This window comes from Odocoileus virginianus, chromosome 14, assembly GCF_023699985.2.
Source record: "Odocoileus virginianus isolate 20LAN1187 ecotype Illinois chromosome 14, Ovbor_1.2, whole genome shotgun sequence".
In the NCBI taxonomy this organism is placed as follows: domain Eukaryota; kingdom Metazoa; phylum Chordata; class Mammalia; order Artiodactyla; family Cervidae; genus Odocoileus; species Odocoileus virginianus.
In genome coordinates, this window is record NC_069687.1 from 24,337,608 (window position 1) to 24,625,965 (window position 288,358).

Sequence of the window (288,358 nt, forward strand, 5' to 3'; positions counted from 1 at the left end):
TGTAAATTGTTACCAGTAGTATTTTATATCACTTTAATATTTCTAAGGAATAATAAACAATTCATATTTTACAGTTATATCAAGCTTTTGTGATGAAACTGAAGTTGTTCTCTTCTGTCTTCTGTGAGTGACAATCATCTATTTCATCAAAGCAGTAAAGTAATCTAAAATGTGCCACATGATACTGCATTTGGGGATATGTAAACAAGCAAATTAATAAATAATGAGACCATTACACACAATTATACACACACACACAAAATACTGAAAAATTAAATAAAATTCTTAGAATGTGCTAGCTTCAGAAATAATCCTGATGACCTCCTGCTAGCTTCAGCATCATTATTTTTAAGATAATTTCTCCATCTTTGCCGTATGTGTTGAACGAGGTGGTCTTGGTCTTACTGACTTGATATAGCAAGCTTTCTGCACTTATACTTTCCCTTATAGTATCATCAGTTATCACAAACATATATGAAACTTAAAGGAACCATCATCATTTCAAGGGCATGAATTCTGGGCTTGGACCTAATCATATACTGGGTGTTAAGAAAACTGACAGATCTTAGATGGTCTTTCTCTGCAGTATATGCCATGGCCTGAAATATATCTAACTTTTTTTCTGATCCTTCAAGTGAACCAAAATGAACCAATCATATGAAAACTGCGGTTTGAAATTTGGGGCTAAATATCATTCAGTGTTTTCTCAAAACTGTGAAAGGCAAAACTGTAGTTTCCCACAGCACTGCTGGCCAGAGATTCCTTTGCATGTAAATTAGAATTGATTGTTCTCTCTGATGAGTAAGTAGAAGGCTTGTGAGACTGGGTTAATGAGGGGCTGCTCTCTGAATAAGCAAAATTTCACGGAGAGCTTACGGAAGATAGGACTGTGAAACAGAAAGGATGCACGGATTAGTTTGCTCCAAATGTCAAGGACAATTTAAGTAAAGGAACAGAGGTGGAAAAGGGCAGAATATGTGAAATGAATGAAAACTATGTTTGCCTTGCTATAAAGTACTGTCAGGGAAGTCTGAGAATCCAGCTTGGATTGGTGCTGTGAGAGCAGAGAGAATGCTGCAAAGATCTGTTCTTGAACTTCGTGAAGATATACAGCTCCACTGGCATATTGCAGAAACTAATGAACCCATATTCTAGACAAGACAGTACCGATCTTACATTTGTACAGTGCCTCTAAATTAGCAAAATGTCTAAATATAGGGTCTCATTTAACTGTGACACTTAGAACAATCCTGTAGAATGCAGAAGTTAACGCATTTCGAAATTCATTTTGAGTACTCATTTAATTAGTTCTCCTAACATTTACTGAGCATCTTCCATGCCTGATTTTATGTTCTGGAAATAAGATTGTAAATGAAGGACAGTACATTAAGAAAACCCTTTGTGGGGAGAGGCAGACATAGAAATGAATATCTGTGTTGTAAGGGCCAAGTATTTCTTCTTGAATATGTGAATAAATAAATGATCTAGAGTTTTCAGTTTTGCCATTTTAAATTAGCATCTATAATTCAAAGCACACTGTACAGTTTTTAATGTTTGAAAAGTAAATAAAGCACCAGGAGGACGCCAGGCAAAGTGGGCAAGTGGCAGTTTTCTTAGGGTTTTCATGGATTAAGGAATATAAATTCTGATAACTATATAAATAAGCTTATCTAATTCACAGTGCTAAAAGGACAGATAAAGATCCAGGGCTAAAGGGTGACTTCCTTGGCACAAGCATATGGTGCTTGGAGACAGTGGCAGAAATACCTGGGACTGTGCTTTCATCATAGTTATTTCAATAATGTGTGCTATATATTTTCATGGCATGATCTTTATTGAGAGAAGCTAGTTTAGCACTGAATCATCTGAGTTCTTTGGTCCTATGATAAAGATTTTGATGTTTCAATATGCTAAGAGTCATCAAGAAAAATGATAAAGAATTTTGCCTTTGACTTTTGAAAGAATTCTGCTGCTTAGAATGTCCGTATATATTGTTCTATTTTCTAATATAAGCCCAAATCTGGAGAATTCTGCCCATTTCCATTTTTATGAATCCTATTCTTTACTTCTTTGGAGAAGACTCAGAGTCCCTTGGACTGCAAGGAGATCAAACCAGTCAATCCTAAAGGAAATCAGTCCTAAATATTCTTTGGAAGGACTGATGCTGAAGCTGAAGTTCCAGTACTTTGGCCACCTGATGTGAAGAACTGACTCATTGGAAAAGACCCTGATGCTGGGAAAGACTGAAGAGAGGAGGAGAAGGAGACGACAGAGGATGAGATGGCTGGATGGTATCACTGACTCAATAGACAAGAATTTAAGCAACCTGCAGGAGTTGCTGATGGACAGGGAAGCCTGGTGTGCTGCGATCCATGGCATCGTAAAGAGTCAGACACAACTGAGTGACTGAACGGACTGATTCCTTACACATGTACACTGCTACTCTTCAGTAATAACAGATTTGCAACCTGAGCTATGAAAACTTCTTTTTATGAAATTGAATAAAGTATAAGAAAAATATAAATGTTTATACAAATCATGGTATAAATTTGACCAGGTTGTACTCAGTATACATACTTAGCTAATTTCTGTATTTGACCATTTTCAAATGATCAGTGATTCAAGCCAAATTAATTTCCTCTTGTTTGAGTAGTTTCCTATTTGCCTACTGTTTTTATTTTTCCATCTTAAATACTGATAGAATGTGAGATATAGTTTTTTAAGCAACACCTTTCAGTGTATCACTGGCAAAACATCTGTTAAATCCAATGAACAAGTTAAGTTTACTATGTTCAAGGTATTATCTTACCCTTTAGGGATCACAATAAAGAGTCCTCAAACATTAAACCTTTTAATACACATTTTATACAGTAATTGAGGGCAAAGATATGATCAGGTGAACAGTTAAAATATGAAAGTTTATCCTGGATTTGGGTGTGCTCCATGTTTTGCAATATTCCCACCAGTTTCCAGGATAGAAGGTGCTCCTGGGCCCCATCCTCTTACAAACAGGAGAGAAAGAAGGACAGCATGAAACAGCCTTTAAAAATAAAATCAAAACAACCACAAGGTTCTGAGAACACATTGAAAGATATTTCTTATATCCCTCTTCTGTCAGTGGTACATTCATTTACATGCATTCTAATATTTTATGCTTACAAATCTCTGTGAGATAGGTATTTACAAATACGTATTTTTTTAATATATATATATCATATACATATGAAGGGCTTACTAGGTGGCTCAGTGGTAAAGAATCTGCCCGCCAGAGTAGAAGAAGCAAGAGACTCAGTTTTGATCCTAGGATTGGGAAGATGTGCTGAAGTAGGAAATGGCAACCCACTCCAGTATTCTTGCCTGGAAAATTCCACAGACAGAGGAGCCTGACAGGCCACAGTACATGGGGTTGCAAAGAATCAGACATGACTGAACACCTGAGCACACACACACACATATATCAACATAATAATATCTTACTTTTAAGGATGAGAAAATCCAAGCCTACAAAACTCAGTTCAGTTCAGTTAAGTTGCTCGGCCCTGTCTCTTCGTGACCCCATACACTGTAGCATGCTAGGCTTCCCTGACCATCTCCAACTCCTGGAGCCTACTCAAACTCATGTCTATCACGTCGGTGATGCCATCCAACCATCTCCTCCTCTCCTGTCCTCTTCTCCTCCTGCCTTCAATTTTCCCCAGCATTGGGGTCTTTATCAATGAGTCAGTTCTTCCCATCAGATGGCCAAAGTACTGGCCATCTGAAGGTGAAGCTGAAGCTTCAGCATCAGTCCTTCCATGAATATTAAGGATTGATTTCCTTTAGGATTGATTTGTTTGATCTTGCAGTCCAACATTTTTATTCTCCTGTTTCACTTTCATCAAGAGGCTTTTTAGTTTCTCTTCACTTTCTGCCATAAGGGTGGTGTCATCTGCATATCTGAGGTTATTGATTATATTTCTCCTGGCAATCTTGATTCCAGCTTGTGCTTCATCCAGCCTGGCATTTCCCATGATGTACTCTGCATATAAGTTAAATAAGCAGGGTGACAATATACAGCCTTGACGTACTCCTTTTCCAATTTGGAACCAGTCCATTGTTCCATGTCCAGTTCTAATTGTTGCTTCTTGACCTGCATGCAGATATCTCTGGAGGCAGGTCAGATGGTCTGATATTCCCATCTCTTGAAGAATTTTCCATCCACCGTTTGTTGTGATCCACACAGTCAATGGCTTTAGTGTAGCCAATGAAGCAGAAGTATATTTTTCTCTGGAATTCTCTTGCTCATGTACCTTCCAAAGTCACAGAGTAAGTGACAATTAGACCTTGGTACAGGACTGTTTAAGTTCAAAGTGCATGACACTAGGGATGGTAGAATTCAACAATCCTTTCAAATATATTTGAAGCACACTATATCATGAGTTAAAGATAATTTTCTAACATTTGTGTGTACTTTTCTCTTCCCTTGGGAAAATGTACCTTATCACTTTTGATCATCTAGTGCTTTTCATAAATATCAGAATTTCTCCATCTTGGATATATTGAAATTGGGAGCCTATTTCAAGCTTTAAGAGATGGCCTTTTTAGGAGGGGACAAAAAAATGCCTTGTGAAGCTTATAATAAACTTTTAATATGTGTAAACATAATTATTCTCCCAAATGTATTTATTTCCATATACATATAACCATAGACGTAAATTCAGTTTTGTCAGGGACCAAAGGTTAGAGCGAGCTATAAACAAGCATTTTATTAAAACTGTCATTTCCTTTTCCTACTTCTATTTTTAGATACTCAAGGAAAGCCATATAAGAAATGTGATAGGCAATTATTTTTTTTTTAAATCATTTTAATAAAAAGAAACATTCTCCAGTCTTCTCTGGTGGTCCAGTGGTTAAGACTCTGCCCTTCCACTGCAGGGGATATGAGTTCAATCCCTGGTTGGGGAAATAATATCCCATTTTCCATGAGGCATGCCCCCCCAAGACACTGAAAAACAAAAAAAACAAATTGCCATAAAGGTACTTCCCTAATGGTTCAGTGTTTAAGACGCCATGCTTCCCCTGCAGGGATCATGAGTTCAATCCCTGGTCGGGGAACTAAGATCCCACATGCTGCATAGCACAGTCAAAACACTTAAAAATGAAAAATTAATAAAAAAAAAAAAAGAAAGAAATGGGCTCACTGTTTATTGTCAGTAAACACATTTTATTTGAAAGTCTAAATGCAAGGACCATTAATTAGGTCCATCAAAAGGTAGACAATACCAAAATGGATGAAGACTGATACTGTTTTGGATAGAGGCCTCACAATTGTGTCTTCAGTGGTGTCCTGTTCAACATTTTAATCTGTAACTTGGATAAGCAAATAGGGAGGAAACTAATATGTTCATTAGATGCATGAGTCACTGAAAACTTGAAAGGCTAGTGAATGCACTGCAGAAAAATTATGATCCAGAAATGATTGCTATATCCTGTAATGATAGGCTGAATTGAATAAATGAACTGCAGTAGGGATATGCACATTGAGTGCACCATGCTTATATCCAAATTGCAAATGATGTAGGTACTGAGCTAACATCAGCATATGACAAGAATATCTCAGGATTCAGAGCTCAGTAAATTCAGTATGAGTTAACCTGTGATGTGGCTTTCAAGAAGGCTAATCTCTCAAGCTCAGTCTCTGAAGTAAAAGAGAACTCAATTGAGTATGTGTTATTTCTGGTCATACTATTTCTGTTCATATTATACCCGGATGTTACACTTAATTTTGACTACTACATTTTTAAAATAATGATAGGAAATTTTAGGCTATTTTATTTGGAACAGTCTTAGTAAAATAAATACTAATCTTATAAAGAATACTTCAAGGAGTGTATGGATATTGCCTTTGAGGAAAGATAGGTTTCTTTGGGGAAAGGATGAGGAGAGTGGAAGAATTAGTTCGCCAGACAGCATGAAGTAGGGAAGTAAATATTCCAAATATTTTTTAAAACATCACTTGGAAGGGATTCCCAGGTGGCTCAATTAAAGAATCCACCTGTCAATGCAGGAGATGCAGGTTCAATCCCTGGGTTGTGAAGATCCCCTAGAGGAGAAAATGGCAACAACCCACTTCAGTATTCTTGCCTGGGAAATCCTATGGACAGAGGAGCTTGGTGGGCTACAGTCCATGGGGTTGCAAAGAATCAAACAACAGCACGCATGTACTTTTGTTTTCCTTCACTTGGAAAACTGCATGCCTTTTATATACATAGCTTGAAGGGTTAAAACAAAAAAAGACCAAATGATAAAAATTACAGAGAAACTATTTAGTGTTTATATACTGCTTAACAGTTATAATGCCATTAGCACCAGAGTTAATTTTCTTAGGGCTAGAAGATACATATAAAGACACACTCTAAACCAAGAAAGATCATAAAAATCAATACCTCAAAATAGAAATTATTTAAAAAATACCACTTAAATATCCCTTCTAATATGACATTCCATTACTCTTTTTACTTTTATTTCATAATCCTAGTAACTATAATTATTTACCTAATTACATCTATGTTTTAAAATACCATGACAATTCCTTGAAGAGTGTAAATCTGCATCTAATTATTTGCATTGTAAGCAAACAAAAATAAATTTCTTAATTGACTATGGTACAACCAAAACCCCACTATAGTTGAGAACTTGGGCCAGTATCACACTAGTGATTCTAATAAAAAAATTCTTAAAAAAAAAATGTTCAGGCTTCAGTGGAAAAAAAAAAACAAAAATGGGCACAGTGTTTGACTCAGCCAGAATGTGAGCATATAGATCCTATTCAGGAGATAGACAAAACTGTACTCTTTGAAACGTCTAATGGAAGTCATTCCCTCCAAGAAACCAGCTTCACATTTATTTCTAGTAGCCTGATCTATGTTAAGGAAAAATATCACATGAGACAGATGAGCCAATAGCAGGTGTTTTTGTTGTTAGCCATAATGGAAAGTGCAGAGGCCAAGACAAAGGGCTGGAGAGATTTTAGGAGCTGAGAGTTAGTGAGTGGTAGTGAGGTGGATGAATGTAGAGTCTGTTATACAGAGTCAGGAAGAGAAAAATATATATCAATGCCTATGCTGCTGCTGCTAAGTCACTTCAGTTGTGTCCGACTCTGTGCAACCCCATAGACAGCAGCCCACCAGGCTCCCCTGTCCCTGGGATTCTCCAGGCAAGAACACTGGAGTGGGTTGCCATTTCCTTCTCCAACGCATGAAAGTGCAAAGTGAAAGTGAAGTCGCTCAGTCGTGTCCGACTCTTAGCAACCCCATGGACTGCAGCCTACCAGGCTCCTTTGTCCATGGGATTTTCCAGGCAAGAGTACTGGAGTGGGGTGCCATTGCCTTCTCCATCAATGCATATATATGAAATTAAAACAATAGTACTGCTGAACCTATTTTTAGAAAAGGAATGGAGACGCAAATGTAGAGAATGCACTTGTGGACACAGCAGGGGGAGAGGGCGGGATGTACTGAGAAAGTGGCGTTGACATATACACAGTATGCTGTGTAAAATAGAGAACTAGTGGGAAGCTGTCACAGAGCAAGGGGGCCCAGCCTGGCGTTCTGTGACCACCTAGAGAGGTGGGATGGGAGCAGAGAGGGAGCCTCAAGAAGATTTGCATTGTAGTATGACAGAAGCCAACACAGCATTGTAAAGCAATTATCCTCCAATTAAAAATAAAAAAATTATAAAGGGCTGGGATGGGATAGGGTGGGGAGTGTCATAGGTCATCTGCATTTTTTAATTGGCCTTAGTCAAAGGCAATTTTCTCCATCGCCATTTTATAACTTGGAGTAATATGCCCTGTGCTGCCCCACAGAATGTAGGCTTCTATTCTCTTAGAGATCAAGAGACAAAGAATCTATATTCTTTAAAATTTGCATTATAAATTAGTGGCTCAGAAATTTGTGAGTGAAACCTTGCTGTGTTGTCCTACTGACAAGATGCTCTTTAAAACATGTATATCACAAAAAACGCAGAAAAATCACTTTATGTTTTCTCAAGTAAAAGCTCTAATTACAATGCTTTGACATTATTAAAGACAGCTATGCACTGTATATGAACTCTCTTATGCTTTCTTGTAAATCTATTTAGAGTTTTATGTGGAGCACAATTCAAATTTGCTGAGGAATATTTCATTGATGATCTGATAAAGTGATGTGAATATTGCTCAGTTGTGTCCGACTCTTTGCAACCCCAAGGAATCCTCCAGGCCAGAATACTGGAGTAGGTAGCCTTTCCCTTCTCCAGGGGATCTTCCCAACCCAGGGATCGCACCCAGGTCTCCCGCACTGCAGGCAGATTCTTTACCAGCTGAGCCACCAGGGAATCAATCTGATAAAACTAACTTTTAAATTGAAATATTTGTAACACCCCTGTCCCCCCAAAGTAACTTTCATTTCTAGTTAGGAGAAAACTTGTTATTGAAACAAATATATTAGTTTTATTCCATAGCTAAATTATTTCAGTAGGAGAGAAAATTATAATAATTGATTGGAAGAACTCACATTTACTGAGGACTGACTTGAGCATCTCTAAGCTTTTTACTCTTGTGAATATATTGATTTCTCACATCAGTGATTTGATGGGGGCACTATGACCAAGGGCAGTGGGCAAGCAGGTGCTATGGGGTCAGAAGATTTCAATTCATACAGCTGTAAACTCTGGTGAGTTGATTAGCTACTGAAAACTATCAAAAACAAACAATAATTGATCAGCATCATGAGACTGTACTAAGGGCTATGTCAATTGATTTGTAACATTTTCAGTGCCTAAATAGTGCTGGATGTTTAGTAAACTTTTACTAGATAAGTTAGGATATGAAATAGAGGCATTGAGAACTTAATGAGCTTTCTTATGTCCCATAGCTATTAAGTAACAAAGTTTAGCTTAAAATCTCAAGTTCATCTGGGTCTAAGGTCTGCCTTCTTAATTATTACATCAGTTAGAAACCCTGTAGAAAGCAGATATTGTACTCTATGTAATATGAAGTGAATTTTGCTAAAGGTCAATTCATATAGGTATAGGCAGAGTTTGAGAAAAACAGATTATTATAATATTCTTAATTCATCACTCAGTTCAGTTCAGTTGCTCAGTCATGTCCGATTCTTTGTGACCCCGTGGATTGCAGCACACCAGGCCTCCATGAACATCACTAACTTCCAGAGTCTACTCAAACTCATGTCCATTGAGTCAGTGAAGCCGTCCAAACATCTCATCCTCTGTTATCCCCTTCTCTTCCCACCTTCAATCTTTCCCAGCATCAGGGTCTTTTCAAATGAGTCAGTTCTTCACACGAGGTGGCCAAAGTATTGGAGTTTCAGCTTCAACATCAGTCCTTCCAATGAATATTCAGGACTGATATCCTTTAGGATGGACTGGTTGGATCTCCTTGCTGTCCAGGGGTTTCTCAGAGTCTTCTCCAACACCACAGTTCAAAAGCATCAATTCTTCAGTGCTCAGCTTTCTTTATAGTCCAACTCTCACATCCATACATGACTACTGGAAAAACCATAGCCTTGACTAGACGGATCTTTGTTGGCAAAGTAATGTCTCTGCTTTTTAATATGCTGTCTAGGTTAATCATAACTTTCCTTCCAAGGAGCAAGCATCTTTTAATTTCATGGCTTCAGTAACCATCTACAGTGATTTTGGAGCCCCCCAAAATAAAGTCAGCCACTGTTTACCCTGTTTCCCCATCTATTTGCCATGCAGTAATGGGACCAGATCCTGCCCATCCTCTGGGAAGGACACCACAGGAGGGAAGTAGAAGCCTGAGCCTTCTGAGCCTTCTGAGCCTCTACTTTTGGGAGGTCAGAAGGTTATTGCTAGTCAGAAGGAGCAGACACCACCATGGAGGATTTTAGTGCTGTTCTAGATATGACATGATGCAAGAACTGGGCTCATGATGTTGTCTCCTGAAAATAACTACCTAAAGACCTATTCTGCCAGTTTTCCCAGAGGACAGAGTGCTTCATTCCTGATCTCCGCACTGAACTCCTTTCAGGGAGTGTTGAAGGTCAGCAGTTTCAGCTCATGTGTAGAGGTAGATGGCAAGTGCCAATTTGTGGGTGACAGGTTTTAGAGGTGGAGTGAAGGTAGCGAGGGACTGGAATTGAGAGGACAAAGTTGGGGCCAAGTACCAGGAAGGAGGAGTTTGTGTGTTGGGTAGGGTGGTAGGCCTGAGAGTAGAGAAGAAGTCAGAGGAATTTAAATAAGGAAGTTGGCATGATGAGAGCTTTTCTGAGAAGAAGCAAAAAAGTCATAGAGGAAAAAAGTGAATAAGGAACCTAGGCTATTTTTGCTCTGAGAGATTGCTTGAAATGGAACTTACTAGTTTTTGCTAGAACTTGAAGTTGCTTCTCTGAAAAAGGAAGTAAGACATCAGGAGGATTTGACCCAGGAAACACTAAATTCTTGGGTTTGTTTTGTTTTAATTTTTAAGTTTAGGTATAGTTAACCTTGTCTGCCATCCTAAAGGACTTGTGGTGTTTTCTCTATTCATAAGGTCATATGTTAGGAATCTCTTGAATATGTCACTTGGTTATTTATAAAAGGAGCCATTCTAAAGACTTCATGAAGATAAGCATTAACTGCCATGATTTCTCTTTGACTACTTTCTTTCTTCAGTGTTATCAAGCTCAGTTTTAAAAGGCAACATAATTCACAAAAGATAGGTATCAGAATTTCTGGAAAAGAGGAAGGTTTAAGGGGGGAGTGCTCAGAAGATTTTAGTTGATGAAGGCTTCAGTTTGGGTGTCAATAGCCTTGATTTCATTTTATTTAGTTAATATGCGTGCATGCTGCATGCTAAGTTGCTTCAGTCAATTCATCACTATTCCTCTGTTACTAAATACTTATACATTATATACTTGTATAATATGTGTGCAATACTAATAGTGCAATATGTTATTAGTGCAATATTATTAATCAGTACACACAAGAATGTAATACCATTTTTAATCTATTTTAAGTGTTTTCAATATGCAATAGCAAAGAACAGTAACACAGAGCCTTCCCCACCCCCATAGGCATAAAAATGAAATAGGGAAGACACCCTATAAAAATATAAAGGGTTAATAGGTTACTTACTGTATGAAGCTGTGAATTTGGGTAAAAGGAAGCAAACAACACATGATGGCCTGATAGATAACAAGAATGAGGGGATGAATAGCAAAACTATATCTTCTGTGTTTTTACCAGACACACAGAAAAAGAGTTGTGTGAAGTGAAGGAGGTGTTATCTCTATGGTGATAATCATATTGTAATATACAAATGGATCAAATAAACACCTTAAACTTATACAATGGTATATGCCAATTATGTCACAATAGAAAAAAGTAAAAGAGGAAAGCCAAATTTCCTGAAATCCAATTAAATGTAGAGGGTAAAGGAATAATAATGGTTTTAAAGGCCTAGTTACATTTATTTGATTATTCTGTCTCTCAACAAATCAAGCTGGTTTCCTTCTTCTTAAGTGTGTTCTTCCTGACTATAATCTAAAGATAGACTATGGCAAAGATGTTGCAATTCCATTTCCATCATTCAGTTTTACAAAAGGGTAGGTTCCATCTTGGGTGTATGTATGTATGCCTTCTGTTCATTTCTCTCTCTCTCTCTCATTCTTCAGTCTAGAGGAAATCAGTTAAGCTACCACTTCCTCATTTGAATGAGGTTTCCCTTGATTTCCTTTCAAATATGGTTCCTCCATAGTTTGTATATATTTTTAAAGTGCATCTTATACACTTTCATTTTTAGTGGTAGGGAATTTATCTTCTGTTTATCGCTTTGTCCCTAGAATCTAGAACAGATTCTCACATAAAGTATGAACACAGTATTTTATTGAAACAATCAGTGATGAACATGAATTTACCCACTGTAAGTTTTTGCATGTATAGACTGAACTTATATGCAAGTATATTGGAATAATTTAGTAAAGAAAATAAGAAAAAATGTAAATACTGGACATTTACATGTTAATAGTTTATATCCCAAATGGGATGTTTATTTTATGTATTCAGATTTCTAGGTAAGTCAGCAACTAAATATTTAATTGTATCATTTAATAAACTGAATTATATTAGAAATGAAATTTTAGTTGTACTAGAACTGAAATTACCAAGTTATTTATTTATGAGGTAACATTTCAGATCCAAGAATGTATAAAATCAGACAGTTGTCTAGACCCCTTTAAAGAAAATGCCCTTATTTTGGATAAGTGTAGTGTTTGGAATAAGTAATGACATTCCTTAGCTGAAACAACTCTATCCTAATAAATTCAGTGATGTTTGATTCTTTCTCAATTGTTTGTTTTTATTTTTACTAGCAAGTGCTAATCTTGTTTAAACAGGTGGAAGAATGAGAGGCAAAGTGAATGTGTATAATGAAAAATATTCTGAACAGATTGTCTGAAATTTACCAGGATTCTTAGTGCTAACTTACAGCATTCATCATGATGGTTTGCCTTAAATTTGTATTATAAGATAGGCTGCATTTTCTTGTAGTTCGTCAAATTATGAGAAAGAAATTATTTTGTTTCTTCTTTAGTTTCCCCTTATGTTTTATGGAAACAATCATCTGTTGGATAGCCCTGTATTTTTAAAAAAATCAGGTGTAATATGAATGGTATTTACATCACTCAGCATTAGGACTAAGACATATGTAGCTGTTTTAATTATCTAGAGGATTGAGTTTCCCTCTATCTGCAGTGTTCAGAAAAAGTACTGCAATGACATCTCTGTTGAAGAGTAACTGAGCAGATATATATACATATATATATATGATTGTTTAACAGATATAGGAGGACTGAAACCCTAGTTTCCTGAAAATGCCACTTTATATAGAAATAGGAGTGTATCTGTGTTTGTTTATCGACCTACATATCTACTCAGAAAACATGTGTCAACTAACTTTTTAAATAAATGAGTACCTATTAGAGAATATGATGCAAGGTAACTGAGAATAAAACTGATTAAGGGATTCTACACTTCATGAAGATGGATAAATTCATTCTAAAATTCAGTATTTCTGGCTTCAACTGCAATACAGCTTTAAGAAGTCTTTTTTCACTTTGTAATGTGCTTCCCGTGAAAGATGAGATAAATTGATCATTGGCAACAGGCTGATATTTACAGCGCTCCAGTTGACCCATTGGATAACTACCTCAGGAGAACGCATTTGTGTCCCAGTTTTGCCACAGTGGGTGGCCATGATAATGCACCTCTCAGACATCCAGAAACAGTGAGAATAATTGTTCATGGATTCTGGATGCTATACTTGGAAATACATCATCGTGTTTGTGTGGAAGCCAAGGTGAGGGCAGCATGAATCTGTAAATGAGTCCCTTCCTGGGAGTTACAGAATTTTGCTCAAGAAATCCCCAATAGCCTTGCTTAAACTTAGCACTGATATTTTCATCCAGTTTTCATTCTTTCTCTACTTCACTGGATCAAATTTAAATTATGATCTGATGACTGGCCCAACTTCTTCCTGTTATTTCTCCATTTTCTCTGACAGGGATGTCTTCTAATACAATTCTTGTAAAATCTTTCCTTGGAGTCTGCTTTTTGGAGAATCTGCAATAACACACTCTGTGACAAAGTCCTTTCTATTTAGGAAGAGATAAGCTTTTTGTTAAGCTGAGATATTTCAATATTTCCAAAGGCAAATTCCTTACCAAAAAAAAAAAAAAAAAAAAAGAGTTCTGAATGAAGAATAATTATATACAACACATCGAGAATCACACAATTAGAAAACCTCAAGAAGTGAAGTGAAGTGAAGTCACTCAGTCGTGTCTGACTCTTTGTGACCCTGCGGACTGTAGCCCACCAGGCTCCTCCATCCATGGGATTTTCCAGGCAAAGAATACTGGAGTGGGTTGCCTTTTTCTTCTCCGGGAGATCTTCCTGACCCGGGAATCAAACCCTGGTCTCCCTCATTGTAGGCAGACGCTTTACTGTCTGAGCCACCAAGGAAGTCAGTATACGTAATTGCACAAAATACTATGTATATATAACATTATTACATAAATATACATAATTATAAATGTTCATGTGTGTGTGTGTATGTGTGTATAATTCTGACACATCACAGACCTGGACTAAGACAGTAACCCACTTTTATTTCTAGTTAAATTTTCTCTACTGTTTGTAGGTATTTAAAATAGAGGGTGGTAATGTAGTTTTGTGAATAAATCAGCATTACTAAAAGTAATTATTATGTACATATGGGAGAATAGAGCATTTATAAAGTATGGCATTTTAGAATAATGAACTCTAAGGTGCTTTCAGACTAAATGGCAAATTCTTCCTAGGAATTTAGCACCTTAACTAGGCCTTAGAAATGAAGTTGAGTTTTTCTAAGAAGGGGGGAGGAAATTATTGAAGTGGACATATTACTGAGAATATAATCATTGCAATCAAGGGATGAGCATTAAAATGTGTGACATTTTGAAAGCACATGGTATAACCAAGAAAACCCAGAAGTTCTGTGATACTCATCAAAAATCTCGAGGAAATGCATAGAGATGAGTGAGGATATAAAAGAACTTACAATCAGATAAAGTACCTGTATTAAGTAGCATAGACATTAATTTGAATGTAATGGGAAGGTTATACGAGGCGCTAAACTGCTTTCATTGATTATGTGAGCATTTAGATAGAGAAGAGATTTGAAAGGGCCAGACTAAAGTAATGCGAGATCAGTGAGAATGGAGCGATAGTAGAGCTAATAGGTAAAAGGGTCTTCGCCGGTGGTCCAGTGGTTAATGCTCCACCTTTCCACCGCAGGGGGCATGCCTGTGTTTGACATCTGATCTGGGAACTAAGATCCCATATGGTACCAACACACACACACACACACACACACACACACGAAATATTTTATTTTTTATTTATTTTTATTTTTTAAATTTATTTATTTTAATTGGAGGCTAATTACTTTACAATATTGTAGTGGTTTTTGCCATACATTGACATGAATCAGCCATGGGTTACATGTGTTCCCCATCCCGATCCCCCCTCCCACCTCCCTCCTCATCCCATCCCTCTGGGTCATCCCAGTGCACCAGCCCTGAGCACTTGTCTCATGCATCCAACCTAGACTGGCAATCTGTTTCACATATGATAATATACATGTTTCCTTGCTATTCTTTCAGATCATCCCACCCTTGCCTTCTTCCACAGAGTCCAAAAGATTGTTCTATACATCTGTGTCTCTTTTACTGTCTTGCATACAGGGTTATCATTACCATCTTTCTAAATTCCATATATATGTGTTAGTATACTGTATTGGTGTTTTTCTTTCTGGCTTACTTCACTCTGTATAATGGGCTCCAGTTTCATCCACCTCATTAGAATTGATTCAAATGTATTCTTTTTAATGACTGAGTAATATTCCATGGTGTATATGTACCACAGTTTTCTTATCCATTTGTCTGCTGATGGGCATCTAGGTTGCTTCCATGTCCTGGTTATTATAAACAGTGCTGTGATGAACATTGGGGTACATGTCTTTTTCAATTCTTGTTTCCTCAGTGTGTATGCCCAGAAGTGGCATTGCTGGGTCATATGGCAGTTCTATTTCCAGTTTTTTAAGGAATCTCCACACTGTTCTCCATAGCGGCTGTACTAGTTTGCATTCCCACCAACAGTGTAAGAGGGTTCCTTTTTCTTCACACCCTCTACAGCATTCATTGTTTGTAGATTTTTGGATAGCAGTTATTCTGACCAGCATGAGATGATACCTCATTGTGGTTTTGATTTGCATTTCTCTGATAATGAGTGATGTTGAGCATCTTTTCATGTGTTTGTTAGCCATCTGTATGTCTTCTTTGGAGAACTGTCTGTTTAGTTCTTTGGCCCATTTTTGATTGGGTCATTTATTTTTCTGGAATTGAGCTGCAATAGTTGCTTGTGTATTTTTGAGATTAATTCTTTGTCAGTTGCTTCGTTTGCTATTATTTTCTCCCATTCTGAAGGCTGTCTTTTCACTTTGTTTATAGTTTCCTTCATTGTGCAAAAGCTTTTAAGTTTAATTAGGTCCCATTTGTTTATTTTTGTTTTTATTTCCATTACTCTGGGAAGTGGGTCATAGAGGATCCTGCTGTGATTTATGTCGGAGAGTGTTTTGACTCTTTTCCTCTAGGAGTTTTATAGTTTCTGGTCTTACATTTAGATCTTTAATCCATTTTGAGTTTATTTTTGTGTACGGTGTTAGAAAGTGTTCTAGTTTCATTCTTTTACAAGTGGTTGACCAGTTTTCTCAGCACCACTTGTTAAAGAGATTGTCTTTTCTCCATTGTATATTCTTGCCTCCTATGTCAAAGATAAGGTGTCCATAGGTGCTTGGATTTATCTCTGGGCTTTCTCTTTTGTTCCATTGATCTATATTTCTGTCTTTGGCACACAAGAAATATAATAAAAGGTAGAGATAAAGCAAATTTAATACAGAAGTGGTAGGGCTTGACAACTGTAGACAGAAGGATAGGAGTAATGTTGTTTTAATCCTGATTTAGGCAGTTGTGTAAGGTGGGTTCATTGAGTTAACACTTAGGGAGCAAAAATTCATGAAAGATGAGAGTACAGACTCTGGACTTTCTGAGTTTGAGGTGACTGCGTAAACTAAGGAGAGCTACAAGGAAGCAGTTGAATGCAGCAGAGTGGAGCTTCCCTCTAGATACCTGTTGTAGAATTGAATTTCCATGGTAGAAGCTGATCATCTTAGGAAAGGGTGAGTAGCACTCTGTTGATAGGGAGTGAACTACATTAGAATCCAAAGTCTACAAGAAATATCCTCAGGATTTGCCAAAATACGTATTTAACATATTGATTGAATTGATTACTGGAGCACAATTAAATTATAAACATGCTAAACAATAAAGAGCAGATGAGAAAATGGAGAAATCTGGAGTATAATGATTCCTCTAAGAAATCGAAATCCTAGGGAAAAGCAAGGATGTTTCAGATGAACATGTATACTAGGGAGAGAGAATTTCTCTGTAGGGTAGAGATGTGAGCTTTTTTTGTGAACTAAAGAGAAAAACAGCAGAATAAAGGTGTGAAGATATGAGAAATATGAAGGGTGATTGATGGAGTCAGAACCCAGAAGTGATATGTTGCAATTTGCTTTCCACTGAGATAAGAAGCAATAGGACAAAGTTGTAGAAAAAGAGGTGAGCTTAAGTATGATGAGGAACTTGCTGGGGTTACAGGGTTTTGGTATTAAAGTAACATTTTACCTGTGGTTCTTTGAGAGTAGAAAGCTATTTGAGAGCTCCTGGAATTGTGTAGAATCTCCTTTGAGGGTAAGGTGATAAGACGCCAAATATGGTGAGGCGGGGAATGAGAGGACCTTTGTGATAATAACCAAGACAAGAAGCTATAGATCTGTGTTAGTAGCACTTAAAATAGCTAACATTTATAAGGTATTTAGTGAATATTAGACACCATCATGGGCTTTCCTGGTGGATCAAGGTAAAGAAACAGCCTGCCAATGCGGGAGACATGGGTTGATCTTGGGTTGGGAAGGTACCCTGGAGAAGGAAATGGCAAATCACTCTAGTATTCTTGCCTGGAAAGTTCCGTGGACAGAGGAGACTGGAAGGCTATAGTTCATAGGGTCAAAAAATAGTCAGGCATGACTTATTGATTAAACAACAACAATAGACACTATCATCACATCTTTGTTATTAGTATTTAGTTGCTAATTCATATCTGACTCTTGCAATCCCATGGACTACAGCACACCAGGCTTCCCTGTCCTCCACTATCTCCTGGAATTTGCTCAATTTCATCCCATTGAGTTGGTGATATTGGTGATACTATATAACCATGCCATCCTCTGCTGCCCTCTTTCCATTTTGCCTTCAATCTTTCCCAGTATCATGGTCTTTTCCAACGAGTCCTCTCTTTGCATGAGGTGACGAAAGTAATGGAGCTCAGCTTTTGCATCAGTCCTTCCAATGAATATTCAGGGTTGATTTTCTTTAGGATTAACTGGTTTGATCTCCTTGTAGTGCAAGGAACTCTCAAGAATCTTCTCAAGTCTCTTCTTCATAAAATCTTTATATAGTAACTAATTTGATTTGGACAACTACCTATTTTTTGAGTCTGTTAACTGATTTGCTTTGTTAACCAACCTTCCAGGAGTTGTTTAAGTCAAATTTACATACTCATTATCCATAATTCCAGTTATTATAGCTCTCTCTCTCTCGTGAACTAGAATATCTATAGGAACAAAACCCAGAGTTTCAAGGATAGAAATGCAAACATTCAGAGATTGTGTTTTTAGAAATTACTTTTTGAGGGGTCACTTTTGTTACTTGGCTTGTTACTCCTTGTAACTCAACTATAAGGGGAATGTCTCTAAAGAAGTTCATTATCTTAAATGCTGTCTTTCAATAGCTTTTTGTTAAAATATCTGGTTTCTTATGAATGGGTTAGGCTATGTTTATTTGTCTTTAAACTGGCTTCTTGGGAAGTAATCCATTTTTTATGGACCCCATTAATAAAATAATTGGCATTTATGGAAGTATTTTCTGACACTCCCAGAGGCCAAAAGAATGGTCAATCCAAATCCAATTTTAATATCTATACTAGTGTTCACTGTCCCTCTCACATCATAGGATTTCCATGTGTTTAACTTGCAACAAATAATGTATCTAACTATTATCTTTGAGATAAAATGCTATCAGATGTACTTTGGCATTTTCGCTGAAAACCTGGCAACTCTTTGGTGGCAAAAGCTGTTCAGTGTTAGGAGGTGATGTCCATCTTATGTACCCATGAGAATTTCTGTTTTGTAGTCATGAACCCAGTGAATGTTAGTTATGAATCATATTTATTGTCATATCCTAGGTGGCACCAGTTGTAAAGAACCCGCCTGCCAATGCAGGAGATATGGGTTCGATCCCTGAGTTGGAAAAATCCCCTGGTATAGGAAATAGCAACTCACTCCAGCACTTTTGCCTGGAAAATCCTGTGGAAAGAGGAGCCTGGTGGCCTACAGTCCATGGGGTTGCAAAGAATTGGACACAACTGAGCACACATGGACACATTGATAAAACATGTTATTCTGTCACTTGTAGGAGGCCCTTTGCCAATAGTCTGGTGGCTTGTTATATGTGACATAAAGATATTCAAGCTCTGAAATTCTTCTGGGAGTCTTAGTCACTAACTTACTTCTATCTCCTTTTTACCAGTCTTTCAATCTTAACTCTTGCAAGATCCTGAACATAGAATCTGCCTCATAATTTGGTCTCAAGAATTAATGTAAATCTTATGTGTACCAAGGAGAACAGGTTGCTATAACAATTTTTCTCAAATGATAGTAGAAGCCCATAATAGAATATATGGCCAAATAATCCATAGCCACAATATGGTTTAATTTATCAATCTATCATTTATTGTCAGAAATATAGCTGATTCCTTAGCCCTCTGTAGTGTGGAGACATGTGACACATGAACATGATAAAACAGTCAAATCTTTTTTTTTTGTCTTGAGATGTTTTATTGTTTGTTTCCCCTTTATTTTTGCAAAGCCTGATTTGTCAGCTGTACCTATAGCAAAACACCTTTGTGTTATGTGTGGATTAGGCAATTTCATAAGCAGTTGCCATTGAAAATGGACTATCATACTAATATTTTAAAAGTAAAATGCTGGCATAAACTCTCATATTATTTTATTTTGTACATTCTTTGTTCATATATAAATATGACCTCTGCATGTTCTTCCCAAGGATTTTAACACAATTCCTGGATATCTCCTGTAATCCTTCTCTGCTCAATTCCTCTTCTTCCTATCCTGACCTTCCGTATTGCTTTTACACTTCTTATCTATAGTGAAATAGTTAGAGACATTTCTGTGTTGTTAGGTTCTTGGGGAAAGTATTTTGTAAGAAACTTTAAGACTTAAGAGACTTCCCTGGTGGTTCAAATGGGAAAGAATCCGTCTGCAGCACAGGAGACCCTGGTTCGATCCCTGGGTTGAGAAGATTTCTCTGGAGAAGGAAATGGCAACACACTCCAGTATTCTGGTCTGGAGAATTCCCATGAACAGATCCTGGTCGGTTACAGTCCATAGGGTCATAAAGAGGTGGACATAACTGAGCGACTAACCCATAACCCTAAAGACCATAAGTTCACGAATCTATCAGATATGCCTATGCAATTTTTATAATCTTATTCTATATCCTATGCCCAACTAGAGTGTTGACTTCAGTTATTTCCCATTTCATAGATTATTGACTTCATTAATTGCCATTTTGTAGATTAGCAAATGTAAAGAATGATGTAATTTATTAACTACTTGGGGAATATATTCTTACAAATAGTACTGGCACTAAGGAAAATTTGTTTTCTGCAAAAGAGTCAATGATGGTATGTCACGTGCCTGGTAACCAAAGACCAGATTCCTTCTATTTCTCACAATTGCTATTATTATGTTTATCTGATTACTTATAATAACACTTTAATATAAAAAATTGTTTTATAATCTGATGAGAAAAACTTAAAAATCTGGAAAACATTAAAGAATAAAAAATGTCTATTAGTCTAAAAATGTCAAAATATTAATTGAACTACACTGATTGCTTTATAACTTCCCATTTCAGGAAAATACTTCAGTCCTTCCCACCACCCTTCCACCCCATGCACACACACTGTTAAAATGTTGAAGCCAATTTGACATTTACTTTTGAAAATCCATGAACCCACTCCTAGTTCTAATGTTTATTATTGTCAGATTCTGTGTGTGTGTTCAGTTCAGTTCAGTCATTCAGTTCTGTCTGACTCTATGTGACTCCATGGACTGCAGCACACCAGACTTCCCTGTCCATCACCAACTCCCAGAGCTTACTCAAACTCAAGTCCATCTAGTCGATGATGCAAACCATCTCATCCTGTGTCATCCCTTTCTCCTCCCACCTTCAATCTTTCCCAGCATCAGGGTCTTTTCCAATGAGTCAGTTCTTCACATGAGGTGGACAAAGTATTGGAGTTTTAGCTTTAGCGTCAGTCCTTCCAATGAATATTCATGACTGATTTGCTTTAGGATTGGTTTGATCACCTTGCAGTCCTAGGGACTCTCAAGATTCTTCTCTAACACCACAGATAAAAAACATCAGTTCTTCAGCACTCAACTTTCTTTATAGTCTAACTTTCACATCCATACATGGCTACTGGAAAAACTATAGCTTAGACTATACAGAGCTTTGTTGGCAAAGTAATGTCTCTGCTTTTTAATATGCTGTCTAGGTTGGTCATAGTTTTTATTCCAAGGAGCAAGCATCTTTTAATTTCATGGCTATAGTCACCATCTGCAGTGATTTTGGAGCCCAAGAAAATTAAGTCTGCCACTGTTTCCACTGTTTCCCCATCTATTTCCCATGAAGTGATGGGACCAGATGTCATGACCTTAGTTTTCTGAATGTAGAGCTTTAAGCCAACTTTTTCACTCTTCTCTTTCACTTTCATCAAGAGTCTCTTTAGTTCTTCTTCACTTTCTGCCATAAGGGTGGTGTCATCTGCATATCTGAGGTTATTGATGTTTCTCCTGGCAATCTCCTGAGGTTATTGATGATTCCAGCTTGTGCTTCATCCAGCCTGGCATTTCACGTGATGTACTCTGCATATAAGTTAAATAAGCAGGGTGACAATATACATGGTGTGTGTGTGTAGACAGAAGCAAAAAAATCACCCATACCACCTTAAGTCACTTTAATATGTGTGTGTACTTAAGTATCTTACTACAAAGAGATTGTTATGTGTTTGTCAAGTTAACAATTATTAAGTGGAGCATAGATTATCAAATGATGAGCTATGGCTTAATCACAGGCCACAAGAGAAGTCGAAATAGAGAAGTTTATTACAAATAGGTCTTGAAAGAAGCACACAGTTGTATTGCTGATCCCATTCACAGTGCCAGTTGTTTTGCTGTATCTCACTGTTTGCTGAACCCAGGGTAGGCAAGGTGTGAGCTAAAAGGCTAGAAGGAGACTCAAAAGAGCCATAGGAACTGACACACACTTCTTCCTTCCTGGCTGGCATGGCAGCCAAAACACAGCCTCTCTCCCAGCTGATGTAGCCGCTGTAGCAGCAGCCACAACATAACTATAATGTAATCATAACATAGCAAAACATAACCTCATGTAATACAACCATGATGTCATTCCAATGTAGCCTCAAGGCAGAGCAGCCAGGGCATTCATGGTGAAGCTCATATACCCCTACAGCACAAAGTAGCTCACTACCAAGGGAGTACCTTGTGGCAAGCATGCTCAGTGCTACAAAGTACCTCAGCTGTTATGTTCATTATTTACAAAACGTGGGGCAAGAGAGTCTGAACACGCCATCTTGGCTAATTTGCTTTCTCCCCCGTCAGTAGCTTAGAAAGGGGCTCTGTGGCAGATCAAGGCAGATACATTTTCAAACAGGCAGGACTTCTAAGTCACGTGTATTTTTTTAGGGTCAGTGAGTGAAATGTTTTGGGCCTAAGGCCCAACTGGTCAATTCAAACCAGAAGAGTGAGGTTAAGCCAAAGTGGGGATCTTTTCTAAAAGGCACATAAAGAAAGGAACTGGGAGTCAAGGAAAACTGCTGATCACAAGGGCCTTTGGGAAGTCATATCAGCAACCTACATTTACTTGTGACTCTGCGGGCTGTCTTCTAGGGCCTGTGCTTCCATGGGGGGGTGGGGCGCTGATGTCAGTTTCAGGCCACTGCAGGCCACGTGACCAAACAAAATGGAGGCTGAGACAGCAATATTATGGAGTAGCTTAACTAAACTCTCAACAGAGATCTCTGCTCCTTATTAAAAGACCAGCTGGATAATGTAATTACTTAACTTTTATCAGCATTGTTAAACTCACAAGTTACTGACCAGCCTATGCATTACTTCTTCTGCATGGTTTTTCCTGATTACAAAAAAAAAAAAAAAAAAAAAACAAAAACCCGTGTTTCCTAATCTCCTCACCACCATGAAGAGTCTCTTTCAAAAATATATATATATATGTATATATATATATATATACATATATATATTCTCTTTTATATATAAAAGAGAATAAATAGCACCTATGGGACATAAGTAGTAAATCTGAAAATAAAAAGATAGCCACAGTTAATTTGAAACTTAAAGGTATTTATTTGAAACATGAAAATTATAAGTCAAGTCAAATGGTGAAAATTCACTATGATGAAAGGCAACAGGATAAAATAATTAATAGATTGGATTATAATCAAAGTGCGAATGACATAGCAAGCTTGCTTTGCAAGTAAACTGACAAAAAGACAAGATGAATATCTATTTCATGAACAGTATTAAAAAAGGAAAAAAAAAACTGTTGTGAAAAAATATTGAATCAGTGTGAAAGAAGATAAATTCAAGGTGCTTCAAAATACAGAATAAAAAAATAGGATTAGAAGAAGAAATAGAAGAAAGGGAAGAAAGAGAAGAGTTGACTGTGGAATAGGAAGAAGGAGAAGAAGCAGCAGCAGCGGCAGCTGTCTCCACCCCAGCTTGTGTTCTGTGTCAACTGGACCAGAGCAGATCAAATAATGAAGATTTTCCTGGGTGGGGTGTTACAGAGGACAAGTCATCGTGCTTGAGACAAGACATCTCACTCTAGCATGAAGGCAGCTGATAGACACTTGTGTGACAGACAAGGAGATGGTGTGAGCCAGTGTAATTCCTGGACCTATCACACCTCAGGGGGGCTGTGTAAAGCAGGGTCAGGATGGGCAGGGCACGGCTCAAATGCTCACCTCGGAGCCTTGGCTCTCTGCTCTGTCCCTCTGTAGAAAAATAAATTGTAAAAGAACCACTGCTTAGGTATTTTAAAGACAACACTCTCTAGTCTGGAGTCTTGGTTCTTCAGTTCCCTAAGAACAAACCTAAGCTCTTCAGTGGCTCAAAGCCCCAACTCATTTCTTCAGGGGCCACATCCGCCCTGTGACATGGTTATTCTGAATCCCACAGAGCCTGAAGCTAACAGGACAGCGGAGCCACAGCTGCGGGCCACTGCCCTTGGCAGGCAGGCCACTCCCTTCACTTCTGGGCAGCATCTTCCGGAAGCAGCAAGGCCTGGACCAGAGCAAAATCAGATAAAATTACCTGAAACAATATATCCAATCTATAAAAATTTTTGTGCTGATCATGTATAATGTAAAAGCAGACATTTTTCTTAATGAGAGGAGGGGTTTATTTTCACTTCTTTTCATTGTTTTTCTTATGTGTTAGCAATTTTGATATCTTTGTTTAAAAAGAAAATTTTTGACTATATCCCTGAGTGAATTCATTCTTTAGAAAGGATAAAGTAAAGGTAAATACATAAATGGGAAGAAAGTCTAGGTAGCTGTAATCTGCTCCCATATCTCTCTACAACTGTTCTTTTTCATATATACATGCATATGTACATATATACATATAGTAGTTACAAGTCTTAAAGTCATAATTCTAAGTGCTAAGTGTGAGTTCATATCGATAACATTTTATTCTGAAAATTTACTCACTATTTCATTGACTCTTGCGACACTGTGGATTGTAGCCTGCCAAGCTCCTCTGTCTATGGGATTCTCCTGGCAAGATTGGAGTGGGTGGCCATTTCATTCTCCAGGAGATCTTCCCAACCCAGGAATCAAACCCAGGCCTCCAGCAGTGCGGGCAGATTCTTTACCAACTGAGCTACATGGGAATGTATATGTAATTGTTGTTGTTCAGTTGCTAAGTCATGTCCAATTCTTGCGACCCCATGAACTACAGCACACCAGGCTTCTCTGTCCATCACTATATCTCTGAGTTTGCTCAAATATATAATAATATATTATGTATATATACATATACAATAGAATACTGGTTGTTAGCTAACATAGACTTGCTTATTTCATGAAAAAAGTACTTTTTTTAGGACTTATAAATAAATATTACTATATTCTCAATGTCTAGAATACTGGCTAATATATAAGGTATGTTGTAAAATTTTACCAAATGAAACTAAAGAATAAAGTAATAGAGAATAAAAATGTTACTGATTATGAAGATGAAACAAAATCATATGGAAAAAAAGACTGGTAAACTATAAAGTAAAACAAAACTACTCTGGGCTGAAGTAAGGAAATTAAATTTTCCCAGAATTTTAAACTATAAATTTCAAAGTAATCCTACAACAATCTTTATTTAATTAATTTTATCTTATATTTCTCACTTTTCTCATGTTATATATTTTACTATGAAATAATTCTGTGTTCAGTCACTCAGTCATGTCCAACTCTTTGTGACCCCATGGACTGCAGCACCCCAGGCTTCCCTGTCCATCACCAACTCCTGGAGCTTGTTCAAACTGATGTCCATCAAGTCAGTGATGCCAACCAACTGTCTCACCCTCTGTTGTCCCCTTTTCCTCCTGTACATAACGACATTTATTGAAAGCAGTATTGTGAATACGTGTCTATAAAATATACTGTTAGATATCTCCTTTTTATCAATATTGTATGCTTTTACTCAGATTAAATTAACATGGTATTGTCCCATAGATACATGGGATCAACTTCATATATACCTACATATGTATTGTACTGTTGTTGCTTAGTTGATAAGTTGTGTCCGACTCTATTGCAAACCCGTGGACCTGCTAGGCTCCGCTGTCCATGGACTCACCAGGCAAAGATACTGAAGTGGGCTGCCATTTCCTTCTCCAGGGAATCTCCCCAACCCAGGCATCAAACCTGTATCTCCTGCATTGCAGGCAGATTCTGTACCATCTGAGCCACCAAGAAAATTCCATATGCATTATATATTTAGATACAATTTTTAAAGTTTCATTCTTGCTTTAGAACTACTATTCCTTTCCCATATTTTTAGGCAAATGTAAGTGTATGTAAATACAATTTTTGATTGTAGATATATGTGCTGGCATAATTGCAGTTCTATAGAGCTGCAAAGATATTATAGGTGACAAATTTAGGCCTTTGGCCATTAAACACATCTTTGGCTACTATTCAGTATATAAGTTCCTTCTATAAATAATCCAGGTAAAATTACCCCATCTCTAATATAACTACTTTGAGAGTTGAATTATTATAGATTACTATGAAGAATGTATACATTTGAGAACATGAGGATACATAAATATAAATGACAACCTTTGATTTGAGAGAAACATTTACAGGACATTCTGCCTCTTTTTGATTACTCTTCTCATGCTAGTCTTGGAAAAAATTGTCAAATATAAAGGAAAGGATAATACTATGTATGTTAATAACATTTTGTTTATGACCATACTGATAGCTTGAGTAGTTTAAATGAATTGATATATATAACAATATAAATCTTGAATATGTTTATATTATGTATATTCATATATGATTAAATAGGAGCTCCTTACAAATAATAGATTTAAAATACATTACTTCTTAGAAGATATTTTAGAAAAATGTGCTAACATATTATTAAAAGTCAGTGGCAGCATTACAACCAGAAGTTTGACAAAGAAGAAGAAATTAAGGGTGTGGTTATATTTTAATACCAATTTTAGGTGAAAATAACTTGCTGTTGTTTATATCCAGTCAGAATGAGCTGAGAGAGAAAGAATGATTTTTCTTCAATTATCTATGAGAAAAGAAGCAGTTTTCTTTTTATCTAAATGATATTTTTCCCTGGACAGCAAGTTTGTTAGAAAACTTTTCATTTTCATGGAAACGAGAAGTTTTGCAAAGAAGCTGAAAAAAAATACTTAGAAATTCCTGATAACACTTTCATATCTTTTCTCAACCCCAGGATTCAGATTTTAGAGCAGGACAAAAAATTAAAATGTGCAGAAAAATTTAGCAAGTCCACATACTTCCTTACACTGTAAACATAATTCCAGATTGCCTAGCGGTAGTATTGAGTGGAAAGGTTGTAGCTGGGAATTGCAGATAAACATTTTTTAAGGTGAGGAAAATTCTGTCTTCGTTTTCCCACTAACCAAATATGTGATGTTGAATAAAAATGCTTCATTTTTCTCATGGATTTATTTCAGTAACCTGAAAAATTAATTAAAACTTTTGTTTAATTCTTAAGCTGTCTCCTGACCATCCATTATTGGTTTCTTGAAAATGTTCTAAAGGCCTGTGCTGAGGAATACTAGGAAATTAGGAAAACAAAGAAACATACTATAGGTCCTGCCTTCCACTGTTTTCATTTAGAACGGCACTTTTAAAAATTTGATGTGCTGTTTAATATGCTGTGTTTCTACATTAAATGTCACCTGCAGACCATGTCCTTGACTTTAAAAACAAATGATTCAAGTAAAGGTCAGATCAACGGTTCCCTAAAATTCTGTCACATTTTTACTAGAAAATCCACGTTTATTTTTCACATATTTAAGCTCTTTTACAAAAAAAGGATTTTAAGGAATTGGTAATGAAACTCTTAGTAATATTTGACAATGGCACATCAGGAAGTTTTCTCAATTGTACCTGTCAGTTGAGGTAAAATTCAATTACCTGCTTAAAGTGAAAAGACCTTATCTGCACATGTGAAACACTGAAATCATGTAGATAAACAGAGTCTAAAGCATTAGCCATTGTATTTTTCTTCATCTGGAAACACACCCTTTCTAAGGTAAGGAATACAATAACAGCAAAATTATTTATTAAAATTATTTTCCAAAACAGATATGACCTTCTTCAGTGTAACATATTCTATGACAGTTCAAATTTATATGTATTTAAATTAGCCTGTAAAATTTCTTATTAACAAATTGACTTAATATATGGCTTATGTCCTATATAAAATAAGATATATTTCACATTTTTGACTTCATCTTCTATTAATTTGCATTCACATAATTAAATATACTGAATTTCTTGACAAGGTTAAAATTTACACCACTTAAATAAAGATGTTAAACCAGTTTTTTGTTTTGTTTTCTAATTATTTTGATCTTCTCAAGATTTTTTTTTCCCTGTCTTCTCTGATTCTTTAAAATAACATTTCTTACTGAAAGTGAACAAATCACAAGTGAAAAGTTTAAGAACTGTCACAAAATGAATATACCAGTGTAGCTACACCCAGATTAATAAATAAATATTAGCAGTATGGCAACCCACTCCATTATTCTTGCCTGGAGAATTCCAGGAGTGGAGGAGCCTGGTGGCTGCCATCTATGGGGTTACACAGAGTCGGACATGACTGAAGCAACTTAGCAGCAGCAGCAGCAGTATTTCAGAAGCTTCCTTTTATGCTCGTTTTCAATCATTGACTTCTTCCTGGTCTACAACAGAGAAATAAGCATCATGATTTCTAACATCATAGATTAAATTGCCAGTAATGTATGTAAAGTCCGATGCTGTAAAAAGCAATGCTGCATAGGAACCAGGAATGTTAGGTCAATGAATCAAGGTAACTGGAAGTGGTCAAACAGGAGATGGCAAGAGTGAACATCGGCCTTTTAGGAATCAGTGAAATAAAATGGACTGGAATGGGTAAATTTAACTCAGATGGTCATTATATCTACTACTGTGGGTAAGGATCCCTTAGAAGAGATGGAGTAGCTGTCATAGTGAACAAGAGTTCAAAATACAGTTCTTGGGTGCAATCTCAAAAAACGACAGAATGATCGCTGTTTGTTTCCAAGGCAAGACATTCAATATCACAGTAATCTTCGTCTATGCCCCAACCAGTAATGCTGAAGAAGTTGAATTTGAATGCTTCTATGAAGACCTACAAGACTTTCTGGAACTAAAACCCCCCAAAAGGTGTCCTTTTCATTATAGGGGACTGGAATGCAAAAGTAGGAAGTAGAAAGTTAGAGATACATAGAATAACAGGCTAATTTGGCCTTGATATACAAAATGATGCAGGCAAAGGTTAACAGAGTTTTGTCAAGAGTACTCACTGGTCATAGCAAACACTCTCTTCCAAAAACACAAGAGAAGACTCTACACATGGATGTCACCAGGCGGCCAATACCAAAATCAGATTCACTATATTCTTTGCAGCCAAAGATGGAGAAGCTGTATACAATCAGCAAAAATAAGACTGGGAGTTGACTGTGACTCAGATCATCAACTCCTTATTGAAAAATTCAGATTTAAATTAAAGAAAGTAGGGAAAACAACTAGACCATTCAGGTATGACCTAAATCATATCCTCTACGATTATAAAGTGGAAGTGACCAATAGATTCAAAGGATTAGATCTGATTGACAGTGCCACTGAGGAACTATGGACAAAGGTTTGTGACATTATACAGGAGGCAGTGATCAAGACCATCCCTAAGAAAAAGAAATGCAAAAAGGCAAAATGGTTGTCTGACAAGGTATTACAAATAGTTGAGAAAAGAAGAGAAGCAAAAAGCAAAGGAGAAAAGGAAAGATATACCCATTTGAATGCAGAGTACCAAAGAATAGCAAGGAGAGATAAGAAAGCCTTCCTCAGTGGTCAATGCAAAGAAATAGAGGCAAACAATAGAATGGGAAAGACTAGAGATCTCTTCAAGAAAATCAGAGATACTGAGGGAACATTTCATGCAAAGATGGGCACAATAAAGGACAGAAATGACATGGACCTAACAGAAGCAGAAGATATTAAGAAGAGGTGGCAGGAGTACACAAAAGAACTATATAAAAAACCTTCATGACCCAGATAACCACGATGGTGTGATCACTCACTTAGAGCCAGACATCCTGGAATGTGAAGTCAAGTGGGCCTTAGAAGCCATTTCAAATCCTAAACATGATGCTATTAAAATGCTGTACTCAATATGCCAGCAAATCTGGAAAACTCAGCAGTGGCCACAGGACTGGAAAAGGTCAGCTTTCATTCCAATCCCAAAGAAAGGCAATGCCAAAGAATCCTCAAACTACTGCACCATTGCACTCATCTCACACACTAGAGAAGTTTACTCAAAATTACCCAAGCCAGGCTTCAGCAATATGTGAACCATGAACTTCCAGATGTTCAAGCTGGTTTTAAAAAGGCAGAGGAACCGGAGACCAAATTGCCAACATCTGCTGGATCATTGAAAGAGCAAAAGAGTTCCAGAAAAACATTTATTTCTGCCTCATTGACTGTGCCTAAGTCTTTGATTTTGTGAATCACCACAAACTGTGGAAAATTCTGAAAGAGATGGGATTACCAGACCACCTGATTTGCCTCTAGAGAAATCTGTATGCTGGTCAAGAAGCAACAGTTAAAAGCGAACGTGGAACAACAGACTGGTCCCAAACTGGGAAAGGAATATGTCAAGGCTGTGTATTGTCACCCTCCTTATTTAACTTATATGCAGAGTACATCATGAGAAACGCTGGGCTGGAGGAAGCACAAGCTGGAATCAAGATTGCTGGGAGAAATATCAATAATGTCAGAAATGCAGATAACACCACCCTTATGGCAGAAAGGGAAGAAGAACTAAAGAGCCTCTTGATGAAAGTGAAAGAGAAGAGTGACAGTGTTAGCTTATAACTCAACATTCAGAAAAATAAGATCATGGCATCTGGCCCTGTTGCTTCATGGCAAATAGAACGGGAAACAATGGAAACTGAGTTTATTCTTTTGGTCTTCAAAATCATTGCAGATGGTGACTACAGCCATGAGAATTAAAAGGCTTTTCCTCCTTGCAAGATAAGCTATGACCAAACTAGACAGCATAGTAAAAAACAGAGACATTACTTTGCCGGCAAAAGTCCGTCTAGTCAAAGCTATGGTTTCTCCAGTAGTCATGTGTGGGTGTGAGAGTTGGACTATAAAGAAAGCTGAGCACTGAAGAATTGATGCTTTTGAACTGTGGTGTTGGAGAAGACTCTTGAGAGTCCCTTGGATTTCAAGGAGCTCCAACCAGTCCATCCTGAAGGAAATCAGTCCTGAATATCCTTTGGAGGTACTGATGCTGAAGCTGAAAGTCCAATATTTTGGACACCTGATGTGAAGAACTGACTCATTGGGAATGACCCAATGCTGGGAACAATTGAAGGCAGGAGGAGAAGGGGATGACAGAGAATGAGATGGTTGGATGGCATTACAGACTAGATGGGCATGAGTCTGAGCAAGTTCTGGGTGTTGGAAAAGGACAGGGAAGGCTTGGGTGCTACAGTCCATGGGTCTGTAGAATCGGACTTGCCTGAGTGAGTAAACTGAACTGAATTTATGTAAATAGAACGATCCAGTATTCATCCTTTTGTTCCACTTCTCTCAATCAAATTTATGCTTATGCTTCAAATTTATGTGAAATTCATCTGTATTGTTGTGTGTAGCACAGATTAACTCTGTTTCTTTTGTACCAGAGTGATGGATATGGCCTACTGCTGCTGCTACTGCTGCTAGGTCACTTCAGTCGTGTCGACTCTGTGTGACCACATAGACGTCAGCCCACCAGGCTCTGCTGTCCCTGGGATTCTTCAGGTAAGAACACTGAAGTGGGTGGCCATTTCCTTCTCCAATGCATGAAAGTGAAAAGTGAAAATTGAAGTCGCTCAGTCATGTCTGACTCTTCGCGACCCCATGGACTGCAGCCTACCAGGCTCCTCCATCCATGGGATTTTCCAGGCAAGAGGACTGGAGTGGGGTGCCACTGCCTTCTCCAGATATGGTCTATCTGGTAACAATTGTGTTGGGCAACACCTTTATAGTATGTCTTTTTAAACTCTTAATTCATTCTACAATTGAATATTAGGTTTTTTCTTAAGTTTGGCTATTATAAAGAGTGCACTAGGTATATGAGTGTAGCCATCATACAGGTGTTTTTTATGTATTCATTTTTGTTGTATCTATATCGACATCTATATAATAAAGATCTAGATGTAGATATCTAAGGGAATATTCCAATTAAATAGTATTAAATATATTTTCAGAGTCTTTGTAATAATTTTCATACACCAGGAATCATGAACATTCTTATATTCAACAAACATTTCAACCTTCAGCATTATAATTTAATTTGTTTGTTTTCTTTTTCAATTTTTCTTATCCAGAGGAGATGCAGTGGCATAATATTGTGATTTAGTTTACATTTTCCTGTTCATTATTGAGGTTGAACAACTATTGTATTCTTATTAACCAGCTGGATATTCAATTTTTATAAAATACTTAAAAATTATATTTCCATTATGTTCTTTTTAACATGCTAGATCATTCTAGCTCAGAATATTTGGTGTACATGTGATATATATCTGCTACTACTTTTATTTTCACTCATAAAAGGGAGTTTTATGATAAATGTAAATATTAAATTTTAGTGCAATTCAATTTATAAATGTTTTCCCTTAAGATTAGCAATTTTTGTTACATAAAGTAGGTTTTTTAATGCTTATTTATGGTATTGAATTTTCAATTGAGGAGCAAATTTGTTTTGTTTTCAAAAAAGGATAATTTTGTTCTAGGGGGAAAAACACACTAGTTAGTAGGCAACACAATTATAAGCACTACTTCTAAGGAAAGGAATACAAAACCATCTTACTATGAATTAACAGTACTCATTTTTGTTAACATTACTAAATTTCCTGCTACTCTTAAAGTAATGCATCATTAAAAAGCTATATTTTAGCCTATAACTAGATACCAAATGATGGCTTATTTTATTCAATGACATATTACATGTTAAATGTTATTTGTTATATTTATGTATTTGTTTTTGTTCCTGCTTATATTTTCTCAAAAAAACTTATCTTGGACAGGTTTCCATGACTAAATTCATGAAGTATTTTCTGATCACATGCATAATTCGATCCCTAAGTTTGTCTAATTTTAGTAATCATTGTAGGAAAACAGTCAATAGGATTAAAAAAAAAAAGGAAAAAATCTTTTAGATGTAATAATCTATGTAAGCTGAAAAAGTGAGAATATGCACTAATATTTTGGAAAGGAGGGCCCGTGAATGGGCAAATCATAAGTCTGATTATTGTCATGGCCTTTGGTGTTGGCAGATTCCATCAATTAAAATTTATTATACTCTAACTGAACTTCTCTCAACAAGAACTATCATTAGAACTCAGTCAGTTCAGTCACTCAGTCATGTCCAACTCTGTGATTCCATGGATTGCAGGCTGTCAGGCTTCCCTTTCCATCACCAACTCCCGGAACTTGCTCACACTCATGTACATTCAGTTGATGATGCCAGTCAACCATCTCATTTCTGTCACCCCTTTCTCCTGCCTTCAATCTTTCCCAGCATCAGGGTCTTTTCCAATGAGTCAGGTCTTCGCATCAGGTGGCCAAAGTATTGGAGCTTCAGCTTTAGCATCAGTCCTTCCAATGAATATTCAAGACCATTTTCTATCATTAGAACTACTTTGCTTTTAAAAATATGTTGAGTCAACCCAGATTGTAGCCTAACATGACTGTGTTAGAGAAACTGGATGTAAAATGTTTTGAATACTTCCATTGACAAGATAATTTACCTTGGAAAAGTCAGTTACTCTAACAAATTAATCTCCTCATATGTTACAGATGGTATATTAGTAATTTATGTAGAACTTTGTGAAGATGAAATGATACTTTCCTGGCATAAGTCACAGTATATTTCCTGTTGCATAATATCAGCTCAATAAATGTTGTCTATTATTATCTTTGTGTTGTTGATATTATTGTTGTCCTTTAATTTGAAGTCCCTCAAATCTGCAGCCATCCAAAAGGACTAAAAGAACATTAAAATTCTAACACAGGTGTGTTACTTTGCAGAGAGAGTTTTATACATGAGCCAAAATGAGTCAGTTTTGAATTCCCTTACCTCTAGTTTGCTAACACCACACATAGTTAACATAGTTAAATGCTAAATTATGGCATAGGAGAGAAAGCAAGTAATATTTCAATTATTCAAAAATGTTAGTAAGCTGGCAATAATAATTCATTCTAACATCCTGATCAGTAACTGGAAAGGAAAGGGACAGAAATGTAGCACTCACTGAATATTTTACAATCCATTTACATAAATATTGGTGAAATAAATGATATTTTTTAAAAAGCACAGAACTCTACATCTAATAAAATATGCCACTCTCATTATTATCAACAGGACAGGTTCTAAAAATGCTGGCAGATCCATATAGTTAGGTTAGTAGGATTCACTCATTCACTTTTATGCCTACATAAATATATCAAAGATGGAAGTAGGCATTTGTGGATGTGCTGTAGTTTATTTTTAAAGCTTATATTGAAAAAAGGAATGATTTCTTATACAATGGCAAAATGCACAAAAAAAGAAACTATATGTTCACATTACATGACTATATAAGTTATCTAAAGCACTTAAAAATTAGATTAAATTCTATTTCAAAGTCCTAAAGCTAATTCTGTCTTGGTTGTATGTAGCTGTAAAACTATACTGACAAAGACTAACAAGGATCTCTGAATTTAAAGTGTTGGGACTGCTAGAAGCCAAAGGACTACTGAATCAGTGACTGCTGGGGAAAAAATAATCTGGTCAATTTAGCAAGACCTTTATTAAGTGTGTAGCTGAATTACTGAGTTAAATTTGATGAAATTATCAAATGGTTGCTTTACATGTCGTCCTACTTAAACAAGTCATTTCAGTGTCTTCAAACATTTTCGTAGTTTTGTTTTTTTTTTAACTAATACCTGATAAGCCACTTCTAAGCCAAAGATGGATTAGAAAACTCAAGTTAAAAAAATGAAGAAGTTAAAGCAAAATGAAAAGTAAATTAACACAGAAGTTGCTGTCGTTTATCAAACCTTAATAGAAAAATTCTCTCTCCTGCAGAATTTAGCAGTCCATCATCTTCAGAGATCACCTCTGTAGGTCTGAATGCTGGTAGCTGCTTCATTTGGGAATAGTCACATCCATCACCTCCTAAAGATTTCTAGTCACTGGAGTTAATAAAAATGGTGCACATCACTTTATGATTTAGGAGAAGTGAAAGAGAAACTTCTGATATTACAGCAGTCAGAGACATTATGGGTGAATTACTGTTTTCAGGAAAAGCTACAAAATACATCTTGATAACTTCACACAAATATATTAGTTGCTATACTTGGATATAAACTATTGTGAATTAGTTGTGTAGAGAAGTTTATGGTGTGTATAAGTTGGCTAAAGGAAGCATTTGGTCATTTCAATTAGTGGATATATGGTTATTTTAAAATAGTTATCTGCCTAATATCTACTTTATATACTGGAATATAAACAAAAACATATAGTGTTTTCTATAAACACACTTATTCAGATTTAATTCCAATATCTATATAAAATTCAAGTGCATTATTATATTCATAGAGATACAGAGAGCAAAGTTCAAGGTAAGCATAATTAGACTGGAAAGATTCTACAACAGAAAAATAAAAGAAAGTAATAAAAATCATTAAAAACTGTTTGCTTCCAGAAATGGTAATGCTTAAGTATAAATATCACATTTCATCAAGTGAAAGATGAAGTATCATTGAATATACTTAAAAACTGAAAGAACACTAAAATTATATCAAAAGATTAAATATATGGAAGAATTTATTCAGTTTAAATAAAATGCAAAAGCTGTCATATAAAGATGCCATGACTAAGAAATTCATTGTTTTGAAAGTGAATGATACTCCACAGCACTCAGTCAGTTCAGTTCAGTCACTCAGTTGTGTCTGACTCTTTGTGACCCCATGGATTACACCACGCCAGGCTTCCCTGTCCATCACCAACTCCTGGAGCCTACTCAAACTCATGTCCATTGTGTTGGTAAAACCATCCAACCATCTCGTCCTCTGTCATCCCCTTATTTTCCCACCTTCAATCTTTCTCAGCATCAGGATCTTTTCCAGTGAGTCAGCACTTCGCATCAGGTGGCCAAAGTACTGGAGTTTCAGCTTCAGCATCCATCCTTCCAATGAATATTCAGGACTGATTTCCTTTAGGATTGATTGGTTGGATCTCCTTCTAATCTAATCAATTCTTTGGCTCTCAGCTTTCTTTATAGTCCAACTCTCACATCCATATATGACTACTGGAGAAACCATAGCTTTGACTAGATAGATTTTGTTGGTAAAGTAATGTCTCTGCTTTATAATATGCTGTGTAGGTTGGTCATAGCTTTCCTTCCAAGGAACAAGTGATTTTAATTTCATCGCTGCACTCACCATCTGTGGTGATTTTGGAGCCCCCAACAATAAAGTCAGTTTCCCCATCTCTTTTCTGTGAAGTGATGGGATGGGATGCCATTATCTTAGTTTTTTGAATGTTGGGTTTTAAGCCAAACTTTTCACTCTCCTCTTTCACTTTCATCTAGAGGCTCGTCCGTTCTTCACTTTCTGTCATAAGGCTGGTGTCATCTACATCTGAGGTTATTGATATTTCTTTTGGCAATCCTGATTCCAGCTTGTGCTTCATCCAGCCTGGCATATTACATGATGTACTCTGCATATAAGCTAAATAAGCAGGGTGACAATACACAACCTTAATGTGCTCCTTCCCCGATTTAGAACCAGTCTGTTGTTCCATGTCCAGTTCAAACTGTTGTTTCTTAACCTGGATACAGATTTCTCAGGGGGCAGATCAAGTGGTCTGGTATTCCCATCTCTTGAAAAGATAACTTCATTGAATTTGGCATAGTCAATGAAGCAGAAGTAGATGTTTTCTGGAACTCCCTTGCTTTTTTGATGATCCAACGGATGTTGGCAATTTGATCTCTGATTCCTCTGCCTGTTCTAAATCAAGTTTGAACATCTAGAAATTCATGGCTCACTTACTGATGAAGCCTGGCTTGGAGTATTTTGAGCATTAATTTGCTAGTGTGTGAGATGAGTGCAATTGTTTGGTAGTTTGAACATTCTTTGGCATTGCCTTTCCTTGGGATTGGACTAAAAGCTGACATTTTCCAGTCCTGTGGCCACTTCTGAGTTTTCCAGATTTGCTGGCATAATGAGTGCAGCACTTTCACACCATCATCTTTTAGGATTTTAAATAGCTCAATTGAGATTCCATCACATCCACTAGTTTTGTTCATAGTGATGCTTCCTAAGACCCACTTGACTTCACACTCCAGGATGTCTGTCTGGTTCTAGGTGAGTGATCATACCATCATGGTTATCTGGGTCATGAACATCTTTTTTGTATAGTTCTTTTGTGTATTATTGCCACCTCTTCTTAATATCTTCAACTTCTGTTAGGTTCATAGCATTTCTGTCCTTTATTGTGACCATCTTTGTATGAAATGTTCTCTTGGTATCTCTAATTTTCTTGAAGAGATCTCTAGTCCTTGCCATTCTATTGTTTTCCTCAATTTTTTTGCATTGACCACTGAGGAAGGCTTTCTGATCTCTCCTTGCTATTCTTTGAAATTCTGCATCCAAATGGATATATATTTCCTTTTCTCCTTTGCCTTTAGCTTCTCTTCTTTTCTCAGCTATTTGTAAGGCCTTGTCAGACAACCATTTTGCCTTTTTGCATTTCTTTCTCTTGGGGATGATCTTGATCACTGCCTCCTATTCAATGTCACGAACCTCTGTCCGTAGTTCAGACATTTTTCTGTCTAACAGATCCAATCTCTTGAATCTGTTTGTTACTTCCACTGAATAATCTTAATGGATTTGATTTAGGTCATACCTGAATTGTCCAGTGGTTTTCCCTACTTTCATCAATTTAAGTCTGAATTTGACAATAAGAACCTTGTGATCTGAGCCACAATTAGCTCCTGGTCTTGTTTTTGCTGACTGTGTAGAGCTTCCCTATCTTTATTTGCAGTGAATATAATCAGTCTGATTTTGGTATTGACCGTCTGCTGATGTCCGTGTGTAGAGTCTTCTCTTGTGTTACTGGAAGAGGGTATTTGCTTTGACCAGTTTGTTCTCTTGGAACACACTGTTAGTCTTTGCCCTGCTTCATTTTGTACTCCAAGTCAAATTTGCTTATTACTCCAGGTAGCTCTTGACTTCCTACTTTTGAATTCCAGCCTCCTATAATGAAGGGGACATCTTTTTGGATGTTAGTCCTGGAAGGTCTTGTAAGTCTTCAAGAACTGTTCACCTTCAGTTTCCTCAGCATTACTGGTTGGGGCATAGACTTGGATTGCTGTGATGTTGAATGGTTTGCCTTGGAAATGAACAGAGGTTATTCTGTTGTTTTTGAGATTACATCCAAGTACTACATTTCAGACTTTTTTTTTTTTTTTTTTTTTTGACTATGAGGACTACTCCATTTCTTCTAAGGGATTCTTGCCTACATTAGTAGATATAATGGTCGACTGAGTTAAATTCACCCATTTCAGTCCACTTTAGTTCACTGACTCCTCAAATGTTGATGTTCACTCTTGCCATATCCTATTTGGCCACTTCCAATTTACCTTGATTCATGGACCTAACATTCTAGGTTTCTATGCAAATTGCTCTTTACAGCAAGGGACTTTTCTTCCATCACCTGTTACATCCACAACTGGGTGATGTTTTTGCTTTGGCTCCATCTCTTCATTCTTTCTGGAGTTATTTGTCCACTCTTCTCCAGTAGCATATTGGGCATCTACCCACCTGAGGAGTCCATCTTTCAGTGTCATACCTTTTCACAGCACTAAATAACACAAAAACAGTGCCATAATGGAGCAACTTTGTTTATAATGAATAAATAAATGCTCTGTGCCATAGCCTAATAAATACTATGAAGAAAAATAAAATGAATAAAAATGTATAAATATACATATATATGTATATATATACACACTTGTTTCTGCACATATATATATATGTTCATAGATATGTGTGTATATACATGTTTTATATGTATGTGTTTGTATAAACTAATTTTAAATTTAAAATGGTTTCAAATTAAAATCCATATTGTGTGCATTCAGAAGAAATAAGGAAAAACAGATGAAAAACATAAACAACATAAACATCTTCATTTTTCCACCTTATTCTGAGGTAACATTTTCATTTTGTGATTATGTACGTTATATCATTCAGGTTCACTGTTTACAATAACATTTTCAATAGCTATAGAGTAAGTTTCTTGATGGATTTAATCAACTTTGTTTTGAGGTTGTCACCTTATTGTCTCCAAGATACTTAATGCTGCATTATTTTAATTTTTACTCCTTACATGAATCTTAAGATTTCTTTTTGTCAGCTCTTGGTTTTATATTTATGATAAACAGAAGCACACAATATGTGTCAAATACATTATCTCATTAAATGTACTTTGAAAGTAAAAGAACAATCAAAAATATATTCTCCTTAAATTTTGAACTTTCCTCCAGTACAACTACTTGTTCATAAGACCATTTGGGCATATATATAATTCCTTTCTGAAAAACAATATAATTTATTTTTCTTAAAATTATCCTTTTATTCTTACATAATACTACATATTTTCCAGTATTAAAAATGATATTCCTGAGTTTGTGCTTTTATGTACTAGTCTATTGAAGTTTAATATATCAATTAAAATTGTGAAAAATTATGGTTGGGAAGATCCCCTGGAGAAGAGAATGTCTACCTACTCTAGTTTTCTAGCTTGGAGAATTCCATGGACTGTATAGTCCATGGGGTCGCAAAGAGTCAGACATGACTGAGCGAATTTCACTTTCACTTTTTCATGAATATAGTAGTTGAAGCCTTTCCCATTACTGCCAAAAAGGAAACAGAACACTGTAAGGACGACTCCATCACGACACAGTAAACTGCTAGCAGCCACAGACTCCTTAGTGCCACCTACAGGTCATTACTATCATGAAAACATAAGTGACGAAGTGTTAGTCTCTTAGTTGTATCCAGCTCTTTTCGACCCCATGGACTGCAGCCTTCCAGGCTCCCCTGTCCATGGAATTCTCCAGGCAAGAATACTGGAATGGCTTGCCATTTCCTTCTCCGGGGATCTTCCCAACCCACGAATTGAACCCAGGTCTCCTGCCCTGCAGGCAGATTCTTCACTGCCTGAGCCGCCAGGGAATCCCTTATTCTAATGTCTATCACCAAGTGGTCAGAGAATCCCGTGGACAGCAGGGAGGTCAAACTAGTCAGTCCTAACGGAAATCAATCCTGAATATTCATCAGAAGGACTGATGCTGAGGTTGAAGCTTCAATACTTTAGCCACCTGATGCAACGAGCGAAGTCATTGGAAAAGATCCTGATTCTGGGAAAGATTGAGGGCAGGATGAAGGGGATGACAGAGGATGAGAGGGTTGGATGGCATCACTGACTTAGTGGACGTAAGTTTGAATAAGCTCCAGGAGATGGTGAAGGTCAAGGAAGCCTGGTGTGCTTCAGTCCATGGACTGCAAAGAGTAGGACACGCCTGAGCAACTGAACAACAGCAACAATGAAAAAGGTCATGCTCTAATCCCTGGTACCTCTTGAACATGATATGCCGGATAAAAAGAAGGAATCAAGATAGCAGAATGAATTTGCATTGCTAATAAACTGACCATACCATAAGGAGATCATCCTGGATTATCCAGGATGGTCCAGTGTAATCATAGGGGCTTTAAAGGTGTAAGAGGAAGGCAAACGAATCAGACTAAGAGATGTGACTAGAGAAGCAGAAGTTTGAGTGGAGCAATCCTTGGCTTTATTATTATTTATTTTTGGTTGGACTGGGTCTTTGTTGCAGGCTTTCTCTAGGTGCAACGAGTTGGATCTGCTCCTCATTGTGGTGTATGGTCTTCTCATTGTGGTGGCTTCTCTTGCTGTGGAACACAGGCTCTGGGCACACGGGCTGCAGTAGTTGCTGTGGCTTCAGAATGCACCTTCAGTACTTGTGGTGCATGGGCTTAGTTGCTCGGCAGCATGTGGAATCTTCCAGAACCAGGGATTGAACCTGTGTTCCCTGCATTGGCAGGTGGATTTTTAACCACTGGACCATCAAGCAAGTCCACTTTTTCTTCTCTATGCTTTTTCTCTTGTATATAAAAAGTCATTGCTAAGCACAGGGTTATATAAATTTTCCTCTAAAATTTCCTAGGAATCTTATAGTTTGTTTGTTGATTGCTCTGTTTGAGTTAGTTTTTGGGCAATTGTGATGTATGTGTTAGGAATCTAACATAAGGTTAGATAACCATAAGGTTGCAGAGTCAGACATAACTGAAGCGACCTGGCACACGTTATTTTCTCTGATAACATTGCTGGCATTTAATACATTTCTTAACTATTTGGAAATATTCACTCATGAAGTGCCTGTCCTATTCCTTTGTCCTTTTGCTAATTAGATGATATTATGCTTCTTAAATGTATTCTGTTTAATTTTATGGATTTCTAGGAATTGACTTTAAATAAATGTCTATTTTTTCAGTAAACTGATGTTAACTGATTTTTTGTTATTATATATATGAACTGGACACATTGTTTCGTATAGTTTGTTTTACTTTATTTTTAACTTTCTTGTGAATGATACTTTAACTTCTTTTCACCCTTGTTACATTGCACTTCCCTGGTAGTTCAGCTGCTAAAGAATCCTCCAGCAATGTGGGAGACCTGGGTTTGATCCCTGGGTGGGGAAGATCCCCTGGAGAAGGGAAAGGCTACCCACTCCAGTATTCTTGCCTGGAGAATCCCCATTTTTCTCTGAATATAGTTTTTTTTTTTATATATCTCCACCAGGTATTTACAGATTTAATCTTTATGCCTTGACCTCTTCATCCAGTATGTTCTATTTTAATTGTTGACATGCCTCTCCCAGTTTCCTTGGAAGGTTGACAGATTCTCAAAATGTTTTTGTGTCACTAACCAATGCAGGGCTTTTTTTCTTTTTTTTTGCTTCTGCAGTTTTAGTTTCCTCAGAATATATCTTTATCTGACTCTCTTTCAGTGTGCACAGTCTCCTTCAAATATATTATTTTCCCCTTATGTTTATATATTAGATTTCCAGAGACTCATGCATTTTAAAAATACACCAACAACTAAAATCTGGTATACAATCTACCTTACTTTGTGTTTTCATAGTGCACTGGACAGCAGTTAGTAATGAGTATAGCACATTTTATTATAATTTTAGATTTACATATTTGTCTTTCTCCACTTACTTGTAAGATATTTATGAGAGAAGGTATGTTTTTATACCAAAAAAATGTGTTTTCATCAATTTTCTATATAGTTTTCTTTAATCTATTCTATATCTGTATCTGCATCTATCAATCATCAGTCTACAGAGAGAAATATTTATTACTAATCCTTTTGTTTCCTGATATTTTTCCATTCCCTCTACTATTCAATTATAACAGATTATTTTCAGATGAACCTGTGCTGTTATTTTTTCATCTCTTTAGAAAATTAATTAACATAGAATTTTTCATCTGAAGTGCTGCCAAGTATTTAGATACACATATCACATATACCCCATTCTTTAATCACTTGGTTATTAGCAGAGTAGATGCATGTGTACTTCCCTCAACCATATGCTCTTTTGATTTCTCTACCATTCAGGCCCTTCATATAATGCTAGACAGATTTTGATCAAATCTGACATAACACAACCTAAACCTTCTGCACTTCCTATATTTCCTGCAAGTCACTTGGCACTGTCAATCCTTTGCAACTGATAATGTTTGTCTGATCTTGGTCATGGCAAAACACTTTAAATACTCAAAAGTCCATTTATTTTTACTTTAACTGTCATATCTCAAACCATCCTTGTATCTTTAAAATGAATAACTTTAACAACTGTTAATGGCTCGTTTTCAAGAATATCCCCAATGCAGGCAAATAGTTTCCTTCTTCTTACATAAGAATTCCTACTTGAAGTTTGATTTTAGGTACACATTCTTCTGTATGAATAAGTATCACTGAGGGACAATGCTTCTTTTCAGTCCTCCAGATACACGTTCCAAGAAGGCATAAATCCTTTAGAATTTGGGTTTAGGAGAGCTTTGAAAAATGGAAAGAAACATTTTACACATTAAAGGAGATTTCTCTGATATTTCATGTCCTTAAAGTCATCTATCCATTATTCAGCACCACTAGTTGTATGCTTTCTCACAATTGAAATATCAATAAGCCATAGAAGTTATTTGATTGTGTTGTCAGCCTCCCACACACCTCAACAAAGATTATCCATCCTGTGTTGCTTGGAGGTAGCCTGAACTCTCAATTGGGTGACAAAAAACTCTTCATGAAACAAAATTATTCACTAAGTGACCTGAGTCTGTATAACATTAGCTTATACTTAACATTTGTCTTTATCCTAGCCCACTAATCTCAACTTTGTTTCAATCAACAGCAACAAATACAAAGCTTACAAAATTAGATTATGAGATTGACAGAAGTTATTGGATGCCTTGGAAATCATCATAAGATTCTCACATCTCACATAACATTATGAATGTGCAAGGAGCTGGCAGCATTTAACTAGTGACTCTAAAAGAAGGAAAAACATGAAAATGCCTATGACTTATGTCTTCATGGGATAATACATTAAATACCAAGAGAGGTCAATGAAGGTTTGAAATAACTCAAAGAAATGACCCACTTTAAGGTTGATGCAAAAGACAAACTAAATAGATACTTTCATGTGATTCATCCTTAAAAAAATAATACTTATATATAATTTCTTTAGGAAAACTGTAAAATAACAATATTATTCTAATTCTAATATAAAATGGAGGTTTACAAATGAAATAAAATAAGTATTGAGGTCTATTTTTAAGATAAGGAGATACATTATCCATAAGAATTAAAGTTTCTTTTTTAATGGATTCAAAGTGGTACTCATTAATTAGATATCTAATAGGCATTTCAGGCTAAATTTGTGCAAAATTAAATTCTTTTTTTTTTTCTTGAAAAAAATTTTTGTTTCCCCAAACTTATCTTTCTCTAAATGTTAACTCAATTACTCCAATTGCTCATAAAAAAGTTTAAGTAAGTTTTAATTTAAACTCTTTATTTGAATCTCTTTCTCATAGTCCCATGATAAGTCCATTAGCATTTTCTCTTAGCTGAATATTTGAAATGAATACAAACCAAACTATTATCAAATCTTTGCTTCTGTTATTCTATTTCAAGATTCCATTATGCATTACTCAGAAAATATCAACAACTTCCAAACTGATCTCTCTGCTTTCACTTTTGCCTCTTTCAATTATAGCCTTACCCTTCAGCCAGTGAAGCTTTGAAACCTGACATAAGATTATATAACTCTTATACTCAAAACACTGCAAAAGTTTATAGCTCACTCAAAATAAAACTTGAAGTCTTCATAGGCTCCATAAGACCCTACAGGAGCACACAGCTACCCTCACATATCTAATGACTTCTCTAATCATATCACTTTTCATTGTCTTGCTTGTTCAGATACTAACCCCGGCTTTTTCGGTACTCCTAGAACTTTCCTAAGATTCCCACGCTTTGTGCCTTGACTGTTACTATTTCTCTTCCTGGAATGGTTTCTCCTTTGATCTATTTCATTTGTCCTTTCACTTACTTAGGTCTTTGTTCAAATGTCTCCTTATATAAGATGACTTTATTGATTACTATTAGATAAACCTTCACCAAAATAACCTAACCCACGATCATAATTCAATTACCTTTGCCTCAGTTAGCATTACTTTCTTATTTTCATTTTTCTAAGCATAGGGACTTTCTTTTGTTTGCTACCATTTGTCTCACACCTGGCATTTAGTAGGTCAAGCTTCCCTAGTGGCTAAGATAGTAAAAAGTCACTTGGAAGGCAGGAGGCCCTGAGTTTGATCCCTGGGTCAGGGAGATCCTCTGGAGAACGGAATGACTACCCACTCCAGTACTCTTGCTTGGAGAATTTCATGGACAGAGGAACCTGGTGGGCTACAATCCATGGGATCACAAAGAGTCAGACACAACTGAGCAACTAACACTTACTTACTTAACATTTAGTAGATACTCAGTAGATACATCTTCCAAGTACAGTGCTAGTGTGTGCTCAGCCGTGTCCAACTCTTTGTGACCCATGGACTGTGGCCTACCAGGCTCCTCTTTCCACGGAATTTTCCAGGGAAGAATACTGGAATGGGTTACCATTTCATCCTCCAGGGGATCTTCCTGATCTAGGGACCGAACCCACGCCTTCTGCATTGGCGGATGGATTATTTTTAATCAATGCACCATCTGGGAAATCTTTCTTCCAAGTATAAGAACATCTTAATGGCAAAGAGTGAGATAGGGCAGTCAAGGAAGTCAAAGGTAGTAGACACCAGCAATAAAGAAATAAGTGTAATCCTGGCTATTGTAAACAGTGCTGCAATGAACATTGGGGTGAACATATTTTTTGAATTATGGTTTTCTTAATGCATATTCCCAGGAGTGGGATTGCTGGGTCGTATGGCAGTTCTACTTTTAGTTTTTTAAGGAATCTCCATGCTGTTACCCATAGTGGCTGTACCAATTGACATTGCCACCAAAAATGTAGGAGGGTTCCATTTTCTCCACACCCTCTCTAGCATCTATTGTTTGTAGATTTTTTTGATGGTGGCCATTCTGACTGGTGTGAAGTAATAAAATACCTCATTGTACATTTGATTTGCATTTTCTCTAATAATGGTCAGTGTTGAGCATTTTTTCATGTGTTTATTGGCCATCTATATGTCTTCTTTGAAGAAATGTCTATTTAGATCTTCCATCCATTTTTGATTGGGTTATTTTTGTTTTGTTTTGTTTTGGTTTTGGTTTCTGTGTTTGTTTCATTTTCAAATATTTTCTCTCATTCTGAGAATTATCTTTTCATCTTGCTTATAGTTTCCTTTGCTATGCAAAAACTTTTAATTAGATCCTATTTGTTTATTTTTATTTTCATTACTCTAGGCTGTGGATCAAAAAACTCTTTATGTCTAAGGATTTTCCTATGTTTTCCTCTAAGATCTTTATAGTCTGGCCTTACTTTAAAGTCTTTAATCTATTTTGAGTTTATTTTTTATATCATGTTAGGGAGTATTCTAATTTCATTCTTTTACATATAGTTGTCCATTTTCCCAGCACTACTTGTTGAAGAGACTGTCTTTTCTCCACTGTATATTCTTGCCTCCTTTGTCATAGATTAGGTGAACAGGACATGGGAGCAACCTAAATATCCATCAGTAGAGGAATTGTGAGATATTCTTGATATTATTATGATTAAAATAACATTATTAATTAACAAATAAAGATATAATTTATTGCATATCACAAATCAGATATCGATCTCAGTATGTTACATTTATTATCTTTTTACACAATACTTCTAAAATTTTTATGTTTTAAAGATGAATAAACTGATTAAGCAGGGTTTCCCTGGTGGCTGGATGGTAAAGACTCTGCCTCCCAATGCAGGAAGACTCAGGAAGCACAGGTTTAATCCCTGGGTCAGGAAGATCCCTTGGAGGAGGACATGGCAACCCACTGCAGTATTCTTGCCTGGAAAATCCCATCAACAGAGGAGCCTGGCAAGCTACAATCCATGGGGTCTCAAAGAGTCAGACCAACTTAGCAACTGAGAATGCAAGCAAACTGATTTAGAGAGGTCTAGAAAAGTGCTCAAAGTGGTATTCTTTGTGAGAGAAATCACATAAGTACCTGAGTCCACTTGATTCTAAAATATTAACAATGCCATATCTAACAAGATGATACAGATTTTTCCAAATCAAATCTCTATATAACAACCTATCACTATGATGAGTGAAGATCCATCTCCCTTGCAAAGAGAAGAATATTACCAGTATTGAAAATAATGGCTAATATTTTTAACACTTACTTGCCAGGTTTTATTCTAAGGATGTTTTATTCCATTTATTAATTGCTTAATCAAGAAATGTGTTCGGTAAAAATGTTATACCCATTCCACACAAGAGAAATCCAGGACATTAAATTCTTTACAACTCCAGGTTGCAGTGCTCAAAAGTGGCAAAAGAATTTCTTGTACCAAAATTAAGTATTTTATACCAAGGCAAACAAAAGGTTGTTCTATCCTAGGGAGTTCACAGGGTGTACATGGAAGAGATTTTTATTCAAGGTTTCCTAGGCATGTGCATTTGTAGACTGATCCCAATTTTAGAAAGAGTGATTCCAGTGAACCTGATGCTGTAGATGTTAAGCATCATTCCTGCACCAGGTACTGGGGAACTATTCTCTGTCCAGTGGGCAGTGGATAACTCATAACTCCCTAGAGATAGACATATTAAATATTATGATTGCCAGAAATCACCATGTTTCCCTGACTGACATGTTACTTGCACAGTTTTTCTTTGACTAACTGACTCATTTCTACTTTTACTTTCAACTATCATCTCTATAGAATCTTGTCAGGTTCAAATTGCATCTTTCCACTTGCCTCTCTAATTTCTCCCTTGTAAAAGTGTTATTTTCCACATTTTATTCAAAGTTCATCATAATGGTTTATTAAACCAGAGACCAACTTATTAGCAAACTAGAAGTTGCTTCAATTTGCAAGCCTTTATGGAGTAGAGAGTGGTCATTCATGATAGTAAAACATTTCTTAATTTTAGTTTTTCATAATTCACACACTATGTGTGTACTACTAAATGTTTACCAGCTCTTCAGGAGTAAAAGATGTGGCATAATCAATGGTGTACTTTCTTTTTTTCTAAGTAAATAAGCACTTGTTTCCTTTCCAACACATCATTATTGAATTTTTAGATTCTCTTCCCTCTAGTTTTATAGCATACTTCCATGTGATGTCTTACTTCTTTTTTATAATGACCATTAGCCATCTAGGATTAACTCTACTACATCTACCATTTAGACTTTGAAACACTCTCCTAGCAGAAGTAATTGCCTCGTGTATATCTTTCTTCAGTGCACTATAAAAACCTCTCTCAAATTAGTCTTACTAAATTCCATATATGACTACATAACTATCCACCTCGAAAAGTCTTTAGCAGACTCATGATTGCATGTCTCTTGTAAAAGCCCTAAATGAGCTGTTAAAACTCCAATTAAAATAGGCCACAAAAGTATTCTTACAGACACTTCTTTAATACAATTTTCTGAAAGCATATATTACAATTCATTACACCATGCTGATGGCAATACAAAAAATGAGCACAGCAAGACCTCATTTTGAAGAGGGTATAGTCTAATGAGACACACAGAAAAATAAGTGGAGATTGATCAATGTGATAAAGAGGAATAAGGTGTGCTGAGTAAATATGAAAATTAGTTAATAATCTACCTGGGGGTCTAAAGAAAATATTCATATTGAAGCAGACATCCTGCAGCATATATTCTCCACAATGTGGAAACTGAGGCTATGTAGAGCATCATCTTCCACAATGTGTTGAGGATAAGCAGGATGTCTTCCTGCACTGAGTTAATGATATTGATCACTTCAGCAATAGTCAGGGATGAATATTGTACTGCCTTTTCTAATTAGATGATTTCCACCATAGGGATACTTTTTCAGAGGGTGAGTTCAATAAAACATGAAATAAATCTCACAAAAATTCCTCCCACAACACCAGAGGTTGTTAGGAAGGGATGAATATATTTTGATTGCCTTTGGTGTATGGGGTGCACCTGAATCTTTGGAAGTCTGAGGCAGATGGTGTTAGGCTGAACTTTTTTTATTTTCTCTCTTTTTTGTATAAGTGCAAGTTCTGATGGAGGGTCAGAGAGAGGATGGTCTGTGATGCACTGTCAGGGGCAACATAGAGAACTGTGGAAACGGGCGTTAGGATCTATACTTTCCAGAAGCCAGATCTCACAGGATTTCTACAGAGTCAGGTAGGTGAGTTACGGGATGATTAACACCCGGGTGCCCGGGATGCCTCAGGCACCTCATCCCAGGCTTGTCTGTGAGAAGTCTGGTTCACATCACCTGCCAAGCAAACCCCAGTCCTCATGGATACTTCACCTCCTGCCCCCACCTCAGGGTCACAGTGCACCAGCATGGTCAACAGAGGTGTGTGGGGAGCGGGGAGGGTGATGGGAGCCTCTGGATCAGATGCTGTGCTGGAGTGGGAACTCCAGGCCAGAACAAGGAACAATTGCTATTTCTTTCTTTCTTTCTTTTTTTTTTTTTATAATAGCCATTCTGACAGGTGTGAAGTGATATCGCATTGAGGTTTAGATTTCCATTTCCTTGAGGATTACTGAAGTTGAGCATCTTTTCATGTGCCCGTTGGCCACCTACATGTCTTCTTAGGAAAAAGATCCTAAGAAGGATCTTCTGCCCATTAAAAAAAAAAAAAAAATCCCCACGTTGAGTTGTTTGAGTTCTTTATTTTGGATATTAACCCCTTGTCAGATTTGCCATTTGCAAATATCTTCACTTATTCAGCAGTTTGCTTTTTCATTTTGCTGATGGTTTTCCTTTGCTGAACAAAGATTTTTAGTTGATATAGTTCCATTTGTTTATTTTTGCTTTTGTTTTGCTTAACTGAAGGACATATCTGAAAAATATTGGTGAGACCAATATCAAAGAGTGCAATACTGATGCTTCCTTCTAGGAACTTTTGAGGTTTCAAGTCTTGAAACATTTAAGACTTTAATTGAGATTAAGGGCTTGTGTGTGTGGTTGTGGGTATGTGTGGATGGTGTAAAAAAGCAGTCCAGTTTAATTATTTTGTATACAGTTTTCCAGTGTTCCCAAAACTATATATTGAAGAGATTGTCCTTTCCCCATTGTATATTCTTGCCTTGTCAACAGATGAATTGACCATATAAGTGTGTGTTTATTTATGAATTCTCTATTCTGTTTCATTGATCTTTATGCCTGTTTTTGTGCCAGTACTATGCTTTTTTTTACCTGTAGCTTGAGTGACTGAATCCGAACTGAACTGATGCTATTTTTTTTTTAACCTGTAGCTTTGTATTATAGTTTGAAATCACAGAACGTGATACTTCCAGATTTATCCTTTGTCCTCAAGATCATTGTGCCTACTCAGGGTCTTTTATGTTTCATACAAATTTTAGGATTACATGTTCTAGTTCTGTGAAAAATGCCCTTAGTGTTTTGATACAGATTGCATGAAATTGGTAGATTGGTTTGGGATTATTGTTCTATTAAAATATTAATTCTTTTGATCTGTAAGCACAGTATATCTTTTCATTTGTTTGTATCATCACAATGTCTTTAATAAGTGTCTTATCATTTTCCAAGTATAAGTCTTTTGCCAGTTTAGTTAGATTTATTCCTAGGTATTGTAATCATTCTGATGCATTTGATTACAGTTTAAATGTTTTAGTGATTTCTCTTCTGATAATAAGTTGTTAGTGTATTAGAAATGCAACAGATTTTTATACACTGATTTTGTATTCTAAAACTTTCCTGAATTCATTGATGAATTCTAGTAGTCTCTTGATGGCATCTTCAGGATGTTCTGTATATAGTATTGCATTATTTGCAAACAGTGACCATTTTACTTCTTCCTTTCCAATATGGGTGCCTTTTATCTATTTGGGCTTCCCTCATGTCTCAGCTGGTAAAGAATCCACTTGCAATGCTTGGGAGACCTGGGTTCACTATCTGGGTTGGGAAGATCGCTTGGAGAAGGGCACAGCAAGCCACTCCAGTATTATGGCCTGGAGAATTCCATGGACTGTATAGTCTATGGGGTCACAAATAGTCTTTTATTTATTTATTTATTCTCTCTCATCTGATTGCTGTGGCTTGGACATCTAATACTATGTTGAATAAACAGTAGTGAGAGTTGGCATCCTGATTTTAGAGAAAACACTTTCAGCTGGTGGATGGTTAAGCATCTGCACTAATAGGCTAAAGGGAGATCTCCAATATGGCTTTTGCCAGCACTAAGGTCCTCATGGTAGAATGAGTCTGTTAAAGTGTTGCTACTGTCATCTACTTCCCCAAAGGGAGTCCCAATTGCCTCCTGCCTCTCAGGAGGTGCTTCAGGATCCACAAGTGCATCTGACTCAGGCTCATTTCAAATTACTACCTCTGCACTGGGGTTTAGAGCATGTGAGATTTAGCTCCAGCCCTTTAAGAGTGGAGTCTCTGTTTGCCCCATTGCACTTCTTACAGCAATCCTGCTGGCCTTTAAAGCAGCTGTTCTTGGGCTCATCTTCCTGGCACAGGATCCCCATGCTGGGGAGCCTGATGTGGGGCTCAGACTCCTCATTCCTTGGGGAGAAACTGTGTGACTTTTATTATCCTCTTGCATGTAGATCACCTACCTGAGCATGAGAATCACCTACTCATCTGTGTGAATTTTGACTATACTACATCTCCATCTTTCCTACCCATCTCATTATGGTTCCATCTTTGAATCTGTAGCCCTCTTTACCATAGGGCTCATTAGAACCATGAAAAATCTAATGTGCACCATGATCTTTGTGAAGTTTGTGTTGGAAATAAGGAGAACTATTGACCTTGAAATACTTTGTTCTGCTTTTCTACTTTAACAACTCCCTGGACTAAGTTCCAATGAAAATTCTTTGGAAATGATATTCTCTAATTTGATTGTCCTTTCTTCTTCTAATACAAAATTTTGTGCATAATCTTTTCATCCAGGTTTTAAAGATCATTTTATATTTGGAAAAAATGTCTTTCACTGGTTCTATAATATGCTAAGTTTTTAAGATATGCACAAATTATTTATTCACCTATAACTGCTCTTTCATATGGATGTTTGTGTATTAATAATGATCTAAGGCATAGATAAACATAATAAAGTTATTTATCATGTTTAATATAACTAGAACAAGCTAAGTGGAGTATGTGATGTATAACCTATTAAAAGTATTGAATCTGGTCAGCATATCATACTGATTGTTTTTAAAACATTTTTATGTATTCATAATATTATACTTCTATGCACATAAGTAATGCATAAACTAAATTAGTATTTAATGTCTTATATCCTTGAAGGAAGGACATTAGTTTGAAAATTCCTTAAAAAGAAGATACAGTTTTTGTATATCCAAGAGATCTACAATAACTACACAATTATTTTTTACCAATGAAAGATACATTAATGGATAATCCTTCCACTTTTAGAATCTATTTGATTAATTCTACTGACTCTATTCTCATACATGTAGTATGTAATTTGACCTATATACTTTCTAAGATCTCTTCTACTTCTAAATTCCTATGAAATATTTCTAAATTAAACACTAAATATAATTTGCCTGCCACCATGTACCACATTATAGTGTATGAAAATGTAAGAATTTGCTTCAAAGCAGACATGCTCTGTTCTTTATACTGTGTGTGATTTAAGAAGTTTGGCACTAACTTTATTTGGATGATGCAAATAGTGAAATCATCTCCTGTTTCTAAGACTATTTTTGGTTCTTTTTCTTATAGAAAAAGAAAGGAAAAATAACTTTTCCTCACTAAATATCACATTTTATGTATAACTGCATAGGGCATTCAGTCCTATTGCTGTGGAAGCATCTGGCAACTTCTCTGCTTGGATGATCTTGGGAATTGAAATTTTCAGCAGCCAAATGAGTTCCCAGAAACTTCTAGGGCCTTGGTGGATAGGATTTTAATGAAGATCAGTTTTCATTTTTAAGCACAGAATTTCACTTAAAAAATACTGAAGTGCTTGAAAGCACCAATATCTTATATTTTGTAGCAAATGCTACGTGACATCAAATCATTCATTTGAAATGAAACAAATATTATCAGCATGATTTTCATTTTTATTGCAGGCAGCAAGAGTCCTTAAATGCATTTCATTATTTAAATGTGGCCTGAGTGATTGGTTTTCAATACATAACAAGCATTCAATCTTTACCTGGACTCTCTTTTCTGCCTCATGTTATGGTGGGCTATCAGTGGAGAAACTTTTTTTTTTAATTGGTATTTGTTAGTTTTGTACTCATTTTTTCCTTTTCTCAAAACACTAATGTTTAGAAGATCCTAAAATATCTTTTAGCAGATCATGAAAATTTTTGATAAAGTGAAAGCATATATCTAACAGCATCATCTTTTAGATATCTAAATATATTTTTTTCCTTTGGATTAGTCAGTTAAGTTCAGTTGCTCAATTGTGTCCACTCTTTGCAACCCCATGCACACTAGGCCTCCCTGCAGCACACTAGGCCTCCCTGTCTATCACAAATTCCCAGAGTTTACTCAAGCTCATGTCCATTGAGTCAGTGATGTCATCCAACCATCTCATCCTCTGTCATCCCCTTCTCCCACCTTCAATCTTTCTCAGCAACAGGGGTCTTTTCCAATGAGTCAGCTCTTCGCATCAGGTGGTCAAAGTATAGTGATCAAGAAATTATAAGTAATTTACTTTTGTACTCATATTTTTTATATTATTGTCACCCTGCTTATTTAACTTGTACGCAGAGTACATCATGAGAAACGCTGGGCTGGAAGAAGCACAAGCTGGAATCAAGATTGCCTGGAGAAATATCAACGACCTCAGATATGCAAATAACACCACCCTTATGGCAGAAAGTGAAGAAGAACTAAAGAGACACTTGATGAAAGTGAAAGAGGAGAGTGAAAAAGTTGGCTTAAAGCTCAACATCCAGAAAACTAAGATCATGGCATCCGGTCCCATCACTTCATGCAAATAAATGAGGAAACAGTGGAAACAGTGGCTGACTTTATTTTTCTGGGACTCCAAAATCACTTCAGATGGTGTTTGCAGCCATGAAATTAAAAGATGTTTACTCCTTGGAAGGAAAGTTATGACCAACTAAGACAACATATTGAAAAGCAGAGACATTACTTTGCCAACAAAGATCCATCTAGTCAAAGCTATGGTTTTTCCAGTAGTCATGTATGAATGTGAGAGTTGGACTATAAAGGAAGCTGAGTGACAAAGAATTGATGCTTTTGAACTGTGGTGTTGGAGAAGACTCTTGAGAGTCCCTTGGACTGCAAGGAGATCCAACCAGTCCATCCTAAAGGAGATCAGTCCTGGGTGTTCATTGGAAGGACTGATGTTGAACCTGAAACTCCAATACTTGGGCCACCTGATGTCAAGAGCTGACTCATTTGAAAAGACCCTGATGCTGGGAAAGATTGAAGGCAGGAAGAAAAAGTGACAACAGAGCATGAGATGGTTGGATGGCATCACCGACTCAAAGGACATGAATTTGGTTAAACTCCAGGAGTTGGTGATGGACAGGGAGGCCTGGTATGCTGCAGTTCATGGAGTCACAGAGTCTGACATGACTGTGCATCTGAATCGAACTGAACTGAACATGATCCTTAAGTTCATATTTCATTACTATAGAATAATTTAGTAGAAAATATTTTTACATATTAAACTTAGATACTGATTTATAATAAATTTATCATATAGTCACTGACTGATATAGTGATTTTCACAAGCTTACATGTAATGAGTTAAACTTATCTTCTTTTACTTTACTCTCTAGTAATGAATTCCTTGGAATAATTTTATTACATTGTTACATGAGAAAATATTTTATATCATTTTTTTTCCTCACGTGAACAGTTTATTAGAAGATACAGACTATTGAATAGTTGCTATCATGTTCATTTTTTTGGTTCTACACCTTTGATTCAGTAGATTATGGATATTTACTAGAATTATAATTTCTAGATTTATTAAATTTTTGCCTATTACGTAAATTTAAGTTACTGAATTAATCTAAACTAAACTAAATGAATGGCTCTTTTAATAATATTTGCCTTGTCAACAACCAAACTGTAAATGCTGATTATCTTCTATATCATTGCCTACAACTATCCTTATACCTCTAGAAAAAGAAATGGCTACCCATTCCAGTATTCTTGCCTGAAGAATCCCATGGACATAGGAGCCTGGTGGGCTACAGTCCATGGGGTCACAAGAGGCAGACACTACTTAGAGCCTAAACTACTACTACTATGCTTATACCTACATCTATCCAAATTATTAATATTTATATAGAGCACATGTGTGCTCTTTAAATTATATATTTTTTTCAATATCTCATCTAGGTTTTATAGTTTTATATTCTTGGCCAAGATGACAAAATGGGAGATACAATTCAACCATAAAAAAGAACAAAATTTTGTCTTTTGCAGGAACATGGATGAACTTTAAGGCATTATTCTGAGTAAAATAAGTCAAACAAGAAGAGACAAATGTTGTATGATATCACATAAGGAATCTAAGAAATAAAACAAACTAGTGAATATAATGAAAAAGAAGCAGACTCACAGATATAGGAAAAAAAAAAAGCTAGTGGTTACCAAGAGGAATGGGGAGATAGCATAGGGGTGGTAGAGTGAGAGGTACAAATTATTGGGTATAAAACTACAAGGATGCTTTGTATAACATGGGGAATATACACAATATTTCATAATAACTGTAAAAACAGAATGCAACCTTTAAAAATTATATTAAAAAAAAGTGGGAGGTAGGAGAGTGATAAAAAGTAGCCTACCTAAACTGACTTTAGTCCAGAAATTAAGCTGGGGATAACAAAAAAAAAATCCTAATATTGAACCAAGCAAAAGAAATTGAGATTTAAAAACTATTTTAAAAATTCCTTTGTTTTGCAAGCACATATCCTTTCTCTATCCTGTCTGGAACTTGCTTAGCCATGACTTAAGTAATACAAGGGCAACAATTTTAGATACATATCCTCTGATCACTTATATTTTCAAATAATTCCCTTGATTTCATTTTAAGGAGATATTGAGAGTATAAGTGTGTGTATTGTAACTATAAATTTTTCCATGAATTTAATGAGTTTAGGGGTCACAAATCTACCTTGTCTCTTAGATGATTTCCTATACATGTTATATTTACTTTGTTTTTATTATTGTATTAATCTCCTTTTTAGATACCAAACTATTTGCATATATGGTATCGCAATTCTCCAAGAGTTCTGCATTTGCTAAGATTTCTTTCATTGTTCTCTCTTTTTCTTTTTGTAGCCTTGTTCTGTTGCTTCCATGTAGACTTTGTACCATCTTTCAACAACTCACCTAAATATATCATTCCCATTTTATTCTGAGCATTTTATTTTGCCTTTTACTGTTTTAGAGTCAAATTTGTAAAATTTTTATTTTTTATTATCATTTTATGGTAAATTTTACTATTTTTTTTTAAATTTTACTATTTTCTTTTAAATGATTTTGTATATGTTTTATTTTAATAGTGGTTTATCTCAAAAGTAAGATTTTTTTTTTTTTCCTAATTCAATGTTTTCTTTTGACTGGCTTTTCATTGTAGTTAGAGATATCAATATATGTAAAGTATGAAAATGCACACAAAGACAGACTCTCTGTGGTTCCTCTTACTACATACATAGTTTTGTTAAGATCATTCTCTCATGTTTGAAGTTGGAGCACAGACTAATACTCACAGTTAACTTCCAGACAGTGATTTAGTTTATTCAGGAACCATAATGAAGGTGGTTTTTCTTTGCTAGGTCCCATTATCACCTACCTAAACATTCATATGAGTCTCTTTGAGTAAAGAAGTTTTGAGTTATCTATCACTCCTTTGGCAGGCAACATCAGACCAGGTGTCATGATTTCTAAGAGGAATTTCAGCCCTCACCTTCCCCCTGTGCTGAGATTGAGTATAGTATACAAAGTACCTAGTTGTATTCAACTGATTAGCTTGCATTTTGCTGTTTGGTTTCCTTAATATATTATATTTATTCCTGGATAAAATTATGAACGGCTTCCTTTCTTCTCAGTGGTATTGATTCCAAACTCTCCTTATTGTTTACTTCAAAGTATAACATATGTAATATAGCATATATATTAAAATATATGTATAATGAAATATATATGGCTTCCTGTCATAGCTCAGTTGGTAAAGAATCTGCCTGCAGTGCAGGAAACGTGGGTTCGATTCCTGGGCCAGGAAGATCTCCTGGAGAAGAAAATGGCAATCCATTCCAATATTCTTGCCTGGAAAATCCCATGGACAGAGGAGCCTGGCAGGCTACAGTCCATGGGGTCACAAGAGTCAGACAAGACTTAGCGATACATGTATATGTGTAAACCTAGTTTGAAGTATATGTATATAATATATGTGTGTGTGTTAAGTTGCTAAATTATGCCTAACTCCTTGAGACTCTACAAACTGTAGCCCGCCAGGCTCCTCTGCCCATGGTATTCTCCAGGCAAGAATAATGGATTGAGTTGTCATGTCCTCCTTCAGGAGATCTCCCTGACCCAAGGATCAAAACCATGTCTCTTTTCTCTGCTGCATTGCTCAGTGGGTTCTTTACCACCAGCGCCACCTGGGAAGAACATAGTCTATATAGTGTATATACAATATGTATAACATATGTATATATATAAAAATTTTATTAGTATATATACAAAGTGAAAATATATATTTATATGTATATATATAAATATAAACCATAAGTGTGTTTTATAGGTATATTATATATGTACATATATATGGAATATATGAAATTCCAAAAGAAGCAAAGTTTTATATACTTATATTTTTTATAGTATTTAAAAGAAAGTTGGGCTTCCCTGATAGCTCGGTTAGTAAAAAATCCACCTGCAATGCAGGAAACCCTGGGTTGATTCTTGGGTCAGGAACATCTGCTGGAAAAGGGATAGGCTATCCACGTCAGTATCCTTGGCTCTTCCCTGTGGCTCAGCTGGTAAAGAATCTGCCTGTAATGTGGGAGACCTGGGTTTGACCCCTGGATTGAGATCCCCTGGAGAATGGAAAGGTTACCCATTTCAGTATTCTGGCCTGGAGAATTACATGGACTGTACAGTCCATGGGGTTGCAAAGAGTCGGACATGACTGAGCGACTTTCACTTCACTTCAAAAGAAAGGTAAATGAAGCAATCATTTGATAACTACTTGAGAAGCATAATATATGACAGATGTCTTCTTAATACGATCACAGAAATTAGTTCTCCTATTTTGGAAAGCTATCCCAGTGATCCCTATACAACTCCATAAATAAATATGTAAATCTATTTTGAAATTAGTCACAGACTATATATTATAGATGTCTGTGATCCAAAGGACTTGCTTGGTAAAATATATACCTATACACAATGATGATATGCAAATGTTTTAACTTGATATAATTAAAGCAATTAAAACTAATGATGCAATAAAAATAAAAGACAGGTAGATAGACATACATGCAAAACTTATTCACAGTAATAACCATTCTGCAATTAAATTTTCCTCAATAAAGTTAATACTTACCATTAAAGAACTCCATGAAATTCACTAATTTAAATATTTATGTTATAAAATAAACATCTGAGTGCAATGAAGTTCATTTTTACATTTTAACATTAGTCAACTGAGAAAATTCATTTCTGCAATAAATGAAATTAAAATAAGGACAAAAGTTAGGAACATCAAAATTACCATATTGAATAATTGTTGAGAAAGTTATTATATGCAAAATCAGTTCTATAAGCTAGAGTATTACAATAAAGGCATAAATGCTCTGTGTAAATATAATTTAAAATTATTGAATAATATAATGTAACTTGTAAAACAGTATTTGAAATTGTTGATTAATTTACAGCTCTTGATTAGATGGAGAGAGAAATAGCTTCCAAATCAATGATTTTATGGCTTTCTGTTGCAGTTGCTCAGTATACATAAACATTCTGCAGAAAAAAATATTTTGTATATTAATAAATTCATATGTTGCTGGGAAGTAATTGTATCTGATTATACATATAACCAAATTACAGTAAAAGTTTTGCCTAAGTTAAGGTACTTCTATGTGAAATCTAGCTTTCTCCAAACTTATATGAATACCATTTAAAAGTCAAACTTAATGTGCTGTGTTTTTGCTTTTGTGAATTCAATTTTCTGAGAGTAGCAAAAAAGAAAAAAAAGTGCTGTTTAAATGAAATTATTCAAAATTTCATCCATTTTGAAATGGATTTGGTCCAGTTTTCATTTTTCCATATAATACAATTTAGTGACATGAGTATTTTAAACAACATTTGGGGTGTTTAGGTTTCAGTTCAGTTCAGTCGCTCAGTTGAGTCCAACTCTTTGTGACCCCATGGACTGCAGCACGCCAGTCTTCCCTGTCCATCACCAACTTCCAGAGCTTACTCAAACTCATATCCACTGAGTCAGTGATGCCATCCAACTGTCTTATTCTCTGTTGTCCCCTTCTCTTCCCTCCTTCAAACTTTCCCAGCACCAGAGTCTTTTCCAATGTGCAGGGTTTTTTGTATAAGGTGGCCAAAGTACTGGAGTTTCAGCTTCAGCATCTGTCCTTCCAATGACTATTCAGGACTGATTTCCTTTAGGATGGACTTGTTGGATCTCCTTGCAGTCCAACGGACTCTCAAGTCTTCTCCAACACCACAGTTCAAAAGAATCAATTATTTGGCACTCAGCTTTCTTTATAGTTCAACTCTCATATCCATACATTACTACTGTATAATTATTTTATAATAACTGTTGGATATTAAGTCAATACAAACTGTCAGCCTTTTAAGTGAATACACAATCTTATTACCATTTATATCCAATAAACAAAATTGATAAGTGAAATGTGTTTACTTGAGAGAAGGCTTGATTTAGAATTGTATTAATCATGACTTATAATAGCTAAATTCAATTGTAATTATTGCATTAAATTATCTATAATGAGTTTCTACCAAAGTATTAAGTAGTATAATAGCTTAGATATGCTGTAAAGCATTGCTTTAACTTTCAGGTAAAAATAGCAGCAGAGTTTAGTGGCATGTTGGAAACAACTTTGCTATATCAATACTAGAAAGAAAGTCAAGGAGAGGTAGGAGATAAATGCAGTAAGGATACCAATACACTTAACGAAACTGAAAATTAACAAGTCCCTTGCAAGATGGTGGAGTAGAAGCATATGCCCTCATCTTCTGTGAAAACTCCAAAATTGCAACCTGCTGCTGAACAACCATCAACAGGAAAATGTTGGCACCAAAAAAAGATATTCCACATCCAAGGGCAAAGGAGAAGCCCCAAAAAGATGGTAGGAGGGGTGAAATCGCATTTAGAACCAAACCCCATACCAGCCAGAGACATTCAGAGGGCTTAAACAAAATGTTGTGCATGCCAGGAGTCAGAGGAACCCAGAGACTGAGTCAGACCTGCCTTTGAGTATTTGAATGTCTCCTGTGGAGGCATGGGTCAGCAGTGGCCTGCCTCGGGGACAGGGGCTCTGACTGTGGCTGAGATCATGAATTTCTTACTGCAAAATTCAGACTTAAGTTGGAGAAAGTAGGGAAACCCACTAGACCATTCAGGTATGACCTAAATCAAATCCAATTATACTGAGGAAGAGACAAGTAGATTTAAGGGATTAGACTTGATAGAGTGCCTGAATAACTATGGACAGAAGTTCACGACATTGTACAGGAGGCAGTAATCAAGACCATCCTGAAGAAAAAGAACTGCAGTCAGGCAAATGGTTGTCTGTGGAGGCCTGAAAAATAGCTGAGAAAATGAGAACCTAAAACCAAAGGGGAAAAGGAAAGATATGCCCATCTGAAAGCAGAGTTCCAAAGAATAGCAAGGAGAAAGAAGAAAGCCTTCCTCAGCGATCAATGCAAAGAAATAAAGGAAAACAATAGAATGGGAAAGTCTAGAGATCTCTTCAAGAAAATTAAAGATACTAAGGGAACATTTCATGCAAAGATGGACACAATAAAGGACAAAAACCTTATGGAAATAACAGAAGCAGAAGATATTAAGAAGAGGTGGCAAGAATACACAGAACTATACAAAAATGACCCAGATAACCAAGTTGGTGTGATAAATCTCTTAGAGCCAGACATTCTGGAATGTGAAGTCAAGTGGACTTTAGGAGCATCACTATGAACAAAGCGAGCGGAGGTGATGGAATTCCGGCTAAACTATTTCAAATCCTTAAAGATAATGCTATGAAAGTGCTGCACTCAAAATGCAAGTGAATTTGGAAAACTCAGTAATAGCCACAGGACTGGAAAATGTCAGTTTTCATTCCAATCCCAAAGAGAAGCAATGCCAAAGAATGCTCAAACTACCGCACAGTTGCACTCATCTCACACACTAACAAAGTAATGCTCAAAATTCAGCAAGCAAGGCTGCAACATTATGTGAACCAAGAACTGCTACATGTTCAAGTTGGATTCAGAAAAGGCAGAAGAACCAGAGATCCAATTGCCAACATCCACTAGATCATAAAAAAAACAATGGAGTTCCAGAAAAAAGCATCTACTTCTGCTTTACTGACTATGCCAAAACTTTTGACTGTGTGGATCATGAAAAACTGTGGAAAATTCTTCAAGAGGTGATAATACCAGACCACTTTACCTGCCTCCTGATAAATCTGTGTGCAGGTCAAGGAGCAGCAGTAAGAACCGGACATAGAACAACAGACTGGTTCCAAACTGTGAAAGGAGTTCATCAAGGCTGTATATTGTCACCCTGCTTATTTAGCATATATGCAGAGTACATCATGCAAAATGCTGGGCTGATTGAAGCAAAAGCTGGAATCAAGATTTCCAGGAGAAATATCAATAACCTCAGATATGCAGATAACACCCCATGCTTATGGCAGAAAGTGAAGAGGAACTAAAGAGCCTCTTGACGAATGAGGAGAGTGAAAAGGCTGGCTTAAAACTCAGCATTCAAAAAATGAAGATCATTGATCTGGTCCTATCACTTTATGGCAAATAGATGGGGAAAAAATGGAAACAGTGACAGACTTTATTTTATTGGGCTCCAAAATCACTGCAGATGGTGACAGCAGCCATGAAATTAAATAACTCCTTGGAAGAAAAGATATGACAAACCTAGACAGCACTTTTAAAAGCAGAGACTAGTTAGCAAAAGTCTGTCTAGTCAAAGCTGTGTTTTCAGTAGTCATGTGTGGATGTGAGTGTTGGATCATAAAGAAAGCTGAACACTGAATACATGCTTTTGAACTGTGATGTTAGAGAAGACTCTTGAGAATCCTTGGACTGCAAGGAAATTTAACCAGTCAGTCCTAAAGGAAATCAGTTCTGAATGTTCATTTGAAGAACTGATGCTTAAGCTGAAGCTCCAATACTTTGGCCAACTGATGGGAAGAACTGACTCATTGGAAAAGATCCCAGTGCAGGGAAAGATTGAGGCGGGAGGAGAAGGGGACAACAGAGGATGAGATGGTTGGATGGCATCACCGACTCGATGGATATGAGTTTGAGTATGGTCTGGAAATTGCTGATGGACAGGGAAGCCTGGCATGCTGCTGTCCATAGGGTCACAAAGAGTCAGACATGACTGAGTGACTGAACTGAGATAAATGAGCAATTAACACTTTATTTCTTTATTTCAAGATTTAGATTTTTCTTAAACTTAGTACTTACACTGTGTAATTTGGTGCAAAGTGTCTTAGTAAGAGTAAATATCTTTTAAGTCTATCAAAAACACGTGCTTTTTAAATATAGCATCTTGCTATATTACTTACCCCAAAATTCCTTTTTATATTTGTTATACAAGAAAAAGATATACAATGTGAAACATTTTATCAACACTGATTTGCTCTATTATTTCTTTGGCAATTGGAATGCACAACACCTTACTGTAGAAAGCAAAGGAAAGGAAATCTCTTAATATCCACTTCAGTTCAGTTCAGTCGCTTAGTCATGTCCGACTCTGCGACCCCATGAATCGCAGCACGCCAGGCCTCCCTGTCCATCACCAACTCCCAGAGTTTACTCAAACTCATGTCCATTGAGTCGGTGATGCCATCCAGCCATCTCATCCTCTGTCGTCCCCTTCTCCTCCTTCCCCCAATCCCTCCTAGCATCAGGGTCTTTTCCAATGAGTCAACTCTTCACATGAGGTGGCCAAAGTATTGACGTTTCAGCTTCAGCATCAGTCCTTCCAATGAACACTAGAAAGGTGTAATTAATTCAATATCCTTCTTTCATCAGATAGATTTTCCATAAAATACCATTTATTTGTCATCTTGCATTTGCTATCTCTAAAAAAAACTCATATTTTAGTCACAAAATCATAACATTCTTTATCTTGGGCCTATACAAAATTTAGTGAAACTGCTTAGATATGGCAATATTTATGTTTGATCATTTTTAGAATTTTGAATGGAATCTCAAAACCTCAGATATTTCATATCATTTCAAGTTCTAGATAAATTGCTTAATTTTGGTAATTACATTTTAATAAGAATCTGATTTTTTCCCCAGTAAAATGATATGAATACATTGGGAATAAAATGCTAAAATGTTTTTTATTTGTATTTATTCTGAATTAGGTAACTTTTTTCATTCTGTCATTATAAATGTGACTATTTGCAACCTGTTCATCTGCCAAGCATAATTTATATGTATTGAATCAGCACGTTTCAAATAGCAATTTGCATATAAATCACCCAGAGATCTTGTTCAAAGGCAGATTTTATAGGCCTACGGTGGGGTCTGAGATTCCACATTCAGATAAGCTCCCAGGTAATGTTGATGCTGGCTGGACACAGACTTTTTTGACTGTCCATATAGTCAGGAAATAATTCTTTAACTGCTAGTCCTGATAAAATTCTATATTTCATAATAAATGCATCTGTATCCATTCTACTTATGCACTTAAAGGAGCTTTAAAATCCAAAGGCAATGTAAGTATTTGCAGCCACCAGTATTGTAATTTTGCTCTCTCTGGTGTGGGCTTCTCAGGTGGCGCTAGTGGTAAAGAACCCATCTGCCAATGCAAGAAGCACAAGAGTAGGGTTCAATCCCTGGGTAAGGAAGATCCCCTGGAGGAGGGTGTGGCAACCCACTCCAGTATTTTTGCCTAGAGAATCCCCATGTACAGAGCAGCCTGGCAGGCTACAATCTATAGGACCACAAAGAGAAGGACATGACTGAAGCAACTTAACACATGCACAGATCATGCACGGTATCATCCAATTGGCCGTTACCCATTTCAGTGGGTTGACAAATGCTGTCTTCACTACAGAATCTGCTATTTCTTCCCTTCTGCTGTCATGTCCTTCAGTTAAAATGCAATTAAAATTTGAGAGGAAGCACACTTTAATATTTGAATGTCATTTTTTCCACATTTCATCTTTATATTGAGTCCAGAATTGAATATTTTGTTCTCTTCCTCTATGACATTAATACCTTTTCTAGAGTTACCGTAATTAATGTTTTCAGTTTCTTTTCATTGTATCTCTTCATTTATACATTTCAGATTTATTCAGTTCAGAGTTTGTCAGCATTATATTTATCCCCAGTAAGTATTATTTTAGAAAAAAGTATTTCATTTTAGGATGTTTTTACAAAATACACTATCTGGGACAGTTGCTTATACATTCCTTTATTTATCTCACTTTGCTGAGTTTATTTAGCTCACCTATGGAATATGTTAACATAGTATCTTTGTTGGTTTATATGCTTCACATGTCTACTGTCTCTGATTCCTTTAAAAAGTGCCACTTATTATTTTTTTAATGTGTTAGTAACACCTGCTTCCATAAATTTTGCCTCACTTGAATCAGAACCATTTGAGGGCAAAGTCTATGATTATACAACTAATGTGAATTTTTCTGGATGTGCCATTTTTGTAAACATCTATTTCATACCTACCTAAAATAAACAATGTTATATATGTTTATCATATATTCACTTTCCCTTATCCTTAACTTAGAGCAGATAGAATCAGAAAATAATTTGAAAGAATATTATTTCATGGTAATATGAAACATGCTATGGGGATAAAAATCTTACTTTATGAGAGGCACATAAACAGATCTAAGTTAAATTGATAAATAAAATTTATTCCCAGGGTGATCACATTTTCTCCATCTGCTGTATTATATTGTAAACCTGTTTAATTTGGTTTTCAAATGTTAGCTAACAGCTTGTCTAAAGGTTTTCATATTTTCTTTTCATGATCCAAAATTTGTATGTTGCTTTTTAAAACACATTCTGTTTGAAATTTAAAAAGTAAACCCAGTCAGTTATCATCTATATTATAAATTATGTGTATTATATTATAAATAGGTATGAAATTTTATGATTTTCCTAGGATAGGATTATAAAAAGTAAACATGTTGTTTTCATGCAAACCATAAATAAAACCCGACCACAAAAACATACACAGTTGCCATATCATGCATATTTTCAAAAAAAATTGCCACCATCAAAGTTAGTATTAATATTATTTCAACACAAAAGCATTATTGTGTGAATTTGAGAACTGTTTCTAGAACATTTTCTTCATCAGTCAAATATGAAAGAAAATAATTCAATTTTTTTTACATTTTTAACCTCTGATCTTAAACATAAAGATTAAAAGTACTTTTAAGATTATATGTTTTCCATATTTATTATGCATTATAGGCATCTGTTAGTAATGTCAAACCTTAGAGTTTCTCATACCATGAAAAATAAATAATTTTTAAAATGTGCTAGTGATTTGCAAATTGAGCAGATGTTATCCTCCCAGGACCTTTCAAGGCTATATCAATAGGACATACAGCAATTCAATGCACCCAATACTAATTGATATAAGAAAGTTATATACTCATAATGTTTACAGCATTTATCACATTTCCTTGCAAATAGTAAGTATGGATAAGCATTTGTAAATTCAAGAGTAAAGAATACAAATTCAACCTCCTGAAGTTCTGAAAGTGGTGTGGTCTTGGAAACCAAGTTTTATCTGATTTTCACATAATTCACTAGTAGGGTCACTAGCCCAGGAAATGAATCTTGGACCTATACCAGTGTGATATCACACTGGATATTATGATCCATATCACTGGATGGAATTAGGAGTCTGATTCATACAGCTTATGGGATGTTAATCTGTTAAGTTGAAACAAAAATATATGTTTACGTAAATAACACATTCTTTTTTTTATCAGCGTGTGTATTGTACTTTCTCCTTGCTTCCTTGTCTGAAGTCATCAAGTCATAATTAGAAGGGCTTAAAGTAGTTAGATGGCCTTGCAGATGGGTTAGAATACTTGCAACTCTTGGTTAAATATTGTTAATGATTATGCCTCACAATCCCCCTTTACTTTTCTTCCAGGCCAGGGGTAACCATTCATTCCTAAACTTCAGGTTGTCACCCACTTAGTGATATTTATTAATGCATTCAATTAGATTTCACTCAAATCCAACCTAGCAGGTCACATTCTCTCAGTAATTAACTCTGAATAGTTGCATTCCTACTTACTAATGTAGATTTGGAAGTTTAATTCTTACCACAATAATGGAGAGACAGAATTAAAACAAATGAAAGCACTGGCAAAGTGAAAAGGAGTTGATATAAGTTTCTAGAGGTGATGACTGGAGAGAGAGCACAGATTGGATGGCTCATATTCTATTTAAACTTGCAGGGAATTTCACAGGATTTAACAGGCATCTTATATAATGAATATCATTTTCACTGTGAAATAGAAGGTAATGTCATTTGATAAGTGCAGTGAAATCAATGCAAGCTTGGAACTGTTTTTGTGAGGAATGTAAATAACTGGCAAAAAATGTGCAAGGATTATAAAGGGAGTCAAGGTAAGGGCTTTACTCAGGAGTATGCCTAGGGGCAGGACTAAGCAGGCTTTGCATGCTGAGCAGGGCAGGAAAAAATAAGTATTCTTGGAAAAGGTCATTTAAAGTGTGGAAAACCAGTTGAAGAGACAAATTCATGTCCCTAGGAGAATGAAGATTGTCAGTGAACCAAATAACTTTTGTGAGACTAGGGAAAAGGAGGGATAAGGTTGATGAATACGAGACAATGATGAAAAAGAAGAATATTAAAACTTAAAGAGTTTGGAGTTGTTAAAAATATTAAAAAGGCTGTGTGTTAACAATGATCAGTTGAATTGATTAGAGAGTGAAAAAATTCCTTTTAAAAAATTTTTGTTGTCATAAAGACCATGGAATGTTAGCAATAGAAAGGAAAATACTACTGATATGTGCTACAAGCTGGATGAATCACTATAAAGTTATAGTGAGTAAAATATATATATATAATAATTAATAAAGAGTTAATGTTAGACTTTTAAATGTTTTATCCACATGAATAATGAATTGGTTAGTGAAAAGAATTTCAGTGTTAGGTGAACAATTCTTTAAATAAGCACAGGCTAGCGATCCAGATTTGGGAGAAAAGTGTAACCAAGCATCATTGCTCCAAGATGTTTGAATAAAGATGAAAAACAATTAGTTTCAATGGCCATGAATAATCTAGAAGCATACCAACCATTTTCTTAGTCTTATTTCTTGGTCGGAAAAAAATCACAGAAAAAAGAATTTCATTTACTTCTGAAGACTTCAACAAAGTTTATATTATGCTAAGAGAGCCGTAAGTCAGTAAGGGAATCATTGAAGGCAATCCTCACAGACAAAATGAAGGAATTGCTTTATTGGAAGGTGTCCAAATAACAAAGCAGTAGAGCTTGTGAAATAAACCAATAATGGAAGCTTTGTTTCAGAGAATGAAGATAAGACATAAGAAAAAAGGGAACTGTGTGAGGCTCACTGTATAGAAAAGTATATGGTCATTTCATCACAAACATCTGATTACATCAGTCCTAAACCCTACAGAAATTTTCAACTCCTGTCAAATCTTAAGTGATGAATAAAATTGATTGATTGAGAAGGAGAGAATTTTGATAACATAATCAGAGATTAGTAAAGTGTTTCTTATGGTGCAAAGTGAATCATCAAAATGCAAGGGAATTAAAGGGTTGGCATGTAGAATATTGGGCCATTTGCTGAAAAGCATAGATATATTTTATTTGTCATGGATGCATATGCCTTTTGAAATTTGCCATTGCAATACATCTGAACTTTTTATCTGATTGCTTGCACACACACACAACCAGATAATGAAAATCCTTTTGCACTTAAAGTGAAGTATCTTCTCTTTTAAAAAGTAATGGTTTATCCATTTGGTCCTCTGCTTCTATAATCTGAGACAGTTTCTATAATTAAGATGACCAAGATGGAAAAGCTGATGAAAGCAGTCCTATAACATTAAAAGAACAAACATTTTAATAACAGAAATACTAAGCTATAATTGTCAATATAAAGATTACTGTGCATATGTGTATAGGCTAATATATACTTTACACACACATTCAATTTTCAATTTCATCTATATACATGTGTATATGAATTATTATTTTTCAGTTATGGTCTTTAAATCAGCCATTATCATGCCAAAGTGAAAACAAAAGTTTTACTGTTCAAGAAAATCAGGAAAACCAGCTTTTCTCTCACAGATTTCTGTTCCTCCTTTCACCATATGTGCACTATTTACCCAAAATGATTTTCTGATCCCAAAAGACTGGTTCTGTTTGCTTCCCTCTTGTTGCTGGCGTGGGGACTCAAGCATGGTCCCTTTGAGGTTCAGCAACTCTTCTATTGCTATAATAAGTGATCATACAATATAATATACTCCTGCCTCAGGCAATTGTGGAAGCCTGTGTAGATAGAGTGACCCAGAGAGTCTGAAGAATTTCCCTGCTTCTGCCAATTCTGGTGCTTGAAATTTCTGTTATTGCTCAATGCAGACACCTGCTCTAAGGACAACCCCAGAACAAGTATTCCCTTGTCAAAGTTCATGTTTGACGTTAAGCATTTTTGGTTCACTTACATGATTTCTGGATGTTCAAGTAAATTTTTGTCGTAAAAGACAAAGGATTGACTGAAAATCCATTTTCTGTGTTTAGAAGTGATAAACTGTATTTTCTGCTAGGGTATACCTTTGTGATTAAACAAGTTATCCTCAGAAGTGGTTAATGATGTAAACTTGTTTATCTCATGACAGATATGCTCATAGTTATCTTGCTTTAAAGAGAGAAACATCTGTTGTACCCTAAAGTCTTAAATATGTTGGAAAATACCATGATATTTTTGACTAAATTGATAAAGATCAGTTTCCAAACAACTGATATTGCTGTATTTAATATAATGCACGTAGTGACGATATAAATTCATAAGTCAACAAGGGATAATTTTTGCTGGTTATTTTTTCCTTAAAAATTTTATCTAATAGTTTATACAATATATAATGTTCACCTAAGGTAAAATGAAAAGTGATTTGAAAATTGCAAAGAAAGCAACTTTTGAAATATATCATTTTGATAAGGTATATTTGTTTGTAGAAAGCGAAGAATAAATGAAAATATGTCTTTTCATGCCTCCTATTTCCATCCCATCTTGCACTTCACCTATATTTTGCTATCCCTTTTATATTCAATATCTAAAGAAGCATATTTAGTAAACAACAGCTATTACTTTTTTTCTTGCGTACAGCTTTGCCTGATGCTTTAAATTTTTGCAGTCTAATGTCTTAAGTACTTTATTGATTAATTATAAATATTGTTCAATGAATATTTTGGTTACCTGATGACAATAATTGCCAAGGCAACCTTCAATTTCAAATATAAAAATCAATGATAATTTTTTAAAGAAAAGCTAAACATTTGATTTTGATTCTATATCTCTTTTAAGAACCATACATATGCACTTTACTGAAATTTCTTCAACTCTATATCTTAATTGTTACATGATAAACTAAATTAAGAAAACTATATCAATATTATGCAATGCTTATACATATTCAATGGTGATGTGATAAATAACATTTATAACTATATGTCAAAAGTAAAATATTTATTCTTATTTCTGGTACAGTCTTAGGATATTATGATCATTAAAGATGAACTCTGCATCCACAATAGATAATAATAATCTCAGGCTAGTCATTTTTTTAGCATATTTTTATTTATTAAATTACTACATACAATTTTTGTTCTGTTGCATAGTTGCAAAATGTTAAAAAGAACAGTAAAATGTATATAAAAGATCTAATAATTATTCATTGTTATTTTCTTGTGTTTTTATTTATCACATTGTTCCCTCACTTTTCAGGCATTTACAGTAGGGTTTTAATACCTAGCTGTTGCATACCACTTAATTTCAGATAAATCAGGTATAGATGCTTTATTTATATAGATATAGATGAGAAATCTATAAACATCAATATTGGCCTAAAATTATTTTCAGTAATATAATAAGAAATCATAAAATCAAAGGCTAGTTTTTATTTATTAATGTCCTTTAAACAGATGTGTTTCAATACTGAATCTGTGATAAATCAGTAATAGGATTTAGAAAAGTTGCACAATCTGCTTTAGATTATTGCCTCATGTGTAAAATAAGTACAGAGGTCTATTGGGAGGACTTTTGAGTAATTTATGTGAGACCCTCAGTCTAGTTCCTAGTGTGCTGTTGCTGCTTAGTTGCTAAGGCCTATCCGACTCTTTTGGGACCCAGTGGACTGTGACCCACCAGGCTCCTCTGTCCGTGGCATTTCCCAGGTGAGAATACTGGAATGGGTTGTTCTTTCCTCCTCCATGGGATCTTCCTGACTGGGGGATTGAACCTGGGTCTCTTGCATTGGCAGGCAGATTCTTTACCACAAAGCCACCATAATGATTATATATATATATATATATATATATATATATATATATACATATATATAAAATCAGTTCAGTTCAGTCACTCAGTCGTGTCTACTCTTTGCGACCCCATGGACTGCAGCACGCCAGGCTTTCCTGTCCATTACCAGCTCCCAGAGCTTGCTCAAACTCACTTCCATCGAGTTGGTGTTGCCATCCAACCATCTCATTCTCTGTCGTCCCCTTCTTCTCCCACCAGCATCAGGGTCTTTTCCAATGAGTCCGTTCTTTGTATCAGGTGGCCAAAGTATTGGGACTTCACCTTCAGCATCAGTCTTTCCAATGAATATTCCGGATCGATTTGCTTTAGGATGGGCTGGTTGGATCTCCTTGCAGTCCAAGGGACTCTCAAGAGTCTTTTCCAACACCACAGTGCAAAAGCATCAATTTTTTGGCGCTCAGCTTCCTTTTTAGTCCAACTCTCACATCCATACATGACTACTGCAGAAACTACAGCATTGACTAGATGGACCTTTGTTGGTAAAGTAATGTCTCTGCTTTTTAATATGCTGTCTAGATTTGTCATAGCTTTTCTTCCAAGGAGCAAGGAGCAAATTCTTTTAATTTCATGGCTGCTGTCACCATCTGCATTGGTTTTGGAGTACAAAAAAAAATAAAGTCAGCCACTGTTTCCATTGTTTCCCCATCTATTTGCCATAAAGTGATAGGACCAGATGCCATGATCTTAGTTTTCTGAATATTCAGTTTTAAGCCAACTTTTTCACTCTCCTCTTTCACTTTCAAGAACCTCTTTAATTCTTCTTCACTTTCTGCTATAAGGGTGGTGTCATGTGCATATCTGAGGTTACTGATATTTCTCCCGGCAATCTTGACTCCAGCTTGTGTTTCATCCAGTCTGGCATTTTGCATGATGTACTCTGCATATAAGTTAAATAAGCAGAGTGGCAATATACAGCTTTGACATACTCCTTTCCCAATTGGAACCAGTCTGTTGGCTCATGTCCAGTTCTAACTGTTGTATTCTTGACCTGAATACAGTGTTAATAATTATAACACTATTAATGGGTTAAAGATCTAAATGTAAGACCAGAAACTATCAAACTTCTAGAGGAGAACATAGGCAAAACACTCTCCGACATAAATCACAGCAGGATCCTCTATGACCCATATCCCAGAATTTTAGAAACAAAAGCAAAAATAAACAAATGGGACCTAATGAAACTTAAGAGCTTTTGCACAACAAAGGAAACTATAAGCAAGGTGAAAAGACAGCCCTCAGATTGGGAGAAAATAATAGCAAATGAAGCAACAGACAAAGGATTAATCTCAAAAATATACAAGCAACTCCTCCAGCTCAACTCCAGAAAAATAAATGACCCAATCAAAAAATGGGCCAAAGAACTAAACAGACATTTCTCAAAGGAAGACATACAGATGGCTAACAAACACATGAAAAGATGCTCAACATCACTCATTATCAGAGAAATGCAAATCAAAACCACAATGAGGTACCATTACACACCAGTCAGGATGGCTGCTATCCAAAAGTCTACAAGCAATAAATGCTGGAGAGGGTGTGGAGAAAAGGGAACCCTCTTACACTGTTGGTGGGAATGCAAATTAGTACAGCCACTATGGAAAACAGTGTGGAGATTTCTTAAAAAGCTGGAAATAGAACTGCCATATGACCCAGCAATCCCACTTCTGGGCATGCACACCGAGGAAACCAGATCTGAAAGAGACACGTGCACCCCAATATTCATCGCAGCACTGTTTATAATAGCCAGGACATGGAAGCAACCTAGATGCCCATCAGCAGACGAATGGATGAGGAAGCTGTGGTACATATACACCATGGAACATTAATCAGCCATTAAAAAGAATTAATTTGAATCCGTTCTAATGAGATGGATGTAACTGGAGCCCATTATACAGAGCGAAGTAAGCCAGAAAGATAAAGACCATTACAGTATACTAACACATATATATGGAATTTAGAAAGGTGGTAATGATAACCCTATATGCAAAACAGAAAAAGAGACTCAGATGTATAGAACAGACTTGTGGACTCTGTGGGAGAAGGCGAGGGTGGGATGTTTCAAGAGAACAGCATCGAAACATGTATATTATCTAGGGTGAAACAGATCACCAGCCCAGGTTGGGTGCATGAGACAAGTGCTCGGGCCTGGTGCACTGGGAAGACCCAGAGGGATCGAGTGGAGAGGGAGGTGGGAGGGGGGACCGGGATGGGGAATACATGTAAATCCATGGCTGATTCATTTCAATGTATGACAAAAACCACTGCAATGTTGTAAAGTAATTAGCCTCCAACTAATAAAAATAAATGGAAAAAAAATTTAAAAAAATTGTATATGTTGCACATATACATAAGAAACATTCTTAAACTGTATTTTAAAATGTTTAAATGTTGATGTTAATAGATATTCTAATTGAATATGTATATATAATACTCATAGTTAGAGGTCATATCAAGTTGCCCAATGTTTAAGAACATGGACTTGAAAGAAAGACTGAATGGGTTCAAAAGTATGACACTGGGTAATTTAGTTAACATCTTAGCCTTAATTTCTTGATGTATGAAAATGGGAATAGTAATCAGGTCTATGCTCTTTGTTTCTGAGGATTACCTTTAAGTAATCAATATACATAATTAATCTTTTAAATATAGATATTTGTGACATGATTTTTATACTCTATGTTATTTCTCAATATTTGGCTATTCTTGATCAATCAAAAAGATCTTTCCTAGAGAAATTGAAGTGAAAATATGAGTTATTGCCTTTTTAAATTTGAAGTAACTATCTTCGATCAGTATCTAAGTTTTGAGAATAGACACTGAAATAGCAAATGGATATACTGCTGTTTTCACTACAAATGGATCATAGAAAAGAGTTTGCAGAATAACACTCAGCAGATGAGATCTTAGCAAGTATATATAAATTCCCTTCAGCATTTCAGTTGTCAGTGTGAAGTCTGCTTAAGTGCACAATTTCATGGTTGACTAGTCGTTGTCCTTGGTTGAATTTATTTTCAGTGACAGTAAAAAGATCATTGGTTTTCCAGTTGCTGCTCAGCAGTCATAAATCTATATGGAAAATACCTATTTCAGTGAGTCTTAAACTGTAGATTACATATGTATCTTTACATCAAGAACTCGATAATCTTAAGTGCATTGATATTGCATAATTGAACTTGAAAATTATCTTTTCAGTCAGTAACAAATCCTCTGCTGAAATAATAAACTTTTAAATAAATATTTGAATCTACACACCATAAAAATAAACTTTATGAAATGAAAGTTAACTTATTCACAATAAGGATATAAAATTTATCAAACTAAATTTGTTCTAAATGAAAAGTCTTAACTAATCTACAATTTCTCTTTAGTATTTTCAGAGCTAACCTTTGGACAAAGGACATTAGTATTCTCAGAATTTTGTTATACATTTCGATTCTGATATGGTACTGAGTACAAAAACATTCAAGGAATATTGATATTAGAGTACATCAAAATCAAAGAAACCAAAATGTCCAGATCCATTTTTATCTCTATGTCAGAGGAAACATTTTTGATGCAAAAATTGAGAAGTGGGTTATTTATACCCTTTTGTGAACTGCATTTCTTCTTAAAATTTATGTGTGGTTAACTCCACCAAGGAAAGTTTACTTTTATATATTTATACAAATAAGTACTTTCTTTTATTATTTACCTGTGAAAAGTGTTAAAATAAATATTTAATTGGGATTTTACACTTTCAGATTTTTTGTTAGTTTATTGGGATTTATTTTCCAAGAAGATACCTGCACAAACACACGTCAGTGTGACATAACAACATTCTGTAGGACTTATCTATGCTTAATATTTAGAAACTTTTCTCAGTATGTTCCCTTTCTCAAGACTTTTTATCTCTGTAAAACATCTCACTTCTTTTTAGAAATTTAATTTAACTTTTTAATTGACAGAAGATTACTTTGCAATATTGTGATGGTTTCTGCCATACATCAACAGGAATCAGCCATAGATATACATTTTCCCCTCCCTCTTAAAACTTCTTCCCAATAAATGGGTCAGTCAGTAAGAACTAAGGGTACTTCTCAAGATATGTAAGACAAATGATAAAAATAATGCATACATGACTTTAAATATGCAAATAAATTGAAAAAATCTTCAGATAAGTCTTTTTCAGAGCACAGGATAAGGCAGCCTGTTAATTGCTCTTCCACTGTTATTTGGAAAACCCAACTGAGATTCATGTCTGAGTTGGTATATTCATTATCTATTACTGTATAAAAATTACTCCACAACTTAGTGGCTCTGAACAGCATACATTATTATCTCATAGTTTCAGTGGGTCAGGAACTTCGATGTGACTGAGATGCAAGGTTCTGGCTAAAGCTATTTTGTGTGGATGTAGTTAAGATTTTAGCAGGAGCTATGGTTATTTGAACATCAAAAGATGACTCACTCACAGGGCTCTTGGCAGAAGACCACAGTTCCTTCCAGACTGCTGGTCATCAGCCTCCTTAAACCTCTTCTATGTGAGATTCTCCATAGCAACTTAAGTGTACTCATGACATAGTAGCTGTCTTCCTCCAGAGCAAATAATCTGAGATAGAGATTGAATAGAAAAGCACAAAGGTATATAACCTAGTCTCCTAAAGACCATCACTTCTGCTCTATACTATTCACTAGAAGCAAGTAAACACATTAAGTCTTCAAGGGGAGGATGATTAGGCTTTACTTCTTGATAACTGGAGTTTTAAAGTATTTGTAGACAGGTGAAACCAAGCAGTTCATCTTCTACCCATAGATTATTTCTATTTCTCTCACATTTAAAATATATTCACCCCTTCATAAATCCACCAGGAATTTTATCATATTACAGAAACAACTCATAAGAGTGAATAGAAGAATGTTTGTCTCCTGGCTCCTCATTTGCGATTTCAGATAGCTTCTGATATGAAGCATTCGTTTCAAAATCATACTGCTTCCCTGATTTTCTGTTAAGGGGTATGTGATTGTTTTGAACCTACTACGAAGCTTTCTTGAAATAAAAGAGACATTGTCAAGAAGTTGAAATCTGACATCAAGAATAAGAAGAAAAATATATTTTAAAAATAACATTTCTTCATTCTTTTTTGGTCATAGATAAGTAACCATAGAAGAGGTTTCATGCTCAGCATTCAGTTACAGTTTGGCTGTGTTTCTAACTTCTGAAATTTAGCCAAATCAGTATTTACTCTGCCCTAGTACTCACACTAATTGTCAACCAATACTTTTATTTTATCTTAAAAATCTGCGAAAATCCTCACTCATTATGAGTTCCGAAAGTCATTCAATTCCTTAACTCCTTAGTTTCAGAGAGATTGTTTTCTACAGGTACACTTCTCTTTGCTTAAGTAGTACATTCATATTTGTTTTGTACATGTAAATATGATCCCTTCCTTCAGAATCAACTCACAGTATATGCAGATAATCTTTACCAAATAACTGAGCTTCCCTGATGACTCAGATGGTAAAGAATCTACCTGCACTGCAGGAGACCCAGGTTCAATCCCTGGGTTGGAAAAATCCTCTGGAGAAGGGGATGGAAACCTACCCCATTATTCTTGCCTGGAGAGTTCAATGGACAGAGGAACTTGAGCTACAGTCCATGGGTCGCAAAGAGTTGGACATGACCGAAACACCTCACTTTCACCAAATAACTAATTCAAATTAAAAAGTGGACAGATGAGGAACTACTACAAATCAGCTAACCACTCTGTAACTCTGAGTTAGAACCATGGCATAGACCATCAATTTAGTGCATTAAAGGAGAAAATAAGTAAAATCATTAAATAGTGGGACCAATCTGAAGAAGAAGAAACTGTACGCTAACTAAGCGGCCAAGGGGCAGGTATTTGGCTACCATAAAAGATTATTATGTTAATTTAAGGGTGTTTTAATTATCTATATTTGAGTATTTTAATCCCCAGGCCAGGTGTGGAACCTCATGAATCTTTTATGCACTTCAGATGGTGGAAAGCATGAGTTAGGGCTTCATAACTCCAGGCAGAGACCAAAGAAAGTGTTCAGAGTTCATCAGCACAATCAGAGCACCATCTGGTCATGTCCTGCCTGGTTCCTGGGCATATTCTCAAAATTACATTTGTACAATCTTGAGTTAAAAATTAACTTGCATCATCTGGTTACACAACACACAACCCTGCTTTGTCACTGGTCCATGTTTCACTGTCAGTCACTGAAGATGTTGGCAACTTTTATCATTTTCTTCATGATCATGACACTATTTTTTTCTCCCAATTTAAGTGTAATTCAATTCTCAGGTATTCTTCGTCTATTCTTATTTTCTCTTTAATTTTTACACATCTTATAAAACTTCTTCAGTTGCCTTCATGGATTCCTCATCACATATTAAAGCAATGCATTATTTAATGCTTGAGAAGCATTGGCAAAGGATATAGATATCTGAATGCTTGAAACGGCTTCTTAGGACTTATATTTTCCCCAATTGTTAATTGTATGTGAGTTATAAGTCATGTTTTCATAAACAATAAAAATCAACAGAGTAAAGTTAGTGATTAAAAACGGATATGAAAATGAAAGTGAAAGTCGCTCAGTCGTGTCTGACTCTTAACAACCCCATGGATTATACAGTCCATGGAATTCTCCAGGCCAGAATACTGGATTGGGTAGTTTCCCCTTCTCCAGGAGATATTCCCAACCCAGGGATCGAACCCAGGTGTCCCATATTGCAGGTAGATTCTTTACAACCTGAGCCATAAAGGAAGCCCCACCCCCACCCCCACAAAAGGACATCAGTCACTGCCAAAAGATTTTATGTTGTCATTTTTCAGTAACTGAGTCAGGTCCAACTCTTTGGGACCCCATGGACTGCAGCATGTCAGGATTCCCTATCCTTCCCTATCTCCTGGAGTTTGCTTAAACTCATGTCCATTGAGTCAGTGATGCCATCCAATCATCTCATCCTCTGTCACCCCCTTCTCCTCCTGCCTTCAATCTTTCCCAGCATCAGGTTCTTTTCCAATGAGTTGGCTCTTCATATCAAGTGGCCAAAATATTAATGCTTCAACATCAGTCCTTCCAATGAATATTCAGGGTCGATTTCCTTTATGATTGACTGGTTTAAGCTCCTTGCTGTCCAAGGGACTCTCAAGAGTCTTCTCCAGCACCACAATTCAAAAACATCAATTCTTCCTCTCTCAATCTTCTTTATGATTCAACTCTTCATGTCTGTACATGACTACTAGAAAAAGCACAGTTTTAACTATGCAGAAACTTTTGTCAGCAAAGTGATGTCTCTGCTTTTCAATATGCTGTCTAGGTTTGTAACAGCTTTTCTTCCAAGGAGCAAGCGTCTTTTAATTTCCTGGCTGCAGTCACCATCCAAAATGATTTTGGAGCTGAAGAAAAGAAAAACTGTCACTGTTTCCACTTTTTCCCCATCTATTTGCAATTGAGTGATGAGATCAGATTCCCATATAAGTCTTTGAATGTTGAGTTTTAAGCCACCTTTTTCACTCTTATTAAGAAGATCTTTAGTTTCTCTTTGCTTTCTGTCATAACGGTGGTGTCATCTGCATATCTGAGTTTGCTGATATTTCTCCCAGCAATCTTGATTCCAGCTTGTGCTTCATCCATCCTGGCATTTTGCTTGAGGTACTCTGCATATAAGTTAAATAAGCAGAGTGACAATATACAGCCTTGATGTACTCCTTTCCTGATTTGAAAACAGTCCATTGTTCCATGTCTGGTTCTAACTGTTGCTTCTTGACGTGCATTCAGATTTCTTAGGAGGGCAGGTCAGGTTGTCTGCTATTCCCATCTCTTTAAGAACTTTCCATAGTTTGTTGTGATTCACACAGTCAAAGGATTTAGCATAGTCAACGAAGCAGAAGTAGATATTTTCCTGGAGTTCCCTTGTTTTTTCTATGATCCATAGATGTTGGTAACTTGATCTCTGGTTCCTCTGCCTTTTCTAAATCAAGCTTGTACATCTGGAAATTTTTGATTCACGTACTGTTGAAGCCTAGTTTGAAGAATTTTGAACATTACTTTGTTGGCATATGACATGAGCACAGTTGTATGGTAGTTTGAAAAATCTGTTGCATTGCCCTGGTTTGGGATTGGAATGAAAACTGACCTTTTCTAGTCCTGTGGCCATTGATGACTTTTCCAACATTGCTGGGACATTGAGTGCAGCACTTTAACAGCATCACCTTTTAGGTTTTAAATAGCTTATCTTGAATTCAATCACATCCACTGGATTTGTTCCTAGTAAAGCTTCCTAATGCCCACTTGGTCCTAGAGTCTGTCAGGTTCCAACAAAGGTCCATCTTGTCAAGGCTGTGGTTTTTCTGGTAGTCATGTATGAATGTGAGAGTTGGACTATAAAGAAAGCTGAGTGCCAAAGAATTGATGCTTTTGAACTGTGGTGTTGGAGAAGACTCTTGAGAGTCCCTTGAACTGCAAGGAGATCCAACCAGTTCATCCTAAAGGAGATCAGTCCTGAGTGTGCACTGGAAGGACTGATATTGAAGCTGAAACTCCAATATTTTGGCCACCTGATGCAAAGAGCTGACTCATCTGAAAAGACCCTGATGCTGGGAAAGATTGAGGGCAGGAGGAGAAGGGGACAACAGAGCATGAGATGGTTGGATGGCATCACCAACTCAATGGATATGAGTTTGAGTAAACTTCGAGAGTTGATGATCGACAGAGAGGCCTGGAGAGCTGTGGTTCATGGGGTTGCGAAGAGTTGAACAAGACTGAGTGACTGAAGTGAACTGAACTGAAGGCCCACTTGACTTCACGCTCCAGGATGTCTGGTTCTAGGTGAGTGTCTATACCATTGTGGTTATCTGGATCACTATTTTATAGTTCTTCTGTGTATTCTTGCTCCCTCTTCTTAATCTCTTCTGCTTTTGTTAGATCCCTGTGGTTTCTATCCTTTATTGTACCCATCTTTGTGTGAAATTTTCCCTTAGTATCTCCAATTTTCTTGATGAGATCTCTAGTATTTCCTATTCTATTGTTTTCCTCTATTTCTTTGCATTTGTCACTTAAGAAGTCTTTCTTATCTCTCCTTGCTATACTTTGGAACTCCGCATTCAGTTGGGTATATCCTTCATTTTTTGCTTTGCATTTCACTTCTCTTCTTTTTTCACCTATTTGCAAGGCCTCCTCAGACAATAGCTTTGGCTTCTTGTATTTCTGTTTTTTTGGGATGGGTTTGGTTTTGGTCACCACTTCCTATATGATGCTACAAATCTCTGTCCATAGATTTTCAGGCATTCTTTCTACCAGATCAAATAACTTGAATCTATTTGTCACCTGTACTGTAGTAAGGGATTTGATTTAGGTCATACCAGAATCATCGATCAGTTTGTCCTATTTTCTTCAATTTAAGCATGAATTTTGCAGTAAGGAGCTCATGATCTGAGCCACAGTCAGCTCCAGGTCTTGTTTTTACTGTCTGTATAGAGCTTCTCCATCTTAGTCTGCAAGTAATATAATCAATCTGATTTCGGTATTGACCGTCTGGTGATGTCTATGTGTAGAATTGTCTCTTGTTTTGTTGGAAGAGGGAGTTTTCTATGACAAGTGTGTTCTCTTTGCCAAAGAGAGTTAGCTTCTGCCCTGCTTTATTTTGTACTCGAAGATAAAAAATTCCTGTTACTATAGGTATCTCTTGAGTTCCTAATTTTGCATTCCAATCCCCTATGATGAAAAGGACTTTCTTTTTTTTTTTTTTTTTTGGTGTTAGTTCTAGAAGGTCTTGTTGATCTTCACAGAACCATTCAACTTCAGCTTCTTCAGTATTAGTGGTTGGGGTATAGATTCAGCTTACTGAGATTTTGATTGGTTGCCTTGGAAGCAAAGAGAGATCATTCTGTTGTTTTTGAGATTACACCTAATTACTGCATTTCAAACTTTTTTTTGACTATGAGGCCTACTCCATTTCTTCTAAGGGATACTTGCCCACAGTAATGGATATAATGGTCATCTGAATTAAATTAGCCCTTTTCTGTTATTTTAGTTCACTGATTCCTAAAATGTTCACTCTTGCCATTTCCTGTTTGACCACTTTTAATTTACCTTGATTCGTGGACCTCATGTTCCAGATTCCTATGCAATATTGTTCTTTGCAGCCTCAGACTTTACTTTTACCACCAGACACATCCACAGCTGAGCATCATTTCTGCTTTGGCCCAGCCTCTTCATTCTTTCTGGAGCTATTTCTCTGCTCTTCCCCAGTAGCATATTGGACACCTACTGACCTGGGGGGCTCATCTTCTGTTACTATATATATATATATATATATTTTTTTTTTTTTTTTTTTTTGCCTTTTAAGACTGTTCACAGGATTCTTGAGGCAAGAAGACTGAAGTGGTTTGCCATTCCCTTTCCCCCTTAAGTATTAGTACAAATTACAAGCAATATATCAGATTTGGAAAACACACTTTAAACACTCTATAGTATATATAATTGTGGTGTCATATCAAGATATTTGGCCTTTTTCTCCAGTTCCTGGCACAGAGCTCCTAAAACTCTTAGAATTCCCTAAGTAATAAGGATGAAAGGCACTTTTTTTGTTCTAATGAAATGACTGTTGGAGGGCCCTTAGAGAGATAATGTTAGGATGGAGACTGTTGTCAGAAATATCAAGCTTTGATCATGAGCTTGGAGCTACAGCCTTATCACTTAACCTTTAGGGAAAGGAAGCTACAGATTGAATTAATAATTGATTGAATATGACTGTAGCATGAATCCTGTATGGAAACCCCTAAACAGTGGCATGCAGAGTTTCCAGGTTGGTGAATGCATCCACATGCCAGGGGAGGGTGGCCAGTCCCAACTCCAAATGATAGAGGACAAATTTTAGGAGTATCAGAAAATTTTTTGGTGTTATTGGAAAATACCACAGAATAAAATACACATGTACTGTCAAATATATTAAGAACTCCCAGAAAATTTTACTTTGGAGACCAGTGGGAGACTGAGCCAGACTTACCTGTGAGTGTCCAGGTGTCTCTGGTGTCCCCTGGCAGTGAAAGTGCATAGTTCTAACCTCTAGATCACTGGGGAATTCTCTGTTAACATATTTCTTCTACTATTTAACAAGCTGTACAAAGGAAAAATCTGCCAATGCTGTGTATTTGGCTTAATACTTGGCACCAGTAAATAAAAAATCATGCTTTAAAAAGATAATGTATTGCTTAGACCTTCAAGCAATTTTGTAGAAACTGTTCTGGTAATATAAAACTTTTTAAAAATATGGGCTACATAATTCATATATGTGTGATAAAAGCATTTATATGCAGAATTTCTGATTATATTTGTGTTATACATGATTTATCATTTAGCAATAATTTCCACAGATGACGATGCCCTAAATTTGAATCTAATACCATCATAATAGTTGCCTTATTCTGCAGTAATATTACTTTGTCTTTCTATACTTTCATTTCATGTTTTGTAATTTGGAGATGACATTGATACTCTAAACTTAAGGAGCAAACTTTGAATATAAATAAATTGCACATGTATGATACATTGTACATGTTGGAAAAGGTTTTTTGGTGGTTAATGTAAACTCAAATTATTACAGTAAAATATGAACAGCTGCCTTATCACATGTAAATTATGGTGTCAAGGATTGAGCAGATAAACTACCTACCAAGTTCAGCAATATAATTGTGTAAGGCCTGAATTTTTTATAATGTAATTTAGTGGCAATAGCTTTTTTATAAGGCATTTTTAAAAATATTCACATTTCTGTTCTTTGGATTGTCAGTCTGAACTTGCAAATCAAAAGAAATTCTGAAGGAAGAATTTGATTGTCTAAGACGAAGTATTCTAAATTATGGAAATGCACCTCAAAAGAAATGAGAGAGAAATCCTAATGAAGCTGCTTTTTCTTTTGAATATATTCTCCTAAAGTGTTGCAAAATAGAAGTTATTAATATATTAAAATATTCTTTTTTAAGTTTAAAAATTCTGCCACTCTAAATAATCAGAAAACTTTGCATTAAATTTCTACATAGTAGACTTTTCAATACAAATCTTTAAAGTTTATCTTCACGAAACTGTAAAAAATAAAAATATATTTTATAAACAGATGTAATTTTATATTTTTTCTCCCTCAAACAATTTAACTATTCTTTAATGCTTATAGTGAATGTATGCAAGCAAGGTTGGCATTTCTGATGAAATTTTTATTCAATTATACAACTTATTCATAGGGTCCAGTGGTTACAGGTTGAGGCAACTAGCAACCAGTCTTCTATTTTATCTCAATCATTTAAACTATGAAGACATAAAGAATATAGGACATTACTAATGAGATATAGCCGTTTACCAAAATCAAGAATAGGGGAAGGATTTCTGATGATCATAGCATCACTGAGGTTGATATTATTCCTGAGCTTCTGCATTCTCTGCTATTTATTGTTATATGCATACACAGGTATAAAAGGATTGAGGCAAAATTATTGTTTACTTTCACATTCTTCCATGAATTGGAGATATGAGTGCTAAATTAGTGAGAAAATATGAGAAAATGGGATAGTCATTTTTTCATGATGGTGTAGAAAATGAATCTGTAGAATTTTTCAACTTTCTTCCCTACCCAATTCCCAGCTACAGTAAAGTAAGGGAATGAAATTTTTGGCCAACCCAATATTATGAAACTTATCAAACATATAGTATGGTTGATAAAATTTTACATAAATATCCACACACTCACTACATAAGTCTACAGTTAATATGCCACCATTTATCTTGCTATGCTCTGCATTTCAAAATAAATTGCAGATATGATGACACTTACCCCAGAATACAACCAGGTGTAATTCATTAGTATCAAGAGACTTAATTTTCTTTTGAGCTAAAACTTAAATGATATGAAATGTAAAAAATTAAGTGTTTCACTACATAAATTCTCATAAATACATATACCTGTATAACCCAAAACTCTATCAAACTATAAAAAACTGTCACTTCATTTAGGATCAGACACTCAGTCATGTCTGACTCTTTGTGACCCTATGGATTGCAGCACACCAGGCCTCCCTGTCCATCACATACTCCCAGAGCTTACTTAAACTCATGTCCATAGTGTTGGTGATGCCATCCAACCATCTCATCCTCTGCTGTCCCCTTCTCCTCCTGCCTTCAATCTTTCCAAGCATCAGAGTCTTTTCCAACCAGTCAGTCCTTTGCAACAGGTGGCCAAAGTATTGGAGCTTCAGCTTCAGCATCAGTCCCTCCAATGAATATTCAGGACTGGTTTGTTTTAGGATGGACTGGTTTGATCTTCTTGCTGTACAAGAGACTCTCAAGAGTCTTCTGCAAGACCACAGTTCAAAAGCATCAATTCTTCTGTGCTCAGCTTTCTTCAGAGTCCAACTGTCACATCCATACATGACCACTGGAAAAAACATAGCCTTGACTAGACAGACCTTTGTTGGCAAAATAATGTTTCTGCTTTTTAATATGTTGTCTACATTGGTCATAACTTTCCTTCCAAGGAGTAAGCATCTTTCAATTTCATGGCTGCAATCACCATCTGTAGTGATCTTGGAGCCCAAAAAAATAAAGTCTGTCACTACTTCCACTGTTTCCCCATCTATTTGCCATGAAGTGATGGGACCAGATGCCATGATCTTATTTTTCTGAATGTTGAGTTTTAAGCCAACTTTTCACTCTCCTCTTTCACTTTCATCAAGGGGCTGTTTAGTTCTTCTTCACTTTCTGCCATAAGGGTGGTGTCATCTGCATATCTGAGGGTATTGATATTTCTCCCAGAAATCTTGATTCCAGCTTGTGCTTCATCCAGCCCAGAGTTTCTCACAAAGTATTCTGCATGTAAGTTAAATAAGCAGGGTGACAATATGCAGCTTTGACGTACTCCTTTTTCTATGTGGAACCAGTCTGTTATTCCATGTTCAGTTCTAACTGTTGTTTCCTGACCTGCATACAGATTTCTCAAGAGGCAGGTCAGGTGGTCCGGTATTCCCATCTGCTTAAAAATTTTCCGCAGTTTGTTGTGATCCACACAAACAAAGGCTTTGGCATAGTCAATAGAGCAGAAATAGATGTTTTTTTTTCTGGAACTCCCTTGCTTTTTCAATGATCCAACGGATTTTGGCAATTTGATCTCTGGTTCCTCTGCCTTATCTAAAACCAACTTGAGCATCTGGAAGCTCATGGTTTATGTACTGTAGAAGTCTGGCTTGGAGAATTTTGAGCATTACTAGCATGTGAGATGAGTGCAATTGTGCAGTAGTTTAAGGATTCTTTGGCACTGACTTTCTTTGGGATTGGAATGAAACTGACCTTTTCCAGTCCTGTGGCCACTGCTGAGTTTTCCAGATTTGCTGGCATATTGAGTGCAGCACTTTCACAGCATCATCTTTCAGGATTTGAAAAAGCTCAACTGGAATTCCATCACCTCCACTAGCTTTGTTCTTAGTTTTGCTTTCTAAGGCCCACTCGACTTCACATTCCAGGATGTCTGGCTCTAGGTGAGTGCTCACAGCATCGTGATTATCTGGGTCGTGAATATCTTTTTTGAACAGTTCTTCTGTGAATTCTTGCTATGTCTTCTTAATACCTTCTACTTCTGTTAGGCCCATACCATTTCTGTCTTTTATTGTGCCCATCTTTGCATGAAATGTTCCCTTGGTATCTCTAATTTTCTTGAAGAGATCTCTAGTCTTTCCCATTCTATTGGTATCTTCTATTTCTTTGCATTGGCCACTGAGGAAGTCTTTCTTATCTCTCTTTGCTTTTCTTTGGAACTCTGCATTCACATGGGCATGTCTTTCCTTTTCTCCTTTGCTTTTCACTTCTCTTCTTTTCACAGCTATTTGTACAGCCTCCTCAGACAGCCACTTTGCTTTTTTGCATTTCTTTTTCTTGGGGGGTGGTCCTGATCACTGCATCCTGTACAATGTCATGAACCTCTGTCCATAGTTCATCAGGCATTGTGTCTATCAGATCTAATCCCTTGAATCTAGTTCTCACTTCCACTGTATAATCATAAGGGATTTGATTTAGATCATACCTTAATAGTCTAATTGTTTTGCCTACTTTTCAATTTACGTCTGATTTGGCAATAAGGAGTTCATGATCTGAGCCACAGTCAGCTCCCAGTATTGTTTTTGTTAATGTATAGAGCTTCTCCATCTTTGGCTGCAAAGAATATAATCAATCTGATTTTGGTGTTGACCATCTGGTGATGTCCACGTGTAGAGTCTTCTTTTGTGTTGTTGGAGGAGGCATTTGCTATGACCAGTGCATTCTCTTGATAAAACTCTACTAGCCTTTGCCCTGCTTCATTCTGTACTCCAAGGCCAAATTTCCCTGTTACTCCAGGTGTTTCTTGACTTCCTACTTTTGCATTCCAGTCCTCTATCAAGAAAAAGACATCTTTTTTGAGTATTAGTTCTAGAAGATCTTATAGGTCTTCATGAACTTAAGTGAAGTCTCTCAGTTGCTTCCGACTCTTTGCGACCCCATGGACTGTAGCCTACCACGCTCCTCTGTCCATGGGATTTTCCCATGGACAGAGTACTGGAGTGGGTTGCCATTTCCTTCTCCAGAAGATCTTCCCAACCCAGGGATCAAACCCGGGTCTACAGTGTTGTAGGCAGACACTCTACCTTCAGCCAAAAGGGAAGTCCTGTAGGTCTTCATAGAACCCTTCAACTTCAGCTTCTTCAGCATTACTTGTCAGGGCATAGACCTGGATTACTGTGATATTGATTGGTTTGCCATGGGAAATGAACAGAGATCATTCTGTTGTTTTTGAGATTGCATGCAAGTATTGCATTTTGGACTCTTTTGTTGACTATGAAGGCTACTCCATTTCTTCTAAGGAATTCTTGCCACAGTAGTAGATATAATGGTCATCTGATTTAAATTCACCCATTCCAGTCCATTTTAGTTTGCTGATTCCTAAAATGTTGACGTTCACTCTTGCCATCTCCTGTCTGTCCACTTCCAATTTGCCTTGATTCATGGACATAACATTCCAGGTTCCTATGAAAATATTGCTCTTTACAGCATTGGACTTTGCCTCTATCACCAATCGCATCCACAACTGGATATTGTTTTTTCTTTGGCTCCCTCTCTTCCTTCTTTCTGGAGTTATTTCTCCACTGATCTCTAGTAGAATATTGGGCACCTACTGATCGGGGCGGGTGGGGGGTCATTTTTCAGTGCCCTATCTTTTTGCTTTTTCATACTGTTCATGGGGTTCTCAAGGCAGGAATGATGAAATGGTTTTCCATTCCCTTCTCCAGTGGACCAAATTTTGTCAAAACTTTTCACCATGACCCATCTGTCTTGGGTGGGCCTATAAGGCATGGCTCATAGTTTCATTGAGTTAGGCAAGGTTGTGTTCCATGTGATCAGATTGGTTAATTTTCTATGACTGTGATTTTCAGTCTGTCTACCCTCTGATGGAGAAAGATAAGAGGCTTATGAAAGCTTTCTAATGGGAGAGAGTGACTGAAGGGAAAACTGGGTCTTGTTCTGATGGGTAAGGCCATGCTCAGTAAACCTTTAATCCAATTTTCTGTTGACGGGTGGAGCTGTGTTCCCTCCCTGCTGTTTACCAGGGGCCAAACTATGGTGGAGGTAATGAAGATAATGGTGGCCTCCATCAAGAGATCCCATGCATCATGCATTGCTACACTCAGTGCCCCCAACCTTGCAACAGGCCACTGCCAACCCACGTCTCTGCTGGAGACTCCTGGACACTCCTGAGCAAGTCTGGGCCAGTCTCTTGTGGGGTCACTACTCCTTTCAGAAAACTGTCAACACTTCAGTAAACTTCTTAAGTCTTATTTCTCACCCCTAAACACAGAATGTCAACTCACTCCAGTACTCTTGCCTGAAAAATCCCATGGATGGAGAAGCCTGGTAGGCTAGAGTCCATGGGGTCGCAAAGAGTCAGACACAACTGAGCAACTTCACTTTCAAACGTGGAAGCAACCACTTCTAATTTTTTTTTATCATAAATTGTTTAATTTTAAAACTTCATGTAAATTAATTTATGCATTATATCATTTTTGTGTTGTCATTCACTTAGCACTTTTGAGACATCTATTTTGTTGTGTGAATCAAAAGTTCACTCATTTTTAATGATTAACAGCATTCCATTGTATAAATATATCATACTTTGCTTATTTCATTCTATATACCCCATTTGGGCTGATGTTAATAAACCTAGTGTTAAACATTCATAATTTCTAAGGCACTTTTGCCCATTTATTTAAACTGAATGTTAAAAGAAGAATTGTTGAGTCAAATGGTATTCTTTGCTTTCTCTTTTTAAGAAACTACTAGAGATATTGAACAGAAATTATGAGTAAACATTATACTGTTCTAGACTGTCCTTAATATTTTGTATTGTTCAGTTCAGTTCAGTCACTCAGTCGTGTCTGACTCTTTGCATCCCCATGGACTGCAGCATGCCAGGCTTCCCTGACCATCATCATCTCCCAGAGCTAACTCAAGTTCATGTCCACTGAGTCCGTGATGCCACCCAGCCATGTCTTCATAATTTTAATATTTTGATGAATATATACAGATATGTCATTATTACCTAAATTTGCAATTCCTGTATAATAAAATGTTGAATATTGTTGTGTGTGTATGCTTTGCTGTCCACTCGGGTATATTCTTTGTGAAGTGTCTTTTAAAGTCTCTACCTTATTTTATTAGGCTACTGAGGTTTTTATTACGTACATCTTGAACAACAATCTTTGCCAAATATGTGTTTCAAAAATATTTGCTTGGTTTAGCACTAATCTTTTACATGATATTTTATTTTTTTCCTCTGGATTTCGTCTAGCTTATTATTTTTAAATATCATTTATGCCTGGCACTTGGTGACAATCTAGAGGGGTGGAATGGGTGGGGGATTAGGCTCATGAAGGAGCATATATATGTATACAATTTTGACTGATTTGCATTGATGTACTGCAGAGACCACTACAACTTGTAAAGTAATTATCCTCCAAGCAAAATTAATGAATAAATAAAATAAAATATATACAATTTGTGAATTAAAAGAAAACTTTTGTTATGTCCAATTTGCAAAGGTCTATAATTTTTTAAAATTATGTTTAACTGATATGTTTCAATTTAAGATTTATACCAGATCAATTTTTATGTTTTATGTAAGGTAGGATTCAAAGTTCATTTTTGTCACATGTGGCTACCCACCTGTTCTAGCATCATTTTTAAAATGACATTTCTTACCTCAGTAGAGAGCTTGAGCTAAATTAAAGGAGAAAATAAATCATGCCACAAGTCAAACGGTCATAGAAGTATGATCTATTTGTGGCCTCTTTATTCCACTCTGTTCTATTTGTCAATTTTTGTGTTGATATTACTCTCTCTAATTATCTGCAGCTTTATATCAGGCTGGAAATCAATAAGTGTGATTTTCCCAATTTATTCTTTTACAAGATTACTTCGTATATGTTATATTCTTTGTATTTTCACACATATTTCAGAATCAGCTGAATGTCAGTCAATGTCTATCCCAAAAAATCTGCTGGGAAAAATATTGGGATTATAATAATCCATACATCAAATCAGAAAACAATGACATAGTGCTGATTCTCCCAATATACAATAAATTTACCTCTCTATATATGGCCTTAATTGTTTTTTATCAGCCATATTTTATAATTGGTAAGTATAACCAACTTACATATATTTTATTAAATTATTCCTGGCTATTTTATTCTTTTTGATGTTACAGTAACTTAGTGTTTTAGAATTTCATTTCAAAATAAGTTGCTGCTGACATTGCAAGTGTTTTTGACTTCTGATTCGACTTTCACTTTCTGACAAAAATAGACTTACAGTGCCTCAATTTGTCCTCCCACCTGAAACATTCTTTTTTCAACTGGACAATATATGTGAAACAGTAGTCTTCAAGTAACTGGGTATCAGGCAATGAAGTATACCAACCCCTGAGACTTGAGACATAAATAATAAAAGAAGCACAGTGAGCCTGATGATTGCCACTGGCTTGAGAGTTTCCAGCCCATAATATCAGAAAAGGGAGCACACACGGACAGTAAGGACACCAGATTTCAGGTGATGGAGTTGAAGTCCTAGATGGATCAAGGAAGGAGCTTATAGAAGGTTATTTCATGTTCTAGAAAGATTCACTGTCTTATTTTTCCAACTTCATCTCACATAACACTTCTTGTTTATGGTGCTATTACCACACTGTTTTTTGTTTGTTTGTTTGTTTTCCTCACACTGGCATTCTCAGAAAGATGCAGCTTTTAAATTCCCAGTCCTTTTCATTATAGGAGACTGGAATACAAAAGTAGGAAGTCAAGAAACACCTGGAGTAACAGGCAAATTTGTCCTTGGAGTACAGAATGAAGCAGGGCAAAGGCTAATAGAGTTTGGTCAAGAGAACGCACTGGTCATAGCAAACACCCTCTTCCAACAACACAAGTGAAGATTCTACACATGGACATCACCAGATAGTCAGCACCAAAATCAGATTGATTATATTCTTTTTAGCCAAAGATGGAGAAGCTCTATACAGTCAGCAAAAACAAGACCGGGAGCTGACTGTGGCTCAGATCATGAACTCCTTATTGCCAAATTTAGACGTAAATTGAATAAAGTAGGGAAAACCACTAGACCATTCAGGTATGATCTAAATCAAATCCCTTATGATTATACAGTGGAAGTGAGGCATAGATTTAAGGGACTAGATCTGATAGACAGAGTGCCTGATGAACTATGGATGGAGGTTCGTGACAATGTACAGGAGACAGGGATCAGGACCATCCCCATGGAAAACAAATACAAAAAGGCAAAATGGTTGTCTGAGGAGGCCTTACAAATAGCTGTGAAAAGAGAAACAAAAAGCAAAGGAGAAAGGGAAAGAGATTCCCAGTTGAATGCAGAGTTCCAAAGAATAGCAGGGAGAGATAAGAAAGCCTTCCTCAGTGATCAATGCAAAGAAATAGAAGAAAAAAAAAAAAAGAAATAGAAGAAAACAACAGAATGGGAAAGACTAGAGATCTCTTCAAGAAAATTAGAGATACCAACGGAACATTTCATGCAAAGATGGGCACAATAAAGGACAGAAACGGTATAGACCTAAGAGAAGCAGAAGATATTAAGAAGACGTGGCAAGAATATACAGAAGAACTGTACAAAAAAAGATCTTCACAACCCAGGTAATCATGATGGTGTGATCACTCACCTAGAGCCAGACATCCTGGAATGTAAAGTCAAGTGGGCCTTAGAAAGCAAAACTAAGAACAAAGTTAGTGGAGGTGATGGAATTCCAGTTGAGCTATTTCAAATCCTGAAAGATGATGCTGTGAAAGCGCTGCACTCAATATGCCAGCAAATTTGGAAAATTCAGCAGTGGCCATAGGATTGGAAAAGATCAGTTTTCACTCCAATCCCAAAGAAAGGCAAGGCCAAAGAATGTGCAAACTACCGCACAATTGCACTCATCTCACATGCTAGTAAAGTAATGCTCAAAATTCTCCAAGCCAGGCTTCAGCAATACGTGAACCGTAAATTTCCAGATGCTCAAGGTGGTTTTAGATAAGGCTGAGGAACAAGAGATCAAATTGCCAACATCCGCTGGATCATCAAAAAAGCAAGAGAGCTCCAGAAAAACATCTATTTCTGCTTTATTGACTGTGCCAAAGACTTTGACTGTGTGGATCACAATAAACTGTGGAAAATTCTGAAAGAGATGGGCATACCAGACCACCTGACCTGCCTCTTGAGAAACCTATATGCAGGTCAGGAAGCAACAGTTAGAACTGGACATGGAACAACAGACTGGTTCCAAATAGGAAAAGGAATACATCAAGGCTGTATTGATTGAGTGACTGAACTGAACTGAATCTTTGAGTCCCAAGTGGTTCAGTGGTAAAGAATCCTCCTGCCAATTCAAGTGACACAAGTCTGAATAGAGAAGATTCCCTGGAATAGGACACAGCAACTCATTCCAATATTCTTGCTTGGATAATTCCATGGACAGAGGATCGTGGTGTGCTTATAATTCATGGGGCCACAAAGAGCTGGATGCCACTGAGCATGCACTCGCTAAGCAATAATCTTACCCTGAAGCCACTCCCTCTAGGTAACTGCATAACTAACTTACTTATCTCTGTTATGTTTTCATTGTTCAGCCACCAACTCAGGTCTGACTCTTTTCAACCCCATGGATGCAGCACGTCAGGCTTCTCTGTCCCTGACTATCTCCCAGAGTTCATCCAAGTTCAAATTCATTGATTCGGTGATGCCATCCAACCATCTAATCCTCTATTGCCTTCTTCTCCTTCTGCCTTCAATTTTTCCTAGCATCAGGGACTTTTCCAATGAGTTGGCTCTTTGCATCAGGTGGCCAAAGTATTGGAGTTTCAGCTTCAGCATCAGTCTGTCCAGTGACTATTCAGGGTTGGAAGTATCTTTGTCATCTCTCCCCTTAAATTTTCTCTCAAATGTTTCTATTGAGAAATCTATCCAAAGAAAAATGCTCCACCCTGCCACCACTTTCCACTATTTTACCTTGCTTAATTTCCAATGCATTTTTGTCATTACCTGAAATTATGCTAAATATCTACTTGTCTTTCTTCCTTTCAGCACACATTGAAACTCTGTTCCTGGCACCCACAATAGAACCTGGCATATAGAAAGCAATCAGTACATATTTTTGAATAATAAATAAATTAGTGAAAGTTGTAACTCTGACATGAATGTGACCAAAGCATATTTATGTTTATATATTTTTATTTATCTATATGTACATATACACTTATATGTTTATGAGCTTGCTTTGAAAATAATGTGAATACTTACACTAAAATTCTGCATTGTATAAAAAGTCCTATAAAAACAGTAGCATAACTGAGACAAATTATTACTATTCTAAGACATAGAGATGGAAACATTTAAGTCTAACATGTAGTTTTATTACCCTGAAAATTGTGTAAATTGCAGAAATTAACTCACTTTTATGGTATTGAATTTACATTGTATTTCCAATATGTGATAATTTTGTTATACTATAGAACATATAAAATATGTAAGTATTTTTTGTAGTATAAATATCCCCTTGTCCACTTCAATATTATTTTTGCTTATTTTTTCCTTTAAGAAGAGAAATGCTAACATTGATTAATCTTTAAACAAGTATATCTAATTCAATGTACCACTGATTAGTGAAGAAATATTTCAACAAGGAAACTGAGATATACAGAGATACATTATATTCTAGGAATTTCTCCAGGTACTATAATTTCTGTGATAGTTGGCCACAACTAGAATCCTCATTTGTACTGAGTGTACCTCTGCTTACCTATCAGTATAAATCAGAACTGTGTATTTGGGCTTTACCCACCACTGATTTTTAATAATCTGTATTTGTTTTTCTTTTTCACTTGGGGACAATGGAATACATGTGAACAGTCTTAGTTCATGAAGATTGTTGTGCCCAGTGACCAACTGTCAAGTGTTATAAATCTTGACTACCACTTTGTTCATCTTTCCAATCAGGTGCAAAACTCAGCTGTATTAATATCTTTTAATTGCTTGGCAAAAAGTTGCAAACATCTGCTCATGCACAAGGTGCTTTGGAATTAGTAATTAAAACAAATAATGCTCTTTTTCAGATGCTACATGATTTACTAGGTTGAATACATCTGTGCTGTCTAGCAAAAAGACCACCATTTCACTAGAAATTGACATAGTTTAAAAAAAAATACTGTTTCAATTCTTAAATAAAGAATATTTTTGAAAAGTCTCTCTTTCTCTCCCTCTGTTGTACAGCGTGTAAGTTTACACGCCAAAAAATTTTCTAGGAAAACTCTGAATAAACAACTTGCAAATCATACATGTTGCTTTAGTTTCCTTAACATTATAGATTTGTTCTATAGAAGATGATCATGAAAAAGGAAACACTTTAGTTAAATATATTTTTCACTAACATATGCTGTCCGTAATAAAGAATGTTCTCCAAATTAATTTAGTTTTGCCATAGGATAAAGACAGGCTTTTTAGAAAGTCATGTTGCATTCTTATTATGTTTTTTAGGAAGAAAATTTGGTGAATGCTGCTTTTACATAAAATCTAGCTTCATAGTAAGAATTGAAATCTATGGTAGTGATGACTTTATTAAAACATTTTGCATCAGTTAGTTTGGTCACTCAGTAGTGTCCAATAAAGGTCTAATACTAAGATACTGTGTCCTAATCATGTTCTGAATAGAAGATAATGTTCCAATCAGAGATAGAAAAGCATTAACCAGATAACTTCTGTTTAAATACATCTTCTGGAGTTTGATGTATCCTATTGCTGATGACTAGACAAACCATCCTTGAAGATTCACTACATATTTTTATCTCAGATTAATTTCTTGCCTTTTATTTTACCACTTTTTTAGTTTCTGCCTCTGAGAATTGAGTTTCAACTTTTCTAGACCCATCTTTTTCTTTTGTTCTTTTTTTTTTTTTGCCTTCTGTGATTGAATTTTTTATGTATTTATTTTTTATTTTAAATTTATTCATTTTAATTGGAGGCTAATTACTTTATAATATTGCAGTGGTTTTGCCATACATTGCCATGAATCAGCCACAGGTGTGCATGTGTTATCCGTCCTGAACCCCCCTTCCACCTTCCTCCCCATCCCATCCCTCTGGGTCATCCCAGTGCACCAGCCCCTAATCTTGAGTCAGCTCACTCTTCCTGGAGTCAGGTCAGAGTGAATCCAATATAGCAACTTTTACACCTATAGTCCCGTTTCTTTATAACCGATGCATTGATATGACACTTAGCCAATATTGGGTTTTGGTGTATGCCTAAAGGCAGGGGATAAGGAGAAAGTTACAAATTTTGAGATTATGATTGTTTAGTCTACAAGTTGTGTCCCACTTTTTGTGATCCCATGGACTGCAACGCTCCAGACATCCCTGTTCTTCACTATCTCACAGAGTTTGCTCAAACTCACGTCCATTGAGTCAGTGATGCTATATAATCATCTCATTCTCTGTCACCCTCTTCTCCTTTTGCCTTCAGTTTTTCCCAGCATCAGGGTCTTTTCCAGTAAGTTGGTTCTTCCCATCAGGTGGCCAAGTATTGAAACTTCAGTTCAGCATTAGTCCTTTTATTAATATTCAGGACTGATTTCCTTTAGAAATGACTATTTTGATCTCCTTGCAGTCTAAGTGACTCTCAAGCACCACAGGTTGAAAGCGTTAATTCTTTAGCACACAGCCTTCTTTATGGTCCAATTCTCACATCCTTATAAAATAGTTTAAAAATGCAAACAAAACTGAGGATGCCATATGTAAACTAAAAGGTACTTATATTTGTGAGAGATAAGGATTGAGACACAATTCTGTAATTATCAATATATTGTGGATTGAGATATCCTGACTGAAGTCTTGCCTTTTTACTTTGAACAATTAGTTTTACTATGAATGATTTTCTTTAGCATCTGAGCCATATTTTCATCATCTGTATAATGCACTGAATTCTATTATGCCCACAGAAAAAGGGTTATTATGAGAATTTTTTGAATAAACAAAAGAAACGGATGAAAAACTATACACACTAGACCTACCGAATCAATATTTGTTATAAGAAAAGAGTTGTTTTTCAGTCCCTCATTCATGTCTGACTCTTTGCAACCCCATGGACTGCAGCATGCCAGTCTTTCCTGTCCTTCACTATCTCCCTTAGTTTGTTCAAACTAATGCCCATTGGGTTGATGATGCCATCCAACCATCTCATTCTCTGTCATCCTTTCTCCTCTTACCTTCAGGCTTTCCCAGCATCAGGGTTTTTTTTTTTTTTAATTTTTATTAGTTGGAGGCTAATTACTTTACATCATTACAGTAGTTTTTGTTATACATTGATATGAATTAGCCATGGATTTACATGTATTCCCCATCCCAGTCCCCCCTCCCACCTCCCTCTCCACCCGATCCCTCTGGGTCTTCCCAGTGCACCAGGCCCGAGCACTTGTCTCATGTACCCAACCTGAGCTGGTTATCCGTTTCACCCTAGATAATACACATGTTTCAATGCTGTTCTCCTGAAACATCCCACCCTCGCCTTCTCCCAGAGTCCACAAGTCTGTTCCATACATCTGAGTCTCTTTTTCTGTTTTGCATATAGGGTTATCGTTACCATCTTTCTAAAGTCCATATATATGTGTTAGTATACTGTAATGGTCTTTATCTTTCTGGCTTACTTCGCTCTGTATAATGGGCTCCAGTTTCATCCATCTCATTAGAAGTGATTCAAATGAATTCTTTTTAATGGCTGAGTAATATTCCATGGTGTATATGTACCACAGCTTCCTCATCCATTCGTCTGCTGATGGGCATCTGGGTTGCTTCCATGTCCTGGCTATTATAAACAGTGCTGCGATGAACATTGGGGTGCATGTGGCTCTTTCAGATCTGGTTTCCTTGGTGTGTATGCCCAGAAGTGGGATTGCTGGGTCATATGGCAGTTCTATTTCCAGCTTTTTAAGAAATCTCCACACTGTTTTCCATAGTGGCTGTACTAATTTGCATTCCCACCAACAGTGTAAGAGGGTTCCCTTTTCTCCACACCCTCTCCAGCATTTATTGCTTGTAGACTTTTGGATAGCAGCCATCCTGACTGGCGTATAATGGTACCTCATTGTGGTTTTGATTTGCATTTCTCTGATAATGAGTGATGTTGAGCATCTTTTCATGTGTTTGTTAGCCATCTGTATGTCTTCCTTGGAGAATTCAACATCCATTTATGATTAAAACCCTCCAGAAAGCAGGAATAGAAGGAACATACCTCAACATAATAAAAGCTATATATGACAAACCCACAGCAAGCATCGCCCTCAATGGTGAAAAATTGAAAGCATTTCCCCTGAAATCAGGAACAAGACAAGGGTGCCCACTCTCACCACTACTATTCAACATAGTTTTGGAAGTTTTGGCCACAGCAATCAGGGAAGAAAAAGAAGTAAAAGGAATCCAGATAGGAAAAGAAGAAGTGAAACTCTCGCTGTTTGCAGATGACATGATCCTCTACATAGAAAACCCTAAAGACTCTACCAGAAAATTACTAGAGCTAATCAACGAATACAGTCAAGTTGCAGGATATAAAATTAACACACAGAAATCTCTTGCATTCCTATACACTAACAATGAGAAAACAGAAAGAGAAATTAAGGAAACAATACCATTCACCATTGCAACAGAAAGAATAAAATACTTAGGAGTATATCTACCTAAAGAAACAAAAGACCTATACATAGAAAACTATAAAACACTGATGAAAGAAATCAAAGAGGACACAAATAGATGGAGAAATATACTGTGTTCATGGATTGGAAGAATCAATATTGTCAAAATGGCTATACTACCCAAAGTAATCTATAGATTCAATGCAATCCCTATCAAACTACCAACAGTATTTTTCACAGAACTAGAACAAATAATCTCACAATTTGTATGGAAATACAAAAAACCTCGAATAGCCAAAGTAATCCTGAGAAAGAAGAATGGAACTGGAGGAATCAATCTGCCTGACTTCAGACTCTACTACAAAGCCACAGTCATCAAGACAGTATGGTACTGGCACAAAGACAGAAATATAGATCAATGGAACAGAATAGAAAGCCCAGAGATAAGTCCACGAACCTATGGTCACCTTATCTTCGACAAAGGAGGCAAGGATATACAATGGAAAAAAGATAACCTCTTTAACAAGTGGTGCTGGGAAAACTGGTCAACCACCTGTAAAAGAATGAAACTAGAACACTTTCTAACACCATACACAAAAATAAACTCAAAATGGATTAAAGATCTAAATGTAAGACCAGAAACTATCAAACTCCTAGAGGAGAACATAGGCAAAACACTCTCCGACATAAATCACAGCAGGATCCTCTATGACCCACATCCCAGAATTTCAGAAATAAAAGCAAAAATAAACAAATGGGACCTAATGAAACTTAAAAGCTTTTGCACAACAAAGGAAACTATAAGCAAGGTGAAAAGACAGCCCTCAGATTGGGAGAAAATAATAGCAAATGAAGCAACAGACAAAGGATTAATCTCAAAAATATACAAGCAACTCCTGCAGCTCAACTCCAGAAAAATAAATGACCCAATCAAAAAATGGGCCAAAGAACTCAACAGACATTTCCAATGAGTCAACAGTTCGCATCAGGTGGCCGAAGTATTGGAGCTTCAGCTTTAGTGTCAGTCCTTCCAATGAGTATTAAGGGATGATTTCCTTTAGGATTGACTAGTTTGATCTTCTAACTGTCCAAGGGACTCTCAAATGTCATCCCCAGCACCACAGTTCAAAAGCACCATTTCTTCCAAGCTCAGTATTCTTATGGTCCATTCTCATATCTGTTCATGACTACTGGAAAAACCACAGCATTGCCTATATGGACCTTTGTCAGCAAAGTGATATCTCTGTTTTTTAATATGCTGTCCAAGTTTGTCATAGCTTTTCTTCTAAGGAGTATGTGTCTTTTAATTGCATGGCTGTAGTCACTGTCTGCAGTGATACTAGAGCCCAAGTAGAAGAGTATCCATTGAAATCTATTGTTGCAAAAAGGAATGCAGAAGAGTTAGGCACTAGGATTTAAGAGGGCATCCCACATTTTGCTAAATAGGAAAAATAAAAGCAATATAATATTCAAAACAAAAGGTTTCATAGTCTATATTTCTTCACATACATGTGTATACATGTACATATTTATACATATTCATAGGTCTTCCCTGGTGGCTCAGATGGTAAAGAAACCACCTGCAATGCAGAAGAGCTGAGTTTGATCCCTGGGGTGGGAAGGTTCCCTGGAGAAGGGAATGGCAGCCCACTCCAGCATTATTGCCTGGAGAATCCCACGGACAGAGGAGGCTGGAGGGCTACAACCACTGGAGTCGCAGAGTCAGACACGACTGAGCGACTAAGCACAGTCCATGCATATTCAAACCACATGTAGTCAAAAGAAATAGTGTTAAATTTTTATTGGTTTTAAAGATTTTGATGCCAAAGCTAAATTTTTAATTTAGCAATTTTTTATTATGAGCAAAATATTAACTCTACCCATGTAATAATGCATTTTATTGGTTAAGGAACAGAGCAAAAAAGTTTCAATTAGCCACAACAAATAAACCTGAATCTGGTTGACTTAAAACTCTTTGATGCTAGTTTTTATGGTTTCCAAATTTCAATCAAATGATTTAGTATGTCTGTTTCTAGCTATGTTCTTTGCCAAGTCATTATTTTACTCCAAAATAAATCCATGCCTGCTTCTTTCTTCTTTGAAATGATTGAGTTATTATGGCATCTACCATATTATTGATAACATTATATTGTGTTGGTAGAAAAACTTGTATTAATTTTTTTAACTTGTATTAAATTTGAAGATATATCATCATAGTGGGCAATGTGGCTCAAGGCCTTTCCAAAGCAGGAGATATAGTCCAGTTTTAGAAGAATAGCAAGGAACCTCATATAAAACATTTGGTAGTATAGAATAGCAAGTATAATATAACTTGAAAGAGATTTATAACATCTTTAGACTGAATTGAATACCTTTGCAAAATTAGGAGAAATATACACTTACCTAGAGGAAAAGGCACATGTTGTTGTTTTTGTTAAGTCACTCAGTGGTGTTAAACTCTTTGTGATCATGGACTGCAGCACACCAGGCTTTCCTGTCCTTCACCATCACATGGAGTTTGCTCAAACTCATGTCTACTGAGTTGGTGATGCCATCCAGCCATCTCAATGTCTGCTGCCTGCTTTTCCTCCTGTCCTCAATCTTTCCCAACATCATGATCTTTTCCAGTGAGCCAGCTCTTCATATCAGGAGGCCAAAGTATTAGAGCATCAGCTTCAACCTCAGTCCTTCCAATGAGAATTCAGGATTAATTTCCTTTAGGATTGACTGATTTGATCTTGCAGTCCAAGAGACTCTCAAAAGTCTTTTCCAGTACCATAGTTCAAAACCACCAGTTCTTCAGAGCTCAGCCTTCTGTATGGTCCAACTCTCACATCCATACATGACAACTGGAAAAACCATAGCTTTGACTATGTGAACCTTTGTGAGCAAAATATGTCTCTGCTTTTTAATACACTGTTTATGTTCACATAGTTTAATATTAAGAATAAATCATTACATGGCTTATAATCTATGCAAAAGACATAAAATGCATTTTAAGATTTGGTTCCATGTGTTTTCTTCATAGAATTCATGATTGACTTCTTGGGTTGTTAGAGAATTGTGGTACAAATTGTGCTACAAAATGGAAAATCCTGCAAATTAAAGGCCAAAAATCTGATGCTAATCTCTAAGGTATCTAAAGAATATACTGGTTTTCCAGTAGGTTGGAGTCTGTTTACTGAGGTTTGTATGTGTAATATACAAAAATAGAAAAAAAAAAGTCCCTTCATATTTTAAAACTGAGAAAAATTGCACAGCTATTCAATGATTATGTCTCTTCAAACAGAAAAAGATAGATGTGATCATTTATTAGAGTTACCTCAACTCTTTTTATTAACAAAGAATTATTCTGCTTAACTTTAAGGAGAATGACAGAGAACAAGATTATTAACTATTGAAAATTTGATGTTTTCTCTAGCTGCTTGAAGATTCTTTTAATTTCTTCAATGATTTTTGGGGGTAAGGATTGTTATAAATCTAAGGAGTCAGCTTTTCACATCAGGTGGCCAATGTATTGGAATTTCAGCTTCAGCATCAGTCCTTCCAATGAACACCCAGGACTTATCTCCTTTAGGATGGACTGGTTGGATCTCCTTGCAGTCCAAGGGACTCTCAAGAGTCTTCTCCAACACCACAGTTCAAAAGCATCAATTCTTCAGCACTCAGCTTTCTTTATAGTCCAACTCTCACATCCATACATGACTACTGGAAAAACCATAACCTTGACTAGATGAACCTTAGTTGGCAAAGTTATATCTCTGCTTTTTAATATGCTGTCTAGGTTGGTCATAATTTTCCTTCCAAGGAGTAAGTATCTTTTAATTTCATGGCTGCAATCACCATCTGCAGTGATTTTGGAGCCCCCCAAAATAAAGTTTGACACTGTTTTCATTGTTTCCCCACCTATTTGACATGAAGTCATGGGACTGGATGCCATGATCTTAGTTTTCGATTGTTGAGCTTTAAGCCAACTTTTTCACTCTCCTCTTTTACTTTCATCAAGAGGCTGTTTAGTTCTTCGTCACGTTCTGCCATAAGGGTGGTGTCATCTGCATATCTGAGGTTATTGATATTTATCCCGGCAATCTTGATTCCAGCTTGTGCTTCCTCCAGCCCAGTGTTTCTCATGATATATTCTGCATATATGTTAAATAAGCAGGGTGACAATGTACAGCCTTGACATATTCCTCTTATGGAACCAGTCTGTTGTTCCATGTCCAGTTCTAACTCTTGCTTCCTGACCTTCATATAGGTTTCTCAAGAGGCAGGTCCGATGGTCTGGTATTGCCATGTCTTTCAGAATTTTCCACAGTTTATTGTGATCCACACAGTCAAAGGCTTTGGCATAGTCAATAAAGCAGAAATAGATGTTTTTTCTGGAACTCTTGCTTTTTCAATGATCCAGCTGATGTTGGCAATTTGATCTCTGATTCCTCTGCCTTTTCTAAAACCATCTTGAATAGCTTGAACATCTGGAAGTTCACAGTTCACATATTGCTGAAGGCTAGCTTGGAGAATTTTAAGCATTACTTTATTAGCGTGTGAGATGAGTGCAATTGTGCGATAGTTTGAGCATTCTTTGGCATTGCCTTTCTTTGGGATTGGAATGAAAACTGACCTTTTCCAGTCCTGTGGCCACTGTTGAGTTTTATATAGATTTATCTGATGGGGTATAATTAATGTTGCTGCTACTTGTTTTGCTGTTCAGATTATCTGACCATTGGGGACTCTTTCAGTTTGATTCTTTTGCGCTTATGACATATCTTGTTTTATGAGTGCTTCCTTTATTTCTGCTCTCATAGAATTCTCCAGACTCATCTTTTAGTCTCCTGGACTGGAATTAATTCCTTCCCCAAAGACTCCTATGAACAATGTTTTTATGACTTCTGCATTTAGTAAGCACAGCAAGATGTATGTAAACACATGACTTTTTGCCTTTTGTTTTTCCTCTTCCTATGACAGAATATATAAATCTTCTGTATTGAACATTGATGAAATTCTTTAGCACAGGGATTTTTTTCCCCCTGTCCTATTTATCTCCTTTCCCTCTCTCTGTAACTTCTATTGGATTGAATCAATTAATCCTGTGCATTACTTTTCACATTTTAAAATCTATTTGCATTTCTGTAATAAATTCTGACAATTGCCACTCATGACTTTTTGCTTCAAAAAGTTGTATTCTTTAGGCTTTTTAAAAATCTGGCCAATCTTATTGATAACAGCTTAATTTTGGTTTTGCATGAGATGTTATTGTAAGCTACATTGAGGGTATTAATTTTATTTACATAAAATTCTGCTATTTTCCCAGCATTCTTTGTTTTTTCCTTGAAAGTTTTTTTTTTCTATTTTCCTTTCATACTATTGACTTCCCCCAAATATCAAGCAATTTTATCTATTCCTGCGTGTGTGCTAAGTTACTTCAGTCTTGTCCGACTCTTTGCTACCCTATGGACTACTTTGCTACCCTTTGTTACATGGACCAGGATCCTCTGTCCATGGGCTTCTCCAGGCAAGAGTACTGGAGTGGGTTGCGCTGCCTCCTCCAGGGATCCTCCTTATCCAGGGATTGAATTTAGGCCTCTTATGTCTCCTGCAGTGGCAGGCGGGTTCTTTACAACTAGTGCCACCTGGGAACCTCCAATTTTATCTGTAATTGTCTGCTAATATTTACAAATATGGGCTTCTTCTGAGATGTATGCTTTACTTACTTTTATTTCTTTAGGATAGGTAATACTTTTTCTCCTCTGGCAATAATTAAAGGAACTCTGCTAATAGTGTGTTGGTGGTGTACATCATAGGCTGCTTTTAAGGGAATGCAGAAAAAGCCATTTCCTGTGGGCAAGGTATCCAGGCTTTTTGCTAGGTCTCAAGATCTACCCTGGGTGTCTTCAGGCACATTATTTCTCTAATTTAGATTGCTGTGCATATAGTTTTAGGAACGACTGTTTCATAACCCTTAAACATTTACCCTGTTTGGAACATCAGGGCCACTTCTAAAATAAATAAATAAATAAATAAATAAACAGAAGAAATAAAAATAACAAAGAATTCTGATTCCTTACCTCTCATCTTTTAAGTATTCTGTGAAGGTGGAAAGACTCATTCTTTTCCTTTTCTTTTTTGTTTTTTTGAGGTTGGGCAGTGAATGGACAGAGGAAAGGGAAACTGCTTTATTTATTTGTTTATTTATTTATTTATTTTGCTTGTTCAGTATAGCAGGTTTCTGTTTTCATTGAATTTAGCTATTTCTGTAATCATCATATGTGTTATATTTCAAGAAATACCTGTTCATGAACTCAGAATGCATGCTTAATGATTTTTCAAAACTGGAATTTGTTGCTGAATTTAAAAAAAATTATTTACTTATTTGGATGCATTGGGTCTTAGCAGCAGCGTGGAGGATTCTGTTTGTGGCACCTGGGATCCAGAGTGCAAGAGCTCGGTGGTTGCCTCATAAGCTTAGCTGCCCCTCAGCATGTAGGATCCTAGTTCCCCTACCAGGGATGGAACCTGTGTGCTCTGCATCAGAAGGCAGATTCTCAAGAGAATCTCAAGAATTCTCAGAATTCTCAAGAATCTCAGAATTCTCAAAAGAATCTGATACAGATTCTCGCTGTACCGCCAAGGAAATCCCTATGCTGATTTTTAAAAATATTTACATGGTTTCATTAGATTCTGGCAGGGGGTGTGATAACCATCCATGTTTATTCAACTAGTTTTGAACTAAGAATGACCACTGAATTTTAAAAGAAGTCAGAATCAGAAGAAAAGAAAAAAAAACACAGTTTTCCATGAACATAAATGACTATATATTGCTTTTTAGAAATTGTCTGAATAAATAATTTTATCTGTTAATGAGGTTTTGTGATGCAAAATTATTTTCAGTTTTGCTCTAGTGTTTTCTCAATGGTTTATGTTTTATTTTGTTTAAAGGGAAAATGGCTACTTTTCACTGCTTAGGATTTCTGATTTTATTGCTTGCATGAGCAAGTAGGGAAACAATGGATTTTAGCTTAATTTCTTAGGAATTTTCTTGGCAATATACTCTGAATACTAAAAAAGGAAAACAAAAAACAAACAAACAAACAACAACAACAACAAAAACAGCCTATGAGGCATATTTAACTTGCAGATGTGCTGGTTTTGCTCATAAAGTGTTTATTTCTGTATTTTAAAATTTGAAGATTTTATTTTCTCTCTAATTTTACAACTTTTTAAAAGAAATTCAACAGATCAGGCAACACTGGGTGAAATTCAATTACCATATGGAAAAATTAGCTGGAGATAGCAAATATACTACTAAAAGGTGTCTGCTTTCCAACTTACCACAGACTTTTGTAGTGCCTGTTGAAAGTCCAACAATATGTATTTATACAGCAATCATTTCTATTCTTTACATTGCATATGTGATTTTATTAGGGATTTGACTTTGTAAAACTTTCTATAATGGAACAAGATGAAGGGAATAACTGCATTGCCATCAATATATATGGGTTCTCCAGGTGGCGCCAGACATAAGAGACTTGGGTTCAGTCCCTGGACTGGGAAGAACCGCTGGAAGAAAGCATGAAAGCCAACTCCAGTATTCTTGCCTGGAGAATCCCATGGACAGAAGCGCCTGGGAGGCTACAGTCCATGAGGTCACAAAGAATTGGACACAACTGAAGCAACTTAACACGCATGTGCATATATATATATGTATATATATGCCTTTTTTTGTTATGGGAAAGAGAGAAAAGAGAATAAGACCTATATGTAGAGGAGGTGCAAATATTCCCTGCTTTTCAAAAAGTTCTGGTTATGCTGCCTTTTTTTGGCCATGCCACACAGCAAACATTATCTCAGGCCCAGACAAGGAGAGGAACCCATGTTCCCTGCAGTGCAAGCTCTGAGTCCTAACCACTGGGCTGCCAGGGAATTCCCAGTGCCATTTTGCATTTGAAAAGACCTGCATTAGTACCTGTTTTCCCTAACAGGAAAAAAAATCTGAAGAAGACTAATTTTTTATGAAAAAAGTAAAAAAAGGAGATGTTGAATTCAATGTTTACTTTGAAGAAAGAGAGTATAGAAGTAGCATGCACCTGAGCAGTGACAGTGGACCCTGCAAGCTCCTTCCCCTGAACCACACTCAGCATCTCAGCGTCCAGATGTCCTAGCTTTGAACTGTCTGTTAGCATCCTGCTTTCTTAACTTAGCTTTTGTGTTCCTTAGCAACATGTGTCCTAAGGTAATTGCTTCTTCACCTTTGGCCAGTTTTGTCTTATGAAAGGTTTCATAGGAAGGCTCTACTTTTTGATAGTGGGGGAAACCTATACTTTGTTTTTGAGCACTAGTGTTAATTTACATTACATTCAAACATTGCTAGATGCACCAGCAATAAAATTAGCAAAGTAACATTGTTCTCTGCCTGCTATTTTTTAGTATTACTGAAAATTACTTTTCTTGCAGCATAGACTGCCAATTAGTAACCACCAGACGGTAGCCATCTTCTTAGTTTTCAATTTTTACTAGAAATAATTCTCATATACTGCTGCTCCTTTAACAAGCACCTTTACCATGCAAGAGGCATATAAAAGTAATTAAATTTAATAGTCTCATTGCTTTTAAGCAAAGCCATATGGCGTACTTAGATTGCAAATTCTAATTGAAGTCAATGAGATTTTATGTAGAAAATACTTTTGAAAATGTAGCTATGTAATCAAATATATATACAAGGTACCATTTTTATCTTGACAGCAGCATCACTCAATACCTTTTTTTCATTCTTTTTCAGGCACATTCAAGAGCATTATAGCTGAATCCTCTCTTGCTATGAAAAAAAGAATACTTTAAAATTAATAATAATAATTGCTTGTGTGTGTCCAATGCATCTTTTTCATTACCCTTCTATCTAAATTTTAATGTTGCAATAATCCCTGGAACAATGTGTTGGATTACAAGAGCAATATGTAACCAAGATGTGGCCCAATCCATTCACACTTATTCGTCCTGTTATACACTTTGAAATAAAAGCTCCATTAAAAAAGCTGTAAATGTATTGCAAAACAAAACAAAAACAATGCAGAAATAGCCATAGCCTTATTGGTTTTCCTTTTTAGAATAAATGTTCATAGAATTTTATGTTCCCATTGTAGATAGAATAGAAAGAGAAACAGTAATTCACCAAGGAATGTAAATTAGTGAGACTAAAGAAGGAGGAAAATAATTTATCCTACCAACCTCTGGACTCTGGTCATTCACATATTCGATTTGGAAAACCCTGGGCTTAGGTAATGTTTTAGACCTACCTCTGGTGAAGGATAACTGTTGCAAAGCCAGAATATATTTCAAGGTGGAAGAGGAAGTGATGAAAAGAAGAGAAACATAATATTTATTCACTAAAAGCTCACAAAACGTATGGGTGTTCAGAAACCTCTAGGCATTCCTTGTAGGACTGAAATCATACACCATTACTATTGAGTTCTGTACTATGCTAAAAGACATATTAATCATATTAATAATAGCTAATGATAAGCTGCCAAAGATGAGGGAAGCAACTGCAGTGACCTACAAGGACTGTTTCCCCAATTTTACTGGCTAGGTAGCCAAATTAACAATCATGTGTGCTGAATGCCTTTGCCAAAGAGAATTTGAAGCAAATCATTACATATAAAGAATAGGTTACTTCCAAAATTAAGTGATACTGCATTTGCTAAGATGAAAATTTGAGTTTATTTCTCATCAAAGTGTCATTGTATTAGAAAAAAATATCTAAAATTATAAAACACTGTATTGCAGCAGTAGTAAAAATGATTTCCCAAATACATTTGACAATTAATGTATGTGAAGCTATGGTGTTACATGCACACGTACATATACACATAAAGCACATTGGTTATTTAGATACATAATTTAATATATTTTATATACTGTTACATAAAAACATGGTAATTGTTGCAAAAAAATTCAGATATTGAAGTGCTAAGTGGCTACATAATATTCCATCAAGTAGATGTTGACTGATTCATTGAATATCCCATTTACTCTGTTTGTGCTTTTATATGTGTCTAAAATAAAGTTTTAATTTTATAATATTTTTAGATTTACAGCAAAATTGCGAAGATAACAGAGATCCCATATATCCCACCCTCAATTTCTTCTATCGTTAACAGCTTATATTGGGTGGATATAAATATTTTTCACAACTAATGAAAAAACAAAGCTTCATTTATACTTTATTTGTATTTCTAAATATTCTTAACATCCTTTTTCTGTTGTATGGTGGTACCATATAAGATAACCATATTACATTTAGTTACCACGTCTCAATCCTCTTTGGATGTAAGTTTTTCAGGAATTTTGTTTTGTACCTTGTTTTTATTTTGGTTAGGTATTTTGCATTAAATAGAATGCCCAGCAGTTGGGATAAGTACTGATTTTTTTTTCTTGTTAATAGTTATGTTCTATGTTTTTTGAGAGGAAGATCATAAAAACAAAGTGTGTTTCTTATCATATCAGATCATATCATATCAAAAATACATACAATCAACATGACTCTTCACTGTTATTAATCTTGATCCCCTGACTGAGGTAATATTTGTTGGGTTTCTCCATTGTAAAGTACCTTTCTTTCCCTTTTCCATTCCATACCTTTTGGAAGGAAATCATTATATACTATTTATGCTTAATGAATAGAGAGTTATTCTCTAACTTTTTGAGAACAATGTCTCTGTATAAATTATTTGGAGTTCTTCTGCACAAGAGATTGTGTACTTTCTTCCATGTATTAATTTATATATTCATTTATTTGTGTCACTGTGGTACATGAGCTTTTGCTCTTTTGATTATAATCTAATACAGTTTTATTTATTTTACTGCTCAAATTGCTCCAGCTTTGGCCTCTGGAAGCTCATTCTGTTGGTTCCTTTGACATAACTCCATCACTGTGTGTGTATGTTTTTTTTAGGAGTTTCTTAATTTACTGGCCTATACGATGTGTCCAGGCTTGGCTTGCATGTTTTCTGTCCCAACTCTAGAAAATACTCCAAAAAATACTAGTTCTCTCAAATAAAGAGAGAGGTGTTAGGAAACCAAAATCCGTGCTGAATATATTCATTGTTGCCTGAATGTCTCTGCTTCTTGGCCTACTCAGGTGAAAAATAATGGAATATATGTGTCTATACTAACCCTGTATAGCATCATATTTGTGTATACATATATAAGTATCCCTGAAGAAGAAAATGGCAACCCACTCCAGTACTCTTGCCTGGAAAATTCCATGGACTGTGGAACCTGGTAGGCTACAGTCCATGGGGTCACAAAGAGTCAGACGCAACTAAGCGACTTCACTTTTATGTAAGTATATGTAATATATACTTAAAAATGTGTGTTCATATTGATGTCTCTAACCCTAATCCGTGGCCACCTGTATTATCCCAGCCTTACCTCCATGGAGAAGGAAATGGCAACCTACTCTAGTATTCTTGCCTGGAGAGTCCCATGGACAGAGGAGCCTGGTGGGCTGCTCTCCATGGGGTCGCACAGAGTCGGACATGACTGAAGCGACTTAGCATGCATGCATACCTCCATGTTTATCAGTAACCTTTCCCTCCCATAGTGAAAAACAATACTCCCACAAGTTGTATCTATTTACTTAATTGTTCAATTCTAATATACATAAAGAGTGGTTTAAGAAAGATTAACTTAATACCTTCTAATACCAAAATTACAAAATACTTTGTTTTAAAGAACTAGGATTAATTTACATTACATGTGCATGATTATGTGCATTTATAAAAATTATGACATCAAAGTATTTTTTTAATGTGCTTTGAAATGTTTGGGAAGCCATATAATGATAAACAAAATAAATATATATCCAATACATTTTATGCAACCATTTATGTTAGAATGTATATAAGATGAAACTATATTACAGCTTTGTGCTTATCTCCAGGCAAGCCTGAAAGCCTGATAGTTTCTTTTGGCCAAATAAGAAAGACATGGACTAGGTCATTATTTATAACACACTATTAAAGTTTTAAATTCCCCTGGCAACACCCAGAGTCAGTTATTTTATATTATTTAGGTCTGTGTAGATTGATGGCTTATGTCTGCTTTAAAGGGTTGTACAGCCTGGCTTGGCTTTGTAACCAGTGAAACATTAAAAACACATTGCTGAAGCCTTTTGCTTAAACTCCTCTGAAACTAATATCTCTTGCACGTATCATGATGGTTACGGTCTGGATAAGTGCATCTTTGGGAGCAGTGCCTGAAAGTCCCTTAGTCCCCACTGCTCACCTGCTCTTGTGATTTCTCCGGCTAGCCCATATTCCCTGCCATTAGGAATGCCCATAATGACTATACTCTGTTGAGTCTTGGTTTTCAATCATATGACCCTGTGACAAAGACTTCCTGGGCTATCTGAGTAGGGATTTATTGAAACTCTAGTCTCATATAAAATTCAGACATTATTATGTAACTGGGACACAGGAGCAAATGGTACTAAGTATGGTTACCAAAATAAATTCTTTTGCCTCTCTAGTCTCTCTCTCCATTTTTTTTTTTAATTTATTTCTTATTGAAGGATAATTGCTTTACTGAATTTTGCTGTTTTCTGTCAAACCTCAACACGAGTCAGCCATAGGTGTAGATATATCCCCTCCCTTTTGAACCTTCCTCCCATCTCCCTCTCCATTCCACCCCTCTAGATTGATACAGAGCCCCTGTTTGAGTTTCCTGAGCCAAACAGCACAATCCCATTTGCTATCTATTTTACATATGGTAATGTAAGTTTCCATGTTACTCTTTCCATACATCTCACCCTTTCCTCCCCTCTCCCCATGTCCATAAGTCTATTCTCTATATCTATTTCTCCATTGCTGTCCTGTAAATAAATTCTTCAGTACCATTTTTCTAGATTCCATATATGTGCATTAGAATACTATATTTATCTTTCTTTTTCTGACTCACTTCACTCTGTATAATAGGTTCTAGGTTCATTCACCTCATCAGAACTGACTCAAAATTGTTCCTTTTTATGGCCGAGTAGTATTCTATTGTGTATATGACCACAACTTCTTTATCCATTCATCTGTCAAACATCTAGGTTGCTTCTATGTTCTAGCTATTGTAAATAGTGCTGCAATAAACAATGGCATACCTGTGTCTTTTTCAATTTTGGTTTCCTCAGGGTATATGCCTAGGAGTGGGATTGCTGGGTCATATGGTGGTTTTATTCCTAGTTTTTTTAAAGAAGTCTCCATACCATCTTCCATAGTGGCTGTATCAGTTTACATTCCCAACAACAGTGCAAGAGCATTCCCTTTTCTCCACACCCTCTCCAGTGTTTATTTTTTCTAGATTTTTTTGATGATGGCCGTTCTGACTGGTGTGAGGTGATATCTCATTGTAGTTTTGATTTGCATTTCTCTAATAATCAGTGATGTTGAGCATCTTTTCATGTGTTTGTTAGCCATCTGTATGTCTTTGGAGAAATGTCTGTTTAGGTCTTTTCCTCACTTTTTCATTGGGTTGTTTCTTTTTCTGGCATTAAGTTGCATGAGCTGCTTGTGTATTTTGGAAATTAATCCTTTGTCAGTTGTTTTATTTGCTGTTATTTCCTCCCATTCTGAGGGTTGTCTTTTCACCTTGCTTATAGTTTCCTTTGCTATGCAAATCTTTTAAGTTTAATCAGGTTCCACTTGTTTGCTTTTGTTTTTATTTCCATTACTCTAGTAGGTGGGTCATAGAGGATCTTGCTTTGATTTATGTCATCGAGTGGCCTATGTTCTGCCTATGTTTTCCTCTAAGAGTTTTATAGATTCTGGTCTTAGATTTAGGTCTTTAATCCATTTTGAGTTTATCGTTGTGTATGGTGTTAGGAAGTGCTCTAATTTCGTTCTTTTAGATGTAACTATTCATTTTCCCAGCACCATTTATTAAAGAGGCTGTCTTTGCCCTGTTGTATATTCTTGCCTCCTTTGTGAAAAATAAGGAACCCATAGGTGCATGGGTTTATTTCTGGGCTTTCTATCTTTTTCCATTGGTCTATATTTCTGTTTTTGTGCCAGTACCATACTGTCTTGATGACTGTAACTTTGTACATAATCTGAAATCAGAAAGGTTGATTCCCCCAGCTCCATTGTTCTTTCTCAAGACTGTTTTGGCTATTCAGGGCCTCTGGTGCTTCCATATAAATTGTGAAATTTTTTGCTCTAGTTCTGTGAACAATGCCATTGGTAATTTGATAGGGATTGTATTGAATCTGTAGATTGCATTTGATAGTATAGTCATTTTCACAATATTGATTCTTCCTACCCAGGAACATGGAATATCTCTCTATCTGTTTATGTCATATTTGATTTCTTTCATCAGTGTCTTATAATTTTCTGTGTACAGTTTTTTTGTCTCCTTAAATAAGTTTATTCCTAGATATTTAATTCTTTTAGCTGCAATGGTGAATGGGGTTGATTCCTTAATTTTTCTTTCTGATTTTTCGTTGATAGTATATAGAAATGAAAGTGATTTCTGTATATTGATTTTGTATCCTGCAACTTTGCTAAATTCACTACTTAGCTCTAGTAATTTTCTGATGCTATCTTTAGGGTTTTCTGTGTACAGTATCATGTCATCTGCAAATAGTGAGAGCTTTACTTCTTCTTTTCTGATCTGGATTCTTTTATTTTGTTTTCTTCTCTGATTGCAGTAGCTAGGACTTCCAGAACTATGTTGAATAATAGTGGTGAAAGTGAAAACCCCTGTCTTGTTCCTGATCTTAGGGGGAATGCTTTCAGTCTTTCATCATTGAAAATAGTATTTGCTGTAGGCTTATCATATATGACCTTTGCCATGTTGAGGTAGGTTCCTTCTATGCCCAAGTTTTAGAAGAGTTTTAATCATAAATGGGTGCTGAATTTTGTCAAAGCCTTTTTCTGGATCTATTGAGACTATCATATGGTTTTTATTTTTCAATTTGTTAATATGGTGTATCACATCATTTGATTTGTGTATATTGAAGAATCTTTGCATTCCTGGAATAAATCCAACTTGATCATGGTGTCTGAACTTTTTGATATGTTGCTGAATTCTGTTTGTAAAATTTTTTTGAGGATTTTGCATCTATGTTCATCAGTGATATTCACCTGTAGTTTTCTTTTTTTGTGTTGTCATTATTTGGTTTTGGGTGATGGTGACCTCACAGAATGAGTTTCGAAGTGTTCCTTCCTCTGTAATTTTCTGAAAGAATTTTAGAAGGATAGACATTAGGTCTTATCTAAATGTTTGATAGAATTCTCCTGTGAAGCTATCTGGTCCTGGGCTTTTGTTTTGGGAGATTTTTTATCACAGCTTCAATTTCAGTGTTTGTAATTAGGTTGTTCATAAATTCTGTTTCTTCCTGGTTCAGTCTTGGAAGATTGAATTTTTCTAAGAATCTGCCTATTTTTTCCAGGTTATCATTCTATTGCTATATAGTTGTTCATAATAGTCTCTTATGATCCTTTGTACTTCTGCATTGTCTGTTGTAACTTCTCCTTTTCCATTTCTAATTTTGTTGATTTGATTCTTCCCTCTTTTGTTCTTGATGGATCTGGCTAAATGTCTGTCAATTGTGTTTATCTTCTCAAAGAACAAGCTTCTAGTTTCATTAATCTTTACTATTGTTTCTTTCATTTCTTTTTCATTTAGTTCTGCTCGGATCTTTATGATTTCTTTCCTTCTACTAATTTTGTTTGTTTGTTTTTCTCTTCTTCTTCTTCCAGTTGCATTAGGTGTAAAGTTAGTTTGTTTGATGTTTTTATTTTTTCTTGAGGTAAGATTGTATTGCTATTAACTTCCCTTTTAGAAATGCTTTTGCTGCATCCCATAGGTTTTGAGTTGTCATGCTTTCATTGATCTCTAGAAATTTTTTAATTTCCTTTTTGATTTCTTCAGTAACCTGTTGGGTATTTAGAAACATATTGTTTAATCTCCATGTGTTTGTATTTCTTACAGTTTTTCTTTCTTTCTTTTTTTTCTGTAATTGATATCTAGTCTCATAGAGTTGTGGTCAGAGAAGATGCTTGATATGACTTCAATTTTCCTAAATTTACCAGTTTGATTTGTGATCCAAGATGTGGTCTATCCTGGAGAATGTTCCATGTGCACTTGAGAAGAAGATATATTCTTCTGCATTTGAGTGGAATGTCCTGAAGATATCAATGTGATCCATCTCATCTAATGTATCATTTAAGACTTGTGTTTCCTTATTAATTTTCTGTTTTGATGATTTGTCCATTGGTATGAGTGGACTGTTAAAGTCTCCTACTATTATTACATTACTGTCAGTTTCTACCTATATGCCTGTTAGTGTTCGTCCTATGTATTGAAGTGATCCTATGTTGGGTGCATAGATATTTACAATCATATGTCTTCCTCTTGGATCAATCTCTTGATTATTATGTAGTGTCCTTCCTTATCTCTTGTAATATTCTTTATTTTAAGGTCTATTTTGTCTGATATGAGGACTGCTACTCCAGCTTTCTTCCGCTTCCCATTTAATGGAATATATTTTTTCCATCCACTCACTTTCAATCTATATGTGTCTGTAGGTCTCAAGTGCATTTCTTGTAGACAACATATATATGGGTCTTGTTTTTGTATCCATTCAGGCACTCTGCATCTTTTGGTTGGAGCATTTAATCCATTTACATTTACAGTAATTATTGGTATATATGTTCCTATTTCCTTTTTCTTAATTGTTTAGGGTTGATTTTATAGATATTTTTCCTTCTCTTATATTTCTTGATTATATATGTCCTTTTAACATTCATTGTAAATCTGGTTTTGTGGTACTAAATTCTCTTAACTTTTAAACTTGTCTGAAAAGTTTTTTATTCTCCATCAGTTTTGAATGAGATCTTTGCCAGGTACAGTACTCTTGGTTGTAGATTTTTCCCTTTTACTACTTTAAATATACCCTGCCATTCTTTTCTGGCCTTCAGAGTTTCTGCTGAAAGATCAGCTGTTAACCATATGGGGTTTCCCTTGTGTGTTTCTTATTGTGTCTCCCTTGGTGCTTTTAATATTCTTTCATTGTGTTTAGTCTTTGTTAGTTGGATTAGTATGTGTCTTGGCATGTTTCTCATTGGGTTTAACCTGTATGAAACTCTTTGTGCCACTTGGACATGATTGACTATTTCCTTTTACATATTGGGGAGGTTTTTAACTATAATCTCTTCAAAATTTTTCTTATAGCCTTTATTCTTCTCTTCTTCTTCTGGGACCCCAATAATTCAAATGTTGTTGCATTTTATATTGCCTGAGATGTCTCTGAGGCTATCCTCAGTTCTTTTCATCCTTTTTACTTTATTCTGTTCTTCAGAAGTTATTTCCATCATTTTATCTTCCAGCTCACTGATTCATTCTTCTGTTTCAGATATTCTGCTATTAATTCCTTCTGAAGTATTTTTAATTTCAGTAATTGTATTGTTTGTTTCAGTATGTTTATTATTTAATTCTTCTAGGTTTTTGTTAATTGATTCTTGCATTTTATCCCTTTTGTTTTCAAGGTTTTTGATTATTTTACTAAAATTATTATGAATTCTTTTTCAGGTAGTTTGCCTTTTTCCTCTTCTTTTATTTGGACTTCTGTGTTTTTAGTTTGTTCCTTCATTTGTGTAGTATTTCTCTGCTTTTTCTTTTTTTTTTAAACTTATTGTGTCTCAGGACTCCTTTTCAGTGTCTTCAAGGTTGAGTTCTGTCTTCCTTTGGATTTCTGTCCTTCTAGGGTTGGTCCTCTATGCAGGTTGGACTGTGTGCAGCTCAGGAAGCAACAGTTAGAACTGGACATGGAGCAACAGACTGGTTCCAAATAGGAAAAGGAGTACATCATGGCTGTATATTGTCACCCTGCTTATTTAACTTATATGCAGAGTACATCATGAGAAACGCTGGGCTGGAAGAAGCACAAGCTGAGATCAAGATTGCCAGGAGAAATATCAATAACCTCAGATATGCAGATGACACCACCCTTATGGCAGAAAGTGAAGATGAACTAAAAAGCCTCTTGATGAAAGTGAAAGAGGAGAGTGAAAAAGTTAGCTTGAAGCTCAACATTCAGAAAACTAAGATCATGGCATCTGGTCCCATCACTTCATGGGAAATAGATGGAGAGACAGTGGAAACAGTGTCAGACTTTATTTTGGGGGGCTCCAAAATCACTGCAGATGGTGATTGCAGCCATGAAATTAAAAGATGCTTACTCTTTGGAAGGACAGTTATGACCAACTTAGATAGCATATTAAAAAGCAGAGACATTACTTTGCCAACAAAAGTCTGTCTAGTCAAGTCTATGGTTTTTCCAGTGGTTATGTACGGATGTGAGAGTTGGACTGTGAGGAAAGCTGAGTGCCGAAGAATTTATGCTTTTGAACTGTGGTGTTGGAGAAGACTCTTGAGAGTCCCTTGGACTGCAAGGAGATCCAACCAGTCCATCCTGAAGGAGATAAGTCCTGGGTGTTCATTGGAAGGACTGATGCTGAAGCTGAAACTTCAATAGTTTGGCCACCTCATGCAAAGAGCTGACTCATTAGAAAAGACCCTGATGTTGGGAGGGATTGGGGGCAGGAGGAGAAGGGGACGACAGAGGATGAGATGGCTGTATGGCATCACCGACTCGATGGGCATGAGATTGAGTAAACTCCAGGAGTTGGTGATGGACAGGAAGGCCTGGAGTGCTGCGATTCATGGGGTCGCAAAGAGTCGGACACGACTGAGTGTCTTCACTTTCACTTTTCACTTTCATGCATTGGAGGAGGAAATGGCAACCCACTCCAGTATTCTTGCCTGGAGAATCCCAGGGATAGAGGAGCCTGGTGGGCTGCCGTGTATGGGGTCGCACAGAGTCAGACACGACTGAAGCGACTTAGCAGCAGCAGCAGGGTCTTGGAGTCAGTGCTTCCACTCCAAAGGCTCAGGACTTGATCTCTGGTCAGGAATGAAGATTCCACAAGTGGTTTGTTATGGCATTAAGTGAGATTAAAATAAATATCCAAAAATGAGAAACCCCCCAGATAAAGGGTCATTACAAAATCAGGCAAGTTATAATTAAAATAATGGAATTTGCACATATACATATACAGACATGTGCAAAGTCAAAACAGTCCAAAAAAAGAAAAAAGTACAATTGGTTTACCCAGCGAACAAAGGAAATAAAAAATATTTACCAGTTAAGAAAAAACTAACTAAAGCACAAGCTAGAAAACAAAACTAAAGCAAGGTGCCAAGTGGGGAATAAATGAAAAAAAAATTAACAAATATGTTGATAGGAGAGAAAGAAAGGAAAAAATCAATATGCAAAGTTAAATATAGATAGATGAAGAAGATTTATATACATTAAAGTTTAACTGCAAGGGGACAAAAACAGTAGGAAAGGCAAACAAAGCAATAAATGTAGAAAGAATGAAAAAATGTTTTTAAAAAATTAAGACTTAAAATTATAAAGAAGAGAAAAGAAAGAAAATGGAAGAAAGAAAAAAAAGGAAAACTCCACAGAACTGGAAAAGTCCAATGAAGAAGCAGAGGTTTATAACAACAATAAAAAGTGTGACTGAATATACACATATACATATACACCCATAAGCAAAATCAGAACAGTCTAACAAAAGTAAAGTACAATAGATTGACCCGGGAAACAAAGGAAACCAAAAATAATATCTACCAGAACAAAAATAGCTAAAGCACAAATTGAAAAACAAAACTAAAGCACAATGCCAATTGGGGAGTAAAGCAATAAAAATAAAACTAACAAATATGTTGAGAGGAATGGAAAGAAAGAAAAGAAAGAAATAATAGATATGCAAAGTTGAATAGAGGCAGATAAAGAATATTTATATACATTAAAGATTAACTGCAAGGGGAAAAGAACATTAGGAAAAGCAAACAAAGGAATAAATTGAGAAAAATATATAATATATTTAAAAAATTAAAATTAAAAAAAGGGAAAAGGAAAAAAAAGGAAACTCCCCAGAACTGCGAAAGCCCAATGTAGAGCCCTAAGATGCCCTCCAACACTGTGCTGATCTCTGGACTTGTTTTGGGGGCAGCTCACATTCTAATCTGGTCCTATTCCTATGTGTTCTTGCCTCCAATGTCTGCAGCTATCAGAACTAGTGCATCTTCTTTTTTGGGAGCTCTCAGTGATCTTTTATATTTTCCATAGACACACAGTCTGCCTATTTGATTGTGTGGATTTAATCTGCTGCTTGTACAAGTGGTGGGAAGGTTTTGGGTCTTCTTCCTTAGTCACACGGCCCTGGGTTTCAACTGTGGTTTTATTTCCACCTCTGCCTGTGGGTCATCCCCTGGGGATTGCTCCTGAGGCTGCCCAGGAGGACTTGGTTTTGCCCCTGTGAGGGCCAGGTGTGGAGGTGGTGCAGCTGCTTGGGTCGCAGGGGTTCTGGCAGCACCAGGTACTCAGGGGAGTGGGTGGCTAGGGCAGCAGGAAACAGTGCTCTAGAAGGGCATGACAAACAGTATTGGCCAATACGCTGCAGTATTCTTGCCTGGAGAACCTCCCAGTCCATGACAGAGAAGTCTGGCAGGCCACAGTCTACATGATTGCAAAGAGTCAGACACACTTGAAGCGACCCTGCGTGCAGAGACGCAAGACTATTTTTGCCGGTTTTTGCCTGTGGCAGCTCTGCCCCAGTGAGACTTGAAAGTTTTGATTTTTGTGTAAAGTAAAACTTGCAAGGGATGAACTTGGATAATTAACTGAGGAGATTTGTAAGCAACTGTTGAAGAAGCAACGTGATTTCTACTGAGTGCTTATGGTAAAATGTAATTCAGTTCAGTTCATTTCAGTTCAGTCACTCAGTCGTGTCTGACTCTTTGAGACCACATGGACTGCAGCACACCAGGCCTCTATGTCCATCACTAACTCCAAGAGTTTACTCAAACTCATGTCCATCAAGTCAGTGATGCCATTCAACCATCTCGTCCTCTGTCATCCCCTTCTCCTCCTGCCTTCAATCTTTTCCAGCATCAGGGTCTTTTCGGATGAGTCAGTTCTTCGCATCATGTGGCCAAAGTATTGGAATTTCAGGTTTATCATCAGCCCTTCAAATGAATATTCAGGACTGATTTCCTTTAGGATGGACTGGTTGGATCTCCTTGCAGTCCAACTTTCAAAAATCTTCTTCAACACAACAGCTCAAAAGCATCAATTCCTCGGTATTCAGCTTTTTTTATAGTCCAACTCTCACATCCATACATGACTCCTGGAAAAACCATAGCCTTGAGTAGACAGACATTTGCTGGTAAAGTAATGTCTCTGCTTTCTAATATGCTATCTAGGATGATCATTGCTTTTCTTCCAAGGAGCAAGCATCTTTTAATTTCATGGCTGCAGTCACCATATGCAGTGATTTTGGAGCCCCCAAAAATAAAGTCTGTCACTGTTTCCACTGTTTCCCCATCTATTTCCCATGAAGTGATGGGACCAAATGCCATGATCTTAGATTTCTGAATCTTGAGTTTTTATGGCAACTTTTTCACTCTCCTCTTTCACTTTCATCAAGAGGCTTTTTAGTTCTTCACTTTGTGCCATAAAGGTGGTGTCATCTGTATATCCGAGTTTATCAATATTTCTCCTGGCAATCTTGATTCCAGCTTGTGCTTCATCCAGCCCAGCATTTCTCATGATGTACTCTGCATATAAGTTAAATAAGCAGGGTGACAATATACAGCCTTGACATACTCCTTTCCCTATTTGGAACCAGTCTGTTGGTTCATGTCTAGTTCTAACTGCTGCTTCTTGACCTGCATCCAGATTTTTTAAGAGGCAGGTGAAATGGTCTGGTATTCCCATGTCTTTAAGAATTTTCCAGAGTTTGTTGTGGTTGGAGAGATAGCAATTAAATAAATTAAAGCCAAAAGAACCAGCCTATTCATGTTTCAAAATGTGAGAAGGCTTGTTTTGAAGAGACACTGAAATATGGCTGTGTGTCCATTTCCTAAACAGATAGTGGATGCCACTCATAAGCTTAATCAACCATTTTAGCAGAGGCTTGGAATAGAGATGAGACGAGTTTATACCAGCACGGAGGCTGCCAGTTTGAGTTGAAAGCAACGGATCAGGTTGGGCTGAATGGTGGAAGGCTGTCAGACTTCTTAGACTATATAAGACAGGACAAAAAACTATTCTACTGTGAATGCAGGCACAATTCCTCAAAAAAAGCAAGAGTGATGCCAAGGTAATTCAAAGATCATCAGAACTGCTATTTCTGCCACAGGCCCAAGAAGTGTAACTAGTTCCTCCTCAGTTTCAAAGGGTGGAACTCTGCCTCTCTGGCTTCCTTGGGCTGGTTCCCACTACAGTGGTCTCAAAGAGGAGATCATGGAACCAAGGGAGATTATTCTTATGCCTTAAGATCAAATGGAATTTTCCTTGCTAGGTTTTGAATTCTCTTGGGACACATCACCTCTTCTCTCTTTCTTATTTCTCCCCTTTGGGATGCGACTGTCTGTCCTGTGCCTGTCTCATCGCTGTATTTTGGAATCGTATAACTTCTCTGGTTTCATGAGTTGGCAGTGGGAGAGTAATTTTACCTCAAGATGAAATGTACCTGGAGTCTTACCTATATTTGATTTGAATGATATTTAGAAGAGACTTTGGACTTTAGATTTTAGAGTTAATGATGCATTGAGTTAAGACTGTGAGGCTGTTGAAATGTATATGTTTTGCATTCTTCTTAGAACATGAATTTGGGGTGGGAAGTGGGGTGTAGTCAGGGATGGATGTTATGGACTTAATTGCCTCCCTCCAAAACTTATATGTTGATGCTTTAACCACCAATATAAGGTATTTGGAGATGGGTTCTTTGGGACATTATTATGGTTAGATGAAATTATGAGTCTGGGGCCTAATGATGATGGGATTAGTGCCCTTATAGTAAGAGACCAGAGCTTATTAACTCTCTCTCATTCCCTCCTTCCCCCCTCTTTCTCTCTCTCTGTGCAATATGAGAATACAGCAAGAAGGCAGCTTTCTATAAGACAGGAAGAAGTTTTCACCAGGATCTCACAACACTTGCATCCTGATCTTGGACTTCTTATTCTCCAGGACTATGAGAAGTAAATGGTTCAGATTTAAGCCACTCAGTCTATGGCATTTTGTTATAGAAGCCTGAACAAACTAATACCAAAGGACATTATCATGCTTTGGATGAAATTTTGTAGCATCAGGGAAGCTTGATGACTGTGGTTCACTTTATTTTTCCTTCTTTGCTCTGATTTAAAATCTAAACCCAATGTTTGTTGTGCCTATTTTCTCCATCAGTGAAAAGAAAACTATTCATATGTCTCTTCATGAAAACAAATACCATGAAGTCTTATTGTGCAGAGTTAGGCATTGTAGTCAATATCTTCCATCCACTGCAAGTTTTATTTTCAATCTCATTCAAAACAAATAATAACTTTGATATCTTGATGTATTAAGTTTTTGTTTCTGCCAACCTTACCCTCACTGATATTCTCTACATACTGTGTAGATTCCTTTAGGTTTCTTGCTATATCTAATTTCTTTCAAAATGTTTTATTAGCTTCTCTTGAGTACTTATGGCCTCTCTTTTTCAATCACTGTGTAAGTTCTTGTATCCTGGAAATTCTCCCCTATTTGGGATGCTTCATTCAATACATTACTTAAGAAAATTGCCTACATTTAGGAGAAGAACATATTGACCTGTTGTAGACCAGTGAAGATATTTAAATTGGAATATGAAAAGAAAAAATGAGATATTTGTTTTCTTTGTTTTCCTGAGTCACTATATTTAGTTGAATGGAAGGTTTGATTTCGAACTCATTTGTTGGTAGCCAAAAGCATAGTGAACTGATGAAAAAGCACACATGACCTCATTTTCCATGTTGTTATTTGCTGCTTACAAAGAAATTTACACATTACAGAAAATACTGTGCTGAAGTGAAAGGCAAATATCTTTGCTGTATGAGACATTTTTATCTAAACACCTGTTTTCAACCAGTATTTCAATGTCTTTAACCAGAAGAAAATAAATGAATGAAACTGAAGACTCAAATATATTCTCATAAGATAATTTTACATATTTAAAAAAATTATGTGATTATGCTTATTTATTACAGTGAATTATATATTTATTAATAATAATCACACCTATTTAGTGTATATTTTTGCAGTATAACAATACACATACCTATATAATATGTATATTATACAGTTTTCATGCTATCAAGGAACCCTGTAGGGCACCCTAGAATAAGTCTCAAGGAATGATCCATCTACAAAAGTTCACCTTAATTTAAAGTATTTGTAGAGATAATTAGAATACTAGATATGTTCATTAACATTTCAAATCTCATTTAAATGTAAATTGTAATATTCTCTTTTTCTGCAACACCAGGTAGTTAGTGTCTTCCATGAGTAATAAGTAATTTGTTCCCCATTAGCTGCAAGAATGGATAAAGTGATAAATCAAAATCTGATAAGAGTCACAGTTAAAATGGTAACCTCTGTGAAAGGGAGAGTATACAAAACATTGTCTTCACTATTATTTCATCATTAAAATACAGTCAATTCACATTTCATCAGCTCTGATATGAATTGGTCTCTGTAATAAACTCATATAGTTATAAAAATATATTGGTAAAATTATATGAAAAATTAGGCTTAATTTTGCAATATCTTTTTCATAGATAATTTTGATGAAAAATATAAAATGCAGCCCTTTGCTTAGAAATAGATTTTAAGAAGAAAAAAATTATTAAAAATCTAAGTAATGTAAAACACATAAAAATGTTCCCATAAGGATACATACCACAATAGAAATAGATTTTTGGAATTTCTACACATAAGAAACTTGTAAATGCTCAGTGAACTGGTATCTGTGCACATTATCCTTATCTCTCATCTACAGACTACTCCACTATTGCAAGTAATGCAATATTGCACTATTAGGTGCTGTGTTCTTTTATTGTTTTGTTTTGTATTGTTTTGCAATGCTCTTAAAGAATAACATTTTATTAATCAATTAAAACAAAATATCCAAAAAACAACACATCTTACAATTTTTCATCAAATTATTTTCTATGTATGTTCTATGTTATAATGTGTGTGGTAAAGTGTGTGTTTAATATGGTATAAAACCAGTCATTAGAATCAGTATTTTGCTTATAGTTTACTAGTTGTAAAAACACTCTCATTGTCTCTGACATCTAATTCTCAAATGGCAATCACTGCTCCCCCTACTGCCATGCAAGAGCATGAGCTCTGGAGCTCTAAATAGATTGTGTTCAAATCTAAGCTGAGTGTTTGTCCATGTTACTTATCCTCTCTGTACCCTGGTTCTCTCATCAGGAAAGTGGGGATACTGATTTACCTGTCTTATGCAACTGTTGGAATATTTGTTGAATACACTTAAATTACTTACAGCATGTTAAATATGCAAACCTCACAAGATGCTTTAATAGCTTAATATTATTTAAAATATGTAAACTCATGTGGGTATAAATAGTCTCTTTAATTTTTCTCCCTTGTGGATTGGTTATCCTCATGTGACATTTGTGAATTATTTATTGTTTTAGTTTGAGGTCTAGAGCTTAAAATGTGCTGATTATCAACTTTATATCACCTTCATGCTGTGATCCTTACTCTTTGTGACCCCATGGAATGTAGCCCACCAGGCTCCTCTGTCTATGGATTTCTCCAGGCAAGTATACTGGAGTAGGAAGCCATTCGCTTCTCCAAGAGATTTTCCCAACCCAGGAATTTAACCTGGGTCTCCTGCAGTGCGCACAGATTCTTTAGCACCCAAGCCACCAGGGAAGCCCAAATCTTGAATGACCTTAAAAAAAAAAAACAAAAACAAGTTTCCAAAACTAGATGTTGGTCAAAGGGTATAAGATTTCACTTAGAAGAGAATAAATTCTGGCAATTTAGTGTACAACATGATGATTATAGTCACCAACACTGCATTATAAACTTCAAAGTTGCTAAGAGACTAGATCTTAAATGTTCTTAGCACATTCACATAAATGATAATTACATGAGATGATAAAAGTATGAGCTAATAGTAAACTGATAATGTTGCAATATATAAATGAACATATTATACACTTTAAATTTATACAGTGTTATACATCAATTATATCTCAATTAAAAAAAAAACTATGACAGGGTGAGATTTTTCACTATCCAATTGAGGAAAATTTCATGATAATATATAATGATGTTGAACACCTGGGGAAGTAAGCACTCTCTAACACTTAATATGGGTATAATTTGATAGTTTTTCCTGAAGGCAATTAAGTAATGTTTATGCAAAGTCTTTAAAACTTTTTGAGCAGTTTTGCTCTCCATCATTTATTGCTAGATTTAACTTCTGAAATTCTCTTTATAATTGTGTTTCTAATAGGGGAAAATTGGGAACCATCTACAAATGTTCTTAAAAATCCAAACCATAGTCATAAAGTTAAATAAATTATGGCTTATCCAGACTGCAAAATATCAGTGAGCTATTAAAATTAATGAGGTGTATGTTTAAGAATGTGAGAAAAGCTGCAATAGTATATCAATTGGGAAAACAACTCATGGTGCCCTATGTTGAGGAAAATCTCAATTTTGTTTTCTTGTTGTTAATAGATACTGAGGAAGAGTCTGCAAGAATGGCAGAACAGGATCAGTATAGGTTCCTCTTGGTGATGGATAGTGATGGTGTCCATGGTTGGGGAATTAACTTTCCTGAAATTTCTAATGCCACCTTCAGGAGATGCCCATCTCTATAGTGCCAGCATCTCCCAACCCCCTTCCAATGCATCTTTCTTATTCCAAAGGCTGAAAAATCTAAAGAAAAATCACTTTATTTCTCAGACTTCTTCATAGTTTAGTAACCTCAGTAAACTTGCAATTTTTAAGATATTACTATGGATTGAATAATGTCTCCCCAAAATGTATACATCGAAGCCCAAACCTCGGGTGCTATAGCATTGAGAGATGGGACTTATAAGAGGTAATCAGGATTACATGAGGTCATGAGGGTGGGACCCTCAAGTTGAGATTAGTGCCTTTGTAAGTAGAGACACAAGACAGCTTTTCTCGAGCTCCATCTCTATCATGTGAGGATGCAGTGAGAAGGTGGTCTTCTGCAAGCCAGAAAAGGAGCTCTCATCAGTAACTGAGTTAGCCAGCTCCTTGATATTGAACTACGCAACCACCAATGCTCTGAGAAATAAATAGTTGTTGTTTAAGCCAAAACAACAACAAAAAAACAAAATAAAAATAGTGGTTCCTCCTGATCAGTACTGTTTGTAATTAGCATCTCCATCAGCCTAGGGCTAAAACAGAAGCAGCAAAACACACTATGAAAAATGTTATCCCATTTTCCAAAGTTCAGCCCTTATTATGGGGACTATATTGGCTGAAAGTAGCTAGCATAGCTAAAATACCAATGGCATTATCTTTGGATTCAGCCAATTTAGTCTCCATAATAAGGGCTGAACTTTGGATAAGGGGTAACATTTTTCATAGTGTGTTTTGCTGCTTCTGTTTTAGCCCTAGGCTGATGGAGATGTTAATTACAAACAGTGCTTCCCATTCTAAAGGTGAAGTGTTACCTGGAGAATCCATTAGCTCAAAATACGTGACTATCATTTTATTATTTGCTCTATTTGTTATATTTTGTGTATTGCATTTGAAGAATTTCAATTGTGCTAATACCTTTATGGCATGCCTTTATTTCTTAACTCTTATAAAGTGCTTTGATAAAAGGAGTCTAAGTCCTATAAACAAGAATAAACATAAACTTACAATCTTATAAATATTGAAAAAGTAAATTTTTGAATTTTTATTTTCATATTTTCCCAATTTAGCAAGATGATAAGTGAATGGCAGAGATACAGTAAATATCTACTGATCTTTTGGACTTGACTTGTTATTTATGTTGGTTCCTATTCCCACTTACTAAACACATTTTCATTTGAAAAAAAAAATTACATGATAGATTAATGTAAAAATTAGATAATAGACCATTTTATTGTTTTATATTTTATGATGACTATTACATTAAATTTTACTTGTCTTTGTTCTTGCTCCCTCTTGCATTTTAGAATAGTTGAGGGAGGCTTGATATTATGACCATCAATCTACTTTCTTATAAAACTGCTCTGCAAAATATCAAATTAATATAAAGATGGAGAATTCATATTGCACTTGATTACTGGAATTGACTATTCTGAACTTTCTAACTGATGATGTAAAGCTGAACTAGGGAAAGTATAGTTAGTATGTACTCAGATTATATAATAAGCACAATAAAAAAGTTAAGTGATGACTTGAAGTTTCTGGATGTTGAGATTGTCTCCATCTTCAAGGTCATCACTTTCAATCAAATGTTTGTTTTGTCATTGATAAGCTTGGAAGTTGAACTTGAAATATTCAAATTCTGTTGTTGTTCTTCAGTTGCTAAGTTGTGTCTGACTCTTTGTGGCCCCATGAACTGCAGTATGCCAGGCTTCCCTCTCCTTCACCTTCTCCTGGAACTAGTTCAAACTCATGTCCATCAAGTCAGTGATGCCATCCAGTCATCTTATCCTCTGTTGCCCTCTTCTCCTCTTATCCTCAAAATTTCTCAGCCCCAGGGTCTTTTCCAATAAGCTGGCTCTTTACATCAGGTGGCCAAAGTATTGGAGCTTCATCATCAGTCCTTCCAATGAATATTCAGTGCTGATTTCCTTTAGGATTGACTGCTTTGATCTCCTTGCTGTCCAAGAAACTCTCAAGAGTCTTCTCCAGCACCACATTTTGAAAACATCAATTCTTCGATGCTCAGCCTTCTTTATGGCCCAACTCTCACATCTGTACATGACTACTGGAAAGACCAAAGCTTTACTATACACACCTTTGTTAGTGAAGTGAGATCTTTGGTTTTTAATATACTGTCTAAATTTGTCATAGCTTTTCTTCTAAGGAGAAAGCCCATCTGAACTTTTATATCAAGTGTCTTTTGGATACTTATAAGAGTTCCCAACATAGAAGTAAAGTTAGTGACTATGAAACATGCAAGTTGTTAACAGTGATGATAGTTGATGCAATGCAGTTGTGTGTGTGCTCTTTCTTGTCTCACTCTTTGTGACCTCATGGACTATAGCCCATGAAGCTCATCTGTCCATGCAATTTTCTAGGCAAGAACACTGGAGCGGGTTGCCATTTCCTCCTCCTCCTGGTCCTCCTGACCCAGGCCTCATACCCATGTCTCCTCTGTCTCCTGCATTGGCAAGCAGATTCTTTACCACTGAGCCATGTGGAAAGTTCATTTAATGTGATGACCCTCCCCCCGGTAAATATGATAAAAAGTTTATTATATTTAAAATATGATAAATAGGGAGGTACTTACTGTATCTTTATGCTGGGATGATGGCCAACACATCCAAAATTTTGAGATAGTGAAAATGTTGTGGCATATGACACAAATTATTCATATGATCCTTTGGCAAATGGCTAAATTAGAGGGAAAATAGAGCAAAAATGACAGGAAAATGACAAATGATACTATTCCATTGCTGCTATATAAAGAATTGGTTAAAGTAAAAGCAACACCCAGGAAGGAGGGAGACCCCTAATCATGTTACCTTAAGATGAGTATTGAAGACAAGAACTATCTCCCACTGCCATCCAATGCTCCTGTGTGTCTTAGAAAATATCATAACCATAGTGTTACCCCGTGAGACAGTTAATCACAAAATTTGCAACGGTCCAAACTCAAGATAAAAGTTAAGAACTAGCTACAGAGCCTAAGGGCTGCAGAATAAGATAATTTGGACATACACAGAAAAATAACAGATGCCTGAAGAATCTTTACAATTTTTCTCAGATTGAATGATTATTTCTTTATTTCATATAAGATAAACCATTTTCAAGTCAGTACTGACCAATCAATACTGAATGATTGGATGTGATATTCAATATTTATTAAATATTAGTTATATTTATGCTGGATCTTGCATAACAAATTACCACAAACTTAGTGCTTTAAACACAGTGTGTTTTTATGTCACCCTTTCTATAGGTCAGGAATCTGGCAGTGGCTTCACTGGGCCCTCTCCTCAGGTTCTCTGACAGGGTCTCTTGTGAACAATCAATTTGCAGAGGCTCTGCTTCCAAGCTCTTGTGACTACTGATAGAATTCAGTCATCAGGGCAGTGGAACAGAATCCCTCCATTCTCTGTTGATTGTTGGCTGGAGGCCAGTCACAGTTTTATTGTGTTGTTTTGTTTTTGTTTGTTTTTTGGCAATGTGAGCCTCTGTAGCCCATCAAGTTTCTTTGAAGTGTGTGAATAGAGAAGGCAATAGAGACAGTTTGCCAGCAAGACCACAGTCACAGTTTCCTATGACTTCATCTTGTTAATAAAGGCCCATCATCCTTTCTGTGTTCTTTTTAAAATAATTTTATTCTTTATGTTTGGCCGTGCTGGGTCTCTGTTGCTGTGTGGGATTTTCTCTAGTTGTGGTGAGCGGGAGCTTGGGAAAACAATGGAAACAGTGACAAAATTTATTTTCTTGGGCTCCAAAATCACTGTGGATGGTGACTGCAGCCATGAAATTAAAAGACCCTTCCTCCTTGGAAGAAAAGTTGTGACATGCCTAGACAGAATATTAAAAAGCTGAGACATTATTTTGCCAACCAAGGTCCATCTAGTTAAAGCTATGGTTTTTCCAGTAGTCATGTATGGATTTGGAAATTGGACTATAAAGAAAGTTGAGTGCTGAAGAATTGATGCTTTTGAACTGTGATGCTGGAGAAGACTCTTGAGAGTCCCTTGGACTGCAAGATCAAACCAGTCAGTTTAGGAAATCAGTGCTGAATATTCATTGGAAGGACTGGATTCTGAAACTGAAGCTCCAATACTTTGGCCACCTAATACGAAGAACTGACTCATTTGTAAAGACCCCGATGCTGGGAAAGATTGAAGGTGGGAGGAGAAGGGGATGACAGAAGATGAGACGGTTGGATGGCATTACCAACTCAGTGGACATGAGTTTGCATAAACTCCAGGAGTTGGTGATGGACAGGGAGACCTGGCATGCTGCAGTCCATGGGGTCACAAAGGATCAGACGTGACTGAGTGACTGAACTGATGGCTGATTCCCTTTGGTGTACAGCAGAAACTGACATAGCAGTGTAAGCAACTATACTCTAATAAAAAAATATATATAAGTACTACTATGAAAAAGGCAACAACTGTTAATGGAGCCATGAAGAAAGGGGAACACATATAATTTTAGTGTAACTACAAATTGGTGAAACCATTATGGAAAACAGGATGTTTATACTTGGTGACATGCTGTTGTTAATAACAGTGTGCTTTTAACATGTCACTTCAACTCTGAGCCTCAATTCTCACATTTATAGAACAAAATGATGGAATTGGTTGTTTTCATTGTCTTTTTAAAATATTATATGCCTACATAAAGAGCCCAGATATAAAACTTTGCTTGTTGATTTAAATAATACCAGGCCTTTTTTTTTTTTTAACTTCTTACACTTAACTACATTTTAAACAGAATGGAAAAATCCCCTTAGACTTCAAGTGCATACCTACATAAACATTAAAACTGCTAACAATGTTTTACCAAAAAAATCACACTACCATTTTAACTGGATAATTTAAACTCAAACAAATGTTTATGCATGAGAAGAGGTTTGGAAGTTTGTATTTCTTCTAAAAACTCACTCTTACACTTCTAAAAGCCTAGTGTGTAACCATGGGGGAATAGAACTATGTGTTCCACCATCTGTTAGGGTGTGAACTGTAAGCGTAGCACAGGTTATTACCAGAGACAATAGTGTGCAATCAATCATACCTGTGAGTTTAGAATGTGTAATAATCATTAAAGTATACTGATTCTTTGATTTTTCATTCTCAGAAATTATCACATAAAATGCTTGTTTAGTCTTTGGTTACACACATCTACATTTACACTCACTTTAATATTATTTATTTTCTGAAATGCTCAAAACAATGAAGAAAATATTCCAACGAATCAAGGGGTATTACATATCAGTATAATAAGTAACCTAGCTACTTTATAAGAGTGCTGCCGCATATTTGGCATGGTTACATTACCAAATATAAAATTTTGCCTTTTGAGGAATAACCATATTGTAGTTTCTATTCAATATCCATGAAAGCATAACAGGCACATGCTGTGTGGCCAAGAGGAAAAGAGGTTTATACATTTGCTCATGAAATGACCTGTAAATTGAGCATAGAATGATCTTTGAACTGACACTTTTTGTATACGAGATTTTTTTTCCTATATATTGAATAATCTCACTGGTGAAAGGTATTAATTCTCTGGCAAAAGACTGTTTTCATTAAAGAGTCTTTCTAGATCAGTAATTTTGGTTAAGGTCTACAAACTAATACACTGCTTTTGGGATTCTGTATCCGTTAAAAGTTCACATTTGTTCCAAGTGTTAATATAGTCTAGCCACGTCAGTGAACTTTTCTCTCACTGCTTGCCAGGAGTTTTATTCTAAACTGTTGAAAAATCTTGTGAGCTGTCATATTCATTGACTTTGGATTTGCCTTTGAATTAAAAAAAGAGCCATCTATTCTTTAGAAACATCACACAAAAAGTGACTGATTCCACTACACATGCTCTATTCCATCTTGGTGTTTATGTTAAGTTTCAGATTTTGTACTTTCTAAACTAAAACTTTCATATGATGCTGTTTCTTTTTCTATTCATGTTTTGTTGACAGTTATAGTTAAACATCTGCTTCTTGCTTGGCGAAGTGCCATTAGTTGCTAAATTTCTTCCCCCCAAATGGCAGTTTTTTCTTTGCCTGATTCTTTTGTGCATTAGTAGTCTTTTGGTAGCCAATCTGCCTATCAATAATAACTTTATGTGTCAAATAAAAGTAATATATGCTCATGGAAGAAAATTCCAAGTTTTTTGAGATGTTAGCTGACTTCATATGAGCATATTAATATGAAGCTAATTATTTTATAAATAACTTATTAATACATTTTATTCTTAATACCTGAATCCATCACAAGAACCAATAAAATATGTTAGCTTTAAAATAGTTTAATAAAAGGCCTAACTATGACTGTATGAACAGGGTAGTTTCCTGGAACTATTATCAGTGGGAGGCTTTAACTACCAGAGATACAAAGGAACAAGGAGAATGAAGGGAGAAATGCTACTAGAACCCAAAGAGAGAACTACATAAAGAGAGACACTTTATATAAGCAATGCCCTTTGGTAAGACGATACCACCAGAATGTCATAAACTCACAGGGAGCTGAAGCAATGAATCTGTCAGCCTCACTCACCTTCTTTTCTTTATCATCTTCTGGTACCTCTCCTTGGTCATCAGCCACCAGAGAACAAAAAGCAAGGAGACCTTTTGACTTACTTAAAATATGTCAGTGTGAAAGAAAAAGTGAACTTGGATTGATGGAAAATATCCTGCACATTATACCCCTTTTGCACCACAACATTCATTATTTTCCTCTTTTCAGTTAAAAAATCATACAGCAGAAAGCATAAAAATGCCAATCAACTATCAACCTATCTTGATGTAAACACAGTCGTGTGACATATTCACCTGAAATGTAAAATGTTAGCTACCATCAAGCTCTTCACATCAAACAGCAGGGAGATAAAGGGCGTTGTAAGTAACATCTCAGACAGTGTCTGCTGTCTCATTTCTGCAACTGCTCTTCAGCCTGTTGGTAACCATTATTGTTTTCTTCTGTCAGCCTCTTCATAGCCCCTTTATTTTCTACCAGCACCTCACCTAACAGGGCTCATTAATCTTATAGGAGATGAGTTGCCTTATTTATCTACTAAGATCATAGTACAAGAAAGTTCTAGAAGACATTCAGTGAATTCTTTGCATTTCAGGTACAACCCTTTATCCTGCAATGTCTACCAGAAATCCATTTTAGTTTTGGCAATTAAGATTTCCTGACTAGTATCACTAATATCTGCCTACTCAGTAGGAAATCAATAGCCCTGGAACACGTGGTCCCAGAATTACTATATTCCCTAATGCAAGCATTCGTTTAGGCTACTGATGCCTCTAAACTAACTGTGCTCAAAGTTACGGTATAGGAAGAAAAAATATCATCAAGGATTTATTTTAGTAATTGTGATAGAAACACTGCTAGATGGATCCTTGTTTCCTTCCTGCGAAAAAGATGGCACCAGACTCTGGGTTCTGGTTTAAGGCATGTTGAAACTATCCTCTGAGATAAATCTTTAAGTTGTGTCATATTTCCAAGGTGGTTGGTAATTGGATATGCAGCAAGCTATTTCACTATCCTACCAAATTAGCTGAGTCCAAAATCACTGATTTCTTTAGATGTGAATTCATCATCCTAGTGTAAAATGAATTGTCTAAATGGATGAGATTTTATCTGTGATTGTTGTGGGATGGATAAACTTTCTGCATATCCATGAATATTAGTGCTAGCAGAAACCCTGCCTCCAAAGAATGGGAAACTGTTCCCTGAATATATGTCCATCCCAGTGAAGGGAAAGTACCAAAAACCCATCATAGAAAATGTCCAGTGTAAGTCTTTTGCCAGAGTTGTTGGATTGCTATTCAATCAAGAACGTCCATGGATTGTTGCCACGTGTGGAGTAGCCTCTTAGCCTGCAGTGGTGAGCACTCAGCAATGGTGCTGGCAGATGGGAACTGGTTAGCAGAAATTCATACTGCTGAGCTCAGCATTGGCCATGTGATCCTAGTAACCCAGGCTGCTCTTTACACAGGCCCGTTGAATAGAGAAAGGGGCTAATTTACATTTACAAGATGAGCCTTAATGTTTGCATTATTATTTAGAACTTTTTCCACAAATATATACATTCTGAGGTAGGCATTAAAGAAAGAAACACCATCTTCACACTCTACTGTCATTTTTTCAATCACATAATTCTATGTCTACATACAGCAAGTGCATCAAGGCTGTATATTATCACCCTGCTTATTTAACTTATATACAAAGTATATCATGGTAAATGCTGGGCTGGATGAAGCACAAGTTGGAATCAAGATTGCCCAGAGAAATCTCAATAACCTTAGATATGCAGATGACACCACCCTTACGGAAGAAAGTGAAGAACTAAAGAGCCTCTTGATGAAAGTGAAAGAGGAGAGTGAAAAAGTTGGCTTAAAACTCAACATTCAGAAAACTAAGATCATGGCATCCAGTGCCATCACTTCATGGTAAATAGATGGGGAAGCAATAGAAATAGTGACAGATTTTATTTTCTTGGACTCCAAAATCAGTAAAGATGGGGACTGCACTCATGAAATGAAAACCACTTGCTCCTTGGAAGAAAAGCTATGACAAACTTAGACAGCATATTAAAAAGCAGAGACATTGCTTTGCCAACAAGGGTCCATCTAGTCAAAGCTATGGTTTTTCCAGTAGTCATGTATGGATGTGAGCGTTGTACTATGAAGAAAGTTGAGTGTTAAAGCATCAATACTTTTGAACTGTGGCGTTGGAGAAGATCAAGATCAGTCAAGAAGATCAAATCAGTCAATCCTAAAGGAAACCGATCTTCAATACTCATTGGAAGAAATGATGCTAAACCTAAAGTTCCAATACTTAGGACAAGCTGATGTGAAGAGCAGATTCATTAGAAAAGACCCTGATGCTGGGAAAGACTGAAGGCAGGAGGAGATGGGGACGACAGAGGAAGAGATGGTTCGATGGCATCACCAATTAGACGGACATGAGTTTAAGCAAGCTCCAGGAGATGGTGAAGGACCAGAAAGCCTGGTGTGCTGTAGTCCATGGGGTCACAAAGAGTCAGACATGACTAAGCAACTGAACAGCAACAAATATACAGTAAGACAATATTGGCCTTGGCCTATGGAATACTATATATTCATGAGAAGTATACCATGATTGATCCAAAAATCAGGCTGTATTTATTTTTCCTCCTTTTCAGTAGTCATAGGTACCATTCCTTGAGACTATAGAATGAGTTTAAGATATGATGACAAAAGCTGAATTGTGTCCTTTAAGATTCACATGTTGAAGTTCTAACCCCAGTATCTCAGAATATGATTGTTTTGAAATAGGACTGTTAAAAATGAGATTTAATTCAAATGAGGCCTTACGGTGTATTGGAATCCAATCTGATTGTGTCCTTATAAGAAGAGGAAATTTGTAAACACAAAGAAATACCAGAGATGTACAACACACAGGAAATGATCGTGTGAGGACACTGTAAAAAGTCATCTTGAAGCCAAGGAAGGGCCCTCAGAAGAAAACAAATCTGCTGATACATTGATCTTGGGTGTCTAACTTCCAGAACTGCAATAAAATTTAATTCTGTACTTCAAGCCACTCAGTCTGTAATATTTTGTTATGGTATACCTAGCAATCTAGTACATGTAGGAACAGGTATAATAGAAATCTGAATCTACTCAACCTATTTGAACCTTTTCATACCAGTCATCTATTTAATATTTACTTTTTGGTGCTACATTTTTGAAAGCACATCTTATTTTATGGGTCAATGAATCAATTAACCCTCAGTTTGAAACAGGTTGTTCAGGTCATCTGTTAATTTGGTGCAGCTATAGCTATGGCTAAGTGATCAACCTCAATTAAAATGCAGAATCAATCCAGACTCTGTTTCAAATAGAATAAAGTGTAGTTTGCAAAGCATTTTGTTGCTATTGGATTCATTTTTAAAATACTGTGTTTGTGAGTTTTATTTGCTTTGTGATGTGCATCTACAGTTCATTTATCTATAAGTGCAAATTTACTTCAGTTGTGTCTTACCCTTTGCAACCCTATTGAATGTAGCTGCCAATCTCTTCTGTCCATGGGATTCTTCAGGCAAGAATACTGTAGTGGGTCTCCATCCCCTCTTCCAGGGGATCATCATTATCCAGGGATCAAACCCACATCTCTTATATCTCCTGCATGGGCAGGAGGGTTCTCTACCACTAGCTGCACCTGGGAAGCCCTTATTTATCTATATTTTTTATAATACTCCATTACACTAATAAACCATAATGTATTTAATGATAGGTAAGCACAGATTGTTTTCAGTTTTAGATTACTATGAAAATGTTATTGCGCATGTTCTGCATATCTTCTGGTTTACTGTGCATGCATTCAAGTTGGATACATACCCCAGTATGAAAAGGCTGAGTCCCAGACACTATAATTTTCAACTCTAGTATAGAAGATAAACAGCTTTCCCAAACAGACATATCAATTTGAAAAATCCTACCAGCACCTTGAGATTACTCTGAGGGTTTTCTTACTCTAACTCCCCTCTACATTTGTAACTGGCAGTCTTTCAATTTTAGACATTCTGTGAGTTTGTATTAGTTCCTTCTTGTGATTTTAATCTGCATATCTCTAATAAGCAATGCTTTTGAACATCTTTTCATATAATTATTTGACCATATGGATAATTTCTTGTGTGAATGGCTATTCATTTCTCTTGTCAATCTCAGATGGAATTTTCTTTAAGTTTGAATGTTTATAATTGCTAAGTTATATGAGTCACAAATACCTTCCTTACTCTGAAATTTCTCTATTTTATCTCTTAACTATAATATATTTGCATGTATTAATAAGCACATAAGTGGATAAAAATGGCAGAAAAGCCAGATTATTTCAAAGAGAGAATGTTGGAGTACACTGAGTTAGGGAAAAGAGAAGCAGAGATGAATGGGTGAGGGGAAAAAAGTTACTAGAATATATACAATTATTCAAAAATTAATACATTTCAATCTTTTCTTCCAAAAAGAAAGAGAGAGAGAGAAGGAGGAGAAAGAAACGAGAGAAGGAATAAATAGGGGAAGGAATCAGGGGAGTAGAGTAAGAGGGAAGGAAGGGGAAGGGAAAGAAAAGGAAGGAAGGAAGAAAAGAAGGAAGGGAGGGACAAAAGAAAGAGGGAAGCCTAATTTCTTCCCGGTGGCTCTTAAATCCTCCCAGTTACTCAAGCCCATCAAGCCCAAACCCATTCCTTCTCTTTCCTTTATATTTCACTTGCAATCCTAGACAAGCGTTGCCTCCACATTAATCCACATATAATGGCCCTACTCCAAAATATCAGCGCAGAGGTCAAGGTGACTAAATATAGTAAGAACAGAATGGTGTTACAAGTTCACAGAAATTGACTAGGTCCAGTCTTACTGACTCTCATTTGCTATAGCACAAGTTTAGAATGTATTCTTATTGGAAAATGAGATGATCTCTCTCTCTTTTTTTAAATTTTACATATAGGAAATCTCAGTTGAAATGCCATTTTCTCAGAGAGGCAAAGAACTAAAGTGCTCCCAAAGAACTAAAGTGCTCCCAAAGAACTAAAGTGCTCCCAAAGAACTAAAGTGCTCCATTCATACCCAAAGAACTAAAGTGCTCCAAATCAACCAAGGTTTCACTATCTGTCATCACTGTTTCATTGTCTATGCAGAATTCATAACTACATGACATTATTTTGTTTGACTGTATGTTTTTATTTCTCTGAAGCTCTATGTGAAAGGAGATTACCATGCTTTCTTTTCCACCTGAATTTGCAGCACCAGAGGGTCACTGACATAAAGTGGGAACCAAAAGCAAAATTGTAGAATTGGTATTTGAAATATGTAATGCAAATGTCTATCTAGAATGAAAAAAAAAAAAGGAGTTAAATCATGACATCTATTTCTCTTCATTTTCATCAATTACAAAAATTGAAAGTTGACACATTTTATTTCTTTTTATCTCTGCTAAACTACATGTTTCAGCAGCCTGCCTAGCAAAATAGATGTACACACCAAAAAAACCTTCAGTAATCTCAGCTGTCCTGAAGATTAATTGCAAGTATGTAGGATAATATCCAAGGTTGAAAACATAAGGTACAATCTCATCTAATGTAAACATATTTTTTTAAAAAACTTTTTGAGTGGATAATTATATAAAGTTTTAAATCAAGTAAATGTAATAACATTACTAATGAATGGACATAAAACATATGGTTGTATTCCTAGTTATCACATTACCTAAACAATCTATAAAGCACTAGTTTCATGAGAGTGAACTATTACTTTAATTTTGATCAACATCTGTGATTTTCACACCAGAGAATAACCTGAAATAAAAATAACAATTGCACCTATGAGGGATGCTGCTTTTTCACACACAGGCATATTTAAAATAAAGCAAGATAACTGCATTTTGTTAATGTGACAGACTGATAATGGAATGCTGTTGGTTCTCATCTTGGGTTAAAAGTACCCAATAATGTTTTACATATGTTTTACAAATTTATGTGAAATTTAAAGGTTCCATTTGTGTTTAGAAGGGGGGGGGATGATACATATTAACAGTAAATAAAGAATTCATCTAATGAATGTTAATATGTTCTGTTCCTGTCATCAGTGTTTATAAGGTGATATGTTCCAAGGACAGATATTCATACCTCAGTTGTGAAGACTGGAGACAGAAGTAGAGAAATCCAGTTCACAAAGAATTGGAAACTCATCTAATGATTCATCATAATTGTTTCTTATTTCCTAGAATGTACTGGGCCTCCTTACTAATTTATCCCCTAAACTCAGTTAGGTCACCAACACTTGTTAGCTTTCCATACTACTGTGTTACTTATTACACAGAAGAAGAATGAAATTATTTCTTAAGCTGAGTTTCTTTAAAATACCATGTAAAATTTTATTATCACACTTATACCGGCTTATAACTGTATTAAATATTTTATAAGCTCATCTTTTCTTGTACTGTGGTCTTTGGTGGTAGAAATTGTATTTCTTCATATTCAAGAAAACAGACTTTGATCTTTTAAAACAAGAATTCTGGAGTCAATGGCCTTGAGTTGAGCTTTCAAAATATTAGCTACATGACCTTGAACAAATTAGCTTCTATCTTTCTTCTTCTGTTTCCTATTTGTAAAAGAGGGTATTAATAGCTCTAAGTTATTGAATTGTGGTGACAATTAAATTAGTTAAAGCCTATCTCTTCTTATTTATATCCCAAGTACTCCATAGAATGTCTGATTAGTTAGACTAAATGGTTATGTCTTACTTTATCACTGAATTCCCATGGTGAGCCTCAACCTTATAAAACTCTGCTGCCTGGCACAAGTAGATGCTTAGTGATGATTTCTTCATTTAATGAAGACATCAATAAATGAACAGTGAAAGAAGAGTATACCCTTTTTATCAAGGAAAATTAGACTAAGACATATTAGTTCATAGTGCAATTTTCTAAATTAAAAAATAAACCAGTATCAACAAAGCCTCCACATGGTTCACACCATTTTTCATATAAAACTTCACTTTGATAATAAAGGCATCTCTTGGATATCTCTACTGTATTTGGTGAGCAGTGGTTCAAAGAATCTAAGTTAAGTTTATCTAAATTAAATCTACATTGTACTTTGTAATTCATGGAGCATTTATTTTTGAGTAACCATCTTATATCTATGGAAAACATAATGCTTTGAGGAAGAGTCACTTTTACTGGTTCAAGGGATCCTGTAAATGCTGGAAAAATTTAAATCCTTACTAAGAAGCCAAGATTCTTCAAGACTTTCCTTTTCTTGGCACCTCCTATGCTTGGATGGTCAGTGTTCTCGGTGACTGGGTTCCTATTTGTGAAAACTAACTCTATATAGTAAAGTAAATGATGTGAAGACCAGATAGAATAGAATTAGGATCATGTCAAAGAAAGGATGACATTACTGGAACAGACTAATAAGGATTAAGGGTAATCCAAGCACCTAAAATCATTGATAAAGGGACATACAACCAGTTATTCCTTCAGTAAACATTTATCAAGCTCCATTTGTGTCCTGTGGTGGTTGCTCAGGACCCACTTGCCCATTCTGGAGACGTGAGTGTGATCCCTGGGTCGGGAAGATACCCTGGAGAAGAAAATGGCAACCCACTCCAGTATTCTTGCCTGGGAAATCCCATGGACAGAGGAGCCTGGCAGACTACAGTCTATGGGGTCACAAAGAACAGGATATGACTTAGTGACTAAACAACAGTAACAGATTGTACTGAGGACAAAATGTACAGCTAACATATATAAGAGATATCCAGTGCAAGGAGAAGAGAGAGTTCTGGAAGTACCTCACTGAAAATCAACATCTGAACAAGGATACAAAGGAAGTAAGGTATAACTAGTGGAGAGGGTAACATTCAGGTATTAGGGGAAAATATTTTTTTTGGAAAGTGATATGAGCACCACGGGGTGGCAGAGTGCTTGGGTGAAGGATGAAGAGGAGCTCTGTGTGACTAGAGAGGAGAGAGTGAAAAGAAAGCACCAGGCATGAACTCGGAAAGACAGTGGGAGGCAAGCCCTAGATGGCTTTTCAGGACATCATTATGATTTTGAATTTTATTCTGAGTACATTAAGAATAAGTTCTGAAGAGTTAAAAGACATGAAGCGACTTAAGTTTTAGCAATAATAAGCTGCCTTGCTCCATAGAAAATAGACAGCAAGGGGCGAGAGGGAGTGATACCAGGGCAAATAAACAGACTTGGAGAAACAGGCAGGAGTACTAGAATGACATCAGCGAGGACTGGAGGGTCCTCTCACCTGCAGAAGGCACCAGTGAGACCACCTGTAAGAAACATCTTAGCAAATGCAAAGAAGGAAACAGAACCCAGAAACGTTCCCAGTATAGTGTGCCCATGCTGACAAATGAGATCAGCATGTAGTTTTATTTTCCTTTTACTGCTTTTATCAAATCCATTGTAAGCATTAAACTGTTGGATAAAGAGAAAAGGAAGGAATTGTTCCTTACTTGCATTCTTCTGTTATGACTGCATAAGAGAGTGCTAATCCATGTGGAGGCTGGTGTCAGACAACGTTTATGTCTAGAAAAGAGTGGGAGACACAGTAGATGAGTTTTGACAGGTAAGGGTGATTCCAAGTAGATTAATCACATAGGTCTTTTGGTCAAGATAATGACTAATATAAAATCTCAATTCAAGATAATCAAATATTTTATGAGGACTACCTTGGCTGGTGTATTAAGACTAGGCTATAGGGAGACACGGGCAAACAAGAAAACAGAACCCTTGTAATGATCTTGATGAGAGGTGATGTAGTTAGGGTCAAGTAATAGCTATGAGAGAGGTGAAAAATACATGTACATATGCTGCTATATGATTATTTGATCTTTTGTTGTTCTGCTGTTTTAAACTTTCTTCTCTCATATTTTGCTCTTATATATTATAGTCTTTTTTTGTATTATCCTTCTTGTTGTTTCAATCATTAATATACAATAACAGTACACGAGGATTCTTAAATTTAAAATGGTGAAAATAATTCACTAATAGCATTCTCTCATCTACTTGTCCTTCTGTGTTTCTTTTGGTACATTCAGTGAGAAACTGGTGTTTCTTCTGGTGTATATGGATATATGGATATATCTATAACTGCTTATAAGTTCAATGGTTTGCATATTTTCTTTTAAGAGGAATATTTACTGTCTCTTTTATAACCACACATCTTATATTTAACTAATGCTTTGTTTTTGTTTTTTGTTTTTTTCTCACGGCTTATTATCTGCCCCTTTCAATCACAGTTTCTCTATTTTTTTTTAATTTTTTTGAATTATTTATTTTTACTCAAGTGGAGGGAGGATCAAGAAGGATCAGAGTGTTTTTGGTGGGTGGCATCAGCCAGCCTCTGTACAGATGAGTCTGAGGGAAGCGGACTCTGGCACCTGGGGCATCCAGGTATGTGTCACCCCAGGAGACTCTGCTACCCCCATCGAACATCCTAGATCCCACCAGAAAGGGCTTCTTTGGATAGACTGGTCCAGGCAGCACATCCTCTTCTTCCAACCCAATTCTGCCGTCTTCTGAACCAGCCCCGAAACTCACCACATCACAGCACAGCCTGTGGACTCTAACTATACTGCTCTCTTTGTCTCCTGGGTAACCCCACACTCTCCTCTCCCACCCCCAAATAAACAAAGATAATTTTAGTAACTTCACAAGTGAATATTTATTGAACTATGTAGATCCTTCTTGAATAAAAATATATTTCTTTTATTTTTTTAACTTTCCATTTTTTTTTTTTTTTGCATTCTATTCAGTTTTTAAGTATACGGAATTGGATATGTGTTCTCATGTTATCTTTATCTTGGACATCTCAATTTCTAAGTGATGAATTATATTCTTTATAGCTATAGCATGTTTTTGTGACAAAATAAATGGAAACAAGTGAGTGTATGTAAACATTTTAAATATGTCTTCTCAAAAGAAATGCAAAGGGGAAAATATTTGGAGAGTGCTTCAGAGTCATATGTGTGTGTATTTGAATCATGAGGAGAGTAAGGAAGCTTAGTTAAGCCAAAGTTACTCCATAGTGTGTATAAAGGTATATATTAGGAGAATCATGAATTAATACATCTCTACCAAACATTTTACTCATATGGGACTGTAAGTTGATAGGATGGGATGGCTGGTACATAATATATCCATTGGGTTACTTCTGTAACCCTGGAGTCATTTAAGGATTTATTTGCATAACTGAGTTCATTCTTCCTATTTATAATTAGTGAGCAACTCCTATTTATATTTAGTATGCTAAGGAAGTAAGATGTGTACACAATGCATTAAGTAGAGGTGTGTGTGTGTGTGCGCGTATGCACATGCGCACTCAGTCATATCTGACTCTTTGTGACCCCGTGGACTACAGCCCCCAGCAGTCTCCTCTGCCCATGGAATTGTCCAGGCAATAATACTGGAGTTGCCATTTCCTACTCCAAGGGATCATCCCAATCCAGGGATTGAACCCATGTCTCTTGTGTCTCCTGCGTTGACAGGCAGATTCTTTACCATTATGCCACTTGGGAGCCCCTAAGTCGAGGTGAGATGCCTGTTTTTCAGACATCATGAATCAGATTTCTCTTGAATGAGGCTGTCCTGAGTACATATTTATGTATGAAAACAGAGGAAGATAGGTTATTTTTTCTATAAAGTTCTGCAAACTCCCTCAGCAGAAGGCAGCATGCTTATAATGCTGCCATGTGTAACACATTCACGTTCAGTGAAAAAAATCGATGGTTTCAACTGAGCAGAGTCGTTAATGTCAGCCTAGATTAAAGTGGACCTCAAAGATGAAAGCCGTGTCTTGGAGGAAAGGAAATGCCTTCCTTTTTGGTAACTCTGACCTTGTAGTAAAAGTAGTTTGATTTTTACAAACACATGGGCAAAACATAAAACAAGAGTTATTATTGTTAATGTTTTTTAATTATAGGTATTTTAGGGATCTAACCAGAAAATAATTAGATTAAATGAAGCTTCCATATTAATAAATTGTTAAACAATATATTTTATCATGCTTATAATTTATGTATTTATGGTTTTGAACATACTGTCATTATCTATTTTCTAATTCTTGGTAAGTAAAATTAGCCAATCTTCGGTCTTCTTGTGAAAATATTTCATTCAATTTATCACTTAAACATTGATTTTCTCACAGGATTTTGTGTTTTTTATATATATATATATGTATATATATATATACATATATATATATATACTTTCTCTTTGAGCTCAAACCCTTTAGGAACATAATATGAAAACAACAGTTTATATTTTTAAAAGTATGACTGCTTTTATAATAAATGTAAATAACTCATATCTTACTGTATATGATAAAAAGCTTTAAATATTCTAAGTTCAATTAACAGATCAATCTGAGCCAATGTTTCTTGTGAGAAATATATTAATAATAATATTGACAATTCAACTGAATCCTTGAAAAAAGGATAGAATTTGGAATTGGAGATATGAATATGGTATTTCGAGAGGAAGGAAGCTCAAAAGCAAGGTGAAAAATTGGACTAGAGCTTGCAAAGTATTTAGGAAAATTGTGACAGATATGTTCACTAAGGGAAAATAGAAGGAACCCATGGAATCGAGGAGAGAGATATTAATAACAACTGTTCTCCTGTAACAGTGGCAGGGAAAATGAAAAAGAGGAGATAGATGCTGACCCATTGCAAGCATGGGAGGGAGGTGATGAAGACCTACTGTGCCTAGGTCTGTACTAGGGAGACAGAGGAGATGTTTATAGACTAACAATGCTGGATTGCCAGGAAAAAAGCCACTCTTGAAACAATAACATAATTGAACATTTTCAATAATAGCTTAAAAATAAATCAAAAATATTATGCATGTCATTTCCCAAAATAATGTTTCATAGAAATGGTGAAGGGGTAGGGTTACTGGGAGAGGTTTTCTATGTATTTATCTGTTTTTCTATCTATAATTTTTTTATAAGTGAGTGTGTGTGTTGTGTGTGTGTGTGTGTGCCTGAAGTAGCGATAATAAGCTGCATAAGAGATGGAGTAGAGAATCCATTTAATGTAGGTCAAAAAAGAGACACACTCTGAAAAAGTGAAGTTTGAGCAGAGATCTGAAGGTAATGAGGGGATAAGACATGAACATCAGGAAAAAATATATACCAGATGGAATGAGCAAGAATTAAGGCCCTGGTGTGGGGATGAATATGCTTGATGAGTCTGACTAGCAGCAATGAAACCAGAGTGGCTGGGCCAGAATGAATAAAAGAGTGATTGGAAAAACAGAGAACTAGAGATCAGAGTATAAATGTGGCAGCTGAACTTCTAAGGCTCTGACAGGTCTATAGGTATTTCTAAGGTTGAAAACTCTGGCAAGAGCTTAGCAGAAAACTTAATATATTGCTTACATTTTAGCAGAATAACTATCCTTCTTTTTAAAGAATAGACACTAGATAACAAAGAAGTTAGAAAAGAGAGAGATCAGGAGAGGATTGCCCTTGCCTTGGTGAGAAATTGTGACACTGAATATGCAGAGTTGCCTATATGACAAAGTGAGAATAATCAGAATCAGGAGGTAATTGAAGGGTAAAGAATGGGACACTTTCAGAGAAGAGCTCTACAATTTGAAAGAATGTTTCTTGCAATTTCCTCACATGGAAAAGATGGAGAGGAATGGGTTTGTAGAAGAAATCAAGTGTGTTGTTTAAAACATACAAATGTGAGATGACTACTAAATAAACAAATGGAAACAGAAAACACAGTTGGATATGAGTCTGGAGTTCAGGAGAAATTTTAGGGGTGTTAACGTGGATGTGAGTGTGCAAAGATCAGGGGTATTTAACTTAACAGGATCATTGTTGCTGTTGTTGAGCTCAGTTGCTCAGTTGTATCTGACTCTTTATAACCCCATAGACCCCAGAGCCTGCCAGGTTCCTCTGTCCATGGAATTTTCCAGGCAAGAATGCTATAGTAAGTCGCCATTTCCTTCACCAAGGAATCTTCCCAGGGATTGGTTTAAAGTTACAGTACTCAAACACTCCTTGGCAATAAATAGCTTGGCTGTCTCAAGTCCTGCTTCCCAGCGGGAGCTGCGGGCCAGCCTGGCCAGGGCTGTGAGGCCCAGCGCGGCATGGCCCCGGTGAGGTCGGGCGGCCCGGCCGTCAGAACTCGTCGATCTTCTTCTGCAGGTACTTGAGCATGGAGTCCATGCCCTGCGCCGAGCCCCAGATCTTCTTCAGCACCTCGCACTCCCGCTCGTTGGCCTGCTCCAGCTCCAGCCTCATGTTGCAGCGCACAAGGGCCTTGGATTCCTCGAGCACGACGGGGTTGCAGGAGGCGAGCTCCTTGATGCGGACCATGACTTCCTGGGTGAAGGTCCCAGGCCAGAACACCTGGGAGACCAGCCCTTTGCGCACGCCTCCTGTGCTGTTAGCTTCCGCCCGCAGAGCAGCATTTCGTTGGCAGATGCTCCTCCCATAATCTTGGGGAACATGACGGTGGAACAGCCGTCTGGACTCTGTCCAAAGGTGGTATAGGGCGTCTGGAACCATGCCTTTTCGTTGGCCCAGACCACATCACAGAGAGGCAGGATGGATGCTCCTAGCCCAATGGCCGGGCCATTCACAGCTACGACAATAGGCTTCTTGAACTGGATGAAGGCGTTCACGAAGTTTCTGATGGCCTCGGCCATCCTGGCACTCTCCCTCTTGCGGTCATCCGGCAGGCGCCGGATGAAGTAAAGGAAGTCCAGGCCACAGCAGAAGACGCTACCCACGGCGCTGAGCAGCACCAGCTTGCTGTCATCGGCATCAGCCATGCTCAGTGCGCTCTGCAGCTCCTTCATCACCTCCGGGTTCAGCGAGTTGTTCTCGGACGACTTGGTGGACAGCAGGATGTGGGTGAAGCCGTCCTGCTTCCGGACCACGATGTCCCGGTACCTGTAGGCGCTCTCCCTCTGTCGCACGCTGAAGCGCAGCCGCTTGGTAAAGGGCTGGTCTCCCCTGTCCCTGATGAACTTCCTCTTCACAGCTTTCACGCTCATGACTGACGTCTGCAGGGGGCTCGTGCAATTGGTCGTCAGCCCGGCCATGAACTGGGAGGTGCCATTCCCATTCACGGCCAGCCCCGTGGCCACGGCGGCCTTCACGGGGCCCGACGCCTGCGGCAACAACGGGTGTATCCAGGGCCGGCTCCCCATCCGCACTGGCTCCACCCCCGGGCTCAGTAGGGCCCCGATTGGCTTCTCGGCCACCGCCTCTGGGGCCGCCGTGTCCTCTGGCCCCTGCACCACGGGGTCTGGCTTCTCGGGGCTCTCGTCCTGAAAGCCGTCCACCGCGGTCCTGCTCTTGATGGGGCTCTTGGGCCCAAGGTTCTTGATGCCCGACCGGGCCAGGTCCATGTTCTTGCGGGTGGCCAGGCCCGGCGCGGGGCTCTTCCGGAACTTCTGGCTGGCAGCAAAGAGTGGGCTGCTCTTGGCCTCCTGCTCCTTGCCCACCACTAGGGCCTTGGGGGCAGCCTTGGAGAAGCTGCTGTTGGTGGTGATGAATCTTTCCAGGGATTGAACCTGGGTCTCTTGTGTATCTAGCACTTGCAGGCAGGTTCTTCCTCATGTGCTACCTGTAGGTTGTTGGAACCGTAATGTGGTTTAGTTTTGAATGTATAATTTAATTAGTCTTCTTTCACTAATAATTCACATCTCCTCTTCTCTTATTCCCTTTTGGGTATACACAAGCTCTTCCTATTTAATAATGTTTTCTGTGGTATCCCAAAGCCTTCTCATGCTCATAATAATAAACACACAAATATATAGTCACATATACTAAAGCATTGCCCTCACTCACTTTAAGGGGTTTTTATTTGTAAAATTTTCTGTTTATAACGTATAATAGACATCTTCATATGTGAACCAACTATACAATATCTAAATGATATTATATGGTATACATTAATCATTTATTAAAGTATTCAATCACCTATAATATTGTTTGATATTAAATATATTTCCACTACAAACTGCTATGCATATCTGTGTCTATAAATATGTAGCCCATGCAAACTTGCGTTTATACATGTCAGTTCAGTTCAGTCGCTCAGTTGTGTCCTACTCTTCGTGACCCTATGGACCACAGCATGCCAGGCCTCCCTGTTCATCACCAGCTCCTGCAGTTTACTCAAACTCATCTCCATTGAGTCGGTGATGCCATCCAACCATCTCATCCTCTGTCCTCCCCTTCTCCTCCTGCCCTCAATCTTTCTCAGCATCAGGGTCTTTTCAAATGAGTTAGCTCTTCACATTCATATTATATATTTTTCAGATTGTTTTATGAAAAATTATAACAGCTTGCATTTCTACCAATGATCCATGAGATTCTACTTCTCCTTCTCATCTCTATCGCCCCTAATGGCAGGCCTTATATTTTTAAAATTTTTTTCCTCATTACTCTCCTGATTATATAGTTATAGCCCATTGTTGTTCTAATTATGCATTTCCTCAACTACTAGGGAAAATTTTCTCTTTCTTTAATTGTTCCAACATCTAGGGAAATTTCTCACATTTATTAAGTATTCTTTTATATATTGGTAGACTGGTTGTCTTTCTTGAATTTCTGTCTTCTGGCCTCCTTTGACATCTCTTAGTATATTTTTCCTAGGTTCTACCTTGTTGAAATGTTGAGTTTTTCAGTTAGTTGGAAGCTGTGAATAGTCAAAGTTTACTACAAGTATATGCTCCAAAAATTTTTTAATACAGAGACTTCATCAAAATATCTTGTGCAATTGTGTTTTTTGCTTGTTTTCTTAGCCCCAGGAAGGCGGGGGATTATCCTTGGAGCTATTATTCTACACTGAGCATTCTCTTACAACATAAGAGCAATTTTTTTGTTTGTTTGTTTCAAGTAAGGGTGAGGGAGCTATTACAGTAGTGATTTTCTAATTTTTGTAGCTATTCCATATTACTGTCTCTGTAACTCCTTCCTGGACACTTGGACACAGTACTTCAGGTAAATTACTCTGAGCACAAGTATGGTTTGCACCAAGAGGCAACACGATGATATGATCTTGGACTCTGCTCAGGCAGACACATGGTTTGGTCTCATGCTTTGTGCAGTCTAATAATACTAATAACTTCAACAATAATAATTTAACTACAGAATCAACATAGAGCAAAATGATGCAACTGATTACTCAAGGTTATTAGAACACAGTCATAAATAGCAGGATCAAACATTCCAGTGTTTTAAGACATTAAATATTATAGAAAACTTCATTATTTCCTCAGCCAAGAGGTGAAACTTACATGTATTCAATATATTAAGACAATTTCTTCATGACTGATGATGCTTCTGGTTGCTTTCATGTATTTATTATGTAGCTCATCAAAATGTGATTCTAGTGAAACGTTTCAGTCATTTCTGTCATTTAAATTATTAAAAGTTCAGCTATAATAGTCTCTAAATCCTGGCTAACAGTTGCAGTAGTTGCTTGTTCATTTATCGATGAGAAAAATACACAATGATGTCCTGTCTCAAATGGTCATAAATCTGTCAAGAATTCAAAGACTGACTCATAAATACAATGCCTCACAATGCTTGGAAAATATCTGTTTTCTATTGGTGACATATAAAATATCATTGACAGTGGTAGAGACTTTTATATTCATATAAAGCCCTATTGGAAAAAAAAATCTTTATTTTCCTGAATTATGCTGTTGGTACTTTGCCTTTAAAGCCATTTGTATAGCATATAATTTGTTGCTGCTATAATGAACATTTATAAAATTTATATTTAATTTTATGTTAAATCAAAGAATGCCATAATTTTTAATATTATATATTAGAAAGAGCCATTTTCTCTTTTCTTACCAAAATTTTTCTTAAAGCATTTGCACATTTAATAATATGCTGTCTTTTGTATTTACCTCAAGCCTGTATAGAGGACAAAATAATCTTCTGCATTTAGAGTCTAAGTTCTTTGTATATTGTAGAATTCTATTAATTAAAGGCAAAATAATCATCCTATTACTGATCATTTGTATCTTTGAAAAGTTATGAAAGACTTAAGTGGACAGTACGTGTCTACCTATTATAGGTGTGTGTTGTGTATGAAATACACTGACATAAATGATTTACCAGATGGAGACTAAGACTCCAATTACCAAGGAAGGTAAAAATCTTTTCCAACCATCTGAGGTAAACATACATACTAAGAATTTTTGATTGTTATATATTTGAATTATTGTGAATTTCTAGCTTAATTTGGAAGAACGGAAGACCAAAGGATTGTAAGAGTACATACATAGATCAGTTCTAAAATTCAGATAGCCTAGATGATTATTGTTTATTTTCTAAATTGTTCCATGTTATCATGTATGCGATTATTTAGAACAAATATGTAGAAGTGACTTCTCTTTGTCTGTTTGCTTTCTTAGTTTTTATTTTCTTCCTTGCATGTTTTTTCCCCTCCCTTTTTACTTGAATATATCTCTTCTAACATTGCAGCCAGAGTTCATTAATTGTATTTATAATTTCTAGATTCTACCTTTCATTTAAATAAATATCAATGCTAAGTTTTGATTGGTATTCTCTACTTGGGTTAAATAAAGTTCAGTCTTGAATACTTATAGCTGAAGCTTTCTAGATTCTGATTTTTTTTTTTTTTTTTGGTGGGGGAAGGTTGTTATCCTCTAAATGCTGTAAGTTTTTTCCTGAGTTTCACTTTTTTCCAAATTTGTGTCATTCCTGAACTTCAAACCTATGACTGTGTCCTATAGATTCCATTATTTTCAGAATCAGGCTGTTCTTTTCTTGCCCCGCCCCCCCGCCTCTACTTGAACCAGGGATCCCAAAACGGTGACCCTGCAACACCTAGTCTTTTGACCTTTATTACGTCAGTGCTTTTGTATCTTACACTTACTGTTTCATCTGCCTCATATCATCGCAAGGTTGGCTCCTTCCAAAAAATATTAATTCCTCAGGAGCTGCCTTCTCTAAATAACCAATGTCAAAGAGTCCCTCCCCTTAACTCTAGTCATTTTTTTATTACATTATCCTTTTTTTTAAATTTTGTCACATCCAGTAGTACGTCATATTATTATATGAAATTTTCTTATTATATATATTCTTCTTTACTTTCTGTTTTTCAAATTGAACAATCACACTTGTGTACAAAAACTTTGCCTAAATTTTTGATTCTCAACATAGCAGTTTTGAATTCTCAAATATTGAATGGATGAGGTAATGGCTTTATGCAAAAACTACCACTAAGTCAATAGATTCCTTCTAATCTTTTCAAGTTAATTAAATAATGTTATTAAATAGCATTTGAGCCCTAGGAAACCTGACATGATTCCTCATTATACAAATGTTTGTCAATCATATGTAATTACTTAGGATAGATGTGGGATAGTTATTTCTTAATGTGATTGTAATGTAATTTCAAATATATAGCAGAAAATCAGGATTAACTTGGTTTTATCATAAATGATCACTGCATTTAATAAACAATACAAAATGTAAAATTTCTAAACTTAATTTATATATGATAATATCTTGCATCAGTTTTGTACTTAACAAAATGGCATTTATTACTGTAATTCTATGAGGTATCTATGATAAACATTAATTACTACACTAATCAGCTAAATAATATTGCTCTCAAGAATGGGTATTGAATCTGGATTTTTACCTTAGTTTGGCTACAAAATTGTTGGCATGTACTTACAGCAACATAACATTATATATTATTGAAAAACAATATACATTTCATCCAGGCGAATTATTTGGTCCCTATGAGTTGAAGGCTTATAGTCTGAGTAGAAAGTTTCTCTCTTAGCACTTTTGTGCTGAAAGATTTATGTTATGATGATACTTAGTATCTTTATAGGAAATATTTTATCCAGAAGAGATGTACAGTTTTACCATGAGTGAGAATCTAGTTTTAACTTAAAATTGGTCTAACTCCAATTGTTTTAGGAATATTTCTTTCCTCATCTCCAAATGTATTTGCTGACAATTCTGATTTCCACCTGATATTGTTACGGTTTTCATGAAGGCTAACTAGAAACTTCACAATCCAGACAAATGTTGCAATTTAATTTTATGTTTAAAAACATAATGGTCCAGGCCCCAGAATTTCAGTATTATTTCCTATACAAGCTCCTTTATTTTGAAGCTGAATATATGAACTGCCAAAAGTTTTATTTTGAAAGCTAGTTTTCCTGGATCCCTTTATATCAGAGCAAGTAATGAAATCAATAAAATATTTTGGTTGGTGAAAAATACATACAGATTAGAAATTCTATGGTGCTGATTTTTAGTTTGTTGTTTTGTCTCTAGTGTAAGCTGTGTAAAAACAGCAAGCACTGTTTCTGTCTCAAAATAGAAGCAATTAGCATCACTCACAATCTTCTTTTATCAAATACATCCTTTTGGTTTGTAAAATTAAAATGCTGAGATTTTAATCCACCTCTTCAGTGTGTGTTCTTGTTCTATTTTCTCTGAAAGCAGTTTTTCTTTCTTTTTCACTTGAAGTTTTAGCTTGGGTTGCTTTTAATACACATTGTCATTCTTTTAGGGGATATCATCTATTTTCTGGGCTTACACGGTAATTTGGTGCTGTTTTATGTACTTAACAGTCTTGCTCTTTTACTAGAGAGTAAATACCATATATACATGCAGTATTTGTGATAGTATGCCAACTAGGTCCACGATTTTAATATCTTCTTAGGTAACAGATTTTGGCAAAAGAGCTATAAAAAACACCCTGCAGAGAATGAAAAGCCCCACCATGTAGAAAACCGTGACTTTCCGTTAGCTAGCACTGTCCACTTCTTCCCAGGTGGTGCTAGAGGTTAAGAATCCACCTTAAAGAACCCTCCAGCCAATGCAGGAGACATGAGATATGGGTTAGATCCCTAGGTTCTGAAGATCCTCTGGAAGAGGGCATGGCAACCCACTCTAGTATTCTTGCCTGGAGAATTCCATGGGCAGAGGGATCTGGTGGGCTACAGTCCATGGGGTTGCAAAGAGTCAGGCCTGACTGAAGTGATTTAGCACACAATCGAACTTCACTGTTTTCAGCATTATATACATGATACTGAGAGTGCAGATTGTATAGTGGAAGACGGCATGAGCCACATCATGTAATGGAAAAAGTATACTTTGGCCACCCAATGTGAAGAGCTAACCCACTGCAAAAACCCTGACGCTGGGAAAAATTGAGGGCAGGAGGAGAAGGGGGTGGCAAAGGATGAGATGGCTGGATGGCATCATCAACTCAAAGGACATGAGGCTGAGCAAACTCTGGGAGATAGTGAAGGACAGGGAAGCCCGGCGTGTTGCAGTCCATGAATCACAAAAAGCAGACATGACTTAGCAACTGGAAAACAGCAACAATAAAAAAGATGTAAATTTATTTTGTAACTTGTTAGGTTTCAAACACTATTAGAAATAGAAGTGGGGGCTTATGCGTGCAAATGGATATAAGAAACTGGAGAGCAGGGTAGAAGATAAATTTGGCAATTGCAAGCATATAATATGATAATATCAACAAGAAAAAAATAGGGAAGAGAGGGAATGAGGACTGGATTTCATCATCAATAGTAAGTTTGCATAGCAGAATAAGAAGATTCCATTGATTTAGAAACAAAACTAAAAGGCCAGAAGATCTAAGGAAGGAAGATGTCATATATATTAAATGCAACTAATAGATAACACATGATTATTATGGGGGTGAAATATATATTTTGGGGCAACTGAGTAAATGGATGACTTTTATAAGAGTTAGTTGAGTGATGCAGAAAAAGCCTTTTCGGAATAGATGGAATATTATCTGAAGAAAAGCAAACAAACAAAAACTTCCTCACTGGGTTTTGAGTGTCTGTTCCTTAATGTTATGTCCTTTATTTTATAGTTATATATGTTAAGATATTCCTTTATTATATTAAGACAAAATTTTAGATTGGTGGTTGCCAGAGTCAGGGAATGAGGGGATAGTTGAAATCGGTAAATGTGGCCAAAAGGTACAAACTTCCAGTGCTAAAATAAACAAGTCCTAGGTATGTAATATACATCATGGTGACCACAGTTAATGCTGTATCATATATTTGAAAGCTGCTAAGATAGTAGATCTTATAGGTTCTCAACACAAGAAAACAAACAAACAAACAAATAACTGCTTGGTGATAGATTATCGGGATCTGCAGAATTGTAGTTATTGTAACCTAAAAAACTAAATTTGACATATTAAAATTGGCCAACTGATATCACGCATCTTTTCCCAAACCAATAGTTATACAAAAGTGGGTTTAATGCCTATATTGGCTTTTGTAGGCTTGGTTTCCTAACTCATCCACCAAGAAGAGTGTTCAGTTACAGTGATTTGCTAAGATTGATTATGTACCACCCTGGAGCAATTCCTCAAGCAATTGCTCATACTGGAGCAATTCCTCCAGAACCATATGGGAGAAATAATATACATAATAGGAACTTATTCAAAGCACCCAGTACACAGAACTATAAGAGATCCAAATGGGCATCCGATGAAGAAATAATAAACAAATGACTGTGTTATACTGCATTATTTCAAAGGGTAGACTAAAACAAGCTGAATGAAAATTACATGTTTTTTGGGAGAAACCACAATCAATAGTTGTGAGCAATTAGCATTGTATAACTCAAGGGCAAAAGAAAACGAGTTTAACTCAGGAAAAATTAAGATAGAATTACATGGGGGAAAAACAACAATAATTACATTATACTCTGTTGTGTTCTTTAGCAAATCAGAAAACAGATGCTCCTAGCCCATGTAAAGGTAAAAAATATTAAATATTTCAGGTTTAATTATGAAAGTAATAAACTTTTGATATTACTATCAATATTTTTGACTTGTGTCTTCCCATATACTTGGGAACTGAATATACCGTTCAGGATGGAGAGAATACATTATCATAATGTCATTTGTCATCCTATATTCAGATGCCTCCAACTTCCTCCCACAAACACACTTTGCTCTGCTATTTACAGCAGCTAATAAGGCAGTCAATAAGATCAGGATTAATTCTGGGAATTAAAGTTGGGAAATAATATAAGGGATTTTGCATCTGCCACTGTGTAGTCTTTTGTATAATTATAACTTTAATTTTGTTCTGTATTTCAGAACAAGAACTACACTTTTTTCCCCTAAATTATAAGAACTAAAAACAAGTCCAGTTTTGGCAAGTCATATTATTATATTCTTACAAACTCTTTCTAAAATCTATTCTTTAGCATTAGGGGGAATTGAGTACACTAGTCCTCTGGGAGGGTTTTTATGATTCTTTTGTGTCTAAAGGAAATTATGAGTAGAATTTTCCTCATTTCTTTCATTTTAAACTACATTTCATAAGGCTGGATAAGCATAATTTTTTTCCAGCTGTTTCTATGGCTGCTTATTTTTTTGAGCACAGTCTTTGCAGCACTGATTTCTAATTCATAGAACATTCAGTGCACATTGTTCTTACTCAGTATGCATATTACTGAAGAGTCTAAATTGGTTTTAGAAAGTTTAGGTACTTAAAACTATGATGGTGTATATAAGCTTGTAGTCATCATTAAGATAAAGGGAAATGCAATTTTGCAAATGTTTTCTTTTAATTTTCTGGATTAGTTCCCCTTTTAAAAATGTTATGGGTAAGAATATTTAGTTTATCAATTTTCTTGAAACAACAAATACTATTCCTAAAAAAATAGTCCTAAATTATACAGAATAGATTCACACTGTGGTAGCAATAAGAAGAAAGTTTGAAAAGTACAGTTATATAAAAATTAAGCATTCTTGAAAAAGCATTATTAGCATGATAGTAATTAAGTGATAATAGTGCTCTTTGTGATGTTATTGACACAAGATTCCAATTCCATTACATTGGTTCAAATCTATTTCCATTATCAATAAACAGCAAAATAAAAAATTATGTTATTTTTTATTTTATTTTTCTAAAGGATGAATTACACAAAATATACAAGAGGACCTTTATGAGATCACTGATAATTTAAGACAACAATTTTCCCCCACTATTCCACTCCTACACCCCACATTGTTTTGACTTCTTTTTTCTGAAGCTCCCATATCCTCATATACTCTGTATATTCTCTCTCATCACCTTCCATTAGAAAAGAATTATATTTGAGAATATGATAAAAGTAACTTATCATAAGGATAGAATGAGATAATCCAGACACAGAACTGGTGTAATATCAGCATATAGTAAACACTACATTAAAGCTGGCTTAAAACTCAACATTCAAAAAATAAAGGTCATGGCATCTTGTCCCACCACTTCATGACAAATAGATGGGGAAACAATGGAAATAATGACAGGCTTTATTTTCTTGGGCTCCAAAATCACTGCAGATGGTGACTGCAGCTATGAAATTAAAAGATGCTTGCTCCTTGGAAGAAAAGCTATGACAAACCTAGATAGCATATTAAAAAGTGAGACATTATTATGCTGGCATAGGTGTGTCTAGTCAAAGTTACAATTTTTCCAGTAGTCTTTCATGGATGGGAAAGTTGGATAATAAAAAAAGTTTGATTAAAATTGTGTACATCAGGAAAAAAAGAATGGGATTGTTGAGATTGGTTTATTACCAATATAATATATATATGAATCTTCTTGACCACACTGCCTGTTATATGACTTCCTCTATTAACACCAGGCACCTCTGTTTTTGAAATGGAGAGAACAGAAAGTTGAATTCATGTAGGGTTTGAGATTTATTCAAGTTATAAAGAAAAATGACAGAGTAGTTAGAATTTGGGTTAATGGAAAACTATTTTTAAAATTATGGACCAGGAAATCTGAAATTAATAATGAGAGATATAAAATGAATGGATATAGTGAAAGTAGGAAAGCTCTGAACAAGCTTGATGAAGTTGAGTGGAAAAAAAAAACAACAGAAGGATGAGTTTGTAAGTGGAGAGTTGGGTGGTTTGAGCAGTTTCAAAGATGGACACAAGACAACTGATAAAATGCAAGTTATGATGTTTGCTATGTTTTATGTGTTTTATTACTGGACACAATGAGAACAATTTTATACATGGAAAATTTAAATCACCATAAGGTCAAGAGATTGACAGTTTATCCCATGGATGCTAGAATCACCATGAGGTTATACAAAAAATGGAGAAGAGAGAAACAGTTTAAATCAAGTGGCAATGCTTCAAACTGCCCTGGTGGTGCAGTGTATGGGAATCTGCCTGTCGGTGCAGGGGACACAGATTCCATCCCTGGTCCAGGAGGACTCCACAGACTGTATAGCTACTGAGTCTGTGCCCCAGGGCTGCTGCGCACTCACTCCAGAGCCCAAGAGCTGCAACGCCTGAAGCCCACGTACCTAGAGTGTGTGGTTCACATCAAGAGAGGCCACCACATTGAGAAGTCAGAGCACCACGACGAAGACTACTCGCCACAGATAGAGAAAACAGGATGGTTATGAGAGAAACCCTTTGTGCTATGGGTCACAGGAAGATGACTCTGAGCCTGTGGAAAGGCTTCTTTGAGTCCTGGAACATTCATAGATAGGATCCACCACACAACAGAATATGAGTGTTGTGATCTATGGCTATCATTTTCCCGCTAACCAGGATACAGCTTACAATGGTGGAAAGAACCTAGGGGTTGGCATTCTATTTACCTTGATTACAATTTCAGTTCTTGCACATATCATATGCGTGAGCTTAAAGTTCACTAAGAGGATTGGGAACGGTGTAAATAGCGCTTGGTTCTTGGAGATGTTGTCATTCTGCTCTTTTCTCTTGATAATGACAAACAACAGTAAGAAACATATTTAAGAAATCTGTTCTACATTAATCTTCCAAACCCAGAAAGCTTTTTTTTTTTTTTTTTTTTTGGTAATTTCCTTTAATCTTATGGTCTCTAAATTTTCATGCTGACTGAACTCCTGAGGTGGTTCTTTATAATACAAATATCGCCATCAGATTACAGAAATTCAGATAAAAGAAGTCGAGGTTCGGGGTCTAGACTCTTCCACCTTTACAGCATCACAGGTAATTATTATTCAGTATATTCAACTGGATGTATTTGGAGGAACTGAGTCCTCGACCTACTGTGGTTCTTAAGACAAATTTTGAAGGTCACGTTTTCCTCAGTTTTTGGAGAAAGAAATTTAACCGAGTCAACAAATTCTCTTAAACTTAAAAGAAAGGTAACTATATGAAGTGATGGTATATATTTAGCTTGACTATAGTAATCATTTCACTGTTTATATGTATAGCAAGGCATCATATTGTATATCTGAAATATACGCAGTTTTTATTAAAAATAAGATTTAATGACTACATCATTGGGACAAAATTCTAAATTCTGGAGCAGCTATATATTTCCTAACTTCTGAATAACTGCTTCTAGTTTTCAATATGTCATAAATGTATATGGGTCACTGATCACGGGAAGCAGAATTCATAAAACCACATAAGAATGTTCTGTTTGTTACAACAAACAATGCATTCTCAGAAAAAAATCACCAACAGCTATAATATGAAGAACAATATTTTAGTCCAAATAAGTTAAAAAAAAATAAGCAGTCAACAAAAAACTGATACTGTGCTAAACCTGTCAGGATAAGAGCAGTTTCACAGCCATTCAATTATGCAGAGATTGTTCATTTCACTCTAAAATCTCTAAAAGTATTAGCTCAAAACTTATTCATCAGGAAACTAAAATTTGCTCAAAGATAGTTATCTTCTGTACAAAGGTACCTGGAAATTAACTGTTAGAGAGTACATGATTAGGATCACAGAGGATAATAAGTCTGGTATTTATAGAGAAATGAGAATATAGAAACATAAGCTTGCCAGTGAGATTGAGATGTTATCTTCATTCAGGTGGTACTGGGATGGCTGATCCTGAAGGAAGTGTATGTATTTTCTTTGAAGAGGCACACTTGTAGGGCAGACTGATTGAGCTCAAAATCCAGCTCCACCCTTCTCTGTAATAGGACTTGTAAGTCAGGCTCAAAATGCTTGACTCTATGTCCTCTGACCCATCTTACCCATTGTCTTCACCTATTTTCTGTAATCACTAATAAGACAAAAAAAAAAAAATGGAGATGAAAGTAAGACTAATTTTTCTATCACAAGACTTGAGAAAAAGAGGGCATTGTATTTTAGATCTTGAAAGAATTATTCTCCTTTGAGATGGTGGTACTAAGGACAGAGATAAAGATTTGACACTGAATAAATTCATGCAGTGATCTCCTTGTGAAAGATAAGTTGTTGTTTTTATTTCCTCAATTGCTTTTGTTTGGTTTTTCCTCTATTCTTGATGTAAACGGCAGTCAAATTGAGTCTGCACAAAATGGTGTAATTTCCATGACATTATTGTTGTTTAGTTGCTATGTTGTGTCCAGCTCTTTGCAACCCCATGGACTGGAGCACTCCAGGCTCCTCCATGGGATTTCCCAAGCAAGAATACTAAAGTGGATTGCCATTTCCTTTTCTAGGGATTCTTCCCGACCCAGGGATCAAACCCATGTCTCCTGCATTGGCAAGCAGATTCTTTACCACTGAGTCACCAGGGAAGCCTTCCCATGAGTTAATTTCAATAATGCAGTGGTCATATACAGTCAGGTGGGAATGCAGATGGGAGTTTAAAGAGAAGCAATTTTTGCTCCATATTCATTCACTTTTAATTATGAAGTAGGAGCAGGACATCAATATGAAGTTTGACCTGATGGCCAGGAATAAAGACTAGTGACCCAGGATGGAGATAACAATGGTGAAGAGCATAGAAAATAGTGTAATTACTGACAGATTACTGAATGAGGACTGGAAACAAAAGTTTCTCTTTATGAAGTGTACCAGAGCAGTTATTTTCAAGAAATTCTTGAGCATTAGACTGTCCTTGCTAAACCTGAAATTCCTGGACCTTAGATCAATCAAAGAAGAATTTTGACAGAGATGTCCAAGAATTAGAATGACAACAAGTAATCAAATTATTGTTAAGCACAAATACAATTGAGAATGGGGAAATTATATGATTTCTTAATAGTTTTTTATGGAAAATTAATATATTTTTATGCTTTTGAGCAAAAACAAACACATTTGTTTTAAAAATAAAATAAACATATAAAGTAATAATATCATAATATTTACCAGAAGTGATACTATTTTTGTCTTAGAAAACTTAACATTTTGTAATTAGAGCTATTGTTTTTATCCTTGAAATATTAGGGATGCACCTGGGTCAGGAAGAGCCCCTGGAGAAGGAAATGGCAACCCACTCCAATATTCTTGCTTGAAAAACTCCATGGACTGTTGCCTGAGGAGTCTGGTAGGCGACAGTCCATGGAGTCACATAGAGTCAGACACGACTGAGCAACTTCACTTTCACTTTACCTTAATGTAGGTTTTCAATAAATGTAAAAATACTTCTAACTTTAAAAGTTTACTCAATTCAATTACATCCATTACAGAAGTGATACAATTATAACAACCATTACTGTTATCAAACTGAAAAGAGTGGACACAATTACTCTTTCTTGAATATAGTGTTTCTCAAGAGATTGATGGCAAAGTTTAGATGATCAGGATTTAATATAAAAAGTTGGCCCACACTTCCCACCTCCTTGGCCCCCTTCCCAACTTTCAGCTGCCCCAAACAACTATTAATACATAACATTTTGTATCTTATCTCTCCAATTGACAACTCTTGATTTACTATATAAAAGTTATACTTTATATATTTGTTCTGTCAATATGTTGTCCAGTAATTAAGCAGCATGCTCCCATGGAAAAAGTCTGAAGTAAAATCCTAAGTGATTTTGAATAACATATGTAGCTATAAGCATGACTTAGTTCCAAAATAAAAATAGTAATAATATAATTTACCTTAAAGGAAACAACAGATCAATATTTGTGGGAAAATATACATATATTTGTGTGATGCTATGTGATATATATGTATATATATGTACATATAAAAATACATATAGTTGGTGATGGACAGGGAGGCCTGGCATGCTGCAGTTCATGGAGTCGCAAAGAGTTGGACATGACTGAGTGGCTGAACTGAACTGATAATATATATAAATCATATATGCATACACATAATAAGTAGTAATGAAATTTTGGAAGAAAATTACATTGTAAATCACAGGCAGTTGATGCATATTAGCTCCCTCTTGCCCTCTGAACAAAACAAAAGATTGTATAGGTTAGCATGTTAAGGCATGAAGTGGTACAGTTAGTTAAACATGTTGATACATTTTGGGGACAAAGATGGTAATGCAAATCTACCAACTAAATCAAATTTTTCCAAACTACTAATGTCATGAAAGACCATACTGAAAGTATAAAAGATCAAAGGAGTCTCTAGTTACATGACAATTAAATGCAATACTTGACTTTTCAATGGGCCCCAGATTGAACTGACCAATAAACAAACAAAAAATAAAATAGGTATAAAATATACATGGGGCAAATTTGAAAATGAATTGTATATTAGGTAATATTATTCTCAGTATTAAATCTCTGGTGCAATAATTGCATCATGATTATATGCTCTATTCTTCAGCAATACATGCTGAAGTACATAAAGTGTCAGGAAGTACATAAATTGTGCAGATTTCAAGTGGCTAATAAAGGGGAAAGAGAGAAAGAAGGAAAATGAGAAACTGAGAAATTAGAACTGATGGTGTCACCGATTCAATGAACATGATCTTGGGCAAACTCCAGGAAAGGGTGAGAGACAGGGAAGCCTAGTGTGCTACAATCCATGGGGTTATGAATAGTCGGACACAACTAGGCAACTGAAAAACAACAACAAAGATGTTAAAATTTAGTGAAACATAAACAAAGGGTTTTTCAAATTTTTTAAAAATGGAAAATAATTTTAAAAATTTTAAGATGCACATATAGAGGGTGATTTAGGAAATGGTATATTTTAGGGTATAAAATTTAATTTTCTTGATGTATGATCCCTTATTAATTGATTTTGTTGCTTTCCTAAGCTATAGTAATATTTTCCCCAATTTTACGGTTCTATTAAGATTTTCAGCTAAGCATTATCAACTAAAATAGGATACAAGATATGACTTCATATTATAACTCAGAAACATAGCAGAATGCTAAACTAGGAAATAGGCTTGGTCAAGAGCAGAATTAGGTTGATTTAAATATTAAAAAATATATGTCTTAAAGATAAAAGTAACTATTTATGTAAATTGAAGGAATTGCAAACATTAAGAGCTGATTTTCAGTGCTTTAATTTGACTTTCTAAACTGAAACCTACAAAAAGAATAGTAAAAAATAAATGTCTGCTGTTTTCAATGACTATTTTTAAAATTTAGTTACAAAAAGAGTTACATCATTTTAAGTTATGAAAATGCAGAATGTTCCACTGATTGCCAGTTGTTGTTCAGATCCAGTCTTAGTCACATTTATCTGAAGAGAGAGATTATGATTTTATCAAAGTTGGATGCCTTTCAAAGCACTTTTTTTCACTAATTATTTTTGGAATTTTAGGGAGTCAGGAGCAGTTGAATTGACTTATAATGGGATTAAGAATGAGATAGAAACATCTGCTCCTGTCAACGTTGTTATTTTTCATAAGCATCAGTTTTATAGAGAGCATTTTTATTTTTATTTCAAAAGAATTGCACTCTAGCAAATTAAAATACTCTCATTAATAATATGCAGATATGCTCTCATTGTGGCTGTAACTAATTTTGCAATCATGTAGAAGTCTAGAATGGTGGTAAGTAAAAAACTCTGTTCCCAAAAAGAACTGACCAAAAAAAAAACAAAAACAAAAACAGGTATAATCATACCAGATGATTGTGTTTCCCTATTACAATGAAAGTTGCATCCAAATATAAAGTCTCCTTTCTTTTCTTGACACAAAGTTTACAGAATGCTTCTGAGGCACTCAATGAATCATTAGCTCCTATTTTTACATGTACTAATTCAGAAACAATCAGTTGCCATGTTCTGATGATCCAAACTTGCATTTTTAAAGTCATCAATAGGCTTTCAGTGGTAAAGAATCTGCCTGCCAATTCAGGAGACTTGGGTTCCATCCCTGGGTTGGGAAAACTCCCTGAGGAAGGAAATGGCAACCCACGTCAGTATCTTGCCTGGGAAATCCTATGGACAGAGGAACCTGGCAGACTACAGTCCGTGGGGTTGCAAAAATCACACAACGTAGTGACTGAACAACAACAAAGAGAATGGTATAGAGAATGTCATGTGAGCCAGGCATTGCAGATTCACATTCCATCTCATTTCACAATCATGACCTTGCACAAGTTACCTAGATTTTCTATTTCTCGTTTTGCTCGTGTAAAAAATAAAATAATAATACTCCATACTACATAAAATTGTTGTGAGTCTACAATTAATAAATGTAAAGCATAAAGACAGCTATGCAAGTATTTACTTATAAATGCATTCATATTTCCATTTCCTTAAAATCTTCTGCGCAAGTCTAAGCACTTGAGATCTCTCTGTCTCTCTCTTCTGCCTTCTCTCCTTCTCTTGTTTATAGATACATCAGTATCTCTTATCATCTATTTAGCTCCTCCTTTTGTGAAGTTTCCTCTCATATTACCCAAATAAGTATTTTTAGGTTCAATTTTTTTTCTCTTAAATTTTAGTTTTTAGCTGTTAAAAAACATTAACTATACATTTAAGTAAGAAAAAATTTTATTCAAAGAAATTATTGCAATTAGGAGAATGCTCTAACCACAAGATCTGCCACCTCAAAATCAAACTAAAGACTTATTATTATAAGGAAGGGTAGGCAGGGCTGAAAGGAACTTTGTAGGGAAATTTTACAGCAGGTGGGGGGTGAACAGACAGCATTTTTAGGGTTGTTTAAAAGGAATTGTTTTCCCTGAAATGAGTCTGTTCTCAGCTGGATTGCCAGATGTTCTGCACCTTAGTTCTTGTTTGAGTTTGGGGGCAAATAAAAGTCTAGGTATATGAGAGGATGAGAAAATCCTGAGTAAATTATGGTCAAATCTAGTTAGTGGGCAGTCAGGAAGACATACTCATGACCTGTCTCTCCTCTGATGGCCAGTAATCAAAAGGTCACCACTTCAAAATAAAATATATAAAATACTGAACTATTGTTCATTGTGATTCAAGAGAAAAATAAAAAGAATGAAGTTCATAACAGAGGAGACAGAGAATCAGAGATAAACATTTGTCAAATAATAAAGGTTACTTATTTGATTCTAAATCCCTCAATGACAATGTATCTTCAGAAGTGAATGCCCGAAGTAATGTCAAGATGATACCACTAATAATATTTTTTATTATTATTATTATATACAGATACATATGTCAATGGCAATTGGTATTGCAATTTGCTGATAAATGTTATTTTTTTAAGGATACTTATATCCTAGAATAAGAAAATGAACAGTAACACTTTCAGTTACATGACAGCTGAAATAATTTTTCCCCCAAAGTTTGATTTTTTAAATTTATGCAGATTTCTCATTTTGATAGGTGTTAACATAAAAATATAGTTAGTGTTTGCTAGAACATTTAATTTTTAGCACATCTAATATTTCTTTAGGATAAAGAAAGAACCATATATAGTATATTATAACAGAAGTGGCTTATATAATCTTTATATGAACTTGGTTATAGTTAATATATAAATATATGTAATCATAGATTCACACATATAAATAAATTTTAGAATATATGAGTACCTAACATATGTTACTAAAGACATTATAGTTAATGAAAAAGAAAGAATCATTTACTCACTGATGCTGTGGAAATTTCCTAACTCTGGCAAGAATAAAAATAGAAAATTAGTGTGAATAAACACATACCAATTCATGCTGAAAAAGGTTTGATTGAATCCAAAATGAGTTTTTTTTAACATCTGAGTTGGGGAATTAAGAGTGATTTCTATCATCTCTTTTAAAGATTTATTCAAGAAACTTTTCTTTAACAATTAAAAGAAATAAAAAAAAAATTCATTAATTTTGTGAGCAAGCTATTAATCACTTCTAATTATATACAATTCTGACTTTTCCTTCTTTCAGCCAGTCATATCAATTAGGACATTCATTGTTAGAAAATTTGATAGATAAATATCTAGATAGGTAGATAGATAAAACATTTTTAAATTTACTTTTGATTGAATGTGATTACTGAGACCTTGAGAAGGTGAAAATGGAAAAGCTATTCTAAAAATCAGTATTCATAGATCCTTTTTCATACAATCTCAAACATGTTGCTCTGATTCATTAGAATTTTTTAAACTCTGAAATATTTATAGAGACAGGGATAATGTTAAATATCAATTTATGTGGATAAAGATATAAGCAATCATAAAGTATATGTGAATACACATATACTTACATATTTGTAGAGATAAATGATAGATGACTAGATAGATAAATAACACTTTTTATGTTTTCCCTTTGAGTTCATGTACTTTTTGCTTTTGTAGTGAGAGAAACTGGAAAATTTTTCTTTATTTTTTTTTATAAAATTGGACATATCAAGCGAACATTTCATGCAAGAAACGGCACACTAAAGGTAGAAATGGTAAGAAACTAACAGAAACAAAAGAGGTTAAGAAGAGAAGGCAAGAATACACAGAACTATACAATAAAGGTCTTAATGACCTGTATAGTCACAATGGTGTAATCACTCACCTAGAGCCAAATATCCTGGAATGTGAAGTCAAGTGGGCTTCAGGAAATATGAATGAAACTAGTGGAGGTGATGGAATTCCAGCTGAGCTCTTTCAAATACTAAAAGCTGATGCTGTTAAAGTACTGTGATGTTAGCAAACTTGGAAAACTCAGCAGTGGCTACAGGAGTAGAAAAATACAACTCGCATTCAAATCCCAAAGAAAGGCAATGCCAAAGAATGTTCAGACTACCATACAGTTGTGCTCATTTCACATGCTAGCAAAGTTATGCTCAAAATCCTTCAAGGCTTCAGCAGTACATGAACAAGAAATTCCAGATGTGCAAGCTGGGTTTAGGCAAGGTAGAGAAACAAGAGATCAAATTGCCAGCATCCACTGGATCATAGAGAAAGCAAGGGTATTCCAGATAAAGATCTGTTTCATTGGCTACACTAAAGGCTTTGACTGTGTAGATCACAACAAACTGTGGAAAATTGTTAAAGATATGGGAATACCAGACCACCTTACCTGTATCCTGAGATACTGGCATGCAGAACAAGAAGCAACAATTATTACCAGAAATGGAATGATGGACTGGTTCCAAGTTGGGAAAGGAGTATGTCAAGGCTATATTTTGTCACCCTGCTTTTTTAACTTATGCCCAAAAGTTGTTGTTGTTGTTATTCAGTCCCTTATTTGTGTCCAACTCTTTGTGACCCCATGGACTGCAGCATGCCAGGCTTCCCTGTCCGGCACCATCTCCTGGAGCCCACTCAAACTCATGTCCATTGATTCAGTGATGCCATCCAACCATCTTGTCCTCTGTCATCCCCTTTTCCTCCTGCCTTCAATCTTTCTCAGTATCAGAGTCTTTTCTGATGAATTGGTCCTTCACATTAGGTGGCCAATGTATTGTAGCATCAGCTTCAACATTAGTTCCTCCAGTGAATATTCAGGATTGATTTCCTTTAGGATTGACTGGTTTGATCTCCTCACTGTCCAAGGGACTCTCAAGTTTTCTCCAACACCACAGTTCAAAAGCATCAGTTCTTTGGCACCCAGCTTTCTTTAGGGTCCAACTCTCACATCCATACACAACTACTGGAAAGTTCATAGCTTTGAATAGACAGAACTTGTTGGCAAAGTAATGTCTCTACTTTTTAATATGATGTTTAATTGTATCATAGCTCTCCTTTCAAAGAGGAAGTCAGTGTCTTTCAATTTCATGGCTGCAGTCACCATCTACAGTGACTTTGGAGACCAAGAAAATAAAGTCTGTCACTGTTTCCATTGATTTCTCTTCTATTTGCCATGGAGTGATGAGAGTGAATGCTGTGATCTTTGCTTTTTGGATGGCGAGCTTTAAGCCAACTTTTTCACTCTCCTCTTTCACCTTCACCAAGAAGCTCTTAGGTCTTCTTCACTTTCTAACATAAGGGTGATGTCATCTATGCAGAGTACATCATGTGAAATACTGTGCTGCATGACTTACAAGCTGGAATCAAGATTGCCAGGACAAATATCAACAACCTTAGATATTCAGATGACGAAACAGTAATGGCAGAAAGTGAAGAGGGACTAAAGAGCCTCTTGATAAGGGTGAAAGAGAAGAGTGAAAACCTGCTTAAAACTCAACATTCAAAAGAACTAAGATATGGCACCTGGTGCCATTAATTCCTGGTAAATAGAAAGGGAAAAAGTGACACCTTATTTTCTTGGGCTCCAGAATCACTGAAGATGGTGACTGTAGCCATGAAATTAAAAGATGCCTGCTCCTTGGAAGAAAAGCTATGACAAACCTGGACAGTGTATTAAAAAGCAGAGATATTAGTTTGCCAACAAAGGTCCATATAGTCAAATCTAAGGTTTTTCCAGTAGTCACGTATGGATGTGTGAGTGGGACCATAAAGAAGGCAGAGTGATGAAGAACTGATGCTTCTGGCCTGTGGTGCTGGAAGACTCTTAAGAGTCCCTTGGACAACAAGAGATCAAATCAGTCAATCTTAAAGGATATCAACCTGAATATACATTGGAAGGACTCACGCTGAAGCTGAAACTCCAATAGTTTGACCATCTGATGTAAAGAGTGGACTCGGAAAAATTCTTGATGCTGGGAGAGATTGAAGGCAAAAGGAGAAGGGGGCAGCCAGGATGAGTTAGTTAGACAGTATCACCAACTCAATGGACACGAATTTGAGCATACTCCAGGAGACAGTGAAAGACAGGGAAGCCTGGTATATTGCAGTCAATAGGGTCACAAAGAGTCAGACAGAACTCGGCAACTGAACAACAACAACAACTGGAAACATTTAATAATTTTTAATCAGTGTTTATTTGCATATTATATTTAAAATATCTTATCAATTCCCTGAATTTAGAATGATTGATAATATATTTTGTTTATAATTTCCACTTTCTTTGCTGGTTGCTTTGCTTTTACTCAGTAATTTTCATTCATAGTGGCTTAACAAAAATTGCAATTGATAATAACAAGATTAACACAATGAAATACAGCAAACACTTCATATTCAGTGTTTTCTAACAAGGCAACCTTTCTCAAATCATCTTCCATGGAATATAATATTTGCACAAGGTCAATAACTATTGGGTGAAAATGCATTCCATAGATAAATAAGGTTGATATATATTGGATTAAATAATGTTAAACCAATCTTTTTAATCTAAGGCTTCTCAGAGCTATTCACCTATAATTTGTGGATCTGATATTAAAAAGAGGAATAATATGTAGCATTTCCATAGAAATTATGTGCCATGGATCATACACTCCTAAACCTATTTTATCCACTATCAATCCTGGTTAATGAAGATTCTCTAGCTCACTCAAACTAAGGGCTATAGCTATAGAAATAAAACTTTACTTATACTAACTGTATTTGGGGCATATTCCCATCAACCACAGTTTTATACATATGCACTATATAATTTGCAGAAATGAATGAAATCACTATGAATGAGAATATTTTAAGCACCATTAAAAGAAAAAAATTAAGTCACCCAGTCATGTCTGACTCTTTGCAACCCCGTGGACTGTGACTGCTAGGCTTCTTTGTCCGTGGGATTCTCCAGGCAATTATACTGAAATGGGTTGCCGTGTGCTCCTAAAGGGATCTTCCCAACCAAGGATCGAACCTGCATCTTCTGAGTCTCCTACATTGGCAGGTGGATACTTCACTGTCGGAGCCTTTAGGGAAGTCTTTTAAGCCCTCTAAGTCTCAGAAAAATTTATTCCTTCATTTCTGCTGCAGATATTTCTGACTCATGAAGTATAAGAGAGTATCTATTGAGTCCTTTTCTTATATAGAAAAATGGGCCCCCAACAGGTACTTCTAGTAATAAATATGAATTTAGTCTTGAAATTTTCCCATTCAAAACAATTATAATGTTATTGAAAACTGACTTGAAAATGAACACTTGAAAAGTACTAAGTTTGGGGGTTTTCTTTTCAGTTTTTCAGAGGATGTCTATGTAGATCCCTATTTCCTAGGTAAAATCCTTAAAGTGTATAGACAAATAGTTTGCTGAATGTTAAATCTGATGCAAACATTTTTTTTTAATAGTCCTTGTGTTTGAGCACATTTGTTTCTCTTATTTGGGCATATAATTTTTAAATTTTAGAATAATTTAGGTTTTTAAAAAAACTGCAAGTGCAGGTGCAAGCATAATAAATTTTCTTCCCAAATATACTTCATCCAGTTCCCTAATTATTAAAATCTTACATGACTATGAGTCATTTATCTCAATTAGTAAAGCAATATTAATAGATCATTGCTAACTAAAAATCAAACCCTTTGACATGCCCCCATTAAGGCTGATGGTCTGTTTGTTTTTAATTTAAAATCTGTTTTAATTTCTGTAACTATGAGGTGTTTCAGGTTCGTGTGGTATATTTCCTGCCCAGTGTTCCATTTGATTTTGAAATGACATTCATTTGCATTATTCTAAAAAAATGTTGGCAGGTCTTAAAGAGGAGAGAGTTTGTATTCAGCTTGAACTTGCCCGTGAGAGTATCCCTTGTCTCCTCTTTATCTTTGCTTTAAAAAGATATGAACCCAAGAGTCATCTGATAACATTCATATTAATGGGGAAAGGTGTTATGGTTTTTACCTATTTCTGTCCGCTGCTAAATGGAAAACATGTCTGTCAGGAACTCAAAAGGGAGACTTGGATTTATTCTGAGAAAACTAACCACTCTGACAGCTTACTCCTGTAGTACCTACAGAGCTTTGCAGCATATCTGAATTTGAAAGGAAAAAAAAAAAAAATCCCAGAATGTTAAGCTATATTTGCAAAATGTGGTTCCCACAGATGTCAAAAATACTGTCTCTCTAATTTTACCTTCATTATGAAACGCCTTCGGGCTCAGGCTGTGTAACTTTTCTATGAAGCACTTAATCTCTACCCAGGCCCCTTAGGAAGACGTAATAGCAATCAGTAAATAACAGTGCAGAGGCTGTTGATTACTATTGAATAAACTAAAATGCTTTCCATACATTGCAAACTAAAAATGGATCGCTCTCATCACTATCTTTTCTTAATGACATTTTAAAGTCTAAGGGCCTTATTAATCAATGCTTTATATGATGTTTCCAAAGATGTGCACATACCTTGCTTAGAAAACAGAAGAGAGGCAGATATAATGAGACTCTTCTGAGGAAATTAAATTAAATCAGTATTCATAAATATTAGGGACTTAATAGAGAATAAGAAAAAAAGAATGCTAAAAAATTAAGAAGTAATGGGGAAAAGAGAGTGGAAGAAAAGGAAATAACTACTGGGCAACAATGACAGATCCTTTGATGGTTAGTTTCTCAAAACTATTTTTAATAAGCATGTTGCCTTTTTACATTAAAAAATGAGGATTTTGAAAAAAAATCACTTGTTCATGTCCTCATAAGGAGTATGGTTAAAGCCAAGTGTTGAAACCATGCCTATTTGGCTCCAGAATTTGTGCTTTGCTCACTGTACAGAAAAACCCTGACATATTGGCAATTTGATAACATTTTAAACATAACGATGGCATTTAGTTGTTATTTGCAAAGGAGGAAGTTTAGATTTTTACTTTTAGTTTATATTCCATATGGCTTTATCAAAATTATGAATGTACTTATAGAAAAGTTTTAAAGACAATTTTAATATACTGAGTAAAAACCAAAAGATGAATATTTGTTGAAATATTACATTTATAGGGCTTCCTAGGCAGAGTTAGTGGAAAAAAATCCTCCTGCTCATGCAGGAGGCATAAGAGACTTTGGTTCTGTCCTTGAGTAGGAAGATTCCCTGGAGGAGGAAATGGCAATAACTCCAGTATTCTCATCTGGAGAATCTCGTGGACAGAGGAGCCTAGTAGGCTATTGTCAATGAGGTCTCAAAGAATTGGAAATCTCTGAGCACACATATTTACTGTGTTTACATTTTTAAACGGTTTTATGGAGGAATAGACAGATATTAAATGGTACATATTTATGCTATACAATTTGAAAAGTTTTGAAATTTTGATCACTCATGAAATCATCATCACGATCAAGATGCTGAGCACATTTACTTATGTTGTTCTCATCTGTATCACTATTCAAGTTAAATATGAGTCATCCAGTTTTCTTCTCTCATCCACCTTAGCTTTAACCTTCATCAAACAGCCATTTAATTCCAACACAAGTAAATTTTAAAAAGTTTTATCTGATCAAAAAGGTGCCATTTGGTGGCATTTTATTTAGAAAAGATTATATCCAAGAAGTAAATGTTTTCTATTTCAAGAGATCTTTCCTTTGTGCTTATACATGCATTTATACTTTTAAAGACTTATGCTTACTTAATATTTTTAATGATTATTTGATTTCAAAATCATCCTGCTCAGAATTTTCAAAGTATCCCAATGATTTTCCAGCAAATTCTGCTGCTACTAAGAAATGTGTATGCAACCTTCCTCTTACAACCTCTTTAATTTTGGAAAAAGCTTTTCTTAAAAAGATATGAATTAAATCTTTATCTCTGGCAAAGTAGCATATACTGTTCTTGGCATTGTCTGTTTGAGATTCTGTGGGTCAGGTATTGGGAATTAAGTGATTTGTTTTCTATGCCCCTCTTCTGACTTTTGCATCTTTGTTTCATGCTCGAGGATCTTCTAAGTAATCCTTTAGTTACAATCACTCCATTTAGCACTCTGGTGAAACTTTTAAGCTTCTCAGTGGTTCAATGGTATGGAATCATTCTGCCAATGCAGGAGTCGTAGGAGACAAGGATTTAATCCTTGGGCCGAAAAGATCCCCTGGAGGAGGAAATGGCAACCCACTCCAGTACCCTTGCCTGGAAAATGCCATTGACAGAGGAATCTGGTGGGCTACAGTCCATGTGATTTCAAGGAGTTGGGCACTACTGAGCATGCACATACATTGAAACTTTCATCCCTGATTTGTGTGGTTTTAATATGTTAATCATGATGTAATATTATCATGATGTGATATCATGATGTGAGAGTTGGACTACAAAGAAAGCTGAGGGCCGAAGAATTGATGCTTTTGAACTGTGGTGTTGGAGAAGACTCTTGAGAGTCCCTTGGACTGCAAGGAGATCCAGCCAATCCATCCTAAAGCAAACCAGTCCTGAATATTCATTGGAGGAACTGATGCTGAAGCTGAAACTCCAATACTTTGGCCACCTGATGTGAAGAACTGACTCACTGGAAAAGGCCTTGATGCTGGGAAATATTTAAAACAGGAGGAGAAGGTGGGAAAAGAAGGGGACGACTGAGGCTGAGATGGTTGGATGGCATCACCGACTCGATGGACATGAGTTTGAGTAAGCTCCAGGTGTTGGTGATGGACAGGAAAGCCTGGCGTGCTGCGGTCCATGGGGTCGCAAAGAGTCAGACACGACTGAGCAACTGAACTGAACTGAATATTATCGAATATATCCAACAATATTAAGTATTTTATCACTTCCTCTGAGGTAGTGGTTCTTTTTGTTCATCTTCACACTTGTGTAGTACATGGCATTTGAAATCGCTGGCCTATGAAAGAAAAATTCTCAAAAAGAAAAAAAAAGAAAATGTCACTTAATACAATATTTGATTTTTGTTAGTAGTACACAGCTAAAAATAAATTTTGAACTTAAAAAAAATAAATCTAAGCCTCAATTGTATCTCCTTAAGGCTGCTATTGCCTCATGCATTCATTAGATTGTCCCTGGAAGAAAATTTAGATCCTAGGTACTTCTAATATTTGCTGTATCTTAACTTTAAACTCAGCTACTTAATTTGAAAATGTATTTCTATTCCATTTAAAATTTTAAATTAGAATGAAAAGCTTAAATTTTCCTTGTAATGATACTAAAGTTTGGAAATTCATTGTAAATTAACATTGCCTTTAACCACCTGAGTAGAAGGCAAGGGCAACCCGCTCCAGTACTCTCGCCTGAAAAGCCCATGGACGGAGGAGCCTGGTAGGCTGCAGTCCATGGGGTCGCTGAGAGTTGGACACGACTGAACGACTTTACTTTCACTTTTCACTTTCATGCATTGGAAAAGGAAATGGCAACCCACTCCAGTGTTCTTGCCTGGAGAATCCCAGGACCGGGGGAGCCTGGTGGGCTGCCATCTATGCGGTTGCACGGAGTCAGACACGACTGAAGTGACTCAGCAGCAGCTTGGGAGCTAACCACTTAAAGTTTGTTTCAAATTTTCCCTTTTGGTTACAGCTGTTGGGAAGGCTTGCTCCAATGCATAGAGCACAACTATACAGACATTCAGAACTCTACTGTTTTCAAAGTGGAGGAAAATGTAGGTGTTCTGTCATTGCAGTCACAGAATTCCTTGTTTCTCTGTACAAAAGCCTGTTCCCTAGGCTTTTAGGGGGTAGTGTTTCAACATAATTAAAAAGGAAGAAGATATTCCTTTGTCAAATGTTATATTTTCTTATATAATATGCCCAATCTTCATGACCTGCTTCTGATATGAAATCACATGTAGCTTTCCTCAGAATTCTTTGCTTTATGAAGAGCCATAGTCTATCACATCACTCTCCTCTCATTGATACTGCCTAATTGTATGTTTTATCCCATGCACAAACTAAAAAAGCAAGATTTTATATAGAGAGATGATTTTGAGTAACATAGTCAGTTTGGCAGAAACAATAAAACTGAATCAAATAATTGGAGTTTGGGTTCATAGATTCGTATGCCTCCTGACCATCAAATCACCAACTGTATTAGTATTCCATTGTAGTCATAAAGAATTACTGCATATTTATTTGAACAACACAAATATATTCTCACAAATCTATAGTTCAAAAGTCTAGGTTGACTTCAGCTGGCTATTAATCTTTAAGTTTCACAATGCCAAAACCAAGATGTCAGGTAGCTGAGCTATTATTAGCTATTTCTGAAAAGAATTCAGTCCCAAATTCACTCAGGTTGTCAGCAAAATGCAGTTGGTTTTGGAACTAGGGCTGACATGTGCCTCTCTTTGTTGATGGTCAGTGGGTGGTTTTAGAGACGTCTTTCTCAGGTTCTTGCATATAGGATCCCACAGCACAGAGCCAGGGACAGTATATGGAATCTTTCTCACCCGTAGAATGTCTCTGATCTCTTCTTCTACTTGGCATACTTGAAAGGTGCTTCTATTTTCTCTTCTACTTTAAAGACTCATGTGATTACACTGGGCCCACGTGCAAAATCTAGAATGATCTCAATTTTCAGATTAGTTTATTAGTAGCCTTACTTGCACTTGTAAATTCTTTTATGGTTTTATAGAGATTAGTTTAAGCAGAATAACGAAATGACTATATCTTAGGGATATATATAGCTTTAGAATTCTTCCTGCCACACCAGTCTTTCAATGTTTTACTTTTTCTTCATTATAAAGCACCACAATCCTGGACCCAAATATTAATTTACAGAAATCCCAAGAAGTGGAAAGTGAACTCTGTGACTGTGAAATTCTCCTGAAAATGCCTTAAGTGGAATTAGATCTCATAAAAGTATTTTGGGGGGTTAAGAGCTATAAATTATTATTTTTAAGAAAAAGTTAATATTTTGTTAGCATTATTTTGTGTCTATTTTGTGTCAAATTACATGTCTCTATGTTGATATTATCTGCTCATTAAACCCAAATACACCTGGCAAAGTAAATCATATATGTAATTGCATTATACCCATCTCTATATAGTAATCATAACCACCCACAAAGCCTTGTAGACATGTAATCTCACAGTCATTTGTTGCTATGGTTAGTTGTCATTTAGAATTTAGTCCAAACACCAAAATCTGACATCAACCGACTTAGCAATTCTTAATTCTTCCTCCCTAAACTCTGATTTTTATAGAACAAAGCATTATTCTGGTGTATTTGGTGTGATCTCTGAGTATGAATATGACTTCCAATTATGGAAACTATATACTAGGCCAATTATAGGGAAAATAATATTACTACCTTCCTCTTATTTAAAAGCAAAAGTGCATATAAGACATTATTTCCTTAACCTTGGGTTTAAGGAAAAACTTTCTAAACCTCAAATTAGTGGAGGAATTCATATATTTAAAAATTATATTTTAACCATCATAAAAATGTATTTTAAATTAAAAATAACCAAAACCAAGAGAAAACTTCAGGCTTCTCTGGTGCCTCAGATGGTAAAGAATCTGCCTTCCTATGAAGGAGACCCAGGTTTGATACCTGGGTCAGGTGAAGATCTCCTGGAGAAGGGAATGGCAATACACTCCAGTATTCTTTCCTGGAGAATTCCAGGGACAGAGGCACTTACTGGGCTATAGTCCACTGGGTTGCAAAGAGTCTGATACAACCGAGTAACTAATACTTAGTCACTCATGTAACAAATAGTTTCAAAATTTAGTGGCGTAAAAGACATCTAAGAAGGGGAACATAGAAAATTCATCAAAAGAATTTAGTTAAATTTATAATAATTGAAAATTTCTTAATCCCTTTGAAGTAATAAGTCTCATAATTCTAACTGGGTATTAGATTATTATAGATAATTTTATAATAAGAAATGAACTAATATGTTGATTCATGTCTTAAGAAATTAACACTAATTGAGCATCATAATATTTGCTTGAAATTTCATATGTGGGAATATAATTTTAATTCAGTATATATTTTAAAAAACAAAAGAGAAGAAATACTTTTATAAGTCATTTATAATAAATAATTGGGATTACCCGATAGCTAAAATGGTAAAGAGTCTGCTTGCAATGCAGGAGACCCAGGTTCAAACCCTGGGTCAGGAAGATCCCCTGGAGAAGGAAATGGTAACCCACTCCAGTATTTTTGCCTGATTCCATGAATGGAGGAACCTGGTAGGCTACAGTCCGTGGGGTCACATAGAGTCAGACACTACTGAGTAACTTCACTTTCATAATAAGTAATTAAGTACATTTAAGAAAGACTTGTTTTGTAAGTCCAAGGGTATGGTTATATTTTAAATTATGAGAATACTTTTCTTAGAATAATAATGAAAAGTTTCAAAATAAAACCCTCATTTTTCCTTTAAAAATTTATGCATCTGCTGTAACTTACTCTATGAAGCCAGCATTACCCCGATATCAAATGCAGACATGGACATTACAAAAAAGATGAACAGCAGACAAATATCTCTCATAAATATAGATGCAAAAATAGTCTCCACAGATGAATGAATGAAGAAAATGCAGTGTATATATTATACAGTGGAATGTTATTCAGCCATAAAAATATGGAAATCTTGCCATTTGTGACAACATGAATGGACCTTAAAGACATTATGCTATGTGAAATGAGACAGACAGTGAAAGATAAATGCTGTGTGATTCAGAAACAAAAAACTAGCTCATAAATACAAATATAAGATTGGTAATTGCCAGCGTTAAGAGATAGAAGATAAGTGAAATGAATGAAGGTGATAAAAAGGTACAGGCTTCTAGTTATAAAATAAATAAATAATCCTGGGATGTAATGTACAACACAGAAAATAATACTTTATTATATATTTTAAAATTTTTAAGAAAGCAATTTTTAAATTTTCATTTTAAATGGAGCATAGTTAATTGCCAATTTTGTGTTCATTTCAGGTGTCCAGTAAAGTGATTCAGTTACACATATATATGCATCTATTATTTTTCAAGTTCTTTTCCATTTAGGTTATTATAGAATATTGAGCAGCATTCTCTGTGCTATATAGTAAGTTCTTGTTGGTTTTCTATTTTAGATATAGCAGTGTATAAATGTTAAAAGTTCTTATCACAAGAAGAACAGCATGTGTAACTATGTGTGGTGATGGATGAAAACTAGATTTATTGTGGTAACTATTTTCCAACACATGCAAATATGGAATAATTATGTTGCACACCTGAAACTATTATATATCAATTATATCTCAATTTTTTAAAGTAACAAACCTAATAATCTGTACAGTGTTTCATTTAAAAACACTGCCAAACTGTCCAGCTATAGAAGAATGATTGCAGTTCATAACTGGGAACGCTAAGAGTCTATTTGAAAAAATACAAATAAAGAGAAACGTTTCTTTCCTTTGGGTCCAAGAAAAGCTTTTAGAGTATAATTGTCTCAGCAAGATTATCTCCACATGACAATGTCAAATACGCAAGGAATAAGAAATTATACTTTCAGTCTTTATTGAGAAAAAAGGAGAACTTCATGAAAAGTAGAAAAAAGACAGGCAGGCATACATTATCACTGTTCTTATACAGGTTTCTTCACTTCATATAATCTGTTACTGTTTACACTTAAATTGAAAAGCTCTCCTATTTTATCCTAGTCTGAAGGTTAACCTCCACACTTTATGCAGACAAAAGTTCAGCTGATTTTTTGGGTCTCCCATAGACAACATGCAACCATTTAGAAATTATTAGGAAATTCTAAACAAGGTCATTCTTTGCTCAGAAGCAAGTGCCCATAATTCTACACAGAAAGGGTTTATAGGCAGCAATCTAGTTACAATGAGACATAGATGTAGGATCCTCAAGAGCACACAATTAAAGAACACTAAAATGTTATGAAGCGCCTCCAACTTTTAAAAATCTAAATATAAACTTTTTTCCCCCATAACTTGAATAGCAGCAAAACATGCAATTCCAACATACTGTATGTGTTGCAAAAAAAAAAAAAAAAAAATCCTCAACAAAATATTAGCATATCAAATTCAATATTTTTAAAAGCAATCATGTACTATAACCAAACACGATCTATAACAGACATGCAAGTTTAGTTTAACATTAAAAATTATCACATAGACTAAGTAAGGAAAACCACATGACCATGTCCATAGGTGTAGGGAAATCATCCAACAATATTCAAAGCCCATTTTCCATAAAAAGTCTCAGGAAACTAGGAATAGAGAACTTCCTCTACTTGATAAAGAATATCTACCCAAAACCCTATACCTGACATCATGCTTAATGGTGAGAAACTCAATGGTTTCCTATTAAGATCCAGAACAGCACAAGCATATCCACTCATTACTGCTATTCAGCTTTATAGTGGAAGTCTCAGTTAATGTGTGAAAATTGGCAAAGAAGAAATAAACTATCTTTGTTTGAAGATGACATAATTGTTTATATAGGAAATCCTTAAGAATCAACAACAACAACCAAAAACTCCTGGAAATAAAAAGTATTTATTGCAAGATTTTATGAATTAATGACACATTCAATTCAAATTCAAGACCAACAATAACCAATCAGAATATGGAATTAAAACAGTACCACTCATATTAACACTCAAAATTTGAAATATTTCTCAACCCAGTGATCAAATCCACATTTCCTTTAACTCTTCCATTGGCAGGCATTTTTTTTTTTTTTAACCACTGAGCCACCTGGGAAACTGACAAGATTTGCTCTACATATATAGTAATCAAGATGGGGTAGTACTTGCCAAAAGATAGGCAGATAAGTAATGAAGTAGAATAGAAATAACAGAGATAGATCCAAACAAATTTAATCAGCTGATTTTTAAAGACAGGGAAAAGTCAGCTCAATAAAAAGTGGATTTTCTTTTCAGTAGTAATTAGTGTGGGAACAGCTGGACATCCACAGGCAAAACCATGAATCTAGTTACTGATCTTACATCTTTCACAATAATTAACTCAAAATGGATCATAAATCCATTAAATAATTAAATGTAAAGTGCAAGCCTATAAAATATAAGAAAGGCGGCCTAGGAAAATGTAAGCAATTGGTTTGGCAATGACTTTTTTGGAATATAGCCCCAAAAATACAATCCATGAAAGAAAAAAAAAATGATGACCTGCAGTTGATTAGATTAAAAAATCAAACTTTTTCTTTGTGAAAGACACTGTTAAATAATGAAAAAAACAAGCAACAAGTTTCAGAGATCTAGAGAAGAAACTACTGGTTATCACTGGGGAGAAGGGGAGAGGGAGGGGTTATATAGGTATAGGGACTAAAAGTTTTTATGGGATTATATGAAATCATGTGTTTGTGATTTTTGAAAATTTTAAAGCATCATTCATTTAGAGAATCTTTCAGTTAAAAAAATGCAAGTTATCGATGGGAAGATAATATTTGCAATACACATAACTGATAAATCACTGGCATCTACAAAATAATAATACAAGAGTTAAAACTCAAGAATAAAAAATCCCAATAAAAAAAAGTGAGCAAAACATTAGAATAAACATCTCACCAAAGATATAAAAACAGCAAATAATCATATGAAAAAATGCTCAATATCATATATCATTAAGAAACTTCAAAGAACAATGAGATACTACTACCCAGCTATTAGGATGGCCAAAATACTGAACACTGACAGCACAAAATGTTAAGAAGTATGTGAAGCGGTGGGAATTCTTATTCATTGGTGTGAATGCAAAATGTCACTGCCAGTTTGGAAGATAGTTTGTGTGCATTTTATAAAATCTGAAAAACTCCTATCATGTGATCTACCAATTGCATTCCCTGGTGTTAAGCCAAATGAGCTGAAAACTCATGCCCACACGAAAACCTGCATGTAGATGTTTATAATGTGTTTTTTTTTTCATCAATAGTTTTTAGTTTTCAGAGTATAAGTATTTATCTTCCTTAGTTAAGCTGATGTCTAAGCACATGTTGTATACAATGAGGATTTAAAATAACTATAATAGCAATCTTATAATAGTCCTAAAAAATTGGTTATGTCTTAAGACTGAATCTATTTGTAAACTTCAAGTACATGTAAATAAATCCTAAATGAAATCAGTCCTGAATATTCATTGGAAAGACTGATGCTGAAGCTGAAACTCCAATAATTTGGCCACCTGATGCAAAAAGCCAACTCATTGGGAAAGACCCTGATGCTGGGTCTTTTTGACCAGGAGAAGAGGACAACAAAGGATGAGATTGTTGGATGGCATCACTGACTCCATGGACATGAGTTTGAGCAAGCTCCGGGAGATGGTGATGGCAGGGAAGCCTGGTGTGCTGCAGTCCATGTGGTCACAAAGAGTCTGACATGACTGAGCAACTGAACTGAACTGAACTGATTCAGTTTACTTGCCAGTAATTCAATTTAATCGTAATGAATTCTGATAAAATCTAAATTTATAAGTGATAAATGATATTAAGTCTCCATTTCTAATGTAAGAAACTGGGGAGAGCTAGAATAACAAGAAAATCTACTTAGCGCAAAGTTTATCCACATTGCTAGATAAGATGGCTAATGTGATTTAAAGAATTTTGACAAGCTCGATTTCCCTAAAATCTCTTGTTCCACCACCCCTTTGACAATTTCAGAATCATTCTATTATTTAGCTGTGGTTCAGCTGCCAAGTCATGTCTGAATTTTTGGGACCCCCATGAGCTGCTGCATGCCAGGCTTCCTTGTCCTTCACTCTCTCCCATAATTTGCTTAAACTCATGTCCATTGAGTTGGTGATGCCATCCAACCATTTCTTCCTTGGTCATCCCCTTCTCTTCTTGACCTCAATCTTTCCCAGCATCAGGATCTTTTCCAGTGAGTCGGCTGTTCCCATCAAGTGGCCAAAGTACTGGAGCTTTAGCTGTTATTCGTATACATGAATTAATTTAATCTAAAATAAAGTTAATTTACATGAGAAGTGAAGAGAATACACAACTATCAACACTGAGTCAGCAGCTTTAATAGGTTTGGGGCCACAGTTTCCTGGGGCAAAGCTACAGGCAGAACCCAGTTAAGGAGAACCCAGTTTTAAAAATTGTCAGAAGCTTAAGCTATTGTCTAAGAAACACTCAGAATGGGAGAAAAGTTAGAAGAAATGGTAGCTATAAGGTGGATGCAGGGATGCAATGCATAAGCTTCAATGGTTAAGTAATTTTGTTCACTGTTTTTTCAACAAAAATATAATTGGTTTATCGTCCTTATGCATATATTAGCAATGAAAATGGTCAGTTTTCAGGGAATAGTACCTGACTTTTGTGGTGCTATCTCTTAAAAAGAGGAAATATCCTCCGGGGTTTCCCATATCATATGACCTCTCTGCTAATCTACTTCTGAACACTTTCTTATGTTTTGCTGTGTGTGCCACTATATCTATAATTGCACTAGTATTATAACATAGGGCAATTCAATTAAACTGTTCAAGCTAGACTTAATTTATGAGCCTCAATAGGTCACCTGCTTTATTTACTGAGCAGTATATAACATGAACCAAAGCTCATATAATCCATTATGGGGACCAAAATAAATCACAACTGTCCTACTGAAATTCTTTCAATGAATCATAAGGAAAAAAAAATGGAAGTAGATAATTTTTTATTCCATCTCCTCTCTCTACTTTTTCTTCTTTCTTATTGACTTAGGACATCTTATTTATTGGAGAAAGAGCTATTGGAGATGTAGCCAAGATCAATTGTTGCACCTGCCATTTTACAAAATTATAAGAAAGCTGAATCCATAACTTTGACATAAGAAACATACAGTTGATCATCATGACAAAATATATTACTTGTGATTTGAGTATTTGATTTAAATTCATGCTAGTTGCCTCTGGAAAGTAAATCATCTTCCAATAGTTATTTTAAAGTGGTAAAGTTTTGGTCTCGATAATAATGTTCCTAGAGAAGCTAGGCTGCTTTCCAGTCTCTCAGCATTTTCACTCTAAGTCCCTGATTTCATCTCCCACCTTCAACCATGAAAGAACAGGATTCTTTCATTTGGAAGTTGTCTTAGCAGAGATACTGTCATGCCTAAGATCATAGCAGCCTCAGTCAATGAACTAAGCTGCTGATCTTGTTGTTGTAACATGATGTTAAGTTGGTAAGTCATGTCCAACACTTTGTGATCCTGTGGACTGCACCACACCAAGCTTACTTTTCCTTCACTATATCCCTGAGTTTGCTGAAACTCTTGTCCATTGAGTCATCCAACCATCTCATTCTCTGTCACCCCCTTCTCCTCTTGCCTTCAGTCTTTCACAGAATCAGGGTCTTTTCCAATGAATCAGCTCTTTACATAAGGTGGCCAAAGTATTGGATCTTCAGCTTCAGCATAAATCCTCCCAATGAATATTCAGGGTGGGTTTACATTAGGGTTGGTTGGCTTGATCTTCTTGCTGTCCAGTCAGTCATTTCAGTTGCTCAGTCATGTAAGACTCTCTGTGACCCCATGGCCTGCAGCATACCAGGCTTCCCTGTCCATCACCATCTCCTGGAGCTTGCTCAAACTCATATCCATCAAGTTGGTGATGCCATCCAGCCATCTCATCCTCTGCTGTCCCCTTCTCTTCCTGACCTCAATCTTTTCCTATGAGTCAGTTCTTCCCATCAGTTGGCCAAACTATTGGAGCTTCAGCTTCAGCATCAGTCCTTTCATTGAATATTCAGGACCAATTTCCTTTAGTATTGCCAGGTTTGACCTCTTTGCTATCCAAGGGACTCTCAAGAGTATTCCCCAACACCACAGTTCAAAAGCATTAATTCTTTTCTTTATGGCCCAAATCTCACATTCATACATGACTACTTGAGAAACCATAGCTTGGACTATACAGACTTTTGTCAGTAAAGTAACTCCTCTGTTTTTTAATACACTATCTAGGTTTCTCATAGCTTTTCTTCCAAGAAGTGATTGTCTCTTAATTTCATGGTTGCAGTTACCATCTGCAGTGATTTTGGAGTCCAAGAAAACACAATCTCTCATGTTTACAATGTTTCCCCATTTGCCATGGAGTGATGGAACCGGATGCCATGATCTTAGTTTTATGAATGTTGAGTTTTAAGCTTTTGCCCTCTCCTCTTTGACTTTTATCAAGAGGTTCTTCAGTTCCTCTTCACTTTCTGCCATAAGGGTGGTATCATCTGCATATCTGATGTTATTGAGATTTCTCCCAGCAATTTTGATTCCAGCTTGTGCTTCATCCAGCCCAGCATCTTCATGATATACTCTACATATAAGTTAAATAAGCAAGGTGGCATTATACAGGCTTGATGCACTCCTTTCCTGATTTTGAACCAGTCCATTATTTTATGCCTGGTTCTAACTGTTGCTTCTTCACCTGCCTACAGGTTTCTCAGAAGACAGGTTAGGTGGTCTGGTGTTTCCATCCCTTGAAGAATTTTCCACAGTTTGGTGTGATTCACAGTCAAAGGCTTTGACATAGAGAATAAAGCAGAAGTAGATGTTTTTCTGGAACTCTCTTGCTTTTCCTATGATCCAACGGATGTTGACAATTTGATCTCTGGTTCCTCTGCCTTTCTAAATCCAGCTTGAACATCTGAAAGTTCTTGGTTTACATACTGTTGAAGCCTAGCTTGGAGAATTTTGAGCATTACTTTGCTAGAGTGTGAGATGAGTGCAACTGGCAGTTTGAACATTTTTTGGCATTGCTTCTTTTTGGGATTGAAATGAAAACTTTCCTTTTCCAGTCCTGTGGCCACTGCTGGGTTTTCCAAATTTGCTGGCATATTGGGTGCAGCACTTTCACAGCATCATCTTTGAGGATTTGAAGTAGCTTAACTGGAATTCCATCACCTCCACTGACTTTATTCATAGTAATGCTTCCTAAATCCCCTTTGACTTTGCCCTCCAGGATATCTTGCTCTATGTGAGTGATCACACCATCATGGTTATCTAGGTCATGAAGATCTTTTTTGTATAGTTCTTCTGTGTATACTTGTTACCTCTTCTTAACATCTTCTGCTTCTGCCAGGTCCATGCTGTTTCTGTACGCATTGATCATTTAGGAAGGCTTTCTTATCTCTCCTTGATATCCTTTGGAACTCTGCATTCAGATGGATTTATCTTTCTTTTTCTCCTTTCCCTTTTGCTTCTTGCCTTGTCCAAGGGATTCTCAAGAGTCTTCTCCAGGACAGTTGAAAAACATCAATTCTTTGGCACTCAGCCTTCTTTATGGTCCAACTCTCACATTTGTACATAACTACTGGAAAAACCATAGTTTGCCAATACAGACCTTTGTCACTGATCTAGATGCAAGTAAAGGAATTAGAAAAAATACAGTGGAAATTCACATTGAACTGTGAAGTCCTTATTCTAAAGAAAATGCGATCAGACAATTCCCTACCCCAGTTTTGTCTTTAAGGACAAGTAGGGAGAAATACTATTAGAAGGCATTGATAAACATGCACAGTTCTAGGGATATTTTGCTAATTATGGCCAGTGGTCATGATACAGAAATCATTTTGCTTTATTTGTTCATTGGAATTTGACAAAATTCATTTCATGCTGTTGGAAATTAGGCATTGAAAGATTATTCAAAGAACTAAAAGATTGTTTTGTACAAAACAAGTCAGATTAGATTTGAGGTTGAAGTGAATGGTTCAACATTTATAATGCATGTTTTCAGAACTCAAGACCATGCTTAACCAGCTGAGGATGGAATATATCCAAGGTGCCTGCTGGGGTGAGTAGGTAGGTATGATCAATTGTTTTTCAATAGTGAGAAGGTAATTCTGGGCAATAAAAGAGCAACATTTCTAAAAGACCCCCAAAATGGCTGTTTCAAAATTCTCAGGGATGTGATTGGATTTTGTTCTTTTTCTTTCTCAAGTCTAACCAGAAACACAAACCCAAAGCATGTACAATGTACCTCGTTTCTTAACATTTTAGCAATTAAACTTTGAGAGACTTTTGTTGTCTTTTTATCCCTAAAGTCAAGTTTATAGAGTAGCTTGTGAAATCTTAATGTAGGAAGCATTATAATTGTTTTACAGTACTGTGGTTCCACAGGAGAGGGAGTTCAGTAGAAGCAAATTGAGAAATGACATCAAAGTAAATACTTGTTTTGGGATCAATAACTGTGTCTAAGTATTTTTTCTAGAAGCATGAATTCTAGTCCTTTCAACAATGTTTGCATTTTGCTTGATAAACAATATATTAAATGTTAAATATGGTCTAACTAATAAAAAAAGATGATTGGTTTTGCCAATACCAAACTGTTCCCTGGAATTCTTAATCACATATCTTGAAGTCAGAGATATGATCAATCCTGCATCATTACAGAGTCATGTAAAGAATGGACAGCCTATAGAAACATCATCACACAGTTAATGAGCATAGAACAGAAATAGTTTTTCAGAAGTGGAATTTGTAGAAACTTACAAAGCATAAATAAACTATGATTCATGAGCATTCCAGGTTTTGTTAACAGTAATGCTTTGTTGACAAACAATTTTCTTTAACTCCAAATTGAAATATATTTATATATCAACAATCCATTATTTTATGTTTATTCTGGTTTTGATTTAATGTTCTATCAAAAATAAGGTAATAATTTTTAAAATTCTATTTTTTTCCAAGATCAGAAATATATTATTGCACCAAAATAATGGATTACTCTCAGTCATTATCAATAATTGTGTAGCTGTTTGATTGGCAAAATGTATAATGGTCCAGTGGGCTTCCCAGGTCTCACTAGTGGTAAAGAACCTACCTGCCAATGAAGGAGACATAAAAGACACGGGTCAATCCCTGAGTCAGGAAAATCCCATTGAAGGGGGCATGGAAACCCACTGCAGTATTCTTGACTGGAGAATCCCATAGACAGAGGAGCCTGGTGGGCTATAGTTCATAGGGTAGCAAAGAATCGGACATGACTGAAGTGACTTAACATGCATGCACATAATTCTCCATTCATAGTATCATTTTATAGGTAATCTATTTCTCAGTGCAGCTATACATGTTCATATAGTAAAAACTGAAAGTGAAAGTTTGTCAGTCATGTCCGACTCCCGCAATCCCATGGACAATACAGTTTATGGAATTCTCCAGGCCAGAATACTGGCATAGGAAGCTTTTCCGTTCTCCAGGGGATCTTCCCAACCCAGGGATCGAACACAGGTCTCCCACATTGCAGGCAGATTTTTAACCAATTGAGCCACAAGAGAAATACTAGTTAAATTGTGTCAGCTAAACTCAACAGGAGACTGGACACATTAAAATGTGATCACACCATTTCTTGCTTTCATTATCATTTCATCTATTAAGTTCTTAATAAAATAGATGGAGAAAACAGATACATCCATCAACACATAGAGTTAGAAAAATGTGGGAAAAATGAAAGTCAGGAAACACTATCCCAAAATACTGTTTTTAAGTACTATTTTAAAATAGAGGATTTACAGTTCCTTCTTTAAATCTTCTTTTTATTTAACAGCTTTGTTTTTGCTTTAGTTTACTTCATTGAGCTATTATTCATGTACCCTAAAACTTACCAATGTAAAATGCGTAACCCAATGTTTTTTAGTATTATATTAACAGTTACAATCATGACCATAATCAATGTCAAATTAAAAAATAAGTAAATAAAACTTTCATATCTCAAATGGAAACCTTGTGCCATTTACTTATCAATCCAAATCCCTGCAGCCCTAAGGAACCACTAATCTCTTTTCTGTCTTTATAGATTTCTCTCTTCTGGACATTTCATGAAAATGGAATCTTATGTAGTCTTTCATGACTAGCTCATTTCTCTTTGCTTAAAGTTTCCAAGGTTCTTTTGTGCTGTGACATCTATCAGTACTTCATTCTTTTTATAATATTTGAGTAATATCTCAATGTATGGACATACCACATTTATCATCACTAATGGATTTGGAGTTGTTTCCATCTTTGCCTATTATGTATAATATTACTATGAATATTTGTGTGCAAGTTTTCTGTGGGTTGCTGGATTATGTATTAGTATGTTTAGCCTCTCTGGGAAACTGCTAGACTATTTTATAAAGGAGTTGCCTTATTTTAAATTCCCAGCAGCGATATATGAACATTCCATACCCTTTCTAACACCTTATTATGCTTCTTGTTGCTATTGTTTTATAATGATGTGCTCAGTGATGTCTGACTCTTTGTGACCCTTTGAACTGTAGCCTGCCAGGCTCCTCTATCCATGGGATTTTCCTGATAAGAATATGGAGTGCGTCGCCATTTCCTCCTCAAAAGGATCTTCCTGACCCAGGAATCTAACTCAAATCTCCTGTGTCTCTTGCATCAAAGGCAGATTCTTTATCTGCTGAATCATTAGAGAAGCCCAATGAATGTGAAGTTGTTTCTTATTGTGGGTTTTTGCATTTCCCTAATAACTAATGCTCCTGGCCATTTATTTAACTTTTTTGAAAAAATATCAATTCAGCTTTTTAACCTACGATTTTAATTGGGCTATTTGTCTTATTTTAATTACTTTCTAAGAGTTCTTTATATATTCTAGATACAAGAATATTAACAGACATATGACTGTAAATATTTTTCCAGTTCCATAAATTTCTTTGCACTTCTTAACTGTATTGCTTGAAATAAAAAAGTTTTCAGTTTTAAGTCTGATTAGTGTAGGTATTGTCATCATCATTGCTCAGGTCTTTTGATATCATATCTATAACCCTTTGCCAATTTTGAGATCATAAAAAATTTAATTTTATGCTTTTTCTAAAAGTTCAATAGTTTTTGTTTTTATATTTAGGACTTTGATCTCTTTTGCATCAATTTTGTATTCTGTGAGTTAAAGTCAAATTTCATTCTTTATATGTGTATATCAAGTTGTACTTTTGTTAAAAAGGCAATTATTTTCCCAATGAATGGTTTTGAACCCTTACCTAAATCAGTTCATCATGATGCATGAGTTTGTTTATAGACCCTCAATTCTGTTCCATTGATCTATAAGTCTATTCTTACTAGTACAACCATGTTTTGATTACTGTTACTTTGTAATATGTTTGGAAATCAGAAAAACTGGGTTTTTTAACCTTTTTTTTTTTTCTTTTTCATTGCTATTTTATTTGATTTGTCTTTAAGGTTCCTTGAAATGACCTGTGAGTTTTAAGACCTGACAATTTCTACAGACAGGTGGGATTCTAATGAAGATTGCATTGAATCTGCAGAGCAATTTTTATTGCAGTTTTAACTATATCAAGTTTGTGATCTTGGGACATTTTCTCATGTATTTTAAACTTCTTTAATTGATCTCAGCAATGTTTTGTCATATTTGAAATATAAGATTCAAGTTCTTTGTTCAATTTTTGCAAGTATTTTACTCTTTTTGATCATAGTTTAAACAAACAAATTTCTTCATTTCTGTTTCCTTCATTTTGCAGGAATTTAGTATTAAGCTGTAAATATTTCTTCTTAAATCTGTTAGGACAGAATTCACATACCATACAATGCACCCCTTTAAAGTACAATGCAATGGTTTTTAGTATGTTCATAGAGCTGTTTTTGAAGTTTTATTCATGTTTGAAGAAATGCAGTTGACTTTGTGTGTTAGTATTTTATCCTGCCATCTTCTTACCTGTTGGTATTCTATCTAATCAGTTTTAATGGATTCCTTAGGATTTACTATATACAAGGTAATGTCATCTTTAAATTAAGATAGTTTGATTTCTTTTCCAGAATGGATGTCTTGTGTGGTTTTGTTGCCTAGTTGCCTTGACTAGAACCTCTGGTACCACGTTGAATAGAAGTGTCAAGAGTGTACATCATTGTTTTTACTTCCTTGATCTTCGAAGAGAAGTACCTGGTCTTTGAACATTAATTTTGGCTGTGAGTTTATCTGGTGAGGAAGTGAATTCTCTTCTATTGTTCATTACTGAATGGTTTTATCATGGAAAGAAGTAGAGTTTCTTGTAATTGTTGAGCTAGGTTTTTCTTCTATCTCCAGGATTCGTTCTTTCAAGACCTTTCTTCCCAAGTAACTTGCCAGTGCCTTTATCTGGGTATTTATAACACATTTCTCAAACTTCCTAGTTACTCGTGGCAGGGAGATTGATCTGAATCAAGTAAACATGCCATTGCTGGAAGCAAAATATCCTTATCCCACAAATCAGTGTGTGTGTTTGTACATGTGAGTTTTATTTTCACATATGGGAATATTTAATCCATGCTTCCATTTGTAATTTATATCTTATTATAATTACAATCTGATAATTATAATTTATATTTTTGAGATTTCCTTTATGTTTTAATACATGGTAATTTTGAGAGAATTATTTTACATGTGCTTCTAGAATGATGTTGAATACTAGTTGGAACTTCTTACCCCTTTATATACAGCTTCACAGGTGGCTAAGATGGTTAAGAATTCACCTGCAATGCAGGAAACCCAGGTTTGATCCCTGGGTCAGGAAGATCCCTGGAGAAGGGAATGACTATCCACTCCACTATTCTTGTCTGGAGGATCCCATGAACAGAGGAGCCTCATGGGTTACAGTGCATGGAGTTGCAAAGAGTTGGACATGACTGAGTGACTAAGCAGGCAGGCACGCCTTTATAAATCCTATCACTTTTCCATTTGTGGGGGAGGGGGGGGTGCAGATATGTCAAATTATCTCACTAAGAATAGATTTTTGTTATTCATTCTGTGGCAATCTACTTTGTTTTCAGAATCTTTTTGTACAGTTACATCCAGATGGCAATCAGAGGTGATAAAATGATTCAGTGACAGAGAGAGAAACAGACACAAAGAGACAGGAAGGGAGAGAGAGAGACAATTAACCTTTTAGTAATAGCTATAAAAATATTTCTGGGAATTGTTGTGACATGATGATCAGGCTATTTGTTCAAAATGCCTCTATCTATCTCTGTGGCAAAGAGAAATGGTTGCTCTAATGGACTTGGCTTGTTTTACCTTCCCAAAGAATTGAGGAGGGAGTGGGATCAGATGAATGTTGGGGGTTGGAGGGAGCACTTTCTATAGATATTCTAGACAGATACTCTATGTTTACACATCTGCTATTCTTAATACTCACATAAATGTGGAAATAATTTATTTTCTTTCATAAATATTAGGCATTTGGACTCTGCACAGTAATATTGAAATGAGAATGAATTCAGAAAAATGTATGAGAAATAGACTATCTCAAATATGGAATATTTTTCACTTTTCTAATTAAGATGATGTCATTTACAAAGTTCCTATCACATTGCTTCTCCACAGGAGACATATTGTTATTCCATTTTTAAGTGCTATGTAAAGAGGCATTTCTTCTTGTTAGCTATGTAACTTAGGAAGCATTTCTTTTTCTTCAGCTTGAAACTATAAGAGAAAAGTACACTCAATATATCTTCTTTTTTATTTCCAATTTGTTCATGAAATTTCCTTTTATAATAGCATTGATATCTTTCATTTTTGTACACTGATATCCCTGCTTAAGACATTGATCTTTTCTTAAGTGATTTACATCTGCCTTTCTTCACATGTGTATCTTTTGTGTTTTTCACCTCAATAGCACTGTCTTTGCCACATTCACAGTTCTTCAGTAGTTCTTTATAAGTGAATTAGAGCTGCATTTGAAAATTTAAGCAGAGATCAACTTTACTTCATGGTTTATTAATAAGAGAGTGTTTAAAACAGAACTTTGTAGGAAAAACTTCAAACCTACTAAGCAAATTTAATTTATTTAAATCAGAAAAAACTGGAGAATTTACAGCTATTACATGTAAGGCTCCCAGGGCTAACGCCATGACAGGCAGCCTAGATTAGGAGTAGGCCTGCTTTTCTGGGGTAACATGATTATCAGGCCACCTGGAGCCAGCCAATCAACATGCGCCTAGTAAGAAAGAGGGAACCTATCAGGGGAAAGCTGAAAAGCCCGTGAACGCCCAAGTTTGAAAAAAAAGCCTGCGAAGGTTTGGGCCAATAAGATTGCTTTGCAAACATGTAATCAATCCGCTTAAGCCAGCTACCAACTGCTTATGCACACTCTAAAAATTTGGGTAACAGCATGGGCTCAGGGCTCTCTGACCCCGCACCACTGTGTTAGATGTGGCAGAAGCCCTGACTCGAGTCAGCAATAAACTTCCCTTTTTGTGAGTTGCATTGTCTTAGAAGCCTTCTCTCTTCCCGCTCGGAGATTCAGACATCAGGCATAACATTTGGGGGCTCGTCCGGGATCCCTTGACCAGGGAAAGAGAACACTTCCAGGACAGAGGGGAAGGATAGATATAACACCGGTGTTCAGGCAGGACAGGAAAGTCCAGTGTAAATCTGAGGCCCTGCTGAGAAGCAAAAAAGTATCTGGCACAAGAAAAAGCTTTCTATAAAAGGGGGAACGGATTGGATGTTCCAGCCGGCACAAGACCGAGGCCAGCGAGCGTGCTGGAAGGCAGACGTCTCTGCGGAAAGGAGAGTTCCTCTCCTGATTCCGAGTCTGGTGAACAGTGGACGCCATTCGGTAAGGTAAACCTTGTACTGGGAGGCAAGAGGACTCAGAGGGGCCCAAAAACCCAGTGCTGTGTTGTCGGCCAACATTTGTCTATCCGTGTGTTTGTCTACGACTCTCCGTGTTTGTGTGTGTGCCAGCATTGTCTCTGGTCTCCTTCTCTTATGGTGCATCGTTCTCTTCTCTCTCTTCTGACTTATTCTCCTTTCCTCTTCTTCTCTAATCTGCCCTCAACTCCTTTTCTTTTCAGGAGTTTCAGGTTGAACAGGGGAACGGTTGTGGGGGCAATTGATGAGTCCCGGCCAGGGCTACACTCTGGCGGACTCTGAAGGCCCTACAATAAGTGAGCCTCAGTAATGAGAGCCCAATCGGGTGAAACTCTCCTTTAACATCCCTAACTGAGGACGTGGCCTAAAATTCTTCGTGTGGGCACGGGTCAGGCACTTAAAGGCCAATAGGGCGCTTGCCACTTGAAGACTCCCGTGAGAGGATAAGGGGGTCACGGAATGGGCTAGAAACTCCTAGGGTGCCCTCCCCCAGCAAAAAAACTTCCGTGCAATGATGCAGGCACATAAACAGTTTCAAAAACAAACCATAAGCCCAACCTCTTGGCCGCCACCACTCCCGGTAGGATTTTTTGGTGATCGTTCTCAGTAAATTCTTCTCTCTCTCTCTCCCCTACCACTTATTCTTTGACCATGGGTCAGGGGGAATCTACCCCACTTTCTCTCATGACTGACCATTTTTCAGATGTAAGGGCCAGGGCCCATAACTTGTCTTTGCTAGTCAAAAAAAGTAAATTAATAACCTTTTGCTCTGCAGAGTGGCCCGGCTTTCGGGTTGGGTGGCCTCCGGAAGACACCTTTCAACCGTCCATCATACGGGCTGTGAAGGAGAAGATTATGGCTCCTGATCCCTGGGGCCATCCGTGTCAGGTCCCCTATGTCATGGTCTGGCAGGATCTAGTAAAAAATCCGCCTAAGTGCTTAAAACCTTTCATTCACAAACTTCCTGATTCTTCCAATTCACAGGTCCTGGTGATGGAGACCCCTGTGGAAGAAACTAAAAAAAAAAGAAGACCCAAAACCAGTGCTTCAGGAATCATCTTATCCAAACCTGATAGATCTAGAAACAGAGATAAGGCCTCCGCCATATGTGCCCCCCTTGCAATTCTCCATGAGGAGAGAAACAACAAGACAGGGGAGAATATAAGGCTGCCAGGGCTAACGTCATCACAGGCAGCCTAGATTAGGAGTAGGCCTGGTTTTCCAGGGTAACATGATTATCAGACCACCTGGAGCCAGCCAATCAACATGCGCCTAGTAAGAAAGAGGGAACCTATCAGGGGAAAGCTGAAAAGCCCATGAATGCCCATTTGAAAAAAAAGCCTGCGAAGGTTTGGGCCAATAAGATTGCTTTGCAAACATGTAACCAATCCGCTTAAGCCAGCTACCAACTGCTTATGCACACTCTAAAAAATTGGGTAACAGCGTGGGCTCAGGGCTCTCTGACCCCGCACCACTGTGTTAGATGTGGCAGGAGCCCTGACTCGAGTCAGCAATAAACTTCCCTTTTTGCGAGTTACATTGTCTTAGAAGCCTTCTCTTTTCCCGCCCGGAGATTCAGACTTTGGGCATAACATTACATATGCACATTTTGTTTATATTAAATATCCAATTTTCTGGTGAATCTTTCATATTCAAAGCTTATATTCTTGCCCCATGTCTTCTTGAAATTACACTTTTACATTTCTTTGTCAACTAACCCAACTATGTCAGTAGGGTCACAACCTATAGGTAGAGAGTTATTTTGTCTGGTGGGAATGTTTAGGACTCTGAGCCCAGGAGACAGCATCTCAATAGCTCTGAAAAAACTGCTCTAAAGAGATAGGAGGGAGAGTCCAACAATGTATAGTTTTGTAACAAAGGGAGCAGGCAGTCGGAATGTCAAAGATCAGATATCAAGTTAAGGAATTTAACATTTTATGCATGGGAAGATGGGAGTCTCAGGGCTCACTGAATTCATCTCTTTCATATGCACCTCAGCTGCCTGGAGTCAAATCCTGTTTCTTTGTTCACCTCAAGGAGTGGCAGTTGTGGCAGATGGCTGCTGCAAGCAGTCCTCTGAGCTCCTTAGCAATCACTGTGGTGGGTGGCTGCATCTGCTAGTTTGGGAGCTATCATTCACATTTGTGGTGCTTGAGGAGACCCTTGAGAGTCCCTTGGACAGCAAGGAAGGCAATCCTAAAGGAAATCAACCCTGAATATTCATTGAAAGGACTGATGCTGAAGCTGAACCTCCAACACTTTAATCAATTGATGCGAAGAGCCAATTCATTGAAAAAGACCCTGATGCTGGGAAAGACTGAGGAAAAGAGGAAAAGGAGGCAATAGAGAATGAGATGGTTGGATGGCATCACTGACTCAAAGGACATGAGTTTGAGCAAACTCTGGGAGACAGTGATGGACAGGGAAGCCTAGTGTGCTGCAGTCCCTGAGGTTGCAGAGTTGGACACGACTTAAAACCTGAGCAAAAATAACAGTGCACATTTGGAGGCCAGAATTCGCTGATGGTTGTTTCATTTTATTTATTGATACAGCAGGAGATATTTTTATTTCATACTATTTTTAGCAATGTCTCTGTAAGCAGTAGCCTTAACTGTTTTTAATGTTTTCTTCAACTCAGTCTTAAACTGATGTTTGTCGGGTTTTCACACTTTAACTGATCCCCAGCAGTTAAGCCTTCTTGTTACTTTCACTTCCTAGTCTTAGTCATCTTCACCTCTAGGTAGCATTTGTCATGGTTCATTATTCTTTCCTCCTTGATGCACAGTTTTCACTTGATTTCCATATGATCACACTCCCTCTTTGTTCTTTCCTATTTTTTACTATTCAGACTCCTTTGTTCTTTTTCTTGACTTTTTAATAAAGAAATGCCCCAGAACTCATCTTTGTTCTTCTTATTTGTTCAATCTTTCCTATGTTCTCTGATGACTTCATCCAAGGTAATGTGTTTAAAAAACATTTTTAAGCCAAGGACTTTGAAACTCACATTTTTAGCCACATATTGTCCCACAAATTTCACATACATTTTCAACTGTCTAGTTTCTACTGCTACTTGAATATGTAATGAACAACTCAAATTAAACATGAATGAAACTGCTAGCTCTCTCTCCAAAACATACTGCATTTACGCTTTCCTTATACCAGTCCATGGAAACTCCATACTTCAAGTGTCAGCTCAAAGAGCTTGTACTCACCTTGACTATATAGCCAAATACCAGGAAATGCTGTTTCAAAATTTATGCAGAAATGGTCTTTTCCCATTTCATCACAGTTCCATCTTCATGCAAGCTACAACAATCTATTCCTTGCATTATGGCAATGGATGCCTAATCATTCTCCCTACTTCTATCCTTAGTCTCTAAAGTGCATCCTCAACAAAATAGGACTACAGTGATACTTTTAAAGCACAAGTCAATTTGTGACTCAGCATTTACCATTGGCTTCTATTTCATTCAACGTAGAAGACAGAGTTTTTAAATTGGCTTGTAAGATGCTACTTAATTTTATCAGTCCACTGCCTTCCTTACTATTTTCTATTGTACTTTTTCTTACATTTTCTGCTCTGATCACACTGGTATCTTTTTTCATTCATTGAATACGCTAGTTATGCTACCTTTTTACCACTTTTGTTGCACTCATTTTTTATGACTAAAATAATCTTCCCCAGATATTTCTTTAGTTAGCTCCATTACCTCTTTCAAATTTTTATCCAAATTTTATTTTTCTTGTTTTGAGAACTCAATCAATTTTTCTAATTTTACTAAGAAATAATTGCCATACGTCATTGTATAAGGTTAAAATGTACAGCATTATGGTTTGATTTACACGTACAGTTGATGCTTGACAATATGAGTTTGAACTGAGCAGATCCACTTAAATGCGGATTTTCTCCAATTAATATAGTACTAGTATTTTCATTTTATAGGTCTTTAAATTAACTAAAGTAGGGGAAAGTTTGTGTTTGATTAGAGATCATAATATATGAAATCAAAAGCACTAGGATTTGATTCCAGATTATATCCAAACTGTTTCTGCTTCCTTTCCTTAAGTGAGTCACTTATCAATTCCTTTGATTTTAAGTTAGAGATAACAGTATGGAATTTCAACTATGCAGGAGTTGGTAGCTTTAGCCCCCTTGTTCCGAGCCATCTGTTGTGAAATGATTACGGCAATAGCTTCTGTTATCATTCATTATCTCATATAAAGATAGTAAACAATAAAAACTTAGGATACTTCAGAATAAATTTAACCATGGAAGGAAGAGATCTCTACTCTGAAAACTATAAGACATTGGTGAAAGAAATAGAGGAAGACACAAATAGAAAGGTATCCCATATTTATTAATTGAAAGAATTAGCATTATTAAAATTTCAATACTACCTATAGTATGTTATTGATTGTATAGATTCTATACAATCTCTAGAATATTGTCTATAGATTCAATGCAACTCTTATCAAGATTCCAATGGCATTTTTTACAGAAGTAGGGAAAACATCCTTAAAATTTACATGAAACCAGAAAAGACCCCTAATAATTAAAGAAATTGTGAGAAAGAAAAACAAAGCAGGAGGCATCAGATCTAGTGATTTCAAGTTGTATGGTAAAACTATAGTTATTAAAGCAATATGGTACTGGTATACAAGAAAACATGATTGATTGATCATTAATTATGTTATCCTTCTGTTTACCACAGAAATTATCAAAATAAATATATGTTGTTCAATGATATGACAAGGAGTAATGCTGATAACAGATAATGCAGTAATCTTTATATCATAGGATTTGGGTTCCATTTTAGTACAGTCTGGTGATATTCATGAAATTTAGACAAATCTGTTAAAGTCATGGTTGCAAAAAGAACATTTACTGATCTACATGAGTTTTAGAATTTCTGAATTGCATTCAAGTATGGTGATAAGATTTCAAAAGACACAGCTGTAGAATAAAAATAAACTTCACAAACCAGTGAAAAAGTGCATGCATGTGCATTGATTGTGAGTTTGTTTGGGGACACATGAGTAACTCCAAGGCAGTGGTTGAAGAAAGGCTCTGGATGTCAAATTTCTGCTCCCCAAATGAAGTGCCTTGTGATTACTGAATCTTTTATATCTTCAATTCTCTTATCTGTAAAATAGGGTCTCAGTAATGCCTATCCTACGGACTTGCTGATAGAATTAAATAGCAAAAAGCAGTTAGAGCACATAGAAAACTGTTTCTCACATAGTAAGCATTCAATAAATGTTTTTAAAATAAAGTAGAGAGATAAAATTTGGATAAATTAATACAGAGCATGTTGAAGTTTCATGTTTGAGCATTCTTTGGAATATACAGGGTAATGAGATTTATCATGCTATAAGAACATTCTATCAAGATTCACTAATGAATAGAAAAAAAGAAATAAAGTCAGATAAATATTTATATATAATCAACTGTACTAATCCAACTTTAACTGAGAATGGTTTTAGATATGATATGTAGGTTTTGTACATCATTAGCCTGAATTGTTAGATAATTAGTTAATCTGATTCCCTTCCTTGTAAAAGGCTGCCTTTCATCACACCTGAAGAAAAAATCTATGTTCAACTTAACTATATTTATTTTGTTGCTTTTGAGTACTTGAAGTGATTTTCAAGTTAATATTAACTACACATGGGTTTAGTACATGTGCTTCCTGTATAATATAATTCAATATTTCACACTCAAGAACTTATTTTGTGATGAGTCAGATGTATCTGTAAACAGATATTAAAGGAAAATATTAGAGTTAAAATAGAGATAAAGAACAGGAAGCTGCTGTTCTCATTTTACAGAATGAAGGACATTTTCTATTAAAACAGTACAATGGTGAAATGATTAGGATGACACTGACAAGAAGGAAGTTGAAATATTCTATAATAAGCAATCCAAATGAAATCAACAGAATATAATATACCATGTAAACTGAAATAATGGAAAGAGGTTAAAAATAAATCAGATAAGATATCACCAATTCAAATTGATACCTCAAAAATGTTGATGTAAACAGTATTTAATATATTAGTTATTGCACCATTTTCCCAAGTTGAATCTCACTTCTTTTGTTATTAAATCACAATACAACTTGTAATGGCAATACATGATCTTACTTCTTTATAAATTCTTGTCTTCGACTGCCTGGGGGAAGGAAATCTTCACAGGTGAAAAAAAGGAAGCTAAGTTTATTTGCTCAAAGATCATGTATTGTATAGTTTTCTTTCAGAAAGAAAGCTTTACATTTTGAGACAAGAATATCCTTTAATGACTACCATGTATAATGCTAGACTAAATCCCAGAGTTACAGTAAAAAAAATTTTTACATATAAATAAAATTCAGTGTCTTCTATAGTTTCCCTTTTCTATGAGGAATTAAAACTTAATAATTATTTTTTAAATTGAGTGGTAAGTGAATACTCTTCAATCACCTGAGTCTTAGAGTTTATTAGAATTTATAACATATTCCTCCTTAAAATGTTTTTGTCATTCTACCCCATATACTTTTCACTGTTTTAAACAACCTAACAATAGAAATTCAGTTTATTAAATTGTCGCAATGCTTTTAAAATAATCTTTATAACACACTTCTAACTTTAACCTAAAAAATCATTCTGCATATTGCAGTAGATAATACTATAACTACTGGGAAAACAAACAAAGGAAAATGAGAAAATATAAGATTATCTGTAACTTACATAAACTAAGCTAAATAAATAGCAATACACTTTTTTTCATTTATTTTTATTAGCTGGAGGCTAATTACTTTACAATATTGTAGTGGGTTTTGTCATACATTGACATGAATCAGCCATGGATTTACATGTATTCCCCATCCCGATTCGCCCTCCCACCTCCCTCTCCACCTGATCCCTCTGGGTCTTCCCAGTGCGCCAGGTCTGAGCACCTGTCTCATGCATCCAACCTGGGCTGGTGATCTGTTTCACACTTGATAATATACATGTTTCAATGCTGTTCTCTTGAAACATTCCACCCTCGCCTTCTCCCACAGAGTCCAGAAGTCTGTTCTGCACATCTGTGTCTCTTTTTCTGTTTTGCATATAGGGTTATCATTAGCATCTTTCTAAATTCCATATGTATGTGTTAGTATACTGTAATGGCCTTTATCTTTCTGGCTTACTTCACTCTGTATAATGGGCTCCAGTTTCATTTATCTCATTAGAACTGATTCAAATGAATTGCTTTTAATGGTGGAGTAATATTCCATGGTGTATATGTACCACAGCTTCCTTATCCATTCATCTGCTGATGGGCATCTAGGTTGCTTCCATGTCCTGGCTATTATAAACAGTGCTGCGATGAACATTGGGGTGCACGTGTCTCTTTCAGATCTGGTTTCCTCGGTGTGTATGCCCAGGAGTGGGATTGCTGGGTCATATGGCAGTTCTATTTCCAGTTTTTTAAGAAATCTTCACAGTGTTTTCCATAGCGCCTGTACTAGTTTGCATTCCCACCAACAGTGTAAGAGGGTTCCCTTTTCTCCGCACCCTCTCCAAGCATTTATTGCTTGTAGACTTTTGGATAGCAGCCATCCTGACTGGCGTGTAATGGTACCTCACTGTGGTTTTGATTTGCATTTCTCTGATAATGAGTGATGTTGAGCATCTTTTCATGTGTTTGTTAGCCATCTGTATGTCTTCCTTGGAGAAATGTCTGTTTAGTTCTTTGGCCCATTTTTTGATTGGGTCATTTATTTTTCTGGAGTTGAGCTGCAGGTGTTGCTTGTATATTTTTGAGATTAATCCTTTGTCTGTTGCTTCGTTTGCTATTATTTTCTCCCAATCTGAGGGCTGTCTTTTCACCTTACTTATAGTTCCCTTTGTTGTGCAAAAGCTTTTAAGTTTCATTAGGTCCCATTTTTTTATTTTTGCTTTTGTTTCTAATATTCTGGGATGTGGGTCATAGAGGATCCTGCTGTGATTTATGTCAGAGAGTGTTTTGCCTATGTTCTCCTCTAGGAGTTTTATAGTTTCTGGTCTTACATTTAGATCTTTAATCCATTTTGAGTTTATTTTTGTGTATGGTGTTAGAAAGTGTTCTAGTTTCATTCTTTTACAGGTGGTTGACCAGTTTTCCCAGCACCACTTGTTAAAGAGGTTGTCTTTTTTCCATTGTATATCCTTGCCTCCTTTGTCGAAGATAAGGTGACCATAGGTTCGTGGATTTATCTCTGGGCTTTCTATTCTGTTCCATTGACCTGTATTTCTATCTTTGTGCCAGTACCATACTGTCTTGATGACTGTGGCTTTGTAGTAGAGCCTGAAGTCAGGCAGGTTGATTCCTCCAGTTCCATTCTTCTTTCTCAAGATTACTTTGGCTATTCAAGGTTTTTTGTATTTCCATACAAATTGTGAAATTATTTGTCCTAGTTCTGTGAAAAATACTGTTGGTAGCTTGATAGGGATTGCATTGAATCTATAGATTGCTTTGGGTAGTATAGCGATTTTGACAATATTGATTCTTCCATTCCATGAACACGGTATATTTCTCCATCTGTTTGTGTCCTCTTTGATTTCTTTCATCAGTGTTTTATAGTTTTCTATGTATAGGTCTTTTGTTTCTTTAGGTAGATATACTCCTAAGTATTTTATTCTTTTTGTTGCAACGGTGAATGGTATTGTTTCCTTAATTTCTCTTTCTGTTTTGTTAGTGTATAGGAATGCAAGGGATTTCTGTGTGTTAATTTTATATCCTGCAACTTTACTGTATTCGTTGATTAGCTCTAGTAATTTTCTGGTAGAGTCTTTAGGGTTTTCTATGTAGAGGATCATGTCATCTGCAAACAGAGAGAGTTTCACTTCTTCTTTTCCTATCTGGATTCCTTTTACTTCTTTTTCTGCCCTGATTGCTATAGCCAACACTTCCAAAACTATGTTGAATAATAGTGGTGAGAGTGGACACCCTTGTCTTGTTCCTGATTTTAGGGGAAATGCTTTCAATTCTTCACCATTGAGGGTTATGCTTGCTGTGGGTTTGTCATATATAGCTTTTATTATGTTGAGGTATGTTCCTTCTATTCCTGCTTTCTGGAGAGTTTTAATCATAAATGGATGTTAAATTTTGTCAAAGGCTTTTTCTGCATCTATTGAGATAATCATATGGTTTTTATCTTTCAATTTGTTAATGTGGTGTATTACATTGATTGATTTGCAGATATTAAAGAATCCTTGCATTCCTGGGATAAAGCCCACTTGGTCATGATGTATGATTTTTTTAATATGTTGTTGGATTCTGTTTGCTAGAATTTTGTTAAGGATTTTTGCATCTATGTTCATCAGTGATATTGGCCTGTAGTTCTCTTTTTTTTTTTGTGGCATCTTTGTCTGGTTTTGGAATTAGGATGATGGTGGCCTCATAGAATGAGTTTGGAAGTTTACCTTCTTCTGCAATTTTCTGAAAGAGTTTGAGTAAGATAGGTGTTAGCTCTTCTCTAAATTTTTGGTAGAATTCAGCTGTGAAGCCATCTGGTCCTGGGCTTTTGTTTGCTGGAAGATTTCTGATTAGAGTTTCGATTTCCTTGCTTGTGATAGGTCTGTTGAGATCTTCTATTTCTTCCTGGTTCAGTTTTGGAAAGTTATACTTTTCTAAGAACTTGTCCATTTCTTCCAAGTTGTCCATTTTATTGGCATAGAGCTACTGGTAGTAGTCTCTTATGATCCTTTGTATTTCTGTGTTGTCTGTTGTGATCTCTCCATTTTCATTTCTAATTTTGTTAATTTGGTTCTTCTCCCTTTGTTTCTTAATGAGCCTTGTTAATGGTTTGTCAATTTTGTTTATTTTTTCAAAAAACCAGCTTTTAGCTTTGTTGATTTTTGCTATGGTCTCTTTAGTTTCTTTTGCATTTATTTCTGCCCTAATTTTTAAGACTGCTTTCCTTCTCCTAACCCTGGGGTTCTTCATTTCTTCCTTCTCTAGTTGCTTTAGGTGTAGAGTTAGGTTATTTATTTGACTTTTTTTCTTGTTTTTTGAGGTAGGCCTGTAATGCTATGAATCTTCCCCTTAGCACTACTTTTACAGTGTCCCATAGGTTTTGGGTTGTTGTGTTTCAATTTTCATTCATTTCTATGCATATTTTGATTTCTTTTTTGATTTCTTCTATGATTTGTTGGTTATTCAGAAGCATGTTATTTAGCCTCCATATGTTTGAATTTTTAATAATTTTTTTCCTGTAATTGAGATCTAATCTTACTGCACTGTGGTCAGAAAAGATGACTGGAATGATTTCAATTTTTTTGAATTTACCAAGACTAGATTTATGGCCCAGGATGTGACCTATTCTGGAGAAGGTTCTGTGTGCACTTGAGAAAAAGGTGAAGTTGATTGTTTTGGGTTGAAACATCCTATAGATGTCAATTAGGTCTAGCTGGTCCATTGTGTCCTTTAAAGTTTGTGTTTCCTTGTTAATTTTCTGTTTTGTTGATCTATCCATAGTTGTGAGTGGGGTATTAAAGTCTCCCATTATTATTGTGTTACTATTAATTTCCTCTTTCATACTCGTTAGCGTTTGCCTTACATATTGCTGTGCTCCTATGTTGGGTGCATATATGTTATAATTGTTATATCTTCTTCTTGGATTGATCCTTTGATCATTATGTGGTGTCCTTCTATGTCTCTTTTCACAGACTTAATTTGAAAGTCTATTTTATCTGATATAATTATTGTGACTCCTGCTTTCTTTTGGTCTCTGTTTGTGTGGAATATTTTTTTCTAGCCCTTCACTTTTAGTCTATACGTGTCCCTTGTTTTGAGGTGGTCTCTTGTAGACAGCATGTATAGGGGTCTTGTTTTTGTATCCATTCAGCCAGCCTTTGTCTTTTGGTTGGGGCGTTCACCCCCTTTACATTTAAGGTAATTATTGATAGGTATGGTCCCGTTGCCATTTACTTTGTTGTTTGGGGTTCACGTTTATACAACCTTTCTGTGTTTCCTGTCTAGAGAAGATCCTTTAGCGTTTGTTGAAGAGCTGGTTTGGTGGTGCTGAATTCTCTCAGCTTTTGCTTGTCTGTAAAGCTTTTGAGTTCTCCTTCATATCTGAAAGAGATCCTTGCTGGGTAGAGTAATCTAGGTTGTAGGTTATTCTCTTTCATTACTCTAAGTATGTCCTGCCATTCCCTTCTGGCCTGTAGGTTTTCTATTGATAGATCAGCTGTTATCCTTATGGGAATCCCTTTGTGTGTTATTGTTCTTTGTGTTTGATCTTTGTTAATTTGATTAATATGTGTCTTGGGGTGTTTCGCCTTGGGTTTATCCTGTTTGGGACTCTCTGGGTTTCTTGGACTTGGGTGGCTATTTCCTTCCCCATTTTAGGGAAGTTTTCAGCTATTATCTCCTCGAGCATCTTCACATGGCCTTTCTTTTTGTCTTCTTCTTCTGGGACTCCTATGATTCAAATGTTGGGGCGTTTCACATTGTCCCAGAGGTCCCTCATGGGACAACCCAAGTGAGGTTGTCCTCATTTCTTTTGATTCTTTTTTCTTTTTTCCTCTCTGCTTCATTTATTTCCACCATTTTATCTTCTACCTCGCTTATCCTATCTTCTGTCTCCATTATTCTACTCATGGTTCCCTCCAGAGTGTTTTTGATCTCATTTATTGCATTAGTCATTTTTAATTGACTCTTTTTTATTTCTTCTAGGTCTTTATCAAACATTTCTTGCATCTTCTCAATCTTTGTCTCCAGGCTATTTATCTGTAACTCTATTTTGTTTTCAAGATTTTGGATCATTTTTATTATCATTATTCTAAATTCTTTTTCATGTAGATTCCCTATTTCCTCCTCTTTTGTTTGACTTGGTGGGCTTTTTTCATGTTACTTTAGCTGTTGGGTATTTCTCTGCCTTTTCATCTTGTTTAGATTGCTGTGTTTGGAGTGGGCTTTCTGTATTCTTGTGGTCTGAGGTTCCTTTTTATTGTGGAGGTTTCACCCAGTGGGTGGGGTTGGACGATTGGTTTGTCAAGGTTTCCTGGTTAGGGAAGCTTGTGTCAGAGTTCTGGTGCGTGGAATTGGATTTCTTCTCTCTGGAGTGCAATGGAGTGTCCAGTAATGAGCTTTGCGATGGGTCTATGTGTTTGGTGTGACTTTGGAGAGCCTGTATGTTGACACTCAGGTCTATGTTCCTGCGTTGCTAAAGAATTTGCGTGCTATGTCTTGTACTGGAGCTTATTGGCTCTTGGGTGGTGGTTGGTTTTGGTGTAGGTATGGAAGCTTTTGGATGGTCTCTTATTCCTTAAAGTTCCATGTAGTCAGGAGTTTTCTGGTTTTCTCAGGATTTGGGCTTAAGTCTCCTGCCTCTGGATTTCAGTTTTATTCTTCCAATAGTCTCAAGACTTCTCCAACTATACAGCACTGATAATAAAACTTCTAGGTTAATGGTGAAAAGATTCTCCACCGTGAGAGACAACCAGAGAGGTTCACAGAGTTACATGAAGAATAGGAGAGGGAGGAAGGAGATAGAGGTGAGCAGGAGGAGAAAAAGGGGACTCAAGAGGGGAGAGACAGATTTACGCAGTCATCTGTTCCCAAAGTGTTCTCTGTAGCCCAGACACCCACAAAGATTCACAGAATTGGATTGGGAAGAGAAGGGGAAAGGAGGAAATAGAGGTGTTCTGAGGTAGAAAATGGAAAGTCAAAAGTGGGAGAGAGTAATCAACACACTCCTGAATAGAAATGGGAACTGAATATTGCATTCTGAAATGTCCAAAATTCATATCACATACTGAAAAACAAAGATTAAAAGTCTAGCATAGAGGTTAGATTCTTTAAAATACAATATTTAAAAACAAAAACAAAAACACAAAAAAAAATTAGAAATATACATGAAGTTCGGTTTAAAAATAGGGCTTCTCTCTCTCTTTTTTTTTTTTTGCAAGGTTATAGTGCAATGAAAATGAAAATTAAGGAATAATAGAGGAGTATTAGAGGACTTTAAAAGGAAATAGGAGAGAAAAACAAGAAAAAGAAAAAAAAGAAATATAAAACAAGAAAAAAATTTTTCCCTAATTAAAAAAATCATAAAAATATATGAAAATGAAAGTTAAGGAGTAATGGGGGAGTAATAGGGAATTTTAAAAGAAAGTAAAAGAGAAAAAATTTAAAAAATGAAAGAAAAAATTTTTTTTACTAAAAAATATATATATATATATCTAGGAATTTCTCTGGAGCTGTTACAGTCAGTGTCGGTTCAGTTCAATTTCAGATAGCTCCTCATTCCAGCTGACACTTGATATCTATAGGCCCCTTCTGGTGTAGTAGGTGTTACCTACACAGATTTTAATCTGTTGCACTGGTCCTTTCTGAAGCGGTTCCCTTTGTTCATTTGGCTTCTGTTTGCCGTCTCTTTGGTGTCTAATTTCCGCCCTGACACAGGTGGACAGAGGTGATCTCTTAATTAGGTTTACTAGTTCAGTCCTGCTACGGGGAGGGCAGGGCGCTGCAGACAGGTATCGCTGTGTGTGGATAGCACTCCCCGTGTTCCGGCCACACTGGGTTTGCCCCGCTCACGGGTGTCAGTGCTTTCCCCGTCTACACTGCTCAGGCTCCCGGCTGCTCTATAGGGAGCGTGCCCTGCGTTGAGTGTGGTTCCAGTTTTCGGGTACTCCACAAAAGCACGGATTCGGTGGCGCCTGCATTTTGTGCCTTCCCTGGCCTGAGTGGCTCAGGCAGCCAGGAGCTTGACGGGCACACTCTCCCCGGGTGCGGCGCGCCCTTTCCCAACCACAGCCCCAGCTTCAGTTTCTGCATGCGCTGGTCGGGTGCCAGAGGCCTGTATTTGTTCTCAGGAGCTGGCCTCTAGCTGCGACCCTCCTGGCAGAGGATGTCGACCATCCAGAATCTCAGGAAGTCTTTAGATAGAAACTGGAGGCCTGTTTGCAGTGTGGGAGGGGATGCCTTCTCTGGGGCTGAGTTTGCCCCTTTCCCCTCCCCCCTGCCTCCTACCTCGGCGGGGAAGGGCCGGTCCGCCAGAGGCTAGCTCTTCTCTGGAGTTTCTCAGTCCCTTTGTTTTGCAAACAGCCGGCAGTGTGTTCGGGCCGGTTAATTTTCTCTCTTGCTATCCCACAGTTTAAAAAAGTTCCCTCCGATTGCTCTCAGGGCCTTCAGGTCCGGTCCTTACCCTAAGCAATGCCACCTGCTCCTCTCCGTTCCATCCCCACTTGCTGGTGGCGGATGCAGGCGTCTGGGGTACTTTTCTCCTGGGAGTTGCTTTTAGGCACGTAATCTGTGGGCCTTATTTAATTTTTTTCTCCCAGTTAGGTTGCCCTCCGAGATTCAAAAACTTCCCCCAGACCCGCCAGTGCGAGGGTTTCCTGGTGATTGGAAACTTCCTCTATTGCAACTCCCTTCCCGGGACAGGTCTCCGTCCCTAGCTCTTTTGTCTCCCTTTTTATCTTTTATATTTTGTCCTACCTCCCTTCAAAGACAATGGGTTGCTTTTCTGGGCACCTGATGTTCTCTGCTAGAGATCAGAAGTTGTTTTGTGAAATTTGCTCAGCGTTCAGTTGTTCTTTCAATGAATTTGTAGGGGAGAAAGTGGTCTCCCCGTCCTATTCCTCCGCCATCTTGGTTCCTCCGCAGTACACTTTAAAATCATTGTGATGATCACTTGTAGAAATAAAATTAATTGATAAAATTAGCATAAATAATTTTATTTTTAATGAACAAAGAACTTTGTGGATGAAGTTTCTTGTAATATTACTGGAAAACTCATTAGAATACAGTAGTATTTGTTATATGAAATGAAGCTACTACCATAACAATGAAGCTTCTAAGTGAGAAAATGGTTGCCAAATATATTACAAACATCTCTGACCTGTGGTTGTCATTCAGTCTCTAAGATATGTCCAACTCTTTGTGACTCCATGGACTGAAGCACACCAGGCTTACTTTCCTCACAATCTTCATGGGTTTGATCAGATTCATGTCAATTGAGTCAGTGATACTATCTAACCACCTCATTCTCTGCTGTCCCCTTCTCCTATTGCCTTCAATTATTCCCAGCATCAGAGTTTTTTCCAAGGAGTCAGCTCTTTGCATCAGGTGGCCAAAGTATTGGAGCTTCAGCTTCAGTGTCAGTCCTTCCAATGAATATTCAGGGCTGATTTCCTTTAGGGTTGACATGTTTGATCTCCTTGCAGTCCAAGGGACTCTCAAGAGTCTTCTCAAGCATCACTGTTTGAAAGCATCAATTCTTCTGCTCAAGCCTTCTTTATGGTCCAATTCTCACATCCTTACCTGACTACTAGAAAAACCACAGCTTTGATTATATGAACTTTTGTTGAAAGTGATGTCTCTATTTTGTAATACACTGTCACTGTTTAATTTTGTCATGGCTGACTGGTCTGTACTTTAAATAAATGATAACAATTTGCATTTTCAATTATTATATGTATGATTACATGCATATATGCAACAACACAAGAGAATTCTACACATGGACATCACCAGATGATAAATACTGAAATCAGATTGACTATGTTCTTTGAAGCCAAATATGGAGAAGCTCTGAACAGTTAGCAAAAACAAGACTGGGAGGTGACTGTGACTCAGACCATGAACACCTTATTGACAAATTTGGATTTAAATTGAAGAAAGAAGGGAAAACCACTGGAACATTCAGGTATGATCTAAATCAAATCCCTTATGAATATACAATGGAAGTGACAAATAGATTCAAGGGATTAGATCTGACAGAGTGCCTGAAGAAATATGGACAGAGGTTCGGGAAATTGTACAGGAGGCAGTGATCAAGACCACCCCCAAGAAAAATAAATGTAAAAAGGCAAAATGGTTGTCAGAGGAGGCTTTACAAATAGATATGAAAAGAAGAGAAGCAAAAGGCAAAGAACAAAAGGAAAGATATACCCATTTCAATGCAGAGTTCCAAAGAATAGCAAGGAGAGATAAGAAAGCCTTCCTCAGTGATCAGTGCAAAGAAATAGAGAGGAAAACAATAGAATGGGAAAGACTAGAGATCTTAAGGAAAATTAGAGATACCAAGGGAATTTTTAAGCAAAGATGGGCACAATAAAGAACAGAAGTGGTATGGACCTAACAGAAGCAGAAGATATTATGAAGAGGTGGCAAGGATACACAGAAGAACTATACAAGAAAGATCTTCATGACCCAGATAATCATGATGGGGTGATCACTCACCTAGAGCCAGACATCCTGGAATGTGAAGTCAAGTGGGCCCTAGGAAGCATCACTATGAACAAAGCTGGTGGAGGGGATGGAATTCCAGCTGAGCTATTTCAAATCCTGAAAGATGATGCTGTGAAAGTGCTGCACTCAACATGCCAGCAAATTTGGAAAACTCAGCAGTGGCCACAGGACTGGAAAAGGTCAGTTTTCATTCCAATCGCAAAGAAAGGCAATGCCAAAGAATGCTCCAACTACTGCACAATTGCACTCATCTCACATGCCAGCAGAGTAATGCTAAAAACCTCCAAGCCAGGCTTCAACAGTACATGAAACATGAACTTCCAAATGTTCAGGCTGGATTGAGAAAAGGCAGAGGAACCAGAGGTCAAATTGCCAACATCTATTGGATAGCTGAAAAAGCAAGAGAGTTCCAGAAAAAAGCATCTACTTCTGCTTTATTGACTATGTCAAAGCCTTTGAATTTTGAATTGCAACAAACTGTGGAAAATTCTGAAAGAGATGGGAATACCAGACCACCTGACCTGCCTCCTGAAAAATCTGTGTGCAAGTCAAGAAGCAACAGTTAGAACTGGACATGGAACAACAAACTGGTTACAAATCGGGAAAGAAATATGTCAAGTCTGTATATTGTCATCTTGCTTATTTGACTTATATGCAGAGCACATTATGGGAAATACTGGGCTGGATGAAGCATAAACTGGAGTCAAGATTGCCCAGAGAAATATCAATAACCTCAGATGTGCAGATGACACAACCCTTATGGTAGAAAGTGAAGAAGAACTGAAGAGCCTCTTGAAGGAAGTGAAAGAGGAGAATTAAAACGTTGGCTTAATACTCGACACTCAGAAAACTAAGATCATGGCATCTGGTCTCATCTCTTGATGGCACATAGATGGGGAAGCAATGGAAACAGTGACATACTTTATTTTTTTGTGCTCCAAAATCACTGCCGATGGTGACAGGCAGACATGAAATCATAAGATGCTTGCTTCTTAGAAGAAAAGTTATGACCAACCTAGACAGCATATTAAAAAGCAGAGACATTACTTTGCTAATGAAGGTCTGTCTAGTCAAAGCTATGGTTTTTCCAGTAGTCATATATAGATGTGAGAGTTGGACTATAAAGAAAGCTGAGTGCCTATAAAGTGATGCCTTTGTGGTGTTGGAGAAGACTCTTGAGAGTCCCTTGGACTGAAAGGAGATCCAACCAGTCCATCCTAAAGGAAATCAGTCCTGAACATTCATTGGAAGGACTGATGCTGAAACCGAAACTCCAATACTTTGGCCACCTGATGTGAAGAACTGACTCATTGAAAAGACTTTGAGGCTGGGAAAGATTTAAGGCAGGAGGCAAGGGGATGACAGAGGATGAGATGGTTGGATAGCATCACCGACTTGATGGACATGAGTTTGAGTAAACTCCAGGATTTGGTGATGAACAGGGAAGCCTGGCCTGCTGCAGTTTTTGGGGTCTCAAAGAGCTGAACACAACTGAATGACTAAACTAAATTGATGCTTGCATACATATAATATATCTGAGTTTTAACTATAATTCATTATCATGTTTAGAGAATCAGCAGAAGCTCAACTTTGTCATTTTTGAGCAGTGATGCATAATAAGAGATGTCTTTATGAGTGCTCTCTATACACTAATATTCTCCATGTTTTCTTCCTTGCAAAAAATTTTTTAAAAAGCAGTAAATTAGAGGAAAATGTAATTCTGTGGTTGCACAATATTATGTAATTTTAACTCAGCATAAAGCTAACTTTCAATGTGAATTATATATATAAATTTAGCATGGTTTATGTGTCAAAGTTCCAACTTGAGAATGCCACAGATATTTGAATAGGTGAGTAGGTAAATTCTATTTCCTCCTCTTTAGAAATACTATGTGTATGTATGCATGTAAGTATTCTCACTCTATCTCTTTCTCTTTCTTTCGGGGGAGACTTGTGGATTGTCATATGGAAATGTTCAATTCTTGTGGGGTTAACAGAAGCAGAATTCCAATTCCAGTTTCAGATGCCAATTCCAGTGATATAAAACATAAAATTCAGTATCAGAACTTTGAGTCAAAGGTGTGATGTTTTAGGTAATAGTGATAACTAATCCTTGACAGTCTGATTTTCAAATCTTTGTTCATCCTCAATATGTCTCAGTAAGATTAAAGAAGCAAAATTCCTTGCCAGGTTGTCCAACAAACAATGACAATAGTATTGAAATTTCAGTCTTTTTATTTCAGATATTGAATGTTTTCATTGCTAGTATAGCATTGCTTTTCCTTGGCTTTCTCAGGATACCTGACGCTAGAATAGTTAATTTCATATACATACTTCCATCTCTCTAGTTAGTATAATATCATAATAGTATAATACCCCACCCACTCCTTAGTTTAGTAAATAGGGTTGAATCAGTCCTAATAAAATGACACATACCATTGACAGGTCAAAAATTCTCTGTGATGTAATTACTGGTATATCAGTGACATCAGTGTTCTACTGTCATTCACTCACTCTTTCATTCATTCAACAAAAATCTGTTGAAGAGTTGTTATATATCAACTCTACTAGTCTGCAGAGCTGAAAAGAAATAAAGTCTTTAGTACACTGTTCAGTTACTTAAGCAAGAATCATCCACTTATCTCACATCATTAGGATATTTTCTTATCAGTTTTGCATAATTTGTATTTTTTTAGTAGTGGCCCACATTTCTGTTCACAACCAAAATTTAGGTCTCTTAACAATTTCAAGCAATATTTTGTTGCAGTCTGTCAAAATAAGATGAAAACCAAACTTAAAGATCCTTGGAGCAGACAAAAGCCCAGTTAAACCAGTAAGCAAAATTAATTTAATTTACTTTATGAAGGGGCTTCCCTGGTGGCTCAGATGGTAAAGAATCTGCCTGCAATATAGGAGACCTGGCTGAAAGTAAGTAAACAATTTATTTTAAATGCCTCCACTAATTAAAAGCAAAACTTAAATCATCTTTCTAAAATTGTATAAGCCAATCCCTTGCTTTTTGGAAATCTCCATTTAATCAGCAGACATTATAAAGGTTAAGGGCTGCCCCAGGGGCACAGCAGTAAAGAACCCATCTGCAATGCAGAAGCCACTGGAAGGTCTCCTGGAGGATGGACACTCCAGTATTCTTTCCTGGAGAAACCCCCGGACAGAGAAGCCGGCCAGGCTACGGTGGCAGCATGTTGAACACGACTGATGTGACTTAGCACGTGTGCACCTAAAGGTTAAGCACGTTCCTCATTTTCACTTTATAAATCATCCTATAATGTCATGCCTGGTGGCTTCATACTAGTTTGGGGTTTGAAGTTACCCAGCTTTAGAACAGTTCGTTTTTGCTCAATCAGTTCAGTTCATGTCCGACCCTTTGCAGCCCATGGACTGCAGCACACCAGGCTTCCCTGTCCATCACCACCAACCAGAGCTTACTCAAACTCATGGCCATTGAGTCGGTGATGCCATCCAGCCATCTCACTCTCTGACATCCCCTTCTCCTCCTGCCTTCAATCTTGCCCAGCATTAGACTCTTTCCCAATGAGTCAGTTCTTCACATCAGGTGGCCAAAGTATTGGAGCTTTAGCTTATGCATCAGTCCTTCCAATGAATACTCAGGATTGATTTCCTTTAGGATGGACTGGTTGGATCTCCTTTCAGTCCAAGGGACTCTCAAGAGTCTTTTCCAACACCACAGTTCAAAAGCATCAATTTTCGGCACTCAGCTTTCTTTATGGTCCGACTCTTACATCCATACATGACTACTGGAAAAACCATAGCTTTGACTAGACAGACATTTGTCAGCAAAGAAATGTCTCTGCTTTTTAATATGATGTCTAGGTTGGTCATAACTTTCCTTCCAAGAAGGAAGTGTCTTAATTTCATGGTGGTGATCACCATCTACAGTGACTTTGGAGCCCAAAAAATAAAGTCTGTCACTGTTTCCACTGTTTCCTCCTCTATTTGCCATGAAGTGATGGGACCAGATGGTCAAAATATTTTGCTCAATAAAATATTCCTATTAAGCAAAGTTGTCTGAATTTTCCATTGACAAGTCCCATAATCATTAATCTTTTGAGTATGTAATGCATGTTACATTGTTATTTGAAACAAGTTAGCAAATTATAGATCAGCTGTCTCCCAGAGAAGCATATGCATTTAAGCCAGGTAATAAAATGAAGATGAAGTTAAGGCATAAAGCTCTTTCATTAGATCATTTGGTAAAGAATATTTAAGAGATCTGTATCTGTATACTGAAAGCAGACTTTTGCTACTCAACTTCATTTCTGAACATTACCTTCTCCATTAAAAAAAAAGAAACATTATATTAATAATGTCCCCTCTATGGATTGTTATGAGAATCCTATGAAACACTTCATAACATAAAACTTTACAAACTAGTATTTATACAAAAATTTGTTTGGTTTTGATCTCTTAATTTGCACAGCAAAAGCATTTCTTAAGGAGGAAAGAACAATTTGAAATTTTCTGAATGTTTAATTACTTAATTAAAAGGGAATATTTAATCAATAAATGTTATTTTTAAAACAAAGATGTTTCTGTTTTCTATTCTTCAAGAGTAATTTCTGACTATATATATGTCATATTAATAGCTAAAATCTTAAGCAAGAAAGCTGATATAGTTCAAGGGCACTTTATTAAATTCTGAAAAAAATATAGATGTCAACTATCTTGCATTGTCTCTTATTCTGCATTAATGTTTTCACACATTTCTAATTTAAAAGTTCTGCATGAATATGATATAACTTCATGAGTATTTAAGTTGCTTGAATAGATTTTATTACAGAAATAAGTAATTCAGAGTGAAAATGTTCTTTTTTTCACATGGAATAAAATCCAAATTAATGTAACAATGTTTTAACAACATACTGATGAAAAAAATGATGCATTGGAGAATAGTTTTGTAGTTTTGTGAGTCACAAGCTTATCTTTCAATAAAAGGCATTTATTTTCTTTTAAATTGAAATTGTATTTCCTCTTCTCCTTTTTAAGTTTATTTGCTTGCTATTTTATTCTGCTGCTTTGAAATGCACTAATTTTCATTTTGCTCCTCTGTTGAGAGATACTAGCTTATTAAGATTCAAACTTAATCCCTACTCAGGTTGAATTGACTAATTTTGTATATTTCCAAGAACAAGGAAGTTGTCAGCCCCTCTGGTCTCTCCTGCTCTTCCTGTCCTTACGTTAATTCAGTACTGGTTTCACCTGGAATAAGATATGCTGATCTCCATGTTTATACATGGATTATTTGGTCATTTATAAAAATTAATCAATTGGTAGATTTTCATTAAGATTTCATTTATCTGATTTTTCATGTCTTATCGCTTTCAACTGGATTAATTATTCCTTTTGCTGATAATATACCCAAAGTTATTTCAAAGACTGTCATTTTGTAGTTATATGGCTGAAAACATCTCTAATTCACTGTGGCATTTAAATGGTATCTTAGGTCAGAGGTCAGTAATTTTGTTTTTCTATAAATTGTGAGATAAATATTTGAGACCTTGTAAATAATTGAGACCTTGCAGACCATGTGGCTTTTATCTTAGGTATCAACTCTGCCATTATAGCAGGAAAGCATCCATAGACAAAACAGTAAATGAACAGGCACGGCTGTGTCCCAGTACATTTGTATGTACAAAACAGCACTGGCTGGATTTGCCTGCTGGCTGTAATTTACAACAATTTCTTGGGTGTGTATATATAATAAAATTCTTGACTTACTTTTCCTGTTGTTATAAATGCACTTTCTTTCTTCACCTGGTTATGTATTTGAGGAATAAATTTTATGTATTGTTTTCCTATGAGAGGTATCCTCTTTTTACCAATAAATCTTAGATTTTTCTTCCTTTAGAACATCATCTTAAATTTCACAATGTGTATCTAAAATTCTGATAAAATGCTCTTCCAGTTTGTGTTTATTGTTAGTCTGTCCTATCTTTTTCAGAGCTTTATGAGCCCTTTCAATCTGTTTTAAATAATCTTATGAAATTATTGTTTGGTATTTGTGTGGATATTAATCCTCTTATATTTATATCCATTTTATCTTCTAGGTTCCTTAACTGTTGTTGGTAATCCTAATCTGATTTTCTCATTTTCTCGCTCATCATATCCATTTTCTCTATTCCGTCTGAGTGAATGTTCTGATCTTGGTTTCCATCACAATCTTGCTGCTATATTATTCTGTCATTCACTTCTAAAGTGATTCTTTAGCTCAACAATTATATTTTATATATTTCTAATATCTTCTTATCAGTCTGAAGATATTGCTTAAAATTTTGACCTTTTTCCCATTAATTCTTTATCTTGACAGATTTTTTATCCCATAGTGTTTCATTTTTCAGGTGTCTCAATTGTTTTCCTTTTCACTTATTCCCGGTTTTTTGTTGTTTTTTTTTTTTTTCCTTTTCAGGGGTCTCTGCAGTCAAAGGTAGTTAAATTTGCCTAACCTTACTTTGTGCTTTTGCAGATTAGGCAATCTCAATTCATATGCTACTCACTTTCTCTCCTCTCTACTCCTGGCCACTCTTGAATCCTTCATTCATGTCAAAATCTGTTTCCCTCACCATTTTCATATCTGTGGGTCTTAGAATTTTGTCATTACCACAGCAGAGGGATAGAGAAATTTCCAAGATTCCAGTCTGCCTTACTACTTTTGGAAAACAATCCAGGCTACACATGGGAGGAATTTCCAAATGAAAATATATAGTGATCTGTTAAGATTTAATACTGACTAACATTGTCCGACAGTTTATGATATGCTCATTATTATTGTAATTATACTAATCTGGTAGCTAAGTAAAAAAGAAGTAAGTTGTGTACAAAAAAGCATAAAGGTGGTTGGTAGGAGAGTTTATTTCAAATCTGTGAATGCTCTTGTGGGAAGCTTATGTTTTTCCCTAGTATATCCTGTCGAGGAAATTGGTTTCCTCGAAGTAGTTTGGATTAAAATATCTGACCCAATTGGTTATTTTTAAAAAAAACTTCTAATAGTTTATAGATAATAGATTTTTCAAATAAAATGAAAAGAAAACATGTTTTCCTCAGGACAAGAAGCTCCATCTTTTCAAAATTAGCTGTTACATTAAAGGCATAAATGAGAATTGTCAAGTGACAAGGGCCACACACCTTAGTGATCACTCTGCTCTTTAAGTTTTCAGGAGTAAAACACAGAAAAAGGATTTTGGATTTGAATTAACTTAAGGATAAAAGCTGGCTGGCATCTTACAGTCAGAAATTATCTGAATTCTCTTGAATGTAAGGTTTCTTTTAACGTGTTCACCTTGTAATAAATTCCTTTATCAAACTGTTTTAAGGAAATTTAATTGAATGAATTAAATTGATATAAAAAGATGTTAAGAGAAAATAAAGTTACTTCCCTTGCTACTATCTATTTCTGTCTCACCTCCAAAAAGTTATCAAACTTTATTTGATCTTTTTTTAATATATATATATATATATATATATATATATATATTTCAAATACTTCAAAGACCCTGAATTTCCTTTGAGGTTAGTTATTTCCCCCTCCCCCCCAACTGAACTGCCTGGAGAATACCATTTTAAAATGTTATAAAATTATTCAATGTTGTCAGTGTATGTGAACTCACTGAACACATGTTTATGAAAGCATAAATTACAGTAATTGGAATTAATTTAAACTTGAAAAAATAAAGTATTTCACTGAAATTATGTTTCTTATACCCCATAATGTAATTAGTTTAATAATCCTTGATTTTTTGTAATCTGGAAAGACCTGATGCAACATATAAGGATGGACTTATATCAATTCTGACTTCAAAAGATGCATAATGTAAATATCAATTACATGTAGAATTTTCAGAACACTGAAGATTGTATTCATATTGGATTTTAAATACAGTTTTGAGGATTTATAGTAAAATATATTACAGTAACATTAAACTACTACTGGTATTGAATATTTGATCATCTTCAACTAGTTATCAAGAGTGAAATATTGCAATTTATCTTCTATGTAATTGCCTCATCAAATTTTGATACGGTGATTTTTTTTTTTTGTACACTTTTAGTTGAAGCTTAGTCATGTTGTCCCGCATAAATACTTTAATGTTAACCAAAAAACATTACTGAATGTTTTTTTATACTCATGCTAAGTAATTTATGCAGATAATTAAAGAAGTGCTTCAATTTTCATTACATCCTTAAGCATGCTTTCTTTTCGATCTAGATTAAGCTTAATGGAATCATTTGCATGCACTTTTCACTGATTTGGAGTTTGTTTGCAAACAAATTGGTACTGTAAAACTTATTGACTTACTATCAACATATTTATTCAGTTTATTGATATATTGAAATACTTTCATTACTATAAGGCACTTTCTTAAAGAAATCCTCATTAGAATCAAAAGTTTCCTACTTTCTTGTTCATATGATAGTAAATAAATTTCTGTTTAAAGACTGCTGATTATAGATATTATTATCCTAGGCCCTAAAATGAAAAGAAAATAAAGATGAAAGAAACTTTTCTATATTGCCTTCCTGTCCTTTGATAGAAACAATCCTTATAAAATACATATTACTCTATTCAAAATGTGAATACTATTACTGTATAAGGAGATATTAAACATGATTACTTATATTGAAGCAATTCAATTTTGTTTATTTAGTTTTTGCATTCTTCATGTGAATTTGGTGATTTTCTTAGTTAATACTGTTTTCCTTTCAGGGTTCATTTTTGGATGCTCTTTTTCCTTCTAGCATATGTAAAAATTAAATAATAAAGCAATTACTTTTAAAAATAGAAATAGTAAGGGAATCTAAATTGAAATTATCAAACACAATTTACTGCTCTTCTTAAGTCATATTATAGAGTACAGCTCTCATAATTTACACGAGTCACAATATGTAATAAAATTCTCTAGACATCTCCTGGATAGAAGGCTCTTGGAAAGAAACTGAAAGTCTGGTTAGAGGTGAATCACAGCAGCCTTCTGAGTTATTTCCAAGATTGTCTTATGTTCTAGTTTATATAGTCTTCTGCTCCTTTTTTTGTTATACTCTATGGTCTTCACCATCTCATGTACTTCTTTTTAATTTATAATCACACAATTTAAAAAACAAAATTATTTATTTATCTGGCTATGCCAGGTCTTTTTTTTCTTTTTTTCATTTATTTTTATTAGTTGGAGGCTAATTACTTTACAATATTGTAGTGGTTTTTGCCTTACATTGACATGGATCAGCCATGGATCTGGAGGAATCAGCCTGCCTTACTTCAGACTCTACTACAAAGCCACAGTCATCAAGACAGTATGGTACTGGCACAAAGACAGAAATAGAGATCAATGGGACAAAATATGCCAGGTCTTAATTGCAGCAACAGGCTCACTATTTACAATTCATGGGCTTAGTTGCTCATGGTGCATGGGATCTTAGTTCCTCAACCAAGGATTGAACCCACTTTCCCTGCACTGGAAGATGCATCCTTAATCCCTGGACTACTAGGAAAAGTACCCATCTTGTACACTTCTGCTTTCCCTGCCTGTTTGGCAATTTGTTGTTTGGACAATGCAACAATTTGTGGTTACTCACTCCTTCACTTCTTCATCTTCAAGAACAGTAGGCTTTACAAAGAAAAGGGTCATCAGTGTGATTTTCTACTTAATATATCAAATAGTTTTTCCTAAATAGATTCTTTGTTGAATAAGTGGAAATAATGGCTTTATTACTTTAATTATTAGCAATACGTGAGAAAGTATTTGTATCAGGTGACTATATCTGTTAAGAATTCAGATACAGAACCTGCTCTCATATGTTTACATCAACTACTAGGGATTAGCACAGTTTTCTAAGTGTCAATCGCTTGAAGTTTGTCTTGTTTAAATTATACTTAAAACGTATCTGTCAGTGCGTGCTTGTTTGCTCAGTCATGTCTGATTCTTTGCGACTCCATGGACTATAGCTCACCAAGGTCCTCTGTCCATGAGATTCTCCAGGCAAGAATACTGGAGTGGGTTGCCATTTCCTTCTCCATTTAGAAAAGTAAATGAATCCAATTGATCCACTACTCTTAGATATTATGTAAAACTCTTAAAGATCTAATAAATTTACCAAAATCTGATAAAGTACAAACAAATACAAATAGCAAGGTGAATGTGTCATTAAAAAAATTTGCTAAACATCTGAAAGACAAAAATATCCTACACATTCTACTTTTTCCTAAATCTTTACACATATACTAAGCTTATTAAGATTATGCAAATTTGAATACTAAGTTAAGTATTACCAATATGTATTAAGTCTTTTATTCATATTTTAGTAAACTTTCTTGGTTTTATTAATAAAAACCACTCTTTAGACAACATTTCGTATAATATTACACTTGTTAAAGTAAAATTAAGTCATTATGACACATTCATTAGATCACTTACATTATTATTGACACATTCATTTTACTTTTATGCAAGTATGTAATACTTTTTTCCCGAGAGGCAATGATTTAGAATGAGATCATAAAAGATGAAATGAGGTAACCAGAAGGTTAATATCAAATGTTGTTTGAGGTTAAACTTAATGACTGTGATTCTTTCAAAATGATTTACTTTGTAATTTCATATTACTATCTCATACAATGTTTGATTTATTTTAACTTTGTTTAGTTGGCCCAGACACAAAAATAAGATGATGATTGTGGCCCTGAAACCACATCTATGGAGTAATGAGAAAATGACCTGTGTCGCACACCTATGTGTGTCTTCCCAGGTGGTGCTGGTGGTAAAGAACTCACCTGCCAATGCAGGAAACTAAGAGACATAAGTTTGATCCCCGAGTCAGGAAGATCTGGAGAAGGGCATGGAAACCCACTTCAGTATTCTTGCCTGGAGAATTCCATAGACAGAGGAGCCTGCTGGGCTACAGTCCATAGGGTCACAAAGAGTCAGACGCAACTGAAGTGATTTAGTACACATGCACACATCTATGTATCACTTTTACTTCATGTTAGTGAATTCTTCTTTGTTTAAATTTTCTGAGAGAGATTTCAGAAGCTAGTCTGAGTTTTCAATAATTTGGAGATGGGAAGGTGCAGAATTACCCTACTCTCTGAACACTACTTTAGAGAGAAATGGTGAACACTGCGTAGGAGATACTGCATCTCTTGATTGTTCAAGGCTTTGTCTTTCAAATATTGAAAATGTTTTTTCCTGATCTTGATTTATACTAGCTGTTTTGACAAATGAATAGCTTCGGATCAAGGTCCCTCAGTTTATTAGTGGCAGGGACTATTCTACTATTTTGATTCCTGAATTCCAGTCAAGGAGTCATTCCATTGTATCACTTCATCTCATCTTATTTTTTAAGGCACTATCATCCAATGGATATCTTTTTAAAAGGAAGAAAAGCTCAGAAGAATCTATGCATTCTCTCTGTAAAAAAAAAAAAATATATATATATATATATATTACTAAAATGTTGGCTTTTACAGCAATGCATGTGGTTAAATTGCAGGATTTGAGCATTCATTTCTTACCTATGGTTTTTGTCAGTCTTTAATGATACTTTATATGTTTTTATACTCTCCTTGATTTAAGAGTTCCAGAGCAAGTGAATTTATACTAGACAAAAATTGTGTTTCCTTTATCCCTCCTTCCAGATATTAAAATAAAATTCTTTTGATTTTGATGTTGTTGAGTTTTTACTGGATACCAGTAAGTACAACATCACCTTGCTTTCTTTTCCTACTGTTATAGATGTTGTGAAAAAGAATCATGGGGAGAGTGACAGTGGCTCACTTAGGTGAGGTATTATGCTGTTATTCACCTGGAACTATCACTTGTTGTTCTTTGAAGGTTGAACATTATTTTTTATAAGGCTGACTGAGAGACATATTTTCACAAACATGGAATGCACACCCATCTCCTGCCTGCTTTATTTTTCTCCTTCCTGACCGGCAAAGAGCCACACTAAACCACTATAAATTGAAGGATAAAGGAAAACTGTGACAAAATTTTATAGATAAAGCTAATTCATAGCACTCTTTATATTCTTCTTTGCATAGCTCACTAGGTTAACAGCATGACATAAGAACACAGGGGTGGGAAAGAAAGTCACTGGTGAAAGCACATAGTATTTGATCTTTGTCACAGAAAAAGAAAAAAATATTTAAATGGTATTCTAGATATGAAACATGCTTGGGATAAAAATTAAAATGACTTATACGGGCTTCACATCTATTTATGTTAGTACTATATTTTTCTGAATCTATATAAACAAAACCCTTTTTATTTAGTTGCCATATTTTTTTTGCTTCTTATTTTTTTTTATTTCAATAAGAACACTTAATGTGAGTTGTTCAATATAACACATTTTAAAGTGTGCAGTACATTATTACTGACTGTAGGTACAAAAGAAGACTGTAAATATTAAACAGTGATATGTTATGACAGGCCAATAACACAACAATGTGAATCCTGTGTGTGTGCATTGTTGGAAAGAGACTAAGAGAAATGGAAAAGTACTTTAAATTAAAAAAATGAACCTCTAAAAGTAGTTTCATGTTCTGATATTCTGGAAAGTTATATTTCTCTGTTTGCCAGCTTTTAGAAATTTAAATTATAGTAGATGTATAATGAGAAATAACATGAGGATATAATGCTATCATGGAGTATTAAAGGAATATTTGTCATCATATGAGCTTTTAATCAAGAACATAATGTTTTATAATGAGTTGACATTAACTGCTATTTCTGTGATATTTAATATTATAAGCTTTATATTCTTTGTTCATCTTCAAACTCTCATATAGACAGATACTTTTGATTTGATACAAAGAAATCATTACTTTAGTGCTTTGTGAAAGTCGCTCAGTCATGTCTGACTCTGTGACCCCATGGACTATACAATCCATGGAATTCTCCAGGCCAGAATACTGAAATGGGTAGCCTTTCCATTCTCCAGGGCATCTTCCCAACCCAGGGGTCAAACCCAGCTCTCCTGCATTTCAGGCAGGTTCATTACCAGCTGAGTCACAAGCGAAATAAAATTAAATAGTGTTTCTAGATGTAGCAGTTTATATATGCATCATATCCTTCAAGTATCTCTAAAATGTAATGATTTCAGACAGATCTTTCAACATACTGGGTGAGCAATAAAATTATTTTATTAAATTAACACAGTCCAAAATCTGATTTTTTTAAACCTTTATCTTATTATATACATTTTAAAAATTTAAGTTATGTATTTCTACTTAAGCTCTATGTCTTGAAATTTTCTTCAACTGACCTCAAGCCAAGAAAATGAAATGGCTTAACTGCTACTGATTTATTCTGTCCTTTGAAATTTGATATGTGCATGCTAAGTCACTTTAGTCATATCTGATTCTGCAACCCTGTGGAGTGTATGTGGCCCGCCAGGCTTCTCTGTCCACGGAATTCTCTGGGCAAGAATACTGGAGTGGGTTGCCATTTCCTCCTCCAGGGGATTTTCCCAGCCCAGGGATCAAACCCGTGTCTCTCATGTCTCCTGCATTGGCAGACAGGTTCTTTACCATTAGTGCCACCTTGAAATTTGATCATTAATGTCAAACATAAACATAGCATGTTTTCGTTCATCACCCTTTTCCACGATAGGCAGGTAACATACAAGTAGGCTAATTTCTCTTTACTATCATCTTGTGATTTCTGGTATACAGTGCAAAATGTTTGTTTACTTAGATTGTTGGACTCTGTGAGAGAATAGTATACATTTATATTTTACTACAGTGAATCTAGTAAAATCTAAGAGGTCTGTAAGCTTGCTGTAGCTGGTAATCAAGACTCAATGCCTCAGTAACCCTGCTGAGCCTATTCTGGGTGAAGGTAAGTAAAAAAAAAAAATTTTTAAATATAACAAGGCAGATTGTTAGTATTCATTTTTAATTAGCTTTTCTATTTTGGAGAAGCAAAAAGTAATTTAATTTTTACTTAATAACTTAAAATAGCTTAGAGAGTATGATTGAATCACCTTCAAGAGGAAACAGCATATCATTTTAACAATGAACAAAAGAATAAAATACAGAAGAATTTTGAGATATGTTCTAATGCCTCTTTATTGCCCTTCCAGTAAGATCACAACAGAGAAAACAGGGCAATATCTGGAAATACTATTTTTTTTTTCAATAAAAGATTTCTAAAATCCCTCCAATCTCTTTTGTCTGTAAGATATATTTGAATATTTCATCTGCTTTGGATGTACATGATTTATATAGAAACCTTACAGTTCTCGTCCTTTTACAAATCAGGGCAAGATGATCAATTAACCTTCAAGAAAAGAAAGTGAAAGTGAGTCACTCAGTCGTGTCCCACTCTCTGTGAGCCTATGGATTTTAGCCTACCAGGCTCCTCCTTCCATGAGATTTTCCAGGCAAGAACCCACTGGAGGGGTTTGCCACTTCCTTCTCCAGGAGATCTTCCTGACCCAGGAATTGAACCTGGGTCTCTCGCATTGTAGGCAGACACTTTACCGTTTGAGCCATTACGGAAATCCAAGTTGAAATTAACTCAGCAAGCACATGCTTCTTTACATGCGGACCACCTTCTATAATACTACATAAACTTAATGAATTGAAAGAAACTAAAAGAAACCATTCTAATAAGTCTCTCAAGCCTCTGGACCTTGATATTTTACAGTGTTTCCCTGAACCTCAGTTCGTAAACAATTTGCCGGCATTGCGGGAAAGCTGAGTTCGATGCCTGTGTTGGGAAGACACCCTGGAGAAGAGAATAACTACTCCAATACTCTGGCCTGGAGAATTCCATGGGTTGTATAGTCCATGGGTTGCAAAGAGTCAAACACAATTGAGCGACTTTCACTAACATGATAGTGATATGCATCAAAAAGCATTTAGCTCTAAAATTTTTAAACTGTAAACTTCCATGCTGAAGTAGATAAGAAACTTAATTATTACAGCAGTAGTAAACTAACAGATTTCCTACTTTGTGAGAGTTAGTTGCTCAGTTGTGTCCAACTCTTTGAGACCCCATGGACTGCAGTCTGCCAGGCTCCTCTGTCCGTGGAATTCTCCAGGCAAGAATACTGGAGTGGGTAGCCATTCCCTTCTCCAGGGGATCTTCCTGACCCAGGATCAAACCTGGGTCTCCTGCATTGCAGGCGGAAGAGCAGTCTATTTTATAGACTATTTCATATTATTCCATCCCAAAGTGAGAGACTTCTACTATTTAAAATGCCCATCTAAGAAGTTACTAAAGTGAAGTTACCAGTTTTTCACTATGATATCTTCTTTATATAAAAATCATCTATATTATACTTCTTAAGTTAAAATGCAGCTTTTTCAAATAGAATTAACATATAAAAAGTACTTAGAAAGAATGCTCCATGTTTGTGTCTCTTCATTCTTCATGTTTATGTGTTATTTCTTAAGTGTTATAGCAGGATATTACCAAAATAGATAGCATAATACACACATAATATAATGTGACAAATATGATCTAAATGTTTGTGCCTTCCCCAAATATATATGTTGAAACCTAACATCCAGTGTAATGGTATTTGGGAGTTGGGTTTTGGGGAGATAATTCGGTCAGGAGTGTGAAGCCCTGATAAATGGGATTGATGTTCTTTTTAGGCTTTGAAACAACCAGAGCACTCTCTCACTCCACCTTATAAGAATAAAAAGAAAAGTGGGCAGGCTGTATTCTTAGCAGAGTGTCCTCACCAGATCTGACTGTGTTGCATCTCTGACTTTTTGGCCTCCAGAACTGTGAGAAATAAATGTTTGTTTAAGCCACTCTGTTGGCAGTATTTTGCTGAGCTGACAAAGATAGTAATAAAAAGTCCCCAAGATAAAATATTTCATGTACATGAAGCATTTCATATATCATAAATAAGAAATATAGATAGATACCATCTATACACACAGCTGTGACTTAATTCTATGAAGTCTAATTTAACTATCTTAAAATTCTCATACTCTAATTTCCTATATAGATTCTATAATTATTGGGCTTAAATTTAAGCTGTGTATTTCTGCTCACCAAGTGCTCAGAATTGACTGTTACTTGTCTTGACCATGAGTTAGTTAGTTAGGCTTCTCTTCTTCCCCAAAATCTCTGAACTGTGCCTCACCCCTGAGCTTAATCAAGAAAACATTTTCCTTTAATGACTCATTCTGACTGCAGAATAAATATTTCCTGTTAAACTGTCTTGATCATGTCTGCTCAACTTCACCACTCACCCCCAACAAATAAAGTTCCTGCTACCCAAGCTTCTCTCTCTTTATTAAAAAATGACTTTCTTTCCTCTTTGATTTATCTTATTTGGTATTGCCATTTTGCTTTCACAAAGTATCTTAATATTCTAGACAGGAGAATTTGCTGATTCTGGTTAAGAGTTAATGACCAAAGTTTCTAAACTGAGCAAGTATTATTTTGCTAAAAATAAATATGTTGAAATGCAATGGAGCATGTGGCAGAATGAATCAGACCTTTTTCTGTTTGTACTCAACAAAGAGTAAACTCTGACTATGGCATTATGGAAAATTTCATGCTCTTAAATTGAAGAGGAATGGAATTCAGATGATAGAGCTATAATTAAAACACTGGAAATCCATATGAAACATGTAAGGTGAAAGGAAATGACTCAACACCCTTTGGGGGTCACAGATGCATTAAGGAACATGATATCAAACAGTGAAAAAGTGTTCTTCGTGTACTCTAAGGGAAGATAAGAGGAAATAATAGTGATCTGTTGTCACACAAAATGAAGTTAAAAACTTAGAAATGCTGTTTACGTATCCAAATGGAATACAGTGAAACACAACAAGCATCTTGGTTAGGAGAACGGTAAGAACATAATTTTTTTCTTTCTGATATCTCGATGTTGATACTGCTTTTATACTAAAAATAACACAATGCAATAGCTTTTTCAAAACAATTATTCTAAAACTTTTGAAGTGTGATTTTTTTTGTGTGTGTGAGTGTAATTCTTTTCCTTGCTTGTATCTTTAAGATGGCAATGGAGAAATTCCTGTTAGTAAGGAAACATATGTAATTATTATTAAGAAGGTTATTAAGTTCCATTTTACTTTTAAGAGGGTGGCTATATTCAAATGAAATAGATCACCACTGTTTTTATTCTTTAGACAGAGGTAGCACTCATTTACTTTAATTTATTACACTTTTATTGCTTATTCACCTGAAATTACATTTCATTGTTTCCATTGTGAACAGTAATAGTGTCATCATCATGAATGAGCTTCTCACATCGAAAAGTGTGTTCCTGCTGTTTTCCATCTGCTTTTCTTGCTCTTTCACCTTGCTGGGACATCTAAGAAGATTCATAACAAGTCAGGCAAATCCTTCTGACTATGAGGTATCTCTATTATAATATTCTGAAAGAAATCAAGTTAATTTGCAAAATGGGAAAAATGTGTGTTTTTCATATTCACAGAGAATCTCTAGCTAACATTTTCTTTTATCATTTAGACTGCAGCATAGCATATAAAAATACAGAATTCAAGAGTACATCATGAATTTTTCCAAATTTTATGAATTTTGTAATCTATTCCAATAAAATGTATGTATGAATTATAAGTTTGCAAGCCTAAAAAGCAGAGTAAAAGGTCTGTCTTCTAAAATTTTTAGATATTGAATCTGCTTATGCTTTTGTACTAAAAATTCTATTAGATATATTGCACTTCATTTCAAATTTCTCCAAAGCTTAATCAAAGGCATGCCTGTCTTCACAGGTGCTCTGTTTTTTAAGATATGATGTAAAAAATGTTGTAAATGATTTTTCATTGGATTTGGATGGATCATTTATCCTTATGGATGTTATTGCTCCGGGAGTGAAACTGAAGATCTAAACAGAATGTATGCATACTTTAAAAGTATCTTATTAATTCAACCATGAAATACTCTATCATTTTTTTTTTTTTTTTGCTTTTAAAGATAGAAGTGAGTAGCGATAATGTAACATAATTTGCATAGGTAGTTCAATCAAGCCATTCCCCACACTCCCAGATTTTTCAGTTGGGCACTTTGACTCTCATGAAGATATATTGTATATACAAAAATAAATATATGTGTATGAGTACATGTATATGATTTATGTCATATAGTATATTCTAAATTACAGTACTTGAAAAGGCATTTCTCTTCTAATTCACATGTAATTTCTGATCAAGTAAAAGTTTCACCTGAAAAAGGAAAGATTATTCTCTCAGTTTAAGAATCTTTGCCCCACATTTGTCTGAGCACACTTCTGATACCAGATTCCTGATTGGTCCCCTTGCCTCAGCTTTTCTCCCAGAAGAGCATTCAAAGTGTCAAATGTCGGCCCCCTGAAACGATCTGTTGATAAAACAAAGTGCAATATATTTCTTACCCCAAAAGTGGAGATTACTTCTATCTTTCTTTCTTTTCTTTTTACAAAATCCAAACCCTTTTATTCAGGAGTTACTCAAACTGAAATATATTGCATTCAGATGCAGACCTTAATTAGGATTATATTAACAGGTACACAAAGAAGGCAAAAACTAAAATCCAGGGTAACATTACTTGCAATACAGATATCTTCAAAAGATGGGAAAGCTTAAAGAAAACATGGAAAACTTGCCTAAAAACAAAGAAAAATGCCCTAAGAAGAGACTAACTGAAGGTGGTACAAATGAAGTAAAATGACTAATTACTGACAGAAATTGAAGAGCATCTCAGAAGGAGATGGGCCTAGGGTGAATTATTAGAGGTTGGATGGGGAGTGTGATTTATGATGAGACTTTGAATATGAAGTCTTGATTAGACTGGGGAAAAATTCATGATGCAATAATCTAGGATTTGTAGACACAGAGGATTGAGAGTCAAAGACAGGGCTAAGAGGCAACCTCTGTAGAGTCATTAAGTCTATGGGACCTATTGGTTTTTAGTAACTAAATGCTTTCCAGATGTGTTTGAAACAAATCATAAATGTTCTTTCCACTTTCATCTTCTTGAACAAATGTTTTCTGGAATAGTAAGACCTTGTTAATTAATGTGAAGAACTGCATAGTAGAATGTGTTGATAAAGACATCAAGGTGTGTGGGTGTAGATAGATTTGATTTTCAGTATCACCTTTAATTGCCATTCATCAGCTTAAGCTAAAGAATAGAGCATCAGCATCTGGATAAGTGGACAATCCATTTCTTCTTTCTTGTGAAGTGTCATAATCACATATGAGGTATTTGAGGGTGCTTGTTTCAATCTCCATGACACTCAGATTTCCCTGTTCTTTTACTTGGAGTGTCATTTGTTAGATCATTTGACAGGCCAGCAGCTACACAGGAGTATTTATGATTCTGGAGAGCACACAGTTCAACACTGCAACAAAGGAAATACTAAGAGAAGGATTGAGGTCAGAGCCTGTGAATCAGTTTTTAAGTCAGGGTTCAGGAGTGTCTAAATGAAGTTAAAAGAACAGGACCTTAACTCCAACTAGAAAAGCCCTCAGACACATACAGCATTGCTATCTAAAATATCTACATTTATGATATTTTCATGCTTCTCAGATTTAAAAAAAAATTATTTTATCAGAGAAATTTCTCATGTCTGGAAAATGCCTGAAGTTTAAAGGAGGAAGATCAAATGCCCTCCACAACAACACAAGCAGATGTTCATTGAATATGTTCTGCTTGTGCCTTTGTATTTACTAATGTTGGATCATAGAAAAGACAAGGGAATTCCAGAAAAAAAATCTACTTCTGATTAATTGACTATGCTAAGCCTTTGATTGTGTGGATCACAGAAAACTGTGGAAATTTCTTAAAGAGATGGAAATACCAGATCACCTTACCTGCCTCCTGAGAAACCTGTATGCAGATCAGGAAGAAACAGTAAGAACCAGACATGAAATAATGGACTGGTTCTAAATCAGGAAAGCATAACATCAAGCCTGTATACTTTCACCTAGCTTATTTAACTTCTTCGCAGAGCACATCATGTGAAATGCCAGGCTAGATGAATCACACACTGGAATCAAGATTTCCAGGAGAAATATCAATAACCTCAGATATAGAGATGATACTACTCTAATAGCAGAAAGGGAAGAGTACCTAAAGAGCCTCATGATGAAAGTAAAAGAGAAGAGTGAAAAGTAAGGCTTAAAATTCAACATTCAAGAAAGTAAGATCATGGCATCCAGTCCCATCACTTCATGGCAAATAGAAAGGGGGAATGTGGAACCAATGATAGATTTTCTCTTCCAAAATCACTGTGGATGGTGACTGCAACCATGAAATTAGAAGACATTTGCTTCTTGGAAGGAGAACTGTGACAAATCTAGATAGCATATTTAAAAAAATAAAGACATCACTTTGCTGACAAAGTTATGGTTTTTTCAGTAGTCACAGACAGAGGTGAGGTGGACAATAAATAAGGCTGAGTGCCAAAGAAATAATGCTTTTGAACTGTGTTTCTGGAGAAGACTCTTGAGGGTCTCTTGGACAGCAAGGAGATCAAACCAGTCAATCCTAAAGGAAATCAACCCTAAATATTCATTGGAAGGACTGATGCTGAAGCTGAAGCTCCAATACTTTGGCCACATGATTTGAAGAACCAACTCATTGGAAAAGATTCTGATGCTGAAAAAGATTGAGGGCAGGAGGAGAAGGGTATAACAGAACATGAGATAGTTGGATGGCATCACTGACTTAATGGATATGAGCTTGAGCAAACACCAGGCGACAGTGAACGAGGGAAACCTGGCATGCTGCCATCCATGGGGTCACAAAGAGTCAGACACAACTGACCGACTGAACAACAACAAAACAGTCTTTGCAGAGGAGGTGGCAGAAATGCAGGTATTGTTCCTGGAGCAGAGCTTTTGTCCTTGATGTGTCCAAGTTCAGAGGTCTAAACCCAGTCCCAGCTGATATTCCTGCATTTTCCAGTATAAATAATAGACAGTTGATGTGTTTATCATTAATATATTTCAGGAGGATTTATTCTTTTGTGTTGTACTTCTGTAGGCACAGCCCCTATGAATTATTTTACATATTATACAAAAACCCAAACATACTAAACACCATCTTGATAAGCCAATATATCTATGGAGGCCTATTCCAAAATGACTGATGTTGAGCTTAATGAACCCTTTGGGCAAGGAGTTCGTAGCCTTGGCAGTTTTACCTACTTTTCTTGCTATTCTCTGGACTCCAGCAGGTAGCATTATCCCTACTCTGCAGGCCTCTTCTAATGCAGCATTTCAAGAAGCCTGAGAAAGAAAATCTAGAGTTCACCTTAAATTGTCAACATTTAAGATTCTTGGATGTCTGGCTTACTGTGGTGTTTGCTATGGGTGGGTGGAGGAGAACAGTTATTGAACAACTTTCAAATTATATGGGAAGTCAATTGCTAAAAGAATATAGCAACTAGGGAAGTGTGGTGACTCCAAAAGGAAAAGATGCACAAATCCAGTAAGAGTCTCATCATTCACTTGGGCCAAATCATGAAAAAATTGCAACCAGTTACTGACTCACACCCAGAAGTGAATAAGAAGACAGTACCCATTTTTTTCTTAACCCTTTATTTTGTATTGGAGTATAGCCGATAAATGATGTGACAGTTTCAGATGTACAGCCAGAAACTCAGTCATGAGTATACATTTATCTATTCTCCCCCCAAATCTCCTCTCATCCAGGCTACCATGCAATAGTGACAGAGTTCCCCATGCTATGCAGCGGATCCATGTTGATTATCCATTTTAAATGCAGCAGTATGTACATGTCCATCTCAAACTCCCCAATTATCCCTTCAACCCCTTGCCCCCTGGCAACCATAAGTTTGGACAGAACACAATTTTCAAAATATGTGACTTATAGGTAATCAGTTCAATTCAGTTCAGTCGCTCAGTCGTGTCCGAGTCTTTGTGATCCCATGAATTGCAGCACGCCAGGCCTCCCTGCCCATCACCAACTCCTGGAGTTTACTCAAATTCAAGATCATCGAGTTGGTGATACAATAGATGTCACTAATTGTCCAAAATTTTAAACCAGTAAAAACAAAAGGAAGTAGCTAGGAAATAATATGCTTGCACATTTGAGCATTACTGTATGTGGATCTGCCTGTTTGGATCTTGTGTGGAATCCATCTACCTCTTGACGACTGTTTGCTCTAGAAAATTTCTAAGAATCCTCAGCTTGCCAATCTTCAAGTTATTTGAGACTTACTGTGTCTCTACAATGAACACATTGACACAAGAATGAAATTTTTGGTGTTCACTGATGTGACAGCTGTTAACTGTATCTGATGACGTCCTTTCTATCAAGGTTCAAATAGTGTCTTTCTTTGATGTTATTTCACAGGCCAGTTCTGTAAATTCTGTTCATGCAGAGATGGTTTAGGAAGATGTTGAAGAAAAGTTCGCCACACCTGCTGTCAAAACCAGATAAACCGCACAAGCCCCATGTGATATGTGTTTATTTCTGCTTGACAGAATGTGAAAATTAGAACTGGAGGTGCTATTTTCAGAAACCTAACATGGCTTCCTAGTAATTTTTAAAGCGATGAACACAGAAGTTGTCACTCTCACTGTCATTAAAGGCAGTAGCAATATCTTAAGCCATAAAAGAGTCTCTTGAAAATGTGCTGATTTTATTTTCAGAATTCCATTTGTACTTTCTATCTTTCCCAAAGGTTGGAGATGCTAAGGACAGTCAGATGTCTTTTTAATTGATATCTTTACAAAGATAATTATAACAGTCCCAGTGATTCTGTCATTAGAGTTATTTTGGAATTTCCCAGGTTTAAGAAGACAAAATCCAATAGTGTGTTACTGTTAGAACCACAGTGTTGCTGCAAAGAAAACCTCCAGCTTATCCTCAAATAAGTACACAATGAGAGGAACATAGTTAAAAAATAAACTTATCATTATCAAAGGAGGAAGAGGCAGTGGGGAATAAATTAGGAGTTTGGGATTAGCAAAAACAAACTATTATATATAAAATAGTGAAAAAAAATAGGTCCTGCTGTATTGCACAGGGAGTTGTACTTAATATGATGCAATAAATCATAATGGAAAAGAGTAAATAGGTAAATAAAATAAATTGCAAATTAGCTGCATGAACTTCAGTAAAAGATGTTAAAAGGGACCCCAGTATTTGGTTTTTGACAGTGTCTTTTCTTTGTAATTTTATTAGCCTGATGATTGTGACAGATAAAATCTATACTCCCTGAAAATTTGATAGCATTTTACATAAATATTAATTGAAAACAGCTGCCAATTTGTATTTATTGTGATTAAAAAAACTAAACAACTTTGATTAATGAGTTATGTTTATGACCATAAGCAAAAACCAAAGATAGTAAAATTCTCAATTGGGTTTTAACACATAATATGCAATTATATACTTAGGCATGATCCTTGAATCAAAAACAGATTATGAACAGTAAAGGCATTACCTCTTGTCATAATACATCTTCAGAAAATTTTCACAAAATTTCACCCTATTGTCCCTGATTGATGGATCATGAACTCATAGAAAGAAGAAAGAGAGGAGGAGAGAAAGAAGAGAAGAAAGGAAGCAAAGAAGAAAATTATTTTACTAATCTTTGTGATTCACCTTTAGCAAGTTTATTATTAATTCTGAAAATTATAAAGTCATATCAATATATATGTTTTAATTTAATGCATTCATGTAAAGAAGACTGAATTTCTCTTTTGATTTAAGTGGGTTAACAATATAGCTCTTAAAAATAGTTTTGAGTTAAATGGTTTTTTGGAGAATGTCAAGGCAAAACTAATTATTTCTTTTATCTTTTATTTTATAACATAAAAGGGAATTTTATGTCATTTACATAATATAAGGTAGCAAAAAATATGCGTCAATGCAATGTTTGTACATTTGCTTATTTTATAGCTATATTATAATGCTAAAGAAAGAGGATGTATTAAAACTCTGTATTATTGCCATAGCTTGTTTGTCCTTTTAAAGTCATTGGACTATTTATAAATTATTAGTTACTTAGTTTTACATTTATATAGGATATTTACATTAATTTCCTAATTCCATTTATCTTTAATATGGAAATGATCACTTTTACATCAGTTTGTATTCTAAAGTTGGCAAAAAAATTATAGTAAAATATTGATAAAATAGATGTGTGCTGCATGCTAAGTCCCTTCAGTTGTGTCCAACTGTTCATGAACCTAGGGACTGTAACCTACCAGGCTCCTCTGTCCTTGGGATTCTCCAGGCAAGAATACTGGAGTGGGTTGCTATGCCCTCCTCCAAGGGATCTTCCTGACCCAAGGATTGAAACTACATCTCTTACATTCTCCTGCATTGGCAGGAGAGTTCTTTACCACTAGCACCACCTGGGAAGCCATCTGGAAAAAATACCTTTGGATTCATATTTTACTCCAATTGATGTCTACATGCCAAAGACCCCAAGAACATACATGTAGACAAATGAAACTGGGTTTATTACTTGTTAAAGCAAAGAACACCACCCTATGTAAGAAGCCATGGGGATATCTAGTCATTTTTGTTTTTGTATAGTACATTTGCTTCTAGTCTATTGTTAGACATGATTACAAGTCATCTTTTCTGTTGTTGTTATTATATCCATGTAACATAGTGTTGTAGTCAGATATTTATTTTCTGTGAGATTGCTAATGTCAGTAGGGGAACCACATGAGTATCTGAAAGCAGTTAGGCCAGCTATCAGATTTTTATCTGTCAGATATAATTATATTTTTCTCATTTTCTACCCCCCAAAAATTTCTACTGTGTTAAAGGTAATAATAGAAAAGTGAATCAATAACAATATTGTAATAATAGGTATATGTATTTAACTTTGTTATGATAGAAAAAATAGTCATATGAGACTAAACATTTTGACTAAACCCCAAAAATCATAGATGCTTGTAGACAGTTATGACTGCAGACAAAGGAAAATCATGGATACATATCATATTGCAAACTGGATGCAAGTGTTTGCAGTAGAGATTGTAAATAAAGAATTAATTCAAATAAGTATGAATTGCAGTAATTGAAATAGAATAGGACTAACAATATAACAAACAATGGGTGTGAACTGACAAATTATAAAGAAGGAATTATACATGATGGATAAATATTTGAAAAGCTGCTTACTCTTTTTTTTGTTTGTTTTTGCCATGCCACATGGCTTGCAAGATCTTAGTTCCCCAACCAGAAATTCAACGTCGGCCTTAGGCAATGGAAGTGCAGAGTTCTATCCACTGGATCCCAGGAAATTCTCCCCAAAAAGTGCTCATTTTTCTACAAAGAAATTTTAAAAGAGCAGTAAACTATTAAACACATCAAAACAGCAGTAAATTATTTTCAAAAACTTTGTTGATTGAGTTGTCAAAATATTAGGGACACAATAATTCTTATAGATGATATGAATTTATTTGTATTAAAGTTAAAATATATTCAATGTAATTACAAAAAGTGAAATATATCACTATTACAGAATTGTGTTATTGCTAATAAAGTTTATCTGTTAAAAAATGTGAGAGGATGTTATAAAATGTTAGTATTACTTATGTATGATGATTTCATAGACCTTTTATATTATTTTTCATCATTTTGTTTTTTTTCTATTTTGTAACTTTAAGAAAATTATTCACTATAAAAAATAAAACACAATATTGGGTTAATGGACAAAAACCAGTCTCAATGAAATGAAGAATATTCAGGATGCAAAAGAAAAAGCTATTCTAGTTTAAGGAAATTTATATATTTGGTGGGCTTTTATAAAATATAGTCTAAACCACATTGGAGTAACAAGCAAAATTGGCCTTGGAGTACAAAATAAAGCTGGGCAAAAGCTAATAGAGTTTTGCCAAGAGAATGTACTGTCAGACCAAACACCCTCTCCCAACAATGCAAAAGAAGACTTTACACATGGACATCACCAGATGGTCAATACCAAAATCAGAGTGATTATATTCTTTGCAGATATAGATGGAGAAGCTCTATACAGTCAGCAAAAACAAGACCGGGAGCTGACTGTGGCTCAGATCATGAACTCCTCCTTATTGCCAAATTCGGACCTAAATTGAAGAAAGTAGGGAAAACCATTAGACCATTCAGGTATGATCTAAATCAAATCTCTTACACTTATACAGTGGAAGTGAGAAATAGATTCACGGGATAAGATCTGATTGAGAGAATGGTTGAAGAACTGTGGACAGAGATTCCTGACATTCTACAGGAGGCAGGGATCAAGATCATCCCCAAGAAAAAGAAATGTAAAAAGGCAAAATGGTTGTCAGAGGAGGCCTTACAAATAGCAGTGAAAAGAAGAGAAGTGAAAGGCAAAGGAGAAAAGGAAAGATAAAGCTATATTCATTTGAATGTAGAGTTCCAAATAATAGCAAGGAGAGACAAGAAAGGCTTCCTCAGTGATCAATACAAAGAAATAGATGAAAACAATAGAATAGGAAAGACTAGAAATTTATTCAAGAAAATTAGAGATACCAAGAGAACATCTCATGCAAAGATGGGCACAATAAAGAAGAGAAATGGTATGAACCTAACAGGAGCAGAAGATTTTAAGAAGAGGTGGCAAGAATACACAGAAGAGCTATACAGAAAAGATCTTCATGACCCAGATAATCATGATGGGGTGATCACTCACCTAGAGCCAGACATCCTGGAATGCAAAGTCAAGTGGGCATCCGGAAGCATCACTACAAACAAAGCTAGTGGAGGTGATGGAATTCCAGTTGAGCTATTCCAAATCCTAAAAGATGATGCTGTGAATCAAAATGCCAGGAAATTTGGTAAACTCAGCAGTGGCCACAGCACTGGAAAATGTCTGTTTTCATTCCAATCCCAAAGAGACAATACCAAAGAATACTCAAACTACAGCACAATTGCAATCATCTCACAAGCTAACAAAGTAATGCTCAAAATTCTCCAAGACAGGCTTCAACAGTAAGTGAACCATAAATTTCTAGATGTTCATGCTGGATTTAGAAAAGGCAGAGGAACCCGAGACCAAATTACCAACATCCATTGGATCATCGAAAAAGCAAGGGAGTTCCGGAAAAAAAAAATCTACCTCTGCTTTACTGACTGTGCCAAAACAATTGACTGTGTGGGTTGTGGAAAATTCTGAAAGAGATGGGAATAACAGATCACCTGACCTGCCTCCTGAGAAATCTGTATGCACGTCAAGAACAACACTTAGAACTGGGCATACAACAACAGACTGGTTCCATATCGGGAAAGGAGTGTGTCAAGGCTGTATATTGTCATCCTGCTTATTTAACTTAGATGCAGAGTGCATCATGTGAAATGCTGGGCTGGATAAAGCACAAGCTGGAATCAAGATGGCCCAGAGAAATATCAATAATTTCAGATATGCAGATGACACCACACTTGTGGCAGACAGTGAAGAACTAAAGGGCTTCTTGATGAAAGTGAAAGTGGAGAGTGAAAAAGTTGGCTTATAACTCAACATTCAGAAAACTGTGATCATGGCATCTGGTCCCATCACTTCAAGGCAAAAAGATGGGGAAACAGTGGAAAGAGTGACAGACTATATTTTTTGTGCTCCAAAATCACTGCAGATGGTAACTGCAGCCAAGAAGTTGAAAGACTTGCTCCTTGGAAGAAAAGTTATGACCAACCTAGATAGCATGTTAAAAAGCAGAGACGTTACTTTGCCAACAAAGGTCCATCGAGTCAAAGCTATGGTTTTTCCAGTAGTCATGGATGGATGGGAGAGTTGAACTATAAAGAAAGCAGAGTGCCAAAGAACTGATGCTTTTGAACTGTGTTGTTGGAGAAGACTCTTTAGAGTCCTTTGGACAGTAAGGAGATCCAACCAGGTCATTCTAAAGGAAATCAATCCTGAATATTCACTGGAAGGACCGATGCTTAAGCTGAAACTCCAAAGATTTGGCCACCTGATGTGAAAAGCTGACTCATTTGAAAGGACCCTGATGCTGGGAAAGATTGAAGGCGGGAGGAGGAAATGACAGAGGATGAGATGCTTGGATGGTATCACCGACTCAATGGACATGAGTTTGAGTAAGCTCTGGGATTTGGAGATGGACAGGGAAGTGTGGCATGCTGAAGTCCGTGCAATCACAGAGCCAGGCAACTGAGCAATTGAACTGAACTGAAACCACGTTTGGCTTATCCATTCATTCATAAGTGGACACTGTGGTTGCCTCCACATTTTACCTACTCAGAGTAATGCTATCATGAACACAGGTAATACAAATAATTCTTTGAGATAATGCTTTCAATTTTTTGGGGTATATATCTATAAGTAGAGTTGAAGGATCATGGCATCTGGTCCCATAACTTCATGGGAAATAGATGGGAAGACAGTGGAAACAGTGGCTGACTTTATTTTTTGGGCTCCAACATCACTGCAGATGGTGACTGCAGCCATTAAAAGACGCTTACTCCTTGGAAGGAAAGTTATGACCAACCTAGATAGCATATTAAAAAGCAGAGACATTACTTTGCCAACAAAGGTCCGTCTGGTCAAGGCTATGGTTTTTCCAGTGGTCATGTATGGATGTGAGAGTTGGACTGTGAAGAAAGCTGAGCACCGAAGAATTGATGCTTTTGAACTGTGGTTTGGAGAAGACTCTTGAGAGTCCCTTGGACTGCAAGGAGATCCAACCAGTCCATCCTAAAGGAGATCAGTCCTGGGTGTGCATTGGAGGGACTGATGCTGAAACTGAAACTCCAGTACTTTGGCCACCTCATACAAAGAGTTGACTCACTGGAAAAGACCCTGATGCTGGGAGGGATTGGGGGCAGGAGGAGAAGGGGACGGCCAAGGATGAGATTGGCTGGATGGCATTACTGACTCAGTGGACATGAGTTTGAGTAAACCCGGGAGTTTGTAATGATCAGGGAGGCCTGGCATGCTGCGATTCATGGAGTCGCAAATAGTTGGACATGACTGAACGACTGAACTGAACTGAACTGATGATATGTCTGTTTTCCATATTGAGAATCACCAAATGATTTTCCACAAAGTTGTAGCATTGTACATTGCTCTCAACAGTTCATTTAGGTTCTATATTTCTACATCTTTACTGTCTTTTTATTTTCTCTTTTGTTATTTTTTGTTTTTTTTTTATGATAACTCTCCTAAGGGATGTGATGTGATATCTCATTGTAGTTTTGAATTACATTTTATTATTGATTAGTGATATCAGCCTTGTCTTAATGTGCTTATTATTCAGTTGTGTATCTTCATTTGGAAAATGTCTGTTCAAGGCCTTTGCTCATTTTTGAATAGATTTGTCTGCTTTTTGTTGTTGTTGAATATTATGAGCATTAATCAGTCTTAAAAAGGAAGTACATTCCTACACACACTACAGCATGTATGACCTTGAGGGCACTATGGTAAGTGAAATAAGTCAGTCACAAAAAAACAAATGCTGTATGATTTCACTTCTATGTGTTACTTAGTATAGTCATAATCACAGACACAGAAAATACAATGGGTCATTGCCAAGAGATGAGGGTGGGAGAAAATAGAATGTTGATATTTAATGCTTATAGAGTTTCCATTTTACAAAATGAAAACTTAGTGGAGATTGTTGCTATTGCTCAGTCACTAAGTGGTGTCCGACTCTTTGTGACCCCATGAACTGCAGCACACCAGATTCTCCTGTCCTTCATTTTCTCCCTGAGTTTGCTGAAACTCATGTCCATGGAATCAATGATGCCAACCAACAATTTCATCCTCTGTCAGCTGCTTCTCCTCTTGCCCTCAATCATTCTTAGTATCAGGGTCTTTTCCAATGAATAGGTTCTTTGCATCAGGTGGCCCAAGTCTTGGACCATCAGCATCAGTCCTTTCAATGAGTATTCAGGATTTATTTCCTTTACGATTGACTGGCTAGATTTCCTTGCTGTCTAAGGGACTCTTGAGAGTCTTCTCCAGAACCACGATATGAAAGCATCAATTCTTCAGTGCTCAGCCTTTTTCATGGTACAACTTTTATATCCATACATGACTACTAGAAAAACCATAGCCTTGCCTACACGGATCTTTGTCAGCAAAGTGATGGCTCTGCTTTTTAGTACTCTGTCTAGGTATGTCATAGCTTTTCTTCCAAGGAGCAGAATTTTTTTTTTTTTTAATTTTGCAGCCGCAGTCATCATCTGCAATGATTTTGGAGCCCAAGAAAATAAAGTCTGTTACTGTTTCTGTTTTTTTTTCCCATCTGTTTGCCATGAAGTGAGAACAGATGCCATGATCTTAGTTTTTTGAATCTTGAAATTTAAGCCAGCTTTTTCACTCTCCTCTTTCACCTTCTTTTGTTCCTCTTTGCTTTCTGCCAGAAGGGTGGTATCATCTGCATATCTGAGGTTATTGGTATTTCTCCCAGCAATTTTGATTCTAGTTTGTGCTTCATCCAGCCCAGCATTTTGCATGATGTACTCTGCAGATAAGTTAAATTAGCAGAGTGACAATATAGAGCCTTGATGGTACCCCTTTCCCAATTTTGATCCAGTGTGTTGTTCCATGTCAGTCCTAACTATTGCTTCTTGATCTGAATACAGGTTTCTCAGGAGGCAGGCAAAGTGGTCTAGTAACCCCACCTCTTTAAGAATTTTCCACAGTTTGTTGTGATCCAGACAGTCAAAGGCTTTAGCGTAGCCAATGAAGGAGAAGTAGATTATTATTATTATTATTTGGGCATTCCCTTGTTTTTTCTATGATCTAGCATATGTTTTGCAATTTGATCTCTTGTTCCTCTGGCTTTTCTAAATCCAGCTTGAGCATATACAGGTTTTCAATTCACACACCTCTGAAGCCTAGCTTGAAGTATTTTGAGCATAATCTCCCTTGCATGTGAAATGAGTGCAATTGTACGGTAGTTTGAACATTCTTTGGCACTCTTTTCTTTGGCATTGGTATGAAAACTGCCCTTATGCCATCCAGTGGCCACTTCTGAGTTTTGCAAATTTGCTGGCTTATTGAGTGCAGCACTTTAACAGCATCATCTTTAAGGATTTGAAATAGCTCACCTGGAATTTCATTACCTCCAATAGCTTTGTTTGTGGCAATGCTTCCTAAGGCCCCACTTGACTTCACACTCCAGGGTGTCTGGCTTTAGGTGAGTGACCACACCACTGTGGTTATGCAGTTCATTAAGACCTTTTTTGTACAGTTTTTCTGTGTATTCTTGCCACCTCTTGTTAATATTTTCTGCTTCTGTTAGGTCCTTGATGTGTCTATCCTTTATTGTTCCCATCTTTGCATGAAGTGTTCCCTTGGTATCTCCAATTTTCTTGAAGAGATCTCTAGTCATTGTATTGCTTTCCTCTATTTCTTTGCATTGTTCACTTAAGAAGGCTTTATCTCTTCTTGTTTTTCTTTTGAACTCTGCATTCACTTGGGTATATCTTTGGTTGACAATACTGCCAGTGTATTTAATATTAGAAGCACTTTCCCTTTTCATCTGTATGTACTGTGGAAGTGATTAGGGGACCAGAGCAGCCATAATATCACTAAAAAAATAGTGTTATTTTAAGTACTGTCAATATACAGTCAAAATTACTGAAATCTTGATAGTTTTTTATGACTTTGACAATATTTTGACTGAAACATAAAATTTTCCTTCTCATAATATTGATAAGAAATAAAGATATCTCATTCAATTTGGCAGGTACTGTCAAAAGATGATGATATTGTAAACATCTCAAGAAAAAATATTAGGAGAAAGAGACATATCACAAATATCATCTATAAATATATAGCATTTCATTTTAGTCTGATGATTTTTCTTCTAGATAAATTCCTTCCACTCCTGGGTCTCAGTAAATACTGAGACTTCAGGAAGAAATGAAGCCTAGAACACTAATTATCTGTCTATTCTCCCAACATTATCCCTGATTTAGTGAACTACGTAATTTTTATGAAAGCAGGTTTACAAATGGTCAACTAGATTCCCAACTTGTCGGCTATCTTTTGCTAAATTCCTGTAATTGTTCATTCTTGGTGCATTTGAGTGAAATAGGAAAATTATTATGAGATAAGCATGGCCTCAAAATTTTGCTCCTCGATTATTCATACAATTCTTGTTGACTGACTTGAAATTCAAAACTAGGCTGATGATTTAGATTTTTTCTAATTCTCCTTTCTCATGACTGTACTGTAAATGCTAATGACATAATCCTCTGACAAATTAACTGAAAACAGTTTACTGAAAGTAATAAAATAATTGATATTTTATGCTAACTATATTTTATGCAGAAGTTATTCTTTTGAAATAATCACTTAATATTGTGGGATTTTCATGTATGTTAATGTTAAATCTCAAATTCTATATTTTATATATTTTTTTCAAATAATATCAACTATAAATGAGAGATGAATATTTGTACAGAAGAGATTAAACAGCTCTTTTTCAAGAGATTTTCAACAAACACTGATGATCAGAGCAGCATCTGTAGCAAAATTTTTCAAGCAATTCATGTGTGTGTGCTGTAAGTAGTGTGAGAACTTAGCATATGTAGTGTTTGATGTTTTAATCATAAAATTGAGATATTAATTAAAGTAAACTTTTTACTCTAGGCAAGTGGAAGACATATTGCTATAATTAGAGTAACAAATGACATCTTAGTAGCATTTATTCTGCAGATAAATAAAGCTTTTACTAAAGGAAGTGATCTTAATCTATCTGATGTTATAATACCAGTCTTCCATTATCACAACTGTAGACTCAAAAGGTCTTGAAGTTTAACATTTGCAAGCACTTTTTTGTACTCACAATTGCCTATAGAATAGATGGGAATATTTGTGTTCCACAGAACCTTAATTTTTTAAATGCTCATTGCGTGTATGGCCCTGTGTTAAAGTGAATTAAAGTATATTTCTTGGGACATATCTGGAGTGATGTTCAAATAGATCCAGTCATTGATTGCTCTGCCAACTGCTTTTCAAGCATCAGTAATTCTAGCATTTGTTTTCAATCAGCCATATTTTGATATGTTAGTATGTCTTCAGTATGCCAGATTTGACATCTGCTGCACTCCTCATTCATTGAAGAAATATAGAATACTTTATTCACTTAAGAAAATGAATGAATCAGATGAAATCAGTTTAGTTACCTCTCTCTTTGATTTATAAGAGGAAAGGAACAGTGAGATATAGAAGATTAAGTAAATTGCCATATGAAGAGGGATAACTGTGGACTTGTTTAATTTGTATAACAATTTCACATGTATGTTAAAATATAATAGAAATTTAAAGCAAGAAAAATACATATAGGAGATAAGTTATTTAAAAATTGTTATATGAATACTTCTATATGACATAAAAATGAAAAAAGCATGTCTTAAATGATGTGCTAAGCTGTCTTCTCTTCTAATTACTATTTTATAACTAATTTTTCTCTTAATTTGAAATATAATCTAAAATTAATGTCAATGACTGTTCAGGCTCTCACATTATATAGTAATTTCTCAGTTAAATTAGCACTACCATCATAATGTGACACAAATAATTTTGTTATTTTTCTGGCCTGTTATCATAACTGATTGTACTATGACTCATAGAGGTGAGTTTAAGAGATTATGGAGACCATTTTGAATAGGTGCTACTTACAAAGTTGATAAATATTATACAAGATATAAGAATAATGTCTTAGTAAATAGAGCACACATTGTTTTATCACTTTTCCTTCTACTCATTTAAACAAAGGTCACAAGTTCATAGTCAAAATGAGATGGTTAACCATTTGTATTTATCAAGTTGAACTTTGTATCACACCAGAGAATTTAATGACAGGGAAATGGTAGGAATAATTATTTCCAAACCTTCCAAAGGATATGACTTAACATCTGGCAAATTTACAAGAGAAAGACATTAGAATTTTTATGACATGGAATCTCCATTCATTCACTGTAACTAACGTTTATGAGCTACACTATGGAGACGTGTTCTGACTCTCTATTCCTCTTTCTTCATGTGGATAACATTACTGGAACAAAAAGTTTTATGTGTCCGTGCAAGTGCGTGTTTGCTCAGTCACGTCCAACTCTTTCAAACCCTCATGGACTATAGCCCTCCAGACACCTCTGTCCATGGAATTTTCCAGGCAAGAACACTGGAGTGGTTTGCCATTTACTCCTCCAGGGTATCTTCCCCACCCAGGGATCAAACACATATCTCTTGTGTCTCCTGCGTTGGCAAGCAGATTCTTTACCACTATGCCACCTGGGAATCCATTTAAAAGCAAATAAATGTAGATAAATACATACATATACAACATAACACTATTTTTAATAGATTGTACAGCTATCAAAGATATTGACATGAAAAATAAATGTTAAATTTAAGAGAGATTTTGGATAGTAAATCATGGATGAAAAATGGTGAAAAATGCTCAAAATGAGGGATGGCTGTTCACATCATCTTTTTATAATCAGATCTTATATGTATAAGAATATTTAATGCATATTTGAAATATATCATACACAGCAAAAACAAAAATATTAGAAACAGTAATTTGTGATATATTTTCTATGAATTTTTATGTGTACGCATATGTGCAGCATTCTCAAAATGAAAACATATATAATGTTTTCATATATATATAGCATCACTTTTTTATCCAGTAGATGAACTACCTTCACTGATGCTGAGAAGATGTACTTTTAGATATATGACTCTGCAGAACAGAAACCAGATAAAACTAACAAAAAACCCAATTATCTCATTGGAAAGTAAGCTCTCTGCTCTCACTCTCTCTCTCAAATAAATAGGCATAAGCGATGAAGATAAACTCTGATCATCAGCTAATCATACAACACTGACAGCTGATCAATAAAGTAAGAGTTATGCTTGCTTTTAAAAAATCAGCTATTTCAAAATATTGAAGATTATGCTTTATAGTTATTCTTTTCTCTTTTTTTGATTTTTTAAAATTTATTTTTAATTGAAGGATAATTGCTTTACAGTATTATGTTGTTTTTGACAAACTTCAACATGAATCAGCCATAGTTATGTCTCCTTCCTCTTAATATTGTTATTTTTAATTTTTAGCACTTAAAACTATCAAAGCCTTTTCTTCTTCTCCTTAACAATTTTTACTTAACAACATTTAAGGAAAGCACCGTGACATCTGGTAAGTGATTTCTGTCACCCGTCAAATATGTTAATGGTATTTTAAGTTGAATTTCCTGTTGAAAATTTGTTTCTGGAGATCCATCTCCAAAAACTCATAAATATTTAATCCAGGAAGAGGAAATAGATCCAGTATCAAATCCTTGTCTTCCACCTATTTTCTGTGTTGATTCATGCAATCACATTTTGTGGATAATATATGCACTCCAAAACTCATATATGTATTTTGGGGATTTTTCTTATGAAATTTACACTACATAAAAATAATAAAATGTTTTTGAATAAATGAAATCTATTACTAAATTACATCAGTCCAATGGATGGAATTTCATTTAAGGTTTCTAATTTTTTTCTAATTTTCTAATTTTTTAATTCTTTACTAACATGCTTTGATTAAAATTAAAAGTTACCACACTAAATGTCATATTATAGTATCTATAGTTTTATATTTGACATTTTCTCTATGAAAAGATACAATGGCTTATCTGATGTCATATCACATGATTCAGTGGTTAGAAATCTATGTTGTTTGAAAGAACAGATAAATGTAATAGCAATACTTATTTATACACAGGTAGAGAGATGCATACACAGATAGGGAAAGAAAGATGTATATTCAAATTGCATTTACATTATATTTTAAAGTAAGATATATTTGCTAATATTATATTGCAAAATTGTAAACTGTAATTCCTTTAGGAAAACATGTTGCAGTGGGTATGATTTGTTTATGTCTTCTAAAAAGCCATGTTATTATTGTATAAGTTGACCAAATTCAATATCTACACACACAAGTTTGAATAAAAATAATTTCATTATATAGACATTGAATTATTCCAAACACATATTTTTGTATTCATCAAATGGGACTTTATTTTCATATTGAACAAAGCTGGAACTCAGAATTAGATGAGCACCATTTTTACTATTCTTAGAGGATTATGAAAGCAGTTGCTGTTATTTTAGTGGTTTTTTCACTACCTCATTTAGTATCATTACTGTATTTAAGAAACAATAAGAAACTTCCTCACTATTCGAAACTGTTAATGCAATAGTTATAGTCAAGTGTATGTATGATTAGCTATAGAAGCCACGAAAGAGAGCAAAGTGAAATTTCTGTGTCAGTTTAAATTTGAATGTGTGTAATAGTATGAAAAGTATCTTAATGACAGAGTTCCTTTTTGATATTTCAGAATTCTTAATATTGTTTCTGCATATGTACTTTTCATGTTTTTCTTCTAAAAATTACATATGTTGAAAAACCATGTCCACTTTGTGAAAAAAGCATATCTATAAAATACAAAGAACCATATGCTGCTGTCCTTTTGCAATTTCTTGTGCTTTTTAAAAATTGAATCTTTTTAAACCGAATGGAATCTCATTTTAATATTAATTGTAACATTTTGCACTTAGAAAGTGTTTTTCCTCTGAAGAAAGCCAAAACCCTTAGCAGTGAAAAATCTTAGCCATCAGCCAGAAGAGATATGTGAGGAAGAACTCCATCAATGAAAGGCTAATTTAAACTCAGAAGTGATTTGAATTCATACCCCTTTCAATCAGGCAACAGGAAAAGAACCAATTTTTCACCAACCCTCAGGGTTTGCTGCAGAAGAGAAAGGCAAATTCCACTACTGAGGACCTTGAGGTTCAAAAGACATATGGGAAAAAGGGAAGAACAAGAATTACACTCTAAACCTGTCTACATGAGGCTGATAAAATGGATTACAGCATGCTAGGCATGGTCTGATTCATTCCAGGAGCAAAATGTCATAAGTGATACATTTCTGGGCAAAGCATATTGATCACAGTCTAGGAGGGAGGCAGAAAACACACATAAACACACACATACACACACACACACACACACACACACAGAGGCTACATTACACTTACCTGAATATCAGTGGTAGTTAAATGTACACCCTTAGTATCAGAAATAACTGTTTAAATCCTTATTTACTCAATGGTTGCTTTAAAAGTTCACAGCCTTTATGCCTTCATCTGAAAAGTGAAGACAATGACATATTTCTTGACAGATTGTGAAATTATGAGATAGAATATATAGTTTTTAAGTTAGTATTTAATTCATTGGAAGTATTTGGTAAATGATCGATGTCATCAATATTCTTATGCAGATATAGCTTGTCAAATGACAAAAATAATACAATTTAGTAACAAGTTTGATGTCCTTTATTGAAGAGAAAACAGCCCATGGATGAGAGAGCACAGTGCCTCACAGCAAGGAGCACTTTTCCCAACGGACTTTGGCCAGAGGGAGTTTTATAGAGCATCAGAAGGGCTTCCCCAGCGCCTCAGTGGTCAAGAATCTACCTGCCATGCAGGAGACACAGGAGACATGAGTTGATTCCTGGATCAAGAAGATCCCAGGAGGAAATGGCAACCCTCTTCAGAATTCTTGCCTGAAAAATCCTATGGACAGAGGAGCCTGGCAGGCTACAGTCCAGAAGGTCAAACAGTCAGACAAGACTGAACGACTGAGCACTCAGAAAAGGTAACACCAAACTACAGCTTGATTGCTTAGGAGGTCAGGGGTTTTCTTAAAAGGCCCACAGGTCCTATTTTCTAGGGTAAGATAAACTAGCTAAAGCTGAGTTGGAAGACTGATTGGTAGGTTTCCTTGGCAATGTGGAGTTTTCCACAAATGCAGGTTGATATACATTTAGATCTGTGATATGAGACAGACCACGAGGGCAGTCTCCATCTTGTGAATCCTGATATACAAATTTACTTTATCAAGCTAAATTAAAAATGAGCAGATTTAATATTTGGCTCAGTTTAATATCTCTGATTGAAACATTTTTATTAGACATTTTAAAGAAATATTTATCTCTATTAGAAAGTAAATATTATTTTAAATAGTGCTATGATCTCCTCTTATTATTGATTTAAGCTCACTACTTAAAATTTTTAGCACACTTCTTAAAAATCAGAACTTAGAGCTCATTTTATTCTATGTATTTGCTCTGTGCAGATAAAAATTTTAAATATGAATTTTATTTGGCTTTAAGTATAAACATTTCTGTATACAGTCACTTATTTTAATGTGTTTAATCTGAAAATCCTTCTGTATTATTGTCAATAAAATGTTTCAAATTTTCCCAAGAAAATGTAGTACCAAAATATATCATCAATAATAGTGAAAATGTTCATATATATTTATCTTGATGAATTGAGTGACTTAATATTAAGAGAAGTAGTATTTTGTTTGGTACTATAAGTAAAAATTATCCAAAAGAAAAAAAATTTACCTTAAATCTCTGTACATATTCCTTAAGAACAAGATCATTTCTCCTCTCCTGATATTTCTTTCAGTCTGTAACAGAGGCTGAAGATAATTTCACCTTCAAATCTTCATTCTAAACTCTATTTATTCTCACTGAGACCATTGATCAGATTGCTTTGACTAACTTGAAAATGTGATGTAGCAGTTGCATTAATTCCTTGATATCATTTTGGACAACTTGTGTTATCCAGAATTTGCCTCTTTCCAATTTGCCTGTTCACTCTGGTAGAACAATTATTTATTTCAACATACTATTTTACCTTATTCTCATTCTGTCTTAACTCCTCCACACATACCTGTATTGACGTACCATCTAGATATGAATTTGAGCAAGCTCTGGGAGTTTTTGATGGACAGGGATGCCTGGCCTGCAGCAGTCCATGGACTTGCAAAGAATCAGACATGACTGAGCTACTGAACTGAACTGAACTGAACTAGACACTTTAAAATAAATAAACATCACTGGCATTCATGATATTTTAGATTATATTTTGGATCACAAAGTATTACTTATTTTTTTGACAGTGGTCAATGTCAACTCTAAATTGCCATGGAAGTTAGTTTATATCCTTCATTACTCCATATTCCAAAACATTTATTTCCAAAACAAGTGATACATCAGATTCTTTTAGCAACCACAATAATTGCAGTGACTTTGATCCAGGCAGAAACTTAGTTTATGCAGTTGCATTTGTCATGAAAGTGAAAGCGTTAGTTGCTCAGTCATGTCTGAATGTTTTTCAACCCCATGGACTCTAGCCCACCAGGCTCTTCTGTCCATGGAGTTCTCCAGGCAAGAACACTGGAGTGGGTTGTCATTCCCTTCTCCTGGAGATCTTCCCAACCCAGAGACTGAACCTGGGTTTCCTGCATTGCAGGCACATTCTTTACAGTCTGAGCCACTACAGAAACCCTATGCATTTGATATATTATATCACATTTCATATTGAACAAATTAACTTTCTCTATAACTCAGATCTTCTCAATTTCCCATAGCAATTGCATATTTTGCAACTAAAATGATGGAGAAATAATATTAAGAAGTCCACCATAACACCCCATCCTTGCTAAGTAGTAATGTATGAGTCAGAGAAACCTGCAGATCACTGTGCACAAACACTCTAGAATGAGCCTCGGAGTCTGAGCTGAATGCAGCTAACTCATGTAGATGTATCCAGAAAAATGACTGTTGTCTTAAGAAGAGTGTACTTTGAAACTTTATCATCCTTCTCTTGAGGCTTTATCTGGACATCCATTGCCATTAAATTCTTCATCTTTGACATAAAGTGAAAGTGAAGTTGTTCAGTCATGTCCGATGTCCGACTCTTTGTGACCGCATGGACTGTAGCCTACCAGGATCCTCCATCCATGGGATTTTCCAGGCAAGAATACTGGAGTGGGTTGCCATTTCTTTCTCCAGGGGATCTTCCTGACCCAGGGATCCACGTAAAGAGGAAGATATTCTAGCCATAATTTTCTGATACCTCATCAGATGTTGGTACAGAACATTGGATGAAAGATTTTTCAATGTTAGCTGATTTTTTTCAAAACTATCAATGCTTATTGAAATGTAAAATATATATACAGTACATGAAACTAACCTGATCTTCAAGGAAAATTCGACTCAGCTTGAAAAATTAAGATTCCTGTTTCTTGAGGTACTTTGTAATTAGACAATACAATTTGAATAAGAAACACTACAACATATTTAATAATGAAAATTATAAAATGAATCAAATAACTAACAAAGTTACCTTAAATTTCCTTAGCATATTATTCACATAAGCTAAAGTTCTTAAATTTCAAAATGTTTAAGAATAGTTTACCTATAGTCATTGGGTACAAATTGTGTACTAGGTTTTACTCAGTGAACTAGTCACAAGATCACTGCTTTTATGATATATATATTTCAATGGATATGGATGTGAGGAACATTTTAGTTGGAGTGTGGAATAGAAACAGTATTTCCTAAAATAAATCTTCAAACCTTATTTTGTATCTGAATTTCCATTTTAGCAGCCATAGATGGTATAATTAAACTGAAACTTTCAAGAGACTTCTACTTGTTACTGTCTAGCAAGGTTATCAATAAAGATAAGATATACTATCCTTTATTTTGTCCTTGTTTGAGGATATTTGAGGTTATAATAATGCTCTTATCTGTAAAAGATCAAAAAAGAGGTGCACCCAATATTAATGTTTGCTATTAAGCTTTTTAGCTGTCTGATAACTCAAGTGATCTATAGTTGAATACACTCTAATGCCAGATGGAATATCAGGAAATGTGTATGAGGCTTTAATTATCTGAAAACCCAAAATGAACTCTTGCTCATGGTACCTGGGGATTTTAATGAAGAGCATACATATGTTCTTCTTGCTAATTGAAGATGAATTTCATTTTAACGGACTTAATCTCTTGAGAATTTAAAGCATAAAAAAGAGAAGAATTGAAAAGAATTTTAAAAACCCAGAGTAAACTTTTCTAAAACTCTTCATGTTGAATAGGAAATTATTATTAGAGGCTTATATTGCCATAATAGTGGCAAATAATTGTATTGAATTTATAAAATATCTACATAGAAGTTCATGAAATTATAGGTATTAATTTTTTTACAGTTAACAAATTATTCAACCAAAACATTTGTGATATAGCTAAATAAAGCATTATATCTACAGATTTAAAGCTGAATATTAAATTCATTGTAAAAAAAATCAGTCTGTTCATAATACCTGAGAAGGCAATGGCAACCCACGCCGGTACTCTTGCCTGGAAAATCCCATGGATGGAGGAGCCTGGTGGGCTGCAGTCCGTGGGGTCGCGAAGAGTCTGACACGACTGAGCGACTTCACTTTCACTTTTCACTTTCATGCATTGGAGAAGGAAATGGCAACCCACTCCAGTGTTCTTGCCTGGAGAATCCCAGGGACGGGGAGCCTGGTGGGCTGCCGTCTATGGGGTCGCACAGAGTTGGACACGACTGAAGCGACTTAGCAGCAGCAGCAGCAGCACTACATAATATATTAATAATAGCTAGTATTTACAGTTAGAAAAATTTTAGATGTAGAATTTAGAATAATAGAGGATTTATTTTGTAAATGACCCTTAGAGAAATTATAGCAACTTTAAAAGAAGGGGGGGTGAGAAGGAGTGTTATTTGAAAGCAAAAATAATTCAACAAAATTGGGAGGACAAAATACATTTAAACACACTTTAGTGTGATGAAATATATACATTACTTTCAGAGGTCACCATATTTGCTGGAAGATACTGAAAATTAGTTGGAAGCCATGTGCTAAGCTATGTATAAGTCATCACAGGACTGTATTAGTGGCTGATCCAAATATTGCATTGGGGATACAAATGTTAAGAACTGCCCTGGAAAAACTGGAAACATAAATATGAAAATCCTGGAGAACAAGCGAAGCACAGTAGAAGAGCCTTAGTCAGAGGAAAAATAGTTTAAATCACTACAAGGGAGTCTATGATTTAAGCTTGAGGAATGGTGGTGAATAGCCAGAGAGAGTTTCAAATGATTATGAAAAAAAGAAGGGAAAGAGGGGTGCATGTCTGGATCTATGTGAGTGCCACCCAAGTTGTTAGGGCAGTGCTCACTCATCTGGCAGTTATGGTACTTTACTTGTATTACAGATCAAATGCCATGATGACTTGATGCCTTACACACTTGCTTGAGGCAACTGTCAATGTTTTGTTTGTCCATTCACCAACTGCTAACAATGACAGATACCTATATGCTGACTGTGCTAGACAAGTATATTTATTGCAGACTGTTTTGTTTTTTCTTTTTGTAATTTTATCAATTGCTCTCTTCAAGTAACATAAGTACATACCCTGAATGTGCTCAACCCTGGGCCTCTGATGAGATCAGTTTTTAGCTGAAGGCTAAACAGTGGGATCCAAAACAGGAGATGATTATGTTAGCAGATATGTAGAATGAGGAAGCTAGTAAGTAAAGATTGTCATCTTTGGTGGTTCGAGAAGTGGGAAAGTAACTTGAATAACTGCCTGAGGATTTGACCATTTTGAGATTTCAAATATGGATTAAAAGAGCTATCCCATTCTTTGGATGGACGTATCAAGCATACATTATACAATGATAATCAAAGACACATTATATGTATGTGTATATGTACAAATGCACAAATACATACATATATATGTATAATCAAACATACATTATCCAATGATGCAATTCAATTATGAATTAAGAAGTAGTACAAGCTAGCATGTAATTACATTAGCAAAAGTGAAGTGAAGTCGCTCAGTCCTGTCCGACTTTTTTGTGACCCATGGACTATAGCCTACCAGGCTTCTCCGTCCATGGGATTTACCAGGCAAGGGTACTGGAGTGAGTTGCCATTTCCTTCTCCAGGACAAATTCCTGACCCAGGAATCAAACCCAGGTCTCCTGCATTGCAGGCAGACCCTTTACCCTCTGAGCCACCAGGGAAGCCCATTCAAGTAATTACAAATCACTACCAAGACTGTTTATTTCCAAAACATTTATAATAAAAAATAGGATGATATAATCTTGACTTAGTACTAGCCTGCATCTGTCTAAATATTAGTTAACTTGAATCTGAGTTAGTTATCAGTTCAATTCAGTTAAGTAGCTCCGTCATGGCCAGCTCTTTGCAACCCCATGGACTGCAGCATGCCAGGCCTCCGTGTCCATCACCAACTTTTGGAGTTTACTCAGATTCATGTCCATTGAGTCGGTAATGCCATCCAACCATCTCACCCTCTGTTGCCCCCTTCTCCTCCTGCCTTCAATCTTTCCCAGCATCAGGGTCTTTTTCAATAAGTCAGCTCTTCATATCAGTTGACCAAAGTATTGGAGCTTTAGCTTATGCATCAGACCATCCAATGAATATTCAGGGCTGACTTCCTTTAAGATGCACTGATTGGATCTCCTTGCAGTCCAAGGGACCCTCAAGACTCTTCTCAAACACCACAGTTCAAAGGCATCAATTCTTTGGCGCTCAGGTTTCTTTATAGTCCAACTGTCACATCCATACATGACTACTGGAAAAGCCATAGTTTTGACTAGACAGACTTTTGTTGGCAAAGTAATGTCTCAGCTTTTTATTATTTATTTATTTATTTATTTTTGTGTGTCTCTGCTTTTTAATATGCTATCTAGGTTGGTCATAACTTTCCTTCCAAGAAGCACGCATCTTTTAATTTCATGGCTACAGTCACCATCTGCAGGGATTTTGGAGACCAAGAAAATAAAGTCTGTCACTGTATCCACTGTTTCCCATCTATTTGCCATGAAGTGATGGAACTGGATGCCATGTTTTAAGCTAACTTTTTCACTCTCCTCTTTTACTTTCAAGAGGCTCTTTAGTTCTTTGCTTTCTGCCATAAGCGTAGTGTCATCTGCATATCTGAGTTTATTAATATTTCTCCCAGCAATCTTGATTCCAGCTTGTGCTTCATTCAGCCCAGTCTTTCTCATGATGTACACTGCATATAAGTTAAATAAACAGGGTGACAATATACAGCCTTGATGTACTCCTTTCCCAATTTGGAACTAGTCTGTTGTTCCACGTCCAGTTCTAACTTGCTTCCTGACCTGCATACAGATTTCTCAAGAGGCAAGCCAGGTGATCTGGTATTCCCATCTCTTTCAGAATTTTCCAGAGTTTATTATGGGCTGCACAGTCAAAGCCTTTGGAATAGTCCATAAAGCAGAAGTGGATATTTTTGTGGAACTCTCTTGCTTTTTTGATGATCCAACAGATGTTGACAATTTAATCTCTGGTTCCTCTGCCTTTTCTAAAAGCAGCTTGAACATCTGGAAGCTCATGGTTCATGTATTGCTGAAGCCTGGCTTGGAGAATTTTGAGCATTACTTTGCTAGCATGTGAGATGAGTGCAATTGTGTGGTAGTTTGATCATTCTTTGGCATTGTCTTTCTTTGGGATTGGAATGAAAACTGACCTTTTCCAGTCTTGTGGCCACTGCTGAGTTTTCCAAATTTGCTGGCATATTGAGTGTAGCACTTTCACAGCATCATCTTTTTGAATAGCTCAATTGGAATTCCATCCCCTCCACCAGCTTTGTTCATAGTGATGCTTCTTAGGGCCTACTTGACTTCCCATCCCAGAATGTCTGGCTCTAGGTTGGTTATCATACCATAGTGATTATCTGGGTTGTGAGGATCTTTTTTCTATAGTTCTTCTGTGTATTCTTGCCACCACTTCTTAATATCTTCTGCTTCTATTAGGTCCATACAATTTCTATACTTTATTGTGCCCATCTTTGCATGAAATGTTCCCTTGGTATCTCTAATTTTCATAAAGAGATCTCTAGACTTTCCCATTCAACTGTTTCCTCTATTTCTTTGCATTGATTGCTTAGGAAGGCTTTCTTATCTTTCCTTGCTATTCTTTGGAACTCTGCATTTAAATGGATGTATGTTTTTTTCTACTTTGCCTTTAGCTTCTCTTCTTTTCTCAGCTATTTGTAAGGCCTTGTCACATTTTTCCTTTTCACATTTCTTTTTTTTGAGGATGGTTTTGATCCCTGCCTCCTGTAAATGTCAGAAACCTCTGTACACAGTTGTTTAGGCACTCTGTCTATCAGATTGAATCCCTTGAATCTATTTCTTACTTCCACTGTGTATTCATAAGGGATTTGATTTAGTTCATACCAGAAGTGTCTAGAGGTTTTCCTTACTTTCTTCAATTTAGGTCTGCATTTGACAATAAGGAGTTCATGATCTGAGCCCCAGTCAGCTCCTGGTCTTGTTTTTGCTGACTGTATAGAGCTTCTCCATCTTTGTCTGCAAAGAATATAATCAATCCAATTTTGGTATTGACCATCTGGTGATGTCTATGTGTACAGTTGTCTCTTGTGTTGTTGGAAGAGGGTGTTTGCTATGACCAGTGCATTCTCTTGGCAAAACTCTATTAGCCTTTGCCCTGCTTCATTCTGTACTCCGAGGCAAAATTGCCTGTTACTCCAGGTTTTTCTTGACTCCCTACATCTGCTTTCAGTCCCCTATAATGAAAAGGACATCTTTTATGGGTGTTAGTTTTAGAAGTTCCTGTAAGTCTTCATAGAACCATTCATCTTCAGCTTCTTCAGCATTACTGGTCAGGGCATAGACTTGGATTATTGTGATATTGAATGGTTTGCCTTGGAAATGAAGGCAAAAAAAAAAAAAAAATATATATATATATATATATATATATATATATTTGCTTTGTTTTATATTAGTTTATAGATTGGAGTAGTTCATAAATTCTAGAACACCAAAAGAAAAGAAATTGGGTAAGCAGATGACAAGATAATGGATTCAGGTTGATAAAATGTTGAAATAAGATACTTATTTTCAGCTCTCTTAGAGTGCTTATTCCAGTTTAGCGTCTAACCATTTGAAGAAACAAACTGATTTATCATTCTAATAATATATGACTGAAACAAATAGAAAATTCAAAGTTTTGCTTTAAAACCTCTTCTTGGTTATATATTATAAATCCATGACATTTTTTTTTATAATTTTGGTTAATGCATATATATTCTTTGGCAGGACTGATGTTGAAGCTGACGTTCTAGAACTTGGGCCATCTGTTGTGTAGGGCTGTCTCATTGGAAAAATTCCTGATACTTAGAAAAATTTACTCCAAAAGGAGAAGGATGGGATGGTTAGATAGCATCACTAAATCAATGGACATGAAAATGTGCAAACTCCAGGAGACAGTGAAGGACAGGGGGATCCCAAGTGTGCTGCAGTCTGTGAGGTCCCAAGGAGTTGGACATGACTGAGCAACTGAATAACAAAATAAAATATTTGACCCCTGGTAATTATTATTCCATCTTGTCTGGAAAATTTATTTTGCTTTGTCTTTGCATAACCAGAAAAGTCATGATCTTCCATATCAACATGTTTTAAGACAAATACACGTATATAGGAATAATAGATCATTTTAACTTCCAATAAAGGTTATATTTTAGCTCATTTAACTCTGCATAATTTTTTAAGCATGTGTATGTAATCATTTATGCCTGTAAGTTTTCTCCCAGTTTTATTAGACTCTTTCTCCAAACCTGTGTTTTTCATTATTGCTACTGAATCAGTATGAGGCAATTCAAGATAGGCAATATGAAAAAGAAGGGTAAAGTGTGAAAATTGCTTCCATTTTTTCCAGACTAAATCTGAGTCTCAGGGAGGACTCACATTGGCCCACACAATGATCCATGGTCTAGAATGTCCCCTCACTGCTCCTAGAAACCAGGCTTGTGAGAAATCCTCAAGGAGTCACAAGTTCTGAAAACACTTAGAGGTCTGAAAAACTAAAAATTGTAATAAAAATAAATAGGAGCACTCAGGAATTATTTCCTTGAACAAATATACTCATGTAAGTATATATCAATCCATATTCATTTTCTGCCTTGTTGTTCTTCAGACACTTAGTCATGTCTGACTCTCTGCGACCCCATGGACTGCAGCTCACCAGGCTTCCTTATCCTTCACAAAAGTTGATTTCTCAATTTGTATGCAGAACCCCATTCTTCATACTTTCTCAAGAACTTTGCTACTGGAAATATGTCTTTTTACTGGAACATCAATTACTAGTCAATAAATCCATTAATATATTAATATGAATGAATATGATATTTCTTCTTTATTATAAGATATCCTCCCTTAAACTACAGAGCTAATGCCCATTTCTGTGTCCTTTTCACAGTAAATCTTGGAAGATCTTTATGTTTGTTGTTTCATATCCTCATCTCTAATTCTCTTCTTAAAACATTCATATTCTGACTCCTCATCTCTACTCAAATTGCCATTTACAAAATCTTCAGAACTTTCCTGCCTTCATAGTATTTTTCTTCCTCTCAGAGTGGTGAATCAAACCATGCCTTCTTCTAGAATTCTCACTGATAGTTATCCTCCCACTTCACTGGCTATGCATTCCCAATTCTCCTTTTCTGGCTTTTGTTCTCCAGCATTCGTGAAGTTGATATGATCAATTCTGTCCTCTCTCTTCACTATTTATGTATTAATGATCTTACCATTGATATCTTGGAATCAGATATCCCTCTGTCCTCCAAACTCATATATGCAACTCCATGTAAATAATTTTCTCAAATAATTTCCTTTCCTCCAGTTAAAGTCCTTTTCCTCTACTTTATGATATTCATAGGACCTATAGCTGTGAAAAATCTTACTGGAACATCAATTGCTAATCAATAAATCCATTGATATGTTAATGTGCATGAATATGATATTTCTTCTTTTAATTTCCAGTTTATTTTACTAATTCTACCCACTAGAATGTGAGTTCCATGAAAGCAGATAAATTTCTGCTTTATTACTAATACTTTACCAGCTTTTAGAAAAATGAATAAGTAGGAATTTTAGCTAAATAAGTGCAAATTCACACATGGCTACTCGAATAAAGATGTGACCCTTGGAATGAATTGGAAGTGGTTTTCCATGGGTATAAAGTTTCAGCTATGAAAGACAAATGAATTCTAGAGATCCGTTGTACAGCACAGTGCCTGTAGTTAACAGTATGATACTGTTCACTTAAACAATGTTAGGAAAGTAGATCTCATGTTAACTGCTTTTATCATGTGAATAATAATAAATAGTATTCTATTTATTAATACAAAGGGAAACAAAGAAACTCTGGGAGGTGTTAGATATACCTGTTACCTTGATTGTGGTGATGGTATTACAGGTATATTTATATATATATCCAAACATCAGGCTTTACACATTAAGCATGTACATTTTTTGGTATACAATTACACATCAATAAAGTATTACAAATTAGGAAACATTCTTTGCAAGACTATTTCTTTGCAGGGCAGTTAATTTCTCCATGTTTAGGTACATTTTATAAAATATCAAAAATATCAGGCATTGCAATGGCTATAGTATGTTTAATAAGTTTATTAAAAATACACATTAAAAAATCTTTCCTAAACCTGATCCTTTCCATCCTTGAAAAGTATCTTCTCATAAGTTTATATTTATCAAATATATATTATTGATGATATAATAAGAACTATGTTTTATGAATTATTTCATTGAATATACAGAAGCTATTTTGATAATTAAATCATATATATATATATGTACATATACATATTTGTATGATTATATGGATATATACATATATATGCACATATATATTTATGGAGTTGTCATTTAGTCTCTCATACTGAGGCTTAAAGAGATAGAATCTTCCAGCCACTAAGTCCTGGGAATCATAACACAAGAAAAAGTATACAACACTTTCCTGAAGATTAGGAATTACTGGATAATTTCTTTTTTATTAGATTATTTATTTAATAGATTATGGAATATACTATGGATTCCTTTCTATATAACAAAATTTCTGATAACACAAGGATCATTTTTACCATTCTTTGAATTCATTTGTTTTGCTTCTTCTATACAAAATGACAAATGCAGTTTGCAAAACTGTTAAACATTTTCATTTATTTTACTTTTCCTAGAGAAATAATGTCTTTAAGCATAAGTAATTCTCTCTCTAATATGGCTATTTAAGTACTTCATTTATTTAGGTTTCCTTCATGAATCTTTAGTGCATATTTTAGGGAAAAATTATAGCTCATCTACACAGTGTATTTTATATCTGGGTATATACAGGGTTTTTATATTAAAACTTGGAGTTTCTGTTAAGTGTTATTTTATTATGGCAATAAAGCTTCATTAGTTTTGATCAGATAACTACACAAATAGCCTATTTGAAACTTCCAAAGTATGCAAAAGAAGCAAGCTTACAATGTCAAGATAATAAAACACTTTGAAACAGGAAAAAAATTCAAGGTTGGTAGAAAGGAAAATTATGTGTAAAGCAATTTAAATAGTATTAATTTTTTTTTCATTGAACCATCACAGAGTTGGCAAATTAGAAGAAATAAACAAATAAAAGTTTAATATATGAATGCATGCTTGGCCAGAAAAGAACACAGCAGCCTGAAATATGAACTTCTTAATTAACATAGTTGCAGCCACTGGTCTAGAGAAGTTAGATGGAAACTTTGAAACCTTAAAGACATGACTTCTGGGTCCAAGTCCTGTGGTCTTTTCCCAACTCAGAAGTGCATTTTTTTTTTAAGAAAAGAAGAGGCATATTAGCATCATACCTTACTAGAAAAATTCTGGGAAAGATTGAGGGCAAGAGGAGAATGGGACAACAAAGGATGAGATGGTTGGATACATCACTGACTCAATGGACATGAGTGTGAGCAAACTCAGGGAGATAGTGAAGAACACAGAAGCCTTTAATGGCATCTGGTCCAGTCACTTCATGGCAAATGGAAGGGGAAACAATTGAAAGAGTGACAGACTTAAATTTTTTGAGCTCCAAAATCACTGCAGATGGTGACTGCAGCCGTGAAATTAAAAGACACTTGCTCCTTGGAAGAAAAGCTATGACAAACCTACACCGCATATTAAAAAGCAGAGACATCATTTTGCGGACAAAGGTTCATACAGCCAAAGCTATGGTTTTTCCAGTAGTCATGTACGGATGTGAGATTTGGACCATAAAGAAGGCTAAATGCCAAATAATTGATGCTTTCTAACTGTGATACTGGAGAAGACTCTGGAGAGTCCCTTAGACTGCAAGGAAATCAAACCAATCAATCCTAAAGGAAATTAACCCTGAATATTCATTGGAAGAACTGATGCGAAAACTGAACCTCTGATGATCTGGCCACCTGATGCGAAGAGCCAGCTCATTTGGAAAAGACCCTCATGCTGGGAAAGATTGAAGGCAGGAGGAGAAGGGGGCGGCAGAGGATAAGATGGTTGGATGCCATCACTGACTCATGGTTGAGTTTGGGCAAACTGGGAGATAGTGAAGGACAGGGAATCCTGGTGTGCTGCAGTCCTTGGCATTGCAGAAGTCAGTCATGACTGAGAGACTGAATAACAGTAACAATCAGGAGATAGTGGAGGATAGAGGAGCCTGGTGTTCTGCAGTCCAAAGGTTCACAAAGAATTGGACATGTTTTAGTGACTGAATAGCAATAACAAAAAAGCAGATTAACAATGTTGTGATAATTTTAGGTGGATAGCACAGCAACTCAACAGTACATATTCATGTATCCATTCTTCTTCAAAGCCCCCCACCCAATCCGGGTTGCCACAGAATAGTGAGCAGAGTTCCCTGTGATATACAGTAGGACTTTGTTGGTTATCCATTTTAAATATAGCAGTTATGAACACTTAATTTTGAATTTCACCTAATTTCAATGCATTAGGAAAATTTAACTGCATTCAATCATTAAAAAAGAATGTAGAAACCATTTTTAACCATTCTGAACCACTGCAGTTCTTACAACAACAACGGCTGCCTGAATTTAGCCAGCAGATCCTAGATTGCAGAACCTTCTCTGCATGAATGAAATCACTACCTCTCCCCATTACCTTCCATAAAAGGAAATGGATTTTGTTTCTAGTGTTTCTGTTAGATGCTTAAGCAGATATTTTATCTAAACAGATAGAAATAGATTATTTAAACAGTTATTTTAAGATTCAAAAAAGCACAACATATTCTTAAGCTGTAAAGAAATTGAATTAATTTCAGTAGCCTTTGTATTGCATTTCTCATCATTGACACTGTTTTATATTTAATATGCGGGTGACTTTTATTTCAGAGAAATTAGCATGACTAATTATGTCTAATTTACTTGTAGCTTATGAATTTTCAGGAATTGCACAACAGGTCTTATCAAATCTAGTACCTTCTCCATCTTTAGTATAATGTGTTACATCTTGCCACTTAAAGTGTGGTCCTCAGAATCATCTCAGATTATCTGGTATATCATTAAAAAATGCAGAATCTTAGTTTCCAACTAGGCAGACACACTTAATCAGAATCTTCATTTTAACAAGGGATTCCTATGAGAGGCTCTCTTCTATCAGAGTGAACACTATGATATTAAAAACAAATTGCAAAAATATGTCTTACTTATATAATTAAATATTGAGCAGATATGTTTACCTAAAAATATTGTAACCTTATAAATTATTAAAGATATACAAGTATCAAGCTTGCCTCTACTCCAGGGTCACCTATGTAAGAGCATCGGAACTGATACCCATATATTGTAGCTATTTTGTGGACAGAGGAAAATGTTCAGTTTATAAAAATATTCTCATGAAAATTCATGAAAGTAATATTAATGTGGAAGGCTGCACGATATCTCAGGACCATCCTATCCCAAGTAGCAGTATTCTGAGGGTTCAAACAGGACATGACAGAGCCCCTCTGCTTTTAGAACCAAATATACTTAGCATCTTACCTTAACCCTTACTAAATTTTGTTCTGGAATGAGGCATTCAAGTCACATAGAAACCAAACATCTGTAAAATCATTATTAATTTCTTCCTTTCTATAATTCTCTGAATTGGAAAGGGACAGATTTTCCATTTTCTCTTCCCTTTGGGCAAAGTATGATGAGAGTCACATTCTACCTCAGGTTCTCCCTGGCCTTTGATCTAATAAAACATTATTATATGATCAATTATCCATATGGCCTGTCCTTCATATACTAACAAGAGCTACGATTATTCAAAAACTCTTTTATTTCTTTCCTAATAAATCTCAAAAGGATGATTTTATTATGGAGTTGACAGGGTATTGACTATTTGATCTGAAATGTATATTTTTTCATAAGCTGATAAACATCATTGATTAACTATCAGGAAGCCAAAGTAACAGGATTTTGAGGAAAGGAAAAATAGAAGAGAAAATGTAAATGCTGATGTCATGGCATATTAGATCATTCTAAAAGTTAAACTAAAACTAAGATATAAGGAAGGCAATTAAATTTTCAGAACTTTGATTTTCGGTTGCTTAGTTTATAATAAAAGTTGAACTTTTGGAAATGAAACAGATGGAAGTGTGTTTGATAGGATTTTCTTATTCTACCATTCCACAGTCATTTGTGCAGATTTTGATGGGTTTGCAGAGCTGTATGAAGCAACATATATTATGATGTAAATGCCATCATTATGACATATGCTTAAACTTCTGCTGAGAAATAAATAAAATATCTTGAAATGCCTGCTGTTTATCCCAGCTGTTTATTCCTCAAAGCCATAAATGGAAAAGTCACACAGTTTAGCATTTATATGCTAGAGAGGCATTTGGAAATAATTAAAACTCTTTCAGAGAGTGCTTTCTTTTTGTTCTGAATTAGAATTAACTCATAATTTCAAGAGGAGAAGGAAAAAGCATTATTTGAGGCTAAATAAAGTATATATTTTTTATTTAGGAAAATAAAGAAATAGTCAAGATTTGCTTTTTCCTCTCAAATTCCCAATAGTGGGGTAAATAAGTGTGAGGACATATCTGGGAACAAGTGTAGGCCACCCAATCTGTAAGTCTGCCTGAATTTCCAGCGGAGAAACAATTACCAGTGGGAAACTTGCTTTTGTGGGTAAATTGGGTTGATTGCAATGATCTGACTTATGCTGATGCTAATACACACAAATAAGGGAAAGCCAAGGGAGTTGCATTTCCCTCATTAAAAAATGGTGCAATAGTTGTGAAGTTAAAAAACAAATGAGTTTTAATGTTCTACAAATAGAAACTAAAAACATAGTATTTGTATATAAATATTTTAATAATTATTGTTTTTCATGAATGTGCTGTAGCCACATGTCCATGATGTAAGTATCCCAATTTGTTTAACAAAAGATTTAAGTTACTTGAATTCTATGAAAAATATGGCAGAATATTTTGAATTTGATATAAATGCAATGGCTATATAAGCCAGTATATTTTGTCTACCTTCTAACTCCAATTAACTATTTACCACTAGATAAGATAAAATTCTATCACAATGACAGTATATGTTAGTTTAGAGAAGGCTTACATTTTAAAACATGTTATAGTATCAGATTTTTTTTTTTAACATTGCAGAAACAAAAATACTATGAAGAACCTCTCAAACTTTTTATTCATAGTTGAGGAACATAACCTAGCCATCAAAGCACATTCTAATTATACAAAATAGCTGGAGAGAAAATAATATTTGAATTATTTTTGGTGTCAAATTGTTTTCAAAATTATATATCAAGACTTTTATTTGAAACAATTTTTATCAACCAAGTTGCATATCATAAATATTAGGTATCTAATTTTTATTCATATTAAACTGTATGAAATAAGCTTTTATATATTATATAACATATTATTATAAACTATGTATTATATATAAATGATCATTTAAGACTTACTATGCTTAATATCTTCCATTCCTCAATTCATAATTATCTAGTTTCTTGTGTGTAAGCAGGTTAAATATTGATTTTTTAATGTTACTAGCAAATCGTCCACCTAAGAGTGGTTTATTTTAGATATGTGAGCATGTGCTGTGGTGACTGTGTCTCTGCAAATTAAAGTAAATGGTAGTATTTAGTAGAAACATTTACTGATATCTTTTTAATATTAACAAAAGCATCTTTGTTAAATCTTTTGTTTTATAAGGACTGGTATTTATTATCTGGGCTTCCCTGATGGTTCAGATGGTAAAGAATCAGCTTGCAATACAGGAGACCTGGGTTCTATCCCTGGATTGGGAAGATCCCCTTAGAGAAGGGAATGGTAACTCATCCCAGTATCTTGACCGAAGAAGTCCATGAACAGAGGAACCTGTTATTTATTTGGCTACACCCTGCAGCATGAGGGACCTTAGTTCCTTGACCAGAGATTGAACCTGTGCCCCTTGCAGTGGAAATGTGAAGTCCCAACCATTGAACCACTAGGGAATTCACGATATTTTCTGAATCTTGAATTCATTCTTCATGTGTTAAAAATGGCATTACTTATTTACTGGTATGAGAGTCACATATGATGTGCTCTAAAGTAGGCAACAAATATGTAGGTTCATATGTTGAGACTTTAAAAAAGAACCCATATTGCTAGTTTTTTTAAGCCTCTCAATTTTTAATAATATAAGAGGTCCAGTCACACAATTTCTTCTTCAGTAATTTGTTCTGGTTCCTTCCATGGAGATGGTCAAAAACAGCAATATGGAGGCAGAACTTGTGCATGCTTGCCAAGTTGCTTCAGTTGAGTTCAACTTTTTGCAACCCCATGGAATAAGCTCTCTAAGCGCCTTTGTTCGTGAGGTTCTCCAGGCAAGAATACTGGGGGTGGGTTGCCATGCCCTCCTCCAGGGGATCTTCCTGACCCAGGGACTGAACCATTTCTCTTATTTGTCCTGCATTAGCAGGTGGGATCTTTACCACTAGTGCCATCTGGAGAGCCCAGGAACATATATATTTACATGGCAATTTAATGTGGAAATCACTCTTCAGTCATTTTGAAAATATTTCAAAAACTTTAAATGTATAGTCCTTGAGCTCAATGTCTGAACAACTAGAGAAATGTATCTTTTATATGCAAAATCTCAAAGGTGAGAATGTGCAAACACTGGCGGATAAATAGTATCACTGTATTTCTAATAATGTTGTCCTCAGAAAACCTAGAAAACTAAATTTACATCCTCACTAAACTAAGAGAAAATTGAGACTGAATCACTTATTATCATAAATACGCTTAAAATATCACTAGAATTTTCAGTGTAATCATGAATGCATTCATTTTTCAAATACTCATGCTTGGATAGGCAGTAAATTTCCCCCAAATTTTAGTTATTTAAAGTCTTTGTGATCACTGATTGAATAACATATTAGTCAAAATCAAGAATATTTTCAGTTTAATTAATTATATTTTTCTGTTTATCCTTGGAATAAATGTTTAATTTTAATGTGTATTTTGAAATCATTAGATTATTTCTCTTTTGAAATGTTATATTTTAGATATGTGTGTTTGTCTTGGGAGATATACCTTTAAGCGTGGAATAGGCCAAAATAGGAGTAGGTTTAAATCATAAGTTGTGGCATATATCCTGGCTATTTCAATTAAAGGGGGTTGATTTTGTCATGATACTAACAGTGCCAACTGAGAGAAATTTTCTTGTGATCCTAATATTCCACAAACTCTATTATAATTATATGGAGAGAACATTCTGCCTTAATATTTAAATATTTCTAAAAGTACTTCTCTCTGTATCTTACACTTTAACTCAAACTACCTTTAGCTTTCACCTCAATTAATAGAAGGAACTTTCTTAAAAGTAGATTTATATTGGTTTTAAACATAATTTTTAATCAAAATTTTAGAAAATAATTTCATAAAACAAATAGTATTCTGTGTTTCACTTTAATTTAAAATCCTTTCAATATCCCATTACTCTCAGGCTTAAAAGTAAAAGAATCTTAACAGCTTCACTGAGGATCCCTATGTCTGGGTCTTACTTCTATCTTCTCTAATGTGTTATCTCTTGCTTTCTTAATTCTACTCCAGCGGTCCTCTTTCAGATTCTTAGATCCCTTCACCCCTGGGCCATTCTACATAATGCTCCCTGTTCAGATAATCAGTTCAGTTCAGTCGCTCAGTCCTGTCCAACTCTTTGCGACCCAATGGACTGTAGCACGCCAGGTCTGCCGATCCATCACCAACTCCCGGAGTTTACTCAAACTCATGTCCACTGAGTTGGTGATGCATCCAACCATCTCATCCTCTGTTGTCCCCTTTTCCTCTTGCCTTCAATCTTTCCCAGCATCAAGATCTTTTCCAATGACTCCATTCATTGCATCAGGTGGCCAAAGTATTGGAGTTTCTGCTTCAGCATCAGTCCTTCCAATGAATATTTAGAACTGATGTCCACTAGGATTGACGGGTTGGATCTCCTTGCAGTCCAAAGGACTCTTAAGAATTGTCTCCAACTCCACAGTTCAAAAGCATCAATTCTTCAGTGCTCACTTACTTTATAGTCTAACTCTCACATCCATACATGACTACCGGAAAAGCTATAGCTTTGATTAGACAGAACTTTGTTGGCAACATAATGTCTCAGCTTTTTAATATGCTGTCTAGGTTGGTCATACTTTTTTCCAAGGAGCAAACATCTTTTGATTTCATGGCTGCAATCAGCATCTGCAGTGATTTTGGAGCCCCCAAAATAAAATCTTTCACTGTTTCAATTGACTTCCCATCTATTTTCCATGAACTGACGGGACCAAATGCCTTGATCTTAGTTTTCAGAATGCTTAGCTTTAAGCCAACTTTTTCACTCTTTTCTTTCACTTTCATCAGGAAGCTCTTTAGTTCTTCGCTTTCTGACATAACGGTTGTGTCATCTGCGTACGTGAGGTTATTGATATTTCTCTGGGCAATCTTGATTCCAGCTTGTGCTTCTTCCAGCCCAGCGTTTCTCATTATGTGCTCTGCATATAAGTTAAATAAGCAGGAAGACAACATACAGCCTTAACATACCCCTTTCCCAATTTGGAACCAGTCTGTTGTTTCATGTCCATTTCTAACTGTTGCTTCTTGACCTGCATACAGATTTCTCAGAAGACAGGTCTGTTGGTCTGGTATTTCCATCCCATTCAGAAGTTTCCACATTTGCTGTGATCCACACAGTCAAAAGCTTTGGCATTGTCAATAAAGCAGAAATAGATGTTTTTCTGGAAATTTCTTGCTTTTTTGATGATCCAATGGATGTTGGCAATTTGATCACTGATTCCTCTGCCTTTTCTAAATACAGCTTGAACATATGGAAATTCACAATTTACATACAGCTGAAGCCTGGCTTGGAGAATTTTGAGTACTACTTGCTGGCGCGTGAGATGAGTGCAATTGTGTGGTAGTTTTAGCATTTTTTGGCATTGCCTTTCTTTGGGATTGGAATGAAAACTGACCTTTTTCAGTCCTGTGGCCACTGCTGAGTTTTCCAAATTTGCTGGCATGTTGAGTGCAGCACTTTCACAGCATAGTCTTTTAAGATTTGAAATAGCTCAAGTGGAACCCCATCACCTCCACTAGCTTTGTTAGTAGTGATGCTTCCCAAGGCCCACTTGACTTCGCATTCCAGGATGTCTGGCTCTAGGTGAGTGGTCACACCATTGCCATTATCTTGGTCATGAAGATCTTTCTTGTACAGTTCTTCTATGTATTCTTGACACCTCTTCTTAATATCTTCTGCTATTGTTAGGTCCATACCATTTCTGTCCTTTATTGTGCCCATCTTTGCTTGAAAATTTCCCATGGTATCTCTAATTTTCTTGAATAGATCTCTTGTCTTTCCCATTCTGTTGTTTTCCTCTATTTCTTTGCAAGGCTTCCATATCTCTCCTTGCTATTCTTTGTAACTCTGCATTCAAATGGGTATATTTTTTTTTTCTCCTTTGCCTTTTGCTTCTCTTCTTTTTTTTTTTATTTATTTTTTTTGCTTCTCTTCTTTTCACAGCTATTTCTAAGGCCTCTTCAGATAACTATTTTGCCTTCAAATAATTCTTTACTCTTATTTCTGCCAAGATAACACTGGATCATTAGCCAAAGGGTCATATTATGGTTAGAAAAAATCAACTTTCTGAACCCCATAACCAGGTTTAATCTTCTTTCTGGTTTCATAATATCCAATACCTTCTTTCCCATATGTCATTTCACTGTGCATGTTTGAGATGTCATGTACTTACTGCCTGCAGATGGAACTGTAAATTCAGAATCTTTACTCGATTTTCCTTAATGTGGTTTCCCCAACAGAGAAGTTGATAGGAGACACAGTAACAAAATAAACAATTGTAAACAGTATGAAATTGGCTAACACAGAATGGAATCATTTCATAGGAGAGCAGCAATTCTAGTGACAACATTATAAATCGAGGAGAAATGGATTCCTGCTCAAGATCAGAGGAGCAGCAAAGTTTGGGGAGTACCCATATTTCACTGAGGAATGTGTTCTGCCTAAAACTTATGTAATTTCCAAAGGCAAATTATTAATAAAACTCAAACCTCAAAAATCTCAAACCATGCTAAAAGCTCAAAGACACAAAGCCAGATTATCAAATTAAGACTTTTTGAGTGGGTCTTTTGATATAGATCCTCAGGGACAGTATCCATGACCTAAAGTGACAACTGATCTTGGAAACCATCCCCACATAATATACAATATGAGATAGTAACTTTGTGTCCTGCAGCTACTGTAACAAATTCACCTCACTTGGTGGTTTTAAACAACAGAAATTTATTCTTTATCAGTTGTGGATGCTGGAACTCTGAATTAGGGCAGGGCTGTGGTCATTCTGAGGTCTCTCAGGAGAATTTGTTTCTTCCAGCTTTTTGTGGCTACTGATACTTCTTGCCTCAGCCTACCTCTCTTTCTGCCTAACTTTCCCTTACCCCATTTGTCTCTCATTCATCTCCCTCTGTCTCTCTTGTGGGATTACCTGTGATGAGGCAGCATACCCAGACAACCCAAGATAAGCTTCCCCTCTCAAGATCCCTATCTTATTAAAAACCTTTGCCAAAAAAGACAAATATTACTTTTGCCATAAAAAATGATATTCATAATTTGGGAATTAAGATATGGATATATATTGGGGTTGGAGGACACCATTCATCCTACTACATATAGGAAAGGGAGAGCTTCAGTAAACACTCTTATTTTTAAAACATTGGAATGGAAGGCACACGATAGGCATATCAAAAGACCCTCTCACAAAAATTATTGTTTCACAGTAATTCTGAAATTGAGCCTGGCACATATTACCATTTTCCCCTGCTCTGAAGGAAGGTAATGAACAATGCTGATATGATCCTTCAGAATAGTTGTTTGAAGCACCTAGCACCAACCTTGGACTCTTACTTCTATTTTATTATTCATTCTTATTTGCTTTTATTTTCTTTCCACAAAGAATAGTCTTATGCTTCAGGCTGAGTAGTTTTTCCTCCTTTGGAGGACCTGAGACTCTTTTTCATTTTAAAGTGCCTCTGCCTCTTTTAGTCTAAACTGTTGGTACTTCTGTCTACACAATTCTCCTAAAAACTCTGCTGATATCTTAATGTCATTCTCTCCATTCGACAGAAGCCATACCAATAAACCTTTCTGAGACAAGGCACTTTGGGCTAAGGGTCAGAGCACAGTGTCTCTTGTTATTTATAATCTTTGCAGTCCTTTTTGGATAGCTAAGTGAGTCCATAATGCAAGACTTTTATTTTTTAGTAAAATGTTGTATTAAAAAGTCCTTAATCAGTACCAGTAGCTTTACCATGATACTCTGCTGACATTGCTCCAGATTAGGTTTTTTATTTCATGCTAATGCCTTTTTTTTAGTTTGAAAAGCATTTTCCTATTCCTGCTAGCTAAGCTGAGTGTGAGAGAGTTTTATTTTTCAACATCATAAGCACTAGGTTAGATACATTTTCTATAAACCACATTAAATGAACATAGTGTTGCAAACACTCCTCCATACATAACATAATCCACCTTATTTTCAGCCTCCATGAACAATATTCTTATTGCCTTTCTAACTTCCTTCAATTGTTTCTTCACAGGCAATGCTAAGTTAGGTAACTTAGATTTTTGTATAAGATAAGGTTCATTCAGTGAAGCAGAACCATTAATATGTATTATGGAATAAGGAATTTACTATGAAACATTATACAACTGTGTCAGAAGCTGAGCAGCATGGCAAATCAGAGGAAGAATCACTAAGAAGTCTCCCAAAAGAACAGTGTAAGTAGCTAAGTCAGAAATTGAAAAGCATTCTAGGAAACCATGTCCATCCCCTTGCTGAAGTGAGAAGGTGAAAGGGGTAAGGGTTGTAGAAAAGCTTGTGTAAATGTGGTGTCACATCTGGAGAGCTACCTCACTTCCAGAACCAGCTAAGTGCCCAGCGAGGAGTTTAGAACTGCTATGGTCGTCATATTTGGTTTTAATCATTCTGTATGTGTGATTTCATGCAAATATCAAGTTGGAGAGCTCTAGCAGGCCATTGGAAATATATGGCTGGGATAAAGTCAGGGATAAAATATTGATAAGGAATTCAATATTATAAAATAGGTAACTGAAAGCATCGCTTTTTTTATAGTATCAACAGTGGGAGACTGAAGTTGGAAGTGAGGGAGAGCAATATTTAAAAAAAAAAAAAAAGAAAAGAAAAGAGATGGAAGCTAAGTGGATCAGTGAATTTAAAAGAATTAAGGAAGGATCCCAAATTGAAAAGAAAATGTAGTATAATTCTTCACAGATATCATGTTCTTACTGGTAGAAAACATTGAAAATTCCACAAAAATCTGTTAGAACTAATAAATGAATTCAGGAAAGTTGCAGGATATAAAATTAGCACAGAAACTCAGTTATGTTTTTATAATTAGCAATGAGTAATCTGACAAAGAAATAAAACAATTCCATTTACAATAACATAAAAAGAATAAAATACTTAGGACTAAACTTAACCAAGGTGGCAAAAGAATTGTGCCCTAAAAACTACAAAACTTTGCTAAAAACAATTAAAGAAATCAATAGAAAAATACCCCCTGTTTATGAGTTGTGAAACTTAAATGATATTAGATATCAATATCACCCAAAGTGTTCAATCTACTGATTCAATACAATTATTATCAAAATCCCAATGATATTTTTTGTAAAAATAGAAAAAAAATCTAAAATTTATAGAGGATCTCAAAGGACTTCAAAGAATGAAAACTTTGAAAAAAGAAAAACAAAGCTGGAAGTTTCACACTTTCTGATTTCAGGTAACTAAAAGCTGCAGTAATCAAAACAGCATGGTATTGGCATAAAAACAGGTATATAGACCAGTGAAATAGGATAAGGAACTCAGAAGTAAACCCTCACATGTATGGCCCAGTGATTTTTGACCAAGATCATTTAATGGGGAAAGGACAGTCTTTTCAACAAATGGCATTGGGAAAACTATATATTCACATGGAAAAAAAAAATGAAGTTGGGAATTTACTTTAAACTATATAAAATTACTAGTTCAAATGAGTCAGATACCTAAAAAATAAATGCTAAAACTACAAAAATCTTAGATGAAAACATGGATAGTGATTTCTTGATATTGGATTTGGCAGTGATTTCTTGCCTGGGACTTCAAAAGCACAGGTCATAAAAATGAAAATAATAATAGATGATTTGGATTGCATCAAAATTTAAAACTGTGTACATGAAAGTGATGGCTTACAGTTAAAGGTGTCTCTCCAAAGAAGATTTAACTTCAGGACCAAGGACCAGGCTTGATCACTAAAGAGCTTTTGTGAAGCAGAGTTTTATTAAAATGAGAAAAGAGACAGAGAAAGTTTCTGACATAGACATCAGAAGGGAGATGGAGAGTGTCCCCCTCACTAGTCTTAGCAAGGGAATTATATACTTTTTTAATTGGCTATTACATTAAATCAAAAGAATGTCTCGAGGTTGTAAAGATCTTACCAGACCCACTCCCATAATATACATTCTAAAATACCAGGATTAGTCAGAAGGTTTTCAGCAAGGAGAAACTGTCCTCAAGCAGGTTGCACTGTTGTTCTATAATCTTTACTAAGGAATGTAAACAAAAAATAATGTTTGTCCTTTCTTCCTCCTTGAGAATTCCAGACCCTTATCTCCTCCTCAGGGACCCCGAACTTCTATCAACCTGCCTATTAATTGACTCTCTCAAAAGGACACAATCAGCAGACCAAAAGTCTGCCCATAGTCTGGGAGAAAATATTTTCAAATCATATATAACAGGCTAAGAGCTTCCCTGGTGGCTCAGATGGTAAAGCATCTGCTGCAATGTGAGAGACCTGGGTTTGACCCCTAGGTTTGATCTCCAGGTTGGGAAGATCCCCTGGAGAAGGAAATGGCAACACACTCCAGTATTCTTGCCTGGAAAATCCCATGGACAGAGGAGCCTGGTAGGCTACAGTACATGAGGTTGCAAAGAGCCAGACACGACTGAGAGACTTCTCTCTCTGAGATTCCTCAGTGGTCCATTGGTTAAGAATCCACTTTGCAATGCAAGGGACAGGGGTTTGATACTTGGTCCTAGAGATCCTACTTGCTGTGGGGCAAGTAAGCCCATGAGCAACAACTACTGAGCCTGGACACTGCAACTATTGAAGCCTGGGTGCCTAGAGCCTGTGCTCTGCGATAAGAGAAACCACTGCAATGGTGAGCCCGTGAACTGCAATGAAGAGTAGACCACTCTCACCACAATTAGAGAAAGCCCACATGTAACTAAAAAGACCCAGCACAGTGAAAATAAATTAATATTTTCTTAAAAGAGGTTAATATTAAGATATTTAAAGAACTCCTAAAAAGTTGACAATAAATCTAAACTGCAAAAAAAAAAAAAAAAGAAATACAGTTAAAAAATGATCAAAGGACTTGAAAAGCTATTTTTCCAAGATGTACAAATGTCCAAGAAGCACGTGAGAAGCTGCTCAACATCACTAATTATTAAGGAAATGCAAACTAAAAACACAATGAGAAGTTACTTCATATCCACTAGGATATACCATAAAAACAAAAAACAGTAAGTGTTACTAAGAATATCTAAAAACTTGACCCAGTTTATGCTGCTGGTGGTGTGACTGCTATGGAAAATAGAAGAGCGGTTTCTCATAAAAGCTGAAAGCATCATCTCCACATAATCTAGCAATCCCATTCTGGACATGTTTCCAAAATAATTGAATGCAGGGACTCAATCCTGTCTACTCTTGTTCACAGCAGCATACTTCACAACAGTTAAAATAGAAACAACCTGTTGTCCACCAACTGAGGAGTGTATAAACTTGTGTTGTGTATACATACTATAAAAAAGTATTCAGCCTTTAAAAGGAAGAAAATTCTGACTCATGGTACAACTTGAATGTTCATTGAGAACATGATAGAGTGAAATAAACCAATCACTAAAAGATGAATATTGTATGATTTCAATTATATGATTTAATTTGACTAACCAAATTCTCATAGACAGAAAACTAGTTATTGGTTGCCAGGGGCTGGGAGAGATTGGAATGGGAAATTGTCACTTAGTGCTTATAGAGTTTCAATTTTTTAAAACAGAAAGAGTTCTGAAGATTGGTGACATATGTAAATAAACCAAACACTACTAAACTGGACACTTAATAATTAAGATAGTAAATTCTATTTGTATTTTATCATTATTAAAAATAAGGAACACTTCAATAGAAACAGAACAATTATGAAAGTAATGTTGTGGAAATCAACATTAAATGTGTTATTAAGAAGTTAAAAAATGAATATGATTTTAAGAATAGTAGAACTGAAGGGTCAACTTCAAATCCTTTTCATTGAAAGATTATATATTTAGCTCTAGATATGCAATCTGTGAAAGGATATTTTCTTAGAGGTAATATAATCAGAAGGCTTTCCAGGTGGAACTAGTGGTAAAGAACCTGCTTGCCAATGTAGGAGATGTTAAGAGATGCAGGTTGGATCCCTGGGTGGAGAAGATCTCCTGAAGAGGGCGTGGCAACCCATTCCAATATTCTTGCCTAAAACATCCCGTGGGCAGAGGAGACTGGAGGTCTATAGTCCATAGGGTCACAAAGAGTCAGACACGACTGAAGCCACTTAACACTCACTCAATATAATCAGAAGATTGAAAAGAGATCATTATCTTTGTTAAAGTAATTTCAGTGGTGAACTGAACAGAGAAAAAAAAGTGAAAGTGTCAGCCACTCAGGCGTGTCCGACTCTGTGATCCCAGAACTGTAGCCCGTTCTCCAGCCAAGAATACTGGAGTGGGCAATCATTTCCTCCTCTAGGAGATCTTCCCAACCCAGGGACTGAACCCAGGTCTCCCGCATGGCAGACAGAGTCTTTACCACTGAGCCACCAGGGGAGCTGTTAGTACTGATGCCGAATTTAGGGGGCAGACACCCGATCAGCACATCGCACTGAAGCCCAGAACTCCTGGGCTCAAGTGATCCAATCCTCAGCCTCCCAAGTAGCTGGGATTACAGGTAAGCGCCAACTTGATCTATGTCTTGCAAAGCTGAACTTTTTATATCAATCTGGCTCATTTCACTCTGGATATTACATGCGTGCTTGCATGCTAAGTCGCTTCAGTTGTGTCCCACTCTTTGCTGCCCTATGGATTGTAACTTGCCAGGCTCCTCTGTCCACGTGATTCTCCAGGCAAGAATACTGGAGCGGCTTGCCATTTCCTCCTCCAGGGGATCTTCCAGATCCACGTCTCTTACCTCTCCTGCATTGGCAAGCGGGTTCTCTACTACTAGTACCACCTGGGAAGCCTGAAAAGTGAAAGGAAGGATGAAATTGTTTGGAAAATGAATTGGGGGTTAGAAATAAATATTGACGTGGAGAAGGCCGTGGCACCCCACTCCAGTACTGTTGCCTGGAAAATCCCATGGACGGAGGAGTCTGGAGGGCTGCGGTTCATGGGGTCGCCGAAAGTCGGACACGACTGAGTAACTTCACTTTCACTTTCATGCATTGGAGAAGGAAATGGCAACCCACTCCAGTGTCCTTGCCTGGAGAATCCCAGGGACAGGGGAATCTGGTGGGCTGCCATCCATGGGGTCGCACAGAGTCGGACACGACTGAAGCGACTTAGCTGCAGCAGCAGCAGTCTACTATGGACACTCTTCGAATAGAAATACTGCTTAAGGGAATCATAGGTGTAAAATCAAAGGCAAATGTTACTCAGAGCTTACCTAATTGACTAGGGCTGTGTTTTATAGTTTGTTTTATAGGCTGACAATGAATGCTGCTTAGATAGCACTTTCTCTGGGAAGTAGTTACTGACCTTTCCATTGTCCTTGATCTGGCTAGATCATCCTGATATGTTCTATTTAATCCATCATAGAACATATTACAGGACTCTATAATTTTTGCTTATTTTTCTCCCTGAAGACTTCTGCTGAAGGCAGAGTTTATGTTCATTGTGCCCAACAAAACACAGACCAAAAGACATAAGCAACGATGCTTTCTAGTTTAAAGAACAATAGGCTTGAATTAAGAAAGCAGAAAGAGATTTCTGGAAATAACCTTCATTTATAAGAGACAGTCACACTAGAGCAAAGGATGAAGGTGAGAGTGAACTGAAAATGTTAATGAAAAGGCGTACTAAATTATTTACTATACACACAAGGTGATTGTGACAGGAAATAAAATTTGCTGTCAGCTGTGCAAAGATTCTCAGTTCTTTCAAACTCCAGTGAGAGTGCAGTACAATTGAAAGATTTGACTAAAGTTGAAAGTGAAATATTAATAGAAATTCTGATTTGTGAATTGGCCATGGAGAGTTCAGCTTAAATTACAAAAGTTTAATGAAATAGATATAAAGGAAACCAAAAACTATAAGCCAAGATCATTATACATGTTATACACAGAGACTTTAAAATCTTCAATAGGGCCACAGAGATTTAAAACTCTACCTCCTAGTTTTCCACAGGTGACTATGCACATTTAAATAGGTTTAGATGGCAAGATTAAAACCACTGGAAATATCTGTTACATTTACTGTAACACTTGTTTTTAGGTATATGGTTCTTTGTTCAATCTTTTATGGATCATTTTACATTAACAGATTTAAGTTTATTTGTCCAGGATCAGAAAAAATAGCATATTATATAATTTTTAACCAATGCAATGAGTAGTACACAAGCATTTAAGCAAAGTTAGAGGGAACACAGTCCTAAATAAAACAAGACTATCCTCCCTTCTGACACTAACTTCAAGTCCAGGACAGAACTCACTGGAGTCTGCTTATGGTTCATCTCAAAGAATGGATACAGATTAAAATTAGCTGAGAGGAAAAAAACAAAAAACAAAAAACACATACAGCAGTGTTTAGAGAAGTACTAAATGCAGAGCTTCCATAGTCCTCTCTCTGTGAAATCAGGATGTGCTGCCTTGCTGGTATCCAAATGCAACAGTTCCCTAAGATTTCAGGGAACCAGGCCATTGTGAACCAGGGCAGCCCACAAGGCATTCAGCTTCAGTATTCAGTCACTGATGGGGTTCCACTTGTCCCCTGGTTGATCTCAGTCTACATTTCAAGTGATATTTTAGAACCCAAAGCCCTAATCTGAACCATATCATTGGTCTTTCAATCCTGGTCAACATCAGCCTTAATCTGCTGTGGTCAAATACTCCTGTCAGGCATAGCATTCCAAAGGAGATAATCTCCTGAAGTCAAGGGCAAAAGCCAGATGTCTTTCAGGGTAAAATTAAATTCCATACAATATGAGTACATTTACCAGCACCATATTTATATTATCAGCTTAAGGATTTGCAATAGTGATTCCTAAGATTTCAGACAATATTGTTTGTGAAGTCTCTTGTCCTTTATATCCGATTTCAGACAATATTGTTTGTGAAGTCTCTTGTCCTTTATATCCCACTGAAATAATGACACTTGCTTAATTTGTTGTTGTTCAGTTGCTAACTCATGTCTGACTCTTTGCCAGGCTCTTTGCCTTGACTTTGCCATCATGTCCGACAGTACCATGCCAGACTCCTCTGACCTCCTCTATCTCCCAGACTTTTCTCAAATTCATGTCTATCGAGTCAGTGATGCTATCTAACCATCTCATTCTCTGCCACCCTCTTCTTCTTTTGCCTTCAATCTTTCGCAGCATCAGTCTTTTCCAATGATTCGGCTCTTTGCACTAGGTGACCAAAGTATGGGCTTCCCAGTGGCATTAGTGGTAAAGAACCCCCCTGTCAACGCAGGAGACATAAGAGACACAGGTTTGATCCTTGGTGTGTGGGAGATCCCCTGGAGGAGGGCATGGCAACCCATTCCAGTGTTCTTGCCTGGAGAATCCCCGTGGACAGAAGAGCCTGGAGGGCTACAGTCCATGGGGTCACAAAGAGTTGGACGTGACTAAAGAATTTAGCACACACGCATGCAGACAAAGTATTGGAGCTTCAGCAATAATCCTTTCAATGAATATTCAGGATTGACTAAGAATATGAGAAAAAATCTTATCTCAAAGGAAAAGATGATACTTGGACACAATTCCAGTTACATGTCAGGTCTAAAATGTGGCTTGTATTTTCACTATCCTTGATTTATCACAGAGTTAATTAAATTTTGGGCTCTTCTTATATAATCATTTGTGTACCTCCTATGATTAATCTTACACAGTCATTTTCCACAACAATAAGCAAAATTTTATTTAGCTGAGTTTTATTGTATGTATTCTGTGATTTTAGAAAAATGTCAATTTATAGAAATTAGATCAAAATTTATTTTTTATTCATAAATCTTATGTTTATTTAGTATAGGCCTTGCCACTGCGGAATATTTTTCTATTAGAAACCTTGACAAATGTGTTGTAACCATAGAAATGATTTGTGAGACAGCAGGAATAGCCAAAATAGATTAAATTAATGTGTTAGGTTTAGTGTTCACACAGCACATTTTACTTTAATTGATTACTCTATGGCCAAACTTAAATTACTAATATCAGTGCTGATAGAAGAAAATGAATATTTAATAAAACACCCTTTGTATCATAGTAGCAGATTAATCTAAGTGAAAAAGCCATCATTTGTAATAAGCTTTTAAGGCTACTGTGATATCTTGAATACATGCAAGGTTAAAGAGCTTATAAATACAAAGAGCAAGATAAGTTGGGATAATTTAACACAAAGTCTTTGCAATTAACTTTGAATTATGATGCATTTGGACTTAAAAATTAAGTAATACACTTACATTGAGAAGACATGGCCATACATTTTTTCTAGTTTTGAAATTACAACAGATTCATTTATCAATAAAATTATATCAATAGAAAAAACATAAAGAGCAAATGGTAAATAATTAATTTACCATAAACTAACAGAGTCATCAATGCTTACATGTAGATAATCTTAATACAAATAATTCATAGAAAATGTGCATTGAGTTCCCCATCACCAGTCATCATCATCAACATAACAAAGTTTTTGAAATAAAACTCACACTAATAGCAATAATAAATATCATGTTACTAAAATTTAAAACAATTATATAACTAAGAAAAAACTTTGTAAAATAATATTGAGAGTAAAATCAGAATAAAATTATAAATAAGTAAAAAAGTTAAATTGTATGCATTTTAAATATATCCTTTTACTCCCAAACATAATTTGACTTTTAAATTGTTTAAATTCCTTAGTTTGGCAATATGCTTCAAAAAAAAAAAAGAATCCTGTATACACTATTAAATCAAAAGTATATATAACACCTTAGAGGTTTATTTTGACTGTTGAACTTCAATAATGTCTTTGGCTCCATAGATTTTACTCCATTGTATGTTAAAATGGAAAATCATTGATTGCAAAAGCAATTAAATCCCATTTTTTCCCTCATATTTCTCTTGAAGTGGCTGAGGTAGGAGATGGAAACATTACCACTGCAAACAGGAAGAGTCAGCTTTATGGGAAAATACTCAGTGCAGGCAGTCATGTCCCAGACGAAAGGACTAAACACTTGATGCAATGAATGCTCTACTGCTACTGTCTTGAAATTTTGAGGAATTTTTTAATTAAAAGCACTGCATTTTTATTTTTCATTGACTATGCATAGTCATAAATAGAATCAAACCTGTTGGTGATATCAATGTGGAAAATCCTTTCTCTGGGTCAGAGAGAGACTGATTGGGCATAGCTGCCAGCTATGTACTTAGGTGAATATTTGGAGACACCATGTATAAAGCAGATAAACAACAAGGATTTACTGTATAGTGGAGGGAGTCATATTTAATATCTTATAATCTATAATGGAAAAGAATTTAAAAAGAATATACATATTCATTTATTCATGTAAATATATAACTGAATCACTTTGCCATACACCTGAAACTAACACAATCTCATGAATCAAATATACTTCACTTAAAAAAAGAATACTTGGAGAGAAAATGACTATTCTCTGAAACTGGGGATAAGTTTACAACCTTGGGATTCATTCCTTTCCGGTATAGTCTGAATGTACCAGAGAGATTTTGACTGGCACAAGGGTGAAGAGATCTTTCTTTACTTAATAAAAGAAAACAAATAAATAACAATAATAACCAAAAAAAGAAGGATGGGCAATAGCAATATTAAAATGGAAAAATTCATGACCCACAATTATCTCACCTCTCAAAATGATTTCAAGAAAGTTTATAGACAATTAAAAAATTATATGGATTTTGAAGAGCATAACTAACAAGTCTGAGTTAATAGATTTATACTGAAATTTAAAATTAAGCTAGATAAACATGTAAAGAGCTCCCAAATGTCTTAAAACTATTCAAAATTCATGTTCTCAAAGCAATAGATAACCTTTAATCAATCATTGAAAGTAGATAAAGACCACAGTTTCTGGCCTCAGTGCAATAACTTGAGAAATTAATAAGCTTAATAATACAATAACCAGTAGGAAATTATAGTACAGAACTCATATAAATAGCTCTAATTATTCTGAAAGAAAAACAATATTGCGATGCTTATTTAGAAATTAAGGACTTGCAGAACCAAACATAACAAGGTATGTAAAATATACTGAACCTTTACATGAAAAGAATGTGAGAAGCTATAAATTCTTTCATTATTAGGGAGAGAGCTACAGTCCATAAAGTTGAAACGAGCGGGGCATAACTGAGTGACTATGCACAGCACAGCACAGTCCCCATGTGCAGTGATTTTTAGAGCCCAAGAAAATAAAGTCTGTCACTGTTTCCATTGTTTCCTTATCTATTTGCCATGAAGTGATGGAACTGGATGATCTTTGTTTTTTGAATGTTGAGTTTTAAGCCAGCTTTTTCACTCCACTTCTTCACCCTCATCAAGAAGCTCTTTCGTTCTTCCTTGCTTTCTGCCATTAAAGTGATATCATCTGCTGGTACCATGTGAGGTTGATAGCATCATCTGATGTTGTGGATATTTTTCCCAGTAATCTTGATTCCAGCTTGTAACACATCCAGCCTGGCATTTTGTATGATGTACTCTGAATATAAGTTAAATAAACTAAGTGACAATATACAGTCTTTTCATGTTCCTTGTCATATTACATGTTTTAATGAATGACAAAATAAATTTAAGAAAACATGAAATCAAATTGCATTGGACTATTATAGTATACATACATGAAAAGGGATTTTATTCTTTTTATCTTAATCTCACTCTTTGGGGACAAAAGCTATTGTTCAGCAAATTTTATTTTAAGCTATGAAAATCACTTTAACTGCTCTTTCTGTCCCTAGATGTTTGTTTGTTTGTGTTTTGGCAGGTGGGAGAGGGAAGTACTTTGGAAGCAGACGTAAATGGATTCAATGAGAGACAGCAGTTCTGGAATTATAACAAGGCACATGTCCATGGAGGCCAGAAAGTAGAATTTATGGAGAAGGACACACAGCAGCTTTATTCTATTCGAGATGTCACCACCAGTCCCTCTGCCAGGATCACAGCTGCCATGCTGGAACTTCCAGGGTAATTACTGCTGTCACCATAGTGATGACCCAACAATACAAAACACTCCCAATTCTTGAGCCAAAAGACCCACTTTGAAAGGCCATATGGAAAGGGTGAATGTGCAGTTGGTTAAGCTTGAGTCACATGTCTGGCTATAACCCCCAGTGAAGGAACTGCCCTCTTCCATTTCTGTCTGAGGCTGTAAGGTGAGGAATGTATTAATATAATGGAACTGGAATCTTCATGTGTCAACACCACAAGCATGGTCATAGAGGAAGGAGACCAGCAGGTGATTCTAGCAGCACAGATATGCACAGACAAAAGCACTTACATTTAAAATACATGATTTTATGTTTGTTTTTCTTGCTTTTCCTGAGATGTACAAGAGTAGAAACTATCTCACAGTTTTCATCACCTGTTACCTAAATTACTTTTTCTTGAATTTATCATGCATTTGATATAAGCATGTTGACAGAATTGATGCACATTTTAATGAGTTAATGAATAATCAAAAGTATGTTTCTCTACCAAACAAGCAAGACACAATAATTAGAGACATCACAATGTAATAAAATATACAGTTTAATGCATATCTTTTTTTTTTAACAATGTGTAACTAATGAGAACAATTTATAGTTTGTCTTGACTGTCATCAAAAATAAAAGAAAAATCTATTCACAAAGCATGCAAAGCATGTTAATATATTGCTCAGGTGTTGTTGACATCATGAACAATTTCCTGCAAGATGGAGAATGACAAATTGCAAATAACATGACCTGTGAAACACACTATCATTTATGGCAAAACTTCCTTCAAGGATTTTATATAGTAGGATAAATAGGCTGTCAAGAAAAGAAAGAAGTGGCTTATAAAATTGTCATCTAGTTGAATGGCAGGTTTTTGTATGAACATTTTTTTTAATAAGAATGCTGTGTTATGTATAAATTTTTAATGATCATGGGTACTAACTCTAAATCCTTGCAGAGAAAAAAGCATGCAGAAAAGAATATCTGCTTTGAAAATGTGGTTAGTTCCTATCTCTCTTCATATTGTAAATATATATGAGCTTGAGCTTGCACACAGACTGGATTTGAAAGGAAAAGTTTAAAAGCATTATTCTGTTTCTTACAATCAAATGAAGAGAGAATATTTTTTATTATTATTGAGAGTGGAAGATGCATGAATGGATTATTTCTAAATACCCTTTTAAATAATTTTTGATAAAATCTTTTCAATATTCAGCATTCCACGCTCAGTCAGAAAAAAAAAAATGATAAAATCATGTGGAAAAATAGAACAGGGAAAATATAGAAGCCATGATTTCATATCTTTTAGTGACATTGTATAGACAGCGTGCATAAGCAAATAACATGTAATGCTTTGCACTAGTATGTAGCTCTAGCAGTGTTTTGGTCCAAGAATTATCCTTGTCTTATAGTTGTTTTTGTTCAGTTGCTCAATCCTGTCTGACTCTTTGCAATCCCATGAACTACAGCACGCCAGGCTTCCCTGTCCTTGACTAGCTCTCAGAGTTTGCTCAAACTCATGTCAATTGAGTCGATGATGCCATCCAACTATCTCATCCTTGGTTGTCCCCTTCTCCTGCTGCCTTCGATCTTTCCCAGCATCAGGGTATTTTCCAATGAGTCAGTTTTAGTCACCAGATGGCCAAAGTATTGGAGCTTCAGCTTCAGCATCAGTCCTTCCAATGAAATTTTAGGGTTGATTTCCTTTAGGATTGACTGGTTTGATCTCCTTGCAGTCCGAGGGACTCTCAAGAGTCTTCTCCAGAAACACAATTCAAAAGCATCAATTCTTCCATGCTCAGCCTTCTTTATGGTCCAACTCAACTCTGTCCATGACTACTGGGAAAACCATAAGTTTGTCAGCAAATAATGTCTTTTTTTTTTGTTGAACATTTTTTAATATGCTATCTAGACTTGCCATAGTTTTCCTTCCAAGAAGCAGATGTCTTCTAATTTCATGATTGCAGTCACCGTCAACAGTGATTTTGGAGCCCAAGAAGAGAAAATCTATCACTGGTTCCACTTTTTCCCTTTCTATTTGCCATGCAGTGATGGGACAGGATGCCATGATCTTAGTTTTTTGAATGTTAAGTTTTAAACCTTATTTTTCACTCTTCTCTTTTACCTTCATCAAGAGGCTCTTTAGGTACTCTTCCCCTTCTGCCATTAGAGTAGTGTCATCTGCATATCTGACATTATTGATATTTCTTCCAGTAATCTTGAGTCCAGCTTGTGATTCATCCAACCTGGTATTTTGCATGGTGTACTCTACATAGAAGTTAAATAAGCAGTGTGACAATATTTAGCCTTGATGTACCCCTTTCTCAATTTTGTACCAATCTGATACTCCATGTCCAGTTCTAATTCTTACTTCTTATGTGCATAGAGGTTTCTCAGGATCCAGATTATTTGGTCTGGAATTTCCATCTCTTTAAGAATTTTCCAGCTTGTGTAACCCACACTGTAAAAGGCTTTAGAGTAATCAATGAAGCAGAATTTTTCTGGAATTCTCTTGTTTTGTAGATATCCATGACTTATTTATATTTGAATTCTGCTTTAGGGAATTTACACTGAAACTTTAAATTACTTTGAAGACTAATCAAGTTAATTCATTGTGTTAACCATCCACAGAAAAGATTTCACAAATGAAACAGGGGGATTCATTTTGTTTATTTTACTAATGCAAAAGAACACACAGACTAATTTTGAAATTTTCAGTCACAATAAAAATTGTTTCTTTAGGAACTCACTTGACCTCCTCTTTCTTTTTGATTACTTGAAATGATATAGATTCACAAACATATTTTCAACCATCAGTTTGATCTTTTGTAAGACTTGTTTAAATCTACATTAAAATGTAATGTTGTGGGGTGGAGAGGGAGGTGGGAGGGGGGACCGGGATGGGGAATACATGTAAATCCATGGCTAATTCATTTCAATGTATGACAAAAACCACTGCAATGTTGTAAATAATTAGCCTCCAACAAATTAAAAAAAAAAAAAAAAAGATTTGAAAAAAAAAAAAAAAAAAAAAAAAAAAAAAATAAAATGTAATGTTGTGAAGAGGCAGTTTTGGCCCCATGCCGAGAAGTGGAATTGGCTGCTTGGTAGACTTAGGGATTAGAAAAGACCCTCATGCTGGGTGGGAAACTTTGCAGGCAGGAGGAGAAGGGGATGACAGAGGACGAGATGGTTGGATGGCATCACCGACTCAATAGAAATGAGTCTGAGCAAGCTCTGGGAGATGGTGAAGGACAGGAAAATATAGTGTGTTGCATTCCGTGGGGTCAAAAAGAGTCGGTCATGACTCAGAGACTGAAAAACAACAACAAGACTTAGAGATGAGCTATGGGAAAATCACACTCCTCTCTTTCCTTCAGTCAGTAACTCTTCTTGCCTATTCACTGGATAGCAGTACCTGTGTGCCAGCTATTGTACTATACTACTGTAATTTCAAGGGATTGTCCTGTAGGATTAAAAATATTTTCTTTATTTTTGTATTTATTTTTACATATTATTTGTGTTGAAAATATTATAAACCTATTACATGCAGTACTATATAGTCAGTTCTGTTAGTTGGTTACCTAGGCTAGCTTAGTTGGACTTAACAAATTGGATTTGTGAATATGCTTTCAGAATGGAACTCATTTGTACATAAGGGACTTACTGTAATACCAAACAGAAAGCAGCCACTACTTTTAGTGGCTTCGTTTATATTTCAGTTCAGTTCAGTTCAGTCACTCAGTCGTGTCTGACTCTGCAACCCCATGGACTGCAGCACGCCAGACCTCCCTGTCCATCACCAATTCCCGGAGTTGATTCAAACTCATGTCCATTGAGTCTGTGATTCCATCCAGCCATCTCATCCTCTGTTGGCCCCTTTTCCTCCTGCCCCCAATCCTCCCAGCATCAGGGTCTTTTTCAATAAGTCAACTCTTCTCATGAGGTGGCCAAAGTATTGGAGTTTCAGCTTCAACATCAGTCCTTCCAGTGAACACCCAGGACTGATCTCCTTTAGGATAGACTGGTTGGATCTCTTTTCAGTTCAAGGGACTCTCAAGAGTCTTCTCCAACACCACAGTTCAAAAGCATCAACTCTTTGGCTCTCAGCTGTCTTTATTGTCCAACTTTTACATCCATACGTGACTACTGGAAAAACCATAGTTTTGACTAGACAGACCTTTGTTGGCAAAATGATGTCTCTGCTTTTTCATATGCTGTCTAGTTTGGTCATAGTTTTTCTTACAAGGAGCAAGCATCTTTTAATTTTATGGTTGCAGTGACCATCCACAGTGATTTTGTAGCCCAAGAAAATAAAATCTGTCAGTGTCCATTGTTTCCCCAATTATTTGGCATGGATTCCATGATCTTGGTTTTTTGAATGTTGACTTTTAAGCCAACTTTCTCACTCTCCTTTTTCACGTTCAACAGGAAGCTCTTTAGTTCTTCTTCACTTTCTGCCATTAGAGTTGTATCATCTGCATGTCTGAGGTTATTGATATTTCTCCTGGAAATCTTGATTTCAGCTTTTGCTTCATCCAGCCCGGCATTTCACAAGATGTGCTCTGCATAGAAATTAAATAAACAGGATGACAATATATATCCTTGATGTACTCCTTTCCCCATTTGGAACCAGTCTGTTTTTCCATCTCCATTTATAACTGTTGCTTCTTGACCTTCATGTCAGTTTCTTAGGAGGCAGGTATGGTGGTCCGGTATTCCAATCTCTTTAAGAATTTTCCACAGTATGTTGTGATCCACACAAAGACTTTGACATAGTCAATAAAGCAGAAGTAGATGTTTTTCTAGAACTCTCTTGCTTTTTTGATGATCCAATGGATGTTGGCAATTTGCACTCTGGTTCCTCTGCCTTTTTAAAATCCAGCTTGAATATCTGGAAGTTCTCAGTTCAAGTACTATCAAAGACTGGTTTGGAGAATTTTGAGCATAACTTTGGGCTAGCATGTGAGATGAGTGCAATAGTGTGGTAGTTTGAACATTTGTTGGCATTGCCTTTCTTTACGATTGGAATAAAAACTGATCTTTTCCAGTCCTGTGGCCACTGCTAAGTTTTCCAAATTTGCTGGAGTATTGAATGCAGCACTTTCACAACATTATTTTTTTAGGATTAGGGATAGCTCAACTGGCATTCCATCACCTCCACTAGCTTTGTTTGTAGTGATGCTTCCTAAGGCTCACTTGACTTCGTATTCCAGGATGTCTGGCTATAGGGGAGTGATCACACCGTCATGGTTATCTGGGTCATGAAGATCTTTTTTGTATAGTTCTTCTGTGTATTCTTGCCACTTCTTCTTAATATCTTCTGCTTCTGGTAAGTCCATACCATTTCTGCCCTTTATTGAGCCCATCTTTGCATGAGATGTTCCCTTGATATCTCTAATTTTCTTGAAGAGATCTCTAGTCTTTCCCATTCCATTGTTTTCCTCTATTTCTTTGTATGAATCACTGAGGAAGGCTGTCTTATCTTTTAAGTGATGATATCAGTGCAAGAATTCCTCCCTCACTCTCATGTCTCAAGCACAGCTCCCCATCCTGACTTGAGGCTGAAATACTCGTGGAGGTGTGTGACTCTAGCAGAGCAGTTAATTGAGGTGCCACAGGAGGATGCCCACTGGCAGAGGACTGCCTCCTGTTTGTAGAGAAAACTCATGGGGAGCTACATTTACAGTGGGTGGGTGGGTGCTGGCCCCACAGGTAAGTGCCTGGGACACCCACTGGGATGCTGAGTAACTGAGGTCCCACAGAACTTGCTGAGAAACTGCCTGCAGGATGTACTGAGTCTCACTCTAGCTTTATTATTTAAAATCTTATTTTTTATTACAAATGTAAAATGAGGTCAATACTGGGAAAAAGAATATGGAATCAGAAAAGGGTAAAATAGGAAAAATCAAAGCTCTCAAAAACATTTAAAGAAACTTTAATAGAGCATGTATATCCTACACATAAATTTTATATTAGTAAATGTACAAAAGTTGTGATTTAGATGATGATAACACAATATGTATTAGAGTAAGTCCCTAGGACATTAAGGAAATCAAACCCTTCAATTCTAAAGGAAAGCAACCCTAAACATTCATTGGAAGGACTGATGTTGAAGCTCTGATATTTGGGACTCATTGAGAAAGATTCTGATATTGGGAAAGATTGAGGCGGAGGGAAAGGAGGAGAAGGGGGCAAAAGTGGACAAGATGGTTGGATAACAACATCGACTCAACTAATATGAATTTGAGTAAACTCTGGGAGTTAGTGAAGGACAGGGGTGCCTGGCGTGCTGCGGTCCATAGGGTCTCAAAGAATCAGACATGATTTAGCAACTGAAAAAAATAGAGTGATATTCATTAATATATATCACTCCATTTTTCTATTTAATAAGGTAATCTTGACTATGGCTATCTGATTTTTCATGTAAATATTATATTCAACTTGTCAGTTTTCACACAGAACACACAAACACAATTGGTTTTGAATCTTCTGTCACTTTTGGTCATTTAACATTAAAATAGAGCTTACTAGTTGGCTCAGTGATAAAAAATACCCCTGCCAAGCAGGAGGTGCAGGTTTGATCCCTGAGTCAGGAAGACCCCTTGGAGAAGGAAATGGCAAACCACTCCAGTGTAAGAACACTGGGAAATTTCATGGACAGAGGAGCCTGGTGGGCTATATTCCATGAGGTCACAGAAAAGTAGGACACAACTCAGTAACTAAACAACATTAACATAAATAAATTGATGGCCTTTTTTTTTAATATACATTGTATATGGATCATTTTAATACCATAGAATAATATATCTTGTGAAATAAAAAATTACTACTTCTTAGTTTTGAAATTCTCTTTTCAGGTTTTCATTTTCAGGAATTGTGATAAACAGTTGTATGTATAAAGGTAACTGTTATGAATTGTTTTTAAGGTTTTTTTCACGCAGGGATGGAACCAGCATCTCCTATCTGCATCTCTGGCACTGGCAGCAGATTCTTTACCACTTGAGCAACCTGGGAAGCCCCAATAAACTTGAACTGAGAGGCAAAAGGCATGCATTATCAAAACTCATAGAAAATTACTGTCATGTGTAGCATTTGAAAATATTTTCCATTTTAACCATCAGTATATGTGAGTATACCACAGTCTATCTCTAAGAAAGTACACTATTGCATTAATTTTTCCTTTTTGCTGTTTCAAAACATCCTGTAAGTAATAGAATCTTTAGACTAATTGGAAAAGATATTGCATTTGTGTGTGTGTGCTGTGTTTGTGAGAGCAAGAGAAAAAAAGACAGAGAGATACTAAGGACTGTAAAGTGAGCATGACTTTACCTCATTTTTAAATTTTAGTTACATGAAGAATCAAAATACTAATTATTTTCCAAAAAATCTGAATGATGTTGTAAATGACACAAATTACAATTTCATAAACTTAATATGGTTTACAATTTTTATTGTTTTCAAATTACTTACATAATTCATACAGAGCTAATCTGCAATGTTTTTTTCAGAACTTCATCAACTAGATTATTTCATAGCAACTAATTGTAATGCAATAATTCAAGGAATTTTTTTCTTTTTGAAAGCACAAATTTGAGTATGCTAAAACAGTTTCAAATTTTATTTTCCTTGGATGAAAACTTCTTTTATAGTGCAAATGTATTTTAATTAGAAATCTGCACTTAAAAATCAAATGAAAGGAAAACTAATTTTTTTTACCGTTATATGCCAGGGGGCAAATAATATTAATGTTAAATACATGTCTTTTAAGAAAAGAATAAAATGGACTGTGATATGTCTCTGTGTAAGCACGAAGTTCCAACACACTGCAATTGTCCTTTGAATGAAATTTGAATCACATTTTCTTTATTCTAGAATCAAACCTGAGCATTTCAAGAGGTAAACAATGATTCTTTGATGCTTCACTTCAAACCATTCAGAGGAAATTAATCAAATTAATCCATCCTTCTTTCTACTGGCCAAAAAAAAAAAAAAAAAAAAATTCATTGCTTTAGACTCAGGGCATCTCACAAGACCCTAATGAGTTACTGAGAAGGGAAAAAAAAAGTACTAAATGGTGGTATTAGGGAGGAGATTGTAAACTACTCAAATTATTTTTTTATGCCAGATTGAGAACATAAACGAGGAAGCAGTCCCCAGGTGGCTGGAAACATTGCAAGGTGCTTGGCCTGCCTAAAGATGTTAGTTGCTACCCAGCAACCATGGATCGCTGCCATGGAATTGCCATGGAATTCAGAACCAGGTTTGGCAGATATTCCAGTGTTGGTGAAAAAGACAGAAACTCATATTTTAAAGTGAAATCTCTAAATTTTTGAATGTTGGTGTTAACAACAACACAAAAAATATCTTGTGAGCTGAAACAAGTAAGTGAGGACTTTTCTCCTTATTAAATGAACAGAAAAAAAAAAAAACATTACATACTGGACCTTGGGCTTGCCAGACCCAATTTTATTCAAATCTCAAAGGGTCAGACACAACTGTGTGATTGAACAACAAATTTTCTTCAAAGTCCTTAAAAGCTTTTTAAAATTATTTAAGTGACAATTATTTTTAATCTCAGTTTTGCCTTGGGGAGCATCAGAAGAAAAATGTATTTCCTGCCAAAAGCCATTGGTAGAAAAGCAAGAAACTTTAATCCTATTGTGGTTGTTCAGTCCCTCAGTCATGTCCAACTCTTTGCAGCCCCATGACTGCAGCATGCCAGGCTTCCCTGTCCTTCACTATCTCTAGGGGTTTGTTTAAACTCATTTCTATTGATTTGGTGATGTCATCCAACCATCTCATATTCTGTTGTACCCTTCTCCTCCTGCCCTCAATCTTTCCCATCGTCAGGGTATTTTCTAATGAGTTGACTCTTTGCCTCAGTTGGCCAAAGTATTTGAGCTTCAGCTTCAGGATCAGTCCCTTCAATGAATATTCAGGACTGATTTCCTTTAGGAGTGACTGATTTGATCTCCTTGCAGTCCGAGGGGCTCTTGAGAGTCTTCTTCAACACCACAGTTCAAAAACATCCAATTCTTCATTGCTCAGCTTTCTTTATCATCCAACTCCCATATCCATACATGACTATTGGAAAAACCAAAGCTTTGACTGTATGAACATTTGTGGGCAAAGTAATGTCTCTGTTTTTGATATGCTGTCTAGGTTGGTCATAATTTTTCTTCCAAGGAGAAAAAGTCTTAATTTCATGGCTCCTGTGACCATCTTCAGTGATTTTGGAGCTCAAGAAAATAAAGTCTGTCACTGTTTCGATTGTTTCCCCATCTATTTGCCGTGAAGTGATGGGACTGGATGCCATGATCTTTGTTTTTGTGAATGTTGAGTTTTAAGCCATCTTTTTCACTCTTCTCTTTCACCTTCATCAAGATGATCTTTAGTTCCTCTTCACTTTCTCCCATAAGGGTGGTGCTATTTGCATATATGAGGTTATCTATATTTCTCCCAGCAATCTTGATTCCAGTTTGTGCTTCATCCAGCCCTACAGCTAATATGCTGGTTCACATATCTCCCAACAATAGAATATTGTTTCTCAGTTGATAAGGAAAGAGTATTTAAAAGATTATATTTTAATAACAGTAGTACAGATATTCTTTGAAACAAAGGAAGATTGTTTTCAATACATTTTTTGGCCTAAAATAGGTGGTCTTTTTTCCATATCTCTTTCAAATCTAAAGTAATTCTCTAAAATGTTTTAGAGTAAAAATCTAAAGTGTTTTCAGAATTGTAGCTGCAGTCACAAGTTAAATTATATCAGCTCTATATCCAGACTCTTAGATACTGAATCCACTTCCAGTGTTACTAGCTATTCCACCCTATGCATTTTACCCAAACATCTTGAGTCCCAGGTTCCTCATCTAGAAAGTAATGGTCATTTGAGAACCAAGTTTTTAGGCTTATTATGAGAATTTCATATGGAAATCTTTTAAGTTACCAGCATGACAACTGAAAGAAACAGAAAGTGTTCTTTATGTTTCAGTTATTATTATATCCTTCGAAGTCATTCTTTTTTTCTGGTTTACATGGAATTATTGCTGAAGATGTCAGAAGATATATTTTTCTGCCAGTTGAAATATCACACATTTGTACCAGTCATCTTCTTGGAGGGAAATAGAATTCTTATTTACTTTTGCACATATTTAATGTATTTTTGAGATCACCTTTTCTCTGGTCTTCTTTAAGTTATTATAAAATTTTAAGTGTCTTTGGCAATTATGTAGTTACTAGACACACATGGACATGGGAACTAAGAGAGATTGAGTAATTTGCCAGGGACCAGTAAATAAAGGCAATGGCAACCCACTACAATACTCTTGCCTGGAAAATCCAATGGATGGAAGAGCCTGGTAGACTGCAGTCCTTGGGGTTGCTAAGAGTCAGACATGACTGAGCGACTTCACTTTCACTTTTCACTTTCATGCATTGGAGAAGGAAATGGCAACCCACTTCAGTGTTCTTGCCTGGAGAATCCCAGGGACGGGGGAGACTGGTGGGCTGCCATCTATGGGGTCACACAGAGTTGGACACGACTGAAGTGACTTAGCAGCAGCAGCAGCAGTAAATAAATAAATAAACAAATAAATAAGAAGTGGCAGAAGTAGGCTAAAATTTTGTTTTCCTCTCATTATTTATTTCTACCTAAATACATTTCAATTGAGATTATGCATAGTTAAAAATTAAATGCCTTAATTCATAGGTTTTTCTCCACTAAATTGGAAAGAAAAGGTTACATTAACAAGCAAAAATCAGTGTTTTATAGGGAAATTTTGTCAGTTAAGCTGCAGTATGCCAAACATCTGAGTACCTGTCAACCAATCCTACATGACTTACATAGTTTGCACTCATATGAAGATATTTCTGCAGTTTGAGATCCAGTTTTACATATTGACAGTTTAATATAAATTATCAATAGAAAATCATCTTCCATGGGCATTGTGAATAAAAGTCAACAAATTTATTTGGTTTCCTCTAAAAAAAAATAGTTCTTAAATGTCACATTTGCACAGAATTAAAAATTTTAAGCAAATACTTGTGAGGTGCATGTCTTTGTCATTGTTGATTGAATATATTACCTCGTCTCTTTCTAATGAAGAAAACAGAGTAGTTACCAACTTTCTATGAATGAAAGGAAGTTCTCTGACCACATGAGATGTCATTTCAAAATAGATTTCCTTTGGAAGGATATTATGCTAAAATAATATGAGATTTATCTTTACTGCCCACTAAAGAAATAAGGAGGACACAGTGCCATGGAAATGGTTATTTTAATGTTGTATTCAAAGGAATGAAAGTTAAATATAGAACTTTGAATTGCTTTTCTTCTCTCCTCACTACTAGTATATGTACGTATTCTGGAGATTGGGAATTTCAACTTCACACAATATATCCAGCTAATAAGATTACAGAAACACTGTGCTCTCCATCATTTCCTTATCAGTGACAGTCAGTCCATTAAAAGCTCTAGCCCCAAGAAGTGAATTTCAGTTTTAAACTTCTGCATTCTGAAAATGGTCTTCCCAAGACCATTAATAGATAAGATAGATGCCACATTTGGTGACAGTTTAAGACACTTACCCTTCTAGAACGGTTCTGAAACCAAAAACAGACCTATTATCTTCTTTGACAAAAGACATTTTATAGTGCTATTTAGTGAATTGCAAAATTCTGAAGGAAGTTTTACTTTTATTTACCTGTGTTTTTGTTTCCTTACACAAGACAGTAAAATATGTTCAATACCCATATGTGCTCTACATTTTAATTGCATCCTTTCAGAAAAATTGAATAGGTCTACTAGAAACAATTTTCTTTTCCAGAGTGACACTATTCGTCCTTCTGAGAAGAAAGATGACAATTTATTCCTGGATCCTTAATAGTTTTGGTTGCAATAAGTTTGTCAGGTTCACAATTGAATGTCAGGGTTGTAAAATAATCAAAACAGTCTTTCTAAACTTAGTGTGGAGAAACTGAACAAACTCAAGCACAAAGGGGTGACTCACCTCCTGACAAGGAAGGAGAAGGAAATTCCTGCCCAGGCTGATGTTCCCAGGAAACAACCACGATTGTGAGGCATGACATCCAGGGGGAATTAAAGTCTTACCATTTGAGGTAATTTTTAAAAATTTAAATGTTATAAGGTTTCTTTCTGTGAATGTAGTCAGAACATGTCAGAAAAAGAACAGAATTCAACTTTAAGACTCAGTCTCAGAGGTTTCAGAGAAGAGGAAGGAAAATCACCTGAAGCAAGTGGGCTTTTGGGAAGATTGGCATCTAGGCCACTGCTCTAGCTGTTCCTCAGGAGAATTGGAAATACGGTTACAAATCTAGGTGTCTGCATCTGTCCAGTCGATTTCTAGTGCTTTTGAAGTATAAAACTAAGGAAATGATCAATGCAAATGTAGGATCATTTGGTGATATAAAAAGTGCAGAAATAAATACACCTCAAAATGGAGATACAGATGCTGGTCTATAGTACACAGGAAATAAGATCCACAGGGTAGAGTGACAAATACATGGTGTGCTGAGGCGATGAACTGTGTTGCCCTGTCAGATACCAAAATTAAAATCTGTTTACAAAATGCAGCAAAAGGGATTGATTCCCTTTGGAAAATTTTATGTACATCAGTTCAGTAAAGTTCAGTTGCTCAGTTGTGTCTGACTCTTTGCAACCCCATGAATCACAGCATGCCAGGCCTCCCTGTCCATCACCAGCTCCCGGATATTACTCAAACTCATGCCCATCAAGTCGGTGATGCCATCCAACCATCTCATCCTCTGTCATCCCCTTCTCTTCCTGCCCCCAATCCATCCCAGCATCAAGGTCTTTTCCAATGAGTCAATTCTTCGCATGAGGTGGCGAAAGTATTGGAGTTTCAGCTTCAGCATCAGTCCTTCCAATGAACACCCAGGACTGATCTCCTTTAGGATAGACTGGTTGGATCTCTTTTCAGTTCAAGGGACTCTCAAGAGTCTTCTCTAACAGCACAATTCAAAAGCATCAATTTTTCAGTGCTCAACTTTCTTCACCGTCCAACTCTCACATCCATACATGACCACTGGAAAAACCATAGCCTTGACTACACAAACCTTTGTTGGCAAAGTAATGTCTCTGCTTTTTAACATGCTATCTAGGTTGGTCATCACTTTCCTTCCAAGGAGTAAGCGTCTTTTAATTTCATGGCTGCAATCACCATCTGCAGTGATTTTGGAGCCCCCAAAAATAAAGTCAGCTACTGTT

At 35.9% G+C, this 288,358-nt stretch overlaps 1 pseudogene; it reads right to left on the reverse strand.

Moving 5' to 3' along the window:
* Nucleotides 1–142,963: 142,963 nt before the first annotated feature.
* LOC110140412 (chromodomain Y-like protein pseudogene) lies at nucleotides 142,964–144,225 on the reverse strand (annotated as a pseudogene).
* Between the last annotated feature and the right edge of the window lie 144,133 nt (nucleotides 144,226–288,358).